Source organism: Aulonocara stuartgranti (assembly GCF_965226115.1).
Source record: "Aulonocara stuartgranti genome assembly, chromosome: 19".
NCBI classification, from domain to species: Eukaryota; Metazoa; Chordata; class Actinopteri; order Cichliformes; family Cichlidae; genus Aulonocara; species Aulonocara stuartgranti.
The window spans coordinates 717,147-1,003,286 of NC_138955.1; the positions used below are offsets into that span (position 1 = coordinate 717,147).

Consider the following 286,140-nt stretch of genomic DNA (forward strand, 5'->3'; position numbering starts at 1 on the left):
CCTATCTGTTTCTTTTCCCAGCTGACATGAGAATGTATTGTAGCGCTAGCTTTCATACAGCGTGTACAACAATGACCTGTACTTAACGGGATTCTATAGTAATTACAGGTGTTTTAAGTGTGTGTGTGGTGGTGGTGGGGTCGTCTTTGTTTGGCAAGAGTACAAAAGGAAGCAGCAAATAATGCTCATCTTTGAGCCTTTTGTTGCCGCTCATGCAAGAGGTGATCGAGTTTCCAATATCACTGTGCATGAGGAAACATATCCCCTTTTCATGCATACCCACCCCTTCGAAGAAACTGCAGGTGGGACAAAGGCCAACCTAGCAGTCTATCCAATTAACGCATAACAGAGGAGGCAGAGACCCGTGGCTTCTCACACAGCTCAGTGGTGGGACATGATCACAGCTGAATGACAGTGAGAGGGAGAAAGAGGAGTTGGGGTGGGGTGTGTTACGTGTGAGAGAATGCAGAGGGTCGGCCCCAGCTCCAGCTGTCCCAGGGTTCATTGATCAGTGATTGGAGACAGCTCTGCTGACAAGAGGGGGCAAATTACCAGTATCTGCCCTGCACTTGATAACAATATGCCTACTGGAGACAATTTAGCATAGACCTGGATACTGTATACGGATAATAGTATATAACAAATTCAAGTGTTTTCAGTCCCATCTGCCACGGATGTGTAATTTCAAGCACCTAGCCATGCAGTCTGCCTTTAAAAACAATTGTGAAATTATGGGTTGTTCACTGAATTTGAATGTTAGGACGCCACCAACAGGTCGGTTCCAGGATCAACTTTAAGGCCTGATTTAGACTTCTTGGGGGAGTCTTTATAGAGCCTATACATTGCCTCACATCATTGTCAGGATTTGTGTGCATGGTGTATTATGTGTTAATTACTGTGTAATTGTGCCCCAGGGGTTTATATGCAATGCTGTCCAATAGAAACCGGGGTCATTGCTCTTTGTTGCTTTCAGTTTTATTCAGGGACAAACATATTTGTTAACTCCACTTCTTTGAACATTCCCTCGCATCCATTCCGATAGCTTCAGCATCGTAAGTTAAACATTTTTATGATGTATTTGGATTGCCAATTACTCTGTAATTTGTGCTTTTTCTGAGATGACCTGATTTAAAACCTCTGATAATGTGACAGTTTCAAGAGCTATCATACTGTCCCAGTTAAAGCATCTGTGAAAAGCCTCTGATTATTGTTTTTGTGATAAAAAACAAAAGCGTGAGTATTCTCTGCAGGTGCCTAATTAAACTGATCAAGATGCAGTCCTCTTCCAGCTGAATCTAGGTCATTTCTACCGACACTGAACAAACACAGGCATAAAAACTTCTGAAATTATAGTCTGTAAATGTAACCTGTACTTTTGTTCAAACACTGTGGCGATCAGAAGTGGAAAACATAATAAATTACACTTGGGCAAAATGTTGACATGAAGCCCACCTTTTGTGGATTTATAGACCCACAATATAGTGTCACATTAACATAGAGGTACATAGACCACAGTTTTAAAGAATACACTTATCAGCAGCATCAACAAAAGCACAAATGACACGGTTTAGATGTCTTCAGCTGCGAGTGTGGTACACAGATCTCTCATAAAGCCTTTCATAGATGTTGACTTGTCTCTTACACTGTTATACAGTTTCACATCCATTACATATTGAAATCATTCTAAAAATGACTTCTTTACTGCAGAGTCTATGACAGGTCAGAGTGACCAGCAGAAATGAATATAATCAGTGTCTGACAAAATATTTAACTAGTCTACCTTGGTATATATTTCACTTTTAGCAAAAGTCTGGTTTCTCCACTAAAGTGTACTGCTCTCTAAGGTACAGGATGTGACCTGCCTTTTCAAGTAACTACTGAAACATAGATATCATACTATAGTGACTTGATGCTGTTCAGTATATTATTGTCCCAGTAAGAAACTGAGTCTGTGAATGTGAATACACCTACAGTACTGTGCAAAAGTTTTAAACCAAACCTCATTTCTTTATATTTTGCTTCCAATGAGCCAATAATTCTTGTAATTCTGCTTTTGCTCCAAGCCCTCCATCCTGGACCCCCCTCCACCTGCTCGGGCCTGGTGGTCTGCTGTTTTTGGGACTGTCTGGAGCCAGCCCTTAAGAGGGGGTACTGTCATGGTCCTGAGTCAGGGACCCAGTAATTTGTGGACAGTGTCTGAAAGTCAAGTACTTAAGAAAAAGGGGGAAAAATCTAGCAAAGACCTGACACAGGATCAGAGAGATGCATCTGGACCTTAAATGCATCTACTGTTTGCTAAAGCATCATCGGAAATGGCTTCAGTGGAGTGGTGTCTGTAAAGAAGCCATTCTTAGGGAAGGGAAATGGGGAGAAAAAGGCTGAGGTGTCCCAAATTACACAAGAACGATACTGAAAATCAGCGATAACAGGTTTTGTGAGGTGAAAATCCAAATTTAAATCCCTATCAATAATGTACAGACGAGGTCAGGAGGTACAACGGTGAATATCTACAGCTGTCTGTAAAACACAGTGGAGGCTCTATCATGTTTTAAAGCCCCACTTCAGTCAATGATTTTGAATATCGCTGCCATCAGATTTCAAACCTGGCTTAATTTTTCAGTTTCCAAACACAATCTGAAACAGGATTGTGCAGTAAATGTATACCTTGGGTAGAAAAACACATCAGTCATGGCTTTGCTGAGCCTGGACCTCAACATCAGTGAACCAGTGTGGCATCATCTTGACAGAGAACAGAACAACAGGCAGACAGCATCCAAAGAAGAGCTCTGAATGTTCTTCAACAAGCCTGGAGAACTATTCCTGTAGACTACTTTACATAAAGAGAGTTCAGGCTGCGGTCAAGAATAAAGATGGTTACACCAAATATTGACAGTCAAGCTTATTAGGATTACAGAACCTCTGTTCTATAATCATAATAAGCTGTGCTTCCACACATGTGTTTGCGTTGCAGTAGATCACTCTACCTATTTCTCATTTTCCTTGCAAAATATAAACAAATGAAAGACGTTTGCACAGTACTTACCATAGAGAAAAACACAGGATGCAGCATACTGTGATATATGCTTCGAGCTGTAATCAACTTTAATTGTGGGCTGAATTATTTCAGCAAATGTCAGGTAAATATATTAATATACAGCTGTCAGGGCAAAGAACGGCTGAAAAACACCACAAGATGACAGCGCTATCTGACCAGAGCAGCCAGATGATCAACAGTAGTAGCGAGAAAGCGGTCTCGTGCTCTGGGGAATTTCCCCTTCCACGTGTCTGATTACACGACCGAGAAGGCCGGGTAACAACAAAGTCGGCTATTGGTTGCAGCACCCATATGTAGCCGGCTCTTAAAGGGATATGCTTTCTTCGCTTGGAAGCAGTGCAAGTGTGCCGGAGGGAAAGCAAGCCTCTTTAAAGAGGGTTTGTTTACTAATTTTTCGCGCCACGCCCCGTTGGCGGAGTCAGCTGACATGCCTGCAAAGACATAGGCTGCTAGCGCTTTTCCTCGCAGAATGGAAGTAGTCGTGGAGGCGATAAGGACTAAAGTCGTTTGACTCAGCGGGATTCTGAACTCTTAGGCTTTTTTCTTTTGTTTTCTTTTTGTTTTCCGGTTATAGGACAGTCGTTACAGCGAAGCCGATCTGTGTGGTAAGTTCACGGGAGACACTTTTAAACTCTGTTAAATGTCCTCGTCCAGGGCACACTCTGTCCACCGGAGCGAGCTGATTACATCAGGTAACAAGCGCGTCCTTAAAAATAAGAACCGACAGCGCAACGTGCCGCTGCCTTCCATTCGCGTCTGCATTCATTCGCCCTATGTTACTGCACATAACCACCGGGCTTGTCTGCTCATAAACGCGGTTAAATGTGCTGCCTGTCATTCACCCAGCGCAGATTTGAATTACACCGGCTTTCCCGGTTTGCTCAGCCCGGCTTGGTGAATGGACTTCAGACCGCGGGGCGCCGAGTGCGTCCCCGGGTGCTCTGTTAAAACGCAGTAACGACTGTTTTCTTCCTATAATGAAATGAATCAGCGTATTACACATATGCCCACGCTTGTCTTTATTTCACGCCACTCAAGCTGTATTTTTGCATGTCTTTTCGGTCAAATGTCGGTTTAAAACGCGCTCTGCTTTATTTCTATATGTTATAAATGTGTGGCCGAGCTTGAGCGTGAGAAGGCTTCATTTCTCGGTGTGAGTAATGTTACATAAAGCCGATACTGCGTGGTGGAAGGCTCTTAAAGCCGTTGGATTGAAACTGTGTCAATAACAGAGCTCCCTCGCCACCTCTTTCCCTCCTTCCCCTTTGTTAATTTGTCTGCAGCAGGGGGAGCTACTGTCTGACACAAACATGCAACTCACTGCCTGGTCAGTAGAGCAGCACAGACAGCAAGCCTGTGTATCTGGAAGTTGAACCTAAGGTTTTCTCTCACACACACACACACACGCACATGTTCTTTCGGTGTGTTTGTCAAAACAAAGCATTAAGTGGTTTTACACACAGGGTTTATTGTGAACGCACACAGTATATCGTGAGGTCTGGGCATGCTAGAGCCAGGCCAATCTGCTTATGCTGGGTGAAGAAATGAAAACTCCTTTCTCCGGGAGCTTGGCAGGCTGACAGACCAGGGAAGGGAGAGTGGCGTAGGATTATCCTCAAAGACTGTCATTACCCTTTTGCTGTGGATCCTAATTTGGAAGTGTGGTAGTAGTCTAACCCCGTAATACAACTGCAGTGGTGACTTTGAGTTTTGCCAGTGAGGCCAACTTGAATTTCACCCGTATTTTGATGACTGTTTGACCCACTGTAGAGTTGAGTGCAGTCTAGTATTGACTCTGGAGAGTTTGCCAAGTGCTCCTTGAGATTCTTGCCACACTGCGGTAAATTGAGTATGATGAATCATAATGAGGCATTTTATTATTGGCATCAAATATCTGCTCTAATATCTATATAACTTTCATATTTATATACATACGGTGCAGCAGTACTGTTAAAATACCAACTATTAGCAAAGTTAGTAATTATGGGACTGTTATTGAAACCCCCATCCATGTGCTTAGCACAGACAAAAGATAATCTACCTCTTATTTAATCTAGGCAGCAAAGTCCTTTAAATGTATCTGTGGCTCAACTGACTTGCCTAACCACAGTGAATTATGTGGTTTCATCACTGAGTTGAGCAGAGCTATTTGTCTAAATAAGCACTGAGATCTTTGCCACAAATTAAGGCAGACCGTTTGCTCATTTTCTCTTCCCCAACTTATCCACTGTGGTTTTATTGATTTGAGGGCACTCATTATAGGCCAGACAGGTTGTCTATAATGATAATGAATGCTTTGGAGGAAGGAACGACTAATGAATGTGTCTGAGATCATCTCATCAGCTCTTAGTGTGGATTTCTCCAAGGTTGGATTCATTAGCGAAGGGAACTTGGGACGCCGTGCCCCGCTGGAAGATGAACTACACGTGTTCGGCTTTAACCTTTCCTTTGTTCTTTTCCTGTCACGTTACTTTTAAGGCTGCTCGTTTCAAAGCGCACCCCGTATGGACGATGAGGAGGACGATGTGTTTGAGCCAAAAGCCAACTGTTGGCGCACCACATTCAGGGAGATAAAGTGTGAACATCGAGGCACACAGACACCCGGTCCTGCCCTGGTACCAAACAACGGCATGCTGCCCTGTGGAGTCGCAGAGGAGCCCAGACCACTCTTCTACGGTGAGGCTGACAACATACCATATTTCAAAAGAGGGGAGGAAAAGGGAACACTGCCTTGTGCGTGATAACCGGTGTTATAAAACCGACGCACGAGAGCACAATGCGAGACTCACCGTGAGGGATGGTTAACAGCGTTACTGCGCTGATCTCACCTCTGGCGCCTCATAGTCGTCATCACATTCACTTTTATGGTCTGTATGCAGTGTACCCAGCTGCTTTGCTATTCAAAAGGCGCCAGACTGGCATTGTGACTGAAAGGATGTGACAGAAGTGCTCACCTGTGCAGCAACTCTTCAGAGAGCTGATTATCAGTGACAGCAATAACTCTGGTGCCATAAACAAGTAACCATTCCAGAGGAGCTCTATAACTACTAGTCATGTGGGTTTATTTTGTGAAACTATTAAAGGTCATTAAAAAAGACAAAGGAATAATCACAGCTGGGTAAACTGTGGATATATAGCTGAGCAACCTGTTTGCTGAAAGGCGCGTTCGGCAGTACTTCAGGAGACTGATGGATCTCCTTACCTGTGTGTAAAAGACTGGCACGCTCGGCGTCATTGCTGTATTGAGATTATTTTGCTGAGCACGTGTTGTTTACAAAATAATAAGCATGAGTCCTGACACTCGACAGGTAACGCAGGTTTTCGATTGCACTTCCCGGCACGCTTCGAGCTCGTCGGGGATCACAGAGCGAGTCGACAAGGAAGCACGGAGCAGCAAAACAGCATGGAGCGCCTGCCCCGCCAGCGACCCGCGGCTCGCAGCGTGGAGGCCTGCATTGGACAGAAACTCCAGCTCATAGGAGACCAGTTTCACTGGGAACGCCTGCAACTGGTGAGGAGGATGGATGCGTTCGGCTGATTGTGCAATACTGGGAGACAAACGGTGGTGCCGAATGGTAGTGAAACAAGCATGCTTTTAGTGCCTCACATTAAGTGTGGAGGGCAACCCGATTCTTTTGACAGTTTTCAAATTTGACTAAATTGCAGATTGCTCCCTGTGCCTGATAACAGGCAAATACACCTATATTGTTTTTTTTTGTTGTTGTTTTTGTCAGATAGTCTCTATGTGTCCTATCTGAGCCAGTGAGATGAGAGCAGTAAAGCCAGGAAGATACGCCAATGTTCTGTCAACAATATAAGAAACAAAAGACTCCATAAAGCGTAAAGTTAAATTTGCTGCCATCAAACTAGAGACGAAACTTGTGTCTGTGTGCGAATAAGCACCACAGGTTAAGTGTTTATAAAGTCGGAGCAGGGAAAAGTTAAGTCCACACATTAGCCACATCATCCACAAACCTTTTTTTTTGCTCTTTTTAAATCAATATTTGGATCTCATTTTGATCTGACAGAGATTAATTGTGGGTCAAAAGTTTCTTCTCTATTACGGTGCTCGCTTTATATTTGTTTTGGAGAGGCTATACACATGCAGAACTTTACCCCAGTACCTAACCCCCACCCCCTCTGCCCCTCTTTTCCCTCAAGCCAAAGACATTTCAGAACGAGGACAGCCCTTCACCCCCCCCCCCCCCCCACTCCCACCCCACCCCCTTCCCCTGCCTCCTCTTCCTGTTTATTTCTCTCTCTTTTCCCCTGTTTCCTTAATGTGCTCTGAAGGCTGTTGGTGTGGAGGATGCCTGCACTCAAACAACACACGGTGGTCACAGCGACAGTGTCCACTGTATCGGCATATCACTGCTGTTTGGGTGTGCTGTAAAACCTGTGACATGCTTTTATTTCTTTGTCTTTAAATATGCACAAAATATGCACAGACCCCCCCCCCCCCCCCCCCCTCCAGGGAGATTTCCTGCAAAGTGCAAGTACTTTTGTTGCACAGGTGGTTAACAGTCTTTACACACATATTTATTTCACACATTTATACACGCACACATGCACGCATGCTGATACATCCAGGAAAAAAAGCAGAAGTGGTAGAAGTAGGTAAACATGTTGTAACCCGAAGCTCCCCACGTGAGCCCAGAGGGGAACAGCTGTGGTTCCAGGGAGTCTCAAGGCAGCCCCTTCCCTTTGCGAGGCGCAGCCACAGGAGACACACGCACACACACACCCAAAAAATACGTTTTCTCAGTCATAGGCAGACTGCGGAGGTGAGATCCATAATAATGATGGTTTAAGGATGTATACGGGGGGGGGATGGAGAATGGAAATTGAACTTCACATGATCAAATAACAACTGTCCTAAGCTGTCTTAAAAACTCCCTGTGGGGAAATGGGATGACCCGTGCACATAAAAATATGTATACATTAGGGCTGCCACGATTAGTCGACTAGTCACGATTACGTCGACTATCAAAATCGTCGACGACTGATTTAATAGTCGACGCGTCGTTTGAAGCTTTGTAAGATCCCAAAAGACGCAAGAATAAGAAGCAGGATTTAAGAGTGTAATAACGGACTGAAACAGAAGATGGCAGCACTGCATGTACAAGGATGCCAGCTGCCGTTAAACCCCGAAGAAGAAGAAGAAGAAGAAGCTGTGTCCCAGAATTCATAGCACAGCCCAGCTCAGTTTCCAACAATGGCGGCAGCTAGTTAGTTTTAATATTACTCTTATTATTCTTTCTGGGTCACAAAATAAACGTTTAACATATTTTCAGGCGAGAATGTAGCTGTGTAAACCTCAAATATCTGCTCAGTTTATCAAGACACCGCATATTTTCAAAAGCGCTCCGACGTTTTCGGAGGCGTCTGTTACCCACTAGCTCGATAGCTAGCCGGAGCTAGGTCACTAGCACCGTGAGAACACCGGACTCCCGGCAAATTGTTTTCAAACCCACCGCCGTCTTTCGCTACTCAGGTTAAACATGATATATAAGTCACTTAGATAAATTAAAAATGTTATTGTTTGACTTTTTTCAGTATTTTATTTGTTCCTGAGTAAATCGGTTTGGCTGAGATTAAAGTTTTTACACAGCTGAATAAACGTCAAGCAGACAGCTGATTATCAGAAGTGTGAGATGCTCCAGAATATACTCCGGTGTCCTGTTATATTTTAGATAGCAAGGAGTTTATTAAACTTCACCAAAACAATCTGCAGATTTCATTAAAATTGAATAAACTATCATCTTGTCTTTATTTTTAGTTAGCACCTTAAAAGCTTAAAGCTGTAAGCTAATGATAGTTATATAAGAGCAGATGAATGCTGGTGCAATAAGCTGTAGTTTTACGTCCAATGGATGATGATCTGATTAGTCGACTAATCGCATAAATAATCGGTGACTAGTCGACTATCAAAATAATCGTTTGTGGCAGCCCTAGTATACATGTGTATATATATATAATCTTTTTTTCTTTTTAAATTTAGACTCTAACCTATGAGACAGCTTCTGATTTTTCTCATGCACTTTATCAAGCAGATGTTATTTATACCGCCGCAGCATGACTCATGTATTGTGACACGGGCAGACACACACACAGACGGTCAGACAGGAGGGTTGCTATGTGTGCGACCAGGATCTACTGACGCACATCGGAGGCAGGCCTGGGTCAAGAGATGAGGAAGTGGTTTGTGCTCACTTTGCTGGTTGAGTAAACAGCAGAGAGGACAGTCAGAGTGAAAACCATCCTGTAAAGTCATATCTTGAAGACACATATGCCTAGATAGTGAATATTTGATAAAGGCCAAAAAAAAAAAAAGTTTTTATTTTCTTTTGTTCTCCGAGCATGGCTGTGCTTCTGCTACTGTGCTAAGTGTCTTCGTGGTTTGCTGTTATTGAGGGATGTTTTTACAACTCAAACACTTAAGTGTGGTTTTGGATGCGTGATTCCACTGAAGCCTCTGTAATTACTATTTCTGGTTCTGGTTGTGCAAGTTATTGTATTGTGCGTGCATGTGTACATGCTCATGCATGAATACACCCATACTTGTTTTTCTGCTTTCTGCTCTTTTGCCGTCTCTCACTTCTCAGTATCGCACGGTCTGGCAGTTAGCACAAAAAAAAAAGAAAAACTCGCTGGATAATAGCGGTACTGTTTGCCAGGTCTCGTTCCTGTTGCTCCTGTCAGTAGGCGAGTTATTCAGCGCAGACACTTGTCCCAGAGCAATCTAAATGCCTTCGACTGCCATCGTTTTTGATGGATTTTGGTGCAACGTGGCTGCCGGTGCTCTCTCCATGGGAGCCCGTGGCCCCTGGCGAAAGGAGGGATTAGGTGGCGGAGGGAGTGCTGGCGGATGCTGACAGATAAATTGCTCCTCAGTCAGAAAGTGCTGGAGGGGACTCTAAGGTCCCCAGAGGGATGGCTGACATTAGCCGGGCCTGCCATTTGAGACACAGCAATAATGGCATTCACAATGGCAGGAAGACTGCTTCAGCCTGCGCAGGGCAAGGAGCAGAGTTGGGTTTCATCCCCATGTTTTTTTAAGGGAGACGACTCCTGGTGCTTTCGATAGGAGGTGTTGAAAGCAGGGTTGAATATCTCCTCCGTGTGCGCGCCTGCACGCTTACACGCAGCGGTTGTCGCTTTATCTCGTCACTGTTCCAGTGAGGGCACGGCACTCTCTCCTTTCAGCACTTGTGGAAGGGGAGGGAGGAAAGTGGTGCTGGGAGCAATGACAAATGGTATTTACTTTTCTTTCATTGTTCTCTGATTATTTGTGTTGACGGGAACGTCTGTTTGTGCTGTTGCCTATTAACTCATGCAACCGCTATGTTCGCATGATACTCGGCCCTTCTCCGCTCGCCGATATGAACAACGCGGGGATTCTCGCTGCAGAGGCTGGCCTGTTTGCTCAAGCGATAAGGCAGAGCTTGCGAGCAGCTGGCTTGACAGACAGCTTGCACTGATAAAGCACATCAGGCTGGTGTCAGCGTGACGACATAGGGAATCTGGCTCCACTCTGCTTCTCTATCGCTGGCTAAATTTAGAGCCTCATTTTGACAGTTGGTGTCGTGACTCATGACTAACTTGCAGCAGGCCTGCACACCTCCTTTTGTCACTCTTGCTGTTTTTTATTCTCTCACTTTCTTTGTGTCTAGCTTGATGGAATGGAGGGTGAAAGGTCACAGGGGGCATTCTGGTTTGGACTGTAAAGACGAATTCGCTTCTCATGGAACTTGACTCATTTTGAGATTTACGCTCTGACAGAAAAATCCTCTGTCGTTAAATATTGACATACAGTATTGATATAATTGCATACCTGCATCCCCCCCCGCCCCCCTTCCTTTCATGGCAGAGCCGGCCTTGTGTAACTTAATAAACTACAAGACTTCAAGCATGGCGGCTTCCAGCGATGCAACATTTTGTGCTTTCTAATAAATACCCCCTTTGTTTATTCGAAGTAGACATTACACTATTATTATATACTTATCAAAATATCTCCAGGGCAAAATTTAGACATGTCATAATGAAACAAACAGCTTCCTGGTTGTGTTTACCGTAGCGTTTTTACCTCTTTTTTCAGGTGAAAGCAAGTAGAATACAAACATGCTGGCTGGAAACTGCTGAAGCTTATGCAACACCCTGCAAAGTTCACCACAGTGTGATAACGGTATGGAAACCCAGAGGCTTATCACAGTGGCAGTTCTTGACTGTTAACTAGGTCAAGGTTTGGACACTAGTCGTGCAAATATGGCGTATCTAATCGCTGCCTTAGGATATTTTGGCTTTTCTAAACAGTAATACAATGTTATCAAGACAACGTAGTACACTTTCATGCATTGTTTTGAAAAAGTAATCTTAACCCCGCCCCCCAGTTGTTTTCAGTTTACGGCCCTCTTGGTCTGAAAATAGCCTCGGAACTATCAGGTGTAGCGGAGTCTGCCTTCCGTCCGGGGCATGAGATCTACTGTAGCCCTCTCGTGCAGACACGTGTGTTTTTCCACAGACTCCCTGCCTCTCATCAAGAGCCCTCTAATCCCATTTGGTGCAATTATCTTATCTCAGCTTCTCAATGGCAGAGATAGCATTATCCTCCTAATCGCACACAATCCAATTGGCTCGCAAACCTGAGAGAGTCTCCTCCTGAGCTGCTGGCTGCTAGTCTGTGCCAGGAAGATTAGAATAAAAAAAAGTGTGACCGTGCGATAAATGTGTTTATGGCTAGGAATGTCTGTAGGGAAAGCCCGGCTCGCGTAAAGGATCCTGCACACAAAGGGAATCCTCTCTGCTAAGCATCGCTGGGAAGCGGAGCGGAGTGCCCTGAAAATATCGGCGTCTCGTTACGTTTTATGCTCGCTGTGAATCGGCGTCGGTCGCCGACAACATAAACACGACGCGAACCCCAAATAATGGCTGCGTCTGGTGCTGTGTTTTGAGTTTCTAACTGTTGTGCGTTTTGTCTTGTTTTTGTTTCAGTATCACCGAAACCAAAGGAACCAGGGGCCGATGTGGTGGCGCCTGGCCGCGGCCATTCTCAGCCTTCTGTTTGATAGGGGGTTCATAGCCGGAGGAGGGGGTGGAGGACGGAGGTGAGGCGACCTTGTCCCCCGTTTTTCATTCATCTCTGTGAGGAACTGGACTCCTACTGGCACTGTCTAATCTAACACGGGTCTGTTTGGGGAGAAAACAATTGAGGTCACCGCGGGACGGAGACAACCAACTTTTATACCAGGTTGTGTTTTGGGGGTTTTTTGTTGTTTTTTTTCCTTCAAAGAAGATGCCATGTTGCTCTGAGATTCCACTAATGGGCAATGTTCTTTCTTTTTTTTTGGCATACCTGTGGTGTAGTGGTTTTGTACAGTACATTGTTCTTGTTCACTTTAATGACCTCTCACAGAACCTGGGAATGCCTTATTCAGTGTCTTCTGCCAGAATGAGTATTGAGCAGTTTTGACAGGCAAGAGAAGATGGTTAGGAAGTGAAAGAAAACGCAGAGGAAGTTTCCCAGGTGACCAGTCAAGTCGATTTTTACTAACTTCCAAAGAGGCGACTTCTCAGAACAAAAGCATTTTGCACCTCACCTCAGTGGAACATTTATGTTTTCTTCATTTTTTTTTTTACTTTCAGTTTGTCTTTTGTCCCTCCTTGGTTTTCTTTGAACACGACCTCTTGGTATTGTTCAGAAATACTGGGAACACCGCGCGTGTGAAAGTGAGCGCACGGTGATATGTCATCTTAATATGCAAAGAGAGTCACGCGATACATGTCAGATGTTTGGGTCTGCTGACTCTCTGGGTGGAGTCTGCGCTTCTTAACGTCACCGTCTGGTCAAACAAGCCAGGTGACTGCATGCAAACTTGCCAGACATCAAAAAGAAAGTGAAAAAGGAAAACAAGGCATGTGCACTTGGACATCTTGTGTTGTTATTGTTAAAATCCTTTCACTTAACCTGGGTTTTTACTGGGTTTACTTGTCATTTTAGCCTTTTTCCTGCAACATATCGGGGGGCAAATGACATCTGACATGTAGCGCACGTCAACGTGCCGACTCTTGCACGCATGTAAACAACTATTAGAGGTCTTGCACTATATTAGAACACAAGTCAATCACGTTGTTGCAGATATCGTAACACCTAAACCAGCTGTTTTATTCATTTCACTTGACCCTTGTTCCCAGTATATTACTCTGATATTCCCTTTTGGGGGGTTTTTCCAATGCTTTTTTTTCATTTGATTGTTTTCAGACCTCCATGCCCTTGAAGTGGAGCTGTGGATCCACTGTTTTTGCACTATACCACCCTTCAAAAGATCCGAATGTTGACAAGCTAACCTCTGTCTCGTATGAAGGTTGATTTTTTTGGTTTGTTTGTTTTTTTCATTTACCACCTGTTTCCTTACCACCGCATTTCACATTTATCCATTCGCATTGTCTTGAGACGTGCCTCAGTGTTGAGGCCTGACTGAACACAATCTGGATGACACTTCTCGAAAGATCGCTCACGCAGTTTTTCAGACCACACTGAAGAGTTGGAGAGAGACACGTTGGCTCGGTTAAAAAGGTTTTGATTTTTTGTTTTGTTTTTTTCATGGCCCCGCTGTATCTTCAGAACATCGAAACAATATGCCGAACCCAGTGCGTAAAACAAAATCTCTCAGGCCACCTTTTATGGGGTATAAATATTGTCGTTGGTGCTGAGATCCAGATTTGGGATGTTTGAGCACATATAATCACCACTGACTCAGCAGACGGGCAGTCTCTGAAATGGACAAAAAACAGAAAAGAAAAAGTGAAAAAGACTGTAATTATTGTTGAAATATGAATATGTTTAAAGACACTGTCAAAGATGCTGTTTGTTGTTTTGTTTTACTCTTCTTTCATTGCTGAACCCAGGCCAACTTTTGGACCCAAGGAGCAGTACATATCAGGGGTCTGTAATTACATGCTCCTTACAATGTGTCAAGTTTATCACTGCATGACGATTAGGTTCTTTCTCTTTTTTGTTGTTGGGCTTTTTTTTGTTTTTTTCTCAAGATGTCTCAGGGACAGACTTTTGTGGGCTACTGGTAACCTTGAGAATCTGTTACATGGTTAGAAGAAGAGCTGTTCTCGCCGATTAATACGTGACGAAACCCCCTCGAGGTGTTGTCGCTTCTCCCATCTCCATTTTAACCTAGATCTCGGCCAACTTTCTCAGCACACGCTTCTTAAAGGTACCGTTCGACTGAGGAGTTTGAGGCTGACTTGCTGGCTGTGGTGGGGACGGAGCTACTGAGCGTAGTAGTCATAGGTGGTGCGAGGTGCACTGAATGTGGTTGTGGTTGTAGTTTCCTGCGGATCGTGAACGCTGAGCCAGTCCGTGTAGCTCCCCGTCTCACCATCAGCTCTTGACTTCCTCTTTGTGCTGCTCCTTCATTACATGGTTGTTGTTCATCGGTTCACTTTCTTTGTAATTTATTTTTCTTTCTTCTTCTTTTATTTATTTCAGTGTATTTGCCCATTTCTACTGTATACACCTGTGTGTGCAATTACTTCATTGTTTTCCTTTTTTCTATTTTGGTCTCCGGACTTGTATACGCTTCGGCTGTTTGGCTCTGTGGAGAGCAGGTTGGCGATCGTTACGCCGTCTTCACCTTTAGAACAACTACTGTAAATGTGTAGTTACGATTACTTTTTAAGTGGCGGCAGGTGTCACTGCTAAGCCAATCATCTAAACCGAGCAAACATAAGTACAGCTGCTGCTCTTCACAAAGAAGAAAACTACAGACTGCAGATGAGTGTTTGATACTCAAAATTCCACCTTCCAAAAATGACGCCTTCCCACACGACCTCTCCCTCATAACAAGTAACGGCAGACATGACATTAGACACAAAAAGGTTGCCTTCTTCCTCAAGTCACAGGGCGTCAGTTTACTCGTATGTGTTCAATTCTTTAATCTTAATCATTGTGTTGTAATCAGTATGCACTGGAAAGTACTTTGTATATGTAAATCCCTTAGGTTTCTTATCTGTTGAGTGTTGATGTATAGTATTTACTCTGATTTGTTCTCCTCAGTTGATCTCGCCACGTGTCAGGCGTGTTCAGTGCAGCGAGCAAGTAGGCTCGGGTGCGATGGCCCGGTTTGATTTATTGGAAAGGGAAACAAGCCACCGTGGTGCCCTGTATAGTTTTGTTAGAATGAGGTTCCCGAGCCTCAAACGGCATACGTGAGCGCAGAAAATCCCAAGAGAGACAGTGAGAAAGAGACATGCGTATTTTATTGAAACCGTCAGTGTCTTGAATTTTGTAGTCCACTTTATATAAATTTGAAGTTTTTTTTTCCTTTGAGGAAAGTTTTGAATTTTTATAAGTAATAACATTTCTTCTTCGTGGTTTTTCTTAACGTTCTTTTTTTAAAATTGTATTTTCTTAAGAAAAGGGGTCTGCTTTTATAAGGACACTTCACGCTTGTAAAATGACTTTTAATACCAGTGTGATCCTTTTTGAAGTCAATGAGATCAAGAGCATTTTGGGTTTTTTGTTTGTTTTTTTTAAAGACAAATGAGCTTGCGACATTCCTTGCACATCTTACTGTCCTGTATACACAAAACCAAATGAATTCATGGTTGCGGTTGATTTTGCTCATGAGCTCGTAACCATGAAACTGTCCTTTCTTTTTACAGAACTGATAAAGTGTAAATGTATTTCTAAAAAAGATTTAAAAAACAAGACAAAAAAAGAAAGAAAGAAAAAACCCTGGAATATGCCTTTAACTGCTCAGTTTCAATGAAGTCTTGATTATCACACACTCTCTGTATACCAAGAAATGAGACCCAGCGAACATGTAGCATTTTTGTAACATTGATTGTGTGTTTTCGAGACTCTACTGTGCACTCATTTTTATGTTTATATACATTTTTTTTCTTTTTTTGGTTGTTGATATAATAATGGAAGTAAAGACAATTTGTTATGTAGTGCAATATGCTGTACATGCGGAGCTTTGCTCTACAAATCCTTTTTTTTTCTTCTGGATTTCTTGTTGCTTATTGGTACTTTTTTCAATAAAATTTTATTGAAGGTGTCTACTCGAGTCACGTTTATGTTTGCAGGTCACCCGCAGCGTCGGAGGCTTAACATCCGCTTGTTTTAAAGGCGAATGTACGGTGGCCTGTGAGGTCAAACGTTCTGCAGCGTAAGAACAGAAAGCAAACAAAAAAAAGTACAAAACACAAAGGAAATCGAGAAAACAAAAGTGTTTTGGGGGAGACAATAAAGTGCAGCTGCAGAAGTGACAAGCTAACAGTAAACAGCTAATAGCAGGTACATTAGTTTTATACGAATCATGCGATTATAACATACATTGTTTTGCATGTTTTTCTTACTCCTAACACCCTCCGTGTCTCTGCGCGATCCTTCGCATATTTTCCGCAGCTGTTCCGTCACATTATTGTCTCCTCAAAGACACTTGTTTTTTTCTATGCGTGATTGTCTTTTAACATTGTGTTTTATTCACACGTTGTGTTTTTGCAGCAGTTTTCTATTTATATTTTCTATATATTTCTGCTTTCTTTTGGGTGTCTGTAGCTCAGGATTTAGAGCAGGTTATCTGCTGATCGTGAGGTTGGTGGTTCAATCCCGGGCTCCCCCCACATATCTGTGGGCAAGATGCAAACCTCAAGTTGCTCTCCAGTGCATCCAGTGGTGGGTGACTGTTAGTTAGAAAGCACTTAAAAGCATAGAAAAAAGTGAATGTTGCATGTTGCAGTTTTCTTGCAGTGCATTTGACCTCTCAGGGCACGTACTAGTGATGTGTCGGTCGGGAACGAAATGGCTCTTAGGGCCGGCTCTTTGACGTGAACGACGCGAGCCGGCTCCTTATTGCGAGCGGGGGGGGGGCTATATTTCTTTCTCTCACCCTCTCTCTCTCACTTTTTTACCGCGTCACTCCGCACGCGAGCCTTGTGCTTGCGCTGGGCAGAGGGGGGGGGGGGGGCGGTAGTTACACTCTCAGTAGCTCAGGAACAGAGCGGGAGGGAGAGAGAGAGAGAGCCAGGGACAACAACGTCACATTAGAAAGGTATAGTAATCATCCACAACTATTTTCAGTTGCAGATGATAAAGGACTCAGAAAGTTTATTCATGCAGGTCCATATGACAGAGAATGTGCATCTTCTTTTTGTTTTCATATTATAATTTATATTTAATTGTGTTGTGGTTTGGAGTGTTTTGTGTTGTTTCATTTTTAATTTGTTTAAAAGGAAAAAGCTGAAAATTTGAATAGTTATAAGTTGAACTGGGAATAGTTCGTTTTTGTATTATATGATTTGTTTATTACATTTTATGTGGAGTGAATAAATAAAAGTATATTTACGGTGGCCCCTACAGACAAAGCACGTACAAACTCCAAAACACATAAAAAGACAACAGAAGTGCTCCAGGATGCTGGGCGCAGTGTTGAGCTTTTGTTACCTCGTGGCTACACAAGCCAGCAAGTACCAACGACTGGATTTGGTGTGTGGTAATAACAGGTAAATGAACATTTTTTTTAAATTATTTGAATATATATGAGTGCTTGTGTATAAATACACAAACAATACACACATGCTTTCAATTGTGTACTTTAAGTGATCTAGGTAGCTGTGTTTTGTAGTTTGTACGTGCTTTGTCTCTAGGGGCCACCGTAAATATTTATATATAAACATATAGAAATAAAACCACTTTTTTTTACATTAGTAATTCCTTTTGTGCGTAATTTTATATTATTGTTAATAATAAACTAATTAAAGCAACAAAACAACCTGAAGAGCCGGTTCGGAGCCGAAAGAGCCGGCTCTCTAAAAAGAGCCGGAAATCCCATCACTAGCACGTACAATTGCCCATAGCATGTAAAAACTGTGGGAGCATGGTAAGAGAAATCTTATCTCTGAAGGTGAAAGTAAAAGGCTTAGTAAGACTTAACAGAAACTACATTCTTGCGAAATAAGCTGACATTGATTTAAAAAAAAAAAAAAAAAAAAGTCTCTCACATATAAATCTGTTGTTAATATTTTCTCTTCACAGCAGCCAGAATCTGACCTGTGACACACAAAAAAATGGAGAACTGCTATTTTAACCCACTCCCACTCTTCTCTTAAGCTTGAGCTTTAAGTAGTTCTGCGTTGTGAAATAGAAACCACTGATAGATTGGTGAAGTGTCTCAGGCCAGCCAGTATTTTAATCCGCCCAGGCGTTTGGCAGCCTGTGCCCATCATATCCCTCCTGCTGTTAGGTCATTAATTTGGTGGGAGCAGTGGGTCTTCCAAAACACTCTTAATAGAGGCTGTCTGATTCACACACATGCACATATGCAGAAAAGCAAGCACTGCATGACAACTGAAGACAGAAAATGAAAAAGAGTTACAGTCATATCCTAAAAGGTTAAAGCCAATCCTGCAGCTCCTGCAGATTTATTACACCGCAGCATGGATGCCCCGAAGTCATGGAAGAGACTGATTACTCCTGACACATGTAAATATCAAAGTTAATTGTGCATTCCTAGTCTGTGTGCACAGTGTTTAGAAACGGAGCATTCATTTATATTAAAGATCTATATTTTGTCCAAGATAAAGGTTTAAGTACGTGTGAAGTGAGTCACACCGAAACAAAAGGTGCAAGTTTTTTTTCTCCAGCTCTTTCTTTCAGGAGAGCAGACGGCGCACAGTCTGCTCCTCCAGGGCTTCACGCGTGGCACTTCTATTGTCAGGCATGCCAGGTACAGTTTCACAGTTTCCCGACACCTGACTCACCTGTTTAGCTGCTTGTAGCACAGCAACTCCCTTGTCTGTGGCCCCCCTGACGCAAAAAAACATGCATGCAATGAGTGTGTCAGAGGATGTGGTTTAAAACAGAACAACAGCGCCTATTCCAGTCACAGTTGGTTGAGCATACACAACTGTTCAGCACTCCCCTCTTAATCCTGTGTCTTATGTGCTTTAAGTGGAGGAACTCCATGCCTAAATAAGAATTAATTAACAGTGCAATGTACATGCAGCTGCCAAAGAATAACAGTCATATGACTGCAGGCCTTAATGCCATCTCTGCAGAGGAGGTTGCAGAGGTTGGTTGCTTTTTTTTTTCATGGATATTTTAGTAAATTGGAAGCAGTTTTCCAAGTATATCCCCAGTCTCTCTCTCTCTAGCTGTTTACCTCAGCTCCTCTAGGATCAACACTTAAATGGGGAGAGCATTGGCTTTCCCTGGCCCAAACAATGGCTCCTCTGTTCCTCTAGCTGGACCGCCGGCTGAAAGAGACGCCCATTAGTGAAGCGTCTATCTCTAGGGTCAGGCTCAGTGGTCACACACAAGTACGGCTCTTGTTTATGTCTACAAAGCCAATCAAAACACTCCAGCCTCCGCTGTTAACTCCTGCTTGCCCGGCTCTCTGACTCGACAGACCTAAGAGTAATTTTTTATTTGAGCTAAAGCCACAGCGTGCAGTGAATTCAAACACATCTGTTGTGTTTCACTTCAGTGGCCTGTAACAAGGACAGTAAAATACCTGCATAAGGGAGAACAGCAGATTAGCACTAATGGCACCTGCTCTGTATTATGAGCCACAGATTCAACCCTCAGCCTGAAGCCTGCTATAAATATCTCATCACTACATGGGTAATAACTTAATGGTCACATGTGGGCTTCTTTTACATTGAGTTGTAATTGAATGTGCTGTATGAGTGAGCAGAGAAAATGAAAACAATGGCTAAATTCAAATTACATTAATGAGGTTGCGATTAGCTAGCAAGCTTGCGTTTCTTTGCCCAGTTTTTGTGTCCAGTTGGAAGTGATGGGTAACAGTATCATTTGTCAGTTACTTTTATCTAAAAAAAAAAAAAAAGTCATTTGGACAAAAAACAACAGCAGCATGAAATTTTTGCCATATCTCCTGCATGGCGTTGTTAGCCTGTTAGCATCCTAATTGCTGGGAGAATGTTAGCACAGCATTAGCATTAGCATTTAGTTCTGACTGTAAACACTCGAGCCTTATTGATGACAGGTGTCTTCTTTCCAGTAAAACTTTACTGGGAAAGTTTCTCTGTATCATAAGAACAACAGAGACGTTATCTAGTACGTCACAGAGAGCCAGCAATAACAGAAAAACTACACCTACGCCTCTTCTTTCAGCTTCTTTCAGTAGTGACCAAAACCAAAACACTACAGGCACACATCTCCACTTCAGATTAGTAAGTGATACTAAGTGATTACTAAGTGATAAGCGAGTGTGCTTTTCTTTCCTTTCTGCTGCATAAATTTGCTTGGTGTCAAATGAAAAACAACATTTTGGATGATCAGCTGACTAAATACGTGTAGTTAGCAAACAGTATAAAGATGTGAATGCTTAAAAATACACATGTAAAGATTATAGAAAAAGACACCAACTCCTCTCAGAAGAAGCAGATCTGTGCCACTGTCTCAGTTTTACTTTTATTTAAACTCTTTCCACTCTTCTCCACCACCCTCCCTCCACCCCTCCCCTCTTTACACACATCTGGTGCTCAGGCAGGCAGTTGTCATGGGAATAAGCAGGCAAGCCAACAGTGTTGCATGTCACTGTGCTGAGAGGGGGGGTTGGGCGGGGGATCAGGGTTCAGCTGGGCATGCTGTGGGCGCAGCAACTCAGCAACCATTCCCGGCCATCCCCAACCCCCCTCTGTCAGCTGTGACTGAACACAGCTGACCTCTTCTGAAAAAAAGAAAGAAAAAGAAAAAAAATCTATCCCCCCCCACACTCCCCCTGCTCCTCGCTCCCTTCTCGGCTGGGCCACCCTATGAAAACTCAGAGGAGAGCGAGTAAAAAATTGATCTATTGACACTTGGTAGCTGAAAATTAAATAAGCAGTCCCGCTTTTTTTGCCATTGCATTTAGCTCATTTTCTCACTTTTTAAAACTCCTGGCTGTTGTGCCGTTTCCAGCTTCCTCCTTAATCCGCCGTGCTCCGCTGGCTCTTTTCTTTCTTTCTCTGTTGAAGGAGAGGTTGGGCAATCGCTATACAAGGCTACGAGTTCCCTTTGTTTACCAAGAGCAACCCAGCAGAGCGCAGTGCTTTGTTGAGCTGCAGTCACTCCCGGCCTCACAGCTGTGACGCACACACGCACACGCACAGAAATCTCTGACTCACAAACACTAGCAGTATCCTGTGGTCAAGGGGAGGGATTAAAATCCTCAGAGCACAGTTTATGAACCTGCTGAACTTGTCCTCTCCATCCCCTGCTGGCTATTGTCCCCCCACCTCCCCACCCCTCCTCCTCTGCACTTCCAACTTTATCACTTTTTCAAAAATCTTTATACTTCATCCACCGTCATTTGGACCCAATTAAAAGATACACCCCGTAAAGCCTGCGCGCAGTAGGCAGCTGTCTTTTTCTCTCCATGTGTAAAAAAGCATCAACCCATGCAGCATACTGGCATGCAACTTAGAAAGACACAAGCCCAGCCTAATTAAGATTGAGGTCGGGGGGTGGGATGTCACTCAAAACACAGCACATAACTAGGCAGGGTCATTGTTGGGAACTAAATGGCAGGAAAAAAGCTTCCTGTAGCAGTAACTGTGGTTTTTTGCGGCCTGTGCAGCGGCAAACCCTAAGGTGCGACTGTAATGAGAGTAGAGCTCGCCTCAAGCCTCGTTTCCACATGCAGTGCAGGCAGCAAGTGCAAGGGGCAGGATAAAGCCTCGGAGCTACAGAACCGGGCCAGTTCAGTGGGTGCGTGTTGTGTGTTTTTTTCCTTTACCCAGCAGGTTGGCGGGAAACCAGAGACGTCAGGCAGCCAGCTTGTCTTGTTAGCACGCCTTACCTTGATAACAGGAGTGTGGAGAGAAGGATGAGGCCGGGGAAGAAAAACAACCAGAGCACCAGGGGTGGGGCTCCGGGACAATTGTGTGTACGAGCGCAAGTGTGTGTTTTGCAGGCTTCGGTGAGTGCGTGCGTCGGCTCACGCAATGGACCTCCTCCAAACAGTAACAACTGGAAAAACATTGGGTAGAGTTTTAAACTCTGAGCAGTTTTTCCGAGCTCGAGTTTCACAACAGAGCGCCGGGTCCTCCCTCCCTCTTCTCTCTCTCTCTCTCTCTCTTACTTCTTCATTTGCACCCCCACCACCCTCCTCCCACCCCGCTACTCTTTCCCTCCTTTTCTCGTGCAAATGTTATGCACTATCTCTATGTCTATCAGAACCACAAGCACACACACACACAAAACTTAACAACCCCACATCCTCCCTCCCTCCGTCCTATCTCGGCCCCCTCCCTCTCTTGCTGGCTGTTGTTGCTGACTGACAGTGCTGATTTACTCCAGGTTTGGCAGCCTTCCAGCTCATGTGGCATGAGCCACAGGGCCGAGTTTGGACGGCAATAAACAAAGTCAGCAACCGGCTCCTTTCCTTTCACAGTCCAACCCTAATCTATCAGTCAAAAGTTCAGAAGAAAGAAATCTAGCAGTCATTCTATCTCTAGCTCTTTTTTTATATTACTCATCACAAATGTTTTGAGACACTGGGAAACCTTAAAGAGATTCAATATAGTGACTTATAATTTATTTAAATAGCCAATACTAGTGAGCATAGCAAGTCTTTTTTCATTATTGCTATGATATTACCTTTTTGGTGTCTTTTTGTTTCTTTGTTTCCTCTCTATCATTAAGACAGTCCAGACACTGATAAATGAGCTCACTTTGTGTCTTCACACAGAGCTGTCGCTGCCATGGCCGTGCCACCAGCTAGCTGACTGCTGATATCCCTGCATGGCGATTGGCTAATGCGATTGCCCAGAGGACTGGGGATAAACTCCTGAACCCGTCCTTCTCAAAGAGAGCCTGAGACATCTGGAATTGAGAACCACCTGGGACTAAACATTCCAGTCATCTTATTTCTGGCCGTTCATCATTAACCTGGTGGTCACCTCCACCGTACCACGGGACGACATGAAAACCGTGTTTAAGATAAACAAAACAACAGACGCGTGGAAGCTCGCTAATAAGTTTGGGGAAATGGGACAGTGGGATGTTTTGTAAAGGGATTATTATAATATCTGTAATGAAGCTGTTTTATATTCCCGTCTTGAAAAACAGCTAACTTTTATTTCTGCTGTTTTGGCTCCTTTAGATGAGATGAGAGTCTGACAGGCAGTCCCAAAAGAGCCGCATCAGGGGAGTGTAGCAAAGAAGAAAAAAACAAAACAAGCCATTCCAAATGAACAGATTTGCTCATAAATAATTCTCTTCCAAGACAGCTGAATGAATTTCAAATGCAGACAGACATGAGGGGTGGGCTGGAAAACAAACTAACAGCATAATTTGCAGTTGTGTGCAACATTTGTCTTTGTCCAACCCAACAGTTAGACTGATTTAAAGTACATCCCTGACAATAAAAATAGATTGCCACGCCTGCGTCACGTCTGATGGGCCCCGCAGTAGTTCACCAACAAACAGTATTAAGGCCACAAGCGGTGACCTTCCCTTCCCTGATCTTTCACTTTGGGCTTCACGCAGAGCAGCGAGTCGTCGCGTACCGACTGCACATGATGTGGCTGAGGTGACCCCGTGATGTTTATGTCGACTTCTATTACAGATAACTTCCCAGAAATGACCTTCATGTTCAGAGAAACTAGTGTGTGGTCTGAAGTTAATCCACATGCCTGACACTACACATCCACTAACAATACAGCAACTGCAGGTTGATGTGAAACTGCTGCAAGCTTGTGAAAGCGCCACCGCGGTGTACTTTCGCGGCGTGCACTATGTGCCACTCTGCACAGTGACTGCGTGCTGTGTTGTGGTGTGGTGAGGTTTGCTGAGGATGGGCTCTGCCTAACAAACGGCTGCGCCGCTGGAGAGAGACGGTGGTGAGCCTTGTGGTCGCAGCAGACGAAGTGCGGTCGCAGAAATTCACCGCACCAGGCAAAAGCAGGCAGGGGCCCTCAACTGTAGCCTGACCTCTCTGAAAGCCACCAGCACACTGTGTTATTACAACTTGCCGAGCACTATAACGCTGCTTATTGCTTGAGTTTAGCATGCATGTAGCTGCCAGCTTATCACATTCGAAGTTTGAGGATGGGGGCAATGTACGAAAATCGCAAGTCTGCTCTTGCTGTTGGCAAATGTTTATGTAAACCTGGGTTATTTTGGCAGTGAGACTGTCTCGATACTGTTTTTAAAACGTCCTAGAGGAAACAGCAAGCAGGTCAAAGAAGATAGCACAGATGTAAATAACTCCTGTGTGAATGACAACAAAGACCTTAACGCCATTGTTTTTGGCAAAGCCTGACCTATGACATTTATCAGCGTTTGACAAGATCACAGTCAGTACAATAAACCCACAGAAGTTGGCTTATACTCAAAACCACAACGTTTTCTGCAAGTATCTTATCTTCAGGATGTCCCCTAATAGGCTTACAGTGAAAATCAAGCAGATTAACAGCATTAGGGCTTAATAAATCCAGTCATGGACACGATAGAGAAGCAGGAGAGGAATCTAAGTTGTAACTCCCTGCTGGGCTTTAATATGGGAACATTGCTCTAATCTGGTTACCAGCAGAGGGATTTGGGGCAGGGAAAAATGATTTCACCTCCTACCCTCGTACTGATAAAGGTGAAAAATAGTTGCACTAATGGTGAATATTTATAACATTCATAGTATTTGCAGAGAGAGCTGACAGTGAACTCCAAAGATTGGACTATGGCGACTCTGATGTATATATGAGCATAGATTAGCAACCATAATGTTAGTAACTTTATATTTGAAGCATCACTGTTAGCATTTTGGGCTAGGCCAATCCATATTTGGATGAGAAAGGTGGACTGTCAGCTATTGCTAGCAATCTTAGCTGGAAGGTACATCCATAGATCATAAGTGTGTGTCAAACACATCCAACACTTGGAAAGTAATGCTAACAAGTAAACACAAACAAATGATTAAAATTAGCTTCAGTGACAATTGAGCAAAGACTTTTTGGGTGGTCTGTAATTAACCACATGTTTAGTCACATGATTTGTCAGATCATTGTATGAAAAATGCTCCAAAAGGCACCAACACCACAAACACAGTTAAAAGGCCCAGTTCTTGATTAGAAATGGAGCAAATGAACACTGGCAGACAGGTCAGCTACAGCTGAATGTGTAGGTTTGCTCACTTGCAAACAAATGAACAGTCTCTAATTTGTTTATGATCGTTTCATTTTAACGTAGAGAGACAGATTATCAACCAAAAATCCAGGAAAAACAAATTGTATAAAGTTCTGCACATGGATGAGGCCAAAATGCTACCAGTGAGGCTTCACGTATAAAGTTGCTAACGTACTCCTATAGACATCTGAGTTGCTGTAGTGCACAATGTCAACTCTTTATGCAAACACTATGAATGTTATAAATCAATCAATTAAAATACCGATCTCAATTTATTATGTGTATAAATGAGAACCTCCCTCCCTCAACCAGAACACTGAAGATGGGCCTTCCAGTCTTCCAGCATGACAATGACAAAACATGCCACCAATGCAACAAAGGAGTGTCTAAAGAAGAAGCATGTTAAGGTCATAGAGTGACCTGGCCAGTCTCCAGACCTCAATCCTTCAGAAAGTCTAAGTGTGTGTGTTTTGAATTTTGAGTTGCTAAGCGACAGCCAAGAAACCTAGAGGATTTTCTGTGTTTCTGTGAAGAGGAGCGGACCAAAATCCCTCCTGACACATGTGCAAACATGATGACCAACCACAAGAAACATTTTACTGACTTACTCCACCGGACTAAGCCATGTTTTGCTTGGGGATCAAATACTTATGTGACTCAGTGACATGCAAGTCAATTTAAAACATTTATGTAAAGCTTTGTTTTTGCGTAATATTCTATCTTTCTTCATTGAACTGAAAATGCTATAAATATTAGAGACTGTTCATTTCTTTGTGAGCAAACTTGCAAATTCAGCAACAACTATTTCCCCCACTGTATTTGTAAGTGTGCATTCATTTGTCAGTTAGCAGTCATGCTCTAACGGAGAAAGTCCTAATAAATTTTAAATCCGAGTTATTAAAAAATGTCCTCTAAAGTTGCTATCGAAGAGAAAATTTTATATTTTACACTTCCTCTTAGGCTTTAACTGTCAGCCTCAGGGGCTCTCAGTTGGACTAGAGAAGCTACAAAACTAAACATTTATTAAAGCATGATACTGTCACATTAATGCTAAGCTGACTTTTACTTTTAACAACGTTTAGCAACTTTGTAACTACAGCAGTACAGTAACACAGAGCCATTAATCCTTTTCATTTGAGCTGGCTATGCAAAATTGTCACAAGTTATCATTTCATAAACCTTTCTCACTCGCCTCAAAAACAGATTTCTTGCAGAGTCCATTGCACCTCAGTAAATAGAGGGCACCCAGGGATGAATGGTGGCTGGGCTCCCAGACAAAGCTGACTTCGACAATGCCTTTAGCTGGCACACAGATTTCAGTAATTAGACTGTGACTGTTGCTGGCAGGGGGCCATGCAAGGTCAGAGCTGGAGGAAGGGGGTAGATGCAATGTTCCCTTCAGACACATGAATGCATTTTTATACACCCTGTCTACACACATGCACTTTCCAATCTACCAGTGTATCCCCCTCCTACACACACACACACACACACACATTTTCTCGTGTATCTATCTTTATGGCCTGCGTTACGGTCCTGGGGTTTGTTTGGTTTCTTTACCGCTTGGTAGTTTGGTGGTGGTGGGGTAGTGGTGGTGAAGTAATTACAATGATAGGGAAAGCAAACAGGATGGGAAAAAAAACTGGGACTTAGCCATTGTCACATGGGAGCTATTTTTTTCAATATTGGTCCAATGGGAATCTTTGTTTTCTTTGCTTTAGGATGTTTAGGTGGGGAGGTGCAGATAGCCCCTTGTTTGTGTTATATAAGGTGCACCAGTAAATCTGCTGATTCATTAGTGGCCAATAAAAACCGTGGAGTCTTCTTGTCTCGTGATCTAGTTACCGTGAAGTAGTACCACACCAACTTAAAGACAGTCCTCCCCAGATTCCACCAACATGTCTCCTGTCACACCAGAGGAGACAAGACTTTAGACCATGTGTATTCCAACCTGGCTGGAGCCTACAAAGCCACACCCCTCCCCCACATTGGACAATCGGACCATCTCTCCCTGTTCCTCACACCTCGGTATTCACCACTCATCCAACTTGTGAAACCTGCTGTGAGGACAATTAAAGTGTGGCCAGAGGGGACAGACGCAGTGCTCCAGGACAGATTTAAAAACACAGACTGGAATATGTTCACCCACACAGACCTGGACCAGTACGCCTCATCTGTACTGGATTACATCTCCAAAACCACAGACAGTGTCACCACCCAGAAACGGATCACCATGTACCCCAACCAGAAACCTTGGATGACCCGGGATGTTCGTCTCCTCCTGAAGGCCCGCAACACCGCCTTTAGGTCAGGAGATGCACACGCCTACAGTACAGCCAGGGCTAATCTAAAGAAGGGCATCAAAAAAGCCAAACACCATTACAAAAAAGAAGGTAGAAGAACACTTCTCCAACTCCAACCCCCGACGCATGTGGCAAGGACTCCAGACCATTACAGACTACAGGACCACCAAACCCTCCCCCGCATCCTCTGATGTCTCCTTCCTCAACGAGCTCAACAACTTTTATGCTCGTTTTGAGCGAGGGAACCCCACAACCACAACCAAAGCAGACATGACGCCAGACGTGACGCCAGACCACCAACTCTCTGACTCTCTCCCCCACCAATGTAGGAGCGGTGCTGAGCAGGATCAATGTCCACAAGGCTGCAGGCCCTGATGGCATCCCCGGGCGTGTTCTCAGAGCGTGTTCTGGGGAGCTTGCAGGAGTGCTCACAGACATATTCAACCTGTCCTTGGCCCACGCTGTGGTACCGGCCTGCTTCAAATCCACCTCCACCGTCCCGATACCCAAAAACTCCAACCCATCTTGCCTCAATGACTACCGCCCAGTAGCACTCACCCCCATCATCACTAAGTGCTTAGAGCAGCTGGTCCTAGCACACTTCAAATCCTGTCTCCCCCCACCCTGGACCCCCACCAATTCGCATACCGCCAGAACAGGAGCACAGAGGATGCAGTCTCCATCGCACTGCACTCTGTCCTCTCACACCTGGACAACAACAACACCTACGCCAGAATGCTGTTTATAGACTTCAGTTCAGCGTTCAATACAATCCACCCCTCACAACTCATCAGGAAACTGACAGACCTGGGCATCAGTTCCCTCATCTGCAAATGGTTACTGGACTTCCTGACCAACCGCCCCCAACATGTCCGGCTGGATAACCGCTGCTCATCTACAATCACGATGAACACCGGTGTACCACAAGGCTGTGTGATGAGCCCTTTCCTCTACTCCCTCTTCACCCACGACTGCAGACCTGCTGATGGTTCCAACACCATCATTAAGTTTGCAGATGACACCACGGTGATTGGCCTCATCAGTGACAACGATGAGGCCGCCTACAGGGAGGAGGTGGATCGTCTGGCTGAGTGGTGCGACACAAACAACCTGCTGCTTAACACCGAGAAGACCAAGGAGCTCATCGTGGACTACAGGAGGAATGCTGACCCACATCCACCCATCCACATTAAGGGGACAGCTGTGGAGCGTGTGAGCAGCTTCAAGTTCCTGGGAGTCCACATCTCCGAGGATCTCACCTGGACGACCAACTGCTCCAAGCTGGTCAAGAAGGCTCACCAGCGCCTCTTCTTCTTGAGGACTCTGAGGAAGAACCACCTGTCCTCAGACATCCTGGTGAACTTCTATCGCTGCACCATCGAGAGCATCCTGACCAACTGTATAACAGTCTGGTACGGGAACTGCTCTGCCTCGGACCGGAAGGCGTTGCAGAGGGTCGTGAAAATTGCCCAGCGCATCGCCGGAGCACCACTTCCTGCCATAAAAGACATCTACAGGAAGCGGTGTCTGAAAAGGGCTGGGAAAATCATCAAAGACCCCAGTCACCCATCACATGGACTCTTCACCCTCCTGTCCGGAGGCGCCACAGGAGCCTCCGGACTAAGACCTCCAGGTACCGGAACAGCTTCTTCCCCACAGCTGTCAGACTCCTGAACTCTGCCTCCTGACATCTGACCCACGTTAAAACATGGACTGAACACACACACACCCACAATGGACAACTGTACCCTCAAACACACAATAATAACATGGACTGAACCACCACTCACAACCACTAGCACTTTATATAGCCTCTGTAGGAATTATATCTCACTTATCTTAACTGCACTACTGTATAGCTCTGTGTAAATAATCATTCTGTACATACGATAATTTTTAACCCTACAACTGTTTACAACTTGCATAGTTCCCATTTCTGTATAGCTGTATATCCCAGATTCTGTAAAGTTATTTATTTCATATTCTGTATAGTTTTTCATATTTATATCCTGTTCATATCCTGTACATAGCTTGTACTCACTACAGCCTGTACATACTTATAGTTATAGAATATTCACAACATACTTTATACCGTGTACATTATAACATACCATAATAGACCCATTTCTGTAATATACTCACATATCTATATTATTACTAATATATATTGTAATAGGGCAGCACGGTGGCACGGTGGTTAGCACTGTTGCCGCACAGCAAGAAGGTCCTGAGTTCAATTCCACCATCAGGCCGGGGTCTTTCTGTGTGGAGTTTGCATGTTCTCCCCGTGTTTGCGTGGGTTCTCTCCGGGTACTCCGGCTTCCTCCCACCGTCCAAAGACATGCAGCTTGTGGGGATAGGTTAATTGGATAATCCAAATTGCCACTAGGTGTGAATGTGCGAGTGAATGTGAGTGTGAATGGTTGTCTGTCCCTATGTGTTAGCCCTGCGACAGACTGGCGACCTGTCCAGGGTGGACCCCGCCTCTCGCCCTATGACAGCTGGGATAGGCTCCAGCGCCCCCCGCGACCCTGAAAAGGATAAGCGGTAGCGAATGGATGGATGGATGGATGGATGGATATATTGTAATATATCTATATCACTAAAGCACCTCTGGATGGATGCAAACTGCATTTCGTTGCCCTGTACCTGTGCATGTGCAATGACAATAAAGTTGAATTCTATTCTACAGTGTATACTATTCGCTAATTATTTCAATTAAAGAAATCAGATCAATGTGCAGCAGTTGAGTTCGGTGCACTGCAGCTGGCCCTACTTTCTGCTCGCTCGCTATTCCTCTCAGACTCCCGCCATGAACTCAGGCTGAACCATCCCATACTGCTGAGGTTTTATGATGTACATATCATGGTCAGTCACCCCAAACCAGCGCTGGTTGGCAGAGTGGCGTCGAGTGGTTAACAGCACAAGACAAACTATCCAGATACAATCTTGAACTCTTGAACTTATCACAAATACAGAGAGAGAGTGAGCGGGCAATCAGTCTGACTCTGTCTCTTTAAATCTGTCTGTGTCTCTTTATCTCTCTTTCTTGTCTTCGGGCTCACAGCAATTAAACTTGGCAGTGAATTTCCTAGCTAAATCACACAGAAACCTGTATGTCTGTGTTGTTCCAGTGATGTTTCGTTGCAAGCCATTGCTTCGCATGATGGCTTTCTTTTTTTTTATGAGTTTAAGAGAGCGAGAGTCTGGACAGCATCTTACCAGTTCCAGCCTAGCGTAGCTTGGAGTTTTCCCCAGGGGTGCATTTGGACAATGGGGGAAGGGAAGTTGGCAATCCCCTGCTCTCACAAACCCCTTAGATTAGAACATTAGAAATCACAAATAGGGAACAAGACTGAAATACCCTCATAGCCTAAAACCCCTCCTTCACCCTCAGTGACCCCCTCGGGTCATCTGCTTTGTAATAAACTCTGCTCCCACAGCTCGACACATGGATTGGTTTCTCATGTCAGTGGAGTTGTTTGGAAATGAGGGCAACTGGTGCAGCTTTTTAGGAGAAAATATGAGCAAGGGGGAGAAAAAAAGTAGCTATTAATGAGAAGGTAAATTAAGTTAACGGGAAACACTGGAAGCACTGAGCGAGCTCGGGGCTTCTGGCTTTGTGGGGTTTGATCTAATAAAGGAGTTTGAAAGGCAAGATTTTGTTAAGTTATTATCTCAAGCATTCAACGCAGGTTCATGTTTAAACAAGAGCTCCTTAGAACAATACATGTGAAATTAAGATTTAGTTCATTTTTTTAAAGTAACCCAGGTCAGCTGGAAAAACTTAACTGTCTCGTCACATCTTCCAGCGTTTCTTCCCTGTTTTTCTTTCTCAGCAGACTCGTTTTGCTTGCTTATTTGCGTTGGCAGCCTAAGCAGAGGACTGCAATGTTTGTGGCATAGACCGTCGCGCAGCAGTGTTTACCAGCGGCTCTATCAATTCAGAGTCATGCTGCAGTGTCCGAACAATGAAAGCTTGCGGCAGCTGAGGCTCTGAGAGTAAGAGACAAGAGACCTCGTCTCCCTTTTTCTCTGACTCTCTCTTTCTGTTTTTGTCCTCTCAACAGCTTTCCTCACGTGGTTCTCACACCCCGAAACCTCATGCTTTCAATCACGCCCATGAGGTTTAGGCATGTTACAATGGCTTGCACCAATTCCCCACTGTCTACAGAGCCAAGTCATGCTCATGTTGCTGCATGGGACAAGGAGGTTTGTGTCTGAATTAATGCAATAATCACCACAGAGAATCCACGTTAGTATTAGCATAGCCTATGGTTTTAAAAAAGGTTTAACACGTTGTTTTTGTATAACTGAAGATTAAAATATTTAATTTGCTATGCTGCTAAACTTTTGGAGTATGGTTCATAAGCACTCATGGATATTTACATGTGACACACGGATGACTTTATCCACTTTATCCACAGCAGTAAGTCTGTTTATCAAAAGTACATTACTGTTTGGCACAGTGTCAATGCCTGAGGGCCAAACTTGTACCAATTATCAATAAAGGGTTAATGACTTGACCTCTGGGTAAACCATGCTTGGAAATCCCCCTCAAAGTGGCACTTCATCTGGACAGCTTAGATAGATGCCCTTCCCCCGGTCACTTTCAGTCAGCCACGACCAATGTCTATCTGACTCCCCGCAGTCAGCTTCGTTATCAGCTGTGGCGCTAGAAACATCCTTATACTAGAAGGTCCATAACTCAACCGCTATCCCAAAACACCCAGAGGCCTTGTTAGGATGTGTCAGCCAGAGTTCAATTACATGCTTAAGCTGTGATGGCTCACTTATCGAAGTAAGAAGCCAACATGTACCTCCTGTACCGTACGTCGCGTTTCAAAACCAGTTTTTCTAAAAACCAATAGCTCCTTCCAAAACAGTCATTTGCGAGGATTGTTTACACCCACAGTGGTGCAGATTGCTAATTTGTCTGTAATTTGAGACGCCAACAGAGATTTTGTGTGCTTATAAATAGGTTGCATTTCTTTTTATTCGTGTAATTCAAGAAATCAGAAGTGGTATTGGAGCCAGTTTGGCCCTGCCAACCAAACAAGACTTTCCAGTGCAACCCTGCTAACTGTCTGCAAGACCCCTAGGTCGATTGTATTGACAGGATGATGCGCAAGAGTGTTATGACAGCCTTTGTAGTTCAAGCCAACGCTCAGTTTAGAAAGTGCACAAGTCATTCATTAGTACTGCAGCTTTGTTAGATAACGTTACATGGTCTTCAGGAGAGAGAAGAATGTACACGTAGGGATTGAGTCCAAGATCAATTTGAGTCAATTAGCAAAAGATGAAAAACAACCAGCTAGTTCTGCTTAGGTCTTTTTGTAATTTTGATTATCGCTGACAAACATGATACAGATTACACAATGCTGTTTATTTGAATTTGGGTCTCCTCAATGCCCACAGCATGCTGTTTGTCCATACTATACCAAACCCCGATCATTTGAGTGTAGATTCGATTCACTCCTGGTTAACAGGTCAATACTCAGATCGGCAGGGTTTGTGGCACAATAACTGCTTTACCATGAACGCTGACCTTTTGCCTACAGCTTTCTCCTCTATATTTAATCAGAGCACTCGCTTAGTGGGATTACAGTCACCCCTTCCCCTTTCTTTCTCCGCCTGCACTTTTTTTCTTCTCTTTTTTTCTCATTTTTATCCTCTGGTGTGTCTCAGCCTGATTTGCAGAGTTAAACTAAACAAGCTGATGTCTTCCTGGCCAGCTATTACTGCTAGAGGAAGCAGTGGAGGCTCCGGTCTGAGGTAATCACGCCACCGGGATAATTGCACTCTGTAAAACACTAACTGGATGTTTATGTCCAGGCCCAGGGGGAAGTCATTAATGCCATCTTAATTAAGGGTAATAAAGCTCTTTTTCTGCCTTTTGGGATGAAACGACCTTGACTTGATCTCTGATGCGATGTTTGGGTCAATTAGGAGACTCTGTCACTTGCCAAGCATGTTTTCACAGCTACACACAGCATTCGTTTTCACCCTCACCTCTCTGTCTTGAATCTCGGCGCTGGGGAAAGAAGATTCTATGCATTTGTTCACAAGTCTACCTCTGCACCGGAACATATGCATGGTTGTGTGTTTTCTTCTGCTAGTTAATCTTTTTCTGCCAAACCATAAAGTCCACCCACCTACTCAGAAAACACACGTGCAGTCAGACATACACAACACGAGTTTTCTTGACTTACTAGTTTCATTCTGACAATGTCTGTAAACACCAAAGCAGAAAGCAACGAAGAAGTCGCCAACAGGCCCTCTGTAACTTTTCAGCCTGCGCAGTTAAAGCTGAAATAATCTCAAGAACAACGCTAGTGGAAAATGATTAAGCTAGACAACTATTTCAAATTAGCTGCCCCAGCCACTGCAGTAGGAAAAACAGCTATGCCAGGGTTAGGCCAACCCAGTGATACAGTGACTGTAACACCAGCGGCTTACAAAGAATAACATTGGGTCAGAGAGGGAGTGAAGGAGTGCACGCTGATATGAGTAATGGCAAACAGCTGCACAGTCCGGCCGCTAAAAATACACACACATGTGGCGTGTGACAGGTGTGTGTGTATATCTGTGCATGTGCTTGTAGTAAACTGCAATTTGCTGCAAGCTTGATTTCATAAATGAAAAGATTAAAGCAAACAGATGATAACGCTTACTGAATTAGCACCGCAGTGTTACCGTGCACAATTTTGTGGCTCTATTCTCCAGAGGTGGGAGAAGTTCTTAGAAGTAAAACTTGCACAGTCATAATGTAACCCAAAAAAACCAAGCTCCACTATGAGTGAATGTACTGCTTCAAAAATGTGACTCAAAGGTGTACTGCGAATTTATGCTTATTTCAGTCTTGCTATCCAAAACACATTCCCCTTAAGGTCAAATAATGATGACTTCAGTGGAGACTGATTCATTAACCCCTAACCCTATGGAAACCCATGCCATGAAACTCCCAGCGCACACTTGTTGTGCTGATGTCAATGCCAGAGGAGGTCACGAACTCTGCAGTAACTGAGTGTTTTGCATATACTTTACGTGGTTGTAACTTTACATGGTTGCCTACTTGATGTTTGGTGCTGCTGTGGTTCTAAAGATTTAGACTTACAGTTGATCATGGAATAAGTAGGAGGGAAGCAATTTCACAGCCTTGTCCCATTGGTGGCATCCAATTACAGTCCCACGCTCGAAATGAGTTAGCCCTTTAGAATGACCCATTCTTACACAAAGAGAGAGACTGCATTTTATGGTACTTCATTTTATGCAACTGTGGCAATGGGACTGAAAACACCTGATGTCCGATTAAGTTTAAGAGGTGTGGCCCAGCAATTTCGTCCATATCTTTGAGGTCGAAAAAATGAAGACCCTTCTTATTTTAGAGATCACAAGGTTCAGTTTATACATTATGGTCCCCATTAATGTTAAAATGGCAATACAGCAGAGTTTGCTTAAGGGGAGGACCCCCTCATAAGTCACTACCATGAATGCAAGCATGCAGTTACACAGTTTCTCAGCCTTCGCTGGTTACGTGCAGTGTGAAAACAAAGCAGCAAGGTGGGTGTACAGAATACTCAGGTCACATCAGAGCGGCTGCATCATTTAAATATATACTGTCTTTGTTTAATCCCAGCAGCTAAAAGCAAATGAAGAGGTAAACTTTTAGTGTAAAAATATGTCCAATGTGAGCAATGGGAAGCATCTAAACACTTCACGAGTACTATAAACAACTGATAACTGGAGAAAATAATCACCAGATTATTCTATAATCAAACAATCATTAGTTTACAGCTGATTCAAAATAAGCTTCACTTCAACCAACTGCACCAGAAGAACTCTTCCTTATCTTAAAAATGCACAACAATAAACTACTGATGCAATATATGATAAATTTAAAATAGTTAGCTTTGACTTGCAGCACATTTATTTTTGCAGTGGTTGGACTACTTGGTCAGGGATGCAGTTTCTTTCTGATTCCTTGTTCTGTGTTCAGTTACGGGCAGAAACCCTGTGGAAAGGTCCAGAGTCCTAGTAACAGGATCTGAAGAGGCAGGGTCTGGACCCCAGGCAGCAAAAACAATCATCTGGCTTCTACTGGGAGTTAGGAGCAGGCCCTTCGCCAATGATAACAACTCTCTCATCAGGCGAGGCAAGGGAGAATGAGCGAGACAGAGAGAGAGACAAAGAGAGAGCACCGAGGGGGAGTAAAAGTGTTTACCTCTTGTGTGTTGTGTAGGTGGCTATCAGCGTTTTTGGCGATGCCTCACTTGTGGGATTGAAACATTGTAGGGACTCATGTGCAACCACAAAGTCAGCTCGTGACCTTTTGTTCTGTCACTCTCTGAAGCACACATACGCAAACTGTCAAACAATAAAAGCAGCAACAGGAGGTATTTTTCACTGCCACTGCCAACATCCTCCATCACACACACACAACCATATCAACGGAAAACAAACACCCTTTATCAAGGACATAGGTTCTTCTCGTAATAGTTAGCTCAGTTTTGATCCTCACAAGCCATCACACAACACTGCACACACCAGACAGCACTGTGCTTATCTGTCTGCTAATACTATAAAAAAAAGGTTGATAAGGTCAACACATCAAACAGGCTATAAAAAAGCTATAATTTGACAAATGGCTGCAGTGACATTGCAAGATGTTGGACCCCCAACCTGCTCCCGCATTCTGAAATGCAAAAGTGTTTTGGAAATTCTGAAGTGGAACTGAAAAATAAGGATAACAATGCACACGCAGAAAAACAAACACAGATGTAAGCAAGCAAACAAATTTGGTGATATCCTGTTTTCTTTGCCTAAATATAGTGCATGCGCGTGTGTGTGGGTGCGCGCACGCGCATATGTCTGCATGCATGTGTGTGTGATTTCCATCTAACTAAAGGGATTAGGAAGGCCTGTCTTAAATATTCTGTCTGGTTTCCCCTGAGGCCTTCTGTTGAGGACAGATCCCTGCTGGAGACTGACTCTGTTTGCATGAATCACAGCGTGGTTTTGTGTATGTGATCTTGTGTGTTTATATGTACTGGCCCTTGTTTGTATGCCTGCTTGTATGCCTGGCTGTCCAATTTATTCCTATCCCACAGATTACACCCCCTCCCCTCACCCCCACCTTTTCTTGTCTTTCTGTTCCACCAGACAGCTACCCGCCACACAAAACCTCACCTAGTGGCTGTTATTTACATTTATTATCAAACGGCTAGCTCTTGTCTTTACTCCTGATTGTCTGAGTCACAATCAAACCTGCTGCAAAACACCCCATTAGTGCACACCTGTGACCACACAACAGCCACCCCGTAGCAGTACTTATGTGTCATTTGGCTACTGTTCAGGAAGAATTGTATTCAAAGCAGTTTGGCATGATAAATTTCACCAGTGGCACGTTGTTATTCTCCCTAGAAAAGTGGCAAAAAGACAGCTGTTTGGGATTTTAAACACAACATGATTACCCAGAAATCAGCAAAGTCAACACTGCTTGCTCCTAAGTGTCTGAAAGGGGTGGGTGTAGGAAAAGCAGCCGTGTGAACGAGCCCAATATAGCCTGGATGGGGTCCAGTTTTCTGCCCTGACACTACCAAGCTTTGACTGATTGTTGCAAACTCACCACCATTATCAGTACTGTTAAAGGCAATTAGTTCAAAGTGGCACTTGGAAGTTTACAGTAGGCCAAAGAGAGGGGCAAATTTTTAAATAAACACGCAGCGAACATTAGCTTTGAGTCTCGGGCTTGCGTTTCTTAATGCAGTAAGCCTTTCTTCCCTGTGAATTATAGCGATTGCAGAGCAGCCACAAGTGGATTTTCTTTCACTTTGTGTCACTTAATCGCCCTCCATTGTGTACAGGTGAGTGTAAAATACAACCTCTAATGGTTCAAGAACAGAAAGAATAAAGAAATTCTCATGCTGCTCCCCATATGGAAAAGTGTGATTACTCATGAAAGTGGCCACTTTCTCATTACTTTCATATGTTGTTTTAGTAAGTATCCAAAACATACAAGTTTCATTATATAATTCTTCAAGGGATCTTATATCTGTTTTCACTCTTGTATGCTTTTCATACAAGTTTCACACAAGACAGATACAAACTTTATAAGATTTATATATATCTTTTTCATATGGGTCTTGTTGAAAGAAAAAAGGAAAGGTTGTTAAAAGTTCAGCAGCCAGACAGATAGCGGTTGAACAAGGTGGTGCTGCAACAAAAAAAAAAACCTCTGTGGCCAAAAAAGTTGTGACAGCGTTCCTGAATATGCGTGTGTGTGTGTGCAAGCTGCACGCAAAGGCAAAGTGCGACCTAGTTAAACTCGCAGCAGACATCTTTCTTGTGGATCTTCAAGAGAGACGTTTCCCCCTCTGTCATGGATTGAAGTTTTGTGGTTGCGTCTCTCTTTTTTTTGACACCACTGAGGCGCTGACCTGAGGTCGGCTTCCAAGTCTCAATTACGAAGATAACTTGTTTGTTGTGACACTTTGCTCTGTGAATCTATAATGTGAGGGGAAATGGCTGGTGGTTTCTAATCAGCAGTGCTTATCCTGATTCAGCCTGCCTTACCCCCCTTACTTCACAGAAACACCACAGACTTACGATCCAGAAGCAATCATCTTTATTTGCAAGTTTAAGAGGTCCTACAGTGAAAATTTAAAACAGGAAAGTGTGCTGCAAAATGTTTTGTAGTAGGAGTAGCATAGCAGCCTGGCTGAAAACCAGGAGGTTGTAAAGGCATTTTTGGAGCTTGCTCAGATTTGGAGCGATACAGACCTTTCCTGAACAACACCTGCGGTCTGTTTCTGGTTATTTCATGAGTGTCAGGTCACAGTGTTCCACTCAGGGTCACGATTGCTGAAAGGATTTGTCACCACAGCAGGGATACATCCTGCTGACTGACTGACTCAGGGCTCGGGAGGGAAGTGTAGTATTTGAATTTCACTGTGTCTCTCAATGAAATCTGTACTGTGTCACTCTGTGCCTTTTGAAATAATTGCACGGATTTAATCATTTGCGCGTTTTAGTTAAATAATCGCCCAAAGTTTGACTGAAATGTTGTTCGGATACCTTTAATTTAAACATCACAATCAATGAGACTGGGTATTGGTAAGTTTAATGTGTAAGTCATTTGCTGCAGGAGCTTAGACAACATCCATTTTTGTTTAACCTCCTTTCTTTTCATCATTTTCCAGGCAGGAAAAATCCTGTGTGTAAAATCTGTTTAGAAAGTGTTCATCTGGTTGATTTTTTCTCCTTCCCTTCTTCTCTTCTTCCTCCTCTGGAGCCTGCAGGGTCTGCCCAGGCTGTTTTGATTTCACAGCGGGTGAGTGGCAGCCTCGACCCCACCTGACCCCCCAAACTCAGCTTCTGCTGATGTCAGCATCTTGCAGCAGATTGGAGCGTGCAGTTTTTAAACAAAGCTCCAGTCTCTGCCCTCAGGGGGGCTCATCCACTTTATTTCTTAAAGGGGCCGTGCACCAGTTGAGCTGCTGGTTGTTTGGAGTTTTTTAAGTGAGCTTTTTGGATTTTGCTCTCATTTTCTCACAACTTTGAGACTGTTTTCTGATCGATGTCATCAACCCTGCGCGGCTAACAGTTTTAACCGCTGTAAATTGTGATTAGGATATTCTGCACAGTTTGTGGCAGCGTATTGCTGGATGCCGTGCCTGGTCAGGATATCCTGCCATGCCCTCTTCTTGTCTGAATGAGCTCTCTGTGGAGGAGGAACAGACAGCATTATGAAACCTACTCATAACTTGTCCTCTTATCACCACTGTCTTTCTTCTCTCCCATCTTAGACACACTTACTCACACTCAGTGCATTCATCAGATTTATTGGCTTTTTATACTTCAAAGCCAGAGTTAGTCAACAACTTCTTGGGTTTTTTTTGGTTTTTTTCCTGCTTTCCTGTCTTGGCCCAAATTCTCACAGTCTCACTCAATAAACATTTAATCGCAGTGAAGCTTTACCAATTAATTTCAGTTTGACAAAGCCTTCTCTGAATTTCGGTTAATTTTCTGGCCTAAACGACAGGCTCCATGAGGCAGGTTGATGGCACGCTGTGACTGAAATGAAAGCAGTTGCGATTTGCGGCCTTGCACGCGTCGTTTGGCGTCTGTGTTCAGCCTCCAGCTGGAAAAGACGCACTGGTGGCCAATCAATGCAGCCACTGTTTTATTGACCACTAACTTTGGGGCTGATGTGCTTTGCTGTAGTTACAGATATCAGTGCATCGGATTTTGCAGTAAAAGGCACAAGAAACAGTCTGCACGGGAGCAGGGCAGGATGAGACGGCGCACAATGAAGGGAGTCGGCTTTGTTAACTCAATGTAAACATCCCATGCAAAACGTTCTATACACTCCCGCGTGCACGCACACACACTCGCACACAGACTGAAGTCATAGTGCTCGCACGCTGCCTGCACCTGACCTAACTTTATTGCCCCTGTGTGCCCTCACCAGCCGACTCCGCTGTGCGAGGAGGTTTTGTGTGAACAGCTGGCTTGAAGACTCCAGGCTCCAGACCCAGATCATCTAATATCTCCTGGCTTGCCCTGAGGTCTCAGCTCCTGAGGCAACAACATCTAAAAAGAACTTCTTATCTAGACTAGGCCCCTTTACATTATCCTGCTTATAAAACACTGCAGAGACTCTATGGCTGTATTCTAAATCCCAGCTGTATTTTAGATAACAACGCCACATCAAAGAGTGAATCATCAGGGGGTTTTGCCGTCTTAATTTGAATTTGTTTGGTTCAGGCTAATAAGAAAGAAAGAATAATATAAAGTCAAATTGCACATGATAAATCAGTTCTGTCACCGGCAAACGTCCTCTTCGATTACCCAGGCAAAACAGCAGGGTCTTCATCGCTTTGGTGGCGTTAGAGTTTCAAGCTTTGGTACGTAGAATGAAACACATCGGTCAAATTAACTTTGACGCACTTTACAACCTTTCAAATCCAATTAGTCACACGGGATGATTTAAGGAGTCACCGCTTAAGTGTAATGGTAGTAGTACACAGATCTATGTGAATCACATAAGAAGCCATTATCCCACACTGGCGCCACTGTCTGTGAAAACCACACAACTCTGCTGACCATCTTATCATGCGATTCACATTAGGTTTTGATTAGAGCACTTAAGATTAGGGCACATGTATCGTAAATGAGGAGAGTAAGGCAGCAGCAGTGGCAGAGATTTGAGGGAGGAATTTCGTGGTATCAAAACTCTGTTTGACGATATTTATACATGTTTGATATACTTGAATTCCTTCATCCACGGGCTGTCTACGTTTCTGCAAGTTGTGCTCTCATGCACTGAGAAATGATGAAACCACATGACATGATCGTTAGCTGCTGTCCTTCACTTCACTGGAGAACTCCGAACAGATGTTCTTCTTATGAACAAGGGGGTTCAAGCACCGTCCTTCTGACAAGCCATCAAGTCATTATCACAAGCTGCTCAATAAAGCAACGTTTAGATTTGGAAAAAGAGCAGATCTGTCTTCTTTACTGGACCACCCAAGCCAACCAAAGATCGACAGTGTGTCTAGGCAAGATTCTGACACACCAGTCATAATCGCGGGGGTGGCAGTTTCACATCATCGGCTCCTCAGCCGAGCACATACATCAAATGGCTGAACCTGCTGTTCCTCTTGTACTGAGCAGAGTTTCTATTGCAACAGCACATCATCAGTAGGGTAAAACTAACCCGTCTCACAACGGTCTAAACCCAGCTCACGTTCCCTATTAGTGGGTGAACAATCCAACGCTTGACAGGAAGAGCCGACATGGAAGGATCAAAAAGCGACGTTGCTATGAACTTTTGGCCGCCACAAGCCAGTTACCCCTGTGGCAACTTTTTAAACACCTCCAGCTTAAAACCAAAAAAAGTCAGAAGCTATCATTCTGAAAATATCAAAATCCCAACAGACAACAAATGGAGCTCAGACTGCTAACCGTGCAACCTGCAGACAAGCTACTCTACCCCCTCAGCCCCGTTATCTACTCAAGAGCTGCACAATGTATTGAACAAGATATTGAGCTTATACGTACCATTTTGGGTTTTTTTTTATGCTTCTGTGTTAGCATGCCTGAAACAGGGAACTTGCTACTAGCAGAAAGAGATAATATGTCATTTTTGTGGTTGCATTTTGTTTCTGCTGCCCCCAAGTGGCAAAACAGTTATTGCAAGTCACAATAGTGAGATAACCCAATCAATGCAGCCACTGTTTTATTGACCACTAACTTTGGGGCTGATGTGCTTTGCTGTAGTTACAGAGCAAGAGAAGTGACACTTGAACTTGTGGTCACAGCCTTGTTTTCCTAGCCTTCAGGCTACTGCTTCCTCATATACAATACATAACTCTTTCATGTCTAGTCTGCCTTTCTTCCTCCTGGCTTCTCTCCAGTCCCTAAAGCTATCTAAATAGTCACAGGAGATGACTCTGTCATCCAGACTAATCTCTAAGGAGGCTGGACGATTGTTTTATATCCTAATGAGCTAGCTTGTAAAACTTACGCTTCCTGTCTTTTCTTGCCGTGTTTTCCCCATCACAACTCTTTTAAAAGTGAATTCCCCCCGACTCCAAAAACATTCTTTGGGAGTGCTGCTGGAGCGTCAGATGAACAAAGAGACGATGACAGAAGAAGTGAGCTGAGGTAAGGGCAAGTCACCGGGAAAGGGTTGCTGCTTGTGTCAAAAGTTAGAGATACTGGCCTAAAATGTCCATAGTTGGGCAATAAGCCATTTTTGAACAAAGGGCCAGTTAAATATCTTCAAGCTGTGAAAATACAAATGGGTAGAGACACTGTTTAGCCCAACACTTGTGAACACAGACAGCCTTTGCATTTGGATTGACTTTAGAGTATTATTTAGCAGTTATATATAACTGCCATATTTAAGCTCTGGACTACTTTCTCATATTTTTGTCCTGGTATTTATATTGCTGCTGTGATGTTTTATTGTCCCTAAAAGCTTGGCTTAAAACAGCTTGTCACCATTTGAGCACAATTAACATAATAAGCATCTAATATTGAGAGCCATTACAAAGGGGGCTATTAAATGACAGAGGTGGTAACCACAAAATGACTCAGCAGACACAGATGGAGTATGCACACACACTGGAGTAATTAAATCTTTCAGTACAGTGAGCAGTAATATAGCTAGAATCATGTCCTGACATGTACCCTGACCTCAGCAGGGAGGGAAGCAGCCTGAGGCATTGATCCAGATTTTAATAAGCTGTAACTGTATTGCGCTGCACTGCCTACAACCTGCTTCTGAGAACCATTATTTTAGTTAGCGAGAAAGATACTCGGAAATCCTTCACTTTTCAAAGGTAGCCACCTATAACGAAGGTACAAACACACACACGTCTCCTCACAGATTGGTGTGTGACTAGCACCCGCTGCATTTGAAATAAGCTGTCTTTTGGACTGCCTCCTCCAGCTCCAGCACAATGTGCAACATAAAAGGCAGCCACTTCAGAGAGCGTGTTGAGCTTTCAACTTCGGCATGCGCCTTCTGAGACCTCCACTCACTGTCAGAGCACTCAGAACAAAGCACAGCATCCACACAGCAGCCGCTGGAAACATTAAGTTTCAATGTGAGTGTGTGTGTGTGTGTGTGTGCTCGCACGAGTGTGCAAAAAAGGCAGTGGGGTTGGCACACTGCATAAATGCTGAGAGATATTGTTTCATAAGGCTGCTGGCACTGACTTGGCTTACTCGTATTTGTGTCCAAGTGCCATTAGACACATTGTGTTAGAGCAGCCATACAATGATGAATAACTTTGCAACAATCACATACAGATGTGCTATCTCTATGCTGCAGCGATTCTTCAAGCACGGCAAAACTGATGAAAGACTGTTCTGTAAAAAATAAATAAATAATAGTACAGCCCCCACGCTGAAATGCTCTTTGTTTCCCTATGGTCAGTTGAAGTACAAAATTGCCATGGCAAAGCCTGAAAGCAAAAATGACTAAGAATACTACAAACACACCTAACTAAACTGCAGTCCATGCTCACTCAATCTAATTTGTCTCTTTTGCTTTTATGTCGTCCTTGGACAGAATGCAAACACTTCTTCAAAGCGAGCATTTGACCCATGTTCTAGCTTTCTCTACCACACACACACACACACACACACACACACACACACACACACACACACACACACACACTCTGTACCCTGAGCCAACACACTCTGCTTTTTAAATCTCCTTGAAGATGGACACATCAAAGACATCCGTTGGCAGCAGTGACCTGGTCTGACCACTATGACTGGAACCTAGTTTCTTTAAACAAGCACTTCTCCAAGCTGTGATTCTGCAGGTCACCTGCTTCATCGCAGCCTGGGGGGAAAGAGAGGATGAAGAGAACGAGGGAAAGGGGTGGGGGCGGGTGTGAGTGCGTTTTTTTCCCCTCTTCTCGCACCTGGAGCGATGCAGTTTCCTTTGCGCTGCTCATGTTTCTCTACTCACATCTTTTTTAGACGCCCCTTCTCCTCTGTTCACCCTCTCTTCGCCTCATCTGGGCAGCATTAGCGGGGCGACTGACTCATGTGACGCTGATAGGCGATCAGCATCAGAAGTGTGCCAATGGAAAATTCTACTCTGAACCCCTTAAACAAGGTTACAGCAATACTGCCACCTGGCCTCATAGCAGTTTCTTGGAGACGGAGGTGGTTGAAGGGATGCCTCGAAGGATAGGGGAAGCTAAAGAAGAGTTAAAGATGCAGCACTTTCTCCAAACACAGTGTTCAGAGAGTGGTGGAGTGAGCAGACACGAGGTGGGTCCTAACCTGTCACTCAGGTTGATGCATTAATCTGTTGACAAGCCCAGCTGCTTCCACAGCTCAAGCCTCCCCCCTCCCCAGTGCAAACGAGCCTTCCTGGCTCAGAGCAAATTAGCCGTCCTCTCCAGTCAGAGCTGCTTGACTCAGATCTATGGGCTTAGCTGTTACCTGAGGCAAGTCAGGCCAAGAGGCCGCCTCCCTCCCAGACTGCTCCCCTAAATTACAGCCTTGCTTGGTTCATAGTGCCTGAGGCCATGTTTGTGTGTACAAATGCAGTGGCCAACTTGTTGCTTTACACATCATAACACACACACAGAAAAACACAGGAAGATACACGGGGCAGATTTTTGTCCACTTATCTTCGAGCAGGCTGTTGCAAGATTAACAGTTTCAGTGGCCTTTGACGTCCTCCGCCTGCAGACAAAACTGTATGCTGTAATTATCCTGTAATATGCCTGCAAACATTAAACGAGCTTAGCTCTGATATATGTTCCTAAAGAAGCCTTAGGCCAAAGCTTCCAAGACTAGACGTGTGTAAGTGCATCACATTGTAAACTGTTTATATTTATCCTCAGTTAGGGGCCTGTAATGTTGGAAATCTGCAGCTTCAGTGGAAAAGAAATTTGATTTTGTGCAGATGTTCTGCCAATTCTGTGTTCAAATGTTAGTTTGTTTTAACAGTTTTCTACAGCGAAGACATAGTGGTTAATTTCTGGCACAGCACTTGTGACAGTTGAGCAAATGGCATGTTTAGTTCCTCTTGAGTCATTCGGCCATTCTAGCTATCACTTGGTGATGATAAATGCTGTCACTATTAGTAAGCCACGTATGAAATGTTTGTGTTTCACTTCAGATAATGCTGTTGTAGTTACCACAGGAGCAGGAGCCACATGGATTTCAGTGCATATCGCATGATTTATTATAGATCACTGATAATCACAGCAAATAACACATCAGCAAATATTTAATGACTCCACCTACTTGATATATCATGTTCACTAGTACTTTGCACCAACAGTATGACACATAATGATACATAATGACTCCAGCAGTATTCTTATCTCTCACTGTACACCAGTGATTAGCATGCAATATAAGACAAATTATGTTATGTTAAACAAGAATCAAACCATATATACTGTAAACTTTGCAATTTCTTCTTCTCTGCTTTTTCCTTGCTGCCATAAGTGTAGGTGTGATGGGTTTTTTTGGGGGGGTGGGGGGGGGGGTTTATTTCTATGTCTAAACCACAGTAGGAAATGAAACTTGCATATAGTGCATGACAATTGATTGGAAGGAAAACGTCACATTAGACTCAAAATTGTGAAAGATGACTGTGTCTACTGTGATGTCACTCATTTAGTTTTTTGAATTTCATATTATATAGCAGTGGTGGGGGAACTCCAAGCCTCAAAGGCCGGAGGTCTGCAGGTTTTAGATGTGTCCTTGATCCAACACAGCTGATTTAAATGGCTAAATTTGCTCCTCAACATGTCTTGAAGTTCTCCAGAGGCCTGGTAATGAACTAATCATTTGATTCAGGTGTGTTGACCCAGGGTGAGATCTAAAACCTGCAGGACACCAGCACTTGAGGCCTGGAGTTCCCCACCCCTGTGTTATAGATTTGGCATTTTGGTCATCAGTACCATTTATATAGCTTTTTTAAAAAGTCAGATGTGGTTGTATTTAGAAAAGAAAAGTGATGTATCAGCTAATACTAGCACTGGCTAGCTAGCTTGATTAACAAGGTGTCTGATGGTCAGGCTTTTTTCTTTCTTTAGTCATTCATAAATAATTTATAATCATACAGGAATATGTACATGCATACACACAGAAAGGATCTAAAGTGAAATGAAAAGTAACCACCACAGCACAGCTTAACTAAAAAAAAGCTTTTTCATATTTTGCTTGCTAATGCTGTGTTTAATGCATTCGCACACACACGCGTTGTTGTCTTCTTCCTCTATAATTCTCTGTCTCCCTGAAGATTTCCCCCTTTTCCTCCTTTCACCACTTCTTGCCAGTAACTCTACTCTCCCTCTGTTTGTTGCAATTGTTTTAGTCCCACTCCCAGATGAGTGCTGAGAGATTAATTAATGCAAGCAGAGCTCAGAGAGCTTTTCTCAGGAAAGGCACACTTTGGGGATGTATCCGCTTAGAATAAGAACAAACAAATTTGTCTTCCCTTTGTTGAAAAAAATCATAAAAATGCAGGCAAAGCAGAAATAATAACTCGCTTCTTTGGTTGTGGAGGGCAGCGGGCCCTCCACTGATGGGGCCAACTTGGCTGCTTCATTTAGGCCCAACCACAGTTTCACTGAACGTTTTCTTAGCAACTTTAAAGTTAACCTCAATGTTTTCACCTTCAGTTGGGGGAAGTCCCAATTTGAAGCCTTTTAGATTAATTCTTTTTTTTTAGCCTTGCTATCCTGGCTGCAGAAAGCGCATTTGCTGACAAAGGAAGGATCTAACATTAAACCACATGTGAACAGATATCTTCCTTTCTGACACATAACATGACCAAGTTTTACAAAATAGGCTTCGTGTTTTATTCAGTGTGACCCAAAGGGGAGTGACTGATCGCATAAACTGAGCAGAAAAGTGTTTACAGAGGTCAAAACAGAAAGCAGTGCTGCCATAGACTTATATCGGACTAGAAGTCTTTTTGCAACCATAGCTACTGCCATCCAGTGGCCTTCAGATAGGTTTATGACACTTTTGCATTGGTTTCATTTTCCCAGCCCACAAGCTACTTCCATGTTTTACACTGTCTACGAGACTGACTCCCATTGCCTGCACAGAAAAGGTCCGAGGCATGGAAATACATACCGGATGACTGTGGCTGACGCTTTCAAAACAGCAAGTACTCCCTATTATTAAAGTTAGCCTCTTGAATAGACCAGCTTATAAAGCCACATAACATCAGGTAAAACTCCACCTGCAGTAGCTGCTATAATGCTAGAAAATTGTTTGACTAAGATGATAATAAATATATAAGATAATGAATATATAACAAGGAACCACGCTAAAAACCATTAAGTCTGTATAGGTCACATGTCATCATTATTTATAGCAATAAACAAAAGTATTAGTCAACACATATATAGTCAGAGCTAATTTGTTTCACGATGACAGTGATTAACCATCCACTCAAAAGCGATTGCCCATGACCCTTAACCAAATACAGTATGTTGACAAGTCCAGCATAGATACGACTTGTTGTTATAGCAACACATTTTGCTATCTCGACTGACTGAGTGACTCACAGTGAGGTCAAAGTTGTCTTAAAGCCTATATTCAAAACAAAATGTCATCACTTGACTTAGTAAGAGCCTCTATATGGTTTACAATGACAGGAAAATAAACCTACAAAAGACACAGCTTCAGCAAAAAGAAAGTGAAATGGCAAAAGAAACCTTGACTTGAAAAAAGAAACCCGTACCAATAGTTTCACTACACTGAAACTCATTTCAGTTTATCTCACTTTCTGTCTTATTTTCCATTCCGCACCTTCATTTGCTTATAGAGGCTGCTGTCAGTGCTGGCACAAAAGTGCCAGATCTTGCAATTTAACTGGAAATGTCAGCAAATTGAAAAAGAAAAGGAGGGGGGTAACAACGATATAAGAAAGAGGGAAAAATGAGACAGATACGAGTAGAAAGATGTCACAAAAAGAGACAGAAAGAGTGCATCTGTATAGTCAGTGTTCTTGAGCTCTGGTGTCTTTGATGTCGGCCGAGTAGTGCCCACATGTCCAGCCCCTCTTTGCCAGGAAATTACAACTACGTCCCCCCGGAGCCCTGCTGACTGGCGGGAAAAAAACACTCTGTTTGATGTTCTAAAGAGAGATCTCCAATGCAATTTAGCCTTTCATCTCTTCTCGTCTCTTTTGTCTGTGATTCATCCAGACTTTAAAAGATACCAACATTTTCACAAGTCAGAAGTGATGTTATATTGCTTCATAGAAAACACGTATTTGTGATAAAAAGAGGGAACAGAAAAACAGAAGACATGTGGAACCCGCCACAATCATCAGACCGTAAGTGATGATAATTTGAAAAATTATTTCATCTCTATTGAATTATAATGTTTTTGCTGATAAAAAAAATCCTATGAAAGTTTATTTAGCAGTAGTTGTGCAGCTTTGAATCTTGATTCAATATTGGTAAGACTATTTATAAGAGAAAGTGATTTGCTGACTGTACTTCCTCTAAACTCAAGAGCAGGGACAGTTGGAAGAAAAAAATGGACGTAGCTGGCTTGTGAAGTCAAGTTTTGAAACCGTGATTGCAAAAATAGCCGAATGTGATGAGAAGAGGCGGGTCTGACTGTTAAATCACTCACCCATTGGCTAACAACTCCTTGATAATACCTTAGTCGATACCTTGTTATTCAATATGACCTAAAACGAGTGACTGAGCTTAGCAGGAAAGTATTTACAGAGGTTACGACTGGAAGTCTTTTTTGTAACCACAGCTATCGCCACCTGGTGGCCTTCACAGAATGTAAATTTAATAAATAATAATAATGGATTGGATGTATATAGCGCTTTTCAAGGCACCCAAAGCGCTTTACGATACCACTATTCATTCACTCTCACATCCACACACTGGTGGAGGCAGCTACGGTTGTAGCCACAGCTGCCCTGGGGCAGACTGACAGAAGCCAGGCTGCCATATCGCGCCATCGGCCCCTCTGGCCAACACCAGTAGGCGATAGGTGAAGTGTCTTGCCCAAGGACACAACGACCAGGACAGAGAGCCCGGGGATCAAACCGGCGACCTTCTGGTTACAGATGCAATTCCCAACCCCCTGAGCCACGGTCGCCTAATTTAAAGCACTTTCGCATTGGCTTCATGTTTACCAGCCATCTCTATATTTTATAACTGTTCAGTCTATCAGTGCTCATTACCCATAGATGGCTCCTTAGGCAATGTAACATCACCCACTGGTTTTTGGACCACAAAAGCCAAAAGCAAGCTGGCCCTGAGAGGTCAAACATACTGCATCTTAAGAAGATGCCAACAAACAGAAAGGACAAAAAATACAACGGAAACAGAAAAAAGCCACAAAATCTCAGAGAAAACCCTCATAAAACACAACAGTAGTGTTTTTGGGGAGAGAATAACGTGCCAGAGCAGCTCTGACGCGACAAGTACACAGTAACAGTATTATATGAAGTGAATCCTCTCCTTCTTTTAAGCACATTTCAATGCAGTGCAGCACAAAATTCATCATCTAGGACAGTTTCTCAGTTCAGCTGAGCTCAGCGAACCATATTATTTGTCACACAGGCCAAAGTTCACCTCCAATCAACTGCCATGAAGGTGGAAAACAGCCCCAGACTTTTTAAGGGAGAATAAAAATAGAAGAAAAGTATTTGACTTAAACCTGAAAACCAATCAGAAACACAGCTCAAGTAAATGATGACGTTGCTTTTATATCTTTATATTAGTCACAGGAGAAATGGATCTTCATCAGCTGGTGTTTCTCAGGTCAAACTCAAACATTGATATTGACACATGGTGCTAGATTTTTTAAGAGCCACTGAAAATCAGCTGAATCCTGCAGATTTATTGTCAAACTTAAGATTGTATATGCGGCTCTAAATGTTCTGCCTTCACTGTAATGAGCTGACCCTGGTAATTGTGAGACAGCCGTTAAGTTAAAAATACAGCTCTCCTTTTCCCTTCCACCCTTTCAACATGTACAGTTGTTTTTTTCCACAGAGCCTATGTTTGGACCATCACTCAGCTGATCTGCCAGGATACTCAGTATCCAACATCTGTCTTATTTCTGTTGGCACTGGGACTCTGGACAGGGCTTCATTTCAGATTTTATACCCAAACCAAAAACAGAAACTGGCTCCTTGAGATTCATAAGTCATCAAGGATGGATTCAGGCAGGCACAAACAGCTGTTTTGCGTTGCCCTTCATTTGCTCTGACTTTTATTAATCAGCTCTTGGTGATTTATGATACAGTATCAGTCCTGAATGAGAAAGGAATACTTATAGACGGCAGACGCAGCTGGGGGTGTTTTTCCTAGCACCAGGTCAGATTAATGTTTAACAGGCTGTCGTTTGGCTTTTTTACTGTAGCACCAACCTGATCACTTGGTATTACCACCACATCCCACTGCTCTTTCTCTGCAAATAAAGACTGCTACATTCATTGCAAGACAAGCCAACGTGATAAAAGCAACAGTGAACTTTCATTTATATGCACTGTTTAACCATCTTTTCTTTCAGTTTGGTTTGGTTTGGTTTATTTCTTTTTGCAGTCAAGTAAAATAAATAAATGTGACCAAAGCAGATGATCTGATTCTTTTGAAGAAAAGGGAACTTTTCATGACATGACCACAATGTCACCACCACAGCTAACAATGCTTTATTCTGAGACCCAAGTTTTTCTTTTCCCACTGGACCCTGAGCTGGCCTCACAAGAGTTAAGTGAATGTGAGCCAGGCTCTGGTTGACCCTGGAAGGCATTAAACCCATCCCCTCTGACTTTCCAAAGAGGAGCCTAAACAAACCCTAACCATAAAGCAGAATCCATCAACTAATAGTGGCCTTAGAGGTGAGACAGCTGCCTTTGACCTCAGCTGCTAAGAAGTCTCAAAACCCATGCACATATGAAAACAAACAGTACCTGCAAGCCCAAAAAAACCACCTCGAGAGCATAAGCCATGCTGTCACACCAGCATGGGGCTTTTGATGACTGTAAGCTTGACCCACAACACTGCACTCTGAAATTTTAGAGACAGCGACAGTGGTGTCTCAGCCCCTTTGATTTGTGACTTTGACGCCCACGAGCTTACCTAGCATGTTTTGGGGTGGCGGTGAGAGGGGGTTAGACTAATTAAAATGATGAATTACTTGTCATAAGATGCATTACAGTTGGATAAAGATACAGCTTGTACAACCTGAAAATCTGGGTGGTTTGTTACTCAGAACCTAAGTCATCCTTGGAAACTCTTTGGAAAACCACATCAATGAACCACAGGACAGGCGAAGTGCAGAAGAGCAAAGGCTGAGGAGCCTTAGAAGGAGTTAGTGTAGCTAGCAACTGTAACAGAAGGAATATTTTAATATTGCACTGTTGATCACCAGTTAGTGGCCAATCTGATTATATTGGGCTACTAGAAATAGTAGCTGCCATCTGAGCCTCACTCCTTCACCTGTTGCCGCACGAATCCGGGCCTTTGGTCACCTGACTTCCCTAGCTGTTACAGAGATCACCTGTAGATCATTTCCTCTGAAGTCTTCCATCGATTAGCTGCAGAAGCCTCCTATAGAGAATCACATGACGGCGTTTCATCAGAAATCCCGGGCCTGGGTGAGCAGCTGATACCTTTATAGTGTTTTTACGGGCTACATTTACATTTTACTTTGTTTTCTCTGCTTTGTTGTTTTTGCTTTGCTTTACCTGCTGCCCTCTTTGGTTCATTCTTTGGTTTCATTTCAGCCGGCTGGGCAGTAATATTAGTTTGAGAGTCGGCACAGCCGTCTTGGATTTTTGCAGTGACCCAGAACGTTTGATCTTTGTGCATTGCTCTGGCTTTTTAAGTTTCCTGTTAATGTTCATTTGATGTATTAAATTATTTTATTAGAGCAGTTTGTGTGTCTGACAACCTCACAGAGCTTTTAGTTATCTGCTCTAAGCTGGAGATTTAATTTGTTTTGTGTTTGTACATTTGGTTTCTGAATGATTGTTTCATCTGTAAATTTTCGTTTTTGCGTTACACCACTGGAAGCTGCAGAACCCCACTGTGTTTCTGCAGCATGGTTAACCACAGAGGGTGTATTTGATATTTGTTTTGCATACATTAATAACTTGTGTTCCTTTGTATTCTAAAGCTGAAAGCCTAAAGTGGAGGTGACTGTGTGCCTTGGTAGTGGGACCTTCCCTGTGCCGTGATTATTTATGCACCCCTGGTTTGAGTGAGTGAGTGTGTAAAGGTGAGTTGCATGTGTGTACAGCAACAGGTGAGCGAGTCAGGGATGGCAGCTACTGTTTATAGCAGCCCAACATAATGTGATCAGTGATTAACAATGCAATATTAAAATATTTTTTATGCTATACTACGCTAACTTGTCAGACAAGACGAAGCATGTGTGAGACACCCATAGCTTCAGCCATTTAGGCCAGGAGTTTATTGAGGAGCTAGATTTAGTGTAAACCAACTGCAGACTGCTTGAAGGTGGACTGAAGATAAAAGTGGATTCCCTTGTAATCTCACAAGAATCCTGTGCCTTGCAAATTTAGCTTGTGTGAGATTTCACAACAAACAAAGTAAATAGCAGGTCTTTGAGAGTACTGATGACTGATGATCAAGCTTACAATATTTGACAAAGTGCATGTATATCATTATTACCTAAGCGGAAAAAACACCAGTCCATCCATAAATGAGTTGTATTTCTTCTAATTGTATATGATAGCACTGTGCGGTCAGGGGATTTGTTTTGACTTAGGCTCAACCTGAAACATATGGAACGCCATAATTTCTTGGCAGGCATAAGCCTGCCAAGAAATTATGCCTGACCTCTTCCTGTGGTTCTTTTGTTCAGAGAGGGCCTGAGAGGTATCAGGGGATTGCTTATCACTCTGACACAGGATGCCAGCAGGGGTTCATGGTTCAAGAGGGGAAGTGACAGTGTGGCACTTGTTTGTTTTCACATGGAATGAGGCGATATTGTGACACTCGGCTGTGCACTTCAGTGAAAACAGGAACAGCAGTGCTGTCCCCAAAGATTGTCAACTGTAATAAGTGGTACAATTGTCTTCTGCATATTTGTTAAGCTAGAACGTTTAGTTAAAGTTAGAGCTTTTTTGTTTCTGCCTTGTCTGCTAAGTACTTAACAGTGGGGAATGGGGGAGACAGGGTGATGTGTTGGTTTTGGGTGTACGAATGTGTATGGTGAGGGGATGTGGTTCTCGGGTCAGGCTTAGACACTTGCACAGGGGGGTTGATAATCTTACTCAGTCACAGGTGCATTTCCCTCGAGTATCTGTGGTTTTACACACAACTCTCACAGCTGTGCATGTTTGCGTTCACTCTGTACGACAAATACGGCAGCTGGCGGGGTTTCAGTAAGAGCAGTTGTGCAGTTATCGTGACCAAACTGATTTCTAGAGTTTGCGTTGAGATGCACAACTGGCTGCACAGAGCTGCTACTGTGCACTGGAGATATGGCCTTGAGTCGAATATTGTTATTCGGTTCTGAATGACCAGAATCAAAAATCTTCTTAACAAAATGTTTAGTGTCAGCATAATGTATCAAACACACTACAAGAAGCTGAAAAGAAGCTAAAAAAATCTATTTGATTTCATTTAGTAATGATTATTAAACTTTACTTATCCATAAAATAATGCAAAATGGATTCATTTAAAAAGCCTTTCAGACTGTCAGCCATTTAAGTGATTCAGTATAGTAGCAGGCACTGCAGGGGTGAGAGTCAACAATAAATACATAACCTACCAATAGCATGAAATGACAATAATCATTGTCATAAATATAAGAGTAAACGAATTAGTCATCCTTGAGGTAGTTTCAGTTCACATGCAGAAAATAAAAAAGGTGGAAGTCAGATCAAAAGCTAACCAAAACTGTCACATTATCTGTAGTAAAAAATTAAAATTAAAAAAGGCCCTTAGCTCATAAATCATACTTGACTATGTTTGTCTTGTGACTGGTCTATGCAGAAACGAGAACAGAGTTTAAAATCTGGTCAAATGCCTCCACCCCTGTGAACTCTTGACTCTTGCAATCCATGTCCCCTCCAGACGTCAAGACTTGGAGGTCAGCAGTTTGACCTCACCCGCTTTAGGCTCAACGGGTTGATGGCCTGCCAGTGTCTCTGCCTGCTGCAAACTGACAGCTCTATCACGCCGAAGCTCACGAGCCAACAAGCAAGCAGAGGGGTTTCTCTCTGCGTTTCACAAGTCTGGATGAATTCGTGTCACAAAACGCTGACTGCTGTTGTGCCAGAAACATACATGCACACAGAAGCTCATAGTTGAAGACACGTTCACAGAGGGTTTGTGTGTTTGTGTGTGTCAGTGGAAGCATGTAACCCACAGAATATTAAAACAAGGCTGACTCTGGTGGTTCCACGAAAGGCTGTGCAGAAGGAGAATTGTGTGTGTCTGTGTCAAGAGGTCCTGTGATGCTGAACAATGGTTCCTCTTCATCTGGTCATGTGGTGTTTGTGTGCGTGTATGTGTGTGTCTGTGTGTGCACGTGGGATTTTGTATGCAACTGTCTGAAAGTGTGTGTGGTGTGTGGTGTATGTGTGTGGAGTGGGACGGGGGGAGGGGGGGGGTGGTCCTTGCGGTACAGCTTAGTCACATGAAAATAGTGCTAATGAGCAAGTACTGTTCACAGTTGGCACGAGTGGTCAAACCTCTGCACACACACACACACACACATTAGAAACTGGCATAAATAATGACAGTGTGCAAGATTTAAATCAGGCCTCATGGAGTAGGTTCATCCTGTTAACGTGACAGAGATTACAACTTTCGTGAAGTTTTCTGCACACAGAGAAATTGAATGTGCAGCAAGTATCTGATCATTTAAAGGTGTAATTAGCAATTATTGTGGAGAACTAGGGCGGTACAGTGGCTAGCACTGTCACCTCTGTGCAAGAAAGGTCCGAGCCTGACGGGCAGCTGGGGCACGTCTAGTGGAGTCTGCATGGTCTGCTTGTGGCAGCGTGGGTACTCTGGCTTCCTCCCACAGTCCAAAAATATGCAACGTCCATACGGCTTTCGCTTTCCCACCCCCCCTGAATGCCTTGGCTCCAATACTGCCTGCCTAATCCTAACCCAAATTTAACAGGAATCTGTAAATCAACTCTATCTCAAGAATTGAGGAAAGTATCATGAGTTATTGACATATATTCATGAGCACACCAACTTAGTGTGGCGCAAGAGGGGGACAAAGTCAACTTAACACCAGTGTTGGGGAATAACTGAATACATGTACCGGCGTTATGTATTTAAAATACAAAATATGAGTAACTGTATTCTGTTACAGTTACCATTTAAAAAGGGGATAATTAGAATACAGTTACTTTGTTGAAATAAACAGATTACACAGCGGTCTTTTCCAGTTTCATATGTTAAGCTATCCCCTCTCTAATTTTGGTAATTCCACACATTGCTGGAAACCCAAACAAAACACGAAATTAGAGGCTCTAATGTAAGCGTCATGTTAATGTTAGTGGCGTCAGTTACACAAAGGACCTGAAGCCATCACAACAGAGCCAGCAGTGCACGAGCAGGAGTGCATTTCTTACTTGGAAATTCCAATACCACTTCACATTCAAAGAAGAAAGGGATGGGAGAAATCTGACCGTCCAATGCAAACTCTGTTTACCAGCAAACAAGCTGCTCTCACCGTCAAAAGACTCCACCTCCAACCTAAACAAACATCTGGAAGTGAGTTCTTTTTTTAAAACTAACATTAGCCTACTGCTACTACCTTGTTTTAGTTTGGGTAGCTACCTAGGTTATGTGCCACTTAAGTATTTTCAGTATTTAGTGATTTATTACTATTACTGAAGGCTACTTGCCACCGAGCTAACATTGTTAGCTAGTGTTAGCTGAGGTTGGTAAATAGATTGCAGACTGTTAGGCTACGTTGACACTGCAGGCAAAAGCGCATCAAGTCCAACTTTTCTGTCCCTATGCGACTCATATCCGATCATGGTATGACAGTGAGAACAGCACAAATCCGATACATATGAAGCGACCTGGGTCACTTTATCAGCGCCGGAGAAGCGCCTGAGAAGACATCGCGAACGCTTCCTGGCCATCCAGTGTGGATGTTGGGAAGACAACGTTGGAGAAACTTTAACATTTTATTTGTACTGTATAATCTGCAGATTCTGACAGAAATCGGCAACTATCCTTTGAAGCGCCGCTCCTCTAAAACAGCAATAAGGATCATTATTAGGCCATATGTAAATAACTAAATAACTTAAAGCAAAATTGGAAAACGTAAAGTTTGAAACAAGTCTTTATATTAAGGGCCATCAGTCAAACAATACTGTTGTTCTGGGTCTAAACAGAGCGCGTTGTGTGTGACGTCTTCTTTTGTGCATGCGGCCACTTTGAGGGTTCACGCTAGAGCGCGTTTGCTGTCACATTTTATTTGTAGTGTGAACAAGCAGACAAAAAAAATCTGATTTGATCAAAAAATCAGAATTGAGCATTAAGACCTGCAGCGTGAACGTAGCCTTAGACTTGATGGATAGCATTAACAACCTGCTAGCTGCAAATAATGAACTATGAACTAACCTCAGCTAACGCTAGCTAACAATGTTAGCTCGGTGGCAAGTGGCCTTCAGTAATTGTAATAAATGACGTAGCAATAGTACATTCATGAAGTTGCAAAAAGCATGACAATATATTCAGTAATCCAAAGTATTCAGAATACGTTACTCACATTGAGTAACTTAACAGAATATGTTACAAGCCACATTTTGGGCCCTGTATTCTGCAAACTGTAGTCGAATACTTTTTTTAAATAACCTTTGCAACACTGCATAACACACAATGGTGGTGGTGGTGACCAAGAACTTGAAAGCTTTAATGTTAAAAAGGAAAACCCAACAACGGAAAACTGGGAATTGTACTCAGGGAATATTTACTTCAAAACTGTACCAATCACCAAGAAGGCATTCAAGTCTTACTGCTTCACAGAGATGCGGTTCAGATCATTAAGGAGTTGTTTTATTGAAAATGATTAAAAACACCAAATAAAAGAGCTGTTAGTCCATTCACACATATGCTTTTAAACATCAGCTCAGAGCTGTGGCCTACCAGTGAGCGTAGGGGTTGCCAAGAGAAGAGCAGTCCAAAGAACCACCCGATTCACACTTGCATTTCACCTCCTACACACATTCACATTTAGGTGCAGCTCAGACAAGAGTGAATAAATAACCACAGCACACAGAAGTGCAGTGCTGTGAGAAGTATTTTTTCCATCTTGATTTCTTAGTTTTTTTATATTTTTGTTACAGATCAAGGTTTCAGATCATCAAACATGTTTTAATCTTAGTCAATGACAAACAATGTAAATATAAAATGCAGTTTTTCAATGATTTTGATATTTATTTACTGCCAGACGTGTTGAATCAAGATATCACTTAAAAAGCCTGTCTGACAAAGTGAAGTAGGCTGAATGATCTCAACACATCAGACCACGATCTTAAAGAAAAACAGCTGAGAAACAAAATCATTGACATTTAGTCAGTCTGCAAAGGGTTACAACGTCAATTTTAAGACTCTGGGACTCTAGTGAACCCCGCTGAGACCTATTAACCACAAATGGAGAGAACTTGGAACAGTGGCGAACACTTACTCCTTCATAACTCCAAGAGCGTATCAACAACCCACCCAGGAGGTCCCAAAAAACACCAGAACAACATCTAACAAAAACTGAAGGCCTCACTTGCCTCAGTTAAGTTCAGTGTTCATGATTCAAAAATAAGAAAGAGATGGGGCATAAATGGCATCCATGGTTAAGTTACAAGGAGAAAACCACTGCTGACCAAAAAGGCTTGTCTCAAGTTACTCTTACTCAGGTTATCTTTGTCAAACTTTAAAGTTATTTAATGATCTGAAGCATGTAAGTGTGACAAATATGCACCTAAAACCCCAGAAATCAGGAACGGGAACCCACCACCAAAGGTACCCAACCACTTTAGTGTCTCGGCTTCTGAATGAGATAAGACACAAGTTATTAATATGTCCCGAACAAAAGGAAACTCATCAAATACACTTTTTCTGTTGTTAACCCTACTGCTGAAACACACTGGTGATCTGCAGCTGTAAAAAGGAGCCTCCTGTCATGGTCCTGGGTCGTGCGACCCAGTGTTTTGTGTTTTAGCCTATTTTGATGTTTATTCTTTGTTTAGGGTCACTAAGGCAGTCCAGCCATTTGTACATATTACCCGTGTATTAAGTCTCCCTTGCCCTTCGTGTGTTTATGTCTGCGTGTCTTATATTGTCAAGTCCATGCTGTCGGTTATGTCATCTCCCCTGTACTACGTCTCCCCGGTTCATGTGTCTTGTCTAATCTCCATGTTTCCTGTTTTACTTTGAAAGTCTGTATTCACGGTCAGTGTATTCAGTTTCACTCCTTCTGTCCTGTCGTTAAGTTCATGTGTGTCAGCTGTGTTCCCATGTGTGGCCACTTCCCCTGATCATCCCTCATGTGTATTTAGTCTCTGTGTTTCTTACAGTCTGTCTCGCGTCGTCTGTGTTACCACCTCCTGTGTTCTGTACCTCCAGCCATAGTCTTTCCTTAGTTTTGTCCAGTTTAGGTTTTCTGTTGAGTACTACACGTATGCTGCCCTCATTCTGTTTTTGTTCTTTTCATCAGCCATAATAAAAGGCTCGTTTTGGTTGGAATCCACTCCTGCATCCTCGTTTGTGTTCGCACCTGGGTCCACCACACACCTTTCCGCACGGTCTGCCTCCGCAGACCTTGACACCTCCTTCCAGTGGTGTAGGACAAATTAAAAGGCAGTTGCATAAGTCAAAACAACCACTCAAAAACAAAGTACAGGAACTAAATTTGAACTAAATTGGCTTCAGTTTAGAGCAAAACAAACCAAATATTAGTAGTGCGAGATGATTAACCATACACCATTTACTCTAAAGTCAACAACAGTTTAATATGTTGAAATTGAAGCAAACTTTCATGTACAATATGCATACATATGGCCCATATGTAATTCTAAAAGAGGACTCAAAGACCCGACAAATTACACCAAGTCTAAGAAAACATTTAGGGTCACCAATTAAATGGAAGCCCGCTGTGACTGAAGCAAAAAGCTGACTATAAAGCTAGCTGGTGCCCAGACCGTTAGGAAAATGGTAAAGGATTGTTTTCAAGGACACAAACCAAATGATGGGAGATGAACAATAAAATTAACCAACAGCGCAAAAGAACCAGTATGCCAACAATATGTGAATCTGTGGCTTCCAAGAGTATAAAAATCCACAGTGAACTTCTACAAGACCATGAGCAGCAACAATGTAACCACTGTAACCAGCGGATGCATAAACGAGACTCTTACCTGCAACAGCTATGCAAATCAGGTGAGTAGACACCTCAGCATCAGGAGAGCTAGAGAGAGCTAGAAGCTCTAATGGCAGCTGCCATTTATAATGTGACCACACTGGCAACCCATCAAGCAAATCAGCAGTGTAACACTAAACTAAATATTCATTCTTCTCACATTAACAACTTGTTTGCTCATGTAGACCACAGTGTCCTAAGAGTAAGGCTTCAGGCACATAGGCCTTAGAGACCTGCTGACAACCAGCTGAGGGGAAAATGTGTATCCCCCAATCAGCTGCAAGTGGTTGCTGCCAGTTCCTGTGGAGTTGATTGCTAAAGACCCATTCATGCAAGCCAGAGACTGGTCAGTGAACCCCTAGTAATCACTTGCCGACTGGTCATAGTGTATTCTATGACCAGTCAGCAAGATTTTGCTGTCAGTCGGTAGGTGAAATCGGTCACAAAGATGTATAAGGTTGTGCTCCAGAAACCCTGCAATTGCTTTGGTCACTAGCAGATTGAGACACTCATTTGTGGTTTGCATGGAAGATGCAAACTTGTCTGCAAACACTTGCAAATTACTTTCCAAGTTATAATGAAATGTGTGTGTGAAATATGCACAAACAGAAACAGTTTACCTTCAAAGTTAAAATTAAGCCTTTTTTAAATGTGTTGGTTGCAGGATGCTAACAACCAAAGCAATCCCAAGGTTCAGCATCCTCTTTGCACCCGATTTTACCTGTTGGTAGCCAGCAAACTCATGCTGTCACTTGTGAACTGGTTGGGAATACACACAAGTGGAGGTCACCAAGGGTCACCAGTGGGCTTCTAGTGCAGTTTGACCAAGACCTAAAGATAGAACTACCACACCTGACTTGTTCATCATGTTTGTTTTTAGTGACTGGATCATACTGGTTCCAGGTTTTGCGAGATATTTTAATATTCCACAATACATGGATTTCTACAGAAAGCATTTGGGTTTTTATTCATGCATTGGAAGAAATGGCAAAATAATTTCCAACAGGTCTTCAGTAATAAATTTAAATGATTTACTGCTTTTGTAGACATAAGGTCCAAGAAGATTACACAGCTAGAACAAAGTTAGTACTCGAACACTGCAGATAAATCTCTTGACTTGCCTTCTTCCACTGCTTTAAAAACTTTCCTTTCTCATAGGCTTTTTATTGTCTTTTTTTTTTTTTTCTGGTGCCATTTTTATTGTTTGACCTTTCTTAGGAAGGTTGCAGATGCATTAAAAAAAACAGAAACAGTCACACACATGCACTTACACAACCACTAATTTGGACATAAAGGTGTTGAGATATATTCACATGTGAATCGCAGTACACTTACACACATACAGAGAGTTGAGGGCCTTTAGTGCCAGCCAGTAATCACAGTCTCATTAGGACTTTTGACAATAAGGAGGTGGTTTAAACTCTTAATCCTCTGTCACAGAGGGGAGCTTTTGCTGGCCACTGCCCAGCATCCAGGTGATGCATTATGAGAGTGCACTGGATGCTATGTGCTGTGCTGTATGACTGTATCTGGCATACAGAGTTTCTCATTGGAAACTAGCCAGCTGAGAGCATTTGGCAGAGCCCGCTGAGTCTTTGTGTGAAAACTTTCCTCAGCTAGAGAACTAAACACACTGTGTAATTGTTGTTCATGTCAGACACAATCTACTACGCTGTATGTTTATTGCAGCCAGATGAAGATGGATATCCATGTCTGAGTTTTTTGTTTTTTGGAAAACAAAGCATTTTATTTTGGCTCTTTTTTTTTTCTTTCTTCATTTGCTCTTCTTCTGCCTAATTAGAGAGTTAGATAAAAGCAGCCAGCATGACTCAAGGACCGCCATCTCATCCTGGCTTCTTTTGGTGGAGGGGATCCGCTTCTTTAATTACCGGTCTTCATCCATTCGTGTTTCACTCAAACTGCTCCATGGTCACATGATGGGGATTAGCCGCAACTTGTGGTCACGGTTGGTTGTTTGAAGATTACACAGCTTCTGAAGCACTGATCACACAAACACACCAACTAAAAAAACACTCCCCCCCCCATCAGCTCTCATCAGCGCGTTCTGTCTGATGCAACACCGTTACATTTAAGAAATCAAGTTCATCAAAGTCTCGCTTTGTTTATGTTATCTATGTTTCAGTTATCAAAGATCATATTTAGGAATCTCACGCTGGTGCAAGATTAAAGAGTGGAAACTGTACCTAAAGCATCTTCCTATCAATATATGTTTCTGATTTTATGTATGCAAACTTAAATGCAGCACTCTGGTCACTACTATAAGAATGATTGGTCTTTGGCAACATTTTTTTGATAATGAAAACCATGCAAATTTCCTACTGCCAGAGGGAGGACGTGCAGTGGAAACAGTAGATGAGCCCGAGGCAGCGAGTGATACATTACTGCCTGACCTTGAAGGACTGCTTCGTTGATATTGGGATAAAAAATAGTGCAATCAGTGCCACATGCTGCGAGGAGGGGAATGCATGCGGAGTGCAAATACATCACATTTCTGTGACACGATTGCCTAGAAGTTATGTTTCCGTTAAGAAATGGCGTGGTGTGGAGTTACTGCGTGTGAACGTACACATGTGCACTGAAACAGAAATGCAAAACAAGTGGATCAAAAACAAGAGTGAGTGAGGAAGGGGTATTAAAACCATATGTTTGGGGCAGTGCCATGTAGCTATTGGTGCCTCGAAGAGAAGGCAGAGTGTTTTTTTTTGGGGGGGGGTTTGCAAGCCTGTGCGTTGGCTCAAGGTTTCAATTGGGCAGAGCAGTGACAAAGACTTAAAGGAGCAGAGATGCATGGGGGAGGATGGAGGCTTCGCAATCTGTGGGCATGGGGATGTGGAAATAAAAGTTTTACATCCCCAGCTATGTTTATAGCGACATTTACTAGAGAGCAGGTGCGAGGCTTTTAAAATCTCCCTTCACTAGTAAAGTCGCATCAAAATGAATTGCAAAGTCAGTCTGGAGTTGAAGCGAGGGCAGTAGCAAGGGAAGACGAGGAGCGGGGAGCGGATGAGTAGTCGAGGAAGGGTAAGAGGCGATTGGAAGTAGAGCTGAGTTCACAAACCTGGCTGTTATTCTGCAAAAACTCTGGTTGTTTCTTTTTCTTTTTTTTTAATCTGACTTTACTGCACGGAGAACACATGCATGTGTATCTCTTCGCACACAAATCACTGAGGCGCGGAGAGAAAGGCACTCCCTCTCACGCAAAGAGCTGTGATTGTGTCAGTGCATCAGGCATTCTGCCAAAGGGAGGGGAGCCGGGGGTGGGGTGAAAAAAAAGTTTAGTGTGGAGGGGGAGGGGCACACAGGTGCTGAGCCTTAAGCCTGGGGGAGGAGTGGGGAGGGGGAAATTAGGGAGAGGCAAGTGGATGCATTAGGAAAGAGAATAAAAGAAGGAACCTTGTCCTTTGGGCTGTTATTGTCCTCCAAGGACGAGTAAGTTAGGGCAAGCGCACATTTTAACGACCCTATGCCAGACAGTGGCTTCAAACAGGACAAGAAGGAAAAAGAGCATGCAGAGGCCAGTGGCAGAAAAAGCTCAACGAGAATAGCGTGCCATCCGAATGTGTCAACAAAAGGAGCCTAAAAATGGTTTCTAAAGATATCCGAGCCATGCCATGACATATATTGGCTTCCATGAGCTGTTTCATAAAGTGAATCTGTGAGAGAAGCAGGGCTAACTTTTTTTTTCACACTGGTGCTCTCCTTCTTCTCTGTCTCCCACTCAAGAGCGCACAAACTAAATGAGCTTCTTTCAAAAGAGAGAGAAAAAAGAGTGTGTGTGTGGGGGGGGGGCATGCTGGTAGGTTGTATTTGCTCAGCAGAATTTAATATGAGCGAGTTGGAGGCGCTTTTCTTCGGGGGCCAATTCCCTGAAGACACATCCATCTCTGGGAGATGGTTGGGAGGACAAAGGAGGGCTGCCCCCAAGGCTCTCTCCCACTCACTCACACACACTCACACACGTACAGAGCGCTGTCACGCACACAGATATCAACAGTTGCAAACGCACACATAGACACGCACATATTCACACAAGTGCAGTCAGACAGAGTCCGCCTTGTCTGACAACAACAGAAGAAGGAGGAGGGAGCTGGGCTGAGGAAGAGTTGAAAGGGACTGAGAGGTATAAGTAAATGGATGGACTAAAAGAGACGGCATTTATCAAAAAAAAAGGTAACATGCTAGATGCTGGAACCTGAAAGCAAAAAAAGAGTTGATTTGGTGCAAATGGGTGAAGCAAAGAATGGAAGAAACCGAGCAGGAGAAAAAAACAAAGCCAGGGTGTAGTGTAATGCCCCGTGACAGCCCTGTCAGACTGAGGAAACAGCATGGAGACATGTTTATAAGTTAGAGTTGTGGCAGGCTCTCCAGGCACCTTCTGCTGAATCGGCTTATCCTCAGTAGCTGTCAGTCATCTCTGGCTTATGTCTGACAGCCCAGTTAACATGGTTACGTATTCCCTAAATTAACAGCAAACCTGCTATTTTTAAAAGCAGACTTTGATAATGAGTAAGCGAAAAAGTCCAAACACACGCTCCATCAAATGGACCCGAGAAACCTACCTCGCTCTGCGTCTTAAAGCCAACTGCAACCTATTATATAAATGTAATATGTAGTTTAGGGAATTGGATAATTGTGTTTTGGTTAGTTGGTATAAAAAGTCGCTTAATCACTCTAGTGTGAACCCCCCCCCCCCCCCCCCCCCCAGCCCTGTTTAGTTCATTTCCTGTTCCTGGCGAAGGCAATGAGGGATAATAAGCTCTACGCTACGCTGACTGCTCTCGATGATGTTGTCATGCAGTTTCTCTAATTCGCCAAACAGAGGAGAGCCATAGAGAAATGACAAGATACATGGCTGTCTCATGTAATCCCTCCAAGTTGTATGATGGATGAGATGGATGCAGAGTTCCTCCAGAGAAAACTAGGAAGAATGTGTTGAAAACATGTCATCAAAACCACAATGTGTGATGCAACCGAAAGGAGATTGCTCATCTTCTTGTCTGAAGTGATGGGTAGAGTGAAACACTAATCTGATGTGGTGTAGTGTAGTAAAAGCAGCAGTCCCCTTGAGGGATACTGGCAAGACAGGCTGTTCTCAGCGGAAACTTAAAAGAATCATATTCCCGGCCAGCGGGGTTTTACGACGGTGTCAGACAATTGGGACTGGTTGTGAAGGGAGATGAGTAGGAGTAAGTGCTGTCAGTCAATAAACCCTATATCCTACCAAGTCACATGTTCTCATTTTTGGTTCTTCATAAACAATGACAACAACCCGTAGCACACAAAGTGCTGCTGAGGTTGTTAAATGTAAAAAAGAAAAACTCCAACAAAGCGTGATTACACAGAAACCAATAAAATGGTGGATGTGAGTGATTCATATTACAGTCGCGCTGCTTGAACCAAACTAAATGCGATTGCTACCGCAACTCTGCTGCGTCCTTCCGCCCTCCCCCCGCACCGCTCCCCTGAAATCATAAACAGATCCTCGGTTATTTCCCAAACTGTGCCGCTGCCTGGGTCACATTTACCCGGTCGCAGATAGCCATGACCAACCATATTACACACTTACCCAATTACCTAGTGAAACTGAGCAGGTGGTGGAGAAGGTGCACAATTCACATATACACATATATGTGACTCTACATGGGGTTAACATGAGGGTACAGGGGTCGTCAAGTGCGCAGAGAGTGCGAATGGATAGCGCACGGATAGCTGTGGCCTCTTCCCAGCTGGCTTTCAGCCATAGTACAGGTGCCTCACTGGATCACTACCCAGTCCTCTTTTACCCTACACACACATTACATATAGCTCTCCAGCTAGTGTAAGCTTCCACAACAGGTGCACTAAGTTAGCCTGCAGGCCCCAACACGCAAGGAAACAGATTGTTATTGTGGACCTTCTTTCCATCAGCTCCACTTTTTTTTTTTTTTTGGCTTTGCTTTTTCTCCCTTCTACCTCTTCCCAACATCCCCAGGGAGCAATCGAGAGGTCCAACCTGAATGTGTAACCTAATCCCAACTCTTATGTATTGTGCAAGGATGTTGAAAAGAAGAGTGGCAGGGGAGGAGGGAGGGGGGGAGAGATGGAGTATATGTTGCACATGCAGAGGATTTGAACAGTGTGTGTGTGTGTGTGTGTGTGTGTGTGTGTGTGTGTGTGTGTGTGTGTGTGGTGTATTTTGGAAGCAGTTGACACATAATAAGTCCATGAAACGATTTGTTCCTAACCTGGGGCAGGCCCTGGCACAATCTGTCACAGGATTGGAAACTGTTCTTTCACTCAATAAGGTTGCAGTTCCTTCAAATGCCAGAAAAATGCCAATAAATGCCATCTGTGCATACAGTTTGTATGCATACGCATGTGCGTGGAGTTAAAGCTCTAGTGCCAAGTTTTTAAAAAAAGACCCACACACACTTAACACTGACATTCGCTGACTGCTCTCTCTACTGTTTTGCACAGGAAAACTTTGCAGCCTACTGCATTTCATTATGAGAAACCCAGATGTGCGTTTTGGCTGCCAGTGAATGTCTTCAGCTGTGTATGACACTGTTGTTGGCCTCCCTACACTGAGTGCAGACAGAGAAATTATGCCTCAGGGCAATACTTTCTGCTCTCTCCCTCTCACTCTCTGTGGCTCTCTTTCTCTGCCATTGCTGCCTCTTTAGCTGATCTCTCTCTCCTTTGTCTCCTTCTGTCACCGCTGTCTACTGACTCACATCGTTACCACCCTCTCACCTGGTTCATTTCTTATCTTTTTTTTTTTGTCCTCACCCTTTATCCTCATCTCATTTTTTCCTTCTTCCTTTTTTTGTTGCTCTGTCTCTCTCTGCCACTCTTATCATCATCGCCTGCTTGGAGAGATGAGGTTGGTCTGACCACTGATAGGTAGTCAGAGGGCATGTGGGAGCTGGCTCCAGAAAGTCTGCCCCTATACCTACTTTGACACTGTCTCTCTCTCTCTTCCCGTCATTCACACACACACATATGCACAAACACACACGCTCATTTACAGCTTGCATGGTGAACCATGAAGCATGTCAAATGTCATCTTACAAATTACTCAAAGGAATAACGAGGCTTCAAAGACAGCGAGGTACTGCTAGCATCTGTCAAGTCAAAAGCTTTATCAACTTAGTCACTGTTTTGCATGAGTAACATTTTACAAGCTCTCCAGTGTTGACACACGCAGTTAGAACATGACATGAGTAAGATCAGTACTTCTTGGTGTTTGTGCTGAGACATCACTAAACTGCCCAAAGCATAGTCACACAGTTCGATTCGTGGCTGGTGGAGGTGATGGGGGGCAGCTGTTGTAAGCCATTCACTCTCTTTCTCTTAGCCAATGTTTAATGTATCTCAGTGGGTAAGATGCAAAATTAAAAATGACTTCTGTTTTCTTTCTAATGCTCTTACTGATAATGGTAGTTATCAAGTAGTGCCATGAAATGCTCTGCTTGCTTCTTATAGTTCATTGTGACCTTAAAAACCCCTTAAAGTTGGATAGTTGTGTCACTCTGCCCTCTATCGATCAAAGTATGTCATTACGTAATGATTTTAACTTTAAACTTTCACTGATGTATTTTAAGCAAGACTTAAAATACACAGTTTTTGCAGAATAAAACACTCCTGAGCTGCAGCCAAAGGTTGTTTGCCTTTTACATTTATAAATGCTCACATTCACATATCCTCAACAGGTAGGATCATTTTGCACAAGCGCAACATGCAAAGGGTGAAATGCACCCGAATTCACCTAAGCCAAGCAGTGCTCTAGTAGTCTAATTGACCTCACTCAGACAGGTCACTTGTCATAGATCCTTTCGGGCTGCACACTGAATCGGTTTATACGCAGCTGACAGACCATCGTCTAGACAAAGAGCAGAACCCCTTCCTAGTATTGTTTGTTGGTTGTTAGCGGTGGGAGAAAAACAGGAAGAGAGCGTGACTAAGCCAGTGAAAGCCTCTGCCCAGGAGGGATAGAGGCTTCCTGCCTTTAGATGTTTCTTTTCACATGAGCTGACTGGCAGCCAGAGTGATTGTCTTACAGGTTGATGGTTTGTGTGATAAAACTGTGTGAGCTCAGAGCGCTCTCCACATTGTACTGCCGCTATTCAACCACATGGTGGCAGCACTGCTTTAAGAAACTTATATTTTTGCATTCAAGTACTATTTTTCAGTCCTTTCTCTCAAAAATGGTAAATAAATGGTAAATGACCTGTATTTATATAGCGCTTTACTAGTCCCTAAGGACCCCAAAGCGCTTTACATATCCAGTCATCCAGCCATTCACACACACATTCACACACTGGTGATGGCAGCTACATGTAGCCACAGCCACCCTGGGGCGCACTGACAGAATGACAGACAAAAATGTTTAATTCCAATAATCACTTCTATACTGTGCACACTGTGGCTGCCCCACCCAGAGCCTGATTCTGCTGGAGGTTTCTTCCTGTTAAAAGGGAGTTTTTCCTCCACACTGTCACCAAGTGCTTGGTCATAAGGGGGTCATGAGAAAGTTTAGGTTTTCTGTCTACTATTGTAGGGTTTTTACCTTATTTTGCACTGTTGTTGTGATTTGGTGCTGTATAAATACAACTGAATTGAACTAAAACTAAACTTAACAAGGAAAAACAATGGCGAGAGCTTTGAAATGATGAGCCACAAGTCTGAAAGTTAGCAACATTTGTACTGACAAAGGAGTCAGTACACTTATTTGTGTTCTTTATGGGAGTTATTATATAGATGCACAGACTGATATGTCCCTGCCTCTTCAGAGTAAAAGGCTTTTGCCTTTCTTTAGCCTGGAAACATGGAAAACCAATTAGCTCCTGACAATCTGCTAACCGGTACCTCTAAAGGTCATTAATTAGCATGCAATAAACTCAATCCAGAAAGGAGTAAGCTTCGGTTTTACCCCATACCTAATGTTCCATCCTGCTTCATATTAGCCTGGTTCATGATGATGAACTGCAGGTAGTCAGCTAGTGAGTTTTCCAGGTGTGCGTGGGTGGATTTTACTGCCTGTGGACAGAGCCAAGGTAGTTGTTTCCCCTTCCTGTGTCATGTTAATTCAAACCATCTGAATGCTGTAGCATCATACTAAAAAAAGCACATGAGAGCAGTTTAGTTTGTTGATTTAAAGTGAGTGAACATATCCAAATGGAATTTCAATGTCCCCAGTCCCAGGATGTTACAGTTAAAACAATTTATACTGCTCACTCATGTTATATTTGTCAAGTATACAAAAAAGTTTATGAATTAACATAAGTATTTATACAGCACATACCTTTCACTCTCCCCTTCATCTGACCTGTGTCTATACTGTTCTTTGGCCCGTGTTGCTTCAGGTTTGCACATGTTGGCTGTGGTAATGATGTCAGTTTGTTGCCTCACCTTCATAAAGGTCAGAGAACTCACACATTTCTCACATTCCTGCTCCTGCTGCCCGTCCTTCCCCTGACAAAGACGGGAGTAAATCTGTGTCCCAGACACGACATTAAGCAGTGATCATCCCCCTCCCCCCCGCAAGGCGGTTGTTTTGCCCCAGTGTTTGAGTTATTGGCACTGTAATTATGATCATTTACAGCTGAAACACAGGTTGTGACATTCCTCTGCCAGCTGAGGATCCTCCCCCACAGATCGCACAGGAACTGCGCCATGTATAGTAGCAGGTGTATATTTTTTATGTTAGAATGCTTTTAATCAAGCATATGACTCTGTTTTACTTGATGAAACTGTAGATTTATTGTGGATAGTGTGTTAAGATTTAATTGCTGTAGAATACTCATTTCCTTTCATTTATTTATTTTGTGTTTCATATTTATAGTTATCATCACCAGCTAGGTAAAACACTACATGAGGTTTGAAGTTTTAGGAATCTAAAAACAATGTTAATATATTCTCATTCCTGTTCACAGAGTTAAGATTGCCCATTATATGTATAGAAACAGCAGACAAATGTGTAGTCGCTGATATGTACTGAAAACCTGCAAATTACAATGTAATATTCTAACAAGCCAAGCACTCTAAGGTGACTTAGAGTGCTTGGCAGATATGATACATCAGATTTTTAGGGTTTTGGTAGTACCCAAGTTAAATATGGGGGGGAGAAAGAATATTGAGGCTTTCAGGACACACAGCCATTAAAATGTGACCACTAACACAAGTATGACATTATATGGCCAAGTGTTTTGAATGTGGGATAATCATGGTGATAGTGTGGGTTCAAGTGAGTACGACCCCAGTCACACAGGCCTAGAAATTGGTCAGCAACCAACAGGCAACAACTGGTTCTGAGGTCAAAATGTGTGCTCCCTGCACTCCTGGCAAGGGGTTGCTGGAGGTTGGTTGCAGTTGTTGAGAAATCGGTTTCTGGAGCATCAGTTGCACAAAGTTAGAGCCCAGTCAGCAAACTCCTGGCAACCACTGGTCACTAGCAAAATAATGTGTCTTGCCAACCAATCAGGGAATGCATATTTTCCCCTCATAAACAATGGATGTATCATTTTCAATATGGTGGGCACTATTAAGAAATGAGTGACTGATGCCATGTGAGAAACGTCTAGCATCATGTGACCAGAAACCATTGATTCTGCATGTATATAAAGATAGATGTAGCTACCAGGACATCACCCTTTGGTTTCTGAACGCATTTTGTTTTCTATCTGTACACATTTTACAAGAATTGCAACTCCCCCTCGATTATTTGAAAGATTTTAATCATTATTGCGCACAATGTCCTCAAAAAGGTCCTCACCCAAACTGTGCTCTGTGTCGAGGTCACATTTGTCAAGCTAGGTGCCGCTAGGTGAAATCAGTCGTAGGCTTTAAAATGTATTAATAGGTTTTACAGGCAGTCCCCTATGAATTGTTAAGGTTTGTCAGGTGGATAAGGTACTACTGCTCACTGATGTTCGGGTTTAGAGTTCCAACCATCTTTCAATGACAGGATGAAGTGCTCAGTTATCAGCTAACACTAGCACACTTGGTTAGCACACTTGGTTAGCACAGTTGGTTAGCCAGCTGTACCAGTAAACTGTATGGATGAAACACAAAGATGCCAATATCTGTCGATTTCAAAATGCCCTCTCCTTTTTTTTTTGCTTCACATCTGCTGAATATTTGAATAAGAAACTTTTTGCCAACATTTTTCTTGCAACAACTTTATCATCTAATAATATATTGGTGTCTGTGTACATTTTTTGCTGTGCTTCTGCAGGTGGAGGTGCAATAATGCAACAAAACACAGCAAGACAACTTAAATGGTCTGTAAGAAGCATTTTTACATGCACGTGTACAAGAATACAATCATGCAGCATCAAAGTAGTATATGACTTTGCTTTGCCTTCTACTCATTTGCTGTAACCATAGACCTCTCGAGGCATGCTAATTCAATTGTCTCAATGATCTCATGTGTAAAAGGGAAGATTACACTGGGCAGGTGTCATGGGTTCTGGACACAAGGGTTCTTTCAGGCTTCAATCCACTGAGGAATTCACCATCATCGCATAGATTTGAAGATTAAAACTTCTGAGAGGTCCACTTAACGTTCCACTGGAGCACAACAGGGGTGAGCAAGTATGCCACTTGTAATTGTCAAACAAGCAAGTGGCCGTCTGCTCTGCAAGGTCACAGGATCTCCTGGTAAAAGGGTTGAAGGGAAAGTGAGAGGCCCAGAGCTGGGCACAGTCTGGAGCCAAAGGATTTGAGCCATGAATGTAGGAAGGGTCTGGGGCTGAGTCATAATGACTCCTGATGCCAATCGAACCCAAAAACCTTATGTGTCATTGCAGCTCTTGCAGAAAGTGTTGATCTAGCTGGTAACAGAAAGGGGCTTTTCAGACTGTGTGTATGTTGTTGGGTTTAGAGATAATCTGTTAGCAATTTAGCAATTATTCTTTGTTATTTAGTCCACAGCTGATATGTGCATTTCTGTGAAACTAAACTTTAGCTTAGAGATGCTTTGAGTTAAGGATCAGTGTGCTAACAGACTAGTGTTTAGCTTTACCATTAAACATGCTTGTTTAGAATATAAGCATGATAAGGCTGGTGGGAATGCCGTCACTGTCATGAATAAAAGTACTGGTTGTAGCAAGGCTTTATAAAAACTTTAACTATATGGAAAAGAGGATCACAAGTTAATAATGTATATTATCTGAGAAAAAAAAGAATTAGTATTGGTAATAGTAAGCTGTCTATTGTAAAGCATAAGATGTAGCGTTTTCTTTGCCGGGAGAGAAAAGGTCAGAGGAAGTCTACTATCCGTAGACCCATCCCAGTAGAAGGGCTGAAAAAGGTTGATTTATCCCAATGATTTAAGTCGGGTAAAGGTTTCATGTCTTTCATTTGTATCTCCTCATGAAAATATGCAAAAATAAGTGAGAAGAAGCTTTTGTCAGTTTACACAACAGTGATTTACATGTCAGTATTTATGATGTACCAGTCATTAGATGATCAAGCATCGGCTAAAATTTATTTCCTCTTAACAGAAAACAGCCATTTCACAGACTACAAACCAAAGTGGCATACCTGAAGCCTCAACTATCCTCGAGGCTATTTGAACCCACTGAACCTTTAAAAAGTTCAAGCAGGACTTTTTAGAGCCAGAAGAAGAAGAAAGAGGAGGAGGAGGGGACTTGCAGTTTTGTGTATCACTATGTTGCCACTCTGCTGGTGGTGTGATGACTCTAGGGGTTTTTTTGCAAGACAGAGACAAGAGGACTGCAGGAGACCCGACAGTGTCAAAACACATTATTGTAGTCCCCACAAGAAAAACAGCAACTGGACCAGACCTCACAGGGAGGGAAAACGGACAGAGGGAGCAGAGAGGTGAAAGAGTAAGAGAAAGCAAGAGAGGAAAATAGAGCACATAGATACTATGGATGAGAGAATATGTTAAATGATGTTAAACTGTTCAGTGTTTTCCTGAACTTGATCTACCACAAGAAAAAGAGCTTCTCTTTTTTTGTGGGACTGGCTGTTTCCAAACTCTGCCTGTCTGGTCCAAGCAAATTAGGAGCCCAAAACAAGAAACAAAAGCACTTGTGAGTCCTTCTGGATGGCAGTAATGGAAAAGAGATGCAATCATAATTGCTGAATATTACCTCAATATGTTGTTTCTTTCTTTTTCCCTTTTTTTCACTTTTGTTTTGGATATGTTAACCTTGTTTCGGTTCATTTTCTAAAAGGTTTTTGTTTGTTAACGCCTCTTTCTCATGTATTGCAAGGTTTTTCTTCCTGCTTGTTTAAAGAAGCAGATGACCTCATCTGTCCTGAGTTGAAAACAGGCCATTCATTGGAATATATGCTGCTTAGCCTCCAGACTAAATGCTCCATTTTTCTGTTATTAGTCGCAGAAATATGGCGCAATGAATTGCTTCAAAACTGTTTAAGCGGTGAGTACACATTGCTATTATGCTCCACATGCCCCACTCCACCCCCACCCAAAGGATGCATGGTCCAGTCTATCACTCTGAGCTCAGAGATAAGTCAAATGAGAGTGATACTCAGCAATGAACAGTGACACTTGGGTAAAAATCTCCCAGCGCTTCCTGGGGACTTGTAATCAGGTGTGCCGCATGCTGTCCACTCGACGTGCATTCAACACTCCATGTCATGCGCTACGTTTAGCCCGGTGTCACCACCAGCCTTTTACTGCTGCCAGCAGTTCACTTCCAAAGCATCATTCACACCCATCTCCTGAAACACCTCCTCACCACCAGCCTGACGCCTCCACAGCAGCAGTATGTAATTCAGTCGTCTGAGCAAGCAAGAAGAGACAGGGGCACTGGAGGCTGGTAGTCATCTAAATCTGTTAAGCCCTCCCCAAGGATGATTAAGTCTCCAGAAAAGGTGCATCGCAGCCTTGTCTTCGAATGAGCGAGGGAATCTTTTTGAACCTCTGTTGTGTTTTCTTGGAGATCCGTGACTCAGAGCATTATTAGTACACACACGCTACAGTTATTCAGCCCCTGCAGCCGCCCTTCACTGCCCCACCTTTTCCTCCCATTTGCTCCATGCAGAGACTCACATACAAAGCTACCAACACTGAGAGTCCTGGAACTACAGAATGAGCTCTGGTTTTAGAGAACACGCTGCTCAACAGAATCTGTATTTACACCAAATCGTGGCTCAGTGGATACAATAGCCAAAGAGATGGATAATCTGAACATGGTGCTCGAGTCCAGACTTAATCATGGGAACATTTTCAATTCAACACATTTATGCAGCATTTAAACCAGGGCACATGCTCACAGTGAGTTTAAATGGGGAGTATTCTAGTTTGGTGCAGTCATTGTACTGTTGATTTTTACCCTTCTTTGATTGCTAAGAGTATGTGGAAATGTAATACAGGAAGTAAAAGAACCTGGAGGCAAAGCTGTGACCATATGAAAACCCCTTACTTGTCTATTATAAGAGAATGAGGGTCCTGTGAGATCTTAAAGGCTGTCACCCAGGCAAATAGGTCAGTGCAACTGGGCCAAAATCTGTGTAAGTGCATGGAAACTGAAGCTCAGTGTGATGGTCTGTGTCATCAGACAGCATGGGTGTCCGGCCAGCGGTCAGTGGGTCTCATTTGAAGAGAGCTCTAAGTGTGGGTGAGGGAGGGTGGAGGGAGAGGCAGAGGACAAGAGCTGAGTTGTGTTGCAAGAGCTGATTATGCGTGCCGCAGGGCTGGTTTCCTGGATGTTGTGTTTGTGTTGGAGTGGGTGGCTCCAGGCAGATGTTGCAAATGAAGGAGGCGCTGTTGTGTGTTGACGTTATGGAGGGAAATCATACCGGAACACACCTGATTGATGTTTTTAGAGGTAAATATTTCCAATGAGAGCAACAAAATCCACTTGCCGCTGAGGCAGTAATATTCACAAGTTGTTACATGATCTGATGACCCCAGTGTGTTTCACCTTTTGGAAAAAATGACTACTTTGTGCCTGCAGCAGATAATAGGAGGGCAACAGATTTGGTTTTCTCTCACAATCATCCTTCCAGCTGTGCTCACTGCCCACACACAAACACACATCCATCTGGCCATGAGCGCAGAACGCTGCTTCAGCAGACATCAAATTACTTTTTTACCTTCCCAAAGCCATCTGCATACACAATCAGACACCTACAGACACAGGTAAGCTTCACACAAACACACAAAGCAAAGCATGGGAATGAAAATGAAAAGATGAAGACAGCTTATTATGAGATAAGAGCCGGCCATCGCCCCCAGCTATGTTTCAAATATAAATTTAATAAGACTGCCTCATATTATGAAAATGCTCACTCGCTTTTTTTACCCATATAACTTAATATCTTAATTCTTATATTATGATGTAAGATCCAAATGCAAAAAAGCCGCTACCGTTATTTTATATGACAGGACCATTTATTATAACGCTGCTTCCATATGAGAACGCCTGGTTTGTTTGACGATGAGGCTCTAACAGACTTCGGATGTATCATTAAACAGAACCGATAATGCTGCGCTTTATAATAATTAGAAATTCATAAACATTTAGATACTGATTATTAGTTATTAATGACTAGACTCATAGCGCATTACAGAATTAACTACAGCAGGGAGACTGACTCCTTCATGCTGATCTCACTTTGAACACAGACGACTGTTGCTCAGCTAAAGTGTTTTAAGAACCGCTTTTTTAAAAGTAGAAAATGGTACATGAATTCTTTAGATGCGACCACAGTGAAGCAGAAAAAGAAACTCGCACTGAAGACATTCAAACTTGTGTCATTGCGCAACACACAGAGTCGGGTTGTCGAGCAAGCGTAAATCAGTTCAAATCCTCCCTCCTTTCGTTCCTTGTGACTGGTCGCTGCCTGTGTCAGTCAGGGGGAGGGGTACACCGCTAATTTCTATATGCTTGTATGTCAATTTAGGACTCAGACTGCCCTTTTTTCTGTGTGGCTGACAGCAGCAGGAAACCTCAGTGGACCTCCACTACCTCGGTTCTTGGATTTCTGCGTGTGTTTAACCAGATGAGACGCTTGGGACGCGCAACTGCTTGCTTAGATTGAATCATTGTCTCTGGATACTGGTGCCCCTTAAGACGCGTCCGCACACTTCTGTCTCGTGGTGTGTGTGTGTGTGTGTGTGTGTGTGTGTGTGTGCTTTTGAAGAGAGCTGCTGGGTAATAAATCGCACGCCCGAGGGAAAGCTCGTCACAAAACTTTTAAAGAGGGCTTGACAACTTTGGAGATACGAGTTCATGTGGCTGATCGCCTGACAGAAGCGGACAGTTTCTCTGGAAAACTTATAAACGGGGGGGTTTCTCTTAAAACATGTTCTACAAATGCTCCGTGGTGTTACTGAATGTCCTCTTTCTCGTGCGTGCGCTCTCGGCTCACGAATGCACGGCGTGTAACCTCCGGACTTGTCCCTTTAAACCCCCGCTTGTCTGCGAAGGTGGTCGGACAGTGGCCAAGGATCCGTGCGGATGCTGTGATCAATGCACCCGGCTGGAGTGGGAGCCCTGCGGCAGCCAGGACTGGGCGCACGGCTACTGCGCCCTGGGACTGACCTGCGCCTCTGTAAACAAAACGGGAGCCGCCACTATCCCCGAAACTGGAGTATGTAAAGGTAAGTGGGACTCGGTCGTGTGAAGTCAGTTTAAACAAATGGCATTTTATTCAAGAAGTAACTTAATAGGAAAAGAGAGAAAATCTATTAGTGAGTGTGCAACCTTTCCCTTTTTTTAGGCACTTGAAGCCATCACTTAAAAAAAACGTCATTGAGGGCCCGACTGCAGTGACAGTGTCACTGTTTACTTACTTCTGGCTGCCTGGAGCGCACATGGTGGCTGTTGCCAGACATTCGTGGTTAACGTCACTGAATGTTTTGTTTAGGCGTTTAAAACAAACTATGATCTTTTCCCGAACCTGATTTTTTTTTTTTTGTTGCCTAAATTTAACCAAACCCTAACAAAAAACGTCATGTAATAAGAATAAAGCTTTCAGACAGAGAGCTTGAAGGCAACATTCTCCCACCAACACCTGGAGAAACCCCCCAGGTCAGAGTCGCTGTTGATTACATGTAGAGTAGTCCTGTTCAGCTGCTTTTTCTTCCCCCCCAGAGCTTCATTTCACTCTCATCTAAGAACCAACAGTGATTTGGCACTACAATAGAAGAAGGTCCTGCTCGCTTTAGATTGATGAAAGGTGCATTTAGAAGTGATTTAATATACAATAAGAGATGTGACTATGTCCATGTGTGTGAGGGCAAAATTGAGGTTTACTAATGTCTTGACAAGAAATTGATTGTGTTTTAAAACCTGGAGTACATTTGAATGCAATAAATAAGCTGCCATTTTCCTGTCTCTTCTGTTTACACCACTGGCTTCATTGTGTTCCTCAGAGGTTTAATAGATTGACAGCGTGATTGCAAAAGTCCCCAGAAGATTTTCATTTGCAATTCTGTGAATTTCACAGTGCAGCACCGTACTATTCTTTCCAGGCAGAGCTGGACCTGGGTAACAGTGCATGTGCTCGTTTTGCGCACAGTTTGAGCAACAGTCTGAACTTCAAACATATGTATCAAGTTCCCCAGTAAGAACTGAGTTGGTAGCAGTGGCTTTATCCTGAGAAACAAATAACCAGTGGATGGGACCCCCTTTTACCTGCACTGTGTCTAGGATGATTGAAAAGGACTGAAAGGATTGTAGGAGAGAGCAAGCAGCTCTCAGTGGGGGTCTGGATGTCCTGACCCTGCTCTTCCATCATCCCTCTGTGGGGTGGTCCAAGTCAGAGCTCCACAAGAGTTTTAGAGGGGTCTCCCGCCTTACCATTGGGCCTCATGTACAGGTTAGACTGGTGTCTGGAGGGCATTTCCTCTTAAGCTTTGGAATGAGCTGGAGACCTAGTGGCTCCTTCATTTGAGTCATGCCTCAGCTCCAGGGACCTCAGAGCATGCTGCTGACTCCAAATACAGACACATGTACACAGCCTAAATATCCCAAAGGATCTTGGCTGGGCTAAAGCAACACCTCCCAGTGTGTTTTCAGGGGCCACAGTAGGCAGGCTGCTGGAGGCTGATCCCAGATTTCCTTCAACCTGCAGCACTCTTAAAGTGATTAGACCTGCAATCAGGAGTTGGGGGTAAAATGTTTCCGCTTTTCTGATCCCCTGCTTGTCTACTGATAGTCTGGATTTTCTGGGTGGTCAAAATCTGTTGGTGTGGAGACTCAGCAGCATTATAACACAGGTGACATGTTGCATGTTGTGACAGATGGTTACCATGGTTATCAATCAGTTGTTAATGTGTTATATTTGGTGTCTGGTTCCTAAACGAAAGCTGACACAGGCGCTGCACTACTGCTTTCCAGAAGTGGTATTGTTACAGAGACACTGAGATCCAAAAAGAAGTGGAATTTGCTGGTATTACAAATTTAATTTTCTTCAAAGCAGGGGACGTGTTTCATATCATTCTTTGTTGCCAACAAATTTAACAGTTTTTTAAGGTACAATAACCAAAAGTAATTGCATGAACCCAGAAAAGTGTGAAGCTTGCCAAAAACAATAGTAGTTATTACAATAAATTATTCTCATGACAGATATTGGTATTTAAGCATTGAACCTGGCAGTTAGCACATAAAAGGTTGAACGCTTTGTGGATATACAGGTTCCATTTCTGACAAAACAAAACAACAATCCTCTTGGCCATTCGCCTTGTCCTATCTGCTTCGGTGGTCAGCCAGGTGAAATCAGCCATTCCTACCTAAATGAATTCTGTCAATGTTCTCATTTTATTCCCGTGTCTGTTCTTCCACACCGAGCTTCCTCATCCTTCAGAGACACTTAACATACCATGTAACGGAATGCCGGTCTTACAAGGACGCTATGTCCACTGCACCGCTTCACATACCTTCTACTTCTCCCTTTCTCTGGTATTATCTAACGTTTCAAAGACTTCCTTTATAGCTCGCTATCAGCCACAGGGCCTCTAGATGTCAGCTTTTCTATCCTGGCTCTGGACGCCAAGCCAAGCAGTCTCAGTGACCAAGTCAGGAATCCCCCTGGGATGAAGCCATAGGCTTTGGTTAGAGTCACGCTAGGCCAGATAACAGATGACCAGAACACATTAGTGTTAGGCTAAAGGAAACTGAGGCAGCCTTGCATTAATTGTTTTGAGTAGCTCCTTTTCCACATTTCAGATCTACCATTGCATGCAGACAGGAGCTACTACCATCTTAAATGAAAATACACTTGCAGGTACAGGAAAGCCTCAGGATGGAAAAAATTCTTCGACTCAGGATCGTTTTAGGGTGAAAGGAAGTCAGAGAACGTTTGCTGTATTGAAAAGGCCATTTGTGCTCTGCCAGTTCAGTGGGCATGTGAGAGAGCTATTAACAGTGCTGGCTGGCTCAGGTTGAAGGTGCCTTCACTGCTTCCACTGGCCGAGGTTTACCCTAGCGCTCGAGAGCATCAGCCATTGCCAAGCAGTGATCGGCATAGCCCGCTCTAACACGGGGAAAGCATTTACTAGGATGCTTTCTTCTGCAGCCACATTGATTCACTTCAGCGGTAAATTGTTTTATCACAGTAAGAGATTTTTCTTTTTCCCATTGTGGAATATCTGTTTCACATTAATATGGATCAGCACATGTGTGCTATTATCATCTGCGGCATCTAAAAGCACAGTCGCGGAGTTCGGTTTCTTTCTAGTCACTTTGAGTCATCCTGTTATTGTTTCTCCTACCCCCAAACTGAGCGTTACCACGACTCTCATTTACAGGCTTGATTTCAGGTAGGATCACTGCAGTAGTCAGGTAAACTATGACGTGCTTATGTTTATGTTGGATAGTTGAACCTTTAACACCTTTTCCTCTGGCGCATTGTTCTGGTATGTAGCTGTTTGGAGAAGAAAGCCAGAGTATTTTGATAAGCTCCAGTCACACATCCACACTGCTAATTTGAGGTCTTTCAGTGCAATCTTGGGAAGGGGCCGCTCTGTGTTGGAGTTTATCTCTTCCTGTTTTCTGAGCAACCAATTCCTACTGCTTTTAAACTACTATGAGGGGAAGGTATTTTGAGATGTAGATGTGGGTTTTCTGAAAGGAACGCTATGTGTAATGTGTAGATTGGCACTCACTCTCAGTTATAAGTCGCTTTTATAATGTTTGATCCAAATTGAGGCCAAGTCTCGAGGTGCCATGTCAGGAGTGGGGGGTAAAGCTCCCTAGTAGAAGTAACAATGCGTGGGTATGGTGGCCTTAGTTCAGAAAGGCGTTGCAGCAGCCAGCAGAGATGGAAACCCTGGGAGGGCCCCATGCTGTGGAACAAAAGCAAACAAATGGGCTCAGTAGCTGAAGCAGCGTGGCACAATGAGGAGGGAGGAGGGATGGCAGCCCAGCAAACACACTGGTCAGTTCAGTATCTGTGGTGCCCACATAATGTGTCGCAACAGATGCTGCAAGCTGGCTAACCCTTAAGCAGTTCTGGGAAATATGGCTTGGTTTCTGGCACATTTTGGCCTGATAAAGTTTGACCTATAAATCTGTCCAGTATTTATTTATCCATTTTATATGGGACTAAATGGAGTCATAAGCTGATTACCACATGAACTACAGACTTCATCTTGGGAGAATACAAATTTAAGATCGGATATGAGACCTGTATTAATTCTGTGTGAGGGGCCGTTGTGTTGATTTGAGCCAATGTGAAAATAGCCGAGGTAATGGTCTAGCAGATTCATGCATAGTGGGTAGTCACACTTGTACACTCTGGTTAAGCAGCTTCCTAAACCATGCAAGGTATTTCCAGGAGTAAGAAAGCAGCCGAGGCAGACATCTGCTGTAATGACATTTTTCAGAGTTGTGTGAAAACAGCTAATTCAAGTTTTTTCCCTTTGTCTTACTTATATTTTTTTACTGTCACTGTTATTTCCCACAGTACTGCCTGACAATCCAGATGCAGGTCTTGAGGATGAGCGCTGCCCACTGATGACAGGCTGCGACAGAGCAGGAGGTCAATGTGTCTGTGATGCCCGTCACTCCTGCTTGGGCTCTTTTACCTACCCAGACCAAGAAACCTGCATGAAGGCCAGTAAGTCAGGTAAGCCCTCTCTCTTCATCCCTTTCCATGTTAAAAGGCAGATGTGTGTTGCACACGCACGAGCACAGAAACCCTTCAGAGGGGATAATGCTATCTATTGAGAGGAGTTAATCCATAACAGATGTGGCTCTGAGGTGGCTAATGCTACTTGGATGTCATAGTGATGACACACATGCTAAGGCTTTGTGTTGCGGTTCCCCACTCACCCTTGAGTGGTGCCATTGTCTGTGACTCATTGATGAATGCGGTTTATGCGTGTTCACGGCCGGATTTCAGATGGTCGGAGGCACGAGCACCGGGAAAAGCACAGAGAGAAGTATGTGGGACCATCCAACCCAGCCTGTATGTTCTCTGGCTGTAACCTGACCGCCGAGGGCTGCGTGTGTGAGTCTCAGAGCTGCCACCACCACTTCGCCTACGTCAACCGCAGCCAGTGCCAGGAAGCTGCAGGTAACCTTCAGATGACCTGCAAACAGAACCCACAATCACACAGTAGCACTGCTCAGCTCGGGTTACTTGGGGTTTTTTAAATAGCGTCTAAAACAGTCGAGTTACATTTGGATTGCAGTATTTAATAATTATCTATTTTTAATGAACATATTTATAAACTATAGGCTTATTCTGGGTGAAACACAACCGCATCATTCTTCATGTTCCGGCTCGTTATTATGGCTAAAATAATGAACTGTAAACATTCAAAATTCTGTCTTCCAAAGATTAAATGCACTTTCTGTTACAGTATTTGCATATTAGTTACATATTTGGTGTCAGCTTTCATTTCACAGTCTTCTTGTGCAGTTTCAATAGGCACAGCAAAACTCCACTGATTATGAGAGCAGGAAAAGTAGAGGAGGGATGAGGGAATGCATCAGATTAGCCTCAGATGCCGTGGAAAATGATGTGGAGAGTGAAACAAAGAAGGTGCAAATCTGAGAGAAGGAAATACAGGGACTGTTAATAGAAATGTGGTGTGCAGGAGATCCTCAGGTGCAAGGCAGAGTGCATAAAGTGTAAGTGAACTGAGTATGATTGGTTCCCCAGTGCTCTGAGGTGAAGAAAGGGGATCCTAAGAATATACAAAAACGTGCCTCTCTCTGTGATTGACACTTTACTAAGTGGAAAGCGTTCTTGGCAGAGTGAGTGCAGTTTTCTCGTTTGGATTGTAAGGTGTGCGGCAGATAGGCAGGCGCTAAGTGTCGGCTGCCTCCTGAGTGACATTTGCAAAACAGGATGAGATCGGCACTCGGGGAACTGTTTGTGTTGGGTAGAACGTGTCCTCCGTAATCTGCTTTTCAAAGACAGAAAGCAAGAAAACATGAATGACACCTGAAGAAAAATAGTCTTGATGGTTAATGGACTGGTACTTTTCTACTCAAAGCACTTTGTTACCGCAATCCTTACTCGCCCATTCATACAAGTGCTTTATTTTCTATGCTGAAGCACTTTTACCTGAACATGTACACAATCAAATTCACATGGATTGATCAGGGGGCAACTTAAGGGTCAGTATATTCCCCAAGAATATTTCAGGGTTGAATCACCAACCTCCCAGTAAGTCAGGGGTGGGGGACCTCCAGGCCTCAAAGGCCGGAGTCCTGCAGGTTTTAGATGTTTTCTTGATCCAACACAGCCGATTTAAATGGCTAAATTACCTCCTCAACATGTCTGTAAGTTCTCCAGAGGCCTGGTAATGAACTAATCATTTGACCCAGGGTGATACCTAAAACCTGCAGGACACCGGCCCTTAAGGCCTGGAGTTCCCCACCACTGCAATAAGTAGACAACTTGCTCTAACAGTTATGGCCTGTGACTGTGTTACGAGTGACTGTGCTTTTTTTTATGTTGCTCTGCTCTGGTTCTCACTCAATCTCTTTGCAACTTGCTGATATTTTTGGTGAGGAATGGCTCTTAGGATAGACAGTACCGTGGTTGGCAACACGCCATGCAGACATATTTAAGTTTATTTAGTCTCCGGATAACATTAAGGTTACTGCCGAGCATCTACAGTACAGCTGCGTGGATGTTTGTCTTGAGCTATTTATGCAGCAGATTCCACAGGAAGTGTGTTCACCAAATATCAGATTGTTTAGACGTATCATCAAGTCTAGTGTTTCAATGAAAGACTGGCTGCTGCGCTCCTATGTTTGCAACTCGCTCATCAAAGTATGAGCCCAGCGGATGACGGTTTAAACTCGCACTAGTGAAAACTGTAAACAACATTTTTCAGCAGCTTATGACTTCAGCACCGCAACACACACCCACCCGTCTAATGGCCCCTCATTAAGTAAGCGAGCAGAATACGTGCTTCTACTATGACTTAAAGAATACATGTGCATGTAGAGCGATGCACACATGTCGACGTGTCCTTCAAGCGCACAGTGAGCCTTCGAATGGGAGCAAGTAAGCCTGCGTGCTTGCATCTGTGTTTGCGCATGTGTCTGTGTGTGATAATTATCTTGTTTGTCTAGATGTCGCGGCAGAGATTTTCCTTTGTCTGTCATCAGCAGGAGCTTCCTCTACGACCAGACCGGGACTCTGTGGTTAAGATCCTGTTTGCTTTGTCCCGTTGGGCTCCATGGAGACTGTGTCTATCAACCCCTCGTTGCTTTAGACACAAGCAGCTATTAAGATCTGTGTAAGCATGCCCCTCTGGAGTGTGACAAAAACTGTATTCTGTAAACTTAATCTCAGGGTACAAGAGCACCACTGATCGCTCCAGTCGCCACAGCGCCAACAATAATACTTATGATGGTGCTAAACATAGAATATCCACCTCTAGGGGTCACTGTTGCTATGCAGTAGCAACGCAATGGCCATTCCGAATCCCAAAGTAGTTGCACTTTTGTTTCTGCGTCCGACTTTCTTTCATTTCCGCCACATGTGGAGCGACAGGTGCTCATGTCTGCCTTCGGGATGATCTGCTGGAGAAACTGCATGATCTCGATCCCCGGACCTCCAGTTCTGGGTGCGACTTGATGCCAGGAGTCAGAGGAGAGGACGTCAAAGCAAATGTGCAAAGCGGTGTTTGGTTGAAAACAAACTGCAGCTGCTTGACTTGCATGTTAATCTTGCTCTTCAGTGGTCAAATGCCCAGAGTTTCACTTCTTGTTTTTAATCCTTCAACACAAATGACAAGAAAGAATCACAGATCGTACGGAAGAATAATAAGATCTCTGGGCAGCTCTGCCTTCGCTTCTAGTCACATTGAACGGAGGACAGACTTGATGCTAGAGTACCTCTCTGTCCTATCCTGAGCTGCAAAGTGTTATTGTGTGAGGTTAAAAGGATACATAAATGTCAGGGTTTTTTTAATGTTAACTGTTTTTAAAAGAATATTCTCACACATTCCATCTTTAAAGCAGACCTCATGTCTCAGCACTTAAAGAAACACTCTTTGCCTTTCCTCAGAATTTATGTTCTCGTCTCAGGACCTGTACACTCACACATGGTAATAGTTTGTCCCGTCCTTCTTTTGCTTTCTGCTGCTCTCTGACTCATACTGTGGTCTCGTCTGTGACTCATCATGATCTGTTGAAATTCAACATCTTTCTTGTTTCACGGCTGTTGATGTTCCATTTCCTAATCGCACCTCTTGTAGATTTGCTCTCCTGCTGGACTACAAAACACTGATGTAATTTGGCTGAATATGATCAATTAGAAGCAACGCGGTGTGTCAGACTTATTTCCCCACGTGGGAGGAAAGACGATGCGACGTGTGATAGAGAGGAAATGCAGACGCAGAATAGGAAGTCACAACTTAGTCCAACTGCTTTTCTGAGATATTTGTGTCCCTGCCCCAAGGATCTTGGTCATGTGATGTTTAGCAAATTTAAACTTTAGGATGGTTTACATAGTTCTTTCACGATAAGGTTCCTGAGTGGTTTTTTTAGAAGAAGAAGCAAGATTCCTCTGCACTTGTTTACTGATAGAAACTAGCACCAGCAATCTCTGCATTCTGTAAGTCAAAAGCCAAAACCAGTCTGTGCTGTAGCAGTCAAGCCATCTAGAGCTGCTTTCACCGACGAATTCCCAACAATTTTTGGAGAACTGTGCAGGGACAGCGACCTTGTCCTTTCTGACAAGCAGCGCTCACTGGAGATAGTTTATATCAGCTGCATTCTTTCTACTGAAAATAGTTTGGCTAAGTTGAGAATACTGCCTGGGAATGGTGCAGAGATGGCGTGACATAGGATGACCACTTGTGAATCACACATGGACTTTGTAGTAGGGAGCTGGCTGCTAAATGATGTCCGATCCAGCTACACTGGGCATTAGTTTTCTCACACAGGCGTTTGTGGGATTGTGAGGAAAAACGAGAATGTGTGTAGTAGTTCACAAGCGGTTAACCAAATTGGCAGCATCCAATCTAATGCCATGGCACAAACTGGCCTCACTCTCGCAAATCTGCTTGTCCACCTGTGCCACCTCCATCCTGCCTCTCTCTACACTTGTAGAAAGAATGGTGGTTCTGCTTGGCTGCAGCTTCTTTGTGGCAGGGCTATTACTGGCTGAGCCAGACCGCCATCGGCTGGCAGGGGCCACGAGACGTCTCAGTGCTGAGTGTTTGTGCACCGTCTGCGAAAGCTGTGGCCCGGTTGTACCCTGCAAGCTGCTAGTTTCCCAGCGAGTGCTTATTTCTGTGTGCGGAGACTGATTTCAGAGAGGAAATAAAACTCCTGTGTAGCTGGAGAGACAAAGAACTTCCCTTAAAGGCATGTTGGGATTGCTGTCAACCCACTCACTATTCTTGGTCAGCCACTAACCAAACCAGGCACATTAAGCCAGCATGAAAGCCAAAGCCAAAATACATGCACGCACACAAAGAGCCTTTCTGCATGTCCAGCTCTAAACCTCAACCCATTAATTAAATCAAGGCCTAAAACCTCAGCTTATTGACTCAACCATAACTATTAACAAATCAAACACGCCCCGACCCAAGCCTCAGTCAAATCCTGATGTTCCTGATGTTCCCAGGCCCGTTTCTTTCATCAACACTATTTTGCTTTTTTCCCCTGAAAGAGAAGATCTCTAAGGCAATAGTCCATAAGTAACCCTCATGTCTCTGTCACAGTTTATTTAACAAATGTGTACAACCCAGATCTCCCACAGACTTCTTTTCAACAAGACTAAGACTGACGGCTAGAACACATAACATGATAACATGATCCTTTCCACTGCTTTATGTTCAGTACCCAGCATAGGCTTTGTACGTACAAACATGCAGTATATGAAAATACAGATGTGCAAACGTTGGACACAGGTGGACATTCTCTTTACCTCACCCAAGCACACTCATTTGAGGTTTTTCATCTGCAAATATTTAGCCAATGATTGAGAGAACAAAGCAAGCAGGCAGCACATGGCGGCTGCGTGCCTATACCCAGCCACCTCAAGCCTCTGATCATGGTGTCAATTTCCTGACCCCGTCTATGTCTTTTGGCTTGGACATCCTCCTAGAGCTGCTCCTCGATCCTTACACATGCACTGACACACACAGCGAACAATGCCGACTTTCTCAGTAACTGCTGGTGGGCACCGGGCCAGGCCCCCACAACTTTACGTGAGAGACGGCCCTGATGTGTCCCTTTGCGGAGCAACTTTATAAAACCTGAGGACAGACCAGAAACCCACGGAGGGCAGCTGGACTGAGACAGCTTTGTTCTCAGCTGACTTGTTTCCAAAGTCAGTCAGCGAACAGAACTCACATTGTGTGCTTTTTTCCATGAGTAAACTCAGGCTGTCAACACAGCCTCCTCTGCCTGCTCGAGCCACTCGGGTTTGGGTAAAGACTGCGCTCCTTGTACCCCGCACTTGAAAGGAAGAGAAAAAAAACAACATTTAGAATGAAAGATTTTTCTTTCTTCAATGAGCTGCACCAGAATGCATTGTTTACAAAAGGCACCCTTCAGTAGTAATGAGGTAATTTCCGCATTTTCTTTTCTAGATCAACATCAGGTGTGGTGTGAGCCTGCATGAAGGTGTGTGTGTGTGCATGAGAGAGTGAGAAAAATCGCATATTGTTGCAGGCTGTTCATATGGGTCAGACATTGTCCAATCTTTGTTATCTTACAGTTGTAAAAGAGCATATGTTACCTAATCTGCAGAGAGAATTTATCAAGCCTACCAAATCAGTGCTTTTGTGTATGTGCAAGCTGGAGTATGGCCACCATTATGATACAAATACTGGTTTTGCGGTCGCTGACTCGCTAATTACAGCCATTTATGCAAAGAGATAGAACACAAACAACGCTGGATAAAATCCATTTACTGCTGACTTTTTCCATCCGCCCTGTCTGTCTATTGTGTTTATAATTGTGCCAGCTAAAAATTGTATTAATTGGACCTGCAAGAGTTGGACCATTTCCACTGATGGATACAATTCCATTCATTTAAATTACAATGGTATGTCTGCCAGCTGCTTTTCCCAGCGCACTCTAACCCCAGCCATTATCACGACCGAAAGAGTAATCACCCTTCTCTGGGGCACATACAATGCATAGAAAGTGTTTTTCAGTGCAGAACTATGTGCAAAATTGTCCCAGTGCATTTTTTTTTACAGCTTTAAAAAGCTTGAGGCTTTCATATGCAAAACTGGTCTTTAACTGAGCAGCCTGCGTTAGACTTTATTGTAAGTAAAACATTTGCCAATCAGCACTTCCAACTGAAGTTTATTTAACTCCAGTATAGGAATTAAGCCAAAAACCGTTAAATGGGTTGTAGCCTCCCTTAATTCAGGGGTTTTCCCTCATTTTCTATGACACTATTCAGCTACAAAGTTTATCAATGAGAGCTTTGTGGCACTCCTCACTGTTCCCAGGTTGCTTGAGTAAACACTACAGTACAGATACCTAACACTCCTGCTCTATTTATCCGGAGCCAGAAAAATTCAATGTTCCCCTTATCCTCAATTTCATGTGTCAGTTATGTTACCCCCACACACCAAAATAGAGCTCTCACAGTCTTAGAGGGCCTCTCCTCCATGTTTATTCTTGGTCAGGCAGACATCAAACAGTTACTTAACGGCACTGCCGTCAGAGCATCATGCACGCTTGTTTTCTTGATTTGAGGACCGGCAAAGTCAAACCACTATCAGAGCATGAGCAGACTGGAAAGTAACCAATCAGTTTCCCCATCTGGTGGCAAAACTCAGAGGGAGTTTTCAAATGTCAGTGATGAAGCACATCCTCTCAGAGACTCGTGTTGCGCTTTGGAGTCAGCACCCGTCTGGGAAGACCATCAACAGAACTGTCTCTCTGGAAACATTACCAAACCCCAAGCATTGTTATGCAACCTCAGCCAGTATCATTCCCTCTCCTCAAAAACCAGATGTATGCAAAGATTGCAAAGCATTTCTCATAAATAAATCATAGTCCTTCATTTTAACGTTCTTATAAGGCACTTATTTATTTACACGTTTTCTCCTGCACTTGTTAATACTGCGTTTACACACTTTTCCCCAGGAGATCTGGGAAAATAACTTCTGGGACCCAACATGAGTCTGCTTTTCACAAAATATCTCTTCCACCCTATGTGTAAACATTACAGGGACACTGAGGACCAAAATAAACATATCCATTTGGCCTCAGTCATCCACGTCTTGAAAGGTAGATACTGTTCTCCTAAAATGCAGTATCTGTTAAGAGGGGCACTTTTCTTTTCCTGAACAGGTTCCAGAATACACTCCTCCCCCAGTTTACCAGTAACCCTGCACCTCTTTCCCCTCTAACAAGGGGTATCAAATCTATTACACTGACTCTGGCTGATGAGTTAAAAACTGCATCCTGGTATTCTAAATGAAGGAGAGATTCAAAACTGGAAAAAAAAATCTCTGGTAAAGATTGGCTGCTATTAATAACTGGTTTTAGAATGCAAGGTTCTGTTTGGATTGTAAGCCATTTAAACCAGGCAAGGTGGAATCTGAAGCCCATAGGCAAGATGTGCAGACCCACCAAACATATCCATGTGGGCCCTCCGGAGGTAGTTGTGGGACTGTGTGAACAGGACAAACCCACACATGGTCCATATGGGCCCCAAGTGGGTGGGCTCGTGTAGACTAGTACATGTGAGTAGCCCACTGTCAGCTGCCTGTACAATTCAATTTCAATTCAGTTTTATTTATACAGCGCCAAATCACAAAAACAGTCCCCTCAAGGTGCTTTATATTGTAAGGTAGACCCTACAATAATACATACAGAGAAAGATCCAACAACAGTGGATTGGCGACAGTGGGAAGGAAAAACTCCCTTTTAAGAGGAAGAAACCTCCAGCAGAACCAGGCTCAGGGAGGGGCCATCTGCTGTGATTGGTTGGGGTGAGAGAAGGCAGACAGGATAAAAGACATGCTGTGGAAGCATACAAACCAATGTGGTGCCCATAGCAGTTTTGCAGGTAGGTCACTGTGGGCTGCCCGTAGCATACCCATGTGGGGGCCACAGCAGTTTTGCCTTTTACCCATTGCTTTGTGGTGTAGTAGTTATAAATTTCCCTGGAAAGAAGATTCCCAGCTCAAACTTGAGTAGGTTATGTCAGGAATGGGGTAAAAATCTAGTGTGAAAATCAGCAAAAGTCAAATATGTGACAGTAACTGCTTTGGCTACTCCTTGTTATTAATGGACGTTTTAGTCCACAACTAAGACCAATTGGTGGCAGCAACGTAGCAAGGGGGACATGTGGGCAGTGCACCCCATGATCACAGAGGACAGCCAACAACTACTGTATGTGCATACTGTGGGTACATTACAAGCCTACACTGTGGGCCTTGTGGATTTGCCTAAAGTGGCGTCAAATGTACCCCAAGGTGGCATGTTTTGGGGAGAGCCTTGTCATGTGTAGAGAGGGGCTTTTGCTTCTCTGACAGGATGCTATAGAGCTGTCGTGGACTAAAGTGGGGCTCTGACTGCACAGTTTATGTTGGATGGCTATGTGAGCTCAGCCATTAGTCTGCCACACTAGCATAGTGGCTCATGTTGGTAGCAATCACACATAATTGCAGCTAAACCTTCCACCTTAGCCTGGCAAAAAAGTGCTGACAGAGTCAAATGGTTGAAGGTGCTAACAATGTTAAACCTGTGTCCATTTCACTGTGTTAACTCATATGCAACAGAGTCACCAGTGTCTAAACATGAATGCGAGTCCATGTTTGTGTGTGTGTTTTTGTTTTTTACAGAAGAGCTGAGGTGTGCTGGGGTGACGTGCCCCAATCTGCAGGTGCCTTCCTGCCCCGAGGGTTCAGTCCTCACCAAGAGCTACAAGCCTCCTGCTGAATGCTGCCCCTCCGTACCACCCCAGTGCACTTGCGACTTCAGTGCCTGCCACAAGCCCCAGTGCCCGAGCGAACAGCACCCCGTTTCACTTGGTCAAGCCAGCGGTCAGCCAGGAGACTGCTGTGATGTCTACGAGTGTCAGAAAGGTAATTTCACTGATGAGCAAGCTACACACTGCTCTTGCTCCAACAATAGCAATTTCACAGTTGATGTGCAAATTATTTTGTTCAATATTTTGCTTTCTTTTTGTTTTTTTGTTGGGTTTTTTTGTAGACGCAGTCATTTCCTCCTCCTCTGTGAGCTAATTTTTTAAGGGAAAATGAAAACTCTTAATTGGATAACTGCTGTCGGGCTGTTTATCAGGCTGGAGCAATGCTTCCAACTGGTTTTCCAAGACATTTTTAGGGGTGTACATACAAAAACGTTTAGTTTAATTCCTAAAGGGTTATTAGATATAACGGCTTCTTCGTCCATTTCCTCACTTGGGTATTAAAAAGAGAGAGTGACGTGGTAGCAGGCGAGCAGATGCTGAATGCACGTGAGAGTATAACACGTCTCTGTCGTGAGGCAGAGGCAGCCAGGAGCGCTAGGAAGGCAGGGAGGGGACCTGCGGTATTGGTCTGTTTACTCTGCACGCCCAACAAATATTCACTGTTTTACCAACAGAACAAATTCACATTCTGGCCCCTGCACATGTATAAATGAGTGCTGTGTCCCAGAATTAATGGTCTTAACAAGCCCGGTGACCAGAAAAGTGCTTAGGCTATGAATTTGCTCAACAGAAGTGCAGTGTCAAAGGGTTCCTGTCTGGTCACACGTCCAAAGGGAAAAGGTTCATAAGTTCATTGATGGGAATGCTTTTTATGTGCTCCAGTCTGCCAGTGGGGAGGGTAATCGAGTCCGGCAGGCCAGCGGGGGCTGAATGGCAGCCTTGGGGGCCATGGGATCAGTGTTTTGATAACAAGTGTCTGCTGTTCTTTGGGTCAGGGGCTTGATGCCTTTTGTGCTGCTCCTACTGTCCGTTAGGCTTGCATGACTGCATGCCGTGTCAGAAAGCTCCACCGGCAGGGACAAGGACACGCACCAGAGCCCTCGTCAGTTCCACAGTCCTGCATAGGCCTCCGTAGCACTCACTACAAATGCAGAATCTTAAAAAAGTCTTAGGTAATGTCAAGTACAAAGCCTATCGTCTAATGGAACACATTTCAGCATGCCCTTGCAGTGTCTCTGTGTGAGGCTTGGACTGATTATCTTGTTTCCATTGCCCACTTGGCTGAGGACTGATGTTTAGTCAGGGTTAGTGTGTGCAGTGACAATAAGCTCCACCTGTGTGTTTTGGCCTCGTCAGCAACGGACTCTGCTTCTTCATTGGCTACAAAACAGCAAACCTGGCAGTAACATCCTGACCTGATGTCATCTGATATTATAGAGGACCCTGTTTGATCCTGTTTGGCTGTGGTCTGCTGTTTATCAACACTTTGCCTGGCACATATTTTGCATATGTCCCCAGCGGTGGATCCGGAGTAGGTTTAGTGCTGTTGAGATTTCTGGAGATGTTGAGCAATAAGGCTGAGATCACCGCACTAATCGTTCTTTGGAAACTTAGCTTGACTTTGTTGTAAACACACAGCCAAAAGCATCCGTGTCCTCACAGCTTGACAACTGTTTGTGTTGGTGACATGAGATATACTCATATTTCTGCTTTGCAATTTGAGTTTTCAAAGCTGATAACTGTAAAGTTGATTTTAATAACTCCCATAATTGTTTGTTTCTTGGAAGTTGAGTTTTTGCCTTCATATGCCTGTAAACCACAAGAGAATGACAGTCCATTATGAATGATTTAGAAAGGCTTACTAGCCAATGGATTCATCTCTGCATCCAGTCCTCACCTCAATTTAGAAAAGACTGAACATCACCAAGCATGACTGGAATTTAGACTCTCTGTGCCCCAAGTTGTTTTAGGGATTACCATTAACAAACATTGCGGAAATCACATGTGAGCATCTCCTCATGTGACTTCCTATTGCTTCTGTGAGTGTTAAAAACTCGTTGCCTGCCTTTTGATTTTGGGCAGCTAAAAGCCCTTAGTGCATTTTCTTCACTTAGTTCTGCTGCACGCAAAGGAGGACAGCGGGAATACTGAGCGATAGGGGAAGGGGGGCTGAAAAATGGCAAGGAAGAGAATAAAAGTTCACCAAATCCCTGCTCCACTTTCAACTCAGCTGGCACACCTGATTTGTATTAGAGTGCAGTGCTGGTTGTCAGGAGGCATGGGGTCATTGGCACAGACACTTTGACTCAAAGGTATGGCGTACAGATGCTGCCGTAACCTCTGCTCTCATTTATAGAAACCACTGCCCCCACATCTGCTTGCATTTGTCCAATACATTTATTCACATAACTAATCCACCTACTCCTCTATACAGACTTTCTTACATAACCACATTGTTTCACTTCCCTCATGTTGGCTTGTGTTAGATTAAAAGCTTGTGGCTAGATGAGATCTTTGAATGTTGAGTGACCCAAGTGACTGTGATACATATAAATGTGTAATATTACCATTGAGATGTCATACCTCAAAAATTCTTAAATTGAGTATTATTATCTATATTTGCTATTTCTTCAGAATTGTGGTTATTTTTCAGCATTTCTTGTTACATGTTATTTCATAGCAAAAATTGCAGAGATTCCCAGCCATGTTCTGGGTGTACTTCCGCAGTAGCTCAGGTTTATGTCGAACTCTGTTTGGGTAGAAAAGTTAAAATTACTAAAATAATAGCTAAGCAGTTGGAAACACCCAAAAGTGATACAAAATTTTAAACAAAAATGGATAATTAATGGGGGAAATGTTTAAAAAAGTTAGCTAAACCTATGGTTAATAGCTAGCCACTAGCCAGGCTAGTGGCTAAATTTTAAGCTAATATATATAATATTATGAGTCAAAATAGCTAGGTAAAATTAGAAACAGCACAAATTCACCTTAACCTAAACATAACAGATGAGCAGTTAAACTGGTCAGTAAGGGTCATGATATAATTAGCTGTTAAATACTAGAGTAGTAGGCTAAAAATATATGCTAAATAGCTGACATATATGGGTCATTGATAATTGTGGGATGAAAGGAGTCTGGATTCAATTTAAAATTACTTCAGTTCAACACATTTGAAGATTAGACATGTTGGTAATGAGAACGTTGCTCTTTCAGGGGAAAAAACACTGAAGACCACTGACCAGTTAGCATGCGAACAGTATTCAGAGCTAGTTGACTGTGCACAGGATCAGAGTGCAGTTTTCCAATGTTGCTGCAACTAAGCTAATTCTTTTCAAGGTTTGGCTAAATCCAGCCAACAGAGTCTAAATGCTTGGATGCTTTGTGGGAATGGCAGGCCAAATCATTGATTCACTCCACCTGCCACCAGCACGCTGCGCCCAGCTTCTGCCAAAACGTCAGACCCACCACTGCTTTCTTTTAGTCTGCATGGCAAGAGTCCAGAGCCATCTCAAGACTGGATAGGTCCCTGTGAAATTCCTCCTCCAGTTTCATTGTCTGATAAATACCATTTTTGCCCCATGGGGCTTATCTCACCCATCAGTCTACCGCAGCACCATTTGGTTCAGATAAATATTACTATCAGTAGTAGACAATGAACAAATGTTTACGAATTTGTAATTAATTGTATAAACTTGTGATAACCTCTCACTAATCAAGCTTGACGTGTCTATTTTTTTTAAAGGCATTGTTCTCTGGTGGATCTGATGAAATTATTCTGGTGTTAATCTTAGCCAAATGTAGGACAGCTGACACAGCGTAGTGCACTCGTTTATTAGAGTGTATTGTCTTACTCAGATGGAGTCCAGCTTAAGGTTGACAGCCTGTGTCTGATTTTTCTTTCCCTTAGTCACTCCCAAGTGTGTCCACAGTGGGAAAGAGTACTCTGAGGGAGAGGTGTACCGCATGGACCCGTGCTGGCTGTGTCAGTGCCGGGGAGGAATCTCCTTCTGCTCCAAGGCAGAGTGTGCTGAGCTTAACTGTGAAAACTTCTACATTCCTGAGGGAGAATGTTGCCCCGTCTGCATAGGTACACACATTTGCTTTATTATTCAGTTAAACTGTGTCACCTTTCGCTGATTATTACACTGTTAAAACTGGTAGCCGTAGACATGGTTGTGCCAGAGGTTTCTTCCTGTTAAGAGGGAGTTTTTCCTTCCCACTGTTGCCAAAGTGCTTGCTCATAGGGGGTCATATGATTGTTGGGTTTTTCTCTGTATGTATTATTGTAGGATCTACCTTACAATATAAAGCACCTTGAGGCAACTGTTGTGATGATTTGGCGTTGTATAAATAAAATGGAACTGAATTGAATGGTGGCATCGACTAAAACGCCTATATGCCCAAATGATGGGAAGAAAAGATGATTCAGCAGCAGTGAAGGCGATATTAAGACCTACTTTAATGTCTTTCTCACATAACCAGCTTTCAGAGTCGTTAACATACCTGACGAAAAGCGGTGCAACAAAGAGTCATCCCCCAGTCTTTTCCGCTGGGGAGATTTAAAAACACAAAAACCTTTTTTCACTGTGTGCGCCGCAGGTCTGTGAGATCTGGATCGTGGTTAATGTTTAAAAGAAAAATGGCCTCGTATGGCAACCACATTAGTCTGCCAGAAGCCTGTGGATGGAGACGGTAGCCTTTGGCCTCTGACTGCGTGGCTACAGTCGATCAGATGCATAAAAGGAGGAGTGGGGGGGAAGACGAAGAGAACGAGTGCAGAGGAGAAATCATGTTAGGTCAGTGTTAGAGGTACAGCTGGAATGTGCAAGCATTTAGATGGCATGGAATGCTTTCATCTTTTGTTTATGGAAATCTGTACTTTCTTACTGCACTGGATGCAATACTTAATCTAGGTGAAAAGGTAAGATTTTCTGTGTGTGATGATTCTCAATCAATGTTTCTTTATAAACAAAGGATAAAAGGACCCATTTGAAATGGAAAGCTATGCTACATAATGTTTGGTTCTCAAATCTGTTGATATTTAAAGGGAACCGTGACAAAATTATAAAATTGGCTGTGGCGCGAGCACAGGGACTATGTCAGTGGAAAAGGAAAGAAAAAGTCCTGTTCAGGGTCATTACTCATTACATCCGACCTCAAACACTCAACCTCTCAAACTCAACTGGGACAACAACATTAACGTTTTCATACTTTCACCCCGTTTTAAGGCTAATGGGAATGGATCCCAAATTTCCAAAAGTGCTTTCTTTGCTTTGGAGTGAAATTTACATGATGAAATGATTTCTCAGCTATTGAACGAAGGAATGCTTTTACCCCATTATAATGCACAATCTGGACACTGTGGACTGTCTTTCTGATGTGAACCTAAACCCCTACGCAACGCTTGTCACAACGCCAGGAGCCTTTCTCCATTTATAAATGTAAACGAGTCATTGACATTCATCAGTGTTTTCTTCATATCTCTTGTTTAACGCCTTCATTAAGTATCCAATTTACCACAGTTAGGCTCTCACTTGTTGTTAATACAAACCCAGTACAGGATCTGAGAACCTGAGCTAAAAATGATGTCAGCCTTTCTTTCCTTCGTACCTAAACCCACACTGTAAACATCTCTTTCTTTCCTCTCAGATGTGTCAATGGCTAGCACCGAGGCCAGCTGCTGGGTGAATAATAAGCTGCGAGCCCACGAGGAGCAGTGGAAAGAGGATGACTGCACCTTCTGCCAGTGTGTGGATGGCGAGCCGCACTGCACAGCCATGGCCTGCAAACAGAGTTGCCACAACCCGGTGAAGATCCCCGGAGAGTGCTGTCCCTTCTGTGAAGGTACGGTATGCAGAGTTGTGTTGTCCTTCAAATGAGTTACGCATTAGCACACATACCAAATGCAGGGCACTCCTGCGTCCCTGCAGCTTTTCTACAGAGCCCACTCAACATGGGCTCATTAAAGGGGGAGGCCACAGTTGTCCTGGTTCAATCTCTGTCTGCCTCTGGCTCCTGGGGGGCGTTATTGTGGCTTCCCACCCTCATTATCAAGAACATTTGTGACACACGCTCTCTCGCTCTCTCTCACACTCACACTACAAAAACATTTGTTGATTTACGTATCTGTGCATTGTCTAATTTATGTGTTCCTGGGGCTGTATGTTTGTTTTTTTCTTACAGGAGCAACAATGTGCATTTTAAATTTGTAGTCTGTCCTTTTATTTTGTTTCCCACCACCCTCTTGTCCTGAATTTGACATCCTCATAATAAACCACATATAACTGTAATAATAACTGAAACAAACAGAAATAGAACAAATTTTAATTGCAAAAGGTGCCAGAAAGGGCAGGATTTAAAAAAAAAAAAAGTTCAGCAGCACAGAGCATTTTTCTAGCCATGGGGTTCTTTCTGTTCTTTTTATTACCTTTGCCCACCAAAATGAGACCCACCTGTCTGTGTGTGTGTTTGTGTGTATGACATTACAGCATCCTTTTAACACAGGAGGCTGTATAATTGAGGTAGAGCCTTTTTTTTTTACTTTAAGCATACTTAGTTACAGCTCATTGGGTGCTGTTCCTCCCACCGAACGTGGCAAAAAGCGTGCAATGGGAACAGTGGTGTTACGGGCCCGTGCTCGTCTTGTTCCATCCTCATTTATTGTGGCACCACAGTGGAGTTGGCTCAAAATCAAGGGGCAAAGGATGCTTTTTAGACCCATTCAGCTTATTAATAGGAGACAGTTCAGCACAATAAGACAGAGAGGTACAATCCCCCTTAAGGTGCAACCCACCCCGGTGTAATTGCTCTGCATTTATCCGTAATTACTGTTTATAAGTAGGGCAGCGTAAATAGGTAGCTATTAGACTTGGCACAAAAAGCTCACATGGAGTAGAACAACTAAAGGGATTCAAGCACACAAACATAAAAAACAGGAATACATTCATAACAGTACCTTAAAAGTTCTCACTCTCTATTATCTCACTTTTTTTTTAACAGAGCCTTCTTATGAAACTGTAAGCCCTTTGCTATGTCCTCCCCTGGACAACTGCTCCCTGTCAGTGAATGACTGCCCCTATGGTTTCCAACAAGACAAAAATGGATGTCTTCTTTGCCAATGTCTCAACAGTAAGTCTTGATTTTTTTTTAGCTCACCGTAGAGGGTTAAAGTTACTGGGAATGACGAGATGATACATTTCTTCTCACGTGCCGCGTCTTGCAGTCCCACATTAAAGCTGTGGACAGTGCTGTGTTTACCCGTTGCAGCCACTTGGTTTTGACAGCAGCGTAGACATGTTGATGTTCATCACAGCTTATTGGTGTTTTACTTTGTGAGCAGGAATGTTGCTGCGAGCGGCAACTCGTGCCTTTTGCCTTTAATGGATTGCTGTGGTCGTGATCAGATGACCTCCTTCTCAACTCTTTCAGATGACTCCTGCCCTGACCTGGGAACGTACTGTTCCCTGCAATGCCCAATGGGCTACGAGAGGGATGATTTTGGATGCGAGGTGTGCGAGTGCAGCGTGCCCGTGCCAAAGTGCCGACCTTTGAGCTGCACTAAGACCTGCCCCTACGGATATGTGTGAGTACACCCACTGATCCGCTGAGTCCAGCTGTATGTTAATTTTTTCATTCGTGTTTTTGAGTCTGATTTAAACACATGTGTCTGTCAGTGCTGCGCTTAAAGTTTCAATGGCTTTGAATCTTTCAAATATTTTAAAATTACGTCAGCGTCTTAATGATCACTTCACAGTCCGTAGCTGCGTTTACTCCAGGAAAAATGGCTTTTAAAGAGTTTTAGTTTTCATAAAAACTACAAATCATTTTCTCCCAGCCATCCCTCCACTGCATATTTGTATGGTTAAATAAGATTTTCAGTACTTAATAATATTAAGTGATGCCCTTCCAAAGAAAGTATACCAGGCAATTGCAACAGTAGTCATCAAAGTGCCTACTTTGGTGGCCAATCCCGGGTCTCTGTGTTAGCTTGTGTGTATATTTGTGTGTGAGTCATTTGCTGTGGGGTCCGCACTAGCCGCTCGGCCCTCTACAACTCCTCTCCTCCTAATCCCATTTAACCCAATCAAACATCTGGAAGTGCTCTGTACTGGGACGCTTGGTCCCCAGGCACCATTCTCATTTCATTAATCATCATCCTGTCTCAAAACAACGATCAAAAACACATCAGGACAAAAGCAGACTTTAGGAAATATATACAGTTGGGATCCTTCTGATATCGCCACCGTTCTTTCTGGAGCCACAGCTCAAGAGGGGCACAACAGGAGAGGAGGATGAGTTGGATCCTGCAGGGAGGAGAAGAGCAGGAGGTCCTGGCTTTATCCTTCATAAGCAGCTGTTTTGGTCTAGCCTTAGAAGTCTGAAATCCTCTGAGAGCTTGCCAGTCTTACAATGCAAATCTTTCTTCTCACACACAACCCTGAATGCAGCCACCGCAGAGAGATGAAAAAGCACAAAGGATCTCTGTGTTTATACTGGGTGTATTGATGACATCCTGTGAGCATTGTAATGTACAGTACGTGTTCAAAAACAAATGGCGCTGGCCTGTGAAGCGAGAGGAATGTAAACCGTGTGTTAAACATTCCTAAATGAAGGACTCTGCGGATACTTCTCATATCTGAAGTTTTTGTTTGTGCCGTCAGGATTGGGTTTTTTTTTCCACCTTTCATAGCTCAAACTCACAACTGGGACCACACAGGTTATGAATGGCATTCTTCTGGCCATTAAGGTTGCGGCCTGCTGGAAATGATCCCCCCTGGAGCCCAAAGTGCTGCTTGGCATTCAGCATACTATCTTTAAACAAAGCCTTACTCTAAGAGTGCAGCGCTCTCTGCCTCTGTGTTTGTACAGTGAGGCTGTAGCCAACCCTTCACAGTGTTGTTTCAATAGCTGTTATTGCTGTTTCAGCATAGATGGGGTCCCCTGTTTGCTGAGCCTGAAATCCTGTGTCCTCTTTATGGGACACGGCTCTGCATCACAGGGTCGAAGGCTTCTTTAATTTTTCACCCTGGCAGACGAAGATTAATAGAGTAATTATCCGGGTATAATGAGGCCACCGTGTGAGGTAGGAATCATCACGCACCTGGAGGGTAAGACAGAGAGGAAGTGGCTGGGCGAAGATGGATGAGACAAGGTTAAACAGGACTAGTGTCTAGAAGGAGACAAGTGCAGACACACAGGTTGTACTTTCACTTGGGTTTTTGCCAGTTTATCAGCGTGCAGCTCATTCGTGTTTTATTAGGTGGAATAATTGGATCCAAGTGGTCTATTTCCAGACACTGGAAGCAGATCAGATCAACAAAATGTATGTTTGTGAAGAAGTCCCTGTCCCTTCCTCTAATTATTGGACCATAATGTCCTGGTGGGAGCAGTAATTTGTAAATCAACCAGAAGTTTACAGTGACAAGGACCCAGTTCTTATTTTTTTCCATCTTTTTCGATGAGATCGATAAGATTTTATTATTCACAGTAATGCTAATCTAGCCACTCTTCTTATATGTCTTATACGAGGCTTTCAGAGCAATAAGAAAGGCAGGAAAGTGAATTGTGCTCTTTTTTTTCCAGAGGCTTCGGGCTGGTATGATGTGCAAACCACAGGGATCTCACATGTTGGCCCTTTATTTGCTCTTCTTCAAAGCCAGCTAATATAGAGAGGGGAAAAGCAAGTCCAGATGTTGATTATTCATGACTGAAACATCTGCGTTTCGCTCTATCACAACACCATGTTTTCCTCTATGTGAAGCAATTTGAAACCACGTTTGAGCTACACAGGAGTGGCATTGTTTAGTCCTGACACTTTGTTTACTTCCTCACACACTCTTGCAGTAATTAAGGCTTTTTCGTGTGCACTTCATCACGCGTATGTTTGTTCCCCTGCAGCAGGAACAAGCATGGCTGCGAGATGTGTCGCTGCGTCAAGTGTCCTCCCTTCACCTGTGACAAGCACTGCGTCAATGGCTACCGACAGAACAGGAAGGGCTGCTCCATCTGCATGTGTAAAGGTAACCGAGCTCTCTTATTAATCAGGTGTGCGTCGTGATTAAAGGGATGCTTCGCTGGCTGTGTTACTTAAGCAAAAGACACAAAAGAGTCTGTCGTTTCATGCAGAAGTTTGTAACTTTATTTGTCTAAACATTTAGCCAGAAATGAGATGAGACACTAAAAAGCACTAACTGGAAATTCATGTAAAAAGTTTTTGAAATGACCTGATGAAGCTTAATCATCCAGGTAAGGTAAGCAAACACTACGTCCAGGTGAACAGGATCAACTGTCTGTGATTTTGTAATGACCTTTAAACAATCGAAGAGCTTTATGAGCCAATATTTATTACTGAATAAACATTTGAAATTAATGATATGATGATAGATTCAAGATGGATACAAGTGGTGACACAAAACTGTGAGATATTACTAATAATTGTACTGTGAAAAAGTCTTGAACCACTCTTTATTTCTTTATATTTTGCTTCTAAGGAGCAAGCCTTCATTGTAATTAAAGTGGTCTTTGGTCAGAGTTTTTCTTTTGGCACTTTCTGCTTTTTCAAACTGGAAGAATTAAGCTAGAGATGCTAGAAGACACAGAGGGAAGATGACTTGATGATCTGACAAGAGACAGGGGAAGACCGAGACAGTATATACACATGAGGGTGATTAGAAGTGGAGACACTTGGGAACACAGTTGGAGCAAACTAGACATAACGAGAGAGGGGAAGGAAAACTAAACGTAACACGCATGGGACAAGAGACTATCACAATAAAACAGGAAACAGACAGACACCAGCCGCAGGAAAACATGGGGAACACAATGAGACTCAGACTGACTACATACAGAAACACAGAACAAGAGAGTGCGAGCGGGGAACAGATAGAGAGAGGGCGAGAAAGAAAGAGTTACACCGGATTTGACATTCATAAGCAGACATGGTAGACTAGCGGTCCCCAACCCCCCGGCCTACCGGTCCGTGAGTCATTCGACGCTCAAGTGTGAAATTTATGGTTTTCGGGTTTTTACCGTTAACTCGGTTTCCCTGGGTCGTTTCCCGTGTTGTAGTTGTGTGTTTGAAAGAAATATTTACACGTTACCATAGCGACCAGAGAGCATTGAGGGGCAGAGAGGAGGATGTTACTCTCAGTGTTGTTGCTGCATTTCACGAGGACGCTGCTAATAAAGTTGCACAGTTACACAGTGAATTCACATTTGTTAATACCAGATTTTGTCTCGGTCGTATCATTAATTTTGTTGTATTTATCCGCGACACCTTAAAGACGGTCCGTGAAAATATTGTCTCCGATGCGCAGGGGAAGACACAGCAAGGAGACAAGACAGGGAAGACAGACTGGACACGAAAGAGCACAAAACAAACAATAACAAAGAACTAGAAACATAACAAACGGTTCTCCAAACTGAACGTTAACATTTCATTAACCTGCAAGAAATGAACAAAAGACTCAAAAGCCTGGGTCAAAGACAGAGGACTATGACAGATTGATCCACAGCTCTCTAAAGCCTCAGAAAGGGTCTCAGTGGAAGGGCGTCTGCCAAGAAGCCATTATTGAGGAAGGGAAGTAGAGAGAAAAGGCTGAGGTGAGCCAGATTACACAAGAACTGGACTGAAAATCTGTGGCAGCAGGTTGCATAGAGCGATAAATCAAAAATGTACAATTTTTTGTTTAAATCATCGTCAGGAGATAGGAGGAGATCAGGATAGAGGTAGGAACAGCGAGTGTCTACAGCATCTGTGAAACAGCCAGTGGACCTCGACATTAATGAAGCTCTGGGATCCTCACAACAGAGATGAAGACAAAATACATCAAAAGAATAGCTATGAATGTCCTTCAAAAAGCCCGGAGAACTATTCATGATAGCTACTTAAAGATAGGACCTAAAAGCTGGACTACGAGACTTTAGTGGTTAGTAAAAACATTGACTTTCCATCTCATTAGAATTGCACAAACTCAGTTTTTGCTTCATATCCTGTATTTCTATCTATGTTTGCACGTTTCAATCAATGGCTGGACCTAATTAGCATTTCCGTAGCAAAATATAAAGAAGTATAGAGAAAGAAGAAGGGTGAGTCAAGTAGTACAAGATGAATAAAACAGTTGCCTTTCAGGTTGAAGCCAACATAGTTTCTAATTTTAATACAACAGGCCACTGTAATATTGCAGTAGTTTAAAACAAGTTGTAGAAAGGACATTCAGGGTACTCTCAACAGCCAGTCGATGTAAAAAACAGAATTGTTCATTTTAATCTCTAAATTCACTGATCATGATCACCTTCTTCTTTTTTATGAGTCAGAGGATAAGCCCTGCCTATTTTATGCAACCTCTTGACCTTTAATGTTCAACCGATCAACCTTCATATCATAAGTTCAAAGATTATTGAGACTTTTGCTTGTGTGCTTGCTTGTATATGTTTCACCCATCTCTAAATTGTTACATAGAGCTACATCCTCACGTTTAACTGCAGTTTCCCCACATGGCCTGAAGTGTAAGGGGGAGAACACAGGAGAGCTTAGTTTCTGATTTTAACCTGAGCTTTGATTTCCTGTGACCTTTTGCTTTACTGCCGTGAGACTGATGCTTTTATGCGTGCTTCTTGTTGATGTTAGCTTTATCCTGGGGATGTGTATGCAACTCTAATTAGATTCCCTCAAATTCCTGCTTTAAAAGTTAGTATGCAGAAGCCACTTTTATGCCTGCAGCTGTGTTTACTTTGCCATTTTAGAACTAGTATAAATATCTCATCCTCAAATATACTTAACCTTTTCTTTGGTTTACGAGGTAATCTGTGCACCTACTGCACAAACACAGTAACACACACACAGAGATGTTCCTACTGCAAATAATCCACTGTTTGCCTGATTTGAAAGTCCTGAAAGACTCTCTTTGTAGACTAATAAAATATTTAGTGGTAAAAACACTTTTTTGGGAAGTCAGTAAAAAAGAAAAGAGATTTGGAAATTTCCTATAGCTCTTAGGCATCCCAGTAATGCCTGCACCTTGTGTCTCCAGAAAGTGGTCACGTCCCGAGCACCACTGCCCCGGCCCCAGTGTCCAGCTATTGCCTCACATCCAATGGACAGAAATATGAGGAAGGTGAGGGCTGGCATGATGGCTGTCGCGACTGCTACTGCCATTCCGGACGGGAGATGTGCGTGCTCATATCCTGCTCAGTGCCCAGCTGTCTTCATCCTGTTGTCAAGCCTGACCAGTGTTGCCCTACCTGTGAGGGTATGTTTCTGTGCTGTTTATAGCAAGTGTTTTCTTATTTTCATAGTTTGGGCTCATCAGTAATAATCTATGACATCAGTGACATTGCTCAGAGGAAGTCTGGTGAGTCAAGAAAAAACAAGCAGACAGATTTAAAACATCCCTTCCACCCACCCTCCTTATTAGTTGCACATATTTGCAAAGCCAAACAAGGGAGAATAGTGCAGTTATTCCCAAAGCTATTCATATAAAACAATTATCCCTATTTACACAAAGACTTTCAAGTCTCTCAATCATGCTGTAGTTGCCCGCATCTAGTTTTCCAGTCCAATAACAGTTTATTACCATCATTATGGGTGCAGCCACGTTCAAGTCTTTTGCTGTCTTGCTAGATCTCAGCATTTACTCCTGGTGTTGTTGTGATCACTAAAATTAATGTACAAAACTAAGAAAATAAGACTAAAGATTGGTTTAAATGAAACACTTTAGAGATCAGAAATAGTTCCAGTGACGTTATATAGTCACACACAGCAGGCAGAGAGCTTTGACTCAGAATCTAGCTCTTAAATCTCGCACTTTCTGGCCCCTTAAACATGCAAACACCGTCTCTGTTTCTCTAAAAATGGAAAGGATGCGTTTTTTTCTTTTTTTGGCCTCGAATCTTCAAGTGTAGGGATATTTATGGAGGAATGATTCAGTTTGCTCTTCAAATATTTAAAGGGGAATGTCTACAACTTTCAGAAGCTATGCACACTTTAAAGTCAGGGGGACAAAAAGTCTAATATCTTGCAGATGTCTGCTGCTCTGTTGGACAGGAAGATGTTTTCATTAGATCAGTTAGTTGACAGTGACAGTGGTTAATAGACAACGGTCTCCATAGCATCTTTGTTTTTGCAACTTCTGTTCATATATATATATATATATATATATATATATATATATATATATATATATATATATATGGGAACCATGAAGAGGCCGCTAGAAAAGCTGCAACCACCAAGTACCTGCAGAGGGTCAGGCAAGTCCTGAGGAGTCAGCTGAATGGTAAGAACAAGATCCGGGCCATCAACACGTACGCCCTGCCCGTGATCAGGTACCCTGCTGGGGTAATAGGCTGGCCAAAGGAGGAGATAGAAGCCACTGACATAAAGACAAGAAAGCTCCTTACCATGCATGGAGGGTTTCACCCCAAGTCCAGCACCCTGAGGCTGTACGCTAAGCGGAAGGAAGGGGGCCGGGGACTGGTGAGTGTCAGCACCACAGTCCAGGATGAGACAACGAACATCCAAGAATACATTAGGAAGATGGCCCCAACTGACCGAGTGCTCAGTGAATACCTCAGGCAGCAGAAACCCAAGAAAGAGGAGGGAGACGAGGAACCATCATGGAAGGACAGGCCCCTGCACGGTATGTACCACCGGCAGATAGAGGAGGTGGCTGATATCCAGAAATCCTACCAGTGGCTGGACAAAGCTGGACTGAAAGACAGCACAGAGGCACTAATCATGGCAGCACAAGAACAAGCTCTGAGTACAAGATCCATAGAGGCTGGGGTCTATCACACCAGGCAAGACCCCAGGTGCAGGCTGTGTAAAGATGCCCCAGAGACAATCCAGCACATAACAGCAGGGTGCAAGATGCTAGCAGGCAAGGCATACATGGAACGCCATAACCAAGTGGCCGGCATAGTGTGCAGGAACATCTGTGCCGAGTATAACCTGGAAGTCCCGAGGTCAAAATGGGAGATGCCCCCAAGGGTGGTGGAGAATGACCGAGCTAAGATCCTGTGGGACTTCCAGATACAGACGGACAAAATGGTGGTGGCTAACCAACCGGACATAGTGGTGGTAGACAAACAGAAGAAGACGGCCGTAGTGATCGATGTAGCAGTTCCCAATGACAGCAATATCAGGAAGAAGGAACACGAGAAGCTGGAGAAATACCAAGGGCTCAGAGAAGAGCTCGAGAGGATGTGGAGGGTGAAGGTAACGGTGGTCCCCGTGGTAATCGGAGCACTAGGTGCGGTGACTCCCAAGCTAGGCGAGTGGCTCCAGCAGATCCCGGGAATAACATCGGAGATCTCTGTCCAGAAGAGCGCAGTCCTGGGAACAGCTAAGATACTGCGCAGGACCCTCAAGCTCCCAGGCCTCTGGTAGAGGACCCGAGCTTGAAGGATAAACCGCCCGCAGGGGTGTGCTGGGTGTTATATATATATATATATATATATATATATATAGATAAGATAATTGTTTCACTGTGTCATGTAGCAGCTGTTGTTAAAGGCCGAATGAATGAATGTTTCGTCTTCTCCTGCTGTAGACGACTCTGGCAGTGGTCAGCCTGAGGGGATGGACATGGTGGTGTGCAGAGCACCTGGGGGAGAGTTTTATGTGGAGGGGGAGACCTGGAACCTGGACGAATGCACGCGCTGCACCTGCAGGAAGGGACGCGTCCTGTGTGACACCGAACTGTGTCCCCCAGCTCTTTGCCAAGCGCCGATCAGGAACAAGGACACCTGCTGCCATGTATGCGCAGGTAATTCAAATTAAATAAGTTCTATATAATTAAAATATTTTAGAATATTTTCAAATGTGTCATCACAGGTTTGGATGGTAGGCAGGGAGCTGTAAAGCTGTTTTCAGTGTTCTACCAGCATGTGGTTTTGGAAGGTCTTGCACGTTGCACTCTGTTGGGCAGTTTTATGTCAGGCACACAGGCTCATAAAGAAACCAGCCAAGACCGGTAGGGTTTACGCAGAGATCCTCGAGGCCAGCGGCAGCACATGTGTTCTGCTTTTTACCCTTCGGCCCACACTGGAGGCGCTTCTAACTCTATTATTGGACGGGCAAGAATGCAACTGATCTCGCCAAATCTATGCTAGCTCTCCGGTCACGAGAACGTCTACAAAATGCATAACCGCACGCATATTTTATTTACAAGTGCACCCAAACAATTCCCTCACAAACTCATAAACAATGTGTCCCGAGCACTCCCCAGCATGAGGCTCACAAATCAGCAATGCATGACTGCAGCCTGAGAGCTGCTCCTTGAGAATGCCGGTCTGCCTTATCACTGCATCTGCCTGCAACAAAAGCAGATTGTCAAGGCCAGGCTTTGATATATGTATGGGTCTGGTCACCAGGAATGTGGGAATAATACAAATCTCACAACAAGCCCTGTGATGTATGTGTACATTAGAGTAGCGCTGTGTGGACAAGCTAACTCAGGATCATGAAAAAGCCATAGATCTCTTTTTCAGCAGGGTTTAGGTTGAACATCTGTTATAGATATTCATATGCACACGTTCTACATCTGAACACAACTCTGAAGACCTAACAACTTGTTGACTGATCTGTTCAATAGCAGGGTTAAATACAGTCGTCATTTAGGAGCAGAGCATATTAGAAACGTGTAGAAGCACGCTGTAACCCGACATTACCAAGTCCAGTTAAGAGAGGAAAGAGCTGTAATGCAGTGTAACTTTATGCTTTTTCATTAACTTATTCCCCTGTGTGCAGAAGAGACGCCCCTCCTGCCAGTGAACAACAGCCAGCAGGAGTACTGCATAACCAGCGATGGAGACGTGCTGCTAGCTGGAGACTCCTGGAAGGCCAACGTCTGCACCAGCTGCACCTGCAACAACGGCACTATTCAGTGTTTCTCTCAGCACTGTCCAGCTGCCAAATGCAGGGTGCCTGTTTTACGCAAGGGCCAGTGCTGCCCACACTGTCTCGGTGAGTGGTTAGAGCGGTTAGAGTTTTAAAACGTTGGTGCCAAATTTGTCTTTAGACCCAGCTTTGATTGTTTTTTATTATACTACCTAAAACATGAGCTTATATTCTATTCTAAAATTAAAGTTTACATAACACTTCTAGTCAAAGTGAAAAGCTTGTTGATGGGGGAAAAGAGTAATTCATAACCCTGCACGTCAAAAAGGAGGGAGGAGCTGAGGGAATGCCAGCGTCTGGACCGTTTGTGTGTTTGTTCATTAGTCGTAGCCACTCTGGCGCTACATAGGCAAACACCGTCACTTGCAAAATATTCCATGTGACACATGCGCACACACACATACTCTGCCTGCTCCGAGCATAAACATTCCTCGAGCATCTGCACATTCACGTTTCCTCTGCAGTGGCACAGGAAGGCAAAGTTCCATGTCAGCTTTTCCTATAGAGGAAACCCTCAGCATAGGCTTCCATTGTTCACCTCCATATTTTACCAGGGCCTTTGTTTTCGTGATATGCCCAGAGGAAAAATGCTCTGTCTTTTTTTTAAAGCAGACACAGCTGAAACACAAGGGAGTCTATACACTTACTCATGGTTAGACATATTTATGCCTTTTTTATTGCGTTACACCATTCATATTTGTAATGGATCTCATTTCTTGTTCCTGTCTGAAAAGAAATGACGACATCAGTGCCGGTGATAGTGTCGACAAGCCGCCCCAAGGCGAGAGTTACCACGACAGCGGAGAGTGCGGTGTGGCTCACCACTGTCACTGTGCCGCCCATCATTGCTGTTACAGGTACCTGCTTTTACAGACTTCTCCCCCCCACAGCCGTCTCCACTGACGTCCACTCCCCAGTTCCTTTAGTGCACTACAGTAGTAACCATACATGAGTAATTTGGCATATTTGCTATACTCTGCTGCCAATCCCAGTGAGTGTTTATACTAATAGAGTGTGTTAGGAACAACTTGATAAATGAATGAAATATATACTAACTCATGTTGAAGTAAACAGTAATGATGAATGGGCATAAGCAAAACATGATCTCCATGGAACAGGAGTTAATTCTTCAGCGTTAGCGTTTGAGGGGCGATACAATGAAGTCAACAACAACAGAAAAAAAAGACCTGTTTTCAATTTAGAGTTGGTACATAGTGCTGGCTCCATAACGAGCACGCTGTCATTGGGATAAATATTCAAAATAAATGTTGTCTTTGTTCCACAGATGAGCCACGTTCGGGTGAGAATTACCCCAGCCAAACAGAGATGGCTCTCATCTACCAATCAGCCGCCTGGATCCTGGCAGGTCTCCTCTTAGCCATCGTGATCTTTCTCATCGTGGCGCTACTCATCAATAAGAAGAAGAAGTGGGTGCAGATGTCTTGCTACAGTGCGCCAAAGAAGGTGAGAAGTCTCTTGCTGAGGTCGACACGACTTTAGGATTCTTTCAAATGAAACACGATCAGGTCGTTCATAAAGTCTCTACCATGAAATGTGACTGTGGTAGCTGATTCTACACTGCAAGAAATGAAAACATCAGAACTCAATGGTAAAAAAAAATCATGTTGATATTTGCACTAATATGGACTGGCTAACGTGTTGGGAACAAAAGGATGCCACATTGTTTGGTGGAAATGAAAATTAACAATCTACACTGAGATGAATTCAAAGACACCCAGAAGAAATGATTCACCAGGCTAGTCCACTTTGATGAAATCTCACTGCAGCAACTCCACCAGTTGTGGGACTTGCCAATTCTGGTATTCTATGGCAAGTGCCAGTCAGGGCCGACGCTGTTGGGCAGTGATCCTACTAGAGGATGTCAGACCTGCAAGCCACTCTCATGAAGTCTGTTTCTGATTGTTTAGCCAGAGACCTTCACACCAGTGGTCTGCTGGAGGTCATTTTGTAGCTCTGGCAGTGCTCGTCCCGTTCCTCCTTGCACAAAGGAGCAGATACCGGTCGTGCTAGTGGGTTGAAGGCCTTCTATGGCCTTATCCAGCTCTCCTAGAGTAACTGTCTGTCTCTGAAGCTCTTCCATGTTCATGAGACTGTGCTGGGAGACACAGCAAACCTTCTGGCAATGGCAAGTACTGCTGTCCCATCCTGGAGGAGTTGGAGTACCTGTGCAACCTCTGTAGGGTTCAGGTATCTCCTGCCAGCAGAGACACTGACTCAGCCAAAGTGCAAAACAGGCGAAAAAAGAAAACCGTAGGAAAAGTTGAGGAGGGAAAATGTCGGTGGCATCCAGCCTGTTTGGGGACACTACAGTGCACCTGTTGTGAATTTCATTAACACCAAAGCAGCTGGAAGCAATTAACAACCCCCTCTGCTACATAACTGACCAGATCAATGTCACAGAAGTGGAACTGAGTGTTCCTTTCATTTTTTTCTTTTTAGCAGTGTATTATTTTTAGTGCAAACAGGTGCAACATGGCAACCTGTCACTGCTTATTAGCTATGATCTGAACTACAGCAGTAATCTACCAACCAATGATTTTGGTCCTTTTGCACCACAGACAGTGATCCTGAAGAAGCACGTCAACAAGAATTCAGTGGTCTACATGGAGCCTTCGAAAGACAACAAATTTCACAACGTGAAGAACGACTGCGGCATCATTCACTTCTCTCCAGAAATGAGCTCCCCCTGTACGGAAAAGTTGACCATCCCCAGGGCCAAACTGAGCATGGGCAATGACTGGACGCCATGCTAAAAAACGAACAAAAAAACACCCCTCAGACTCTGCAGATCAGAGCTGTCTGGCACATCCCTCTCGTTTCTGTTGCATCCAAGGTGGTTAATGTAACAGCACACACACCTTGGGTGCTGCCTTCTTCCCACCATTCTCTGTGTGACAGTAAAAACAAGGATGCTCTTCAAGACTAAGCAAGTTACCACTGACTCTTACATTTTATGCCCTCATTCTTCTGTATTTGAACGCTCGGGCGAAGGGACTTTCTGTGAGGTAGATGGACGGGTGGACATATAAAAGCACGGAAGAATGCGGCAACCAGACAGATTTCTCTGTGAAAACCAGACTTTGACTGTGAACACTGTAATATACCTGCTTATTATTGCCTCCTTTGGAACTGGAACTTTGGGGCAATAAGAGGAGCATAAAAAGCTTTAGGACAGGGGTTTGGGCAGTAGTTTAAAGGGAGCATAGGTGCTGCCCTCTTAAGCAGTGCTTCATTGTGGTTGTAATCATTGTCATTAGCAGGGAGGCCAAAGGAACTTTTAATCCAGCTGGATCGAAATTGGTTTCTGCATCCAAATCGAAACAAGTCCGTAGGCTTCATATTGACCTCCAGATCCAAACCCCTGCTTTTCAATGTGTGATTTCCATGTTTTTTTTTTAACTTCTAAAGCCTTTTTACTAGATATTGTGTTTTCCTTGCCCACTCTTTGCTTTTAGAGTGGGTGTCTATGTGGGGCCAGAGTGGAACATTTTAAAAATAGTAGTCTAAACACCCACCTGCCAAAATCAATGACAGGAAGGACACATATCCCAGCATTATTTCTTTCATTCCAGTCAAGTCTGATAACAAACTGCTTTTATGCAAAAAAAACACCCGGTTTGGGAATTGTGTGAAATGTGTCTAGACTTGTCTTCGTTATATTAGCCAAGAGTCATAATCTTCGGACCCAGCCTCATCTGATTTTGGCTCTTTCCACAGGAATCTGCCACTCCAACTCCCAAATCTCAGAGTGATCTTCATCCAGCTAGAATGTTATTTTATTGATAGCAGGTGAGACAAAAGGGTGCCAGACTTCATCTGGGCCTGTAAGGAATGTCTTTGATACCATGCCTCTCTTCACATCTTCATTCACAGCTGTGTGTGTTTGTGTGTGTGTGTAGGGAGCTACTGTTCTTACTTGCAAGTGATTGTTAGTAGTAATTCTTTTAAAAGCCTTAATTTTATAGCCTTAACTAATTTCTCTGTTGATGTCTTGCAGTTGGTTAACAACCATAAGCCCGTATCAGGAAAAAAAGAAAAATCCCTCATTGTTACTGAGATCGTGTTGTGCCGTTCTCATTAGCTCTTCAAATAAGAGAAAATTACGTGATTTGTAAGAGTAGCTTGCTAGCATCTGTACACAGTGGTACATGTTGCAACATCAGAGCATATTAGAAACGTAGCACTTTCTTTAGAGCCAGTGTTTTAGAAAGCCCACTGCGGGATTCTTGGTGGGATAAAGGCCCTAATCAGGGATTTGATAGGCGTATTAAGGACACAGAGATGTTAAACCACTCAAGCGAACATGCTGTTGCAGCTAGATTCTCCATATCAGTCTGATCGGTATGTGGTCGGACAGTATCTGAGAAGCGTTATGAAATATGTTGGGGTTTCAAAGCAACGTGTTTCGGATCAGAGTCCATTGCCAATATCTCGATACAAAGATATATTTGATGCCAAAATTGGTCGGAGACCAATTCATAATGTGTTTTAGCAACTGAGTAGATCTGTGTATCTGTTTTAATCAAGAGTATGTGCTTTAAAATGAAGCGGTGACTGTAAAAGCTTACGCAATTCTTTGTTCTTCTACGTGTAAAAAAAAACAAAGCAGCTTAAAAAAAGTAGAGAAGAGTACCTTATTTATTTTTTCACATAGCTTTATTTATTAATACTTAACTCTAGTTTGAGATTTTTTTGGAAAATGAATTTTTAGTAGCCAAAGCTGCTGTACATTGTAGACCATTTACCGTTTCTTTCTACTATATTCTGTACAAGCTTATTTATTTGTGTTCAAAATCCTGTAAATATGTTTCTTAGGTGATGAACTGTAACATTTACACTTATTTTGAAAAATAAATGTGTGAACCAAAGTGGCACTGAGAAAAAATTCAACTGGGCTGGAGGAACAATTCTCCAAGGTGCAGTGATGTCATCCGTTAAGTGGTTTCTGCTTCTCTTGCAGGCACGTTTACATCCGCTCCTGGACTTTAAATTGAGTCTTTGGTACGGGTCACAAGCACAAAGCAAAAAGACCTGGGATAATAAAACACCAGAAGACATGCAGGCCAGACCAGAAACTCTGGGACTGTGCTGTTGTTTTGACTCGTCTGATAGAGCTTGCTGATAAACTGCAAGGTGCTGAAGCTTCTCCAGAAAGATTACTTGGAGGAAAAGTCAGAGTCCCATGCCAAAAATATGTCAAACAATGCATCTAACAAGTTGTGTTACTTCACTTAATGTTTTGAGCATTACAAAAATATCTAATCTCTTAGGCATTTTAGTGAGGGTTAGAAATGCAGTCCTGTGCAAAAGCCTTGTGCTATGTGGAAAGGGTTTGATTGGCAATGTATTCTTTTGGCAAAAAAATCAAAATCCTAAAAAGTGCCAGTGCAGGAAAACCATACGTGGGTAGGCCTCCCCAGAGCCTGGACCTCAACGTTATTGAAGCAGTGTGGGATCATCTTGATAAAAAGAGAAGGTAGTCAACATTTAAAGAAGAGCTTTGAATGTCCTTCAAGAAGCCTGGAGAACTATTCCTGTAGACTACTTACAATTACAAGAAAGCTGTGTAAGAGTTCAGGCTGTGCTGAAGAAAAAAAGGCGTCACGTCAAATATCGTCTTTCAACCTTATTGTGTTTTTGCCTTGGATACTGCATTGCCTTGCATATTTCCCTCCATTTTTAAATGAAGCCACATAACTGGGATGTGGCTCAAGAGTTTTGCACAGTATTATACATTTCAAATAATTATTCATCAGCATCCTTTGGCGTTAGATTCCCATCGGGTTGAAATAAACACACACAGGTCACAGCATGTGGGGAAAAATATTTATTCACACTTTGCATCCTGTACCTAAGAAGAAATGTATCTGTACTCATGACACACTCAGTAAACAGCCCTTCCTCTTAAATTCTATAGTTCTATTAAGGCAATAAAGTCCAGTGAACCTCTTGTCAACCTTTGTTGAGGACCACGAAACACTGAAGGGTTTTGGGAACGTTGGGAGAGATTGGATCAGATAGCTGGTTTACCATTCACCACAGTAAAGAAGTTCATTTGTATCTTTGGGACTCACACCTTCCAAATGGAAAGCCTCAATGTTCTAAGCAGACTTTGTTGGTCCAAGGATAAAAACTGTCTCTGGGAGTCTGCTGCCGGAAGCAAAGTGGAATATCTCCCAGGCAATCCCTTGGCTTTCACAGAAGAATCTTGTAGTAGTCGTATTTATAGCTGTACAAGATCACCATAGCCACCCTGTAACAGAAGATTTGTTTGCAGATTTCAAAAAACATTAACAGAAGTATGCTTCAGCTAAGTATCCAACCAACCAAACATGAAATATGCTCCCAGGCTTCCATCCCTTCTGGTCCCAGGTTATGGTGTTCAATAACGGCCTTTGACCTTTTCTGGATGAAATCCCATAAACATTTTGTGAAATGTCAGAATTGGCATCTGAATTCGACAGTTATGGTCAAAAACAGTCCTCGACCATCGAATCAGGTCACCTGTTAGTCACTGTGAATGTTTGTACCAAATTTAAAGCAATGCCCATAAGGACATAAGGTCACTGGAAACTTGACCTTTGACCATTAAATTCTAATCAGCACATCCTTTAACGTACATGTTAGTATGTAATTTTAAGTAATTCCCTTAAGGCCTACAGGTAGCATGGACATCGTCACTCTTGACCACGGCTGTTTTGGGTTTGGAAGAAATTTGAACTGGAATGTCTCCAAATCCAGACAACGTGATTCACCCAGGATGTTTTCTAGAAACGTCCAAATTTATCCCACTCCTTTGAATTCATCAGTGCACTCCATACAGACTCAAATTACCTGTACTGTAAGGCCACTAGAGGGCGACTGTGATGTTTTAGGCTTCATATTTGTAAGGCTGTCAAGCTATCCATGCAGTAGTGTTGAAGTGTATGGAGTCCATGGCAGGAGAAATGTTTCTGAATATATTTCAAACATGAAAAAGTTCCAGTCTCGAAGAGCCTTAAGCGGAGAGTTGAGGCAGAAAACCGCAGCTTTAATGAACAGTAGACAGGTATGTATTAAGTGGCTCATTTGCAACAATTCATTTGCTCTGAAAGCTCAACACTCCCAGGCTATTCCTGAATTCAGTAATATTCTGGAGGCCAAATGGAAACCTCTGGCAGGCCGGATGTGGCCCTCGGGTTGACATCCACTGATGTGCATGCTTCCTCTATGTCAAATCTTTCATTGATACAAGGCTTATCAGACCAGGAACAAGACTGAGACTGTCCTATTAGGAAACGAAGACACGCAGTGTTAAGGTGAGAGGGCTACATCACTAATTCTCAGTTCCCCAACTGGCTTCCAGTAAAATCTAGAATTTAATTGAAAGTATTACTTATAGTTTTCAAGTTAATAAATGGTTTGGGGCTATAACATATGTAAGAGAAGCCTGATAAAGTCTTCTTCTAGATCTGGTCAACTCCAGATCCTCCAGAAGTATTTAGAGTGACTGTGGCTTTAAAAGAAATGAAGCTGCCATTCAGCTCGCTCTTGGGATAACACTACCAAAAGATCGACTCAGCTTTGAGATGAGGGAATGGCCTCAAAAACCTGAGTCGAACTTGACACAAGCTATCACAAGGACTAAAGACAGACCCATAATGATGAAGTTCAGTGCATCTATTTGGTTTATTGAAATATACCTGAAGCAGACTCAGCTGCGCTTTGTGTTTAACAATAATTAGCCGATGTTGGCATTTTAAAAGCCTCAGATGGGGAACAGGGTAAAAATACACAGTGGTGGGAAAAAGCTTTGTTTGATCTCCATCTAACTCACAAATATATACAAACACAACGAGACTAAACTAGTAAACTGTAAGTAGATGAATGTCTCATGTTGCTTAAAGTGCTGATTAAAAAAAGTAAGTGAGCGTCTAACCTCAAGATTTCTCTGGATTCAGTTGAATAAAGAAGGAATAACTAATAATAAGGTGTAACTTCAGGTCCTGCTACAGCTACGTAGCTGCTGCATGAGCCCTTCATCCTACTCATCTTGACTTGGTTGCATGTGCCCCACATTCAATGAAAACCACTAGACAAAAGAATAAAAACACATGCCGACTCCATCCATTGCTGCCTCTGCGACGCTCATTTATCAGGAAAGCCTTTTCCCCCCCTTAATGGCGACTCACACAGCACAGACAGGAAATTAAAACCAACTGTTCTGGAGAGACGAAGAGGAAGCCAGAATGAGAGGTTTTGATTTTTCTTGCTGCCATCTCATTCATGAAAGAGAAAATCTGCTGGATCCCATCACAGGCTTTGGGCACTCACAACACTAGAAGCTCAAACACAGGATTTACCCTGGAACTTGGGCGGGACATTACGTTTGGGAGTATGGGAATTTAAACTTTTCCATCTACACTAGAGAAATGGATGGAGCTGACTCGCCCCTTGTCAGTCTATTGGGGTGCCAAGAGCCAGACGTAAGACCAAATATAGCAAATCCTTCTCCAAATTCTATGTCAGGAAATGGGATCAGCTGAGGATTTAACGTTCTTCTAGGCGGTAGTTATCTGTCTGAAGACTCCTTTTGTTGTACTGGCAGGCACTGATACACCTGGAGTGTGTGGGCTTGGTTGAACTATTGCAAAGCAGCTTCCCGAAAACGTGTTTCACTGTCTGCATCAGGTTTCAGTTAAGAAAAATGGCTGGACTAAAAATAACTAGCAAGAGGTTTTAGTTAGGAGAGACTTTAAAAAACTCAGAGAGCTACTGAGTAAAGCCTGGATTATGCTCCTGTGAGGGCACGGACACATGGAGACCTGACGGCAGAAAACTTATTCAGGTTATACTTCTTTGAAGTTCGCTGCCTGGGGCACATACGCAGGATGGTGCATTGTACTATAAATTTTCAACAGACAAAAGAAGGGAAAGCACGCTCATGCTAACCGTGCGATGATAAAAATTTAAGTCACTCGCACCATGGCGGATTAGAAGAGGCGCAAATACAGTGCCGACTTAAGGAAGTGAAACAAATGTCTATTATTCATGAATTATATCAACAAAACCAGAGAAGCGATGTCGATGACTGCCAACCTTTGAGGCTACAATGTATGGGCATCCAGTACTGCCACCAGAGTGGATGCAGCTTAATGTCAAAAGGTTTTAAATCCCAGTTTATATCACATGTGATATAAACTGGGATTTGTTAACACGATATGGCATGGAAAAAAGTGATCTGTGAACTGGCCTCTGTATGTCTACATAGACTGTATATGAAGGATGGACATGGCCAAAGAGACTTCACTCCGACTGTCAAGTCTTGAGCTGAGTCACATCTCGGCGTTTTAAAACCAGACGTAACAAGTAATGGGCTGGATCTGGCAAACCAGGGAACACTGCGTGCTCATATGGTAGCAATAAAACTAAATACAGCATTCGATAAAACCTAAAACATGAGAACGTAACCTCATGAGGAAAGTGTGTTAACTCAGGCCACACAGGAGGAACTGAAGGATCATTTCCCTACAATGAACAAACACAGGAGCCAAACCCTGTCAGCAGGGCTGCTTCCATCTTTTATATACAGTCTAGACTTAAGAATCACAAATAAAGGATTTTGTCGTGTTTCTGATCAATTCAATGTTACATTATATTGATCAAATGTGCTTTTCTTTAAACAACAAGCACATTTCAAAGTGAGCCCAAGTGTCTGAGCAAGAGTTTAGCAAGCTGTGAATGCTAACACACTCCACCAATATGATGCACAATTTAACACCACTGCACCTTTTTGTAATCTTGAAGTGGTGGATCTCATCACAGATGGCCTTCAGGTAGCGCTGCTTGGGCAGACGAGACAGCAACGTCTTCACGCTGTTGTTGAACTGCTCTTCGCTATCAAACTGGACGGAAAGGAAAAAAAATGTTTCATTCAAGCAAACAAAACCATCAACAGATGAGATTTAATATCCGAAGCTTTAAACAAAGACCAGCCAAATGGCTCACAGGCCTCATGTCTGTTAACAGACTTCCGAGTCAAAAAACAGACAGCATATCAGAGGAATCAAAGGCTTTATTTTTCCTCTTTCCCCATCTTCAGTGTTGAAGAACATACCTGCTTGTCAAGTGTTTGGTTTCTTGTGTGCCTTGAGGCAATTTCACCTGTTTAAAACAGGCCCTTTCTGCCAGCGTGGCTGTTACATACTATGCATTGTTTTATAAGTTTTATAAACTCAATGCGCTGTCAGTGACACATGTGTGCTGCAAAAGGACAACTACATAGGTGGCCCGTTCATTTATGGAGTGGAGGCTTTAGCATTTTCCAGCTTTCTTCACAATATAATTAGTCTTTTTTTCACTTTCCTTAAAGGGAAGCTGGGATTTTATAGCAAGGTCTTGGTAAGAAGTTTGGAATGTGAATATTAACACCTCCTCAGAGTGCGTTTTGGTACGTCTGTCACATGTGTGAGCCTCGTAAAAGGCCTGCCACGTTCGAGTCTCACAGGTCTCCCCTGCTTTGGAAAACTGTAGCGTTCCTCATCAGACTGTAAGGAAGGCAACGGGATCCTGTCTTCCTGTCTAGGAGCTTGACCTTTATTGGCCGTTCTTTCCACTCCCCCCACCCTTTCAGTGCGATGTTGCCTTTTATTAACTCGGCCGTGCTCTTGATGAAGCTATAGTAGGGAACCAACCTCCAGAGACAGGAAGTTGATCAGCGTTTCCTTCTGAAGGTCCACCTGCGGGATACAAAAACAAGTACGGTTACACAATAAAGCCTTGCCTTCTACACCACAGCTTTTTACACATTTTTAAGCAATTTTGTAGCAAAACACAGAACTGTTGCACATTTCGTCCAGAACGTTATGTAATTCCCTTCCCCCAACATCAGCAGTCCAGTCAGCACTAACATCATAAAATTACATTTTCACAGTGATATCAGCAGAAATGAAAGCACCACAGTTTCTAGTTTACAGCAGGAGGCTAATCACTCTCCAGGTTCATCTGTAGCATCAACTTTGCATATCAGTCTGAGTGACAGAAAAGCAGGCTGCTGACACGCAACACCCGAGACTCACAGGCCTGTGTAACTGCTTACTGGCATCGAGATGATTGTTGTTACGTTTCAGTGACACTGCAGTGTTTATAGAGTCCAGATTCCAACAAGGATGATAAATACATTTGGACCATGCAGCGAGATGGTAAATAAGACAAGAGGGGTGAGTGCACTTTGAGAACGTGGCCACAAATGGATAGCGCAACTGGAAACAAACACCAGCGACCATTTATGTCCCCTAGAAATGCCACGTTAGCTGCTTTCTGTTTAGCGTTTGTTGTTCGATAGGCAACTGGAATTTATTCGCAGTGATCTTACTTCCAGCAGGGGATCTAAAAAGCAGCTATAAAAGGGCAGATCCTTAGATGTTTGTTGTTTTAGCTATCAAAACTATTTCCTTCCCCTACGATTTCACACATGAATTCAACAGATAAGGTGGGACGGGGGGGCAAGTAGGTTAGAAATAGGGGATGGAGGGACATAAACACACAAATGACTTACAGCAAGAACCTCAATGTCATTGCTCTTGTTCTGCAAATTGCTACCCAGGTTCTGTAATCTGGTTTGGATCTGAAATGAGAGGAGACGGAGAGAGACCCGTTTAAAAATGACATGGTTACAAATATAAATCATCTTCACAAGCGAAAACTTGTCTTGGTGTCACGTTACAAACAGCATATTCTTCAGGATAACCACAGGAACGTTTAAGGCAGATGGATACAAGAAAAATAGGAAACAGAAACAGCAGCAAATTTCCTGGAAACCCATTTTAGAGGTTTGAAGTTACTAATACTGAGAAACGCAGCTCTGGAGAAAAGCCGGAGACGCGGTTACAAAGATCGCAAACCTGAGTCTCGTAGCGTCGTCTGGCGCTGGCAGAAACTTTCTCCGGGCTGATGAGGCTCACATTCATGTTTATGGAGGTGCTGCTTCCATGCTGCTCTGAAGACCCTGGAATCAGAGGACAGTAAACGGGACAAATGAATCGTTTTATCCGACTGTAAATGTTTTTAAATGTCCAAAATCGAGTGTTTAATCGCACACATACAAAAAAAGCTCTGGTTTCAACTGCTGTTCAGTTTAATTAGAGCGTGTTTGTGCCAGAAGGGTGTGAATCTTAATAACTTTGTGTAAATCAGGGAAATAGCAAAAAGGAAATCCAACATCATAAGAAATACTTTGAAATTATGTCTAAATTACACGTTTGTTAGAGTCAAATCAGTGTGTGAAACACGAGTGTGATGCTTTCATGCCGTGTGATGTTACAGCCTATGAGAGGATCATCAGAATAAGCTGAGCGTGGTACCTGTGCTGGTGAGCAGTGATCCTTTGGGGTTCTGTAGAGTCGTGCTTTCAGAGATTTCTCTGCTGAGGAACAAGGAAGACATTTTTTAACCCCTTCTGCATCCTTCACACACATCTGAGCGACTCGTTAAACCAAAACCTTTTTTTTTTTTTACCTGATGTTTCTCTCATCGAGGAATTTGTACCGACATTTCTGAATGACGTGATCCACCAAGTCAGACTCAAGAATCCGTTTCTCCAACTGTCTGTCTTTCTCAAAGCATTTTACCTGGAGGACAGAAAAAGCGACAATCTGCAATGCTACCGGCAGGTTTCTACAGCATTTCATTTCACTCAAATCCTGAGTGTGTTGCTGGGAAGTGGATGTGCTTGGATGGTGCACAGATGGTGCTTACCTTCACATAGGATCCCTCTTTGTCAGAGACGAGGGCCATGCATGTGATGCCGCCTAGCTTGCAGTGTTCCAGCAGTGTGTCCTGAGACTACAAACACACAGAGAGGCAATAATCATCATTCTCAACACACAAGCTGAAATTTAAATGCATAGCTAAGCTATACTCCATTAAACCTTTATGATGATAATGGTCAAACATAATCAAACACATATGTTGACCAATGAAGTAGCATGCTGAAGATGTTGGCTTGTTTGAGGCCAAATTCTCTGAGAACAAGCTTTTCTTTCATTAATTACTTAAGAATCACAAATTAGGCTTGGAAACATACAGTAATTACATAATTACAGCGTCACGGTTGCCAATTTCAACCCTGACTGATCTAGTTTCTGAAACAAAGGGAGAAAAGCATGCTTGAGTTACCGCTGAACACCAAGCTGAGGCTTTAAAATTCTCCTATTGTGGCACTGGTTCATTTGAGTTTCACTTAGAACTAGAAGAGTGATCATTAGCTTTGATGTACATCCAGGTAATCCATTCAACCGTAACAGTGAACATGTATGTTTGCGATTCGTGTCGGCCTAATTCATTCTGATTAACTTTAGTTTTGGCTAAACGAACGGTTGGCGGTGCGGAACAAAGCCCCAGCACAGCAAGTGTATGTTTATGCGCGTCACTTTTCCTTGTCATCACACGAGCGTTTACACTTCCATTTTTCTTACAACTTTCACACCGACAGATCAAATCATGTCAAAGGTAAGTTATTGGCTGGAGCCAGATGGGCAGCTCCACTACTTGGCTGCCTGCCTGCGGAAGGGGTTTGCCATATTTGTCTAATAAAAACTAAAAGAGTTGAACCGTCTCCAGGGGATGAATTAAGGGCTGTTAAGAGGCCGGCATGGGAACAGTGCTAACAAAAGCCTAGTGAGCGGCAATGACAGCCGAGCGGGTTTGGACGAGGTCTCCTCTGGTAAAAACCTGCGTGCTGTGCTCAAGTCTAAGCCACGTCTAACTCTTTATACTGGTGCAGTGATTAATTAAAGCATACATGGAAATACGACATATAAAAAGGTAAAAACAGAGTTTGTACAATTCTGATGAGCTAGAAAGTTATAATATTTGGTGTGAGCACCTTTATTCATCGACACAGCCTGAACTCTCTTAGAAAAGTTTCTCATCATTTCTTTAAGTAGTCTTCAAAAATACTTCTCCAGGCTTCTTGAAGGACATTCAAAGCTCTTCTTTGAAAGTCGGCTGCCTTTTATTTCATTCTCTTTTAAGATGATCACACACTGCTTCAGTAATGTTGAGGTCCGGGTTCTGGGGAAGCCAATCCATGACTCCGTGTTCCTTGGTGTGTTTTTCTCTCCATGTATGCTTTTACTGCAGTGGGTTTGGGATAACTGTCATTATTGAAAAACTGAAGCTGTTACCAATTAGATGCTTTCCAGATGGAAGTGCAATAGTGGATCAAAATGTGACAGTACTGCAAAATCCCCAAAATTCAGCCGCGAGCCATGACAGAGCCTCTGCTGTGCTTGCTGTTGTACCGCTCTCCTGATCTCCTCCATACAAGCACATGGCTTTGAGATACTGTTCATCTGCTGCAGAGAGATGCGGGGGCCCTAAAAACTATTGTCCCCCACTTGGTGAGTTTCCTCAAATCTGTGTTAAAGACACACTCGCACATGTCATGTTTTCAGCTAACAGCTCTGAATGATTCACCTTTTTGGTAAAAAATGACTATTTAATGCCGGTTTTTCATAGATTTAGCTACAGAAAACAAAGAAATGATGTGTTTCGTCTAAAGATACAATTTCAAATTGGTTCTTTGCTAAATTACATGTTATGTGTGTAGACAACCCCGGTTCATCCCTTTAGTTAGGCGTCTTTTTCTGCTTGAACGATTCATAGATCACTGCGAACACAGAAACGGGTAACACAGATCGACGTGGCTCGAAACTTTTGCTCAAACTTTTACATAATCTACAAAAACACACTTGATAATTTGGCTTTCATCCAAACTCAACTTTTCCTAATTGCTTGTAAGAAAACAGAGGAGCCAATCGCTCGTGTCCTGTGCCGGTACATAAGACAATGAAAGCCACTATAAAGCAAACACTCACTCACCACAGCAGTGGAAAGTTAAGACAACAATAGGTTATAAAGAGCAGAGCAGGAAAAAACAGGAGGGGCATTAAAATGTGGGCACACAGCTATGCCGGAGAGGCCGTTCATGCAAACGTGCACAAAGGGGACTGAGATCAGTTGGTCACATTATCGTGAAGAATGTGACAGAGCCGTGGCATCGCGAAGTTTTGGACGGCTTGATGTCAGCTCGGCTATCATCCAATCACAGCTCTCAAACTGCTAACAAGATCTCATCAAAAGACTTTATAAGAAGTGTGTTTAACATATGTTGTCTTTGTTTGTAGAAATTGCCCCATTATATTGCCCCAGTATGGCCAGTAATGCTCTTTGAAAAGCAGCCACAGAGCTCATTCTGTGGCGCATTTACCATTTTTACTACTTGCTGTCACACTAAGGCTGCTGGCAACAAGTGAGGGTTTTTCCTTTAAAATAGAAGTCAAGTGTTGCCCTCTATAGGAGGGATGAGATTACTACACTCCATGAGGGGGTCTCAGGGTTCACCTTTAAATCAAAACTGGTTTGTTCTGGTTTTATGAGTGGAACCAGTTAAAGACGACTAACCTGTGAAACATCGTAGTTGATGTCTGCAGCGATGCCGGTGCTCCACAATTTCTGAACAACCCTGATGGCTTTGGACATCGAAGAATGGCCCACAGGGACCACCAGCACATCATAGGAGCTCACTGTTGGCTGATACGAACACAAACAAATACGGTCGCGCAAAGCAACTACGTGCAAATGCATTTAGTCTAATATTATAGAAGCAGGGAGCTGCAGTTAAAGCATTATGTGTTCAGCAAAGGAGTCATTCCAGGTATTTATATGTGCACGAAGCTTTCGGGGCACATCATTTCACAATCTCCATCTAAAATATAGAAAATGATGCACCTCCAAAAATAACTCCGTGGAGTCGGGAGCAGCGGTGATCATAGTTATTAACAGGTTTCTAAAAGTAGCTGTGTGGCAGCCCGACTGCTCTATGAAGCCATCATTAAATATGAAACCATCTGCTGCTCCTTCATTATAATAATTAGCAACGTCAGATTCAAGCGTGTGTCTGTGTCTCTCACTGGCTCCTCCATGCTGACTATAGCAGCGCAGACTTTGTCCACGGCGACACTGGCCCCCACTGCGCTGGGGACGGGTCCTGTGGAAACCGGTCCACGAAACTCCAGGATCTAGAAAGGCAGGGAGCAAACTGCATGATATAGGCCCATGTTTTTCAAATAAACAGCTACAGGCGATTAGTATTAGTGGTGGCCTGGCTTTACTTTGTGGAATGACTGTAAAGCCTACCAAGTGGTCGTAGCGTCCTCCGGCTGCCAGAATATCTGGTACGGTTCGTCTGCGCTTCCTGATGAAAGCCACAAACTGGAAGATGACTCCTGAGTGGTGTTGCACTTTGTACACTAAGCCTAAGTTGATCACCACCTATAAAGGAGATACAGCTTTATTTAAAAAAAAAAGCTAAACAAAGTAAAGCAGATACAGCAGGTGTTTCCTTATCCTCCAGAATCTGTATCACCATCAGTTTAACTCCAAGTTTGGGCAGAAGCACAGTCAGCTCCTCCAGGTCCTTGAGACCCTGCTTGGCCAGCTGGGTAACGGCAGTTTTTTGCTTGGTAAGTGATGACAGCAGCGGCACCAGGTCCTGCAGATTCCCCTTCTGTTCTATGTACTTGTACAGAGTCTGCAACTGAAAGCGAGAGGTGAGGAGAGATGTCAGTGCGACTGAGCATGAGCTTCCCTCCATGACTTTCTGCCAGAAAGCTCTCTTTTCAGTTTTCAGTAGCAGTTTTGTAGACAGCAAAACTACAAGCTCAGGTTCAGGACAGGATCACCGTGTGAGTTCAAATACAGCTGCTGAAAGGCTGCAACCATACCTTAGAGAGCCAGTCTGGCACAAAGCCTTGAATGCAAACTTCTCACATGTGCTACAAGTGTGCTGAATATTTTTTACAGAAGGTTCATACACCAGGTGGACACTCACACAGTTGGCTGACAATGAAAAGTTGCAGAACTTTGCCTCCGCTTCACGTTTGCTGAGTTTCTCACTCTGGAGCAGATGCAGACAAAAAGGAAAACAAAAGAAAAAAGGTGATAAAAATGTCACGACTGCATCTGCTCAAAGAAGCATATCAATAACAGACGTGCAATGTGTAACCCGGACTGACCATAAGGTCACACAGTATGTTAGAGGCCTGGCTCAGTTTGTCCTCCGGGACGCCGCTGTGCAGCAGGACGGCCTTAAACAAGCTGGTGTGGTTTAGGTAGATGGTGTAGTTCCTTTCCTGCAGTCACAAACACACCTTCAACATTCTCAGACACAATTACAGTCAAAATTTAAAAGCACTGCTTCACAATGAGCACTGCGATGAATAATGACCCGCTCGTCCGGCTGCCCTTTCATTCTTTCTGACTCACAGATTCCTAAAAGCTTTTACACAAAGAGCCGAGCGATGGAGAGGATCAGAAACAAGACCTACGAGGCCAGACACAAAGTTGGACTGGCTTCATGAAGCATGCGAAGAGTAGCGCCACTGACGGGGCAATGGAATGAATCGGGACAGGAAATGGACTGTACTGGAAGGGAGGGAAGGAAGTTGACAGAGCGGTGCATAACAGATTTACTAGATAAACAATAAATAGAGTGTAAATCTGTCAGGCTTACACATACTTTGGAACGTTAGGAATGTGAGTGGGAAGTAAGGGGGGACCAAAAAAAATCCCCAACGGCATCTGTCAGAAAAATAATTAAGAATCGTGGATCTGACCCAACAGTCTGATTAAAAACATAAAAATATAACAACAACACGAGCAGCTTGTGTGTAACCTGCAGCACGGGGAACTCCTGGATTATTTCAGAGATGGTGTAAATGATCTCGGCCTCAGGGAGCAGGCTGTTGCTAACAGGAGTGATGATGTCAAAGGCGCACTCGAGGAGCTCCCTCGGGTGTGCGCGGTCCAGCTTCTTGGGCCGGAACACTCGTTCAATGCTGTACCTTAAGAGAGACGAAGAGAAACACACGTCCAGCATGAAAACAGGCTTTTTCAACAGATACACAAAAACCTACTTGGTACACGCTTCAGGTGTTAGCACGACCCGTGAGCACAGCACTTTCAGCTATAAAGTGGAGAGGTTAAAGGTTTACCGAGGTAATGAAAAATAACATAACTCGACAAATAAAAAGGAACACTGTGCGTTCTTGTACCTGACTGTTTTCAGAGGAATATTTTGTTTAACCCTAAGATACAATTTCTTCCCATTTCTTTAGCTGAATCTATCAAAAATACTAAAGATAACAGTTTGACGGGCATAAAACATTTTTTGCACCAATAATAGCTCTTTGAAAATCACCTGATACCAAAACTCGCCATGTCTGCATGATGTACAGTGTGTCCTTAAAACGATGAGGAACAAAAAGCCAAAAAAAGAAAAATCTACAGCAGATGAACTGTATCTTAGAATCATGTCAAATAAAATATAATAAAGACTCGACACAGGACTTGGTAGAAATGCTCATTCCTAAAGAAGGGAAACATGGAGAGATGCCTGAGGTAAACCAAATGACACGAACAGAACTGAAAATCTTTGGCAGGTTTTATAGAGTTATGGATACAAAATGAGAAACTTTTAGTTCAAATCAAAGCCAATATGTACAGAGGAGGTTAAGACAAATGTGAGTGTCTACAGCCATCTGTAAAACCAACAAGAAGAGGTTTGAATGTCCTTAGAAATGAATGGAGAACTATTCCTGACGACTATGTAAAGAAAGAATAAGAAAGCTTACCTACGAGAGTTCAGGCTGTGTTCAACAATAACTTTCTAGCTCATTGGAAGTGAACAAATTGAGTCTTTTCATAAACATGTTGCCATGTTTCAATAAACCGCTGCACCCATTTCTCATTTTCCAAGCAAAACATAAAGAGTAAGGGGCGGCGCAAGACTTTTGCACAGTCCGGTATGTTTACAGAAGGGGGGGGGGACTTGATAAAGTATTGATTGCAGACACAAAAGCATATAACTTTCTTTAAACACATTAAAACTCAAATTACGTTTGTTTTTTCTTTCACATTTTCTATTGAATATTTTTAAGAACATTTTAAATGAAAAGATTTACCTCATAAACGAGCATCATTATAATTACTTGTGTGCGCACAAATGGTCAAAATGACTTCTCAATATAAACTTTACCGTTTCAGATGTGTTACATTGTTGCGAGCGACGAATCTTGCAAACGCGATCTAAAGCGGAAGAAGGAAAAAAAAACAAGAGTTGAGACATTGGGTGCACTTGTATAAAGACAGTGAAGTCTGTGCATACCAGGCTGTAATCAATCAATGTGTGGAAACAAGCATTTGGTCCTCGGGGTTCCTGAGGCAGCGGGATCTTAAGGCGGCTGCTGATTGCAGCCTCACACTGTGTGTGTGTTTGCATGTTCCTATGTAAATAGTTTTATGATTGGCGCTCTGTGTGCATGTGTGGACACGTAAACCAGACTCCGTGTGTGTGTTAAACTCACGCGAAGGTCATAGGGCAGCGTAACCAGCATTCCACTATGGTCCATGAAGCAGGCCAGCTCAATGCCATCGTACAACTTCCTGTTCCTGGGGAGGAACAGCGGGGTCTGGACACGCACGGCACCTGAAATCAAACACATTGCTGCTCCATCTTCATAAACCACAATGACCCTGTGATAACTGATGCATGTGAACAGACAAACTGCGCATAAACAAACAAGTACAGCTGGACATCATCAGCAACGTGCCCAAAAACAACACTCGCACATGCACAGAATCTGTGCTGCCCAACAGTACGCTTATTGTTTAGCTGCCTCTCACTGCTGCAGATGTTGGGGTCTTTAAAAAGGAGTCCACGTAGTGTCAACAAAGGTCACGCGTTCACATGCACGCACTCGACAGACACGTGCACTCACCGTGCTTCTTGAAGATCCTGGTGATGCTTTCGTACACATGCTGCTGCAATTTGGCATTGTTGAAGCTGAAGCTGCCCTGAAGGGAGAGCAAACAAACAGCCTCTGTCAGGGATCAGGAGACATCGACTAAGCACTAACAGGCCTTGTGCTCATCTGTGATAGACCAGATGAGAGAGCCAGCTTAGAAAGAAAGAGTGCAGCTATTCCTTTGCCTACAGTGCCATCTAGAGGTAGAGAAGGGAAGAAGTGGATTTTCTTCCATGTAACCCTCCTGTTATGTCCGATTGACCCAGAACAGAAGAGATGTCACATGTCATCTGCATCACTACAGAAAACGAAAAAAAATCACAATTATAAAAGAAAATTGTAAAATAATCAATGCCAGTGTTTCTGACACTTTTGGATGAGTAAATTTGCCCGGGTCAAATTAACCCAGGAGCATAATTGGTGTTCCTGGAAACCAACATAACAGGAGGGTTAAGCATTCCTTACAACAGATAGTATGAATTGTGACCTGAAAAAGCACAGGTTTGCAATCATGTTATTTAATCCATACTCTTGGACTTGTATGTATATATCTTATAAACACGAATCCAAAAATTAAAGGAACACTTTAAAAACACAACAAATCTCAATGGGAAAAACATGCTAGCTGTGTACACTGATACGGACCGGGTAAGAAATAAATATGATCAACTTGCAGTGGGCTGAATTCAACGACACGCCTAAAATCAAAGTGAAAAGTGATGCAGCAGGCTAGCCCATTTTTGCTGAAATTTAACTGCAGCAATTCAAAATGGCACTTAGCATGCATGGACCATGTGTGCTTATGCCTGACAACACTGGGGCGTGCTCCTAATGAGATGACATATGGGCATAACTGAGCTCTAGGCCTGAGGTCCAACTTGGTGGCGCTGGTTGGACTGAAACCAACGTCCCAGGGATGCGTTATTGCATTTAGATTATATGAGCATGTTATCAATTCCTTCATCCGCTGGGAAATGCCTGCATCCTCTCGACATATGATGCTGGCTATTGTTGTGTACTAGGAAGAACCCAGGAGCCACTGCACCAGCGCAGGATCTGACAATGGTCCATCGACTTCATCCAGATAACATTTTTATGGTGATGAGTTAAGGACCTTCTACGGCCCTGTCCTGCTCTCCTAGAGTAACTGTCCGTCTCCTGGAACCTCCTCCATGCTCTTGAGACTGTGCTGAGAGACACACCAAACCTGGCAACGCCACATATTGATGTGCCGTTCTGGACGAGTTGGAGCACCTGTACAACCTCTGTAGGGTCCAGACATCACCTCATGCTACTAGTGACACTGATCCTACCCTAGGCATCGGCAACCTTCAACATGAAAAGAGTCACTTTAGCACCTCCTACCTTCTGGTGGACAGAAGGGCAGATGACTGGGAGAGGATAAGTTATTGCAGGGGACACAGTATATGTAATAAAAGGGTAAGGGCTAACCACAGGTTTGCTGACCTTGCCCTAGCTAAATGCAAAACTAGTCAAAAAAAAGTCAGTGGCCTCTGCCTGTAAAACCATTCCTGTTTTGGGGTTTGTCTCACTGCTGTCCCTGTAGTGCACCTGCTGTTAATAAACACTGAAGCAGCTGAAAGTGATTAACAACCCCTCTGCTAATACTGCTTACTCTAAAAAAAAAAAGTTTACTTTACCTTCCCACTCCCTTTAATCCATCTTTCTGATTGGGCACTCTTTACCAATAGAGCACTTGAACAGCAGGTGAGTGACCTCCGATTTGCCAAATATCAACTTTCAACTCAGCTGGGCTTTGAATAGGAATTATCTGTTACACCATCTGAGCACATTATTTGAAAATCTCACATGTTAAAAACAGTATATTAAAAAAATCTTCCAGCATAGTTTTAATCTGACATCCAGCAAAGATGAAGAACGGCTACAGTAAAATAAAATCCACTGGCAAACGCTTGGTCAGCTCAATCAGCTCCTCACCTTGTAGAGGTCTATATCATAAGCGTAATCCATGACTGGTGAGGTGTTCTGGGCGAACAGCTGGGCCACCATGGTGCGGTAGGATTTGCCGTTGATATTGGCCATGGTATGCTGCAGCACTTCGTGCAACTCCGACTCCTCCATCTGGGGAGGAGGCAGAAGTTCGCTCTTTAGCAGCTCCAGGGCAGTCGGCCGAAGAGCCGGGTCGTGCTTCAGCAGCCACTCGATCACCCTCTTCTGGTAGACATAAAGAAAAAGGCAGAGAGAGAAACAGACCGCTGTTAGACTGAGATTTATACAAGGAGAAGAAAGCGCTGTGCAACAGTCATCCTCACCTGTGTTCCTTGCTCACGTAAAGTAAAGTCCTCTGGGAAGATGATGGGTTCCTGTAAATATGAAGGGAAAAAAGAAAATCATGTAAGTAAGGCACCAGGTGCAAAACCCCCCCACCCAGCTTGTTCTCAGTCTCTGTCACAAACACACTCCACGCAGCTGACTCAGGACAGCGATGCGCTCGGCCCCCGTGGTCATCGGCCGGTAGGACATCTCAAAGAGGATTATGCCCAAGCTAAACAGGTCAACCTTCTGCAGACAAGAACATGAATAAAAAGTTCTTTAAAACTCGAGACGTTCTCAAATATCAAGTTTTAGCAACTTCTAATTCTCATGCATCCAGACAAATAAGTGAATCTTTAAATTCCTACTTGGTTGTATGTGGCTTTTGTATTTCCCTGAACCTCCGGACTGACATACAGGGCAGTACCGACCATCCCTGTCATGTTACCTGGAGACAGTGATGCAAAATCAATATAGAGCGCCAGTTCAACAGGAATATTATTGCACGGCTATCAAAGGTGTTATGAGTGTTTTCAAACTCTCTTGCACCTGTTGGGTCCAGTTTGGCCATCACCGCAGAGCCGCTCTCCTCCACCTCAAATTTCCCAGCAGCCTTTGAGAGATAAACAGTTGCTTTAACAAGTTATAAGAGCTTCACGAGGAGTTTTACACGTTAATCAAAACAATGAGGCAAAAATCAGTGCCGCCTGTCAGCAGAGCGAAACTGAAAGCTGCACGCCACACTGTAATAATGCGTACCACGTTAGCGGGATGATCTGTAGCCAGGCCGAAGTCGCCAATTTTCACGTGGTCCAGTGAGTCGAGGAAGATGTTGACAGGCTTCAGGTCCCTGTGAATCATGCCCTAGAACGAAGGGGGAACATAAGATATTCAAATCTTGGCTTTAGTCACAGTTATACTCCGTCCAATCAGTGCAGCCGCTCCATACCTGCTCGTGGATGTAAGCAAGGCCGTCCAGTATCTCCCTGAAAAGCCTCCATAACCGATTCTGATCCTGATGCAGGCCTTGATCTATTGTGTCTCGTAAAGTGCTCTTTTCACAGTATTCCATCTGTCAGGAACGGAAACCTCGGATTAGACGTAAAACAGGTCTTTGTTGGTAAAAGTGAAGCACGTGGGGGAAGCTTACTTGTATGTACAGGTAATGTGCCGTAATGAGGTGTCGATCTGACTCTGTGCTCTCCGTTGTGTCGGACGCTGGCCTTTTGCTTGGCTCTACCTGTGGGAGGAAACACCAGCTGGTTGGTGCACCACGCCAAACGCTAACAGACATAACAAAACTAATAAATGAAGTGAAAATATTGGAACCTTTGACATCTCGTCCATGCTTTCATCTCCATTATCAAAAATGATGTCACTCCTTGAGTCATTGTTTGATGGCCTGAGTGGGAAAAAAAGAAAAAGAATGTGATGCATGAGCAGTTGGAGGAGTAAGTCGTCCTTTGGAGGAAAAATAAAAAACGTACAAAAAAGAGGCACCAAAGACATCTTCTTCATCATCGTCGTCATCATCCTCATCATCACTGGACTGGCGTCCGCTGCACCTTGCGCTGGAGGACCTCTCAATGGAGGTGGACCACTCGACTGAGCTGGACAGGGCGGGAGGCGGAGCGATGTCCTCCACGTCGTCAGGCAGGCCGAGCTCGTTGAGGCGCTCCGGTGCATTTTTGCGCTGTGGCGCCTTGTCGGCTGAGCTCAGCGGCTCGGAGCTGTCGGTGTTGCTCAGCACACCTGTGGCAGGCAATTCGTGCCTCTCGATCCACGCGTTGTAATAACGGACGATATTCTCGTGGTTCAGCCGCGACAGCAGCGTCACCTCGCCTTTGATCCGTCGGAACTGCTTACTGGCTGGGTTCACCTGGATGCGTTTCACCGCGTAGTAACAACCGTCTAGTTTGTTCTGAACCTGGATGCGGGCAAAACACAAAAGACAAAAACTTTACTGCCAGATAAAACGAGCGAGAAAGTTCACACAGGGTAAGTAAACTATTTCAACCCACTTTAATTACAGCACCGAAAGCTCCTTTTCCCAGAAGCTGCAGCTCCTCAAACTCGGAGACAAACCGAGAAATCTGCCTGTGCTGCAAGACCGAACTGAAAGGAGCATTGAGGATGTGACTCCGGGGGATGACTGATGACGCAAAGTCCACAGCTAGATCTGAGAGGCAAACAAATCAACATCTTGAGCAATTTTAAGAAGAGAAATATAAAACTGTTAACGGCTCCTTAAATGCAAGCACTCCCTCAGTATAAAAAATAATCCAAAAAAGGAAAAAAAGAGTTAAAATTAAACGTTGTTCATTTTTATTTATCTTTATTATTCGAACATTTTCGACCCCAACTTTTATACTGTAACCAATTTAAATAACGATTTCACTGCATTTTTTGTCATCTGTGTTTCCATTTGTGTCACTGTCACCTTCTGGGCTGTTGTCCTGGTACTGTGAAAGGTGCTTAGGCGAGGAAGGCTTGAGGAAAGAATGGTCCAAGAGCTGCTGAGCTGTCCAGCGCTCAGTATCATTCAGACATAAACACCTACAACGCAAAGACACATAAAACCCACTATTAAGCAATATCTGGCACATGCAAAAGACCAGGAACACAAATATACTGCACTGTGTAAAAGTGGGCCACCCCTCATTTCTTCAGAATTTATTCCAAGGAGCCAGACTTTTTTTTCTTTTTTAAATGGTCTTGAGAAATAGTTCTCTTGATTTTCTGATGATCTTTAAAAGTTTTAGAAGTCCAGTCCATGTGCCTCCCTTTTCCTAAAGCATTTTTTTGTTAAGTTGCTCAACACTGACCTATGAATCACTCAAGCATAAGGCATCTAAGTCGAGCGACGGCCCAGTGTTAACACCATAAGAAAACTGTATCTTTAGCCACTTTGTTACTTCCAAATCTTCCCATTTCTCTGGCAAAGAAAAAAAAGGAAACTTTTTCCAGGCATAAAATATAAAATAAATATAAAACTGTATTTTTGCATCAACAAGTTGATTCTCAAAGATCAATTAGTTAAAAAAAAACAACAACTTTGTATCTCAGCATCGGTCCTTAAAAAACTAATGTTAGGAAACAAGTGGAGGGGAAAAGAAAAAGACTTGGCATGCCTAAAAACCCCAACATTATTGCAGCAGTGTGGGATCATGTTGACAGAGAATGGGGGGAAAAGCAGATAATATTCAAAGAAGAGCGCTGAACGTCCTTGAAGCCTGGAGAACTATTCCTGAAGGCTAGAAACAACAAGAAAGCTGCCTAAGAGAGTTCAGACTGTGTTGAAGAATAAACGTGGTCACACCAAATATTGATTTTCCAGCTCATTAGAATTGGAAACTGCATTTCCATGTACGTTTCCTTGCAAAATATAAAGCAATGACAGGTGAGCTCAAGACTTTTGCACAGCAATGCATCTTACTCTACAGGCTGCAATGCAAGCAGACAGCAAAACACCAAGACCCAAAGGAACAAATCAGGGTCTCTGCATGTTTGAGCCCATTTACAACAAATCACATCTGTTTATCATTACTGAAAATCAGACCACAGCAAACTGCGTGGAAGAGCCCGTCCTCCGCCTCTCCTTGCAGGCAGTCGCTGTTTTTTGTTCATTTTGTTTTTTAGCAACACAAGATTTGAGCTCCATGATTTAAACAGTTGATTGATTAGTCAGTCAAAGCATCTGGTAACCATTTTTATGATCGAAAAATTTAATTAAGCAATCTTTCGTGCCAAACATCTGATTGCCCCGAGATATTAAATCCAAGAACTGTTCAACTTTTCTACTCGTTTTATATTCTAACAAATTGGAGGCTTGTCGCAGCAAAACAAGACATTTTAGTGTAGTCACATTGTATTCTGGGATATTATAAGAGACCGATTTATACGCTTTTGTTAAGTTAATACTTTCAAATCAACACACACTCACCGATTACCTTTTAGGTATACCGCATGTTAACTGCATGTTAGCTCAAATATACAACCCTATGACAGTAACATAATGCATTTCAGCATGCAAATGTGGTCAAAATAACACGCTTACGTTTAAACTGAACAGCAGATTTGTGATTTAAGTGACTCTGAATTGGCTTCTTGTGCCAGAAGTGCTGATTATTCTGAATATTTCAGAATCTGCTGTTCTACTGGGAACTCTAGGTTTTACAGAAAATGGTCCAAAAGGCAGAAAATTTCCAAAGAGCAGCTGTTCTCTGTGTGAAAATGCCTCGATGACGTCAGTGCAGAATGATCAGACTGTTTCGAGCTGACAGGAAGGCAAAAGTGATTCAAATAACCACAGATTACAACCAACTTATGCAGAAGAGCAGCTCTGAAAGGGGTCACAGCAGCAGAAGACCACACTGGGTGTCACACCTGTCAGCTAAGACAGGTTGTTCATTTGCATTATAAGTTGGTGACAACAATATAAATAGAAATTGTTTGTTATGTAGTGAGATTAACAGTAAAACTACAAAAATATACAACATTATGAGGAATTATTCATCGATACATACTTCTGAAGGAAATCCTGAAAATCAGCAGGCAGGCTACTCGGCACTGTCACCGGATACTCCTTCACTTCCTTGCCTTGACTCAGAGCCAGCAGCATCAGTCCCAGGTTCCACACGTCGCCTTTCTTGCCCGTTCTCGTTGGCATCGCCGTTTCCTCGGAGAAACGCACGCGAGCTTGTTCGAAAATGTCTTCTTTGCAGATGTCAGCAAACCTCTTTGATAAACTGTAATCGGTCACTCGAATGTTCCCCTCGGAGTCCACCAGCACACTGGAGGGCCCCAGCTGTTTGTGGACCACGGAGTTGGAGTGCAGATAGTCGAGAGCAGTCAGCAGCTGGGCCGTGTAGTGGCAGAGCTTATCCAGAGGGACCGGGCCGTGGGCGGTCAGGCTTTGGTTCAAGCTGTTCCCGGCCACGTGCTCCACCAGCATGTAAACCACGATGCATTCCTCCTTCTCGACCACGCTCAGCCCCAAGTATTGCACCAAGTTTGGGTGCTCCAGCCGCAGCAGGGAGTTAAACTCATTTTCTGCTGCATGGATCTGCACAACGCAAGTTGAAATGTGCCAAGCTTTAAGCATGCATGTTCGTAAAGGCTTTATAAGTTAAAATGCAAGATTTAATCAGCAAATTCTTAATAAAAAGCCCCCCTTCCTCTCTACTTGCCTGTTTTTTACAGTTTTCAATCCTTCCTCTCTCCTGGGTGGTGAAGAACTTGCTCATCTTTTTGTTCCACTGCAACGACCACTCATAGATCACAGCAAAATCGCCAGAGTTCACCTCAAACCCGCAATAAATGTTACGACCGAACCGTTCACTTACACCTGTCGGAAACGCACCAAAAAAGAAATACATTTAAAGAGACATATTACGTTTTTCGCCACGTGGCTGGCAGCGCCAGTCTGATGGCCCTCACCTAAGCTTTTCCCTTGGTGCACAGCAAGCTCTCCAAAAACATTGCTGCTGAAGTGAAGAACCTCCTGCGGGCGACTGTTGTCCTCATTAACCGTGTCCCGTCTGGTGAAGGAGACATATCGAAGCATTATTACTGCACTTTGTTAAACACGAGAAGCTTTTTCTGTATGTAGGACGTGTACCTGTGGCGGGAATTTGAGGTAGTCCGACGGCGATTGCCAGCTGCTTTCTTGGCTTCAAACACTTCGGGAGCTGCGCCTCCTGGGCTGGGTGGACTCTTCCCCATCACAGACATCGAATGCTCCATGCTCCCGAGTCGCTCCTGCAAATAGAAAGCCATTTAAAGAGTCACTTACAATACTGATGGCTTAGTTATACGGGTTGCTCTGACTGCGATCTGTAACATCCCTGTGATTTTACTGATGATTAACGAAATCAAGTGAATCAAATCAAATAGAAATCAAACAGCGAGAACACCTGTTTAGCCATTTCCTTTCTTCTCTTTTCCTCTCGCTTTTCCTCTTCTCTCCTTTGGATTTCAGCCATGATTTCTTTTTCCTAAAGGAATAAGAAAATTCCATCACAATACACCTTTTGCAGCTTACTTAAACTGTCAGTGTTAAAGATTTTGCTCCATTTAAGATACTTTGCATTTTTTGTGGTAAAACTCCCATGACAGGAACCTAAAAATGATGTTTTCCACATCAGCTGATAAATGCTATATTCCTATTATAGTCCTAAAGTCATAATAGCCGATATCTGGCCTAAAAAAATTGAAGGACACAGCATGAATAGTACCCCTATCATCATCACAAAAATATTTATTCATAACCAACTAACAACAGTAGAAAGCTGGAATTTGCCAGTTTTCCTAGTAAAAGAGTGAATCATCAGCCTGAACTGTTTCTAGAAATCACAGACGGTCAGGCTGTGAATGAATAACATGAAATGATCCTGTTTGTGACCGGACCACACAAATCACTTGGGCATTACACTGCAACCTAATCAGCGTTTCTTCCTCCTGTCCTAACCATCTCCTCCTCCTGCTTGCGTCGTTGGTCCAGTCTCTGCTGCTCCTCCAGCGCTAGTTTCTCCTGCTGCCTCCGCTGGTTCTTCAGCATCTCCTCGTGGAAGGAGCGCGACGGAGGCTTGTTGTGTTCGCTCAGGAAACCCTGAATGTGATCCGCTAGCTGGTAAATCATCACCTAAGTTCACAGGTAAATAAGTTAATGAAAATCTCAACACACATGGGACTGCACGTGCGTCTGCGAGTGTATGCTCACCTCTCCGCATCGTTCCGCCGCCAGCTTGTTGAGTTCAGCTTGGAGACTTTTGAGGTTGTCGTTTGAAAGGCCTTTGGCATTCTTCAGCTCCAGTTCTGGAGGCCTGTTAGTGCCCAATAATGTCAAGTTAGTCAGACATAATAATTAAAAATACATCCCTGCTTGCCTGTGGTAGTCATGGCATTAAGGTGACCTACTCGTTGTATTTTTACTCAGTTGTATATAGTATTTGTATTTGTATTCTATTTTTATCTTATTGTATATTTATTTTATTTTATTCTACTGTATATAGTATTTTATTTTATTCTATTCTGTACAGCTGTGTACTGTATTTATTCTTATTGTATTCTAATTTTTGCCTCATAACTTTTGCACTGTCCACTTCCTGCTGTGACAAAACAAATTTCCCACGTGTGGGACTAATAAAGGTTATCTTATCTTATCTTATCTTACTCATGAGATGAACTACTGTTATGTTTTTCATAACTCTCAGCTGTTCCGCTATATTTATATTCGTGTACGATTTCTTTTAAACAGATACTTGTGCTTTTTAATGCCTCTTAATGCATTTTAAATGCAACCTGACCCATAAGGCTCTCCCAGGATAATGTGCAATAATGTTAAAAAGTACTGCACGTGTTTTATTTAGCATTATTTGGACTTTCAAAGATTGTCACTAGTCTTTTGCAATGTGATAATTATTTTTATTAGTGTGTGCTAAAATATGTGACTTTCCAGGACTGCTTGAATGGTATTTAATTTCGATATTTTATCTATTTAGTCACTATTCTAGCCATTTTTGATCCATACGTCCCAAATTACAGATCCTGAGTCCCTTTTATGGAAAGAAAGACTTTTATCTTTCATAGTTTTGGGGATATTCATGTTCAAGTATTGTCTGAGATTTTAAATTGTGAAAAAAAAATAATACTCGAAGTGGGAAAGTGTACAATAAATAATCCAATAAAGAGGGCAAGTGTAAGTTCAAGTATATAAATAAGGGTGAGCATGGTGGCAACAATAGCGTTGCCTTGTAAACACGTGTTACTCAGTGGGAGTTGCACAGAGACCGTTAAAATAAAAGCGAGCTGTCTTCAAAGCTTTGCCAGCTTCATTCTTTCTTCTGCAAACTTTATCAAATAATATTCCAAAATCTGTGCATTCCTTCACATTTGCCAAAGCTGCCCAGTGGGCCAGACTGGAGTCTTTGCCAGGCCCAACTCTGGCCCGTGCACCTTATGTTTGAGCTGCCCTGTAGTAGATGGTCAGTATGTGAATGGACACCTTGCAGTGCAGCGACAATGATGGAGAATTGGCAAAGAAAGGGAGCCAGTACTCACACGTCCGGATACGTGGGAGGACATTTGACATGCAGGTCCACGGTCACGTAACACTCCTGTCCGTTGTTTAGCCCATTGGGCCGCAGACAGAGGTACACCTCTGGTGGCCTTTTAACCTGAAAACCAAATCAAAAGGAGCCTCGTTGATTTGCACTGCAGTTTACTCCAGTTAACACTCGTATATGCAAACACTTGGCAGTCCTCTGCATTCCGCTAACATGAAGATTGCACACAGATAGAAGGTGGATCTACCTTCCAGGGGTCGTTGCTCCGCAGATCCTTGAAATCATCTTCAAAAATAGACGCGAGGGCTTCTAGTTCGTTTTCCTGCTGAACCGCGCAGTCGTCTGTCCCGTCCGCTGAAGTGCGCTGACTGCTCATTCTTCTGCCTCAGCTACATGGCAGTCTCCCCGTCCGCACGCCCACAGCCGTCAAACAGAAGGAGGAAGCGGATCCGCTCAGCGCGCAGCTCCAGCCCCGGACTCACCGCACTCAGCTCCCCCGACTCTGTAAGCTCGAAACTCCGCAGATACTCAGCTTGCCTGACATGAAGTACCGTCACATAGTGAACGCCAACTTACCACGCAGTCGACGGACGACCACAACAACGTTGTATCTGGCGCATGCCTGTTGTAAGTTGCGCGTCGCATGTGAAACGTCATCACGTAGCCGTGTCGAAGAGGGCCTCCAGAGAGCAGTAATCATCACGGTCTCTGTGTGAAGCCTGTTGAGAGTGGAATTTCCCCTTGTGGGACGATAAAGAATTTGAATTGAATTGGTGGAAAATGTTGGTTAGTTTTAATAAACATTTTTTTAAATATGTAGTTTAATATGTGATTTATCAGTTTAAGTTACAGTCTTCAAAAAAAGGAAATACACCATATTTCAATGCTAAGGTTTAATGAGGACGTATCAGTCATCAGTAGGTCTTAAAATGAGGGGAATGCAGTGAAATGAACGGTTCATGCCGGAATGCATAAGAAGTGTGGAAAACTGAGTACAGCCCACGAGTCATAACAAATGCAGAGGGTAAACTGTAGCTATGTGCTGCTAATCAAATGCACTCGCCTGAGTGTGAGCACCCCTTTCCTTATAAAGGCGTCATCTGCATGGAGGTATATGTTGATCTAAAACCCGTATATGCATGTTTTTAATTAAATGGTAAAATGTCTCAGGTTAAACAAATTATATGTTTTCAAGGATTTATTGTGAATAAAACATTGGTTTCCAAAGTTTGCTAATCATTGCATACTGTTTTTATTTGAATTTCACACAGTTTTCCAAGTTTGGGGATTTTGGGTTGTAAATAAATAAAAATCCCAGGTTCCGCACAGGATATATTTCCACAGTCCGAATTAAGGATTTCATTAATGTGCACCTCACTCAGTTGTTTGTTTTTTATTTTATTTTACACAGCGCTCCACGTTTTCTGAAAAGGGATTTGTAGTTTTTTGCTGAGCGGGGAACCTTGGCTTCTTCCCAAAGCACAGACACATGTACATTAGTTTAACTTGTGATCCTAAACTGGGCGTGAGACTGATGAATGGATGGAGTGATAGTTATCCCATAATGTCCCTCTCCACCCATAAATACACCTGAGGTATTCTTTATTTAGTTTTTTATAATCCTCACAGTTCAAGACTGAATTCTGTTTCCTAATTTTGCTCTGTAACTGTCGCCCTTTGTTATATTTTTACTGTGAATCACACCCCTTACTTTCTTGTATCTAAACAATATAAATCCAGTCTTCTATTAAAAGTCCTCTTTGTCATGCAGATAACTATGTGATGCTTCGTCTGCATCCAGCTCCTATCTGTGGAGTACAGCTATAAATAGGAGGCACTTGTGTCTGCTGGGGCAGTGTGGAGCAGAAGAATGCTCTCACATTCCTTTGCCTATCATATACTGCACATATTTCTCTTTTAGATCAGAGTTATTCTTCCTCATATTTACTTAATTATTGTTGTAATCATTACAAATAAATGAGTGACATTTCCTGAGATACAGAAAAATCCCAAAGGGAACATTCTTGTGCTACACCAACGATTATGCCAAATGTTTGTATCATTCATTCACAGATGTGAAAATATTACATCACGAGGTTTAGTGGACATAAAGGAAAATGCACCTTAAGCAGTGAGTGGCGCTTATATGGAATTCCTCATTGCAAGCTGTGAAACCTCAGTGGCTGCTCATTAATGACTCTGTTCCTCACCATCACCCTATAAGGAGACAGCTGAGCCAATCATGATGGAGCGCTGACACAGAGAGCCAGATCAGATAGAGCCCTTCTGGCAATACCATCAGCTGTTCCACACACTGAGGAGGCTCAGTGCACATACCAGCAGAGTGGTTGTTTTCATCTCCTTAGCGAGACACCAGTCACGCTGTCTTGACTGGATGGATCAGCAAAACCTGCGAGGGATGAGTTGCATTTGTTCCGCATTGGGAGACACATCATTTCAAATATTATACAGACACTTTATCAAGACTTTGACATTATTTGAGAGCTATTAAGAGATTGCACTGTAACTAAAATGCAGATGATGCCTTATGTTCCTTTCTTCCTTTCCTTTATTAATCTTGTTCTACAGTATAGTTATATAAAGAAAGACATCCGATGTAGTTTTAGTAACAATATAGAAAAATGCTTAATTATCTTAAAAAGCTTTTTTAAAGACCTACATATAACAACCATCTACACCAGTTTTTGAAAAAAACTTTCAGTAGTTCATATCAATAGTCATCTGTGGGTGCATCCGAAAAGCAAGAATAACTCAACTAACATGTGATGTTTAAACTGTGAGCGAGTAGGAGTGCACTGTAGAGAAGTCTCTTCCATGTATGTGAAACACACATTTCCAAGGGCATGAGGATTTTTGCTGGCAGCTCTTATTTGGACTCGCGTGAACTCTCAGCCCCGCCCCTTGTCCTTCGACCCATTGTGGGGCATATTTAAGGGGATCCTCTGACTGTGACCCTGCATCCCAGTGGAAGCATCTGTGTTCCAGCTTGCTTAGGTGAGTACATTTCAAAGTGTGTCTCTTTGAATCACTGAAGAGGTATCTGCTTGTGCAACTGCCTTCTTTTTACCTTCAGGAAAGTTACTACCTGTTATTTGAAATGAAGGATTTTATTTTTTTTTACTTTTATGAGAGAATAGATTAGGTTATTTCAGCGTCCTCAGAAGTTAGAATCACTGACTGGATTTGTGGAGCACAGTGAAAGCTGGTGTTATTTCTACCTGTTTTTTGCTTAAAATGGTTTGATTGCATGTGATGCCACAAACGACTGACAGTGGGGTGATGTGTTTTCCTGTGATCGGTACACTTTGTAGTGTGCAAAGTCTCACAAAGTATACCGATACACTACAAAGTCACACTAGAGTGGTACTTGGAAAGTGCAACTCTGAGAGGATGTTGGTTAAATTTACCAGTGACTCAGTGGCTTAGGTTTAGAGGCAGCTGGGTCACAGAAGCAAGTAGTAAAACCCGAGTGTCACAGCGTACAGACAGATGGGTGCTGGCCAGGCACTTCTCTCTGACCTGAAATAGCAAGAGATCAATGTGTCACTTGTTTAACCCTGTTAACGGCTGTGGGGGTGCTGAGCTTAAAATAGCTCACAGGTCTCCCGGTTGTGGCCCTTTTTGGTGCTACCTCAGCAGCTCTTAGATACCCCAGGAACAATCGTGGCTGTGGAGATATGGTATCAGGGGTTTCTGACAAGGGTCGGACAAAAATAGCATCCATCCACATCGAATTAGCTCTGTAGCACCCACTGAATTGAGTTAGTATTCACAAGTGATAATACCATAAGAGCAGCTATCAGATAGTGCTGGCTGCTCTTCAAAGGACTGTTAAATCACAGCTAATACGTATCTATTAACCACACGAGTGACTGACTCTATCTCTAAAGGGTCTCATTTAATCAGCTGCTCCAACAATAAAGTCAGTGATTGTTCAACAATAACACATCCTTAGTTTACATGACGGAGAATTTAGGCAGATGGTCCTAACAACCAGCCTAAACCTTCTCATCAAATTTTAGATCACCCCAGTAAAGCCTCATCATGTGTGACGACGATGAGACTACCGCCCTTGTGTGCGACAATGGCTCTGGCTTGGTCAAGGCTGGATTTGCTGGAGATGACGCTCCCCGTGCTGTCTTCCCTTCCATCGTTGGAAGGCCCCGCCACCAGGTATGCTCCAAGCAAAAAACTATCTTAGTGCAATGTTAAAAAGATGTTTAGGGTAACTGTTTTCATGTGTTTTATACTCCAGCTCATGTGTCTTTTTTCAGGGTGTGATGGTGGGTATGGGTCAGAAAGACAGCTATGTAGGCGATGAGGCCCAGAGCAAGAGGGGTATCCTGACACTGAAGTACCCCATTGAGCATGGCATCATCACCAACTGGGATGATATGGAGAAGGTTTGTGCAATTTCACCTACACCCCACTTTATCTTTACAGCCATTATAAGAGCATTTGGTGCCTCGTTAGTAAGATCAGGTTGTTGCTTATTCAGTTATTTCAGATTTCTTCTCTTTCCTCGGTCAGATCTGGCACCACACCTTCTACAATGAGCTGCGTGTAGCTCCTGAGGAACACCCCACCCTGCTGACTGAAGCTCCCCTGAACCCCAAAGCCAACAGGGAGAAGATGACTCAGGTATTTAAAGCAACTAATCAATTGTTTTAGACCCCATTTATACGTAAGTTGTGTGTTTCTTCTCCCTCTGATTCTGCTTGCTTTCTCTTGTAGATTATGTTCGAGACCTTCAACGTTCCTGCCATGTATGTGGCCATCCAGGCTGTGCTGTCTCTGTATGCCTCTGGCCGTACCACTGGTCAGTAAACTTCAATCATTTTTCCAGGTGTTTATTTGAGTCTGAGATCAGTTATTCCAGAATGTAAAATACAGATCCAGTACTTAAGCAAGAGATGTGTATGATGTGTGTGTTTACACTATTATTGTGTCTGTCATCTGTCTCCTTGTCAAGTGGAGGTGCTAATCCCCCTACAGCAGCATGTGTTCTCAGTGATGTCAGCAACATTGTATAGTGAGTGATGTGTGACATAGCTGAACTGCTGCTCTTATTTGCTCGTTAAAGGTATTGTGCTGGACTCTGGCGATGGTGTAACACACAATGTTCCCATCTATGAGGGTTATGCTCTCCCACATGCCATCATGCGTCTGGATTTGGCCGGTCGTGATCTTACTGACTACCTGATGAAGATCCTGACTGAGCGTGGCTACTCCTTTGTCACAACTGGTAGGACTATGCCATCTTGATTAATTATTTTGCGTATTAAAAATGTATGAATTGGATTTTCCTAAATAGCTAAACGTTCTGGTCCTTAGCTGAGCGTGAGATTGTGCGTGACATCAAGGAGAAGTTATGTTACGTGGCTCTTGACTTTGAAAATGAGATGGCCACTGCTGCCTCCTCTTCCTCCCTGGAAAAAAGCTACGAGCTGCCCGATGGTCAGGTCATCACCATTGGTAATGAGCGTTTTCGTTGCCCAGAGACCCTCTTCCAGCCTTCTTTCATTGGTGAGTTCAGTCTCGATGCTTGAGTTACACTGTTTCTGTCTATGTTACAAAACGCCTTTTTAATCTTTTTACTTGTTTTCCACCAGGTATGGAGTCTGCTGGTATCCATGAGACTGCCTATAACAGCATAATGAAATGTGACATTGACATCCGTAAGGACCTGTATGCCAACAATGTGCTCTCTGGTGGCACCACCATGTACCCTGGTATTGCTGACCGTATGCAGAAGGAAATCACAGCCCTGGCACCAAGCACCATGAAGATCAAGGTGAGAGAATTGCAGACGTTTTAAGTAAATACACTCATGGATGAAGTCAATTAACACATCATGAACATTTATTTCGTAAACTTTGTAATATATTGAATTATTTAATTAGTTCAGTCTGTTACTGTTATTGACCTTGAGCAACTGTAACCCAGATAATTTCCTTAGGGATTAAAGTATTCTGATTAAATGGTGTTTAACATTTCCTTAGATCATTGCTCCACCTGAGAGGAAGTACTCCGTCTGGATTGGTGGTTCCATCTTGGCTTCCCTCTCCACCTTCCAACAGATGTGGATCAGCAAGCAGGAGTACGATGAGGCCGGCCCTTCCATTGTTCACAGGAAATGCTTCTGAGCACACCTCCTTTCATCCATGCATTTTCACGTTGCTGTCTCATGTATATAAGTGTATGTTCTATTGTAATAAAGACAAACCTTTGTGAGAGAACCTCCTATGATATTGTTGTGTGAAACAAATATGGATCATTTAAGAAATAGTCTAACTGAGAAAATTAACTAGGTCATTTCTCTGGTATAAAAACTTTTACAATTCCCAGTCCTTAAAGTCCTTAAAGACTCAGGTGGTGTCAGTAAACATGTTGGTTATTTAAAAGTCAGGTTATATTTAACTTTACTTATTACTAGACATGTTAGACACAGCATAAAAGAGGGACTGTCTGTGTACAGGCACGAAAAAGCGGAAATTTCCTTTTCAAATGGTTGACTCATTTAAACTACATGGCCTACCGGTTGATCGCAGCGTCTGCTTGAGTTTTGCTCTGCCTTAACAGAAACTGCACCGCCCAGCGAGGCTGCTCTGGGTGTTAAAACAAACAAAAAAGCAAGCACGTTATTCAAAAGGATTTCAGCCAATCACAGCGGAGAGAGCAGGGAGCGCTGCTGTTTGAATGCATTGCGGAAACAGTGGGCAACCGATGTGAGGAGCGAACCTTATTACAATGCAGTTAGCTAGCTAACGAGTTAAACTTATTTAATTTATAGAGTTTGTTGTTTTACAGGAGGTAGGCCGTTTTAGACCGCGTGCAACTTAGATGCTGTGTCGGTTATTTCAGAGTAGGGGAAAGTCAATGTGTTAACCTAGCTGGCTAATGTTAGCTAGCTAACTGCATCGCAACGTATGCATGAAGTTAACCTTTAGATAAGTGCTCCATAATGTAACTTTAGTCGAGTTGTCTATTCATTAGGACTAAGTAAGGTTATTCTCCATACAGCTGATCAACGGTTGTGTTGCTACAGAGCTTTATGGACGCTTAATATTCACGCTGAGCATGAGTTATCGTCCGGAGGTCTTGGGAAATTAACAAAGTCAAAGAGGCTGCGGTCAGGCCTGAACTGTTAGAGCTGTGAGTGCGAGTTTGCTGTGGCAGAGATAAGTGATCAGTGCAAAATTTCGAGGTACGTTTGCAAAAATGAGAGTCATGGAGAAAAATGTGATGCGTCTAGTGGCCGTGCAGCACCTCCGCTCAGCGTACGGGATTAAAACAAAGAACTGGAACAAAAACAAAGCGGCCAGCTGCAAGTCAGCAGCCAGCAACTCGGTAAGTTTAAATAAAACGTTTTTACTAATCTTCAACACCACTCACTTGAATTATTTGCAGCGATTCTGAAATGTAGGACTTCATCATAATCGTTGTGTTGGTGTAGTTAGACGACAAATCAGCAAGTTCACACTATTAACCTTGGGCATTGTGTTGGTTAGACTCTTGAATCGGATTAGCATATTATTGAAAGCTGACGAGTCCCATTTGTTCGCAGACTGTTGTCACCCAAGCACTGAAGGTGTTTTGTTTGGGTCTTGCCGTCATTGTTCACAGCATAGATTTTGTTAGTCTAAAGGCCAGTGTTTTCTTATATAGCTTCATATTTGTGTGGGTTTTAAAATATTTCTTTAATACACACTTTGACATTGTGACGGCACAGATGATTAGATGTAAGTTGCTAAAGTGAATGTCAGTTAATGTGGAAATGAGTGGAAATAACTACTGAAGCCCTCCCTTCTACTTATAAATGGGTTACAGGAGTCACAAGGTTAGTTGCAACACACTTTGACTTTTCAAATGAAGGCTGAACTTCTGCATTTGCACGAATAGTCCCTCTTGTGGATAGAGAATTAATAGAAACAGTCCAACCTTTAGGTCAGAAGGAAGAAGGCAAGTACTAAAGTTCTGCTCTGCTGAAAAAGGCTGGACAGTTTTAAACCAACAAAGTGCCTCTGTGTTGCTCTTAAACTTAGGAATGCTTGGCATCCAGTCAGTCAACTGGTCAAAAGTAATGGCAATTTTGGCAGTGGTTTTGGTCTGTAAGGAAGACCACACTAACTGTATAACCACAGTGTTGCAATGGATGAATATGTGAGTGGCTTGATGCAGCCTATAGATTGTTAGTTTTATTACAGCAGTATAGCTCCGTTTCTGTTCCTCCCCAACTTTCAAGCCTTGTTGTTAAAAGTTGTAAAACTGAGCAAACATAATGTTTTATTGTTTATTTTTTCCCCAGACAAAGGTTTTTGGTATGTCCCTGGAGAATTTGCCATATTACAATATGGAATGTGGGAGTGTTCCAAGGTAGGTAATAATGCATATTTTAGGCTATTCAAACTTGCAGCTGGCAAGTTGTTTCATGTCCCATCTTGTGCATTTGATACTAATGATTTTTTTGTTTTTGTTTAACTGCCCTTAGTTTTCTGGTTGACGCGTGCATGAGGCTGCTAGCACAGATTGACACAGAGGGCCTGTTCAGAAAATCAGGCTCTGTTGTTCGTCTGAAAGCACTCAGGGTGAGTGATGGCTGAAGCTGACCTCGCTTTCACCGAGTGACCTTGACACTGGGGACTGTCTAACACAACAGAGCTGTGTTTTGTCTGTCCAGGCAAAATTGGATGCGGGTGAAGAGTGCCTATCTACTGCTCTTCCCTGCGATGTGGCGGGTCTGGTGAAGCAGTTTTTCCGTGAGTTACCAGAGCCCGTGCTTCCCACAGAGCTGCAGGAAGCCTTCTTCAAGGCTCAGCAGCTCCCAAATGAGGAGGAGAGGACCTCTGCCACCATGTTGCTGTCTTGTGTTTTGCCAGACAGGAACTTATGTGTGCTGCGTTATTTTTTTGACTTTCTTTACAATGTATCTAAACGGTAAGTTAACGTAAAACCACCTTTTTTCAAATTCTCTTTATGCTATTTATTACATAATACTTTTATATTTAAAGAATTGATATTTTACTTTTACTGCTTTATCACAGGAGTGCAGAGAATAAGATGGATAGCAGTAACTTGTCTGTAATCTTGGCACCCAACCTCCTCCACTCTGGTGATGGCACAGAGAAGATGAACGCTAACACTGAGAAACGCCTCAAACTGCAGGCCGCTGTAGTCCAGTGTTTCATAGAGAATGCTCACAGCTTTGGTATGACCTGAGGCGCTGATCTTAAAAGCATTTCTTCTATATGTCAGGTTTCACTCTTCTGTTTTACCTCTAAATATTTGACTGTCTGTGCATTGAAGGTGTGTTACCAAAGTTTCTTCAAGACAAAGTTCCTGCCATGATGGGCTGTGAGGCAGGGGTTCTGTCTCCTGCTCATGATGAACTAGAAGAGCCGGAGCTGAACTCGGGAATGAAGAGGAAAAGCAGGCGCAGCTTGGGTGGTAAGGCTATATCAGATTTACAGTAATTCTTTGCTTATTGGTACAATATGTGAATATTTGTAGTTTCAGTTCAACTAGAATATGTCACTCAAGACATCAGACAAATGCAAGTGAAAGTAAGCACTGCATTGCAGTGCATGTTATTCAATAATGTTATTTTTAAACTGCTGTAGTCAGTAAATGTGTATTTGGCTCATATTTCAGATGTGGTCAATGGTGCACTGAATAAGATAAAAACTAATAGAACACCCACAAATGTCCCCCACACAGACAGTCTTGGTATGTACCGTGTTGCCTGCCATGTAGCATGATAAAACTGTAGTAATCCATCTGCTATACAAAAGAAACGACAAGCTAAAATTTCCTTAATAAAATAAATCAATCTGGGAACATATTTGATTTCGTGCTTAAATCTTCTTTTGCACTTGGATTAAAGCAGTTTGCATCTACCGTGATAATGAATGAATAATGCACAGGCTTGCTTGATTGGCTTTTCACTCTTCTGCCTTTTTTTTTTTTTTTGATTTTTGATTTTATTTACAAGCTTCTGCCAATATTTCTGAGTCCGTTTGGCATGTTTTCAAATGGAAATGATCAAATCCTGCATGTGTGAAGACATTAATTCTTCTGTGATTTTTGCCAGTCTTTTCTTCTGCAACTCCTGTGATTTCAACACCAGCCTCCAAGCGAAAACTTCCTCTGGAGTCTGGCAGCTCTTTTGGCTTTTCAAACAAGAAACGTAGATCTGTCAAAAAGAACCTTGGGATAGAATTGCTTCCTGATATTTTGTTCAACGGGCCCTCCACACCTGGATCAGGTAGTAAAGAATGTTTAATTACTGGGCATAAACTGCTATGGTATCTCTTGATCTTAATACAGCTTTAATTTTCCTCCTTAAATATTGTAGCCTGCAGTACTTTGGGGATGCTGGATTCTTCCCAAAATGTCCTGTCGTCAGCAGGGAGGTCTAGAAGGCAACCGACCACATCTGCAAGGAAGAAGAGCCGACGACTCAGCAGCAGACACCTTATCAACAGGTACAGATGTGATCATTCATTTCTCACTTTTGTTGCTTTTTCTATTTAAAATCATGTAAAGTAGAGGCGGGCAATTCATTTTCTAAGTGGCAACATGAGAAACTGGGACTGTTGTGAAGGGCAGCACCAATAAGCTGAACTATGTATTCATTTTCTCTTTGATTATCGGTGTAGCCCTCCACAACAGTCCCAATTTCAAATGTTGCCATTTGGGAAAATGAATTTCCCACCCCTCATCCAAAGGAAGATATACTTGTAAAGCCTTAGCCTTTAATCTAAACTATCCCCAGCTTATCTTGCTAATAATTGTTTTATTTATTTATCCTTTTCAGAGTTGAGTCTGGAAAGGCTGGTTGCTTTTCTCCTAAAACAAGCAAAAAAGAAGCTCCACACAAGTCCCTGCGCTTGCGTTTTAGCCTCGGGGGGAAGAGCAGCAAAGACGCTGTAAGTGTGTTGGCCTGATGGAAATCAACCACTTCTCTGGTTTTCCCATAAACACTGAAAGATTAGTCAAGTGCATTCATGCATAATCTGCAATTAATACATTTGCACATGAGGAGTAATGTGGCATGTATTTGTGCACAGTAGCACTTTTTTATTGTTGTTTTTAATGTACTAAGTTTACTTAAAGTGACTAACTCTAAAACAAGTAATCCATGCAGGACTTTACAGGTAATCGTAATTGTAATATGATGTAATATTACTGACCAAATTGTGATATTTGCATGGTACCAAACAATAGAATGGTGTTTGTTATGCTTAGATTTCAGTGATTTTACTACACTAAGCACTCAGGTGGACGAATGTTAATAAATGTGTGTGTGTGTATGTATATCTATCTATATCTCTATCTAGATATAGATAGATAGTAACCAGTGTTTGAGTACATTGTGTAGGCTGTTTAAGGCTCTATACTAATGCTTTATAGTCATTTGTGTATTCTTGATTTAATAAAAACTTTAAAAAAAAATCAAATGGATTGTTTCTTCTGAGTGATTTTTATCATCCTCTGAAGAACTAACCGCAAAAGTCATGATATTAACATCTTAATGTTACTTTTTGGGTTTTTTCTGTGGGATCCTTTTTAACAAAATACTACTCTGACATTTCACCCTCTTTCATTTCTCATTTCATGCTGCTCATAAAGGCTTCTGAGTCCATTGGTTTGCGACTTGCCAAACAGGAGAGCACCACCAGTTTCCGTTTCACCAAAGAGACAGAGTTCATTCCATCAGTTCAGCCTGGAAAAACTGAATCCAAGAGTAAGTACCAGACAGCTGAACTTTATGCTTAAAATAAAATATTAAATCTTCTTGTCATGTAATGCATATCAAAAATGTACCTTTCCAGGCTCCAAGTTCATTAGTAAGTCTGAAGACAACTTGCTGACGCCCAGATGTGACTTAAATGCCCACCGAAGCTTGTGGTGTGCGGAGACGCCCGTAAGAGCCCAGGCCTTGAGCGGCGGGTCTTTCACGGATACGCCAATGAACCTGTGCCTTAAAAGCAGCTACATGTCTGAGCCCGCCATCGTCGTGTCCAAGCCCCCAGCAGTAAGCAGCCTTCCCATGAAGTTGTGTTGTGCTTCCAGTGCAGAGAGCCTCGAGAGCGAGAGCTCAATCCCTGAAGCCCAGAGACAAACCGGTCCCACCCTGCTGAAAATCAAGAAGGCCTTCTCAGAGTCTGGAAGTGATCTCCAGGCTGTCATACAGGAGTCCCGCAAAGCCTCAGGAGCAAGTATTTCAAAACCATCCAACATGATCACAGACCCTCCTCCAGAGACTTCAACAGCCAAATCTCTGTCTGTGCCAAGTGAAGCCCCCAGCTTCTGTATGCAGCAGAGCCTTCTGGCTAATGAACAGAACATTACTTTTGGCCAGATTGAAATTGCTGCTTTGTCTCCTTTGCATATTGATAGTGTAGTTCTTGAGGCTGCTGAATCCCACAGCCCAGTCATCCAGGATGAGAAAGGTTCTCTCTGTGCTGCTCCTGCTGGTGGGAATAACAGCTTCACAGTAGGAGCAGGAGAAAGGGAGATGGAGGAGATGAACTGCAGCAAGTTGATTGATGCTCTGGATATCCAAAGTCCTGCTCACTTCAGACTAGGTGTCTCTTCTGGACGGCAGTCAACTCCATACAAACCAGGTCTTGAACTCCGAAATGAGTTTGTTACACCACCTAAAACTGACGCTGTAGTCAGTGTGTTACATGACAAGAGGGAACTTTCTCCAGAGATTGGTACCAAAGTCCAAAAACAACCAACGTTTTCATCACACAGTCAGGAGGCTGAAAGGCGTCGTGTGGCAGACCACATTCAGCACTTCAACAAGCTCACCATTTATTCTCCCACAGGCTCAAAGAGCAATCAGATCAAGTCGCCGCTTAAATTCCACCGCACCCCTGTGCGTCAGACTGTTCGCAGGATTAACTCTCTCATGGGAGAGAGCAGGAAACCTGTTAGAACTGCAGGTACCATCACCAACCAGCGTGGACAAGTAGCAAAGGCTGTGAGTCTAGAGAGTGGCCTTTCCCCTCACCCAAAACTTCAACCTCACCACGGAGAACACGAGGTGCCATCCAGCCACACGTGCCCTTTACAGAAGCCCCCTCCAGTGCCTCCAAAAAAGTCACGCACCAAGTCCTGTGCGCTGGGCGACATGACCAACAAGGTCCAATCAAAGACCCAAGTGGACTGCTCAACCAATGAGCCATCAGGAGCTCAGAAGCCTCTGCAGCAGCTAGCTGGGAAGGACATGAACTATTACAGAGGTTCACCCAGAAACCCTCTCAACCAAGGAAGGCTGCTGTCTGCTACGAAGCCTGTCGATTTATAGTGAATATCCATTTGGCCTCTTCTCTCCTTTAACTATGCAGGTGTCTGCTGAGAGTGATGTTAAACGTCCTAACCTATTCATGTTTTCAGGGTCTTAAATTATTGTCAGCTGTCTAGATGCTGTTTGTGTTATTTTAGGGCCTTATTGGGAGATGTTTGTATGCCTTACATTTGTTTTACTTCAGTAAAACCAATTTAGAAGTTAAGATGTCGACACATATCAGCCTGTAAGATTACGTTTAGTTAGTAGTGTGCAGGCTAAATTGTGTAAAATGTGATTGGTGTGACTGGGATGTTTTGATTGAGTCATTATATTTATGCCCTTTTAATGTTAGGTAGATGTTTGGGGGGGGACTTGACTGAAGTGAAAGGGTTTTTATTCCATATTATTATTGTCATGTCTTGAACAGGGGAAGAAAACATGCACCTTTGTTGGATTTTGTGGGGAGGAAAAAAGCAAACAGTGTTCATGAAATCACGTCTATTGCAGGCCATTGTTTTTCAAGTCTTCAGCTATTTTTCTTTTCTTTTTTTGTGCTAACTGCATCAGACGAATAAAGTCAAACAACATGATTTGTTTTGTGGTTGAATAATTTTTGGACTCCGTGCAACCACCAGGGGGAGTGCTACAGCTACTGCAGACAGCTGCAAAGTGAGATACGGCTGCACTGGGATGTTAGCGCAGGCCTCCAGAATGTGTCAGCTGGAAGTTTAGAGTGTTTACACTAACTTGTTGAAGGTCTATCCAGATTTAAAATATATTACTTGAGAAATATATGACGTTATTTACAACATTTATTTAAACGTAGTTGAGTTTATATAAAGATTTAAAAAACCGGTTACTATTTTTATTTTATTTTTTTGTCCAACATTTTATTTTTTGAGTCAGCAATCTGACTCAAACTGAGAACTAAAGCCCCAGATACTATTAAAAATGTAACATTATGTACTTGACTAACCCGGCATGAAGAAAGCAAATTGACATTGTATCCCCCCTGCAGATTCGGAAGCCTTTCCCGATCGGGTGAGGGTTAAAATCATTCCTGGAGATTTATTCCTCAGCCCATTTGGAAGCTTGCCATCCTTCATGTGTGTGAGGTATGACTGGACCTGGGGCAGAATGCCACGCTTTAATCTCATGTTGCACTGACCGGAGCGCATGGTCTTTTGGGGGGTTGTTGACTCATGACGTTGTCATGACCCCTAAATACGTCAGATTGGGCAATGTAATAAGCGGATGGGTTTATGCTGGGGGAAGGTGGTGCGGCTACTTCTCAGCTTCCTTAAAGTTCCCTTTCACAGGGCTGGAATGGTTAAGAAAACTTTAGGGATGCCAGGTTTTTGACAATAAATAAATAAAAATCCGTCAAGTGGGTCATTTTAGAGTCACGTCAGCAATTTCTAAAACCATTTACTTTTTTTTAAAAAAATAAATTGAAAAGGCAAACGTTTATGCCTTCAATAATGCCAAACATGAAGGATACAACATCATCTATGAGACTAATCCCAAACTTCCTCTTGAAGATGACTGATTTTAAAAAAAACACACACAAAACAATTGAGCTGATAAAATATGGACTAAGCCGAGATCACGTGACTCGTTTGGGTCATAAATGAACAGGTATTAGTGAAATGATTAAACATATACTCTGGCTTAGGCTACACCACTGCGCTTTTTTTGCGATTGTACGAAGCAATGCAATTTTTAAAAAAAATGCCTTTAATGATTTTTGTTTTTCTCAGGTCTGTGATACATGAAGAGCTACCCTTGTTTCAGGCTGGACGTCTATCACCCTGCTGAATGGATGGAAATGGAGTTCGACTAACTGGTGTCAGAGGTGCTGCATTTTGGCTCATCTTTTAAAGTTTGTCTGTAACTGCATTTGTTTGCTTTAGCAGCTCGAGCTCCGCTTTTCATTTATAGTTGCACATTTACATATAATGCACCGTATTATGGTCGTGTCTTCTTGAAACATGTAAACAAAAACAAACAAACAAAAATCGCACTTTTACTTTTTCCCCCAGTACGCACTCAGCTCCCTCTCCCTCCCTGCCTGCCTTCTTTCACTGTTTCTCGGTTGTCTGTGGGCTAAGGGAAACTGTTGAGGGGGCGGATAGTCTTGATTTTCTCTACATCGTGCTTAGCCAATAACTGCTGTGCACATCTCAGCTGGCAGACATTTAAAAGGGAGACAGTCCGGCGCTGTAGCAATTTGTATTAAACCCCCTGGCCCCTGTCTATGGAGCGCTTAGTCTCCCACCCATCCACAGTCCCACCAGTGCACAGTCGACACCAGTAGGTACCTATCATCTCGAAAGGTGCCGCAGTGAAGCTCGAGGACCAGATCATCGCACTTGTAGCAGCAGTGTTGCATAGCAGGTATTTCTATTTGTTTTTTAAACATCATGATATATAACTTATAGAAATGGTAAAACTGCATGCTTTTCTATCGCTTGCTGCGCAAGTGTGGAGCCACTAACGGTTTACAGGACATGTGACATGGTTTATTACTGTTTTTAGATAAATTCGGCAGGAATATTTTGGAGAATGGATAATTATGGGAACATAATTATATTATTCTGTCATTTATTTGGACTGAGGTGACTCAAATGAATGACTGCTTTTAAACGTCAGCCTCCTTTTCATGTTGTTTCAACAAAGAAGAAATGATGGGGAAAAAGTTCCCTCGGTGCGTTTTTACGCAGCGTAAAAACTATGACAGCTGTGCGTAACCCATGCAGAGCCGAAAACTGTGTGAGTGACGAACCATTTTCTTTTTCTCTACAAGGATGGCCAACTCCACGCATATCTTCTACAGTATGGTTTTCATCATTGGGCTGCTCTCCTCTCCGGTGGATTCAAAAAGAAACAGAGGTTCACAAGGCGCCATTCCTCATCCTGACAAAAGCAACCCAAACGAATCGGAGCAGCAACCGCAGACTCCGCAGGCGGGCTCGGGCTCTCGCCAGAGGCCGGGCTCATCCTCACCCGCCGACGAAGTGCTGGAGTCCAGCCAGGAAGCTCTACATGTGACGGAGCGCCAGTATTTGAAACGGGACTGGTGCAAAACACAACCTCTCAAACAGACCATCCACGAGGAGGGCTGCGTCAGCCGCACCATCATCAACCGCTTCTGTTACGGACAGTGCAACTCCTTCTACATCCCCAGGCACATCCGGAGGGAGGAGGGCGCCTTCCAGTCCTGTTCGTTTTGTAAACCGAAGCGTTTTACCACCATGACTTTCACATTGAACTGTCCGGACCAGCAGCCGCCCACCAAGAAGAAGCGCATCCAGCGCGTCAAACAGTGTCGCTGCATATCCATAGACCTGGACTAAAACACAGCGATTATGTGTGTGTGTTTCATGTCTTCTTTTTCTTCTTCTTCTTCTTAGTGGACTTGATAGCTGTCTCACAGCCAAGAAATTGTGCTCGTCTCCATCTGGAGATAAGCACCGCACACGCTGATACTTACGTCTCTCCTGTACAGCACGTGAGCCAATATGGACATGCAACTTAAAACAAAATAATAAAAAAAACGTCAAAAGCAACTTGTTACACATCACCAGACTAAAAAAAAGATCACTGCACGGAAACTCTTACTTGGAATGGGCATGCTTTACGCACGGCTTCCTTGCCCCCACAGGACTGCAGAACACCGGTTTTATTTAACTGCTCCAAAACAGTCCTTGTGACTGTTAAACGTCTCCGTCCATCCTGCATTTTACGCATATATGTTTGCTAAACTGGATGTTTCCACTGTGTGGAATTTGATAGGCGAACGACTTTATTTGTAAAAGGAGAAAAATGATTTTATTTCGATATTTCAAGAATCGTTCAAGGTTAACCTAATTGATTTCTGTGAATTTCGAAGTCCATTAGTGAAGTTTTCTTTCTATTTTATTTTTTATTTTTTTTGAAGTTGTGAGCTTAGTCAAATATAGAAACTATGGCTTCTGAAGTTAGTTTAAATGGAAGTGTACAGTGGTGGCTTATACATTACCGAGGTGAAATAGTTGTAAAATGTTAAGCCATTTTTGATGTAACCCATTTGTTTATTCATTTGATTAAATTATCCACGAAAACTAAATAAATGGATGCTGGAATACTGCGAAAATTATCTGCTGTGTTTAAAAAAAAAACAAAAACAAAAAAGCTGAATCCCTCCATTCACCGTTTCCTGCTCCCCTCCTGCACCGAGCCAGGATCTTACCGAGTTACTCGCATTCAGACCCTGGAATATATTTTAAAGTCCGTTTTGGGAAAAAAGCTGCAAGTCAGCTATTCCAGCGATCTGCTGAAATGATGGGATTCAATTTCACCGCATCTGGTTACAAGGCTCGCAAATCTGTCAGGTTCTTAAGGGAATTCTCAAGTGTAAATGAAAAGATGTTCTACTAAATGAACATATTTATAAATAAGTGGGTGATGGGGGGAAAATTTTAGAACTAGAGGCTTTGTTCTTTAGCCAGTCTACAATAAATACGACTGATGTATTCAGTCACAGTTTGCATTACTTTGGTTCACATAGATGTCAGTTACAGTTGAGGGAGGTCCCAACATTTCATTAAAAAAGGAAAAAAAAAAAATCATTTGGAAATTTTCTGATTCTTATTTGATCAACATAAAGTTTTTTTAATGAATATGTAATAAGTTTTAAATCTCATTCAAATTATTAAAATACCAACCTCATCCAATTTTACATCCATTAAACCGATGTTATGAGAATTTCCTCCCAATTATTTTATTTCAGGAGATTTCCAGGAACTGGCACAACTTCTGACTCAGTTTATTGAACAGTCTGGCTGAATTATGAATCATCGAATGACTCAGGTTCCTTACATAAATATCATATTTTCACAGCGCGGGCCTAAATCGAGGCGTTGACAGCAGAAAACTGAAAGAAGCCGCATTAACATATCTTTCAAAGTCCACGTCTTCGTCCAAAATAAGCCCCACTTATTCAGCATCCCACAGTTTATTTCTTGAAATTTAAAACAATTCCATAAAATTACAAAGCATTCACATGAGAGCTACTGAAGGTCACATGAACCAACATACATACAGTAGAGGCTACAGCAATTCCTTGGTCAGCATCTGCTCATTTTCTTTATTTTTTATGTTTCTGGTTTTGTTTTTCCAACTCCTCTGGAGTAAAATATAGCAGTTTTAAAGTTTCGACTTATATAGATTTGTATACAAAATAAATGGCACAAGTGAAAGACTTTGGAGGGTAAAAACAAGTAATCGATCGAAGGGGCAGTTTATGGATAGTGTGACGATGAAATCTGAGGTATAACATCTCGCATGGCTCCAGGTGATCATCTTAAATGTTCACAGTACCCAAAATACAGTCATCATTACTCCAAAATATAAACATTAAACTTTCTGTCTTTATTCTGTGCAAAGCACTCGACTTCCATGAGCACGCTGGAAATCTTTACAACATACATTAAAAAAAAAAAAAATACCCATGAATCAACTGACCTATCAAGCAACTTCTTAGTCAATTCAGTTACCAATCAAAATATACAAAACAAAGCTGTTTTTTTTTCTTTTTGGGAGGGGGGGGGGGGCATAAAATAATTATTTTGTTACATAAATACAATTTTCTTTAGTGATACAGGAGCATAGCTACATCTTACATTAGTGAAAATAAAGCATGATTTTATTACACTTTTTCTATTTGTTCAAAAATAAAATAAGATTTCATCATGAAGAAATATAATTTATACATTTTCTAACGGGAAACGTTACTCTTGCATAGGAAAAAGGAGGTGCAAAACAGTGAAAGACAGCTGCAAAAACAACGCATGCGGTCAGCATGGGGGGTAAAACGACGTGCAGCAACATACAGCTAAAGCAAGCAGCTTAAAACTGTGTTGGGACAACGTCATGTACAGCATTCACTGAAGGATTAATAAGTTCTCTTTAAAACTGCAGGTGAGCCCAAAACCTGTTGTGTCATTCAAAACTATTACTATTATTTTTTCTTAGTCCAATTTTGTGTGAGCCGAGGCTCCGGGCCACATTTGTTGCCAGCTTCTGCTCTCCTCTGGCCGTCACCCAGGAGAGGTCAGTCTGGTGCAGTACAGCAAAACCTCACATTCTTACACATAGGCCCCCCCGCCCCTTTTAAACACGCACTCAACTTCTAGACGACGTGTCTTCGTCCGCACTTAAAGCCCAGCATAGATAATCTATCATATTTCCCAAAGCTGTACAGTCCCTGCCAGTTCTACTACATGACATATTTACAAGAGTTTTAATGAGCCGTGGTGAATGAAAAGCTACCCGCTACAGCGAAAGACACAGGAAAGTTCTTTCTCCCTGCTCCAAGTGAGAGATCTGTTTTGTCAACAGTGATTTTTTTTCTTTCCCAGCAGACACTTGCAGTAAAGCCATATCTGTTTGTAGGTCGACAACAACGTCTAAGAAACACAGCCCGCGCTGGGGCATCGTTTTAACACATACGCCATCTGATACAGTTTGGAAAAGAAACTGTTTCTCGTGCTTCGGAAGAGGTCCAGAAGGACGTTTGTGGATGTGTCAGCTGGCTCTGCTGTGCATCCCGCTGAACCCTGGAGACCTTTCACAAGCTGGGCACTCAGGGGTCACGCCATGCTGCATGAATGAGGTCAACCCTTTGGCCTTTATGACTCCCCTCGCTGCGGCTGCGGCGGCCAATCGTCTTCGCTAACTGGGGTTGTGCCAAAAAAGCCTCGAAGCGAAGGCGGTGGAGAACAGGGGAAGGGGAGGGGATGTCCAGTGCTGTTAGTGGGGCACAGATACGGTAGTGGGAGTAGTAAAAGTCTGACCATGTTTTATTGTGGGTCCGTACGGTGAACAGAGGGTAGGGTCCAGTGCTGCTGAGGCAGGTGGTAACTGCAGGATGGATGGGCCCCTGCACCCTTCCTGGCGCACCACCGCCGGTCCGTGCTTCTTCTGCTCTGCCACTTATCATTCTGCTCAGCTGGAGGACACGCTGGCTTCCTTCTGTCGCAGCCTCTCCTTCTGTTGGCAAGAACCACAAAAAGATTCAGCGCATCGATTTCAGCTGCGACACAAGAAAGAGCGGCTTTTGGGAAATTCCATTTGGTCTCTGAATACAGATCAGCTCTCACCAGACTGTTGGCATTGATCTTCTTGGTTTCGACTCTCTTCTCTGCTGTGATCTTCTTGATGTTTTCTTGGGCTTCCTTCAACCTATGGAAAGAAGAAAGAGACCAGCAAGGCTCAACATTATCAGACAGTTAAAAGAAGTACACAATGAAACTTCTGCAAATCAATTGGGAACCAAGTGTAACCAGATCAAATACAAAGCCTCATCCTTGCACTCTTGTGAATTTGTTTATAAGAGCAAGACATTTAAATATCTTCCTGGGGCACCACAGAGCCATGCAGTGGCCCCCCCAGCCACACAAACACACACTCTCTCTGATCCACTCTGGAGTTTGCGGTCAGTGAAAGCCCTTTAAGTGGGAATGAGCAGAGAATGACAGCAGCTTGATGAGATAATGAGGCAACCTTAAAAAAAACAAAACACTTGGCTTTTTAATGGGATCACAAACAGTATTTAAAATAAAGTTAAATGTACATAAGCACAATCAGCTGCGAGCAACAAGCGGCACGATTACCTAGTAAACAGGGAAACCATGTGATACTTAATGTGGCATAAAAATGACCACACAGTCTCTCTGGACAGCGAGAGCTCACCGCCTCCTTCGAGCTTAGCATCGCTACGGTGTTTATCAGTTCTCTAATAACACGCAGCCTTTAAACCACCACAGGCCACTGTCCGCTTGCCGGTCCTTTTTCTGGAACCCCCCAGCCCACTACCAATTACGCCTCAGGTCAGAGGAAACATAAATTCAGGCCCCTGTTGCAGGACCAAGGCCTCAGCTACTCCCCCATTCACCTCCTCTTTGATGGCCTCCCTCCTTGCTTTAATTACAACCCGGCATCTGCACATCACCCTTGTACAATTAGTGCTAATTTGACATGATGTCCAGAGGTGTTAAGCACCAATCCAAAGGTGACAGAAACAAAGAAGTCTAATCTGAAATGATTATGTTTTGAGTCTTGCAAAGTTTTACATTCCCTTCCTGACATTAGTTTTTTTTAGAATGATTATTTCTAGCATACTCACAGAAAACAGGGAAAATTCAGTCATTGTTTTTTTTTAAAGATTGTTGGATTATTCAGTAACCCTAATAACGCCCTTCCTGACTCCTTTCTCCTGATTTCTTCTGAGACTTAACCCAGTAGTGGTACCAGCTCACCTCTCCTTGGAGATGTTCTTGCTTTGTCGTATCCAAGTGTTCTTGAAATCGTTGCAGAATTCGTACCAAAGCATAAAGATGTAACTCGGAGCTACTTCTTTCTCCCCGGACTTTGGCTTAACACCAAAGTAGTTCACCACGTCCTGGAAACTGTAGGGAGGGGTGGAAACACAGCAAAGGCTCAAACAGTGTTGTCTTATCACACATAAATAATCTCAGATTTTGACTGAAAGTATGTTTTTGTGAACTAATCTGGATTTTAAACAACATTAGAAAGTACAAGGCAGTTACGGTATGTAAACCCGTGAAACCAGAGAGAGCGAGAGAGGAAAAAGAGTTTAAAATAGTAAAATGTAGAGAGAAAATGATGGATTTAGAGTCAGCAGGAGAGGTGAGAAACAGAGCTGGAAGGAGAGCGTCCACCCTGCTGGGCCACAGGGGAGAGCCAGTAGCGGCGGCTCCATTATCACATTGACCTCCACAGCCTGCATGGGAAGACTGCCAGAAGAGATGAAGACAGCCAAGAACAGGCTCCTATTCCTCCAAACACACCTTCTGTCTCTCTCACAAACACGTACGTTTTCACATATTAGTGAGGACTTTAAATTCACATATGCTTTTCCCAGCCTCCTACCTTAACCACCAGAAATGAATGCCTAACTCTAACCATAACTTAAATGTAACTTCAGCTGTAAAACCATATTTTGAGCCTCAAACATGCCTTCAAATTTGTGAGCTCAGCATTTTGTCCCGACAAGTGACTGTTGGTCCCTACAAGTATAGTGGTCCTAGAAACACATTTAAACAAGTATACACACGACACACACACACGCTACTATGGAACTCACAACCACAAAAACATGTTCACTGGCAGACAAATCAAAGACGGGAATGCACGCATAAAAACACAAAGACAAATCAGAGGAATAAATGTAGTCTGGATTTTTGAGGGTGTTTCTACTCACTGAGCTACAACACTGTTTAAGGCCAGCTCCTCAGCTTAATTCAATTGTAACCAAATCTGAAGTCTTCGCAAGGCTCTCAGCGGCACACACGAGGCAAGAAAAGCAGCCTGCTGCTTCAGATTCCCCCTTCTCTAACCCAAACATGAAAGACATTTTCTGGCCTGTGCCTGTCCAAAAAAGGGGGGTTGATAAAAGGGAGCCATGATTCAAGGGATGCTCTCCTGTCCCACTGACGCCCAAATACGCTCTGACCTCCAGATGCTAGGTGGCTTTTGTGCGACACTAATCTGAGACAAGTTCACTTGGAGTCAAATGGTGCACAATATGGTGACCAGACGGCCAGCTACAAGTTTGGAAAAAAAGAAAGAAAAGTTTTTGCATGAGTCTGCTTCCCATTTCCAAGTGATGCGTCATTTTTGCTGGGATGCACAAAAACAGGAGAGCGCTGTAGATCATCCTGTAATCTAAAGAAGCAGCTAGAAGAAGAAAATGTTCCAAGATGTTTAGATTGACCAAAACAGACGTGCTGTCACAGGCAGCTTTGTTGTCTGCTCTGGCATGACGAACTGGGTCTCTTCTCCACCGGCTCGTCTCTTGACCCTGGGTCATCATGTCAAAAGCGTGCACTTAATCAGAGCAACAAGCTTTTCTTTTTAGCCTCATGAGCAAGCAGAAACAAGCCGATACACAAAGCCTCACTCAAAACAGATGCAAACACTCTCGCACATACCTAGAAAACAAACAAAATCAAGCGGACCTTTGTTCATTTTGCCATCGCAGGCTGATTTCACTTTTGCACATATGACGACATGTCAGTAATCCACGCTATGATGCCATTGCCGTGAGAGGGTTTTACTGCAGCGCCCACAGCTCAGCATTCCTCACTGACAGCTATAAAAAAAGACCCATTACAAAACCATGAACAGACGTGAGAATCAGCAAAGTATTTAGACAGGCAACTCTGCATTCCTATGTTTTGGCAGCAAAAAGATTACAGGCGTAAACCCCCGTGTTGTTGGCTGATTCAGCAGAGGCACAAAGCGGAGGCCATCTTTTCATATGTAATGACGGAGTAGAGTAATATACCAACTAACAGCAGCAAAACCATAACTGCACAATGACTACAGAGTTGGCACTTGGGCCAAATGAAATTGAGCATGATGGGGAAGAAGGAGGCTTAATGAGACGGAACTGAGGACAGAACCAGAAAACCTCAGTGGAGCCCAAACACGAAGCAGACAAATTAGGAGTGCATGTTGAGGAAAAGGCTTCAGCGCTCACTATGGACAGATGAGAGGAAAAAAAAAACCAAAAATTTTTGCTAAATTAGTTTTAAGTTACTTCATTAAAAACTCACAAGCCATTGCATCTTTTTGTGTGTGCTATTTTAACTGTTAAGCTGCTCAAATGTTGCAACTTTTTGCTGTGCTCCAATCACATTTCAGGCGTCTAGGCTGTCTAGCATACATGATTGTTTACTCTATAAGTGGTTTTATTGGGTCTTCATTAAGTCTGTTGACTTTTTTTAAATGTATAAAAGGCATACTAGGGAGCAAATGCAGTATATAGGGCAAAAACAGTTGCTGTACAATTCCAATGAGCTTGAAAGTCAGTGTTTATTCAACCCACAGCCTCTGTCAGGAAGCTTCCTTGTCATTTCTTTAAGCAGTCTTCAGGCTTCTTGAAGGACATTCAAAGTGCTTCTTTGGATATCGTCTACCTTTTCTTTCATTCTCTATCAAAATGATCCCACGCTGTCTCAATAATGTGGCGGTCTGGGTCAAACCATTACTGATAGAGTTCCTTTGTTTCTTCTATGTAGGCATGCTTGTAATGCCGAGAGTTTCCTCAAAATTTTTTTAACGACACACTTAACTCATTCACTGCCATTGACGTCTATAGATGTCAATTACGTTTTTCAATGGGAGGGGCTAGAATACAACCTCGGGCAGCTTGTCAGTGAACATCAGACTGCTTGAAATGTATTTTTCACAAAAAGCTCGTTTTCTCCCTTTTTGTGGTCAAAACAGGCATTTTTGGTGGAACCCACCTCTCTTCTACAGCTGATTACTAAAGAATGGAAAATGGTAGAAACAAGCTTTTTTTTTGGATGGAAGAAGAGAGTCTGTTCTTCATTTTGGTAGGTTCAGCGTTTATATGATCATAACACACAGTTTTCTGTGGCTCTTCAAAAATGAGTAAAAATGCTCAAAAACCCTGGCAGTGAATGAGTTAAGCTAACAGCTCTTTGCTAATGACCATGTTGGTGGTGCACAAATACTATTTTATGTCTGTCAAACTGTTTTATCTTTTTGACAAATTAAAGAAATAAAAGCAAATGATGTGTTTTTGCAACAGGCTGCTGTTTACAAAGTGCCTAAAGATGGAATTCCAAGTCTGCTTCCTTGAAAGCAAAAAGAAATGAAGGGTGGCCAAAGTTTCTGCACAGAACTGCATGTGTGTCGATGATACATTTGGTTTATAATTTTATATGTGCGAATTCTCAAAACCATCTTGTTTAAATAAAGGTTACATTAAAAAAAGAAACTCAAACTAAAGCCTCATAACTGATGACAGCTGTTATGCAGCTGCATCGCTGTTAATAAAATGTATGTATATGCAAGTATGACAATGATTATGTGCATCAAACATGGTTATATTATATTGAAAGATATCTCTTTTTCCCCCTTTAACAAAAAGCGACAAGAAGCAATAAAGTCCAAATAACAGATGAACCATCATCACCAATGAATGTGAGCTGTGACTCATCTCAGGAGACGGTCTAAGGAGAGGGGACAGATTGTGATGTGCGATCTAACAAAATGTACAAAGTAATTGATCTGACTGCTCTCCGATGAGGGTTGTTTGTTCTTGTTCTGCTGTATGTCTACTGTATCGACACATTAGGTCACTGAGAGAAACAAATAACATGTGTTCACAAGCCTGGTTAATAAAAGCTCAACGTTGTAGCCATGACAGAAGATTCTACACATCTTAAGCCACGAAACATAGAAGATCTGTCAGCCACCTGAGCCGTGAACTGGGTGAAAAACTTCCACCAATTACGTATCAGGCCAAATATGAAATATGGACACAATCCAGCCCTCTGCTGAGTTATAGCGGTCAGTATTGGCCACTTGACTAAAATGTCATGGCATCATCACTTCATCCAACTGGACATTTGCTTGAAATTGTTTCATAATTGCTGCAAGAGTTCTTGCATTACAGCCAAAAATGTGTTTTTTTCTGAGGTCACAGTGACTTTGATTAACAAAATGCACTCGGTTCACATTTGAGGCCAAGTGGGTCCGTGTGCCAAATTTGAAGAAATGTACTTGTACTCATGACGCTTCCGAAAGGTTGCGCTCTCGAGGACGGGAGAGGGCAAAGGACAAGCCGGAAACATACGAGGCCGACATGGAGGCTCGGTGACCGTTAACAGTAACATCTTCTGTGAAATCATGCTCAGGTTTGACATCTAGCCCCAATTCTTGTCAAAATCCTAATTCACATTTCCCAGTCGATGCCTGCTGTGTGTGTGTGCGTGCGAGCTTCAACTCAGAGGCGTTTAAACTCTGAATCCTCATGAGGTCTAGACTGAGGTATTAGGTAGCACTAAGGATGTGTTGTCTATTTCTTTTATTAACACAAGCCATAATCTCAACACTGCTGCTGTTATGCCTTTGTGTGAGGATCCCTCATCCAGCACAGATGTGAGAGCCCACCCAGGGCCCAGAGAGCCCTCTGACGCCCATATTCATCAACGGCGTGTCACTTTTACGAGGTGGCTCTGTGGGAACCCGAGAAAGACCCCTGCCTCCCTCTCGCTCTACCTAGCACCAGTCAGCCAGCCCCCTCTTTAGATGAAATTAAAGGAAAACTTCATTAAAGCTAAAGGTGCTGTCAGCTGCGGGGCCCTTTTGATCAATATTCCCCTCCAAGTTCAACACCTTCATTACAGTGGTGTCACTCATTCACAAGGGGGGTGCAGACAAAGGCACGCGCGCCTGGTTCAACAGAAACATCGCTATATGGCGAGGGTGGGGCCGGGGAGGAGGAGAGGTGTAGCCATTCTCTCGGTGATTATCTTGGCTCAAAGCAGCAACATGAAACAGAACAGCTCGGGGCCATTTGCTGAGTTAGTGTTGTCCAAAGCAATCAACTTTCTAATTGTTTATAGTTTACATTTACTCGCGTCCGGAGCCTTTCGCTTTCTCCTTTATGCACTTTTCTTGATTTATTTTGGAAGCGGGCGAGTTACGATATAAAGCAAACAATCCCGCTCGCTATCCAAACACGGTAAAAAATAATCTATTTGCTTTGTTTGTCTGCTCCACCATCTTTTTCCAATATGATACGTTCCAGATATGATTTCTCTCGGACGGTGAGCTCAGCAGCTGCCGGTGGGTCTCGCGCCTATAAATCAGATGCCTCTCAGAAAACTCTCAGGAGTCTTCTGCACAAAACATGGCAGATAAGAATGATTGGAACTGCAAGGGAGGAAGCACAGAGGATCCAGTGAAAGTACGTGGGTGATAAGCCCAAGACATGTTGCTTAACTGTCTTAAAGATAAATAACTCAAATAATCTCTCCTTGTGCACGTATGAATGTGTGCCCAATCTTCAACAATAAATGTGAAATATGCATCATCTTATACCTGTCCAACGAATGGCCGCCTCACTCATCAAAGTGCTTACATGCCGAGACTGGTGCATCTTTGCAGAATCCTTAATATGTGCATACAGCTATATGCATAGAAAGCATTAGTTATCAGATACCACAAACTTTATCTCCTCATATTGAGGCTTGCTACATTACTCACAGCTGTGTGGCGCCTGCAATCACTAACACTTGGCAAACTTCCCTGTGTTGATGGGAAAATATGATTTTTTGTTTGTTCCAGTGTAACTTTTCCTCCAACATTTATTAGCTTGTAGCTGTTACAGTGCATTTCCCACCTCTTCTGTGATGCATTAAGTTGGTCCTCTTCAGCAGAATGCTCCTTTTGAGCTGCAAAAAACACAGAAAGAAAACATTCAGACAGGTCATGGGGCAAAATATGAGGCTTGTGTAGACACTGCTAACCAAATGTTTCATTAAAAGCGGACTCCAGAGGGGGGCGCTGTGTTCATTAATCATCCTCAAAGCTGAGGGGAGAAGAAGAAGGGCTGTGGGGGTTGAGATGTCACTGACGGTGAGCATGTTATCCAAGCAACTGTTAAGCACTTTGTAAAGTCTGACATTACTTCTGTGTGTTTGTGCACGCGAGTCCCCACGTCCCTCACCTCAGCCTCAGGATGGTGGTCCGTTTGCTGAGGTGTGCGTGTCTGTGTGTGTGTTGTCGATGCAGTGCTGAAGCCGGGGTGGAGGGCTGAGCGGAGAGGCTTGGGAACTGGAGGCTCCTGTGGACTCCTGCCATGTAAAAGTGTCTAAATGCAAGGCAGATGTGTGCGGCGGGCCAGGCCGAGGTGCAAGAATTTATCTAGGGCCAGAGAGTGCCTGTGATCTCAGATTTATAGCATTTTTCCAGATTCATCCTTTTTACAATGATGGGGGACCTTTCCTACTTGAAGATTTAAGAGGGGGGAGTCTCCAAAAAATTGTTCAAAGGCAGGTTTGGGGGTCTTCTGGGAGAAGGTGAACTAAAGCCTTCGATCAACCACCCGGTTTACTTTTCATCTCTCTCTCTTTTTTTTTTTTTTTTTAAACATGTATGTGGGCAAGAGGGTTAAGGTAAACCTAATGAAGGGGGGGTGGCAATGTCTGGGATAAAGGGAGGTGGTGGGGGGGGGGGGAGAGGAGTGGGGCCGTGACCAATGGCGTTAGTCTCAGTGGGGGTCAGGCTGGCGCCTGAGGTACCCCTCTGGTGCGACTTTGCAGAGGTGGCATAGGAGTCGGGAGGGAGGGTTCAGGGAGAGCGAGAGAGAGATTGGCTCAGAGAGGGAGAGGATGTGTGAAGTTTCTCTTCCTCCGCTCCCCCGTGCAAACATGAAACCACTAGTCGCTAACTAGAAAGTTATGAGACGCGCATGCTGAGAAGGACAATAAAGCGAGGCTTTAAAACTCTGACACACTTTTCCAAACTGCCGCTTTACCTCGCAGCCAGATGACAAAGAGATGTAGAGCAGTCTGAGAGGGGATGCTGGAGATATAAAAACAAACCAAACACCCCTTTTCACCCCTGAACAACTCCACTAACAGAACAGAGACACATCTCAAAGACTTTAGATTAGAAGTGGCTCCTTGGACAGTTGTTAAGCGCAAATTTCACTTCATCTACGTAATTCACAGGCAGTCTGAGCGAGTGGAGTTTTGGTTACTGACTCACTAACAACAAAGGAAGCGCGAGGAGGTGATGATACACACGCATTTTCCGAGGAGAGACGGTGAAACGAGATTTACGCAAGCCGAGATAAAAAAAATGAAAAAAGGCGCAGGAATTTGTTTTCAATTAGTCACGGTGTATATTCAACATGAAAAATATGCCAGTGTCAGTATCCCCAGAGGTTTCAGAGCGTCCAATAAAACGGCAAAGAAAAAAAAGTGGTTGATTAGATGTGTTTAAAAAGAAAAAGCGTAACCTGGATTTTTATTTTAAGATTAAACAAAGGAAACAAACCGAGGCATATTCCAGAAAATCAGTATACAGGATGAAATAAATATAAAATTTAAGGTTGGACATATGACGGAGAAATTAAAATAAAAGAACAAGCAAATTCCAGAGGATAAAGGTTACAGGATAAGAGCAATGGAGAATTGTTTATTTTTAATGGAAGTCTCGTAATTATGGTTACATACTGCCGTTCAGGTAGAAAGCCTTTGAGACAAGAGGGCTCAGCTGGCTCACTGCTCAGTTTCTAGAACCACAGTATCCATTTATGCAGGCACCACCAGGCCTAAGGATGTGATCACAATATTAAAGCTACCACTGTTGCCTCACTTCAGTTAGCGAAAGTGGTTTAAATCAGATGTGGTGGATTTCCCTACACTCTTCCTTTTGGGTCATTTCCAGGAATTCTCATCACCCTAAAGCAGGGATATCAAACATTAGGTCCACTCCAATCCACTGGATAGCCTCGGAAAATGTGGAGGGGGGTATACATTTTGGACTTTTTAGTTTTACATCTTTTTCTACTGATAAAGACCTCCCACACAGACATTTATACTATGCCAAAGTAATTAAGTAATGATTAATGAACCACTTAATGACAAAAAAGTTTCAGTTTTTTCACCATCTACTGTAGAAACGTATGTTTTTTTTAAGTGGATCCACAGTGAATACCATAATAAATTTTCTGGAAATTAATACAATTCCAGCATAGTTTGTGCAATAATATACCAGAACTATTTCTGCAGTTTTACACATTAATTTTGTCATTTCTAAGCTTGAAGAGTCGTGCTGAGAGATTTATTTTATTTACAGCAGAATTTGGTTTATCACATAGACGGAGATGAAATTGCACAGCTTATTCTTATATTAAGAAATCTGAAGCATTAAAATGTGCAGTTAAACTCTTTACACCGTCAAAAAGTGGAGTTTTACTGCTTCGGCCCACTTAAGTGAGCTATATGTGGCCCATTGTGTAAAATGAGTTTGACAAGCGAACACTAGAGGACTTTGCTAATGCGTGGGTCAGAAAGGAGACAAGATGGTCCGAGTTTGTCAGTGCAGATCTGCTCCTGGTCCCTAAGAGTGATCCACCGAGGCGAGTCGGCTTTATTAGGCCACAGCTAAGGATGTCCTGCCAGCTTTATGGAACCCACGAGTACATAGGACCCATGTTAAACGCAACGTGATCTCTTCTACAGGCCTGTAGACTCCTGTCCTCATGCTGTCTTACAGGGCACCGAGACGCCCCTTCTCAGCAAGAACAAAAACACCCACGTTCACCAGGAGACGGGTTCTCTACCAACGAGCTGACTGTCTGACGTAGCAAAAAACCCCAAAAAACAAAACATAATTACAGCTCCCCGTTTTAAAAAGGACTCATGCTGTGTGTCAGGGTGAAAACGGGGCCTTTCTGTCTCCCGGAGCTCGGTTTTGCAGCCATCTCACTGGTTGTAAATCATCTCTCCAAATGATTGTTTTATTTTTTAAAACACCTTCACATGAGCCAGGCCCACTCATGAGCACGAGTGAGGGCAAACATCCATTATGGCTATTGGAGGGAAAGGACTTCAGTGTCATTTAAAGGGAGCGGGAAAGATTAAACAACGTATCCCTCATCTTAATTTAACAGCAGCAGGAAATGGTTACTGCTGAACATTTGGAAAGGAAAGCCAAGGTTTACACGCACATCACAATAGTAATTGTACTAATTTAAATAGTAATCTTTGTGTTATGTTTTGGCAAATATTTAGTGTTGATAATGAAGACTGTGGACATTATTTTTGGAGGATTCTTATAGGTAAAAGCAGCCATGTGAAATGAGACATTCCTCAGAAAAAACATCAAATCCACACGTATTTACATGATCATGGCACTTAAGAGTAAAACTACAAAGAGAAGAAAAATAAGGAACATTTCTTTCCTTGTTTTAGATAAACAGGAACATGTTAACTTCACCCACCAGCACAGACGAATCCCTCCATCTTGTCCTTGAAAGGCTGCAGGTGTTCTTCTGATGAGTTAGCGCAGACTTTCTGCACATCCTTCTCACACGCTAGAAGAAGGAAAGAACAAAGAAAGAAAAAAGAGATGAAAGAAGGGCCTAAAGTGAGAGGTACAGATATACGAATGCACCGTTTTTTCATCTTTATAAAATACAAATATTCAGAGTGTAATGCATAGATGTTTTTGCCTGTAATATTTGGCCTTAAACGAGTGCTTACAGTAAGCACAAAGCTGCGCTTTTATTTTGTCCTCTAGTTCCACATTTAAACCAGTTTTCTCACCCATCCTCAGATTTCCCACCCCGCGCCTCGATTTACGCATCAGGCACATGCCAGTTTGCATATTGTCGAGGTTTATTTAAAACTAGTTTACACAATGGTGACCATTTCATTTGTATTCTACCTTCAGCGCTGGCCACATGTGTGAGCGGAGCAGATGTGTTTGCTGTTTGTGGATGCCCCCCCCCCTCTGCCGTGCCAAATGATCCAACTCACACAAGTTCAGAGGAAACAGCCGTGAGTGAGCGTGTTCCATTTCCTCTCAACTGTAACTACACACACACACAGACGCCTGGCAAAAAGAACTTTGCACAATCCTTCAACCTGTAAGTCATTAATGGCAGCAATAAATACCTAAACTTGCTTATGACAGCATAGCTAAATAGTTCTGCAACAGAACAAGAGCATTAACAGGTCTGGCCGCAGTCTAACTTCACTGTGTCGCCGCTTTAACATCTCAGTTTGGCTCTCGTGCGTTTGCATGCGGAGCTGCCGCACCTGTAGTCCGGTAAACCCGCTCTATTGCTTGGTTTTATTTACTGGGTGTCTTATTAAACGAGACAGGAAGCACGACATCCCAGCATTAAAACTGAGACGCAACTACGTCAACAGCCGCTCGTTCTGGAATCCAGGGCTCTATTTAAAAGTGGGAGCCAGCAGTTATTCAAATAAAAAGACAGAACTCAGCAAGCACACAAACATGACAACCAAAATATCCTGTTTGAACAAACCACGTTTCCTTAACAAAAATCCCCCGACTCAAAAAGACCCATTAAAAAAAAGTGTTCAAAACAGCAAGTCTACAATTTAGAGGCGGCTCGCTTCCAAATGTGGTCCAGACAGCAAAGGCCGCAAGGAGGAAGCCCACAAAAACACAACAGCTGTAAAGAATAAAAGCCCAGGGCTCGGGTTTGAGACATTGTCTTGGAGTGATAATACATTTTTTGGAAAAAAGTGCATTCAGGAGGAGGACTCTCCTGCAAGCAAATGACTGACGCCATCAGGCCAGAAAAATAAAGCCAAACTTCTGTTAATGGTAACGTGAGTGTAAGTGAGCTAATCGCAAATACGTACAAAAATTAAGCTTAAGTAAAAAAACTAATCTTAATGTTTGCATGCAAGTTTTTTTTTAAAGATAATGGAGTAATAGACGACTTAATCAGCTCTGTAAATTAATGTAAATTAATAGTCTTCTTGCATTACAAATGCATTTTTTAATCTTTAGTAAAAAAGTATAATGAAAGAAATTTATTTTAAAGTACGCACTGAAATTTACAGCACCTATTTAATGTACTTTAAATGGTTTCTTATAGGTGTACCTAATAATATCTTCTTAAATAAGACTTCTCATTTAAAAGGACGCTGAATAAACTAATTAAATTTAAATAATAATAATGTGAATTACCATCAGAGGTACTGCATATATACATGCGCACCATACACAATTTACAGAGCCAGCATTGGGAGGATGTAGTAGAACATAAAAACAGGATTTTTACTCTTTGCTTTGTTGGGCTCTCTGTCCAGACAACAACAGCTCTGCCCTTTAAATCCCAGTTCCCACATCACATCACATTTTAATGTAAGTTATATTCAGAATGTAACAGTGAACTTCATAAACTTTGCTGCACTCTTTTTTCCCCCCAGGAGGTTAAACCAGTCCAGTGCTCCAGCCGTGGCACATTCTAGTTATTTATACCTGGAAAGTGAATTCTCTCACTGATCTCCAATTATCTTTAGTTCCAGTGGTCTGTCAGTATCCAGCTCTCCTTTCTATGGGATGAAAAATGCTATCACCTCTCAGCAAGGCCAGCCAGGAGACTGCCGTAGGGTAAGGCGTTCTCTCTCCTTTCCATCCCTCATAAATCAACTCATATCCACCTAACTACAACTCTTCTCCCTTTTTTGCTGGAAATACAGCACTGACAGGTAGAAGCTTCAGGCAGGACTTTGAATATCAGCAGCAGCACTGAAATATGGCTTCAAGATGCATTAAAAGGAAAAGGTGCTTTTGTCTATATCTTTACAGATATAGACAAACTTTACATTTCAAATGCATCCATCCATTTTTTAGCTCTTTGGGTATGTGACATATGGACCTGGGGTTATCCGGGTCTATGCAGCCATTCTGCAATGTGCTGACAAATTTATTCGTATTCAAAAAGCTAGAAAATCGCACGATTACTTGCAACAAATCAACCAACATAAAAAAGGATCCGATTTTAGAGTAATTTTTGCCTTGTTTGGTCAACAGAATTCACTCATTCTGTTCCAAGCTGAGGCTCCATCGTAAAACAGGCCTCAGGCTAAAGGCCCAGCCTGAACCTGACATTAAAAGGCCATTTAAAATCGGGACACTGTCTGATTTGCCACAGTGATGAATGCCTAACCTAGGCCGGGACTTCTGTGAAACACTAAACTCCCCTGAGCAGCAAATGAGCTCTGACTGTTTCTTTTTATTTGATCCCATTTCATTTGGTTGCATCCCTTCCCATCTGTCTGGTTCAATTATGTGGCCGTTAAAGAGATCTTTTAGTAGGTAGCCGCTGGTCGAGAAGGGAAAAGGAATTCTGGGAAGACTTAAGAACTTTGAGTTGTGCCAAATTTTAATGATAAACTTAATCTTTAGTGCCGAGTTCTAAAGACTGATGCACAAATTAACCACAGCATGGTTTGTCTCACTGGGAGCTCCGAGTCCTACAGTAGGTTTAAGTCCTTATGGCCTCTCACTCATCCCTCTCCCTCTGAGAGCAGCACAGAAAAGGTCATCACCCTCTTCCCAAACAGGAAGCCCCATCAAAAGAGGATCACGTTTCTGCACAAGCCAGTGAAGAAGAGGGCAGCCAAGTGGACGGCAAGCCCTCTCCGGAGCAACTCAGCTCAAAAGCTCAGAAACATACAGTATCCTAAATGTGCCCATGGCCCACGGAGGTGGACTAAGCTCAGCAGGGATGAAGTTCTCACTCTCAGCATCACAACTCCTTGCCTCTGACCCAAGGCTGCAGGGCAAGACACCGGCGACCACTGCAGTCACCACCTGAGGGGTGGGCTGCTCTGCTCGCCAAAGTCAAACAGTGCGAGTAAACCAAAGCGTGATCCGATGTTAGCTTCTCAGTGTCAGGCAGTGCTCTCGATGTGGATGGAAGTGATCTGTGTTAGCTTTATAATTAAGACCAGTTGCTTTCTTTTGGCTGGTTTATAATAGCCTGGCATAAATATTTATTCCTGGCGGCTGGAGAGGATAAAAATGGTGGGAGTCATAGGTGGAGCTCAGCAAACATCCAGAATCCAGGGCTTGCCCTGTGATGCAAATACCCCTAAGGACTACTGTGCCAGACTGCGTTGCAGCAGAGATCAAATACGAAGGCCCTCGTGTTGCATTTATTGTCTTCAGGTCTTCCATTTTTCCTAATAAATGAGTGACAGCTTGAGGTGGGTCTGGGTACTTTAGTAGACTCTTTGTATTTTTCCCTCGGGTCAGAGAGGAGAGGGCTTTAACAGCAATCTGAAAGACGCAGGGGAGAGCTGTGGAGCATATCTAATTGCTTTCATATGCCGTATTATTGGTTGATTTAAATAACGACAGACACAAGGGGCACCGGGGGGCATCGCCTTTAACCTCCGTGTGGCCCTGGCCAAGACTAACTGGCTGCTTGGCTGGGTTACTGAGTGGCTCGGCGCCCAGGACACTACCAGCACAGAACATCAAAAGTGTATTTAATTTTTAATCCCCCTATTGTCCCTCTGATGTATCCTCAGTGACCTGGAATTTGTTTTTTGGGTTTTACTCTAGCTTTAAATGCTGCACAGACAAAGATATAAAGATGCCAAATGTCTTGCCACTAGTCCTGTAACAGGAAAGCCTGTCGTGTTATGATGACACGGTTGTTAAGATACAATATCTGGGAATTGGGAAAGGCTCCCTCGGGCCATTCGAGGTCCTGAATAAACCCAGAAACCTCCCTGCAGAGGGAGGGGAGAGTCCACGGGATGTGCATTTACATTTAAACTGCTCTGGTGAAAGATGGTAATGTATACAATTACGCTGACTGATTTACTGGGGAACAAAGATAACCTAAGCAATAAATTCAATGTGGTAGAAATGAACCCGCTTATACGAGTGGGGCACGTCGTACCGGTCAGATCTTTCTTGAGTTTTCGGAGGTCTTTGGCGAGGTCATCAAACTTAACCTGAGAAGCCTGGAAGACGTTCTGTGGCTCTGGCAGAGGGAACACACTCTTTTCCGTACCAGCATGCTGCAATAATGAAGCAACGTGTTACTTAGGAGACATTTAAAAGCTGTTAAACTTTATTTTTTTTAAAATGATTAATTTACCTCATCAAAATTACGCAAGTAGTATAAAACCACGTAATCCACCAAGTTCATGCGATTGTCCTGAAGAAAGAAAACAGCAAAACAGACAATTAAGGTAAAGGGCATGAATCAGCTCACTAGGATATTACTCTACTTTTATAAGACTTTAGAGCCTTTAACGGTTTTACCCGGCTCTTGACGTCCTTTAGCTTGGGGAGGATCTCCAGCCCAAAGCCATCAGCCTGCCCTCTCGTCCTGTTCCCTCCATTCATATAGTTCCCAAAGGCCAGAACGAGACCTATTATATCCCGCAAACTGTTGCAATCAAGCAACTCCTGACATTGACAAACACAGTTTGTTTGGGGTTAGTTCTTGTAGGCGGACACTTTTTAAGCAGTTTGTTGTCGTGACGTTCTTACTTTGCTGACGTTGGAGATGATCTCCACCTTGCGACGTATAGAAGAGACGGTGTCGAGGAATACCGACTGGAAGATGATGCATCGGGCTCGGCTCGCAAAGTCCGGAATTTGAGAGAGTTCATAGAGAAACCTGAAAAACAAAAGGGGAGGAGGGGCAGAGAGAGGATGAGAAGGAGGTGGAAGAGTATGGGATGTGTTATGACAGAATTAAACAAAACGTCTAACAGGAAGAACTATTTTGGATCCTTGGCAGGCCCAGCTTCCCCACGCAGGCTGACTGAGTCAACGTTGCTGTTCGCAGGCAGGCAGCTGCTAGTCATGAGCCGCGCTGCTCGGCTGGGTTTGAAAGGTCCGCGGGGTCGGGTGGAGGAAAGCGGCGAGCGGCGCACGGAGACTGATCAAAGGTAGCTCTGGCCTGATGCGGGACGACTTATGTAAACAGTGCCGTGTCGGAGGGGAGCGGAGTGGAGTGGTAACATCCTGTGTGATTAGACCCTGCTGATGGAGGTAGACACTGAGTAGGGATGACTCAGGAGGCTATAGTGACAGCTCTGGTCAAACATGGAAATAGGAAGGCCAGGCTGAATGGCACCGCTGGATCCAGGCCTCGTTAACTGGCTGGACTGCTTAACCCTGACAAAAACTACTGAAGCAGTGTCCATTAATGCACATTTTTGCACGTACGCAAAGGCTATGTAAAAATGCACACTTTGTGCAGAAACTAATGACGAAGCCCTGAGATAGATATCCATAGCTCTATATCTCTGTATCCTTTCACACATAATCAAATTGGTGAGACCTGATTCAAAACAAAATCTTACTGTTCAGGTTTGTCCAGCAGTTTCACTTCGTCTTCTTTGGATGTCTCATAATGTCTCGTTATCTTTTCCATCTCGTCACTGGTGGCCCTCTATGGAGAGACAATGCAAAGGTCATTACAAAGATGTGGCTCAATACTGTGATGAAATATACGTGATTCAACTTTTTGTTAGAGAAGATTTTAAGATGCATCTGTATAGAAACCTTATTTGCTTCGGTAACACCATATATAGTGGGGGAAATATTGATATTCTGTATCTCGCCATTAAAATGAAGCTAACAGAAAAAAAAAATTAGAGAAAACGTACAAATTCAGCAGGGAGTCGAATGATAATTTCCCCTGATGTAGATGTTATCTAGTTTTATTTTAAACTTGTGAAAACTTTAGAAACTTTTGTTTAGACATTTAAATGTCACACACACGCTACTTACGTTTTCATATAAAGCCTCAATTGTCTCCAAATCCACCACAGAATTGTCCACATTAAGAACAGCTGGAAAAGATAACAGAAGCAGTCGGTGTTATAAAGAACAGACCCACAACAGCCCTTTAATTTACTTACAGGCTGAATAATGGAACATTACATTTGTGGCAGCTTTATAGAGCCTATATTCATATTTGACAGAAAAAGATTTCCCAAACCAGTAAAACAAAGAATGACATTAAAAAAACAAACAAAACAAGTGAAGTGCATAACTCAGTTGCCATTTAACTGAATTATACACCTAATTTACAATATTAGCTTGAGGTAGTAAAGCTGGGAGTGTGGCCAGGCTGAGCACACTTGAGTCTGAGACCGCAGATGCTGAGTGTACGCCGAAGCTCCTTTCCCCCCTCTTGTCGTGGACAAGCGAACTGGGGGACGAAGCCCGTCAGCACGGCAAAGAAAGGAAAGCCTGAAACTGCTTAACCTCAGAGCTCACAGCTAGAACCACCAACAGCCAACTAATGAGTTTGAGGTGGGCAGTAGATGGTGCACTAAGGAAAAACAAAGGATGCCGGAGCAGATAGGAAGTGAATGCAACAGGCAATCGTTTAAAAGGTTTTTGTACGTTCGAGTGTGTAAACAGAAGGCAAAATGAAACGATCACAGAAAGAGACCGTGTCGTAGGTTTATAGCTTAGTGATGCACGTAGAAGTGGGTACGGTCAACACTGCTTTTGGATCAGCTCATGGTTGTCTGGTCGCTGTCAGCCGAGAAGGTCTGTGCACGACCTGCTCCTCTGAAATGCGCTACTCAGTTGCCGTGGCCACAGAGGAGACGCGTCAATCAGTCGAAAACTAATATCAGCAATTTATGCTGCAAATTTAAGCTAAAGTTTGCAAACATTTGCCATCATAAACTACACAACATACCACATCAGCTAAACCTGCTGAAATTTACAAAACTTATGACACTTATTTGACCCAAAAGAAGAAAGCTGAACATCATAAAATCTAGTTTACATGCGTTTCTGCTGGACTACACGGCTGCTTATTCATCCTGATTGTTTTGGTGTGAGCTGCTCAGTGCAGGAGAATCTGGTGCTTTGTCCTTGTCTTAATTATACTGAAACCAATGGAACTAAAAAGGCACTTCTGATTATCAAAACACATTAAAAACCAAACAAAAAAAGGTCTGCAAAAATGTCTTTAGAACAGATTTCTTTCTTTTTTTTATCAGTTGAATGTCTCGTGTATTAAACTTGCACAGGTAATGTTAACAATTTTGGCCAGCGACTACTTCCACCTAACAAGGTAACAATTTGCGTTCTGGTTCCCAGCTGTTCTGTTGCAGAGAAGCTGTCAATGTGGTCCCGACGTCTGGATCAGAGAAAACGCTGGAGGTCCATTTCCTACATCTTATTAGAGTGGATTATTCAGTCCCTCAGCCACGCAGCCGTCAATCACCCACCAAAGGGGGCCTGCTTCAGTGTGCACAGGAGCACTCTGATCCGAGGGGAGCCGGATATCTCTCCACACCGACAGATCAAAGCGTGCCTGCCAACGGCTTCACACCCTCTCCTTCCACTTTTCACTCGTGTGTGTGTGTGTGTGTGTGTGGTGTGTGGTGTGTGTGTGTGGTGTGTGGTGTGTGTGTGTGTGTGTGGTGTGTGTGTGTGGTGTGTGTGTGTGTGGTGTGTGTGTGTGGTGTGTGGTGTGTGGTGTGTGGTGTGTGGTGTGTGTGGGGGGGAGAGCCTCCCTTTGCCCTTGAACCATGGTGGCCCTTGAGGTCGCCCAGTCACTTCCACGGGTGCATTTGACCCCCCCTTGCTCTTAACCCGAGTACTGCCTTCTCTAGTTCCCTGCTTCCCACTCTCTCCCTCCCTAGTAGCTGTAATTACATTACATGTACCATGTCCTTTTAATTTGGCAACAAAGGGGAGGCAAGCAGGCGAAGCAAGGGACTAGCGCCCTCAGAAGTGCTTATTAAGGTGCTGTCCTTCATTGTCAAATTCAAATTGTCCATTTCGCATACACCTCCCATTAAAGCACAAGGAAGCAGCCTCACGCTGGGTGTGAGCCGGCCTTTTTTTTACCAAACTGACACTGGAACAGAAGAGAAACTGAACTGAAAGGGGGGAGAAAAAAAGAAATCGAAACAGGATGGTTGTCCTGGTGTATCCGCTTTTCTGGCTTGTGTTTTGAGTTGGTTTTATGTGGTAGCGCAGTGTCTGCTAACTGTGGAACGTGGTTTTGTACATGCTTAGATCATTAGTGGGGTGTCAGTCCCATTAGGCTTGTGGAAACCGTCACTGGCTACAATAAACAGATCTGCTGGCCGCATGCTCAGACAAGCAGGCGGCAGCCATTCTCCGCCACAGTCCCAGGGCCGGACTAATTCCTGGCCCACCTATGATGTCCCCAACACACATACTATGCGTTTACTCACCCATGCAGGGACTTTAGACATGCACATGTATGCGTGCATTTTCCACAGAACCGTCAAGAATGCAATCAATCTATTCAGCTCTTAAAATGAAGGAGATGGCAATTTGACTTTAACCAGCACAGGAGGCCTGTCAGAAAAAGCGAAAGGCTGCTTTCATCGCGACGTGGCCGTCTCACATTTTGACAAATTGAGGATTTTTCTTTCCCACAGTGGTAACTGGAAAAATCATCCACTTTCCACTTGAAACAAATTAATCCAGAAAAAAAGTGTCTGGAGTTACAAATTAGTAGCTGTCAAGACACTGGAAATTCTCCTCTGCTGCAGAGTTCACTATCTCATCTCTAAAAATAACTCCATCTGCATCTCCTCAGGAGTCCTGCTCACTTTAATGGTGAAGAGGAGAGTAAATTTAGTTTATCGCAGCTGAATCGGAATACGAGTTTGTTCTGTGAAAGGCAGGAAAATAATGTAGTGTTTGCAAGCTTCTAGATGACGCTGGAAAAGATTTTTTCACCTTGCTGAATGTCCTTCATCTCCAGATGCAGGCTTGATATCAGGATGCCAACTGCCTGGGAACGCTTCCCGTCCAGCAGCTTGATAATCTGGAGAGAAAGAAAAAAACCAAACAAACCACAAAATAATTTACATTATAAAGTATCGAGAGAGTTGGGGGTGTGGTGGGGGGATTCAAATATGAAATATGGGTTATAGAAAAATGCAGTTTTTTAGCTTAACATGACATTTACTCTTTACGCAAATCATCCCTCATTATTCAAAATGTGACATCAAATAACCTGAGGAACAGACGGTGAATAAAAAGTTCATTCGAGCAGCGAGAGGGTGGGTTAAATTCACCAGTTCCCCTCCGTGGCAGGTGACGGACGACCAGCGAGACAGAGCGCCCAAAGCCCCAGTTAGTCCCAGCAGTCGGCGAATCACCCGGGATTGACCCAAATGACCGAACTAATCAGCACTAATTGTGATAACCCATCATCGTGACGCAAACTACCGGGAAATGTGGCGCGCGCACACACATAGCCGGGACCCTCTTTATCAAGTTACATTAATGAGAAAGCGAACGTTAGGAAAAGCACCTCCTCCAAAGTTTACCAGAAAACACGTGCGAGATATAATCAAAAAATATCAAGTCGCAGTGAAAGTACAAAGGCAAAAAGTGGCACCATAAAAGGACAGTCTTGAAGAGCACGGCAAAGAGAAGCAGTAACTATAAATTCACAGGATTTTTATTTGTGCCTACACATGGTCACAATTACTTATGACTGAATTAGCCGTAAAACCAGAGAACGTTTTGGCAAGGTAAAGCCCCGCTCTAAAAGTTAATGTGTCAGGCTTCTTCATTAGGTATTATGGTGTTGTCGGCTACTGGGCTGTCCAGTGGGAGCTGGAGAGCAGAAGCCTTAGAAGTTGGTATTGCATTACAGGGCGTTAGTGGGTGCCATGCTGCTTCCAGCTCTATTACCTGGATCACTAGGGATCTCCTACACTGGGGACTATGAGACGGCTGAGTACCAGGCTTTCCCAACACCTCTAATTAACCACTCTGGATGGGCTGCACTAAAAGCGGCGAGGAACCTTTGCAGAAGTCGCCAATTAGCCTAAACAGTTAAGTTAATGAGAAAAGACAAGTGATGTTGGATGCTTGCCTCGAGACACGCAAACAGCTCGGGGTAGGTGGAGAGAGCCGGGAGATGCTGATGCTGAGACAGGTAGACACCAATAGCTAATGCCTCCCTCCGGTGGAGAACAAGAGAACTGACCCGACACGGCTGAGGACGCTCGAGTAACGGAGACGAGTCAAGAGAAAGAGGAAGAAAGGGGGGGGGGAAAGCGAGCAGTCTAAGAAAATAAACAAAATCATGGAAGGAGACACTGAGATGTCAGAGCCTTGAGCTGAAGCAGGTGGCCGGTGTTAGGCGATGCGGCCTGGGTGATGCAGAATCCGAGCCGAACGGATAGTTTACACAGCCACGTCTGAGCGAGCGGCCTGCTCCGCAGTGATGTCTCTCTGACTATCTGTCTGAAATCACCCAGGCAAATGTTACAATAACAACTGGTTCGAGACTTCCCATCAATAACCAGTTGCGATACACTCAGCAACCCCAGTCTCGCCCAGAAGTGTTAATCTTACGCCCACTCTCCCACGTCATAGCCACCACTTCAAATATGTCTTTAATAAACGTAGTACGATTGCTTATAAGTTATTCCCATAAACCCGTAAAGCTGCTGTTTGTTAACTTGCCATGTATAAACTTGATAGAGCTCTGATTTATGTGCATAAAAGAGACCTCAGTTTTTGTGTTTACTAATGTGCATATTTGTACACGCACACGCCGGCATATTTAACCGGAATATTCCCTCATCATCATCATCATCATCCCTCCCTCCCCTCCTCGATCCTCAAAAATGCACCGACGTGCCCATCGCCTGCTCCCCCGCTCACATAGGTGCCCATACTTTATCGCCTCCACCAGCCATCGGGGTGAAGCCACATGCGTGCAATTATACCCCCGGTCCCATCTTCCCCGGTGAGAGAGCTCCCCTCAGCTTTGATATGCTAATCGGCGCAGAGAGACGAGCTCCAGAGTAAACAAGAGCTTTGATTTTTCTATGGCACACATGATAAAGATTAACTCACTCATGTAGGCATCGCCTGCATCCCCCGAGTTTCAACTCTTGGCGTGTGCAGTTGCTGGAAAACGGGGAAGTGGCTCATATGCATAATGTACACACACATTCCTTTCCCACCCACTCATCTCCTCTCGCCGTCCACAGCCCCCGGGGCTGTGGTGTTAGCATGTTCTGGCAACACTTTCTGAGCAAGTGCATAATGACTTGCGGGGGACGTGCCGTCACCACACAGGTGTGTTCAAGCAAGCGGGCACACGCAGACGCGCAAATAAAAACAGACGCAGAAACACACAAATGGAGACAAACAAAGACTCCTTAATACAGATACGTAACCAGATTCGCTGGCAACGTTGACTGAAAATGAGTGTGCTGACAGATGGGAGGCAGGTAGCCCACATGTGTGTCAGCCGGTATTGCGCAGAGGAAGACGTCACGCCAAACTGAGAAGCTATCACCTACATCCCTGTCCAATCAGAACCTCCAGAATAAAAGAGTCTTTTCAACAGTCGTGCTTAAATCTCTGTTCTGGGCAGACATTTATAAAGCTTCCGAGTGCGTTTAAAGAACCACGTGGGGAGAATGATTTTTGCGAAAACTACAGAACAAGACAGATTTATTAACAAACCTCCTACAACTTAGAGGGAGGTGAAGGTGCAGCGCTGCCAGAAGCTTACAGGAAGACAGACAATCAAAAAAGGGAAGCATGTCCCACTGCGCATGAAGTTTCTTGATCTCTTCTACAGAAGTCTGTTTATTTTACTTATTTTATTAAGAAACAACTATTACAATTTGAAACAAGTAGATGAAGAAAGAACAGGTCAGTTATGGGAAATACAGTACAGTGAAAAACTCTTTATATTTTACGTCTAAGGAGCCAAACACTGTTGTATTTTTGAAAGAAGCCCTGCAGAATATTTCGTCCTGGCTTCTTCGCGGCCTTTCAAAACATTTCTTAGCTGTGGCTGTGAAGCCACTCAACACTGACTTATGAATCCTTCAAGCATAAAAAAACAAAACAATGTGTCTGCACATAACAGACAATTTGGCAAAGAAAGAACTTTAAATTGAATCTTCAGACACTTTTCGCTTGTATTTTAGGGAATATTTAAAAAATGCCAATGAAAATACAGTTTGAGAGCCATAAAAATAGTATTTATGCATCAACAGTGATTCCGATTGGTGTGAATTGTGAAGAAAAGAAATTGGACAAGTGGAGGATAAAAGAAGAAGTGCTCGACTCAAAAGCACCGACAACAGGTTTCATGGAGTGATGAATCCATATTTGAAAATTCTGGTTCAAATCACTGTCGATACAGTAACAGCGTTACAACAGTGAGTATCTAAAGCCATCTGTAAAACACAGTTGAGGCTCTGTCAGGATTTGGGGCTGAATTTTAGCCAGTGGATCTCAACGTTACTGAAGCAGGGTGGGATCATGTTGACAGAACGGAACAAAAGGCAGCCAACATCCACGGAAGAGCCCTGAATGTCCTTCAAGAAGCCTGGAGAACTACTCCTGAAGACTACTTACAGAAATGATAAGAAAGCTGAAAGAGTTCAGCCTCTGTTAAAGAATAAAGGTGGTCACACCAAAAATATTGACTTTAAAGTATAAACTGTTTTTGCCTTATAAATTGTATTTCCATGCATGTTTGCACAGTTTAATAATTGCTGCACTCATTTCCCATTTTTTCCGATAACTGAATAATGGCTCAAGACTTTTGCACAGCAGGTCAAGTAGTAGCTTAGCTTCTCATATGAATTTTCTTAGCAAGTTATTCGAATACTTTATTTCTGTTCTGTGATTCAAACGCATCACTACATTTGCATAGATTATTTAGCCACTTCCTGACATTTATTAAGCTTCAGAATAACTGATAAAATCAAACCGCTTGCAACCAGGACTATGACGGTGCGCTCACAAAACTAGGTGGAAAGATGACGCAATGAAAATTGTGGAAGCCCTATTCCTTTGCACCCCGAAGGAATTTAAACAGTGTGACATCCTCTCATGGGGATGATCGTGGCTCAAGAGTTGGGAGTTCGTCTTGTAATCGGAAGGTTGCCGGTTCGAGCCCCGGCTTGGACAGTCTCGGTCGTTGTGTCCTTGGGCAAGACACTTCACCCGTTGCCTACTGGTGGTGGTCAGAGGGCCCGGTGGCGCCAGTGTCCGGCAGCCTCGCCTCTGTCAGTGCGCCCCAGGGTGGCTGTGGCTACAATGTAGCTGCCATCACCAGTGTGTGAATGGGTGGATGACTGGATATGTAAAGCGCTTTGGGGTCCTTAGGGACTAGTAAAGCGCTATATAAATACAGGCCATTTACCATTTACCATAGAAGTCTAAGCAGATGCAACTCATGAGCCAAAAATACTTGCCTGTGAATCACATGTATCACTTAATGTAACATGACTAATGCTACAATGTCATCCAAATATCCTGGAGGTTGTGAGCCTGCCTCTGTTTCAGTACTGCAGGACTCTGTCAGACAACAAGTAAACAACGTGTACTTTTATACTCTGCAGTTGCTGGGGGGCCTATAGCGTTCTCTTTTGCACCATCTAAGATATCCTTATCCATTTTCTTTCCTCCTTCCGCTCAGAAGCAGCTAATCTTCTGTTATACTGTTTCCCCTTACTCCCCAGCTTCCCAAAAAGATGTGGCCCGCTTTCCTTTCTTTCCTGTACTTTAACCAGCTGAACTTCTTGGAAACCATCATCTGCTGGTTATTATTTAGATGATCTCCCTCGCAAATTATTTCCCCTCCAGTCACTCAGAGTATAAACTTTCAGGGATAGAAAATTATTAAGTAAACAAGTTTCTATTATTCCGATGACCTTTCCAGTGAGCTGAACGTCAAGGCAGCCGGAAACAATTCCCCCTTTAACCCCAGAAATAACTGCATAAATTTAAATTAAATAAAACCACAGTACTGAGAACAAAAAGTCTAAACACAGATAACAAACCCAGCCGGTGTAGCACAAACGTCCTTCTTTCAAATACCGGGGGGAGGGGACAAGTGTTATGTTGGACATGGGATTTTTTTGATTGTTATGAATTTGCTTCAACATGTTGTTATTAATGGGGGCCAAACCTCTTTTAGAATGATGTAAGCCCAGACAGGACACAGTTGGCGAGATCTGTGTCTGGATGTGGCTGTCTGTGTTGGATCAAATGTTGGACAGTCTGAGTGACCCGACTGAATCGGGAGATCTTGGGATGGACACACACATATACACGTTCTGGCCCTCTGGAGCCGAGTGGAGCCTTAACAAATTGATCAGAAAAGGGGACGCGTATGGATTTAGAGGTTAAAGTCTGGGGCAGCGGCTGATTTTTAACTGCTCGGACGCCTTGGCAGGGACCGCGAGGCAGCCGGGACGCTGACGCAGCGCTGGCTGCGAGAGAGAGAGAGGTGCAGAGTTGCAGGATTTAACACGACGGCATCGAGGAGTCTTTGGTGGGGTAGAGGGAATAGTGGATCAATTGGGCAGAAAGCACATCTGTGTTGATTTTTTGTTCTTGATTTGAAAAATTTACCTCGCACAAAAGGGAAAAAGCATAATCCTGAAGCCCTGGTTACACCACACTGCAGAACTCGATCATAGGGGGGGAGAAAAGCACACACCAACACACACATAAGGGAGTGAACTTGATAGCCAGTGTAGGACCTGGCAACTACAGACAACAATCTGGAGGAGGGCTTGATGAGGCTCGCAATCAATTTTTTTTCCCTCCTTTTGTTTCACCTTTTGTTATTTCTTCCTTGGATTTACGAGTGAAGATGACGGCAGACAGAAAGCCTCTATTAAACAAAGCTAGATGAAAGAAATGAAAGAAAAAGCCTGCCCTCAGCTGGCAAAACGTGCAAGATAACCACATGCAAAAGAATACAGTGATGAATTAAGCTTTCAACACAGCGCCCAAAGTCAATACAACCCAAGCCGGGGAGTGAGTGGAGCCCAATGATGCTACCTTCTTAGTTTTGGCTTTCTTCTCATACGTGTCCGACAGCGGCTTCTTCTTCGGTTGCAGCGTGGCCTTGGAAAAAAGGTCCTCAAACTCTTTGGCGTTGACGATGTTTGGCTCCTCCAGAGAACACCATAAAGTGTTGTTGCTACAAAAAAAAAAAAAAAAAAACGGATCATAAATTTTTAAAATATAAACAGACCATGAAAAACTGAGGTTATAGCGTGTAAAACATTAGATCACAGTCAAGGCTTCTCATAGAACGGCTAGCAACATGGAGGCTACTTGAATCAAACAAAATTGAGTGTTCTCCATGTTTGGAAGCTCATTTGATGTTGTCCATTTTGCTGTTTGGACAAAAACCTGGCAGCCACGGTCGCAATCTTGACTTTTAAGAGCGCCGTTTATAACCCGGGTGATAGAAATAAAAGTTTAAAGACAAGCCTGTCTCTGTAATAAACCACCATTTCCAGGCAAAGGACAAAATGCTGTGTTGCAGAAGTTGCCGAGTAACGTGGAAAAAGAAACAAACGGAGGTGCAAAGTGAGAACGAGAGGTGTCTAAGAGTCAAGAGGGCGTTCAGCAGTTTGCTGTTAAAAACACATCTGTTTAATTCAACTCAACCTGCCTCACTCTGCTTCCCCCCCACCCCCATCACGTCTGGTCGTCAAAATGACATTAACGCCACAATCAGCAGGCTCCTCCCACCCGAAATGTATTCTATTATCTCCTCACGCGTCACAGTTCTTCTTGCAGGTCACCATTGAACGATATTACAGCCGGCAGGCCACCTGAGAGAGCCTGGATGTAACCGCACTGGGTGCAAGTGCTTGGAGGCTTATCGTGGCTTAAATACCAGAGCAATCAACTGCCTTTCAACAGTGACTAGATTAGGGTCAGGCAAGTTCAGCTGCGTCTCCAAAGCATGCATTTGCAGAGGTGAGCATATTTATCTAGGGCAGCCAAGAGGCTTTATAATGATACCGCCTTAAAAACAAACTAACAAATCCTTGGATTTTGTTCTCTCCCACCTCGAGTCCAACAAACATCTGATGGCTCTGATGCAGGAACGTAGCTTACTAAAGAAACTCAGACCCGACTCCCCCTCCTAGCAAAAAGAAAAAAACCCACAAGACAACTTTCTAATTGGACTACGGCTATAAGTGAATTCTTTAAATCCCCCCCCCCCGTCGTACACGCTGCCCACTGTACTCCACGTCTCAGGTTACATTCAGACACTGGGCACCATTTCAAACCTCACACTGCATCCCCCCCTACAGCCCCCCCAAACCTCATAACTCAGACCTTCACACCATTAACACAGATCACACAGCTGATCCAGCTACAGTTAAACATCTGACCCATTTAATGCCCCTTAACAGTTAAATTTATAGCTGACACGAAACTACTGCAGTGCAGACACTTAGTCCTCGAGCGCTGGCCACAACCGGCGAGAGAACACGAACCGCAGCTCAGCTTCTCCCCACTAATCCAGCCATGGAAATACAAGGCCATAAAGCTGAAAGGCTGGCACTCAAAGGCAACAACCACAGCCACAGTAAATGGTCTGGATAATCCACTTACTATTACAGAGCATCTCAATAGGGCCTTTAGATGAGGGAGTGCGGTGCAGCAACCATATCGCTGAAATCTCTTTGAATAGGAGCATTCAAGCCTTAGACTGAGAGCCCATTAGCCCAGAGCCAATAATGCCTACAGCTTCATTTGCACTGGGATGACAGGGCTACTCCTTTGACTGCAGGATATTTGTGTATCTAACCCATGCAGTCCTTAACAGTAGCATGTTTACATCAGTAACAAAGGAAACAGCAAAAGCATCTTTAAAATCATCATACTGAAGTTTGATTTTGAAGTATTAGCTTAAAGTTTAACATAAAAAAACAAAACACCCCCCACAATTTACAATATAATGGCTAAATCTATGGTTATAGATTTTTTGGGGACCATGACACACAGTGTGGGACATTTTAAGAGGCAGTAAATTCTGTAGTGTGGTGTGGTGGACAAACCCTGTAAGTGCACCACAGATTTTCAATGACATCAAACCTAGTTTGGCATTTTTTTTGCTTCACTTTCACTTGTTAGAGTTTGCAGATCTATAAAAAAACCTAAGCTGTAAACTGAAGTCCAGTGGAGCCCCAGTGGAGTGGATCCTGTCTTATACGTACTTGTTGTCCTGTATCTGGATCCGGGTCCAGTACAGAGGCTTCATGGGACACGCAGGCTCGACGGCAGGTTTCCGTGGGGCCATGTCTGCTTTCTGGCCGAGACCGAATCCCCCCATAGGTGGAGGAGGCGGGGGCCCCATTCCTGGAGGAGGGGGAGGAGGAGGTGGGCCACTGCCAGGTAAGCCGGGAGGGGGAGGTGGTGGAGGAGGTGGGGGCGGTGGGCCACCCCCAGGGGGAGGAGGAGGTGGTGGAGGGGGTGGCGGCGGGGCTCCAGTGTTGCCCGGCAAAGGAGGAGGAGGAGGGGGTACTGGTGGCCCTGAGAAACCTGGTAGAGGAGGAGGTGGCGGCGGCGGCGGCGGCGCAGAAGGCCCTTGGTCCATTTCAGCCTTTAGATTCAGTCCGATCGAGTCCAAGTTGAGTTTTTTCGGTAGGTTCTGACTGGGGCTTTGAGCGAGCCCGCCTCCATCGCCCTCGGGGCTCTTAATGAACGTCTCCCGGTCCGTCTGGATACCCACAGTGCGGCAGGTCTTGGTTATGGGGTCATCTCCGGTGAACACAGCAACATCGCGGACCTCACGGCGTTCCCGTCCTGCGTTGTACGGCTTGTCTCCTTCCAAACTGGCAATGACTCCCTCCAGGTGTGATATGGAGACCGCGTGCTCACCACGCAGCTGGAACATCTTAAACTCAAACTCTGACTGTAAGAAGAAAATTGCCATGAGAACAAATCCAGAGTATCAGCAACTTTAGTCATTTCCCACCATCCAACAGAACCGTATCAGGCGGTAGACGGCGTTTTCCCTGAGATGAATTTGGACTAGAGTGCCTACTTATTCTTCCAAGTACACACTTCTTTATTTAAAGAGGGTATTATATCGCTTCATCTTTGTTCCAATTAAATGTTTCCCTCAGGTTAGTTTCCAATTCTTACAGTAAAATCCCCAAAGTCCAATTTTTATTTGACATTTCAAACAAGGAGAACCAAACAAAGCAAAGCACTGATTTTAAAGATAAACTGTTTTGCAATAAATCTTACACATGTTCCTTATTAACTCATGTCAGTTTAGAAATAGAATTAGCCCAGCCTTTGTTGTGGTTCGACTACGGTACATGTTTCTCTGTGTCAGCAGTGGATTTGAAAGATTACAACAAAATTAATGTCTTTCACCAGAAATTCAGGAGGTCAGACTTTTTCGTGGGAGTGGCCCAGAGAGCAAATTATCATCAGTGGCACAAATTCTATAACACAGCCAGAACTTTAGTCTGTCTCTTTCATTTTTCTAAGAGCAAATTTGTTTAAATAGGCAGATAAAACATATTTCAAATTCTTCCAAATCACCGTTTTTGAAAAATGATAAACTAAAAATTTTAAGGGACATTTGATGGGAGCCATCTGTGTGTGCTTGTGTGTGTGAAAGGACTGAACAGCTGGAAGTTGTAATAGTACACATTAAGTAACCCAAGTTTGCCTCAAGACTTATATTATAGCAAGCGCTTTTAAATTGGTTTGTTCATTTATAATTGCTTCATTTTTCCCACCATCTGAGATCTCTGTTCTCTGCATAATGTCAGGATTGTAAAACTCCAATTACATTTCATATATCATATGAACATACGTTTGTCCATCGACGTTTGACAGGCTTGATGTTAGTTCATCACCTGAATAGCTCAAAGGTTCCAGCCTTTTAGTTTGCATACTGAAGCTCCTCCAGCTGAGTATTTCATGCTTACTTAGTGCCATCTTGTGGTCATAACCGTCATCTGCTATGAGAACCCAAATTCCTACAGCTGAACTTGTGATTCATTTATATATCTTGCACAAATGTACAGCTAAAGCTCGAACCACACTGAAGTTTAATTCCCTAACTGTGTGCTATAACACGCCTGTCATGACTCAGATGTAAGACCACACTGTCTCTGTTGCCTGCATCAGTATTAGTTTAGTTCTTTTTTGTCCCTTGACCTTTTTTGCTCATTTTTCCCTGTGTCTGGTTTACTGCAGTCATGAGAAAACTTACATGCATCTTTTCCAGCTCTTCCTTGCACTCTCTCTTCAGCTGCAAGAGGGCAGCCTGGTGCTCTGGAAGAATGCAGAACAAAGGCACATTAATGAAGCATATTCTACATATACTGTGGGGAAAATAAGTAATGAACGCGTCACCAATTAGACCACTAAAAGTGCTCTTGACATGAAATTTTCCATAGACGTCGGTAACAACCCGTCCAATGCACACAGGCAAAGAAATCAATCCATAGATGTCCAGAAATTGAGCTGTGTGTCAACATCACCAAATTGGTGATGTCTTTAGTACTTTACTTTTACAAGACTCAGTAATCACTGCTCACTGTTTTCCAATTATTTTTATAAAAGGGTGTTGAATTATGAATTGATTCAACATATGAATATTTCAACATCAACTTCATCTGTGAAACAGAGCCAGCTCAACAACGTGTACAGCAGCCTTTAAACATGATAAAAATACTAGAGAAGGGCGGATCGCTTTCACTAAACAACTCAACCAACCAGTTTCATACCATGCTGCCGGCTAATAGAAAACATTTAGATAAAAGATGCTGGTCTGGTTTCACTGACAGAATGAAAAACAAACAAAACTTGCTTGAGATTCATAATGTTATAATAATGTAGCTTATGTGCAAGCTCATTAAGGCAGACTGGTATTCACTCATCCAACCGCCTGCATTCTGGGGCACTTGTGCCGCTAGTTTATTCTTTACATCACTTCCACTTTCCCACACTGTTACACTGGGTTCTGTCATCTCTCTGGCTGGATCAATTTTCCTGCCTTCAATGAGCTAATCAGTCTCTGTTCCACGTGCCTGAAATCTAAGAACTCATCTGTGACGCTGCCTTTTCAGACATTCATTTGTGCAATTCGCCTCCTTCCCATCTATATTTTCCCATCTAATGCTGCCCAGTTTTGAATCCTGGGTCTCCACCTGCTTCTTCTCTGCCATCACCTGCATCCTAGCAGGGCTTTAAAACCTAAGGGCCAGTTTGTCCTGACAAACAGTCTAATCCGGCCTTGTGGACTGCTTTGAAAAACATAAAGGAGTACAAAACTTTGCACTTTTACCCATATTTTCTGAATTTTTACAGCTTTTTCTACCCTCATGGCCATTTATACCACACCAACATAATTAACTAACATATAAATAATTAAAAAGACAGAAAAGAAAATAGTTGAAACTGTGCTTCTTTTTTTTATATCAACACATCTGTGGGATTAAAGGTGTAGCTGAACTTCTGTACAGTGACAGAAAAAGGGTGTTTCACTGCTCTGGTCCACTTAAGATTAAAGTGGGCTGACATCCCTGATCTGGGATCTCCAGAGTCTAATCGCCAAAGAATATATCACTCCAACTATGTCTGTCAATAAATCAATTCTTTCAACTGATCTCTTCTCACTGACATATTTATGGCCACATGTTTATTTTCAGATTATAACAGAATCCAAATACAATATTAATGTTAACTTTCAACGCTACTTGATCTCACTGTCACACGCACGCGCACGCACACACACTTGTTTATTAACTACAGCTATAACTGTTCTGTTGAACGCTTCTGCTGACGAGTCAAGTCTTAGTTTAAACTAATTTCTGTCCAATTTGTGAAGTTAGTTGTAGTGACTAACAAACAACAAACGCTAACCCTAAACACTACATGCCAAAAAAAAGAAGAAGATTGATTTGTGGCTCTCATCAGCGACATAAAGACTTCATTTCCAGAGTCTGTAATCTGTAAATTAACAAATACTTTAAAGATATGATTGCATGCACGGTTTATACAGTCTATATGGCTTATAGCCTGGACTTTGCTCTGCTTCTTAAATTCCACACACACTACTGTATTTTTAGCTCGTCTTTCTCTGGGATGAAGCTACACCACAGAGAACAGCCAACATCTGTTGCACTGCTGCTGTGATTTAATGCTAGGCTGTAATTTAATCACCTTTAACTTGTGTGTGTCATTGCACCTTTTAAAGAACACATCAGGCTAAACATGGCAAGTTGCCAGGACAATCCTCATTTTCCCCCTTCTCCACTTTGAGCCACACATGGTGCCCTGTGGTGCAATAACAACAAAAAAATGGCATCATTAAGGTGCAGACACAGCCTCATAGTGCTCTTAGATGAAAGGTCTTACACACCGACACTGAAGCTTTTATCTCAGACACGTAAAGCGTGAGCATTCGAGGGTTAGATGATAGGGGTGCTGTCTTTGTTTCTGGGTTTTAAAGTTGAACATTGACATCATTTACAAGGCTAATCAGCGCGAGGCCTGTTGGTGTAGGCTTAGCTGGTGTGACTCTTAGTCAGCATTCCTGGTTTTAAGTGTAAATACAGGCAGCACCGCCTGAGGCGACGTCCACACTACATAGATTTGAAAACAGCGTTTTCAGACAAAAACGCTCCGCGTCCACACCATCCTTTTCAGTCATTTTCACAGAGTTGCGCGTCCACATTGTAACGGCCAAAAACTCTCACGTTCCAGTCCTGTGCATGCATGAAACGCAAGAAGATTCAACCTGCCTCATTTCTGTCTGCTGCTTATTTACTTTCTGTCTCTTTGAAATATCGCAGCAAAATGTTGAGGAAAAGCAGCGAGTTTTTTTAAATGGACTAACAATGAGGTGGAGTTGTTGCTGCGAGAAACACAGAAGTACAAAGGTGCAAAAGCGAGCGAGAATTAAAGAATTTGAAGAAAAGCTCTCTGGAGCACGTGCAGACTGTCAAAATTGAGAGCAAACAAAACAAGTGCTGTATAACGCCCTCCGCTATCTAGGTTTAATTGGTCACATGACTGCATCTTATGACTGAAATGCGTCGTCGTTTTAGGAAGTCTCCGTTTTTGCTGTCCACACTGCAACGTGAAAGCACCGTTTTCAAATGTACGCGTTTTCGAAAGCGTTTTCAAAACGCTGCGTTTTCCATCAGCGAAAACGCCGCCTCAGTGTGGACGGGAGGCCAAAACGGATGCGTTTTCAAATGAAAACACATTAGTGTGGACGTAGCCTAAGCCTACAAGCTTGTGGTTCTTACCTGCTTCGGTGTACTTGAGCCCCACCTTCTCTTCTTCATCCTTGGGTTTGGGTGGTGGCCACACAGCCTGAAGACGCCCTGGAGTCCGGTCCTCACTGTCTGTAGGAGACGTGACTTCTGTCTATGAGAAGAAAACAAAGAAACAAAAATCTTTAAGCTATGTATTTATTATAAAGACATGAAATAAAGTCTTAAGACTTAAATTCAACAGTACATGTGACTTAAAATATAATAATTGTGTAACTACATACAATAGCTTCTTTGGGACTTTTGACCTCCTTGCCAGGAGATTTGGTGGTTCTCTCAAATATCGACCTCAGGTTTTCCTTATCGTTTTTTATTTTCTTTTTCACCGCCTCCAGATCTACAGCTTCTGTCTTCTCCTTTTTGGTGGTCCTGGGCCCGAGGAGGTTTTTGAAGGTTTCGTAGGCCACGTCTGAGGTCGTCTTTCTCTCAAGAGTGGAAGCTGGAGTTTCTGGAGTTTTCGCTCCTGAAACAACTTCTCCTTCTGCAGACTCTTTTTTGCTTCCTAAAGAATCTCCCTCCTGCCCATTGACTGAGTTTTTTGGGTCATCATTGTCCAGCTTAAGCAGATGACTGAGTTGTCCCACTATGGTGCTTTTAGTTTCTGTAATAGATTTAGGTTCAGTGTACTTTTTCATAGGAGAGCCTGTCTTCTGTTCAGGGAAGAGCTTGGCTTTGTTCACAGACTTCTTGAGGTTAAGCAGAGCCAGCTCAGAATCCTTCTCCCTCTGCTTGATCTCTGACACAACCTCCCTATCTTCCCCTGCCCCTCCTTTCTTCAGCACCCGCAAACCACTGAATAGAGCAGGCATTTGAAAGGACAGTGGTGAAGAGATTTCTGCACCTCTGGATGGAGATGAGGTGGACGAAGCCGATGATGTGCTTGTCTTAGGAGTTTTTGTTAGCTTAGCATCTGGACCAGAAACTGCCTGGCTGTCACTTTTAGTCTTTTTAGATGGAGAAGATGGCGACAAGGGTTCCTCTGGAGAGGATGTTGGGACCGAGGCTTTATGAGTCTCAGGGCTGGAGGGAACAGAGGAGGATATCTGGCTGGAATGAAGTTCAACCGTTTGCTCAGCTGGTTCTTCCTCTTGTGTACCGTCCGTCTGTTTTGTAGGAGAAGCCACATTAGCATCACTGTCTGCAGATTCCAAAGACTGATTTCCAGAGATTATTGAGGGAACTGGTTCAGAGCAATCTATTCCATCATACTCCTCACTCTCACCTGTTCCCACATCTCCAGCAACCAATGGTTCTGCACTCTCAGACACTGTGGGAGCACTTTCCTTGGGAGTGTAGCCTGTTCTCTGTTTGGAAAGTGAAGAAAGCTGAACTGTCTTAGAGATACTTCTGCCAGCAAACCTGCTGGAATATAACATAGCCTCTACGCGGGATCTCTCTGTACGTTTGTGTGTTCTAAACATGGGCACTTGTAGCGCTGCTTCATTGGCATCTCCGTCCTCTTGGTCTACTTTTTTACCGTCCTCCTCCGATAGAGTAGACTTCTTGGCCTCATGAGCCGCTTCGTCGTCCTCATTTTCATTGTCACTATGCGTTTCCACCCTAGTGACCTGGACCAGATCTGGGTCAAGCGGGGCTTCAGCTGCTGCTTTAACCTGCTCGCCAGAGTCGCTGATTGATGATTCGACCTTTTGCACTGTACGACCGGTAGCAGTCACATCACCCTGAGCCGAATCCTTCCTCCTTTGGAGTTTGTTCTCAGCGTTAACAGATTGACTGTCCTCAGCGTCATACGTCTCCCCATCTGGAAGCTCTTTAAATGAGACCAGCACAGCACACTCTACATCCGAAGAGGGAGAGCGATCCCGCGTGAAGAAATTGCTCAAGACACCTCGGAGACTGGGCTGTTTGCCCTGTTCAAATAAGTCACTACTTGCACTGTCCATTTTTGTTACTCCAACTAAGAGCAGATGCAAACCAGCACAAGTAGACGCTCCAGCAAACTGTCCGTTTAAAATGTCACACAAAAAGTTTGTCACCCCACCTCTAGTTAGCCAAGCTTCTCCTATTCCACCTCTGGCGTTGGCTGGGAACAAAAGGGCTTTGTGTGGACAAAACTCCACAGCTCCTCTTACCTTCTCCTGGAGGGTGCCAATAACAAAAACTATCCTGTAATCCTGTTTAGTGACACACTCACAGGTTCCATGTGGTGGACTTTACTATTTTCACATAAAGACGTCTACTGCCTTTGTTTTCAGAGGTACAGCCAAGTCTCCCCCTTGCGAGCGAGATTCCCATGACGCTGCAAGTGAAGTCAATCTGTTCAGTGGCTGGAAGCATGTCCTGCTGTAATCTCCCTGGGACAGCAGGAGAAAACTGTTCACCTGCCTTTCACAATAGCATTTCCTAGTGTTCAGCGAGTCGGGAGGTATTTTCCCATAAAACTGCAGGACACAAGTCTCTGCTGTGCTGGTGTACAATCCCAAACCTGTGACTTGAACAATGTTTCCAAGCTGAGACTCTCTTCTTTTGCGTCGATCTGTCTTGGTTCACAAACAAAACAAAACCTTGTGTGTGCTGCTGTGTGAGAAAACGCTGTCAGACTTCACTGCTCTACCCAGTCTGGGAATGCCTTCCTTCAGGCCCCTCCCTTACTGGGAGGAGTGCCTTGCTCTACAGGTGTCTGATTACCCATGCTCACTTCCTTATGGGTAGTGAGATAAGGCAGAAAACAGTCACTGTGTGGTCAGGTACAGAGAAGCAGAGGTCCAGCTAGGATTACACTATTAAGCAGTGAACTACAGCAGCAAAGTGCTAAAGATGAGATTAGTCAGCATGACCACTGCCAGCTCTAATATGCTAATATGCTAACATGATTAGCAGCTTATAAATGGGACCGAATTTGGCAAGAAAGCAATGCGATTTTATTCACCTACCTTAAGTGCGAGCATGACACACTGTGTGTACTGAGCGCTGACAATTTAGACCCAAACTGGAATATTAGCTTTGTTAACAGTTTCTAAAGAGGTTTTTAAAAACTGTAAAGTGCTAGCTGCAAGGTAATGCTAGCATTCTATTAATAATATGTGATAAGGTAGAAATAGTTGAAAACAGGACAAATGAACAACTTTCTGGGCTTTGAACCGTCTATGTTGGTCAGCCTAAAACTGGTTAGAAACGCTCTATAGGGTTTGGATCAAGGTCAGCAGGTGGTGGGGTAGAAAGTTCAAATTGCTGTTTCCTTAGCAACCACAGGTCCCCCTTCCTGCATTCCTTCAGACTGCTGGACTTTCTCTCTCTTGTTTATCTATATGTGCAAAAAAGTGTTTGTACACATACAGTAACATTGTAAAGTGTCGAGCACTGCGCTATGAAAACTACAAACAGTGACCGCTTCTGTGGTTGTGGCATTATTTTATGTAAGAGTAGTGGCATTTCACCCCACAGTAGGCTGCTCGGGTTGGCTGTGCTAGAAAGAGCCCCACTGACAGACACTGTGACGTGAACTGATATGCGATTACAGGCCGAATATCATGTAAACGCTACAGATAAAAATACTTTTCCCCATTCACATAACTGGGTGGTGTCCCTGCCTCCCTGCCTTTGTGTTTTCACCTGTACACACACTAAAAGCCATTATGCACAGCTGAGGTGCGTTTTTCTAATACCATAAACCAAACCGAATGACAATGAAGCCACGCCACACATAATGCTGTCACTCAAAACAACACACAGGACCTAATTATATGCAACGTGCCCTTATGCTGGTATGCCATCTGATTATGCCCACAGGCAGATCTGTTATGGTGTATTAGTAAACAATGCATGTCTTGAGCTGATACACTACCCACCTAAAACCGCACCCAGATAATCTCCCACAGGAATGTCTCTGCTCTGGAGCACTTCAAGTACTCCAGAGGTTTTACATATAATGTTCTGACGCACACTGTTCAACAGGATTACATATTTCACATACTCAGGAAAATAATTTGTGTTGCCATTTCTCTTTAATGGGAAAATGTCACCAATTACCTTAAAAAAAAAAACAAAAAAACATGAACATATAAGAGCATACCAAGGCTGAAATTGAAAGTCACTTTCATTTCTCTTAATGTGAGAGTTTCAAGTGGAAGGCTTCCCACTCAGCTTTGGTTTAGAACTGTAGTCTACAGATTAGGATTCATGACCTATTTCTAAGGATTCATGATCAGGTGGTTAGATGCCAGAGTAGACACAAATCCCCATGAGTCCCCGGTGGGTGGGGTGGGGGGGTAACTGCTGGAGAACATTGTTCTGGATGTGGAAACAGTCAAGTGTGAAACTGGATTTTTCTGAGTTGCCAAGTATATCAGAGCTCTACTGAAGGCTGGAAACGATAGGCTCATCAGAGATGTTTTTTTCATAATAAAACATAAATTAACAATTTTCAACTTTTCAGCCGCTGACACTGATAAATGCCACAATACACTAACAGCAGCCAAAAAGCCCAACATCACCTCATACGGATATTTGGCTGCATTTTACAAAAAAAAGGAATTTGTTTAACTTCACAGCAATGCGTTTGCAAAACTGGTTTGTGAAAGCACTGCTACACTCTGCATGGATGTGCTGCAAACATAATGCTGGGAGTATTTTAGATGATGGAGCAGCTCTGCGGGACAAACTGTGCAATGTAACCATTTCTAAATGACTTCAAGCACCTTTTTCTTTGTTAGCTTCTGTAAGAAACGAATAAAGAAATGTACCAATACAAATTTGGATCCATGACCCATTTGTAAGGATTCATGATCCGGATGTTAGATAACAATATCGATATCATCTGTACTGAAATATTACACCAATACTGGCACATATTTGATAACATATACATATTTGACTATCACTCATAAATTGGCATCTATGTGCAAATGCTTATAAAATAATAAAAAAAAAAAAGAAATCTCACCGTGCATTCCAGCTTGGGATAATATGGAGTATCCCCAATAATGTCATCCTCGGGAGGTGTGATGCGTAGGAAATCCAGGTGATCAGGCCGTGGAACATGTGAAAGGGTCTCCTGAGGGTCATCGCCATCCAGCGTCCAAATATCGTCCTGACGCAAGAGGGACTCTTCTACGAAGACACAAAGAAGCATGCAGCCACAGGGCTTCGTTAATGGTCGCAGCTGTGTAAGACATCGTGCCGCAAATTAATTGGAAAAACAGGCGCAGTCGCATGTGTGATGGGTAAATAAGCAGCTCTGACTGTTTTCCTGTGTAACCTTCAGGGAAACAGCAGTGATGAGAGGTAGGAAGCAGACATCGAAATCTCTTAGCATCAAAGAAACAACAAGTGAGACCCTCTAATGTGCAGACTGGAGGGTACACAGCTATTTTAAATCAACTCTTGGCCCAGTCTCCACCAACAACACCACCAGAAAACTACATTGATCCAATTATGAGAAAGGCTAGAGAAATCGAGTAGCCTATACTAATATTAATGTGCATTCACAGCATATTCCCTGCAGCAGACAACATTAGATCAGTCAGCATTCCTACTGTACTGCAGCAGTGAAGTCAGTTGTGGGTAGGTGTGATTAGTGTAAAACCAGTGTTCAGTCATCCTAAGGACCTGATGGAGCGAGAATAAAAGACCTGGGGAAGACTGCCCTCTGCTGGCTGTGCAGTGCAATGAGATCATGGAGAAACATCTACAAAGAGACAACGTATATTTTAAAATGCAGGCAGGAACTCAGCATCTCTGTGCAGTGTTGTGTGCATTTCAAACCAGCTGACAATATTTGCTTCTCAGAGGCGCACTGCACACACAGAATCAGCAGCAGCCTGCAGAACTCGGTACTGACTACAGGAACCATGCAGAGAGTGCCAACACAGAACAAAAAAAACCCAGTGTCACGTTCTTACCAAGTGCACAGAAACATGATATATCATGCCTTGATGCATGAATTCACTACCTCAAGGGAGTTGATCAAGCAAGCTAAAAGAGGAAAATAACACACACACACACACACACACACACACACACACACAAGGCAGGACAAGAATAAAAGAGAGAAGGAGAGAACACAGAGAGGAGGAGGGTATAGATCTTGGCGACCTCAATTTCCTTCAGCTGTAAGACAACACCTTGACCTGCATGGGCAGAATTATGAGATCGACAGTGAGAAATATATGTGAATTCCTATCCAGCAGGAAGCAATACATCCCCTATCTTGTGTATGTGATAAGTAACCTTGAAGAGAACATGCAGCACTCATTTCCAAGAACTTGGAAGTCCCCTGGAAAAGATCCCCGAAGTTTTTAAATTTAGTTATTCGAGCGCACACATAAAAACTAAATGGGAGGCCTCGTTGAAATATGAAAGAGCTGACACACAATCATTCATTATGAGACAGCAGCGATGCCTGCAGTCCACCAACTGGACTGAGAGCAGTGTGTGTGTGTGGTAGTAGGATTAGATTAATAACTTTTCATTATGATAATGCTGCACTGCATGGTCCCGCAGTAGGAACTGCTGACTGTGGGCTGGTATGGTTCCAAATGCAGACTTAAGTCCAGTCTGAGCCAAGGAAAGAGACTACTGATGAAAACCAGCTCTCCCCATAATTACTGCTTCATAGACGAGGGTTTAACGGACAGAACACTATCCACCTGCAACACACACAAACATCATCACTTTTTTTTTGCTACATTCCTCCACGTCTCCAAAAATACTTTTTACCATAAAACAACATTGAACACTTTCATGTTTACTGTTACACTTCACCTGGTTGACAACCAACAAGTGTTTGATTGCAATATTTGTAAAGGTGGCCGACACTGCTACCATCTGTACAGGAAGAGGAAAGAACACATCTGTCTCCCTGCCAGCCGACACACTACAGTGGAGCTCCAATGCCACTGATGTATGCTATAAATGCAATATGAATAAATGCACAGACACTGCAAAGAAATAAACAACACAAATACTGATGCAGGACTCTTAGATGCATTAGGTAATAAGGCATTTAATAATTGGGGAGTTGATATACTACTAGCATGCATGCACACAGTTTACCATCCCTGAGGAAAGCTGCCCACTTATTACATTTAATCTCCTTCCCTGCTGCTCTAAAAGCCAAGACTGAATCAGTGTCCATAACTGAGTGAACACAGGCTGCAGATGTGTGTGTGTGTTGTGTCTGCTGGCTCACATGAAATGTGACATAAATAATGCACTAAACTGGATAATCCCAAGCCTAAGACAACATAAGTGCACCAAATATACACACAGCACAAAGTCTGAATGCAAAGACTTGAATTGACACCACCTTTTGGACACCATCAGAGGTTTCTGAAGAAAAAGCAAAAAGGTGCGGACGACCAACCTGCTGAGAGCAGCAATTTGAAGATGATGTGGTTATGTAAGCATTCTGATTTTAACAATAAGTGTGTGCTCGGTGTGGCTCAGAGACAATCTTATGTCCGAACCTGACAGGTGGATGCTGTTGTCAGGGTTGATGGATTTATCTGCCAGTCACTCCGCCAACTGTTCATCCGGTGGTCAGAGATAGCACTGTGAAAGCTGTATTGAGCACTCCAGAACAGACAAAAAAAGCCCTAAAACCACATTTTAAAAAGCCTTAAACGAATGACATTAGATCAGCCAGATACTCCATCTGCCCACAACAGCTTAAATTCACATTCTGATTTAAGGCTCAAAACAGATTTGGTCAGTGTGCCCTATTTTATCCACTAAAGTCTAACCTTATCATTCATAGTAAAAAGAACTGGGCCATATGGCATGGTGAGTACATCTGGCAGCCTCCACCCCCATCAATCACTTTTAGCCAAGAAGGAGAATCATTGGCTTTTATATAAATCATGAAAAATTCATGATTCTTAAATCACCCGGTCTCTTTTCTGCCCATCGCGGCCATTTTTCTCCCCTCTACACAGGCTATTGGCGGGACATGGCCATCAGGATGTCCGATTGATTGGTTTGGCAGCATTAGAGACCATAAAGACGGCCACAAGCAGAAAACTCTGGGAGGACTACTGCAGTGTCCTGGCTTAGAGCTGAAGCAGAAATGTAGCATGACACAATGCTCAGAGACATGCACTGCACAACTGAAATGCAGTAATTGCTCTGCTGAAGCTGGGTGCTTTTCATTGTGCCTGGCAAGCCACTAATTGGGAGATGGGGAATTTGGTCAACTCCCACCAGCGAGTGTTGGTTTTAAAATAGCAGAAACACTGAGGAGGAAGCCAGTTAGAGCTTCACATGGTAAGAAGCAACAAGAAGCATTAAGATGGAACATGGCTAACGCTTGTTAGCGTGGGCTTGTCATTTATTAAAGCAGACAAGTTATAATTTATAAGACAGACCTTTGTGCCCAGATTCCCTGTATGTGGTATGCAGCTTAAAGTAACTATGCAAGGAAGACTTCATTATCTGAAAACAGCTGGCCCTTGTCCTCATTGGGTGTAACAATGCTGCATGGTCATGCATGCCCAGTTGAATGACAGCTAGGAGCAGTGATACGCGCTCAGTTTCATATGACCTTGGTAAAACATATTGGGTAATCAGATTATGGTATTGGCTGCCATATGTCACAGGAATTGAGGAAGGGAACTGAAGATGGGAGTGGGGTATAGAGAAAGATTAATCCCCAAACAGGCTGAAAGCTGCATAATCATGTATTAGCAATACTGCCATAACAAGAACTGGATCACAAAAATATCTGAGATGTGACTGGAAGTGTAGTTATACTCAGCTCTATGCAGACTTAAATCATTGTCCGAGCTCAGCTCATCATTTCTGCCCAGATGCAGTGCAGAAGCTCTACAAACCACCTCAGCAACCAATCACAGACAGCTAAGCTAGCTAAAGTCTACTTTCTTCTGAATCAGGGCTGATTGTACTTTTTAAAATATTAAGAGGTGAAAGTCAACACCAAGATAACACAGAGAAAAGCAAATTTGCACCTTAGTAAATGCATTAGGCATTACATTAGCCAAACTGCAGGGCATGAGCATTGGCACATGAAGTAAACAACAGAATGTGTCACTTTAAAATTACCACCCGCATGATCACACTCATTAATAAGAACAAAAGCATCAATAAGAGGGGCCAGATTAAAGAGCCCAGATCATAATTAGTTCGACATTTGCAAACCATGAAGGTCCAGGCTCCACACTGACCCACTTAGCGCCTTTTGGCTGTTCCCTGTGATGTTCATTTATCTGCGTTAACATCTAAAGTGTATTCAGTTATCAAAAGGGCAATCGAGTAAACAGCAGAGGGAATTCATTTAAAATTAAAGCCTTCGCTTTGGGACTTGTGGAGCACGTGGACAGTATGATGCAAGGTCTTGGTTTCAATATTACTTTGGAAACCTGCTTGAAATATAAAAACCGATGAGGAAAAAAAGAAAAATAACGGCAGTCAAATTTCATACATTTTATATTGTGGCTACGTAGGGAAGCACATAAAACAACTTCCTTTCACTGGGTGTTGATCCTAATCACTTCCACATGAGCCATTCTGGACTATTTATTTCTCTATCTGCCCCTTAGTTTGGCTCCAGCTCATCTCTTTTCTCCCATCAGCCACCGAGCTGAGCATTGTTGGCCTGTATGTGATGTAACTTAAAGACCCCAAGTTCCTTAAAAAAAAAAATTCAGCACTGTCGCTGAAGTGTGGGCAAAGTAGCTGCATAGACCGACATAAAAATAGCTAAATATTGCCTGCAGTCCACGAGTGCATTAAATAATCAATGGAAGGCCATCTGTTTGCTTTTGGAGATTAGAGTGAGGATTTTCAATGGGCTCTTTAACCATGTTACAGAGATACTAAATTTAATAAGATGGAATCACTGAAAGCAGCATAAACTTGGGTCGTGCAGTCTGGAGCAGGTAAAGCTGAAACCCACACTGAGGGTAAACGGTGACAGAATAGCATGACCACAGAGCTAAACACAGGCTGGAGGAAGAGAGAGAAATCGTCAGTCACACTGACATCACTGAACTCAGCTTATACCACGTACGGCTTTGCAAAGATTACACAGGGAACGCCGTGGGTTTTCAATCCCATTATTTCCGTCATTGTCAGAATCTCATACAAGAAGACAGATTATTACAAGAGGAAATGAGATGTACAAATAAGGAAATCCGAATCCATTCTGTTTTCTGTAGCCCTTCCTGCCTACTGAGTCCCTGATCCAAATTGGCAATGCTCGAGTTACTACTACACTCATGAGAACTCTGCTCAGGTTGAACTCTGTGTCAACTTTATGCCTTTGATCCAGGACACTCTTACTAATCTTCCCCACAGTGCTGAGAGAGTTAAAATAGATCATTAGTGAAACTATTCTCGAGCCCAGCTTGCCCCTTGTACAACTCTGTTGGGGAGGTTTTAATTTGTGGCCACACATCAAATCCCGAAGCAGAACCCAGCAGTCACAAACTAAGAGGACTAAGAGAGCCTGGCCTGTTTATTAGATAACAGCCTGAATGGCAAATACATCTCTCTGTGTGGAAGATGTTTGTCAGTTACAATGCTGCAGATTGACTCAGCCTACATCTCAGGCACTGCATGTGCCGCTACAGATGCACAAAGAATGCCTTTCAAGGTGTCTTTTTGTTGTTCTGCTCTTTGAAATTAGCGTCTGCAGCGCCAGTCGAAGGGCATCTTCTAACAAAAAATGGTTTTACACTACTGAGCGAGTAAAAGCATTTGCATCAAGGCAGGGTGTCTGAGCATGAATCGCTGCGTTAAATGCTTGATTTCTGACAGCTCACCTGTTGTTGTGGAATTGCTGGAGGAGTTCCACTTGCAGTTGCTCGGCGGCCTGCTGAGGTTCAGATCCAGCCGAGTGACGGCCCGTTTATTGCCATTTTTGTCTATGATCTCAGAGAAGATTTTGGGTTCATCTGCGTTACTGGAGCTGTCTTGATCAGGGTCAGTGTCCTTATCTGAAAGGAGTACAATGCGGTGATTGAGTTGCGGGCTTTCCTGTTTGGAAGACAGAGGGGACAGGACTGGGGACATGCTCTGGAGGCTGTTGGAGGCTGGGAAGGAGGTGCTGAACACTCCAGCGAGGGAAGGGGAAGAGGGGCTATTTTTGTGGGATTTGGGCAAGGGCTCAGTGGTATTGTACAGGGGCAGTCGCAGCCCCTCAGAGAGTTTGTTACATGACTTTTCCCCCCTGACCCTGTTTGGCCCTCTCCACTCTTTATAGCCTTGTTGGCCTTTGCTAGATTCAGGGTGTGGCACAGCCCCGTCTGGACTTGTGTGACTAACATGTTGCACCCTCCCTTCTACATCCTGCACTCTGGCAACAACCCTGACTCCAACATTCCTCTGGTTGATTTCACTATAAAGCTGTTGAGCTGACTTGATTGCTGATGCATCCTCAACTACCATGTCAACCGGAGAATCAAATCTTTTAAGCGGCCTAAGGTTACTCCCACTTTCTCGCCGGGTCAGACCCTCCATTAGGCTGCAAGAAGATGACTGGTAACCCAGTTCTCCGTCACACTCTGAGAAACAAAAATCCATGTCGGGGTCAAATGTGCGATTGTCCTCCATGAAGTCCCAGCCCTCACGGGTGATCTGGAAGGGTTCCTCCACTGGCAGGATGGGGTTACTGATCGGACAGACACAAGAGCCAACGATTGGGCTCTCAGACACATGGCCAGAGGCCTTGGTACCTGGCATCTGCTCCACTTCCAAATCGGCACATATAGACAAACTTTTCTCAGCTGGAAGCTCAAGACACGGCTCTCCACCTGGAGTTTTCTTCTTCATCTTACTGTGCAGGAAATTCTCTGCGCTGTCAAGCTTCTTCCCCCCTAACTTCTTCATCTTTTTACTTTTAGCCACACCTCGCGTCTGCTCTGGAGACTGATTAAGGGAGTAGATGCTGCCGCTGAGAACCTGACTGCCAAGATGAACGTCTTGACCCTCCATGTACTCCTGGAGTTTCCCCTCCTGGTTACCCATCCTGACTTTGTTCCTGCAATCCTTACACAGTGATAACAACTGCGCCAGCAACTGGTGGTGCTCCGCCACCAGCCAGCAGAGCTCTGCAACTGCTTTCTTTGTTGCCTTCTGGGAGGTGAGCAGTTCGCCTGGAAAGTCAGAAGACTGGCCTCTTTGTTTGGACACTGCAAGATCCTCCTTTCCTCGGTCACAGTCATTACCAGCCTTGTCTGAACGAGGGGCGCGGCTCTTGTACTCGAAACTTGGGGCCCGCCTCTTGGGGAAATAACGGCTGATGTTGCTTAGCTCATGGATGGGTGCATACAGAAGCAATATAGTGTGGGTGCCCTGCATGATGGGTGCCATATTAATCACTCAAGCACTGTGAGTATGCGGACGGACTCAGCTCGGACTGCAGAGGAGGATCTCTGGCTATTCATCACTTGGTCTGTCCAGATTCTGTCAGAAAGAAAGTAGCACAGAGTGATAAATCTGCTTTTGGATGGACACTTTATGTTCAAGTAACATACCTGTCCTGCTAAAGACACACATTACCTCCACATACCACACTTTATTTTCTTCTTTAGGATAAAGCTTTAACTAAATGAAAGCCTTTAATCTGAGACGGGGCACTGCTAGGGTAGGCTACATCACAACAGTCCTTTCACAAACAGGAAGCTTCCATATTTCAATGTCACATTAAAAGCTGGACACAATCCAGCAATCATGCATTTAAGAAGAAAGCTCCTAACCCCAGCTCCACCTCCATCCTCCTGTCCATTGTTGTGTAAGTGGATGAAACATTTTTAAACCGCAGTTCATCAACATTTCACAAGCTGCCGCATTTAAAAAAAAAAAGAAAAAGCCTTGCTAGTGTCACACAAGGTGACGACACACGCCGAGCCCCGAGCAGGCGGCCAGCAAAGATGTTTACAAGCAAAACAGGCTTCCACAGGCTCGCCCCCGCATGTCGCCTCATGTCTCAGCAGTTTATATGATATTATAATCCGATGGGTTACTGTCACCTTGCAGGAAAACACGAGTGTTAAGATGGCAGCGTAACTACACTGCCCTGAAGGCTTTCGGGTTACAGCTGCCCACTTACAAGTGAAAACCAGCGAACATTTAGTTAAATTAGAATTTTAATTATCTTGAATTACATTTTTTTTAAAGCGAATCTTCTTCATAAGAGCTTCGGTGACGTTTAATTATCGTTAACCAGAAGCTGAAAGTGCGCTACAACCAACAGCACCTGCTGAGGGTTGAAGCAGATGCTAAAAGATAAATACTTACTTACCCGTTTTAGTGGCATGGCAAATATTTCTTCACATCTTCTGCGGTGCAGCCAGCCAGTGCCGAGTGCTCACCGCTGCTTCTCCGGGCTCGACAGTCCTGATGGACTTCCGTTTAGTCCAATAGGGAGAGCCGCCGCTGGCTCTCTGCTCTGTGATTGGTGCCTTAGTGTTTATCCACAGCCCACATTTTGAGTCAGTGCAGCTGCGGCTTGCAGGTAGGCCATGTGATGGGTTCGGTGTGTACTTCGGACAGGGAATAAATAAAGTGTGGCTGTGCTTCAGCTATGGCAACGTTGGCAACAAATGCTACTGTTTTCTCGGATAACTTTGAAGAAAAATAAGCGAAAGCGTCGCAATTGGCCTTTGAATGACTTAACTAATATTTACAAAACAGTGACACCGGGTGGCCAACTGTGAAAAAATTAATGAAATTTTATATATATGACAAAAGTGTGTGTATAAAATTAGATAGAATATTCAAAATTTATATTAAATTAAATTCTAAGCGGCATGTCCAGGATGCCTTCTTTAACCTATTACAACTGGGATAGAGCAAGACAAGTGTTTTCAGCGTAAATAGTCTGGGACCTACGCAAATAAATGGCCACGGAAGTCCATGCATGCACGGGGAAAGCCATTTCGTAAAATTTCTATTCAAACACCAAAACAAGCCAAGATTCTGATAATAAACACATAATTAGAACAAGTGTCATAGCCTCGGTCGAACATGTTTAGAGTCGGACTTATGTCCAATAACTACCGTTTTGAAAGCTGCCATCCTTCTGGATAAAGTAATGTGCTCTCTCACATTTCCTGTGTCGTCTAAATGGGTTGTCGCGGTGAGTGAGGTTTCGGAGAAACAGGCGCGTTTGGACATTTGCATTTGTTGCGAGTTAGATTTGCATTGTTGGGAAACTGGAGAACTGCAGAATGGCTGTTTCTACAACGGTTTGTATCCAACGATTTTAAGGTTTATCATTAAAAACTTAAATGGGCGTTAATATGATCATGATTGATTATATTAATGCTAATACAAATACTTCTGCATAACTTTGAAATATTACTTAATCCTTCGGATGTACTTTTTAAAACATCACAGGAAGAATAAGATGAAGAATAAAGTAACTAAGTATATATGGTGCAATGAATGGTGGAAGGACGCCATGTAGAGCTGGTCTTAGCAGTTTGGCGCACTGACGCTAGAGGGCAGCATCTCATCGTGTTGGGGCGCCTGCGTGTTTATTCGCTGTAGATGAGATGAGCGAGCTTCATTATGCTTATGACCAACCTTTGGGTCACCAGAACGACCGCTGTCACACATTATAAGTGAAAAGTCTTACTTTGCATTCATTAATATGTAATTGAGTTAATCAAATATCTGATAAATAATTTACAAGCAGTGGCGTGCACAGACATTTTGGGGGGCAAGTGCTCCAGGGGGAAAAAAGGGCACTTTTTGCATATGTGGAAAACCAGCCACACATTAGCAGAAAACCACTGTTTCTGGAATGATCTCCCCTCAGTTTTTGGGTAAGGTATATCAGGCTGACATGGGCCCACATTGCAGCACATTGAAACGTATCTGTCATTGCGCTTTATTTTAAATGTATGGATGTGTGTTGGATCTGTTGGGTATTGTAAAGCTGCTAACTTTGACATTATGTGATCGATCTGTTCTTCCTCATTGTGGTCTTCAGAGAGCACTACATCAGTGTCTGTAGGCCTAACTGAACCTGTTGCTGCATTGGTCGCGGCTTCATCTGTTTCTATATCTCCCTCTTCTGCTATGCTGGTAGATGGCATAGAGCTGCTTCCCTGCTGTGACTGACTACAATGGAACAATAATAATAATAGTAGTATTATTATTTATCATAATAATAAGCTTAAACAGATAGTTTTAATAATAACCCATACTGCAAGTCTTGTAACATAGAAATAACTTTCGTAGGTACAAAATAATAGTTAGCTCAATGCCTGCTGATTAAGTTCATTAAAAACTAAGTGTGAACAGCTTTTAAGATTTTCCAATAGAATTAACTGCAAGGAGCAGGTTACATTAAAACATTAAAATAGAACCTGACTCTGCCCTTGACTCTGACCTTTCATCTTCATTTTCCTTTGCTTTCATCCAGAGAGCAGAGAACTGCTTCCCTGGGCTGCCTGTTGTAGATCCCTTTCTTTCTCCTTTCTCAGCCTCTCTTTCCTAGGCATTATGCTTGCTGAAATTAGTAAATAAATAGACCAAAATGTATGAGAACGAATAAGACTGACTGTGGTCATTACAAGAACAGGGCAGAATGGTCGTTTTCACAGGCAATTGGGAACTGCCTATTTTTCCTTTAGCAAATTAATGTGTTAATGTTGCCAATATGTTACACCAAAAAAAATTAACATGTCTAACCAGTGCTTCTCAAAACTTTTAACATGCACCACCCCCAACACCGTACCCTTCAAACTACCAATAACAACGTCACTGTTCTGTCACAATCAGGTCACAACACAGTGCGTAAATGTCTGCGAGCATCGCTGAGTCACAACCAGTTAGGCTAAAGACTGCATCTTTAGACAGTTGGACGGTGTTCTAACTTTCTCACAGGAGACACCTACTAAAGACAGTCAAAGACATTAATTTCAATCTTACCAAAGTAGGACAGTAGTTGACGTTAGTTATGGAAAGGCTAATCCACAAAAACGGAGAAACGTCCATAATTCTATTATTCATAATCATGTCAAGGTTTTAGGTTTTTCTGCAGTTCCATCTCTAAAAAGTGTGATGTCTTCCCGTCACTGACTTCAGTTTGAAAACTTTGTATTTATTCACAGATTTCCGTGAGATCATCCTAAAATTTGTAACGAAAAATGGGCTCAAAAGAGCCCTCTGCCTAACGGCATGTAGCCTATAGCATAACGTGATATTTTCAATAGTGTATGCAAAAAGGTCGGAATTGATGGAGAGTGGGGTTGCCTAAATGGTTTAGGTTACATTTTAAATGTGTCGTTTTTTTGTTTATCCATATGGATGGATGGAGGGGGCAAGCTGGCAAAGTTTGTCATGTGCAGTTTCTTACAGGCTACTTCACAACAAAACAATTGCAGGTTGGTCTTAGAGGGCAAACAGAATAATTTCACTCGATTCATGGGTTACCTGACTGGTTGGGAAGGGAAAGAGCTGCCGTGTTGTCCGCCGTGGCTCCCAGTCGCTATAGTTAGCCTACTATGCCTACTCCAAGTAGTCCTATGTCATGCCGCTACACGCCTCACAACAAATGAACTGCAAGCGTGTTCACGTGACACGGTGACAGTGAAAAAGCGACAGGGTTCGGGTGTCTTTGAAGAAGGGGCACAAATCAAGCCATTATTTTCACACCTTTTTAAATCGCGCAGCTTTAAAAAAAAATCACGTCTTTCAAAAGGGCACTTTTTTGGACTGAGGGCAAAAGGGCAAGTGCTTCAGCACCACCTCGTCTCTATCTGTGCACGCCAGTGTTTACAAGTGAGGTAGTAGTTGTGCAAGACCCCCCCCCCCCCCCCCTTTTTTTTGTAATAATAAAAAAAGAGCTCTGTTAAGACATCATAGCAAATGAGGGAACGTTGTTCTAGATTCAGGCTGATTTGGAAGACGTTTGCACTTCAGCGGTAGCAGTGACATATTTTCTATACAATAGTCATATCCACACTTCCTCAAACATTTAGAAATGATCGGCAACATAAAAAAATAGAAAAAAAGGAAAACAAATAAATAAATAAATAAAATCCCGTCCTCTGCAGGGTGAGTGCAGGACACTCCACACTGAAAGCCTGTGCGGGTAGTGGGGTGCTGACCATGGTGCTGATCTGGAAATGGCAGCTAGCGTGAATTTCTTGCGTGCGCCGTGGTGGGAGGGCGCGCTATACCCCACGCTTTAGCATGCGTGTCGGGAAAGAAATTAGCTTTAGACGGAAAGCGCGTGTCGATTTTTTGAATATTCCCGCTTGTGCTAATAAGGTCTGACGGTGACGTCGAAGACACATACCCCCCCCCCTCTCCAGCATCTTTCGCTACAGGACTCGTCTTCTCCCCGTTTCCCCGCCACGCACCCGTCCCCAGTTGCTCCAGCCCTCCGATGCTGACACACACTCCTCCTCCGGGCGGCGAGCACAGGGGCGTGAGCGCAGGGGTTTTTGAGTGACACATGCTGCGGTAGTCTCCCGCTGTATGGCCGTGGATTAGCTATATGCTAATTTCGACAGGAGAAGGCAGCCAGCGGAGTCTGAACAGGCTCCTTTGCAGCCATGGCTGAAGGTGGAGAAGGAGAGGATGAGATCCAGTTCCTCAGAACTGTAAGTACATTACTTGTAAGCGCTGCTCTGATGGCTGTGGGAATATGTGTAGCTCTCTGTGTGAGTGTGTGAGAGATTATTCCTGTCGATTGGCTGCCACTTTGATTTACTGACAGATGTTATTCTGTCATGTAGCTTTCGATAACCCTCTCCCTTTGCACATCTCACAGGCGTTGACAGTGCCCTATTGTTTTGCGCATCGTTCACTGACAGCTATTGTGTTTCGTACAATCTCTGCCCCTAAGAAGTTCACAGCGGTATTTTCCCCCTCTTCTGCTGACAAACTTACCTGTTATCATTATGTGGTAACAGTTTGGCAGTTCGAGCTCTGCGATCCAACTTAAAATGGCTCACTGAATCAAGAGGCTTCATTGTTCTGTCAGCGTCAATTGACTTGTTTTTGAAGAGAAAAAAATGGACCTCTGAACCAGTGTGCTGTATAATGCACTAACGTGGTAGCCTGGCAGCCTACACTGCCTGTCCAGACAGTCGCCCCAGGGTTCCTGTGCAGCAGCAAAGGTCTATGCAAATGAACTAAGAAGGAGCATCTTTGCAATAATCACAGTCTCACTGCAGCCAGCCCAGATTACCAACGCTGTCTTACTCGTCAGAGACAAAGCTAACATAAACAGACAGTATTCTATGCTCATTAAATAGTGTATGATTAGGATTAAACGGGCTGAAGACTATTTTCTCTCCTTGGCTCTAGCTCCGCACTACAGTGGAAATATTTGCCACTTAGTGGAAATGGATTTCTCTAGCTGAGGATGGGTGTTTAAGCTCGTAAATATCTAGCTGTGTTTGGACTGAGAGGAACGCTTTCTACTGCTGACAATGATAGATGTTGACACAACCCGCTCATCCACGAAAAAACGCACCGAGAGGCATATCATACCCGAAAAATTCCACGCTAGTCTCGGATAGATGAAGGAGCGCAGCACCTGGAGGTCTTCCAGATAGACCCAGAGACAGTAGGAGGTGTTCGGTTGCACACACCACTGGCGCTGCTGCTTGTGGTTTCCCTTTATTAAGCTGCTTACAGATGCACAACCTGCTGTACTTGGAGGCACACACAGTAGCGACGTTGTTGTTGTGTTATGCAGATTACAGCCTTTTTTAAAGACTTGAACAGAGGTGTTTTAAATGACATTTTAATTAGTGATTAGATATTTTACAGCAGCGTCGGATAATTAGAGACGTCCAGCTTTAAAATGTGACTTTAGAGGCATGAGCAAGACTGGAAACCACAATCCAAGACTGCCCCTTCCTTTTCACTCAGAAGTAAGCTTATACCCCCTGCTCATTTGCCCTGCAGCCCCCCAACCTTTTAGCCACAGCACATAGAGGTCACCACATCAGCATGTCTGCCACTTCAAAATAGAGCTGACATTTCAGCACTGTTTCTTCTCTTTTCCGGCCTTGAATTTAAATGCCACAAATCCAGAGTTAAGATTTTTAAAGTCAACCTCAGGTGAGAGTTTTGGAATTGGCGGATTTTTCCTTGCTTGGCTCTTTGTCCAGTTTGTTGGCGCGTCACTGAGCAATTTTCGTAAACTCTGGAAGCAGAAGCAAGATGACACTGAGTAATAGAAAACTGCTGTTGCTTTTTTTTTGTTTTTGTTTGTTTTTTTAGCGGCTTGTTGCATCCTCCACACAGGGAAGCGTCTGGCAGAATGGACGGTGTCGGGACGGCGGGCGCATGCTTGGTGCTCATCAGTGTAAAAGTGTGAGTGTGTGCGTTTTGAATGCAAATGCGGAGCTGTAGCTGTGTGGTGCAGTCAGGCTGCACCAGACGTGCCACAGCAGAGCACAGTGCAGAAATTATTCATCAGTCCAAGTAAGGCACAGCTGAACCGCTCGGCGTAGAGGAGCAGAACAGATATGTGTGCGAGGATGTACGGGCAATGAAAGCAGTCCTGCAGAAACAAATGCACAGTTGGATGCACATATGCCTATCCAAAACATCACACACACACCCACGGTGACTACTCTTGCCTTTGCACTGATGCCACTTAGCGCACTTATAAGCACAGATATGCTGAGGCTGTATTTCTTCCTTGCGTTGAAATGTTGACTGTTACTTGAGACGGGGAGCTTGATAAAGCAGTTCGCAAACTGCCTTTTCTCTAACAACACAAAGTAATTTCCCTGGAGTGGTAGCAGAAATTACCCCTGCCGGACTGCTGCCTATAAACCCAACACAGTGGGAGGAAATAAAAGGAAGAGAGGGAAAGAGCAGGGATATCTCAGCCACGGGTAATTTGATGTTACAGGAAGAGGAACGGTGCTGATTGTGAGCCAGGAGACTCTGACAGAAGCTTCCCCCACAAACTGCTGTTTAATGTCCAAGGGTGCGAGGGGCTGTGCAGAGACTTTAATAAGTCTGCATATTCCACAGGCATTGTGTTCGCCCTGTTTGCAAATGTCCTCAAATGCACCGGCTCCATCAGCAGTGGCTTTGTAATAGGCCCTATAGTGAAAAAATATCAGCTTATGGTCACATTGCTCAGGCTGCTCATTATATAAGGGTAGTTTTTTTAATGAATTGCTTGCCTGCTTGTGTCATTAGTGCAGAAAGAAGAGGGGGAATAAAGCAGGGGGGGCCTTAAGAAACTTTCGGTCCTGATGCTCGCCGCTCTTCTCGCTTTAATTCTCAAAAACCACCCTGTTAGCCGCACATGAGGGCACTCGCACAGCTTCGCTGATGGATGTATCCCTGCTAGGCTAATATCAAATTCTGGGGCTCTATTAGCAGTTTGAGTAGGAGTAGCGACTTTGAAAAGGCCAGACCTGAGCTGTGACTAATGCGCTGTGGCAGCGCTCGGCTTGTTTATGTGAAGGCACTGGCCTCACTTTGCATCCAGGCGATGACTGCCAGCGCAGCAGCACAGAAGAAGCAAAGCAATGAGCCTAAACAAGCAGCACCAGAGAGAGAAAAAAGAAAGGAGTCTGTAATCTCAGTAAAACACTAATTTTGAGTGTGCCGCGCGCCGGCGGCCTCGGTGCCAGAGGTCGCTCGTCCTGTGCGTCTCCTTTCTGCTCCTTCGCTGCTGTTGCTCTTTTCTCCTCCATGTTTTTCTTCAGCTCCTTTCCCCGCAGATGAACTTTCATTTCCCTCTAATCGCATAGTTGTGAATAACTGCAGCTGTGCACGTTATTATCACGTGTCTTTCCTGGAGGATGTCATCTGCAATTTGAGATAGTAGCAAGAGTGCGAGGGTGAAGGAGCCTCACGCTGATCCAGAGGCAACCAAAGGTGCCCTTGTTCTGCAGTCAGAAACTTTCAGAGCAGAGAGTGGGTCCCTGCCAACCATTCATCATTCATATATCCATACTGGGGTACTTGTTTGTGCAGGGTTTGAGTGCCACAAGTATGGCAGGCTTGCACTGTCACTCACTTGGTCTTTGTATAATTATTAGAGATGACCATGAAATTATTCCACGGACGGGAAGTTCGGTTCAGCACATCACCGCGTTCTGTGTGACACCAAGGAGGCGAGCTTTAACGCTATTATGATGAGTGCTTCTGTCATTTCACGGTTGAATTAAAAAAGTAATAGCTCACTTTTGTTAGTGAGCGAAAGGCATTTCGAGTATAATGGTGCAGATTTTGAGCGCAGGGAAAAAGCTTTGTAAGGAAGCGATTTCGAAAAAATGTCTTTGTTTGTTGCTCCCCATCGTGTTGTGTTTTTGTGTGTTCGAAGCAGAGAACTGATGTTTTGTGTGAAAGCTTGCCTTTCCACGTTTGCATACTTAATTCTTATTTCTGGCCTGCTCGCTTGGCGCGCGTGAAATCAAAAGGATGTGATGCATTATATACATATCACTGCTCAAATACGCACACGATCATAAAGCCTCATCACACTCCATCTCATAAAAAACTCAACTTACAGAGCGATAAGTTGGTGTGAGGTTAAGAGTGTAATTGTTGTTCAGCAGGAGGCTGTTTCTCTGTGATGAAGATGGACAGATCAGATAGGCCTGGAATGAAGCCAGAGGGCCTGCCCAGAGACAACACAGTGTAAAGCTGCAGTAATGAGCTATTGATTGTGCCACCAAATGAAGAAATTTCCTCAGCAATGTCAGTGGCGTGCGGTAAGCAGGCCTGATTGATCTGGCGTTTCGGATATTGAATATTTAATAAGGCAGTGTAGAATCTGTATTGTGACTGCTGGAAAACATCAGAGGGAAAAAGCATGAAATTCAATATGCTTGAAGTTTTTTTTTATAATTAAATTATGAAAGGATGTGAAAAGTGATCTGTTTTATCTCTCGATTTTCTTATTGGAACTAGCATACGTAATAAAATTCACTGCAGGGTTTTTATCACTTTCTTTTCACATGCTTGTTTAAGCCACATTTGTGTAAAACAAACAAATTTCCATTTAAATCCACACTAACGTACACTTTATTCCCCTGAACTGCGTTTTCCCGACACAGTTCACTTTATCCAGAAACAAAATGATTTTCTTTCTTATCTTTACAAGCAGCATAGATGTATTTGAGTCACGGCCCAACAATTGACTGGAGTTAAGCAGCAAAAGCCTTAAACACCATAAGTCAAAGGAAGCAGAAGCCTCATAGGTTCCACCTCCTCCAGCCACTGTTAGCCTGTTGGTTGCTGTTGCCTCCTCCATCATTACCAGGGCCGTCTCCCATCTCTCTCTGGGCTTCTCTTTGCTGCTGCTTCTTGGCAGTTAATGTTGGCTCGCACACTCGAGCATATTCTGTGTTGCGGGATATGCTTTACTCTAAAAAGCTGTAGCTATCTATTAGTCATTGATTGTAGAAAATCTGTGATACAGATTTCTGCTTGTGAGGCAGTTCTTGGCTTTTCCTCTTAAGTACTTTTTTCTGAACTGTTTTGTCTCAGAGCAGAATATAGAAGATTTCTCTTCAGGTTAGCATAAAAACTGAAATCTATAAAGCCCCACTGGTGACTTTGGAGGTCACAATTTTGTTAGTGTGTAGCAGAAACTGCAGTTCATTTAAGAGTTACCTGAGCCTTGCACCAAAAACAGGTCAATCTCCATAAGTAACGTGAAAATGCCCAAATTAGCAGCACAAATAGAGATATTTACACCCTAATATCAAAAATTTGTTTTGCTCTCTTACAGCTAATGTCATAAAAACTATCCAGTGGATGACTTTGTATAGAGTCATGTGAAAAACTAAGTGCACCCTTTGATTCAGCAGTAACTTGAAATAATAATTTTCTGTTATAAGGACATTTTCAGTCTCTCATGTCACCGTGTTGGATTTGGCCCACTCACTGCAGTCACTCTGTTTGATTCAGATTTGCTGGTGTTCTTGGGATCATTGTCCACTTGCACAGCCCCTTTTGGGCCAAGCTTTAGCCCTCCATCACTGTGCTGATAGTTGATATGCTGTGTTTGGTTTTCATTAAATGTGGTGCTATGGCCAAACATCTCTATTTTGGTCTTGTCTGTCCAAAACATATTGTTCTGGAAGTCTTGTGATTTGTTCCGGTGCATTTTGGCAAACCTAGCCTGTGCTGTCATGTTCTTTTTAGAAAGAAGAGGCTTTCTTCTGGTAACACTTACAAACAAGCCATACATGTTCAGTCTTTTTCTACTTGTACAGTCAGGAACTTTAGCATTTAATATTCTGAGGCCTGTAAGAGCCTGAGATCTAGCAATTGGGCTGTTTTTACAAAAAAAGCTTTGCACGGTTTGACCTTGGGGTGAATTTACTAGGATGTCTACTCCTGGGAAAATAGTGGCATTCTGTTAACACACCTTTAATGCTCAAAACCAACAACCAACTCCAGAAACTGCTGAAACTTCTGCTTTTATAGAGGTGCTTACACTTGTTTATGATCAGTTAATTAAGGTCATTTGATTAGCAGCACCTGGCTGCTGCTTACTCTCCTTATTCTCATGGAAGCATCAACAGTGCACTTAGCTTTTCAGAGAACCCCGTGAAAGCTTTCTTTTTCACATGGCTGTAACTGTGTAAGTTGGCCACTTAAATTCGGTTAATACAGTCTGAGTTAAGACCAATGACTCTAAAAAACGTTGCACCCCACTTTAAAAGCATTATGGTAGTAATTAGAATCAAACCTATGAGAAAGAAGACCCCTTGAACATAAATCAGCGTAACTACTGATAATGAACGAAAGCATCTTTGGAAAAAAATTATCTGAGGAGAATTTTTAATTTTAATCTGACCCCAGTCCCATCCGCTAACATGCAGGAGGTGGGGTTTATGACCTATACTGCAGCCAGACACCAGGGGGCGATAGAGACGTTTTGGCTTCAGTTTTGGGAAGCTGTCGCGTCGTCCATGTTTTCTACAGTCATTAGCTGTGTCCAGTTGGGACACAGCTAAGGTGGCAGTTCAGTTTTTGTGTGAGGTACATGCCGTTTTAAGCTAATCGCTCACTAGCCAAAGTAGCATCCCATGTGACATTTAATCTAGCATGAACCTTACTAGCCAAGTTAGGTAGCTAGCGCGATACCTTAGAGAAGTTTACTGTTTACTGCCTCATCCAAATATGGTCGTACCCAATTTCAAAAACACTACAGTGACTAAAATCCTGAACTCTAGGCTTCAGAACAGCAGTCTGAAAAACAGTGGTAATGACCATTTTTTATACACAATTATATAGAGTCATTCACATGCTTAAATTATAGCTAATTATAGCTATAGGTTAATCAAGGCTGTTTCCTTCTTCCTGTTAAGCTAAATCTAGTGTTTAGCTCAATATTTAAAAGGCATAATACCGGAAGCTACTTTCTCATTTAAATCTCGGCAAGAAAGGAAATACAAGTTTAAAAAGCACTGCTTGTAGTGGTCCTTTAGTTTCTCATTCACTTCATGATTTTAGTTGTTTTACAGTAACATGTGTGCTGCATGAGTTCTATCACTCTGCAAAGAGTTTGCTGCCTCAAAATGTATTGAAAAAATATCATCTTCCCATTTTTAATTACCTGCAGGAATAGCACCAAATCCACCCAGTGAGAAAACATTTGGCTCATTTAAAGTGTTTGCCAAACAAGACAGATGTTCGTCTGAATCTGTAGCCATGAACACAGTGCAGTATTCACTGAAGATTTATACATCAGGTGCATCAGATGGAAAAAAAATAAAATGAAAACAGATGTACTGATGGCCTTTACTGCTGTGTCTGTGAATTCAGTAAAAAAATGAAATGGTACATTTGTCAGGTGACACAGTCTGCTAAGATGTTTTTAAGATATTCCTACCTGTGCAGCTGATAGGCCTGTTACCACTGTTAGGCCTTTAATAAGCCATTTAGAAGAGTGTTTACTGCTGCAATCTGCTGCTGTTGAGGCTCACTTTGCAGAAGTTAAGATCCTTTTTCCAGATTTATTTTAAAGTGAACCTTGACGGTTATCTGAACTGTAACGCCAGGTCTTTATGCTTTTGGGTAATACACTTCCAGCCGTGTCACCTGAGCATGTCAGTGAAGAATCTTGATTGAGTCGACCGAGGGAGTGTAATTGGGTAATTTGCGGGATGGCATAGGTGCATCCAGGCGCAGCAACAATTGCTATGCTGAGAAAATCCCACCTCGAGGCGGGTGCCAAAGTCTCGGCCCTTTCAACTGATATTGACAGCGTTACTCATAAAAGATTCATACCTCTTTAACAACCCCCGCGTCGCACCACGCCAACACAGACAAGGAGGCATCACTCTTTTTATTGGGTCTTTTTGCTGCAGAGTCAACAATGTGTGTTATAAAAACATAAAGTACTATTCTGCCCCGGCAGCAAGCGAGGCAGGAGATTCATGGGCTCCAGCAAAGACAATCACAGCAACACACATGCTTGCTGACACATATCCAACTTACCAGTGCTGTGTTATATTTTTAGTTTTCAAGTGCATTCTCTGCATTATACTGTAGCTTTTTTGTGTGCTCTACTTTCTGCTGGGACTCTGCAGTGCTTCAGTAAAGAGGCAACCTTTATAGCTAGGTCTGTGTCTAAGCCTGCAGGTGAGAAATGCTGGAGCTTTTGTATCCTTCTGCCCTGCTAAATATCTGCAGCATTGCTCAGCCCTCAGTAACACTCACTCCCAGCTCAAAGAAGCGTTACTGTGGCGGTATAACTGAGGAGCTGACACTACAACTTTCCCTTAATACGCTCTTAAGAAGCTCTTCCTTAAATGTATGACAAGTCAGAGTGCTATGGGCTGATTCTTTTTATGCAGTAAAAGTTACCCTACAAGAGGCTGCCACAGAACGTTGGAATTAGATGCTGTTTTCTGCACCAACACCTGCATTTTCAAGACATGCACTGAGGTGTCCTGACTCCACATTTGGTAACTGCTACTAATTCAAGTCTCTTTACCTCAGGATGCTTTTCTCTACTCTTGTACGCTCCTCTACTTTGAATCACAGCGGTGCTTTAGCTTTGACACCCAAACCCTTCACCCGGTCAGCATCACAAGTCCCTGAACAAATCGAGTTTGACACAGTGATGCCTCAGCTGTAGTTTAATCTTAACCCTCTCCTGTGCCAGGGGCACATTATGGCTATGCTCACATGCATGGAGATGAGCGCTCTGAAGAATTTTCATCAGGTCAGGCCTTAAAGGACAATGGATATTTTTATCCTGGAGAAGCTGACACTGTGACCACTGTTAGAGCATATACAGTGTAGGAGACAAGTGGAATACTGTCAGTCTCTCCAGGATTATGCAGAACAGGTCAGAAGTCTGTTTCTCAAAGTTTGAAATTTGACTGCATTTGTTTGAATTCATTAACAATATGAGAAATAGAAAATTTGCCTTGTTTAAATGTCAGGCACACAGTTGTCCTGCACATCTGAAGTAAAGAAATATACACGTCATATCTTATTTGTCTGATTATAGAAAAACTCAAACTATTTGTGAGGCAATGGTTGGCTTGCATAGGAAGCCAGTCATTGGAAGTAACTGCTACTGGCCTTGAAATAGCAACACAAGTAGAGGTTTCTTTGCACATAAAGCTGGACATAGTCACCATGACATCAGTGATTAGGAAATTCCCATTATGAAACCTTAAGTTGTATATTTTTCTCACTGCCACCTTGTTGTTTTGAAAATGTAAAGGGGTGGATCAGACTGTGAAGTAGTTTGACGCGGCATTCAGTTGATTGACAGTTTGTGATTGTCAACAAAGGTGTTAGCATATGAGAATACACCTGTTTATCCTCCTTTCTGACTAATTATGTGGTTTGAAGCTAGAACGCTACAAGCAGTGCTTTTCATTTGGGCCGATAAAGTCATCAGGAAAGTCTTTACTGAAGTCAGAGAGCAAGAGAGCTGAGGGACACTTACATAGACTTCTATATAACCGGAAGTGTTTTTGACTGTCTATTGTACGGTAAATAGTATATGGCTTTAGACTAGTTATGGCTAATCTCTTTTTCCAGTTTATGCTAAGCTAAACTAGCTAGCGGATGTTGTAGCACAATATTTACCATAGACATGACGCTTTTCTACTCTCCCAGAGTACTGAAAGCACCAGCACTTTCTTCTGTGATTTTAAGTGCTTTCTAACTAACATTCACACGCTATTGGATGCATAAGTGTGCAACTTTATGGGTTAATATCTTACCCAAGGTTATTTGGCATGTAGACTAGAGGGGGGCAAGGATCAAACCACCAACCTTCCAATCAGTAGATGAGCTGCTCTACCTCCTGAGCTACAGTCACCAGTATTTATTGTCATGTCTAAGTGACTGTATTTCTAAGGCGCAAATACAGACAAAATCCTGAGAGTTACAAACGCATTAATGCAGGCTAACATGTGTGTGTATATTGCTAACGCTAATTTCCAATGTAAGTCCAATGTGGACTTCAATAGGTCAGGAGTCATTAAGGACACCAACATGCTTGCAAACACTCACCGAGTGGTAGTTAAACCCTAAAAAGTACAACAACCTGAAACGGAGAGATTCACAGAGAAAAGGTGTGCGGTTTAAAATTTAATGGTTGCACAACTTTGACTTTGAAGGCCAACGTTGTCCTTTTGCATTTGTGTTGCATTTTTCAAGTTTCACTACAGCTTGGAGAGTGAGTGTTTGGAGACAAGTCATATAGGGCAACAGCCAGCAACCATTCAGCAACTGTTCTGAGAGTACACAAATAAAATCAAAGCAAATCACAAACACAGATTTTCAGCAGGACTTGATTGTTGGAGCAAAAATTTAAATTGAATTTTCTTAGAGGTCTCTTGATTAGCACTTACAGTTCAACTTTGCTTTTTATGTTTTTGTCCATTTGTGTCCACAACAACTCTGAGCTAGTCTGCTGCTGTCAGAATATTGGCAGGTCCTCAAATGTTGAATTATTTACCATACCATATCATACCACCTTTATTTATAAAGCACTTTAACATAAAACCAGAGTTCACAAAGTGCTGTACATGCTAATAGCATAAGTAAAGAAAATTAAAATGAGATAAGATAAAATAAATAACTAAAAAACTAAAATAAATTGAAACATGTTAAAACATAATTTGTGTTTATGTAGAGCTGAACCAGGTTATGAAATTGCAAAATTAACTGCAATCACTGCTCTCTTTTATATTGTAGGTCACATATCCAGCACCTCCCGTTCTTGACCTGAAAGCAAAGCATAATTTCCATCCATCCCACACCACTTGGGACTTTCTTTAGTGTCACAAGTTGAAAAAGTGAGTCAAAAATCATGCTTGACTTGCTGCACATAGAAAGGTTATAGATGCACCTGTTAGTGCTGCTCTCCCTTCGGACCTCCAAGAAGGTTCTTACCCTAAAAATAAAACACATTGCTTGTGGAAGGGTAGAAGCAGCCTATTTTCCTTTACCGTGTGCTCTGCCACAAAGAGTCTCAATCTCCTTGTTAAGTGACGCTGCTTTGCAGAGAGGAGTGGAAAAGAGTTTGTTCCTTTTGATTTCTGGTGCAAGCCCGAGCTACAGTGCTGTCACATCTTGCCCCCGAGGCTCCCCAGTGTCATCATGTAGCCAGGGGAAAAATGCAATAACACCCCAATCTTTTTCCGTAGTCACTGTAATGCTTCAATGCCAAGCATGTAGAAACATTGCAAGGTATTTTTTTCATAAAATAGCCTGCATAGACCTAAAGGAAGGCAAGAAAGGAAGGAGCGAAAGTGCTTGCTTAGCTTTTCAGATTAAGCCACCGCCAGAGAGGCAAAGTAGTGCTGCAAGGTGCAGTCAAACATTTTATAGCCTCCCTGCTTCACTCCTTTGCTACAGAGGCATGTAGACAGTCTTAATATCTCCAGACCTGAGTAAGATTGGTTCTGCCTACAGGGCTTATCTCTTATATAAACTTTATCCTCAGGTGAACTGTAGCGTTCTGCATTTTCAACTGAGTTTTCTACACAGTACCTATACCATGATATACACACTTGCATAGAGCTAACACTGTGCTACAAGCAGGAGATGCCATTTTTTACCTCGTGCTGTTTGCTTCACAGTGATAGCCACACCTGTCTAATCTTCAAGATGAATTGCCTTGGTCCATATGGTGGCTACTGTTCACAGCTGTATAGTGCGAGTGTATGTTGATTGGGTAATTAGAGAGTCCAAGACTGAATCCGAGGTGGCCATATGTGGCAGATGACACATGAAAATCGATGGGCCCATTGAACCACCGGATATTAGATTATCTTCCCTTTGATGGTATTTTCTCAACTTTTTACTCCTGGAATGTCAGATGAACTTGTTGGATTCACTGATGTGAGGCTCTATCACTTAATGAGAGGCTATGTATACAAATGGCTTGACTCTGAGACTTGTCGGGGACTATCTGGCAACAACCAGTCACACTGGAAAAATGTGCGCTCCCTGGCTGGTTGCAAGGGGTTGCTGTAGGTTGTTGGTAGTCAATATGAAATCGATTGCCAAAGCCCCATTCATGGAGGCTTAGAGACTGGCGGGTGCCCACCTGGTATCCAACAGTTGGTAGGGAAAAATATTTATTTTGCATCTGGTTGGCGAGTTGTTGCTGGAGGCTGCTGGCAGTCACTAATGTGAAACTGGTCACCCAAATATGCTGGTTGCAGTGGTAAGGCACAAATTTCACATTGAGAGTGAATTTTCTCTATTTCTGAATTGATTTCTGGGTTAACTGCAGCTCAGAAAGCTAATGGCAGTTGTCTTCAGACAAGTCTGAGTTCATGTAAATTAAGGGCAATCACGTCAATCTGCTACTAAACAACGCAGTCACAAGGAGGTTCTTTGCAACTGATTTCACTCAGGCTAGCAACCACTCACCAGCCAGTTGTGAAAATATACATTTTCCTTAGTAACTGAAGGTTGCCAGTGGGTCGCTGACTGGTGTCTAGGCCTGTGTCACTGAGAGCTTAACTGATCTCATGTTGCAGAATGAGTCCAGGATGCAGCTGCACGCCGATTGTTCCAGGATCTGGTCAGTGACACAGTTCAAGAACATGCTGTAAGGCTTTTATCCTCAGCACAGCCTTAAAAGGAGGCTAAAATTTTAACGGATGTCAAGATTAATTTATGGCGTCACCCTGATTTCTGGGATTTTAATGATGTGTGGACGAGAGGACTTGATACTCTCTGTAGCTCTGTTTGCCTTCTGTCTATCTCTCACTCTCTCATTCGGTCTGTGCACTCGGGGCAGCATGTTCAGCAGTTTGCTTCAAGATGAGCATTAACACTCCCATTTACAGAGTAACACTTAGTCATGAGAACAAAGCTTCACTCCTCTTGTCCAAAGTGTTTCTCTCTTTCGCTTTCCATTTCGACTGGTGTCACACCACAGTGCGAGAGCACTAAGCTGCAAGTCTGTGAATCACCCCGACAGCAGAGAGCTTTAATCTCCACCAGACTGTTCTGGAACAAACATTTTTGGCCCACAGTGCTTCCTCTGATACTGGGGGTCCATTACAGGAAAGGATTTTACAAGTCTTGCAGTTATAGTCAGGCAGATACGCTCAGTGCGTTCGCATTGTATTATTGTAAGCTGGAGCATAACTACAGTTATTTTATTTTTTTGTGATGCATATATATCCAATTTATAATAATGTGTGTAAGAACTACATGTTTGGATTCTGATTGGATGCAGCTGCTCATGTAGATAGTTCAGATATGATTATTGATGATGAGTTTTACATAAATGACACAATCAGTACCAGCTTCAAAGCTTTATTTTCTGATTATTCACTGGTATATATTGCCTCTCTCACATATATACTGCAGTCATTCCCTCTCTTTTTACTGCCTACAAATAGGCTGGGATACACCGGGACTTTTTCTACCTGCACAGTGTGTTTCTGGGTGTAATACAAGAATCCAAGGCAGGAGAGTGTCCTTGTAGGGGGTACAACCGCTGCCCAGCTGCATTTAGTTCTGCATTGCCTGACCAGCTGTATCAATCTGTCCAGAACAAAGTCTCAGCGTATGAGCCAGCTTCAGTGCAATGTTGAGTGGCAGCAGGCCTCTGGTAATGATGGAGAATTACTACACAGTGTAATATAGAATGATAATAGGGGGACAAAAAGCTAAGTGGAGGCAAGCGCAGACTGCTGTTCGGTGTGGTGGTGCGTTTGGAGATGAATGCTCCAGGAGCCAGGATCTGCCTCTCTCCTCTCACCTGTAGTGCTCCACTCTTCAAGCTTCCTCCCAGGGGGCCACTTGGTGCCACCCTCAGATCCATGTGCTGTTGATTCACTAGATTTTTTGGCACATCAAGCTGAAGAAGACAGAACAAATCTAACCTCAAAGAATGAGATAGAAAGTGAAGATCTGCTGCAGCTGCAGGAGTGGAGTCTGGATTTATTTATTTATTTTTATCACCACAAGTCTTTACTTTGATGGGATATACTTAGCAAAGGCAATTTCTTCTTTATAGGAGGTGTAATTGATTTTGCTTTTGTGAAGCCATATGAATATTTACACGCTCCTGCATTAGTGCATTTTTTGACTATGTTGGTAATTTTTGCATTTAGCTTCACATTTTAGCTTATTTAGCTTACAACTCTGAAAATAATGCAGTTAATTAGAATCCATGTGGCCTGGTCTCGCATCATAGGAATCATAGAAATAAAACTTGTGGTTTTAAACAGGAGACACAGTAGTGATGATGCTGCTTTTCGTGCAGGTTTTGTGTTGTACCCGTGCGTCTTACTTTCGCAGAAGCATGTAGGTTTTGGAATTGAGGTAGAATGCATTCAGTACACATTCAATAAGTGGAGGAATCATGATGTCATAAGCATAATGCAAGCAGTAGTAATACGAGGCTCATGGGAGCAAAGCATGAAATACTGGAGCAATTCAGTTGCCATTGCACCCAGGCTCACAGTGCCGCCCGCTAAACAGCACCGGGAGCTTTTTGCTCGCTTGCTCCAGTTTGTTATTGCGACTCGAGCTTTATAGTTGCTCATGTAGCCCCTTCAGGATGTATGAGTGAGTGCATTGCCAAAGCACTGCAGCCGCGTGTGGTGTATGATAAGGCAGTGAGAGGCTTTTCGGTGAGCTGAGGCATGCACTGTACTGCAATACCTGCTGAAGTACCTAAGGCATTTCTTCAAACCAAAGGCTTAAACGCTCCTCTTGAGAGTCTTTAGATTCAGATTGCTACTTATTCCAGTACCTAGGAGAGAGCCTTCCAAATAACATAAAGTTACACCCCGAATAAACCCTGGACTTCTCAGATTTGTTGTTTGAAGGCAGATAACCGGACGAGAGAACAAGAGATGCTCTTCACATAACTGCACATTTATGATGCCAGAACAAATTTTTTCCCTACAAGCCATAAGGATGCATTACCTTCCTTTTGAGCTCAGTAATCACTCCTAGCCATCATAGGAGCCCTGTTGTTAGAGAATAAGTGTGGTGCATGTCACTAACACTGGAGCCTGATTTCATATAGTGTTCAAACCCGTGATTGGCTCACAGTAACATGACTATGCCTGCCTGTCTCCATGCAAACACCAATATTATGATTATCCTGAGTATAAGACGGGTGTGATTGGCTCAAAAGAGGGAGGGAAAAAAAGCCGCTGTCAGAGTCTGCTCATTGATATGCTATAGCATTACTCACACGATTTCTCCAGAACAAGGTAGATCTTTGTGCTATTGTTGTAGCGCACGCACAGATATACACAGTGGAGATGACAAACGCATGTGTTTGCACAGCACGGAGGAATACGAAGGAGGCAGCGTGAGCGAGGGAGTATTAGGATTGAGTCAAATTCAATCCCAAGGTGCCCTTGAAGGCTCAGCTCGCTCTCCTCATATTTGTTTTAAAACAGTTTAATAATTTATGTTTTCTTTAACACAGTCAATAAGTAGCTGAAGTCCTGCCTTCTTGCTGGGTGCATTGGTTTCAGGGTGGAAAAATATTGGTGTCAAAGTCACTTTGCTTAAATCATTACCTCTTCTGATAAATGATGCCATGATGACTGCTTAGCTCGCTGGGGTGGGGAATTTTATTTCTTTTCTTGGTTTTAGTAGTCTGCTTCAAAGGAAAATTTATATCACAATGTTTGGGAAGCTTTGAGAAAGATACGTAGATATCTTTGTGTTTGTCTCGAGGGCTGTATGCCAGTATCCTTCAACTCTAAGTACAACATCATCTATTATATATTTAAACCAATTTCATTGTACCAGTGTTGAATGTCTAACAATATAGCTGTAAAATGAACTCTCATGTCATCCTTTTAAACCTTTCCTGTAGTAATAGAGAGACTTTTGCATATAGACAACCAGGTTCAAATATTTTAAGAGTTTAAGAGTAAAAAGAGTACCTTCCATTCTTACAACCTGACTGACATCACTTAGTGCTTCTCTTTATGAATCCTGTGTAGAAGTCAGGGGCAAGAGGAGAAGAATAAAAAAACAAGGGGTTTGTGACACAGGGTGAGAGAGAGAAAGAGAGAAGGGGGGAGATACCCCACATTACTTCAGTGCAGGGGTGAGACAAGGGAAAAGGGCCAGCTGTGGGCTAGACTGAAGCAGAGACGTGAGAGTTGCCTTCTCTGATTGAATGCCTGGATTGATACTATCCTTATGTGGCTCAAATCAGCTCTGCTCTTGGTCCCTTAACAAGGAGACTGATTGCATGTTCTAACCCAGCTCAGAGCCGCTTTGCCATAAGGGCTATTCATTTCAGTCTGTATCTGAGTCGAATACATTTTATTTGTATTTGTATTTATTTATTTATTGTCATTGTCAAGAACAATGAAATTGCGTTTGGGGCTTCCATACAACCCAAAAAAAGAAGAAAATAATAAATACCCCTTAAAACCCAAGTGTACATATTTAACCCAGTGTGACTCCAATGCAATAAGACAATCCTTAGCAATAATGTTCGTAGAAATTCAGACAAAGACCTGAGAAACATGACAAAATACAACAATGCACCCATTCAATATTATTGTACTGTGAGATATGATATCAGATATGATAGTTATCTATTTAAGAAAGAGGGGGGGGGGGGGGGGCAGGAGGGGGAAGAGAATAAAGATATGATGCACCAATGCAGACCAGTTCATTGCTATTAAGAAGTTGGATATGGTTATTGTCCGTGAGAGGGGGGCAGAGAGTTCAGGAGCCTCACAGCCTGTGGATACAGGCTGTTGGCCAGTCTGGATGTTCTGGCCTGTATAGACCTGTACCTTCTCCCTGAGGGCAGCAGATGGAAAAGGTGGCGCGCAGGGTGATGTTGGTCCCGCAGGATACTGTGCACCCTCCTCAGACAGCGAGTGGGGAAGATATTACTGATCTCTGGCAGACTTGTTCCAATAATTCTGCCAGCTTCTTTCACCACCCGCTGGAGTGCTTGCTGATCAGCCTTGGTGCAGCTGGGGAACCACACTAGAAATCCATACGTAATATCGATCTGAGATGGTTAGCATTATGCAAAGTGTTTCCCATAACAATCCCATGTTCGTCGTGGCATTGATCATTGATCAACGTAACCTGGATTATAATTCTCCCCAGTATCGAACAACCCCGCCAAGATTTATTAGTTCCTACAGTCAGCCTTAGTTTAAATATATAATCTCCCCACTGTGCAAACAGTACACTGTTTGTGTACTGACAGCATGCAGTGACATAACTATACTCAAGCGGTTTGAACTACCGGCCTTCATCAGCAGCTTCATCAGTTTCCTGTGAACTCAATGAGAAAGCCCCATCTGTTTTGAAAAGCTAGAGTATGACACACGGATGAAAGCTCTATAAAATTTGTGAGGAGGAAAAAAGTGTCAGAAGCTCTTTCTAAAGTAGTTCTCCACAGATGTCAAGCTCAAGTGCAACCGCTTAGTTTATTTGCTGTGGGGTTTTTTATAGATCACATAAGCTGTTGCACAAACTTCTGGATTTCTGTGCTCAAGGTGGTTAAATAGATTTGTTGTGCTGCACCCCTCTAGTATCTTACACACTGAGTGGTCAGCAAGACTAAAAAAAGTCATACATATATATAAACTAATCAGGCATAACATTATGGCCACCTGCAGAGTAAGATCCACATAGATGACAGGATCCAAGGTTTGCCCAAAACATCACATTCCCTCTTCTGGCTTGCCTTCTTCCTACAATGCATCCTGGTGCCAGACGAGCGATGCACCCAGCCAGGCATGCGATTCTTCAGACCAGTCCACCCTATCAATGCTTAATCACTATTCCTTCCTTGAACAACTTATGTTAGATACTGACCACTGCAAACCGGGGACACCCCACCAGAGCTGCAGTTTTGCAGGTGCTCTGACCCAGTCGTCAAGGCATCACAATTTGGTCCCAGTCAAACTCACTCAAATCCATACACTTGCCCATTTTCCCTGCTTCTAACACATCAACTTCAAGGACAAAAGGTTCACTTGCTCCCTAATATATCTCTCTCACTAACAGGTGCCATGATGAAGAGCTAATCACTTTGCCTGTCAGTACATGTAATGTTATGCCTGACTGGTGTTTTAGTCCATTTCATTAAGCCAGAAATGTCCGAACTTGTCTCTTCCTAGCTCCGTACGATGCTCGTCCAAATAAATAAAAAGTCAATATTGAAGGTTTCATTTTTACTGGTATCGCATCGTAATTAATGCTGCATGCTAGCATTGTGCTAGTAGTGCTAAAGCACGTTTTCACACTTCCAGTTAAATTCCAGTATACTGCTTCCATTGATAATGATAGTGCCATTAATAATGTTGTTAATAATGTTAATTGTCATTCCCAACTGTTAAATTTCATACCCACATTTAACCTTAACCTAATTTAATGCGAAGCTACAAGGCTGTTTGTAAGGGGAGGAAGACATCCGCAAACCACATAAGCTTTGCTGCTGTTGGTAGCCATCAGATGACACATAATAGTGGTAATATCATTAAGGACACCCACACACCCACAAACACAAATGCACGCACACATTGCTTTTTCTTTTTTTCACTAAAAGGAAAATATCTACACCGACAGAAGCACACACGAGCAACTCGAAAATGAATGTGTAACGCGTGCGTTGCAAAGGGGCCTCGAGGCTTCTCATATTGATTTCCATGCAGTGCTTTCTACGCACACAACCACGGACTTGCACCCGGTGACGTGCAGATGCTAGTCCTCTTTATCTCTCGCTGCTGTGCATTGTGCTGCACTGTAATGGAGTGCTTTACTGTTACTACTACTACTGCTGCACTCTGCTCTCAGCACAATCCCTCTCACATTAAATAATGCAGCTGGCAATTGTGCAGCAGCTTCCAACCCCCCCCATCCCATAGCAGCCAATATCAGCAAATTTCTGCTTGCTCTGCTGTCGTAAAGAGTAACTATGCCCAATTCAGCGTTTACAGGGCCAACACTATAAACACCATAAGCCCATTTACACAGCAGTGGCATTGGATGTTTGTTTTTCAGCTCTTGTGCTCCCAAAACAATTTATGTTTTTGGTGACGTCTGTCGTCATCAACTGCATTTGCCTTTACTCGCATAACACACAAAAACAATGAGCCAGCTTTTGTGTGTTATGCGATTAATTTAAATCATGAAATGAGTCTTATTTATTATGGCTTTATTTTCATCCTACTATAAATATGTAAAATCTCTTGTTTTCCTGCAGCTACATCTTAGTTCCCTGAAGGTTTTCATCTATGCCAGATATTATGACGTCATCATGATGCCTAGCAACCACCAACCAATTAGCTAAAATGACACCTTATAAAAGCATTGTATAATTTTCCTTTCACAATTACAGCAATTTATTCTAATTTTTAACCATAAAACTTTCATTATGGACGATTGATTACAATATGTTGCCTAGCAACCACCTACGGACGATCTAAAATGAGCCATTTGTGGCCTTTATGTATCTGCAGCACCTTACAATAGCATTGTAGTCTTTTAATTTTATCTAATTTATATCCACAAAACTTTCATTTTGCACACACACACACACACACACACACACACACACACACACACACACACACACACACACACACTGTTTAGTATTTAGTATTTATTTATTTATTGTCATTGTCAAGAACAATGAAATTGCGTTTGGGGCTTCCATACAACCCAAAAAAAGAAGAAAATAATAAATACCCCTTAAAACCCAAGTGTACATATTTAACCCAGTGTGACTCCAATGCAATAAGACAATCCTTAGCAATAATGTTCGTAGAAATTCAGACAAAGACCTGAGAAACATGACAAAATACAACAATGCAACCCATTCAATATTATTGTACTGTGAGATATGATATCAGATATGATAGTTATCTATTTAAGAAAGAGGGGGGGGGGCAGGAGGGGGAAGAGAATAAAGATATGATGCACCAATGCAGACCAGTTCATTGCTATTAAGAAGTTGGATATGGTTATTGTCCGTGAGAGGGGGGCAGAGAGTTCAGGAGCCTCACAGCCTGTGGATACAGGCTGTTGGCCAGTCTGGATGTTCTGGCCTGTATAGACCTGTACCTTCTCCCTGAGGGCAGCAGATGGAAAAGGTGGCGCGCAGGGTGATGTTGGTCCCGCAGGATACTGTGCACCCTCCTCAGACAGCGAGTGGGGAAGATATTACTGATCTCTGGCAGACTTGTTCCAATAATTCTGCCAGCTTCTTTCACCACCCGCTGGAGTGCTTGCTGATCGGCCTTGGTGCAGCTGGGGAACCACACTAGAAATCCATACGTCAGAACGCTGCTGATGGCACAGTTGTAGAAGTTCAACATCAGAGATCTGGGAATGTGTGCGCTCCGCAGTCTCCTCAGGTAGTAGAGGCGCTGTTGGGCCTTCCGTACAACTGAGGTGATATGGTTGCCCCAGGACAGGTCCTCGGTCACAGTTACCCCCAAGAATTTAAAACTGCTCACCCTCTCCACCGCCTCACTGCCAATGAAGAGAGGCAGATGGTTGTTATGACCCCTCTTCCGGAAATCTACAATGATCTCCTTGGTCTTTAAACATACAGTATCTGCACACAGTCAAATGCATTCACTTGTTTCAGCCATTATTTCTGTTTATAGGGTGAAATGCTCCAGCAAATAGCCTTAACCTCATTTGCACCATATAAACAGCGTAAATAGCCTAAAGAAGATTGGGTTGACTCAAAGGGATCAGCCATGGATAATTTGGAAAAAAAGGTCTAAGAACGTCCAATTTTATGTTTGAATGCAACATAGTTTACTTATCTTTTAACAGAAATTTTAATAATTCACCTGACATTCATTCTAGATGCAAGGACATTTTATTCCATCCATTTTTATATGAGGAAAACAAAAAATAATGAACATTTTTGTAAATCCCCGCGTTAGGCAGCTGGCAGATTTGAACCCAATGTGATGTTAAAAATTACAGACGCCATAATAACAGAACAATCATTGCTATGGCAGTGCACAAGTTATGCAAAGAAAGAGCACGGCATTAGTTCTGTGACAGTAACCACCGTGTGGCCATTCAAACAACAATAAACCAACGATAAATGGACTGGTCCTTATATAACGTTTGTCTACTCAAGCGCTCATTAATGGCTCATTCACCCATACAAGCACTTTTTTCTACATCTAAGTGCTTTCCATCTAACATTCACACTCCATTGAGCACAACCTGGGGTTGAGTATCTTACCCAAGGATACTTTGGCACGTACACTGAAGCAGCCAGGGATCGAACCACCAACCTTCTGATTAGTAAATAACCTGCTCTACTGTCTGAACTACAGCTGCAAATCTGAAAAAGTCATTATAGACCTTTGAATATTGGTTAATTGTCAAAAGATGATCATCACTGTAACTTAAGCAAAGCTTCAAAGCTTCAAGGTTAAATGGCCTGTATTTATATAGCGCTTTACTAGTCCCTAAGGACCCCAAAGCGCTTTACACATCCAGTCATCCACCCATTCACACACTGGTGATGGCAGCTACATTGTAGCCACAGCCACCCTGGGGCGCACTGACAGAGGCGAGGCTGCCGGACACTGGCGCCACCGGGCCCTCTGACCACCACCAGTAGGCAACGGGTGAAGTGTCTTGCCCAAGGACACAAGGACCGAGACTGTCCAAGCCGGGGCTCGAACCGGCAACCTTCCGATTACAAGGCAAACTCCCAACTCTTGAGCCACGATCGCCCCGATAGGCTAGGCTCGCTTTTGCTTGCACTTCTAGTTTGCTTCTCTTATTCTGATGAACAGCTGTATGAACTAAACTGTGGTTGGTGTCGAGGTTCAGGGGAGAAGAAGGAGCACTTCTCAGGCCATGGTGGTTTGAGAGTTTCCTCCGATCAATGCACAAGGATGGGCATGTGTGTGGATGAACTGGGTTTCTCCCAGGATGACACACACATGCACACACACTGACAGCGTCTAAGCTTGCATGCGCAGACACAAACTGAAGTCTGTTTTGTTTTGACAGGATGATGAAGTGGTGCTCCAGTGTGTGGCTTGCATCCAGAAGGAGAATCGCAAGTTCTGCTTGGCTGCCGAGGGGCTCGGCAATCGACTGTGTTACCTGGAGCCCACATCTGAGGCAAAGGTAGGCAACACTGGCTCTACTGTTGCACCGTTTTATTCTCTCAGATTTGAACTGGCAGCACAACAATGCATGTCATCAGTGTGAGATGTTTCTATATCTTTATGTTCACACACTTGTGTGTGTTAAGATGCAAATAAAAAAATGGACCAATGTGACATGAAGCAGTTTTCAGAAGCGTGTACCGGATGAAAGGAAGCGTTCATCTATAAAAAAACCTCCATGGAAACCAAACATCCGCTTAGTCCGTTCGTGTTTGGGTTGAGCAAACCATCAGAGAAGCCAAGCAGACACGCACAGAAAAAAAAGCAGCACAGCAGCTCACATCCACCGCAGTCTCCTTGATGAGCTTTTCTTTCAAGGGATCAGGGACGGCGTCGCATCTCCGCAGGTCCCCCCCTCAGATGATAATTCCCTGAAATTACGCCCCTGGACGTGATTGATGGATTGTTTCATAAGCTGCACTGTTGTTAGCTGTAATTGCCCGCTGCTTTACTGTAGCAGAGCAGCCTGTTTGCAGTTTGTTTGAATGAGTGTAAAGTTTTAATGAGTTAAATGCAATTTCTTTTGCTTTGCTGTCAGTGGGGGTGCCATCATAATGCCTTTTTGTGTAATTAATCCATATGGCACACATTCTCTTCTTTTTTTTTTCTTTTAAGTGATCCCCCTGTTAAGCGATTATTTATAAAGATTGATCGGCTGGAGGGATCTGTATTCTTTCTCGCCTTTTCATGGCTGCCGATGCTTTGCTGCTAATCTGGCATTGATGTTTCCCTGTAGCTACAGTTGACGGGCCTTAGGCTTCATCTGGATTGATTGTCTCTTAATAATAATCCATTAATATTGACTAATTTCACTCAAGACACTATGTGCATGGGCAGCGTGGGTGACCATGTAAGAAACGCGGAAATACTTTTCAGAGAAAGAGGGAAAAGAGTTGTTTTTTACTTGGCAAAATACTGACATTTACTATCATAGCTCACACAAAGAGTATATCTGTGTTTCAAGGGGAAGGTTAGGCCTTTACTCTATTTTGGATGGTAATTATACCTGACAGGTGTGATGGATGTTCTCCGTATCAGGCACTTTGTCTTCATTCCCTGTAGTTTTTTTATGAAAAGGCATCACCCCACCTTTGGGATCAGCAACATAGCTGTGAAAAAAGCCCAAGATGTCCATTTAGAGGTGGATGACTGAATAGGAAGCTTCGTTTCCTCGGTGAACTAGTCTAGTAATGAGGGACAGAACCAAAATGATGCAACGAGGCTGATTTAAAGCGTGCACGTTGTAAGTGGCAACATCAATCAGCTCGTGAGAAGCCGTTGGTGTGATATACGACCAGCAGCTTTCACTTGTCAGAGATTCAATATTATGGAGTTGTGCCCGCATACCATTATAGCTTTGATGCTTGTCTTTGTTGTTTGGAACCAGCTCATTTTTCTAAATTCCTTTTCATTACCAGCCAAAAGCTTTAGCGCCGCCCCCAATTAAACTAAAGAACAATGGAAGCGGATGAAGCCACATCCTCAGGACAGTCAGCTTTAACCCTGCTTGACCTTTCTGTCTGGAGACAGAAATAAAGACGCGATCGATCCTCGCCCACGATCGCAAAACACTTGCTCTCTCATCACACAATTGGTCAGCCAAGCTGCCTCAAAACTATCTCCTTGACGGGGCTTTATAGTCGCCATCCCCTCCAGGTCACTCTGATTTTTATTTCCCCTGTGTCTCGAGGCTGTCCCTCCCCACCTCCTGTTTTAGTCCAGGCGAGGGCAAAGGTCCATGTGTTGTGACCTAGAGAGGTTTGAGGAGGGCTGGACGGCTTCTCAACAGATAGGAAAGACGTTTCACCAGCCCAGACTTCGTGTCATACCTTTACACTGCACACAGAATCAGAGACTTTTCTTTTAAAGCTGCGAGGGAATGGAATAAACTTCCTGAACATTTGAAAACTCTTTTTTGTTTTTTATGTTGAAAGGTGGACTCAGATCTGTCAACATTAACCATCCAACGCTTTGTAATTCTTTCTGTTCGTTTTGAAGTTCTTGATATTTATATATGACGATAATAGATGATGGGGTTTGGCTACTGTTGATATGTTTTTCAAATAATTTCATCTGCGATGTGCAAGGTTAGGGTGCAGTGCATCATTTTCCTTAGAAAAGTGAAATGAAAGAATGAAGATATAAGTGTATTTTTTATTTGCATTTTCACATAATTTATTAGTCAGTACTATTGAGATCTATCGATCATGTGAAACTAGCCAAGAGACATTTGTCTAAGCTTGTATTTAAACAGGAAGTCAAAATCTTATGATTAAAATGCTGTTTTGCGAGTGTTGTGTGCTGAAAGAAGCTCCGACAGACCCAGAACCCATGACTTGGGATTTCACAAGAGATTTTGTTGCAGATCAGTCATTGTAAAGTTGTCTATAAAGTTCATATAAACTACTGTAAAGGCTGATGGAAACTGCAGTTTCTGAGTTAGCTGCCAGTTCACTGTGGGCTCATCACCACAAACCTTTCACACGCAAGAAGTAATCTGCGCCTTTAGTTAAGATAGAGATATAAACTATATCCCTTTACCTTTAATGAGCATGTCATCAAGTATCGAGCTATGCACTTTCTCAATCTGGTTCTTTCAGTGCATTTGTGTGTGTGGTTCTTTTTCCTTCTGGAAAGCAAGTGAGTTTTTAAGACTCTTCGAATTAAACTAAATTCTCACCATCTCTCGACAAGTAGCAAATCAGTGATGTCTAAATTCAGCAAGCGTGTCAGTGGAAGTGTATCCGTAAAAACTATTTTTGAATTCCAACACGCTGGCTCGTGTTTCTATAAAAAGTCACGGCTGTTTTTCCCCCTGACTTGCCTGGAGCCTTTCTATTCAACACAGTAGTGGCCATTGTTAAGATTCAATTTGCCTTCTGAGTACTTTAGCATAACACTGGGTTGTGGGAAGTTTTTCAATGAGGTTAGATTTACCTGTGTGAACGAACCACTTTGGGACCAGTTGAGATACTCGGGAAGGAGGCCAGAGAGGGTGTTTTGGGTTGGTGTCATTTATCTCGTGTTTATGCCCTGCAATATCTCCATCGGCGCTTTCCGTGTCCTTTCTCTGAATCGTCTGTCTTTTCCAGTACTGCCCTGGTTCAGCGATTTGGCATCTTCCCTATTTTTTTAATGGTGCTCTTTCCAAGACCTGGCTTATCTGAGCGCAGACTGACCTAAAAGCGCTTAATCTGAATTTAAAGTACCTTTTAATGAATATCGCCCACTCGATTAAGACGAACTCGGTTCAAGTGGGGGTAAAAATGCAGCAGTCAGCAGAGATTTTATGAGTGGGCATCTAATCAGAGTATCCCTGTAGATTCAGGGAGCTGTTTTCCTTTTTTTCCAGGCTGTATGAAGATGTTTTGCTTATGGAGCAAATTCCTGAAGCACTAAATCAGAATCAGTTTTGATGGACAGCAGAATAACTGCAGTGGTGATCTTTTCATTATTAGCACTTTGGTGAAGGCTGAGTCACTGTAGATGGGATCTTTTGGAGCACGGTGGAGAACACGCTGTACTGAAGAGTGCTTAGTTTGATCTTTTTTCTTTGCTGTCATTTACTAAACATGAATTAATAGTTTGATATTTTTAAAAAAATGCATGCGAGAACATATCCACAAATTTGAATTATTGATTTTTTCCCCATCATTGAGCCTTTCTAAAATACTACCTACCAGTAAAGATGATATATCCTGTACAGAACCCGTTATTTTGCATTTTTATTTACTAATAAAATATAAATATAATGTCTATTTTTTCAAAAGAAAAAAAATGCTAAAAATGTTCATAAAATGTTGCCTAGAAAAATGAGATATTTCATCTGTGACTGTTTTTAACCAGAGATGCTTTTATTTGGTTACAGTATGTTCCCCCAGACCTTTGCATCTGCACCTTTGTGCTGGAACAGTCCCTGTCAGTGCGAGCCCTGCAGGAGATGCTGGCTAAGAGCGGACAGAACAGCGAAGGGGTGAGTGAAGATAGACACAAAAGCTCTTTGATTCTTCATAAACCATCCCCGAGTCATTTAATGTATGTCTCACTGTGCTCTGATATCCAGAGGAGGCGGCTGTAATAAATGCAGTCAGCTAAGTTGAATTTTCTTAACTGTTAGGAGCTTAATGGGCAAAATAGGCCCGTTTCAGTAGCCTGGGGACCCTGGCTGCAAAGAGGTCTGGGCACCCATGATGCTGATGTGGATGTATCCATTGAATGTTGGGAAATTACTGCAGGTTTCATGCGTTATGTTTACCTTTGCCCATTTGATTAACACTTAAGAAAACAGCGTGATTTTCTTTTGTACAATAGCAATTAAAAGCCTGCATGCAAAATCAGTCGACAGTAGATTTGCATTGTATTTACAGCGTTGTACAAAAGTCTCGAGCTGCTCCTAGTTTCTGTAGATTTTGCTTCCAAGCGAAATCCCTGTTTGCCAAATGCCAGCTGTCAAGTAGCCATTACGAAAAGGGCGGATTGGGGGAAAAGGCTTAAGTTATATTGGATAGAACAGCGATGAATAGCGAATCAGTGATGAATCTATATTTTAAACTTTTGATTCAAATTTTCTTCATTACATACAGAAGAGGAGGTTAGTAGAGGCAAGCAACACAGAGTGTATACGACCAACATGGCGGAGGCTCTGGCATGATACGAGGCTGCATTTCAGCTGGTGGTGTGGTCAAAATTGATAGAATTATGAATGCAGCAAAGGAGTATCAGATTTGATCCACTGTGCAGTACCATGTTGAAAACATCTGATTGGCAGTGGCTTCATTCTCCAGCATGACAGCGATCCCAAGCAGACTGCCAAAGCAGGAAAAGGATAACTGGATAGAAAAACAGACAGTGTAACACTCTCAGTCATGGACTGGCTTCCCCAGAGCTGGGACCTCAACATTACTGAGGCAGTGTGGGATCATGTTGACAGAAAACAAAACAAAAGGCAGCCAACATCCAAAAAAGAGCTTTGAATTTCATTCAAGAAGCATGAACAATTCCCGAAGACTACTTAAAGAAATGACAGAGAGAAGAAAAAAGGTGGTCATATTAAATGTTGACTTTCAAGTTTAAAAATAGAGTTGTACAAATTCTATTTATCTGCTCTTATATATTCTGTATTTCCTTGAATATTTGCACGTTTCAATAAATCAGAGCACCTAGTTCCTGTTTACCTAGCGAAACATAAAGAAATGAAGGGCTGCTAAAGACTTTTGCGCAGTCCTGTACCCACATAGTGAAAGTAAAGAGGATCGTGTAGTAGGGAGAACTGAACACGTTTCAAATTTTGCAGTAATCTGCACTCATTCGTCAACCTTTCCTGTGCTGCAAGTGTGTTTCCTGCTCTTTTACATTTCTATGATATATAATTCTACCATCTTTATCTTCTATTTTCTGTGTATAATCCATCTTTCACGTGATAGACACGCAGCCTGGATCAGTGGGTATGTTCACTGCTCATGCCATTCCCCTCTCATCCCTTTGCACACTGCAGTGCATCCTTTGCTCTTCTTTTCTACCCTCATTGATCTCTGGTTTGACTTTTACGACACGTCACCTGTGAAATTTGTCTTTAGAAGTCATAGTTTATTACACACCTAAATCATTTTCTTTGAAACGATGGTACAACTGGTTTCTTCAATCTAGTATTTCCGTCTGATTGAAACCCAATCGGTACAAAGTACCTGATTGGGTTTCATACAGACTTCCCAATAAGGTTTTCCATAAAGAATTACTTGTTATATAACTTGATTTTTGCTGGAGAACTAGAGCGTCTCCAATGTTGGATTAGCGTCAGATTAACATTTGTCTTGTCTTCGGGGGATTCAGATGAATGCTCAGTGCAGCATCATTTGTTTTGTGCTACCCTCCGCATAGAATAAGCTCTCATTTGTCACAGCATCTTCTTCTAATCATAGCAGCTGTATGCTGTGAGAGACGCTATAGCATGATGCAAACAGCTGATCTGATACGAACATTTCTGGAAGGAGACTGAAAGCGATCACGATTGATTTAGTCTCATAAGCTCTCTGCATGATTTGGTCTGTTCATCCTTTAATACCATGTGGTTAAGGATGTGAGAATTTCCATAAATCTTTAGTTGTTAAGGCACATATTTAATGGCTTTACTTCAGAGATAAATGGAGATGTCAGGAGTGGATCTTGTCTGTGCAGCAGAATGACACGAGTCAAGACCATTGGTTCCACTGCTGCTGTGGGCGGTGTTAGCAGGAAATTGCGAGCTGCGGCGGAGAAAAAGGGAGCTCCAAAATATTAAACGCTAGATCAAAGCTCAAATGAACATGGTTGACCATCCTTCTTGCATCAGCACCTTTAAAAGGCTTAAAATAACACTGGAGTTAGCTTGCCTCTCTCTCTTCTCCTTTTGGGAAAGGAATTATGCACCGATTTACATTTCAGTCTGGCATCAAAACATCGTCTCCTTATCGCTAATTTGTTTGGCCTTCTGTTCGTCCCTCATCTCTGTAGAAGGCAAACTTGTTTCCACATAGCCAATCAAATTCGTTTTGTCAGCCACACTGACTCACTATCAGCCAGATGACAGTTTGAGCCATAGATTTTAAACAACCAAATTTAGCTGCTCAAGTCTCATTTGTATCTAGCTGGCAAACATAAACACACATCTTGTCCTGGGCTCTGTGCTGTGAATCAAGTTCAACATACTCTGAATATTTTTCTGTTATCTGGCTTCACTTGCACCGACACTGGCAGTCAGGCTAAGCAGACACAGGAAGGTGGTAATCAAGTCAATAAGTCAACCCAGGGTTTCCCAGTGGAGCTGTGAGTGCGTTCGCATGAATGGGGCTGCGTTGGCAGCATCTTGCCAATCACACACATGGAGAGATCTACTGGCAGAGCAGGCAGCAAGCAACACAGCTACTGCAGACAAAGCAGCTGTGTGTGTGTGTGTGTGTGTGTGTGTGTGTGTGTGTGTGTGTGTGTGTGTGTGTGTGTGTGTGTGTGTGTGTGTGTGAGGAAGATTGTTGAGTGAAGTGCTTTGGAAACATTTGGTATAAGGTCAACTACAACATGGAAGACGAATCTAAATGTCTTACTGATGCTCATCGGGGAGAGACAATGACTTCAGACTCGATTAAACGAATTGAGATGCTCTTACCATCTTCACCCTTCCAGGAATATCTCGCAGGTAATGCTGGAATAGTAGTGACACCATTTTCCGGAGAACTGATTGGTCAGTAGGTGGTGATTTCACACATGCTGATCGCTAATCTCAAGGATATCCTACTCAGTATCAGGTTAGATCTGCAGTATAAGTTGCCATGGTGATGCAGTCTGCTAAGAAGTGAACTGCCTTTGTAATACTGAAAACCCAAATCCTGCTTCGTACTACTGGCCTCTGCTCCTCCTCTGCACTCAATGAGAAAGGGGCTCTGCAGGCATCACTTTGCACCTGCTTTTTATCTGCTCAGCTGTAACATTGAAATACTTCAGTTCAGTTCACACAAATTCAGACCAAACAGAGGAAAACAGGAAGTGAACTCCAAAAAGACACAGGAAATAGCAACATGGGAAAACACAGAAAATGAAAAGGACAACATACAATACCACAAAGAGCAACACAGGACTATTTATACACTAAGGGCTGATTAGGAAACTGAAACAGGTGAAATTCAACTAACGTACAAGTGAAGATAGCCAGGATGCCACGACAAAGAAACACAAAAGAACCAAAGCAGGAGCACAAACAGAAACACTACTTCTACTACAAATAATAGACAAGGTGTGAACTAGAGCTCGAGATGTCACTCACCCATTCGCTTATCGTTTTTCGGGGTTTCGGCGGGGCTGGAGCCTATCCTAGCTGTCTTAGGACGAGAGACGGGGTAACACCCTGGCCAGGTCGCCGGTCTGTCGCAGGGCTAACACATACACATAGACAGAGACAGAGACAGAGACCTATGGCCAATTAACCCACCCCCACTAAGTGCATGTCTTTGGACTGTGGGAGGAAGCCGGAGTACCCACACAAACACGGGAGAACGTGCAAACTCCACATAGAAACTGAACTCAGGACCTTCTTGCTGTGAGGCAACAGTGCTAACCACCGTGCCACCGTGCTGCCCACGGTGATATGCTGCTGATATGATGTTACATTACGATGCATAAGCATCTAAAACAAATGTTCAAACCTGATAAAACAGGAATGACAGGAAATGTTACTTAGGTCAGTTAAGCTGCTGATTTTGGTTCCTACTTTACAATCAGTTAAAAAAGGAATAAATAAATAAACGTTGCCTGCTCGAGTCTGAGCAGACTGTCAGTCAGACTGAGACTCTAACGATGCCTCCAGCTGGCTGAGAGTAGAGAAGTATTTTGACCTCTTTTCCTCCTTTAATCAATAAAAAAACAACTATAAACACTAAATTCAAAGATCAAATTGACCTTATTTTTGAGATGAATTCTCGTGTACATACACCTATTGGATTTACTTATCGCAAACATTTATATTGTAACCCGTCTCACTTTACGTACCCGTGTAGCAAATACTCCAGAGACTTTTTAGACTTCTTGGATTGGCAATTTGAACGTGTCACTCGAGTGCGTTCTCTCCTCTCACGTTTATCTGTTTTCGATATTGTCTACCTATTCATCATTCTTGCCTGCACTGAAATGTCACTGGAGGAAGCGCCATTAAAGGGGAAATGGAGGTTGAATATGTCTCGGCTGAGGCTCTGAAATCAATATGTCTTTGAACAGATGGGCTCATCAATAGACAGTGGCTGGAGCAAATGGTTGTTGAGTTCAGGCAGTTCAAGCGGTTTTAGCCGGAAGGCACAGAGACACAAAGGGCACAACAAGGTACCTGCAAAGACAACACACAGCAACTAGTGTAAATGCCAGGCCGCATTCAGATCAGTATCCACTAATAATTACTAAGCGCAAATTTGTCTTTACTAATATAAAGTATCCCAGCCCATATTGGAGGGTTGCTGGTCAGAATGGGCGAGTGGTAAGACTGGTCACTGGGGAATACCTGCTGCAGGCTCACACACCATGCAGTGGGGAAATAATTATTTGATCCCCAGCTGAATTTGTAAGTTTGCTCGCTTCCAAAGAAATCCATAATTTCTCTCAATTTTCCTAGTAGTTTCATTTAAATGTTGAGAAACAGTATATCAACCAGAGTTCCAGAAAAAAAACACATTTAATAAACTTGTAGGTTAAGTGGATAATCCAAATTGTCTGTCCCTGTATGTTAGCCCTGCGACAGACTGGAGACCTGTCCAGGGTGGACCCCGCCTCTCGCCCTATGACAGCTGGGATAGGCTCCAGCGCCCCCCGCGACCCTGAAAAGGAGAAACGGAAGTGAATGAATGAATGAATGAATGAATTTAATAAAGTTATGAATTAAAGAATGATTTGCATGTCATTCAGTGGAATAAGTAATTTGTCTTAATGCTTCAGCTTCCTCCACAGATTTTCTGTAGGACTGAGGTCTGGAGACTGGCTAGGCTACTCCATAACCATAATGGTCTTCTTCTTTAGCTACTCCTTTGTTACCTTGGTGATGTGTCACTGTCATGCTGAAAGACCTATGTTAACTGAAGGAAGGAGGTTCTCATCTGATATATTATGCTACATCTTCCCATCCACTGGCTGTCAGTGTAGTGAAGTCATCCTGTAACTTAGCAGAAAAAGTGCCAAAGAGCATCGTTTTGGTTTCATCTGACTTCATTACTTTCTCCCAATCTTTTCTGAATCATTTAGATTCTTAAATGATTCCTAATTCATAACTTAAGACAAGCCTGTACATGTGCCTTCTTGAGCGGGGGGTGTTGCAGGTGCTGCCAGATTTCAATCCATTATAGTGTGTTACCAATGGTCCCAATTGCCTTCAGATCACTAACAAGCTCATAGGGCTAATACACTGCCTTTTTCATGATTATCCTCATCCCATGAGGCAAGATCTTGCATGGAGTTCCAGACTCAGGGTGATTGATAATTATTTTATATTTCTTCTATTTCTGAATAACCAAACCAACAGCTGCCCAAGCTTGGTGTGAAGGTAACAGAATATCTGTAATTGATTGATTAATTGATTGTAATCTGTGTGCCACATGGACATACACCTAGTCTGTTGGAGGCAGGCTGGATTGTAAGAGATCAAATATTAAATGACGTGGAAACTGATTTATAACTTTTGAGTATTGTATTTTTTCTGTAGTTGCTCTCTATCATGAAAATCGGAGACTTTTCATTTCTACGTAAATGAACAAAATTGCAGTTTCAGCATTGGATCAAATAATAATTATTTCTGGCACTGGATACGGCGGTTTGTGATCTATAGTTGGAGACAGCATCATTCAAAAGTTTTCTCCCATATGGTTCATTCATCCAGGGGTTATTACAGCTTTGCTCTTTTCACATGCTTAAGTTATATTACGTTTTTGCTGCAATGTGTCTCTACATTTAGAAAATAACTTTTCTTGCTGATCATGCACAGCCCGTCATTGGGACAGGAAAGTGAGTTTGGGGTTCATCCGCTGTGGTGATTGCAGTGCTGCATGCCTCACTGCATTAGACTCAGCCCCTCAGCCAGCTTAGAGCAGTTACCAGCAGCACAGAAGAAGCCTGAAAGCCAGTACTGCAGTCTGCAGAACACAACTGCATCAAATCACAGGCCCGCTATTGTCCCAGTAGCCAACTGAGGGGGATAGAGAGAGAAATAGAAACGCGGCAAAAGAAGATGTAGGACCACACTATGATTTTATAAAACGAGCCATGATTCACATAGCGCTTGGATATTACGTAACTACAATTTTGCAAAATTGCATAGAATAAACTCAGCTTTGCTGGAAACATACTGTATAGTTAGTATCCTGCTTGGCTTGTAGAAAATATTTGTTTTCCAGTGGCTTCACTGTAAAACACACACAAAAAAAGATTGTCAGCTTCTTTTTCTTCATTCCTTTAAATAAGTAACAGCTGTGTGTGGCCCTAAATTTGTACCACCTAAAGCAGACAGGCTCAGGAGAACAGTAGCTCTTTTCTGAATAATAACACTCTTTCTTACCTTAATGCTTCCTAGAGGCTCATAAGGAAGGTGAGTAACATGGGAGTTGATTGCCAAAGAGAAAAAAAAAACACCCCCTTTTGCATTTCTCCCAATAGATATATTAATTGTTCCCCCTCCTGCATCTTAACCCAATCCCCAAGGCGATGGAGTCATTGTCTGCTAATACTGACATTGCATCCAGAGACTGACAGTAGTTTACAGTGTGCATCCTCCCACATTCCTGTAGCTGGAGTGCTGGAAAGATGAGCCCGTATCCTGCTCACTCACGGATACAGGAGCAGATTGCATGTGTTCATTGGAGAGACTGGGTGCAAACCCTCCCCAGGAGATGCGTGCCCCCAGCTTGAGGTCACCCTAGTCGTCGATGAGGTCAACATTCAGTGTCAGAGGTTCGATTGAAGCGGTTGGAGGGAGACCACTGGGGTTGTTCTGACAGAACACTGAGCTGACATGTAACTATGCGCTTGTGTACATGTGTTTGTGAATCGTCTCTATAGGCAGCGCAGAGTGGCGGACACAAGACTCTGCTGTACGGACACGCCATCCTCCTGCGGCATTCCTTCAGCTCTATGGTGAGAGATCTCAAACAATCCCCGCTAAACAAATCACGACAGATTATAACGGTTGATTTATACGGTATATCAAAAATGACCCTTGTCAAATACAGGAAGCGTGTGACAGCTCTGTCTTTTGTGGTTTGATGTGTGTGTTGACCACAGTACCTGGCCTGTTTGAAGACATCAAGGTCACAGACAGATAAGCTTTCCTTTGATGTCGGCCTGCAGGAGGATTCAACAGGTAAATAAAAGCTCCGGTGCAGTTCCCTTTGTCATTGTCGCTACGCCTGTCTCTCTCCGTCTTTGTTCCGCCTCCGTCTGCTTCTTTAAATCTATCTAACCTCCTCTTCGCTGTCTGAACGTCCCCTCTTTATCTTTCTTCCCGCTCTTCGTTTGTTTGCGAGTGAATTTCACTGTTTGTCTTTTCAGAATCTCAGTTGATACCCCCCCTCCCACAGTGAAGCAGTGTACACTTCTTGTTGTCAGCTATGATTTCATCTGTGCAGAATATTTAACACCCTCATGTGTGGCAGGCTGATACCTGGACCCACTTCTGTTTGCACTTGTTAATTGCATCATGTGATACGCTCGATGAGCAGTCGCCTCAATTTCACTTGAAAATCTTGCTGCGGTGACCCATGTGCCCTCATCTTCAGCCCACTGCGACAATATTAGTAATTACAGGGGGTATTTGGGCAGTGGTGTTTGATTAAAAATATAGAAGAAACGTGTTTGTGTATGCGTGCGCTTACTGTTGCAGGTGAGGCTTGCTGGTGGACAATCCATCCAGCCTCCAAGCAGAGATCAGAGGGAGAGAAAGTACGCATCGGCGATGACCTCATCCTTGTCAGCGTGTCCTCAGAGCGATACCTTGTAAGTCTAGTGTTTGCCGGTGTGTATGTGTGTGTGTGTGCGTGCATTTGAGTGATCATAACACAGAGGTCTTGGTAGGAGCGCATCAATTCTACTCCCCTGATGTGGCAAAATTTCAGATTATAGCAATCCTGTTACCACATGCTGCAGCTCTCTCCGTGACCTCTCTCCAGCTGGAGGCTTAACATTAAAAGCAACAACTTTTTTCCCCCTCCAGATGACTGCAAAAATGCATACAATTACATTAAGCAAAATTTGATCTGCACTGCATCACGTCTGATCTCTGGGGGGGATTATGATTTCTTTGCTTCCAGTGCCTTTTCAAATCAAGCTCCTACGTAATCATTCTGGTCACGCCCAAACATTCCTCTCCTCTGCAGCTATGATTCTAACTTTTTCAGCAGCGGGTAACTTTCACTTTTAGACTAACTTTGCCCACTGAGCACACGGACTCGGACGCTAACCCTGGGAAACATGTTCTCCATGATCCGTGAAGTTTGTGACAGCAGCCAGGCGGTGCTTACAGCCCCACGGCAGTTGGGCGCACGGACAGATGACCACTATCGCCTTACAGTCAGCAATGCCAATCTGGTAGTCTGTCCCAGCTGTCACACACACTGTGGTATGTGAAGACACACAAGCACCGAGAGGGCTGCAGGAGACTCTGGGGAAGGAGGATGATCAGGACACAGCTGCCACAAAATTTGTTTTTTGGATGCACAAACACTGTGGAAACCACACACACACACACATATTCTCTACATTATAATCTGTTTGTGTATCCCTGAGCGCTCATCGATAAATTGGAGTCTTCTTCTGCATCAGTGGTAATAGACTTTCAAGCTCCAACTGACAACTCATCATCCTTTTCAAGTTGAATCAATACAATCATGCATTACAAACCCAGGTCACAAGCAAGTGCACTCCTAGTGTCGATCCCAAGCTCACATAAATGGGGGAGGTCACGTCAGGTAGGGCATCTGATGTGAAGGTTTTGCCAAATCAAACATGTGGCTCGTAAAGATGTAGATAGATTGCTGATTGCTCATAAGATCACAGTGCTGTCACTTGCATATTTCTGTAGTTGTACACAAAAGTGAAAGCTGGATGTGCTCTTTCCTGCAGCATTTATCCATCTCAAGTGGCAACATCCAGGTGGACGCTTCCTTCATGCAGACTCTGTGGAACGTCCATCCCATCTGCTCTGGTAGCAACATAGAAGAAGGTAGAGACTTTACATAATCATTTGATATACCTTCAGGTAAAAAAGAGAGACAAATATACTTGAAGACAGTGTTGTGATGAATTTTGCAGCCCATATAATTTGAATTTTCTGCATATTCAGTCAAATCCAGGTGACAGTGGCTAAATTTGCAACGAGTTTAATGTTTCTAACTGTATTTAAAAATGGGTAAAACACTTAAATATGGCAGTTAAACACTTAAACCTCTGTGATATGGATTGTCTATTTTTCCTGATTTCATCTCTGAGATGCCAAATCTTTTCTTTGTCCTTCTCCAATAGGCTACCTGTTAGGTGGTCACGTGATGCGGCTGTTCCACGGACATGACGAGGTTGTTACAATCCCGGGATCAGACCAGAGTGAAGAGCAGCAGAGGTGCCTAACACAGCATCGCAGGGGCAAAGCTAAAGTAGTTACACAGCACATGAGAAGCTAATGGAGCTGCCAGCCCTCTGTTTCCACCACGCTCTGTGACCAGTGTAACCCCCGCCACCCTCCCCACGGGAGCCAAAATGGCTGCGGTGTTATTTTTACCTACAGCATAGCTGCTTGGTGCCAACTCACATAAGGCAGAGCGCTGAATAATGGCACACTGGGCCTGAAGTGGGTCAAAACAGCGGGCACTACACGGGCCCGTACACATTCAGCCAGGTGCCAAAAGATGTGTGCGTCTTCCTCTGTGATACACACGATGTGCACACAGTTTCTGTTTTTAGACCGGAGCAGGATTAGATTTAATTCTAATTTCTAGCTTTGGCTTTTACTCCTTGATATTTCACAGATGGAGCGTGCTTTTTAGAGGTCTCACATTTTTCTGGGGCAGATCAAACGCACTCCAAACTGTCACCAAGGGGTCGATGAGCGATTTCTTTTATCTTGGGACCTAGTCACCCATATCACTGAGAGACGGCGTAGCTGCGATTTATCGGGACTCGTCTGTGTTTGAAGGATGTGACGGCGCAGTCGGCAGAGTAAAAACAGCGTGCTTATGTGCCAAAGTCAAACATCTTGTCTGTGAATATCAGTGTGACAAATGAGAGGAGAGAGGGCCGGGATGAATGACCTTGAGAGTGTCCGTGGCAGCTAGACAGTTAAAGCATCTGCCCACGCACACACACACACACTCATGCTTCTCTCTCATCCTCAGGATAGTCAACTATGAGACGGGTAAAGCTGGTGCCAAGGCGAGGTCCTTGTGGAGGCTGGAGCCACTCCGAATCAGGTGGTTTTGTGTTTCATGTGATCTTTTATCTGTTGCCTTTCTTCCTGTAACTCTCTCCTTTGTTTTTGTTTAGTTCATCGCTGTCCTTTCCACCTTTCTTTTCTGTCTTTTGTTCATTGTTTCCATTTTATCTGTTCTCCTTTCCTCACTGCTGCACTTTGGCCTCTGCCTTATCCCCTCTTTCTCTTTCCCTCTGTCTTTGCTGCCGTTCCCCTTTGATTTCTGCCATGTTTTTGATGCTGTTTGTTTAGACTTTCCTGTTTCCTAAAAAGGAAAAAAAAGGTGCATAATTACAAAAATGTTTTCATCCGTTTCCAACTGATTCAATTCATATCTACTAGATAATTAACAGCTGGCAGCAGTTTTTTTTAGATCAGCTAATTAGCAAATCTCCCTGGGTTTGTGAACTGAACATTTTTGTGTATGCTTAATATTAATGTGCGGTTGTGGCGTTGACAGCTGGAGCGGGAGCCACATCCGCTGGGGTCAGCCCTTCCGGCTACGGCACCTGACCACCGGTCACTACCTGGCTCTAACGGAGGACAGGGGGCTGGTGCTTCAGGATCGGGAGAGGTCTGACACCGTTGCAACGGCCTTCTGCTTCAGAGCCTCTAAGGTAAGGACACATGCACACAGAAATGAACTGCATCATACAGGATCAGCCACACCCTTTCCCATTTAAACACCAGCAAGAAGGCTTTATGAAGGATCACCTATTAACCTTTTACGAATGAACTGCCAAATATCCTTGGGCTGGAAAATCACAGCTTTTTCAAGGACAATGAAAATTGCAAGAATCATTGGACGAGCGAAAACGACACCATTGAGGTTAATTTAGCTGAACTTGCCGACTCTAACTGAAGCGACCGTTTAACTACTCTGTTCAATATAGTTTCTTGAAATGAATAGTGATGCTGAACCAATTACTGACCCCCTTCCAATGTGGATCTGAAGCATGTCTTGCAGAATATGTTAAGCAGCTGACTTGATTTACATTATTTACATCTAATCCTAAAAGCAAAACAAATACAGCCTTCTTGCTTGTGATGGGCGGAGAGCTTTAAGTTGTAGATGCAGCTAATATTTGGTCGTGGTTTGATTAAGAGCAAATCTGGGTCTCTTTTCCTTCCTTTCTGTGCAGGAGAAGCTGGAGCAGAGCCCCAAGCGCGACATCGAGGGAATGGGAGTGGCTGAGATTAAATACGGGGACTCGATCTGCTTCATCATGCACGTGGCCGCGGGTCTCTGGCTCTCGTACCAGGCGCCCGATGTCAAATCTGCTCGTCTGGGTCCCCTCAAGAGAAGAGTGAGTGGCGACATACGCGAGCGCACACTGCTCTGTCTTTAGATGCAAGGCACATGGAGAAAACAAGGAGCATTAATAAATAAATCACACTCCTTTGAGTGGATAATTATTTCGAGAGTAATGACTTGATTGAGTTAAGATGATCCTCTGTTAGTTTGCATCTCATATCTCTGCCTCTGCTAAATATAGACCTCGTCTCCTGGCTACTGTTGCAGAGGGGGTGTGCGTGCGGCATGTAAACACAGCCAGGTGGCCTGTAGTGTCAGCACCTGTGTTCCAGACACTGTGGCTCAGTGCGTTCTCCTCCTTCATTTCTTTACTCATTTCTTTATATCGTCTCATGGCAATGTTTCTCGCCCTTTTCTCGCCCTGTGGCGTCCTCTCAAGGCATGCCTGCATTCTGAAGGTCACATGGATGACGGATTGACCCTCCAGCGCTGTCAGCACGAGGAGTCCCGCGCCGCGCGCATCATCCGCAACACCACGCTTCTCTTTAAGCGATTCATCAGGTACGCTACACGGTGACAAAACGGTGCCGTTGCTCACTTCAGCACACAGGGATGTGATTGCACAAATTAGCCAATTAAACCAAATTGCAGCCCACATTTGTCTTTCGCCACTTTATTAGGGTAATCTGCAAAATGTCCTGTCACTGGGACAAGTTTCATAAGCACCCACGTTGATGATGGTTTAGCGTAATTACGCCTGATGACATTCCAACATCGGCAAATTATATCTGAAGGCTATTTTCGAAGCCCACAGACTCATAGGTGTGATATAACTCGTGATGTAACAAGAGGGGCCTGTGGGTTTTGTCTGAGTGGGGTGCCAGTGCCCCATGCAGTTCACTCAGTGGACCAGCCACATGTTTCCAAATAGAAATGCAGTGGCATCACTGCTATGTGTGGTGAGCTATGAAGCACATACGTGGATGCTTCCATTGCCTGTATTTGTTATCAGAGGGCTTGCTGTCTCCTGGGTCAGACTTAGGGGCAGGAATCTGTCAGCCCCCACCATCACCACCACCACACACACACCGCTCCCATGCATAGGACTAGAGCTATTTTTAGCAGGCCAGCGGAAATCAGCATTTCAGCATGAATGAACCGTTGGGTTAAAGATCGTGTTAGTCATCACTGCCTCTCCTCAAGTCTGTTCAGCTTCCCAGTCGTCGTATCTTTAGCAATGGTTTGTTTCCTCGAATGAATGAGAGAATTTGAGAAACGGCAAGTAGTATTAAATGTGTGATTGAGTTTTTTTCTTTCTGTCTACTTCCCCCAGAGACCTGGATTGTCTGGGTGTTAAGAACAGGGCACTGGTCGCTCTGCCCGTGGAGGAGGTGCTCCAAACCCTTAATGACCTCATCACTTATTTCCAGCTCCCCGATGCCGAGCTGGAGCACGAAGAAAGGCAGATCAAGCTGCGCTCGCTCAAAAACAGACAGAACCTCTTCAAGCAGGAAGTGAGTTCATCCATCAAGGAAGGTTTAGTTAAAAAGAGCTCGCGAGGCAGTCAGGCAGAGCAAAAGAATCTCAACGTGGTTGCAATTGGGACACTTTTAGTGAATGAGTGCACGTGTGATTAAGCTAGCAGTAGTGGCAAACTTGCAGAAGGAGGTGAAAAAGCGAAACCAATTGATTCTTTGTGGTTTGTTTCAATGGCATCCTGTATTTGGACGCACTTTATATGACGGTGTCAGCAGTTTTCCTGAGGCTGGCATGAGCGCACTGAGCTTTCTGCTAAGCTTCTAGGCTCTAAATTGCTTTCATCAATTATAAAATGTCAACTGCCTCGCTGAGGGACCCTATGATGTCACCCACTGAAAAGCAGGTTAAATCTTACAGGATACAACAGCATAACTGTGTCAAAATGTCTTCGAGAGACCATAAAATAAGAGACTTGATTGCAATATATCTGAAGATTATCGACACATAGAGTATTGATTTTTGCAAGTTACATATCTTTTAAGGATTTTTTAATCTTATGTACCTTTCTATGGGGGACTAAAGGAGCACATTTCTATCTTAATTCTAATCTCGAAGGTCAGCTTGTCACAATAACTGGAACACTTTCCATTTAGCATATCAGGTCTCAGGTATTTCAAGTCTGTAGAATAAACCAGTACAAGACCATCATGAAGCTGCATTACACTAACTGAAAACTGGGGGCAGATTTCATCAGAGGAAGCTCTTATACCAGTGACATGTGGTGGGTCATGTGACATGTGTCACTGCCTCTTTTTTAGGGCATGCTGACTCTGGTGTCCAACTGTATTGACCGACTGAACGTCTATAACAGCGCCGCACATTTTGGGGAGTGCGCGGGCTCGGAGGCTGGAGCGGCCTGGAAAGACATTCTCAACCTGCTGTATGAGCTGCTGGGTGAGATGCTGGTCTTAACAGCACACACACAAATACACACACAGACTCACTGCCAACTGCAATTAATCTTAAAATTGAAAGTTCAGATTCACATTTGCACACTGACACACAGGATGCGGCAGAAACCTCTGAGATTCTGCCAGAGGTTTCTTCCTCTTTAAAAGTGCGTTCTTCCGTCCCACTGTCTCCAGATGGTTGATCACAGCGGTTTTCTCCACATAATTTTAGGCTCTTTGCATCACAGTATAAAGCACCTTTCTGTGACTGTTGCTGTGAATTGATGCTGTATAAATAAAACTGAATTGAAGACACATGAACCATAAATACACTTTTCTAATACTCCAAAAACAAAACAGACAAACACATTGTTGCAGAAATGGCTCGGTGGCATGCGGCCCAATGCCAGGGCATCAACCCAACAACATCAGTCATCTCAGACACACACACACACACACACACACACACACACACACACACACACACATAGAGTGTTTGGGTATTTCCCACTGACCTCATTTCTTTCTAGCTGCCTAATGTCAATTTTCATCTCTGTCCTCTCAGTTCTCTGTTTTGTTTTGCTCTCTGTGTTCCTACTGCCCAGTGTCATCACCGCTCCTTTTCAAATTCACTATAACCTCTTGCACTGCATCCATATGCTCCGTCATCATATATAGGACGTATCTCAGTAAAATGACCTGGCAGGAAAAAGCTTTTTTTTTGCTTCCCTCCTCTCTGTCTGTATATCCTGCCATCTTCCATCTGATGAGTACAATGTTTGTCTCGACTGTTATTTCAGCAGCTTTCACATAAAAAGATCCATTTACGAGCAGAAAATTGTGAGCAGGCACGATTTTCTTCCTGTCATGTTTGAAATGAGTTTCATTCTTAAGCTGAGATAGCCCGTATGTAGAGTTTATCTTTCATCTCGCCACACTGAAGCCCTCTCTGCCCTCCAAGGATGTCCTTCACGCTCTTATTTACACTGACTTCACCTGCTGACTCATATTAGTGTTCTAGTCACATCTCTCTTTCTCTGTTCCCCTTCCCCCTTCTTCACATACCTGGTTGAGCGCAGCGCTAAGTGGATTTGGGATGCCTCCCTCCTTTCTTCTTTGTCTCCCTGCATCGGATGACCCTGTTTTTTTCATGCTAGGACGTACATGTGGGTGTGTTTGTCCTCATATGTTTATGTCTGGTCCCACCTTCTCTCTAAGGCATCTTCTAAAACTAATATGTTTAAGAGTGTCAAAGCACAATGTCTTCCTTAACCGGCTTTGGGCATGAATTCAAAGTGTTCACCTTTGCGTGACATTGTTTTTCTGTTGTGTAAGTCGTCACATTAAGCAATGCGCTGACTCGTGCACACTTTCCTCATGTCCTGCAGCTGCGTTAATCCGAGGAAACCGCAACAACTGCACACAGTTCTCCAACAACCTGGACTGGCTGGTGAGCAAGCTGGAGAGACTGGAGTCCTCTTCAGGTACACTCATTAGCATTCTGACACATACACATGAGCCTGCAGTGAAACAGCAGTGTGAGAGAGCTTTTGTGCAACATCGCAGAACTATTAAAATTCTTTAACAGGTACAGGAGTCTTTTTTTGAAAGGTGACACTGTTGGCTGAAATCATGGGAATAGCGACTTTTTAAATGTGCAGTAAGGAGTGCACCAGCAGGGTTTTCTGTTGCTCTGTGCGGACAGAATGCGTCTTTGACGAGTGTCCTTTGGTGTGTCTTTTGCGAGTGTTAAGTAATTGATGAATTTTGCGGCTGTGCAGGGATTCTGGAAGTTCTGCACTGCATTTTAATCGAGAGCCCCGAGGCGCTCAATATCATCCAGAAAGGACACATTAAATCCATCATATCGCTGCTGTACAAGCATGGACGCAACCACAAGGTAAGCAGTAAGTGTTGTTGCTACACGGTGAAATACACATCTGGGTTATGCACATGTTGAAAAATAACTATGCAATACAAAGAACAGCAATTTATGTTAAGAAAAAGCGTAACACTTTATAATACGGCCCGTGACTGCAATGAAATTGAATTTTTATGTGTATTTTATTTGAAACTACAAGAAAAAATACCTTTAAAATTTGCAGGTCTATGTGACCTTCGTGATGATGGAGCCAAGTCTAACTAATTTTGTTTTCCTTTCACAATCACTGTTTACTCATAAAGGGACTGTTTACTTTCCTGTAGTACACTTGGGACATTAGGCGAGGTTAAACCACTCCATACCCACCAAAATGTACAGCACACTTCTTATGTAAGATGGGGAAATATTGGTTGTTTTTCCACAAAATTACCAAGAAATTACTTAAAATTACTTACAATGGAATTTGTGTCTTGTTTTCTTTATTATAAAATATGGTTTAGAGCAGGGGTAGGGCAACTCCTGGCCTCGAGTGTCGGTGTCCTGCATGTTTTAGATGTGTCCTTGATCCAACACAGCTGATTCAAATGGCTAAATTGCCTCCTCAACATGTCTTGAAGTTCTCAGAGGCCTGGTAATGAACTAATCCTTTCATTCAGGTGTGTTGACCCAAGGGTGAGATCTAAAACCTGCAGGACACCGGCACTTGAGGCCTGGAGTTGCCCACCCACGGTTTAGACTGATTAAAATTACTTACAGTATAATTATTGCTTTGTTCCCTGTAGAAACCTGACTCGTTACCCCATTTTTTGTGTACTTCCTTTTGTAAGTAGTTGTTGGCAAGTATAATTATACTAAACTTTCAAATAAAATACATTGAAATTAGATTGATTTACAAAGTAATACCAGAAAAAAAATGTAAAACCCCAATAAAAGCATAAAGGAATAATGTGATGTTTTCTTTGTTTGTTTATGTGTCTGTACGATGAATATGTCACAATAACATGCAACCAATTGAAGTTGTCTTATGACTTATGACTGGCTGCACAACAAATTACTCCTGCTAAGAAGTGCACTAGAACAAAGCATTCAAATAAAAACTGCAAATTAACTTGGTGTTTAATGTTTTTTTCAACAGTTGAAGCACACGACATGTGAACTTCACTGGTGCTTGTGTACCTAACTTGGAAAGAGCAACACTCTTTGCCACAGTCTCCATGCTAAGCTGACCATCTGCTGGCTATTAGCTGTACATACTGTACAGATGAGTGGGGTTCTTCTTGTTGAGAAGGCTCCTGGAGCTTTTCGTAGCCGCGTGCCCCTAACACGAAACAGTCTGTTTAACAGTGAAATAAGATCAGGAGCCGGCCTGGGTCGTAAATCAGCCCGACTGTACCGTTTTGCAGTGGAAGCAGGAGAAAAAGGTCAATGCTAAAGCGTAGGTGTTCTATGCTGTCATCCTGGCCCATTTAGTTCTACAGCTTTGTTAAGCTAACATCAAAAGGGTATTCTTTAACATGTTTTTGTACCCAGTAACAATCGCAGAGTAATTATGCAGTGGTTGCATATAAAGGGACTTTCCCTCCGGCAGCATCCTGGACAGTGAAGTATAATTAGTCATTTTCAGGTGCAGATGCACATCTGGGGTATAATAGGGAAAATGAAGTAAACGTGTTATCATTAGTGAGTGTTAAGTGCTGTTATGGTCTTCCATTAGATGGTGTTGCTTATTATCCCTACCTCCTTCACCTTCTTTTTTAGATACTAGATGTGCTCTGTTCACTCTGTGTGTGTAATGGCGTAGCTGTGCGAACCAATCAGAACCTCATCTGCGATCACTTGCTGCCCAAGAGAGATCTGCTGTTGCAAACCCAGCTGGTCAATGATGTCCAGAGGTTAGAGAGCCATTTATTTATCTTGCTATCTTTCTCCTCCTTGCTTCTCTGATAACTCAGCCCACAGTTATTTCTCTAGAGTCTAAAGCTTACTTTCAATTTATTAATCTGGTGAGGATCTTTTGTGAAATCATTATATGTTTTTTAATCTCTTGTTTGTTTGTTTTTTATCTTAGTAGTTAAATAACTTTGTATGGAATGTTGCAATTTGCTTTTTTTAAGTGAAAAGTACAATATTGTAATTAAAAATGTAACTCTGGTGGTGATGTCACATTGTACTTCTTTGCCAGCATGAGACCGAACATCTTCCTGGGCGTGAGTGAAGGCTCGGCTCAGTACAAGAAGTGGTACTATGAACTCATGATCGACCAGGTGGACCACTTTGTGACCAGCGAGCCCTCCCACCTCAGAATCGGCTGGGCGAACACAAAAGGCTATGCACCCTACCCGGGAGGAGGAGAGGGCTGGGGAGGTAATGGAGTTGGTGATGATCTCTACTCGTACGGCTTTGATGGACTCCACCTCTGGTCAGGTGGGTGGGACAAGCCAGTGTCTGGAGTAACTAAAGCATTAGAAGATGAGCGGTAACCCTGGGTTACAGCCAAGTTGTGTCTAGACAGAACCAGTGCCCTGCAGGGACGATCTCCTTGCCCAGAGTCTGTGTCATTGTGCGCAAATGTGTGTATCCAACAGTATGTGTGTGTGAGAGAGGGAGGTAGAGGTGTGATTTGTGCCAGCACAACTCACTAGGTCGTATTTCACATAGCAGTTTGTGCGTGTGTCCCGATCAGGTCGTATCCCGCGGGCGGTTGCGTCTATGAACCAGCACATTCTGACCTCAGAGGACGTGGTGAGCTGCTGCCTGGACCTTGGAGCCCCCAGCATATCCTTCAGGATCAACGGACAGCCCGTCCAGGGCATGTTTGAAAATTTCAACACAGACGGACTCTTCTTCCCTGTTGTCAGTTTCTCTGCAGGTGTCAAGTGAGTGTGTATTTTTTCTGTTCATATGCTTTATTAGACGTTAACAGGCAGAAAAAACTCATATTTATATATTCTAAAAATTCTATCTTTATATTCTGACTTTCATTTTGTCTTCGAGGCTTTTAGATTAGACGCGGCTTAGAAAACAGGAAAAAAATTCTGTTTCCATGGTGACCACTGATAGTGTGATTGATGTGACTTGAAAATGGAATTTCAAGCTCCAGCAGTTTTCCCACAATTCCATGATCGACTCCGACTTTGAAGAGCACAGTAGCCTTTTGCCACGTTCCCTCTGAGACACCTGCCACAATGTTTGGTCATGTTAAATATTAGAAAATGAATTTATTTAAAAAAAAACGTCAGAGTTCAATCATCATTCATTTAAAAAAAAAAAGTGGTTCATCTGTGTGGCTAAGAAAAGGAAAGAAAAAGGCGTAACGCTCCGCTTGATTTCCCCGTCTCTCAAATCATTTTCATGCATTTTTTTCCACAAATGATGTCACTTTTAATAGCGTCATTGTTCTCACACTGTCTGTATTATCTGACGTGCAGAAAAGATTAATTGAACAATGTGTGTTACTGACCCAGTTGTTACGCTGGTTAACAGAAGCTAGATAAGGAGTTTATTACCACTCACACACACGCTCATGTGCCAACATGCTGCATGAGAATTGCTTGAAATATTAAACAGTTCCTTTTTAAGGGATTTTAGTGTTTTTTTGTGACAGCTTGCTGTTACTTTGCACCTGGTGCAAAATTGGAGCAAGTAGAGGATTGGTTGTTTCTGTTAGTTTAAAGGTTAAAGGTTAAATGTATTTATGTAACATGTTTAAAACAGAGTTGACCAAAGAACAAAGATAAGTGATTAGACAACTAATGATTCATTGGCCCCTTCAAGAGGTCACTGGTCAGTTTCATGTTTTTTTTGTTAGTCTTTGCTGTTGATTGGAAGCCTAAATAACCTTTTAGATCATGAAATATGTTTCTTATTTTACAAGCGTTTCATCTTCGGTCAATGCATTCCAGAGGTGTGGACTCGAGTCACATGACTTGGACTCGAGTCAGACTCGAGTCATTAATTTTATGACTTTAGACTTGACTTGAAAAAATGTTCTAAGACTTGTGACTTGACTTGGACTTTTACACCAATGACTTGGGACTTGAATTGGACTTGAACCGGTTTACTTGAAAAGACTTGATATTTTACCCCAAATATAAAATTTAACATGCATATTATATAGAGATTGAAAATGTGACGTCATTCACGGGTAGAACCGCAAAGGATTCTGGGAACTCGTGGCAAGCGGTACTAGCGCACGCAGGCTTTCAATTAAAATCAGTCACACAGCGATAAAAAGAAACACAAAAATGTCAAGAAGCTGTTGTATTATTAACTGCAATAGCCGGTCGCATGACAGCCACGGGAAGCCGACGGGTAAAGAGATCGGTTGTTATCGGATTACGTCGTTGAAGAGAAATTGTTCGAGCCATGTTTCCGAAGTAACAAAGACGCGACGGATGGTCTGGATTGCAGCCATTCAAAGACCAAATATAACGTCCCAGAACCCTCCAGCTCACAGGTTAGTCTGCTCCAAGCATTTACACGAAGGTCAGTGTTTTTTAGTAGTTAATGCGTCATTTTCATAACATAATTGGTGATATAGGTTACAAGCAAGTCTGGCGCTGAACAGAAATTGTCGCGCTATGCTCCTTTATTTATTGTGCATAAATAGTGAATTATCCTGACACAATATTGCGTTTCGCTTCTGTTATTATGGTACATTGACAAAAACATATACTTTTATTCACAGGATAAAACAGGTTTTTGTATCACTAATTGCCCAGTGCGATTACAACATACAGTATTATTGTCACTGCTACATTTCTGTGATGGGTACCAGAAATTATTTCCACTACTAATTAATTACCGTTGAGCTCAAAGGTCCTATTAATAAACGGTTAAGGAATGTGTATTTATGACGACGATTTGTGAGACTGGTAAACTTATGATACGTACGATGGTCTTTACTTTCTACACGGTGCATTTCAAGGTCCTGCACCCATCCGTCGGTAAACTGTACCTGGGCTTGTTGCAGTGACCTGAAGTTACTAAACTTCACGAGTGTATGCACTCACTCCAAGAACCGTATGATTATAAATATGCATATAAATATGCTAAGATGAGATAGCTGACTTCATCTAACTAGCAAATGTTTTCCAGGCTACGTTGGTGATTCAGTTTTTTTTAATGTGTATGATATTTTTGTCATGCGATTTTAAAGCCGGTCCTACAACCGCATCCAAGAATAACATGCAGCTTATCTCAGAACTGTCGGTGAAAATTATTCTTGGAGCTAGGTTTAATTGAGCTGCATTCTAAAGAGGTGCAATTTCACAATTTGTGTATATTTTCTAAGTTCACTATTTTGTCATGTGTTGAGAAAAACACAGATTTTAAAATTACATGGTCTAATATTTACATTTAGCATAACTGCAACATTATTTTTTCGGTTTGTTTTTTTAAAGACTCGAAAGGACTTGAAATTCAAAGTTTCAGACTTGTGACTTGACTCGGACTTTTACACCAGTGACTTGAGACTCGACTCTGACTTGCCTGACATTACTTGAGACTTGACTTGAGACTTGAGGATAAAGACTTGAGACTTACTTGAGACTTGCAAAACAATGACTTGGTCCCACCTCTGATGCATTCTACACTCAGAAACACTGAGCCATACTAAGGATTGGCATGGACTCAGAAAATGCGCTCAGATGGGAGTTTGTGTGTATCAAGTGTTTATTTTCAAGTTGGCGAATAAGCATATCTAATGTGGTGGAAGTTGTGGGACTGAGCGTGCGCATGTGAGGTCTGGGGAGGATGAGGAACAGAGTTAGCAATGGTTCAACCGGAGGTCGTGATTTGTGGACTGGATTGTGGAACCTGGAAATGGTCTTATTTGAGTGGGAGGTGCTTTGGGGGAGGAGGCTAGTTTCCACAGTAGGGTGGATCGGTGGAGAGTGGGCAGGCAGGTGAGCAGGTGAGTCTTCTCCTTTACAGGTTTGTATTTGTATTGTATCTTTATTTCAGACATATACAGAAAAAAAACCCAATATATACACAACTACACATACTTGCATTTACAAATACGAATATATATGTAAATACACACACACGTATGTGCTCAGATAAAAAATAAATAAATAAAATAAAACAAAGTCTAAATGACATGAAATGACAATTATTAGGTCTGAAATGGAGTAGGAAGAAGTATAACATACTTATTAATCCCTACCCCATGCTCAACATTTTATTGAATGCCACTATTCACCTAATTCCCATCATCACTTACCCCACACAATAAACAAGGAGAACATGTATAAACATAGCTACAGTGATAGATATAATTTAGATACAATTTAGTATATATATACACACAATGGGTGATCAACTTTATCAGTTTCATATTCTTCCTAAAGCAGTTTTCGAAACATCTTTATGAACTGACTAATTCTTGAGCATTGCTGTAGGTCCACAGTAAAACTATTCCACAGTTTTACCCCATAAATAGTAACACAAAAGGTTTTAACCTTTGTCCGTGCTTTAAGAGTCTTCAGATTTAATTTCCCCCTCAATTCATAGTCCCCTTCTTTGTCAAAAAACATCCTCTGTACATTTCCTGGTAACATATTGTATCTGGCTTTGTACATAATTTTTGCAGTTTTATATTTTATAAGATCCATAAACTTCAGAATTTTTAATTTCAAGAACATAATGTTAGTGTGCTCTCTAAATCCTGCTTTAGTAATCATCCTGATTGCTTTTTTCTGAATTTTACATAGTGGTTGAAGTGAAGTTTTGTATGTATTTCCCCAGATTTCCACACAGTATTCCAAATATGGCAATATAAGTGAACAGTAAAGTACCCGGAGTGATTTGGAAGGCAAAAAATGTGTTTCTGAGGTTCCAAGCTGAAGCGGGCACATGTGTCTGAAAGGTTTTCACAACTCTGGAGTTCCAGACATTCCAGAGAGACACGTGATTCAATAGTGCATGAGATTGGTGACTGAAAAGAGTGGAGAGACTTAGGATCGCAAGTTCTACATCAGCCCAGCACACCTGGTAAAGGTGTGACAAGAACAAACCAGACAGGGGACGAGTCCTGATGCCAACCTCACAGCTTATAATAACAAAGAGGTTCAACATGCAAAGACCCTTGAGCTGCTTCATTATTACAGACCGAGTGAAAGAATCCAAATTGTCTACAATTTCATAAAACAGGCTGTTTGGAACAGATTTGTCCTTTTTAGTAGTTGAAGTGTTGTCAAGGTCTGATCTGACTCTTTCATTGGTCGGGTGATTGTACAGCTAACACTGTGTTGACCAGTCACAGCAGAGCGTGAGCGTGTGGAAGCTTGGAATTGGCCCAGTGAACAGGGTGAACGTCTCCACGGACTTAAACGTGCCAGAACATGACAGCCACACATCCTCAGTGCTTAATAATTGAGGGCCGCAGTGAGAATGAGCTTGGTTGCGTCACTGCTACTACTTGAACTGCTATTTTGAGGAGCCTCGAGAGACGGTTTTGCAATGTTTTTTTCATTCACAGAACTAAACGTGTCCCCATTGGAGTAGAACCTGTTTAAGAGAGTTAAGAATAAAAGTAGAGGATTAGTTTTCTTTTCACTAGTCGCTTCTTTTATTAACAGCATTTAATTTTCTTTTAGTGTGCACGTAAAACATTGCAATAAGCCAAGTCACGTGAGCAACTTTTCTCTGGTTAGGGTTCGTTTCCTGTTGGGCGGACGGCACGGTGACTTCAAGTTCCTGCCTCCATCAAGCTACGCACCGTGTTATGAGGCTCTGCTGCCAAAAGAGAAGATGAAGGTGGAGCCGGTGAAAGAGTATAAGAGAGATGTGGACGGAGTTCGAGATCTGCTGGGCACCACCCAGTTCATGTCGCAGGCCTCCTTCATCCCCACACCTGTGGAAACCAGCCAGGTAAGCTCACAGGAGGCGTGCAGGATGGTGATCATGAGAAAAACGCCCCCTTTTTCACAAAGGCTGTGATGCAGTGTGACATGTAAAAGAATGCAAATCAACTGAAAAAATGCTCATCTTGAATTTGATGCATCTTGTGTATTTGTTTAATTTTTCCAAAAGAATTGCATTACTTTGTTTCAACTACTGAGTTTTTTGCATTCTATAGTTTGCACAACTTTTTGGAAAATGCTCATTTGCTTACCTGTTCCTTCAGATTGTCATGCCGCCTCATTTGGAGAAGGTTCGGGACAAGCTGGCTGAAAATATCCATGAGCTCTGGGGCATGAATAAGATTGAGCTTGGCTGGTCTTATGGCAAGGTAAGGGTTAGATTGTTAATGAGATTGTTATTTAGTTGCTTATGTTGTTCTCCTACAAGTTCATCGCTCGGATCAAAAGATAAAAAGCATACTCCATGCCGTTTTCCATGTTTGTGGAGAAATAAACACGACAATTACAATTTTTTCTCGATGAGTGTGACAACTTACCATCACAGAGGCTTGTGTGTCATCTTGCTTTCTCTTTTATAATTTGCGGTTTACACCAAAAAGAGGGTAAGTGGAAAAAGAACACTGTCATTGTTCACATTCAGCGCTTTTCCACGCCACTCATTTACATCCTTCATTCACATCCAGTTTGTTTGTAGGTAGCAGAGTCATTGTGTCTGTGTTCTAGTGTCAGTCATGAATTACAAATTGTTGTTTCACCCAAAGGGCAGAACAGGATGTCTTGGCAATTTCATCGCCTCAATAAACCCAGACTAAAATTTGCATTTTGTTTTTTGTTTTTCTCCTTTTCAAAGAAAAACTGATGGAGTTTCTAATTCTTTAAATGTTCAGAGGGTCAATCAAAACACATGACATAACCCGCTATGAGCCAGAAACCAATCAAAAGGCCTGTCTATATATTCGGAGCAGATGTTGTATCTTTTCTCCTGCTACTGATAGGAATCTGAGAATGTGATTGTATGCTATACTTAGATTGGAAGATTAATGTGAAATTGAGATGAGGCTGTGTTAGTCTGTGTTATTCTTGCCTCTGCTGGCTATGTCCAAAAAATTGCCAGATTAACAGCCAATGTTTTCTATTATTAACTGGCATCAAGCCTGATCAAGCATAAAGACCAGAAGCAGTGGGAAACACCTAGTCTGGATCTGTGGGGCAAGTTCAAAAGTATATCTGACTTAGCTTTTGAGCTCTTTTATCATCGGAGAGCTTATGCTTGAGGTTTTTTAAGCTGAAGTCTCCTGGCTTCACCTGTAGTGATATCAAATTCTCATCTAAACTCCCTAAAAGAACAAATTAGTGTATTTCCCAATACAGTCAGCTGGAAACGCATGCTTATAATTACAGTGTACGCAGTGCAATCAGCAGGCTCCTGCAACAGAAGACAAAAACTGTACCTGATTTAAATTCAGCTCCATCCCACTTCAAGTTCTCCTGCTGTGTTCGTATTGTTTACTCTCTGCTCGGGTCTATTGTAAGTCACGGTTGCACAAGTGGTCAAAAAGAAGGCACGTCCAAATTTAAGTCGGTTATGGTTTCATCTGTTTAACTCCAAATTCTAGCTGATGGCTTTCTGGTTTGTTGTATAGTTACCACAGGATAACGCCAAAGTGACCTGTTTTGCTCTTAAAGGAAGGAAAAACAAGAAACCAGCAACAAGACGCAGCTCTTATGTCTATAATACAACATGAGAATTCTGCGCTAGCTTGTAAGCTTTCACTCTGTCCTCCTCCTCGAAAAATCTTTGATTTAGGACAAAGACAAGTCTGAGATTTGGTAAACAACAATAATAAACTAGTTTTATTGTCAAGGTTGTTTTTTTTGTTTTTTTTTTACATGTGGAGCGATAGCCAAGTGAGTTGGAGTCAGTTATACATGTGGTAGAGGTCACATAGCAGATAAAATAAACCTGTTTTTGCTATTTAGCACTGGTTGCATGTAAATATGAAAGAGGAGATTTCCCATAGTTCTTGTACTATTCACAAAAGAGCTGGCTGCTATTCATTGGACCCACGGAAACAGCTGCATATCTGTACACAGCCCTGCATGTTTTCTTGGTAAACATCCACCATTGCCATGCCACCTCCTCTGAGCAGCATTGCCAAAAGGATTATTTGGCTTAAAGTGCAGCCTCGAGAGAGACGCATTACGCCTCTCACTCGGTATTCCTGCCATACAGCTCTCTGGCTCTGCCAAGAAAACATGCTCTCTTGTCCCTCTCTCATAACATGTTCACTAGAGTAGTCTAATCACTGCAACTAGTAGCACCCAGGACTTAAACCACATGCCCGCCCCCCTTGTTAGTTCACAGTGACAATGAGTTATGAGGCTGTGTATCTCATATGCATAGATCTAGTAGGACTTGATGTACATATGAATGCAGAGCTGCTGAACAGCAATGATGAGAACGTCAGGAGGTGTTTGATATGTGTGTTTTTTCTCTGTTTTCCTCACAGATAAGGGATGATAATAAGCGGCAGCATCCGTGCCTGGTGGATTTCTCCAAGCTGCCGGAAACGGAAAAAAACTACAATCTGCAGATGTCAACGGAGACTCTGAAGTACGGCGAACATGATGGATTGTTTTTGTCTTCATGGACAACACCTCTGTTATAAAAATAGCCTAAAAAACCATATCTGACATATTATTCTCAGATAATGCATTTTCTTTTTTCGTTGGATTTAAACTATGAGGAATATCACAAGTTTAGCTAACAGTTCACTGATCTCATAGTAAAGCTGAAGCGATGACGTGCTGTAGTTTAGTTGTTAGCACTGTTAGGACTTCTTAGCTTTTCTTTCTCTATTGGAAAAACACACACCAGCTACAAGGCTGTGGGCATTCCCATCCTTGACAGAGGTTTCCGCAACGCTGGCTCCACGTGTAGGATGACCTGCCTGTGTTGAGATTGTCATGCCCCATTTGATGAATAAATGGAGTATCTATTGCTCTAGACTACCAGTAGTCCTCTCTTCTTTAGAGAGACCAGGCTTTCAATACTTACACAGAAATGTGCAAAATGGAGGGGTAGGGTTAAGGTGGAAAGGCCCATCGCAGGTGATTTACATAAATGCTCTTCGAATCAAAAACATAAATGCATGCCGTCATTAATCTTGATCTGCTGCTTTGGGAGACACATCTGGGTGACAGGGACGAGTTCCTGAAAGACATCAAACTCACTTTTACTGTCGCTCCGTCCGATCACGAGGTGTGATTCACTTGGCGCCCGTTTCGTTGCCGTGGGTATTGCTCGGTCTTTCTTGTGTAACAGATTAGGACACGCGTAATTTAACCCATCGTGCTCTGTTTGGACACATTCAGCAGCCTCTCTGGTTCTTTGCATATACTGTCAAATCAGTTTGTTGGTCACTGTGGTTATTTTTTTCCCCTGCAGGACTCTGCTGGCCTTAGGCTGTCGTATAGTTCACATGAATCCAAATGCTGAGGACTCTCTCAAAAAGATAAAGCTCCCTAAGAAGTAAGTGGGTATGATTATAGCAGCGATGCGAGCACACGCACTACTCATGATATCGATTGTACATCACACAATTGGACAGTAATGACTAGGCCGCTCTATAGTAAGACAGTAAGAGAAATGAAATGAATCAAAATATTTGGTAACCCAATCACAGATCATCCAAAAATGTCCAGCAGTATAAGAAATAAAGGATATTTATTGTGTTTACTGCCATAGAGATTCCCATCAGGCTGTAAATGTAACTAAACTGGTCCCTGTGGTTTAACTGTATCCATAACTGGGGGAAAAATTCCTTTTTCATTGTTTTTTCCTGTAGCTACATGATGTCCAATGGTTATAAGCCGTCCCCTCTGGACCTGTCCGATATCAAACTGACTCCAGGGCAGGAGCTGCTGGTGGACAAACTGGCAGAGAACGCTCACAATGTGTGGGCCAAGGACCGGATCAAACAGGGATGGACATACGGGATTCAGCAGGTATGCTCAAATCCACCAAAGAATCGACACCTTCGCCAGACATGTGAACAGCGCTGAGGTTTGGTTAGAAGTGAAAGACGAATAACAACCTTAGATCACTGTGAACACATCTAGGAAAACACATGCTTTAATGTTCAAATTTGATTGAAGAGATTTAAAAAAAATAGCTTCTCAGAGAACAGGTACATTCAAAAGCAGACATTGTTGCTCTAAAGTGCTTATGAGTGCATCCCTATAATCTAAGAGCAGCAGCTTTACATTGTCCAGAGGTCTGTACAAATTACTCAGCCAGAAAGTACGTAATGTTCCTGGACATCTGGTGCACGTCTGTCCGGTTGTTCAGTCTGACGTCACTAGCCGTGTCTGGGTCTAAACTCCGCTGCAGGTCCATATATCAAACGATCACTATGGCATTACTGAGAGTTAAAAACTGTCTAAAGTCTTTCATCTTTAATAAAATGATCAGCGTTCTGCTCTACCAGGTGTAACAATTGAGTTTAACATCCAGGCATCCATGAAAACGGAATTTATGACATTTAACGGAGTTAGAAGTTAGCAGGGAGTTAGCTCGCTAGCTTCTATCTAAATACAATATAGCATGTCCTGACTGCGGGGTTTTGGAAACAAATTCAAACGTACAGCTCTGTTATCACTTCCAGCATAAATGAAGACAGAAAACTAAACAGCAGTGACGTTTGTAGGGTTACTGAAGTTGGGCTAGCTGGTATATAATGATGTGCTACGTGACCGCTAGCGACACAGCTATGTTAGCATAATATAAACAAGCTAACTTTTTTTCCACTCGATAAAAGTTAACGTGAGTGTTCTCGGTGGTCAGGAACAAATGTAATCGCATGGCAGGATGCTGTAAACGGACCAAACTTCAGCCAGGAGAACAACTGATCCATCCACAATACGAGGTTAGTCATTCATATACTGCTGCATGGGCTGGGCTGTAGTTACATCCTAAGGTTTTAAAAACTGAGCTTAAATAAATGATTAGCGGTAATAAAAGCCGAGGCAGGTCAACAGTGATCACTGACTGTTTTAGGAGCTTTTTGAGATCAAAAAGAAGAAAATACAAAACATTAAACATGTTAACAACACAAAAGCCATATTAAACGCTACTACTACTAACTACTACTAACTACTTTGGACCCGGAAGTAGGATTCGTCACGTCATCACTGAACAACCGGATACAATGTGCTGGGAAAATGCTGCAAAGAAAGAAAAATCTGTTTTCTTAATATGTGGAAGAATACGCTACTTTTGCCTGCTCCCTTATTCACAAGGGGTTGCCACAGTGGGTAGCTCCGCATGTTTGAGTTGGCAAAGCTTTTTTATGCCGGACCCTTTTCCTGACAAAAGCCCACTGGGATTTGTGTCTCCTCCCGGGATCAAACTGGGGATCTTTTACTTGTCAGGGAATTGTGTAAACCGAAAGGCTGATTTTGTTCTATTTCAGCTTTGTCTGTTATCTTCTCAGTTTCAGACCAGTCTATAGTTCACTTGTGGATTTGTTAACTAATAAAGTAGTAATATTGGACACATAACCAGCTGCAGAGCTTCAGCTACAAGCTCATCAAACAAACCTGAAATAAATAAAAGAAAAAAACTCTAATTTAAATTCACAAATCTGCTTTACAGCTGAATGAAATCCCTTCATTTGCCTTTCAACTGGTGGGACAAATGAATGTTTTTAAAAAAGGCTTTAAACTTTAACATTTCTCTTGCTGCTTCTCCTCCGTGCAGGATCTTAAAAGTAAGCGTAACCCTCGCCTGGTTCCTTATGCTCTGCTGGATGAACGCACCAAGAAGTCGAACAGGGACAGCCTGCGGGAAGCTATCCGCACTCTGATTGGCTACGGGTACAACATCGAGCCCTCGGACCAGGAAGGCGGTGAGTTTCACCCATGAAAGTGTGCTAATCAAAATGCCCAGAAGTTCAAATTATACAGTGCATAATAAAATGCTCCTTACAAAGAATAAGGATAAAAAAATATGTCCTGATATGGGACTTTGCCTTCCATCTCCTTTCAGTTTAGAGTGAAAGAGAATAGCCACATGAAATTGCTGCCTTTACCTACAGCCACTGGGTTTTTGCAATTAATATTTCCATTGCTTCTTATTATTCTCCTTTCACCCAGCAGGACAAGTCTCGGAGCGCCTCAGCATTGATAAGATCCGCTTCTTTAGGGTAGAGAGAACGTACGCAGTGAAGACCGGGAAGTGGTACTTCGAATTTGAGGCCGTTACCGGTGGAGACATGAGAGTGGGCTGGGCCAGACCTGGGTGTAAGCCAGATGTGGAGCTTGGCACAGATGAGCTTGCGTTTGTCTTTGATGGATACAGGGTAAGCTGTCAACCAAATCTCAGTTAATCCCAACAGCGTATTGGTGAAGTTCACGTAGACTACTCGAAAAATGGCTTTCGCCCTTTATTCTTTCGTATTTAAAAACCTATTTAATTATTTGGTGTTAAGCTCATTTAAAGTAGTTGCTCACATTGTGTGTATACTATATGGTATTCCTTGTGTCTGTACTGTGCACAGGGCCACTGCCTGAACATGGGCAGCCGGCTGTTTGGGCGCTGTTGGCATGCTGGGGACGTGGTGGGCTGCATGATCAACATGGAGGACAAGTCCATGATCTTCACTCTGAACGGGGAGATCCTGATCACCACCAAGGGCTCTGAACTCTGCTTCACGGACTTTGAAACTGAGGATGGTGAGAAAGAGCGTGTATGAATGTGGCTGTGAGGAGCTGTTGAGCACACGTCCTTGCCATCCTGCCCTCATCTTTTAAAGCCTTCACATGTAGAGCAGAAGGCTTTATCCCAGAACAATCATGGTGGTGATATAAGTTAAAATTGAGCGGCTCCCTGTGTGGAAATCAGCCGTATTTGAAGTGCCACTTGTAAATTGCCTTTTGCAAAAGCTGCATTGATGTTCCATCCCTCCTGCCGTGTATTCTTAAAGACTTCTTTCTCTCCTCCTCCTTTGCTCCCCCCCTTTGTCTTTATGTCCTTTGTCTGTCCTGCAGGGTTTATTCCAGTGTGTAGCCTCGGTCTGTCGCAGGTGGGTCGTATGAACCTCGGGAAGGATGCTAGCACCTTTAAGTACTACACCATGTGCGGCTTGCAGGAGGGATTCGAGCCATTTGCCGTCAACATGAATCGAGAGGTCACAATGTGGTTCAGCAAGCGTCTGCCTACTTTTGTCAACGTGCCGAAGGACCACAACCACATTGCGGTAAGAAAGAAGAAACTGTGAAATTGTTAAAAACGATTGAATTGGCCTAGACGATGAACGCGAAGATTGTTATCGTTTGTTTGCAGGTAACCAGGATCGACGGCACCATCGACAGCCCTCCTTGTCTCAAAGTCACCCACAAGACGTTTGGGACACAGAACAGTAACGCAGACATGGTGTTTTGTCGTCTGAGCATGCCTGTGGAGTTCCACTCCGTCTTCAAGATCAGCCCTGTGGTGGACATGAACGGTGTTCATGAGGAAGAAACCCTTAAAGTCAAACACAGGTGCTGAACTTCCCAAAACTGTGACTTTAAGCTCTTTTGCGAGAAAACCTTGAATCCGACATGTTATCTGCTCGCTAATGACTTTTTGAATATGGTTTCTGATAGATATCCACTGAGATCTGTGAGGCACAGCGATGAAAGTAGACGAGTGGACTACAGCAGCATCACTACGGTACAGAAGAAACGTCTGTTTGCAGCTGCAAAAACTAAATGCGTTTTCATTTTTGGCTAAGTCTCTCTTCTCTGTTTTGTTACAGTACTACCATTCAGTGAGGGTCTTCGCAGGTCAGGACCCTGCCTGTGTGTGGGTTGGATGGGTTACTCCTGACTACCATTACTATAGCAACAACTTCAACCTCAGCAAGAATCGTACAGTGACTGTAACCCTGGGCGATGAACGTGGGCGAGTCCACGAGAGGTGACGCCCTCTGTGTTCATATGTAATAAATGCTGACGATTATTTTTAATTACTAACCTTGTAAAGATTTTTATATATGCTTATTACTGACAGCGTGAAGAGGAGTAACTGCTACATGGTGTGGGGTGGTGATGTCACCAGCACTTCCCACACCTCCGGTCGCAGCAATGTGGATCTGGAGATCGGCTGTCTAATAGATTTGGCCACTGGCCTATTGACATTCACCGTCAATGGCAAAGATATCTCTACCTCCTACCAGGTACAATACACACAGCTGTGCAAGCAAGAATATAACTATTGCTATGTTTCTCTATAATTAAAAGTATCTAGTGTGATGGGTGCAACCCAAAATAACTATGCTACCGAACTAATAAAAAAGTAAATTTACAAAACTGTGCAAAAGTCTTGAACCTCTTCATCAGTTTTTTATATTTTGCTAGGAAAATAGAAATAAGGTGAAAGATTGAATGGAAATACAAAATATGGGGCAAAAACAGAGTTTGTACAATTCTAATGAGCTTGAAAGTCAATATTTGACACAACTGCCTTTGTTTTCCAACACATTTCTAAATAGTCTTCAGGAATGGTCCTGCAGGCTTCTTTAGGACATTCAATGATTTTCAGATGTTGGCTCCCCTTTGGTAAATTGTAAATGGAAAGTTATATTGTCTTTGGACTGTGGGAGGAAGCCGGAGTACCCGGAGGGAACCCACGCAAACACGGGGAGAACATACGAACCCTGGCCTGATGGTGGACTTGAACTCAGGACCTTTTTGAAGTGAGGCAACAGTGCTAACCGCTGTGCCACTGTACTACAGTTAGTGGGGTTAGGTTGATTGGAAACTCTAAATTGTCCATAGGTATAGATGTGGGAGTGAATGCGAGTGTGAATGGTTGTCTGTGTGTTAGCCCGGCGACAGACTGGCGACATGTCCAGGTGTAGAGCTTTTATCTACGCTTTCTATGCCTATTCACGTGCATCGGGGGCAACTTAGTGCATTTAGCAGGAGTCATGGATCGACCGACCTGACCTGCTCTACCGTAGCTTCTTTTTACTCCCAGTATGATCCCACTCTGTTTCAAAGTTGTTAAGGTTCGGGGAGGCCAGTCAGTGACCGACGGCATTCCATTGTGTGTTTTTCTATCCAGGTATGCTTTTACTGCTTTGGCAGTGTGTTTGGCATCATTGCGATGCTGAAAAATTAAACCGTTGCCAATCAGATCCTTTCCAGATGCTATTTCATGCTGGATCAAAATCTGACAGCACTTCTCACAGTTCCATCAGTTTTGACAAAATCCACTGACTGACATGCAGCTCCAAATCAGACAGAGCTTCTTCTGTGTTTTACAGATGGCTGTAGACACTCACTGTTGTACCTCTTTCCTTACCTCCTCACTACACATTGACGAAGATTTGGAGAAAAACGTTCTTTCCATAAGACCTGTTCTCACTGATTTACATTCTAGTTCATATGTAATGTGGCATACCTCAGCTTTTCTTCTCGTTTTCTCGTTTTCCTTCCTTAAGAATGAAAAAGGCAATCTTGTGCCTGTCAGACTGTGTTGTTTTTTTGTACATTTTGTATATATATATTTTTTGAAGATTCAAGGAAAAAATTACATGTTTTTGCAAAAGGCTGCTAGTAAAAATGTCAAAGATACAATTTAATATTCGCTCTTTTTGTCTGTTACGTGAAGACACAACACTTGTTCGTCCCTTGAGTTATGTGTTTGTTATTGCTTGAATGATTCATAGGTTGGAGTGAAGTGTTAACTTTAAAAAAACCCAGAGAACTGTGACGCAAAACCAATTGAAAACTTTAAAAGAACATCTGGCTCATTGGAAACAAAACTGTGAATTTGGACATCAATTTCAGGGTCTGCAAGTGCAGCCATAAACAATTCCCATCACTCCCACTTTTGAATCACCCTTTGAATCACCTGAATACCTGCACATCACCATTGTGCCCTGGAAATGCTTCCACGAATGCTGCTGTTTGGTCTCTGTTTATCGTAGTTCTCATCATCACTGATGGTCCTTGACAGTGTCATGGCGACAAAAGTTTATATTTGATGATGATAGCAAAATCACAAATGTGCAAGTGGTCAGAGCTGGATGCTCAAGGAGAGAACCATGAGGGGCATGGGGAGCAGTTAAATTTAATAAATCAGGTCAGTTTGTACACTAAGGAGCTTGGAAAGAAAAGCGTCTGGACTTCTTTAAGTTGCTTGAAGGCGTTTTACTTCTCATCTGAGAAGCTTCTTCAGTTCTAGGGTCAAATAGTGGAGAGTCCCAGATTTAAGCCCTATGGGAGTGACCCCCAAGAGAGACATGGACCCCCTGATGATCCTCTACCTAATCATATGAGCCAAGGTGTGAAAATCGGTGTGGGTCACAATCAGCCAAGGTTTTGGGTGAACCCGCTGTGAAACCTAGCCCCACACAGTTGGTGTCGTAAGCCACTGCATCTGTTCAAAGATGTTCGTTCACAGTGGACATAGATGGCTTCTTTCACTCTGTCCTCGAAAGAGTGACCTTTGCCCTTTAGATGCAGATGGATAGCTGGCTCTTGTATGTTGTGCCATATGTTTATGAAGTGGCTGTTTGGTCTCTCCGATGTAGAGGTCTAAGCGACTTGAGCGAACTGAAGAAGCTTCTGAGAGGTGAAACGTCTTCAAGCAACTTAAAGAAGTCCAGACGCTTTTCTTTCCAAGCTCCTTAAACTACGATGACCTGGATGATTGAGAACCTTCACAGACATTTTGTAGAGTTTTATGGCTTTAGTTGTGGATCTTTTTTGGTAACAGCTTGTAAAATGATTTATAAAGGATATCAAGTCTTTTGCGAAGTAGATGCATGCATGCATTAATATCCTTATTCTTCACTAGCCTAATATTGGCCATGCATATATCCCTGCGTCTCCTGTTTAATCTGATGACCTTGAGAGTAACTTAATTTAAGACTTAATTTAAGACATATTTACTGAACAGAGAAGTGACTGTGCATCTTGTTGAATTGTGGACTTGTTGTTCAGATGTCCTCTCAAAAGTAAATCCCAAAATAATCTTTCAGAGGGTATAATCTTCTTACGTTCTTCCTCACTGAAATTCTTTGAGACTTCACACAGTGCTGACTCATCGCCGACACTCTTAAATGTTCATGTGTACTCACTCACACACACACACACACACACACACACACACACACACAGGCAAACTAAACTGCACTAAGTAGCAGAGTTTTCATGATGCATCATTAAGCTGCTTTCCTTAAGTCACGCTTTCAAGCTCCTTCTCAAGCTTTTGATATTTACTTCCTGTTTGGACCTTTTGTTTGCTTTCTTTTCACTTTTCTCTGTTCCAGGTGGAACCAAACACCAAGCTTTTCCCCGCTGTGTTTGTGCGACCCACCAGCCCCAGCCTCTTTCAGTTTGAACTGGCTAAAATAAAGGTGCGTGGCTCCTAATTTTACTTTTCCATTACAACAGGCTTACTTTTGTGTCTGCAATACCATAGAAATAAATGCTGTGCTCAGACAGGATTCCCATCAGCTGTCTCTGTGTGCTCTCCAGAACGCCATGCCTCTGTCATCAGCCATCTTCAAGAGTGAGCATAAGAACCCGGTTCCACAGTGTCCGCCCCGACTGGATGTCCAGACCATAAACGCCGTGCTGTGGAGCCGCATGCCCAACAGTTTCCTCAAAGTGGAAACGGCCAGGGTTAATGAGAGGCATGGATGGGTGGTTCAGTGCGTGGAGCCCCTGCAGATGTTGGCAGTGCACATACCTGAAGAGAACAGGTGTGAAACAAGGCTTAGTTCGCTTATAAGTTGGATTTGTTACTTTTTAAAGCACACTAGTCAATGCACACAGTATCTTAAATGTTTAATCTATACAGGAAGTTTCAAACCTTTTTTACCGAGGACCAGAGACAGCATGCAACTGCCTGTTGTAACACAACTTGTGTTCTTTATTCTTAAACAAAAGATGTACTAAATACTGATCTGCTAAGTTCTTTTTGTTTTGTGATCAGAACAAGGCTAACTGTTTTGCCCCATTTCTATTTTCTTAAAGCTAATTTCCTGTTTCATCTAGCTTTATTTTTAGCTTAAAGTAATGACAGTGGTATTCATATTCTCATTTAACTCTTAAAAAAGACAAGCTTCCTGTAACCATCAGCACACATTGCAATAAAGTGATTTAGTCATATTTTATTTTTTGGTAACACAGTAATTTTTTTTAAATCTCAACAGTCACTCAGGATTTTCTGCTTTCCTCAGTTTTGTCGCTGTGTATTAAAATGTCCTCGGCTATAAGCTGTTAGACAGACAAAACAGGTTTGAAGTTGTCACCGTGGGCTTCGCTAAATCATCGTGCTGATTTTTTAACTGTTTGTGACAAGTGTATTAAGCAACCAGAAGGATTAAGGGACGGGGAGTTTCAAGTTATTATCACCTTCCATTCTGACGTTTAACTGTTAAGATTCTGGCCACTGAACCTTTAAAATTTAAGAGCAAGACGTGAGTTTAGAGTGCAGTGCCATTAGCTATGACTAGCAAACTTGGTTAGTAACCTACATCGCATAAACACATGATTCTTAGTTAATGGTAAGCAACAAACCACCAATAACATAACTAATAAATTACTGTAATTTCACCACACAGTTATCCATATTTTCTGTCAGACAGAAAAGGCACCAACAACACAAAAATGGTTGAGTGACTCAGATTAGCTAGCATGAAGCCTAGCGGCTAGCGGGCAGCCACCTGGGAGTGAAAGCAGCCATGCTCCTCACAGTTAGTGTGAAGGGGGGTAAATTAGCTGTAGAGGGAAAAATCATTCTAACCCTCAGCTGTGAAAGCCTCACCCAGCCGGGCAAGTAGGCAGCTAAGTTTGTGAACACAATAACTAGAGAATGAGGCGATGTAGGGTTTTCAAATTGATACCATAACAATAATACCATATCTGTTAGAAATGTCAGGCAAATTTGAATCTCAGTAACCTTGAAGGTCAAGTTTTCTGAAAATCTTGTGATGCGATAACTAAAGATGTAAGTCACCTTGGATTTTCACATTGATTGGAGGTGAGGAGTAGTATTTTTTTATACCAGGTTGTAAACCTTCCATGGTAACGTTGGACACTTTAAGACTGGGTTTTATTGAGAGTCACTCACCAAAGCTGGGCAGACACTGTGCGATTTTTTCAGTCACGTTATTCAGCTCCTGCTCAAACTGCACGATTGACTCGCAGGGGTTAGAAGTTCATAGGTCACGATGCAGGTCTCGCACTATACGACCCGATGCTCTGATGCGACCTGAGTGCTCACACTGTGCCTCCATAAAATGAAGGTTATAACAGAAATTCTGTCGCTCGCTCTCCCTCTCCGTCTTTCACTCACACAGACACACCACCACCATCAGCTTTGCTAAATTGCTAATGAAAAACATGATCAGGCAGCTGTGATTGAGCAGCAGTGTCGATCCAACTATTTTCACGGTTGTTGTGGTCGTGATCATTTTGTGAGGCCACATCGAAAAGGCTCGGATGAGCTTTCCAAAGTTCTCCAAGTTGTGCCTCCATCGCTTGTGTCCAGATCACACGCTGCACAGCCGCGCTGCGCCGTCTTTTTCACCGACATTTGTGTTTGCGTGTGCGCAGTGTGACAAACTGCGGTGACACCCTCACGACGGTCGCGAGGATTTCAAACCTGTTTGAAATCCTCGCGACCAAGCGATTGATGATCGGGAGCTGGTCGTGAGGTGTCAATCGCGTCTCGTTACCCCACGTATACTACACGATGCACGACGCACGATGAAGGCCAAAATCAGGCCGATCGCCAAAACGGTTGCACGACTCAAAATGGGCCAAAAATCGCACAGTGTGAGCCCAGCATTATGGAGACATCTTTAATGACCATTTCAAGTCCAACTGCACTGAACTGGCTTTACTTTTTAGCTCTAGAGGATGCTGCTTGAGAATTTCACATTGGATGCTGTCACATGTAAAAAGCAACTTACTGGCTTGAAAAAAATCCCCAAGATAGAAAAATATGAGTTTTTAAAGTTTCTCCCTGACCACCAAGTAGACTAGATCACAAACTTCGTGTTATGAACCATCATGAATTCTGCTAACTCTTGCTCTTTTTAATGAAAGGTGCGTTGACGTCATGGAGCTCTCGGAGCAGGAGGACATGAAGAAGTTCCACTATCACACCTTGAAACTGTACTGTGCCCTCTGCGCTCTGGGAAACACTCGTGTGGCCCACGCCCTTTGCAGCCACCTGGACCAATCACAGCTCTTGTACACCATCGACAATCAGTACCTGTCTGGCACGTTACGCGAGGGCTTCTACAATGTTCTGATTAGCACCCACCTGGAGACAGCCAAAGAGGCACGACTCATGATGAAAGATGAGTTCGTCATTCCTGTCACGGCCGAGACACGCTCCATTCGTCTCTTTTCTGATGCTTCTAAAAAGCACCTCCCGCCTGGGGTGGGGCTTAGCACCTCCCTGAAACCACGCCTGAACTTTACCCCACCGTGCTTCATCAGCACCAAACGGGAGCATCTGTACAGTCCCCAAATCCCACTGGATGCACTGAAGGAGAAAGCGATTTCGATGTTGACAGAGGCTGTTCAAAGCGGAGGGCACCACATCCGAGATCCTGTCGGAGGATGCGTGGAGCACCAGTTTGTTCCAATCCTGAAGCTCATTAGCACCTTGCTGACGATGGGTGTGTTAGGAAGCGAGGACGTTCGTAAGATTTTACTGCTCATTGACCCGAACGTCTTCAAAGAGGCAAGAGAGGAGGGAGCCACGGGGGCCACAGACAAAGAGGGACTAACAGGGGCAGAGGAAAAGGCGGTGGAAGCTGGAGAAGAAGAGGCAATCAAAGAGGCTCAACAGCCAATGGAAGGACTGCTGGAGAAGAGGCTGCCAGAGCCGGTTAAACGACAGGTGATCGTGAAAACACACACAATTGTATACACAACAGACAAATAAAAATAACCAAAACATGTGAAATCGATGCACATTGTAATCTTAAAGTGACAATCCACAGCTACGAACTAACCACACAGCTGTCCTCTCAAATGCTCCGTAACTGCTCTAATGTAATAGGCCCGTTCAGAGATCAGCCAAACACGAAATAGCTCCGTCTCGTATCGAACAAATGATCTCACGAGTAAATATCTCTCTTTAACAAGTGGGATAATGTGAAGCCATAAGGCATTTCGATATGTTTCTGTCATTCTTGATAACTAACACCTGCTTTGTCACAACAGTGATGGAAGAGTACCTGTTTGTGTGCCTCCTCTCCAGATGTGCGAGCTGCTTCACTATTTCTGTGACTGCGAACTGAAGCACCGTATCGAGGCCATTGTGTCCTTTTCTGACAGCTTCGTGTCCAAGCTGCAGTACAACCAGAAGTTCCGCTACAATGAGCTGATGCTGGCCCTCAATATGTCTGCTGCTGTTACAGCGAAGAAGACCAAAGAGTTCAGATCACCGCCTCAAGAACAGGTGAGAAGAAGCACGCCGGGTCTAAGCCAGCGGATCCCAAAGTAGGAAGTAAAATGCAGCACTGACTGGCCTGTTCCAGTTTAGATGATTATCTTTTACAGCCATTCTGCTGTAGATTTACTGCTGTGTTTGGGATTGTTATCCTGCTGTATGACAAAAAATTTGTACAAGCTTTAGCTGTTGGAGAGACGGCCTCACATTTGACTTTCAAATACTTCAGTACAGAGTTCATAGACTTTTTCCAGCTACACAATTTCTGTAGCTGCAAAACAAAAGCCAAATCATCTCCCTCCACCGCCATGCTTGACAAGTGGTAAGAGCTGTTATGTGCTGATATGCTGTGTTTCATTTGGCACTGTGCAATATGGCCAAACATCTCAATGATACACAGTGCATAGAAATCACAAAAGTATTCTCCTGATTTGTTCTTTGTAGAGAGAAATGGCTTTCTTCTTGCAGCTCTTCCAAACAACCCTTACTTGTTCAGTCTTTTTGTATTTATAGTGTCATGAAATTGAACATTTACCACAAGGCCTTCTGTGAGCATTGCACATCTGAAATTGGGCTCAATTTTCTTGGATGTCTTGAATGTTTGCTACTACTGAATAATCTTAATCACTGCAGAGTGATTGACTTCAAACTGTTTGGAAATAGCCTCGTGGCTATTGGCTATTGCTTCTCTAAGACCATTGGTGGTCTAAGGCATTGTGTTAACACACACCTGAAATCTCCAGACTAGTAAACATCTGCCTACTGATGATCAATGAGTTGAGTGTGTTTGATTAACAGCACCTAGCTGCCACTAACCCTCCTAATCCCAAAGGAAACAATAAGGGTGTGTTTAATTTTTCACATTTTACCTTCATTTGTGTCGGATTGTTTTTGTTCAATTGAGACTGTTTACCAAATTTTAAAACCCGACACTCACCAGATTATTCCATTTTTACGTTAAAGCATTAAAAAAGAGGTGATGTATTGCGCTTCTCCACCACAGCACCACTTTTCATCTGTGCCGGGGCTCCCTCGTGACAGCTTTACCCCGGCAGTTGTGTATCTCTGCTAATGGATTTCTGACAGTGCGCATATCTCCCGAGTGATCGTAGTGACGCTCGTGTGACGCAAGTGTGCAAAATAGCTGCAGAGGGTAAATGGCAGTAATTGTGCATTTAGAGAAAGAATAAAAAAAGAATATGTGACTCTGTAATAACTCAGTATACGGAAAACCTGCAGGCTCATGGCTTCAACTGATTGGTCAGTACCGTTGTTGTCTGAATACGTGACTAATTTGAGATTAATGTAGATTTTGGTTCAGTTCTTTCTGCCTCTTTTAGCCCAGAGAGAACCAGAGCTGCTTCTGGCTCCTAATGTTTCATAAAGCTCTCTTCTTTGTCTATATGTGAGAGTGTGCAAGCAAAGCTTCAAGGCAAATTCATTCCTCTTGGTCTTGGTTTGATGGCATTGCTTCCCCGGGAGGGCACACTCATCTGCACAAGAGTGCACATACATAGAGCATTTCTTTAAGGTCACGGCTGCAGACAGAATTCAGTGCAGCACAGCTCGTTTAATGGCTTGTCATGGTGTCCTTCGGCCTGTTAGCGCAGAGAGAGAATTAGCCACTCGAGCTGCGTTTTTTCTCTGTGATTCCTGCAATAACAACATTATAACAAAGCTGGGATAGTCTCCAGCCCTGCACAATGTACTACAGTAATTTGTATATAGAATAGAATAGAATAGAATAGAATAGAATAGAATAGAATAATCCTTTAATTGTCCCACAAGGGGAAATTTGGTTGTAACAGCAGCCAGAAAGACACATATACAACAAACAGGACACGGAACAGAAACATACACAATTTTTCTTACTTATTTACATTAAGGACAATGGTTACTATAAACAGAGTACTGTACAGTTATTAAATTAAATAAAAATAACTAACTATGCCTTTTTTTGTATCTCTATGCATCTAATTTGAACATTTTCCCACATTTTAGATCAACATGCTGCTGAACTTCAGTATGGGAGAGGACTGCCCGTGCCCTGCAGACATCCAGGAGGAACTCTATGATTTTCATAATCAGCTGCAGCTCCACTGTGGTGAGATGCAGCTCTTGCAAAAAACATTATGAACCGCAATGCTAAACTGTTTATGTTTATTACAACACATATATCATCATTTTGCAACATGATGCAGCAATGTTACATTTCCCTGATTGCTTTTAGAATTCATTACAGTTATTTTACCGAGGCAGCACAAGCCGGCATTATGGCTGATAATGTAAGAATAATAAACAAAACAAACATCCTTATGAAAAATGCTTTACGTGCACATATTTCTTGGCACTGTTAGCTGCCGTTGCGTCGCCATCAGCAAAATTGTGCCTGTACTTCATGAGATGTTTCTTCCTCTCTCTCTGCAGCGCTTTCTGCCAAGGCAGAAGATTTGAACGTTCGCTGCTTCCGCAATTTCTCTGACATCTTGATGTTTTGATAAATAATTGAATCGCCCTCCCTTCCGTGGTGCTGCCGATCTAATGGCGGCCTCACCTGCGCAAAAAAAACAAAGAAACTTTAAATTGCTAAGAAATAAGAAGAGGGAGAGTTGTCCTGCGCATCATGCACATTGTGGTTGTTTTTTCTCTCTGTGTAATGCAGGAATCCCTATGGAGGAAGATGAAGACGAGCAGGATACATCGATTAAAGGTCGCCTCCTTATGCTGGTGAACAGGATCAAAGGCCAGGCGCACAAAGCAGAGGAGCCCACGAGGATGGAGCAAGCTGCACCCTGTGAGGAAATCACCGCTTTCATTGCACTGCATGAATGATGGAGCTGTGCCTACTGTATCGTTACACCTGAACGTGGTTAAGAGCTAACGATGATGCGGATTAAAAGTTAATTAGTGAGCAGGGGAACAACAAATTTGAGGAATATGACTGCAGAAGCATACCGAATCACAAGTGGAAGCAGTTTACTCTTAGGATGTGTTACTTCATAGTCAAGCTGTCCAACAACAAGAAAAAAAGGTGTCCTTGAGCAAGACATGGAACTGGTTTGGTTTGTTGTTGTTGTTTTCCCATAAAAGCACAAGTGCTGAGCTCACGCCTTGTACATTTAGTCCCTGCTACATTTTGCTCATTCATGGCCTTGTTCACCTCTTTCTGTACAACCTCTGTGTCTCTCTTTGTGTTCCTGGCACAAAAGAGAGGGCAGAATTAACAGGAGATGTTTCTGTATTGCACTTCTAGCGCCCTCAGTCTGCTGCTGCCACGTGGACTGATTCACTGGGTAGCAGTCATTTCCATTTCAATTTCCCTTCAATTTCATTATGGAAATATGCAGCCTGGTGGAGCAGAGAGGCTTCAGAGTGAAGAGGATCCTGTGTCAGCCGCTCCGGGAGATGAGAGCGGGGAAACGAAGGGCAAAAAAATCCAAAATCGTCAGCGATAAAACTCAATGCTTAACCTGATTAAACTCACAGACACGTGCAGACTGCATGAGATCGAGCACAAACATAGCAACACAAACGTTTCAGTAGCAGGTCCAAATAACGGGTGTGCCGCAAGAGTGCAACTGCGAGATGTGTCTAATTGCCTCTCTCAGGGATCAGGGACCACCACTGAATGTGAGTGACCACAAGTTCTTATTTAACTGGGCAAAGTTCTGTTTAGAGTTGGATATTTTGTGCACACTTAGGCCAGCCCTAAAGCATCCCTACTTCACCTCTCTAATGGTGACCATACTGTAACCTGCCCAAATAATCATCCTGTGTTCAAAATATCTTGAAACATCATGAAAGTGCCACAGACAAATCACATATACAAATATGATAGATCTCTTAAATGGTATACCAAGCACGGTTTTCCTAGATGTTAGGATATTCAAATGGCACAACAAAAAAAGATTCGATCCACTGGTGTCGTTGCTGAATGATTTTAGTGTGGACCAAAGTTGTGGACCAACTGACCGTTGTCCTCATCCCTGTTATCGTCCCTCTTTGTGCAGTTAATACAAAACTGAGCTGGCTCGTGCTTTGTTCTGTCCTTTTATCATACACTGATAAGCCACAATAACCTTCCAGATGATCAGCTGCATTTCCACAGAACCTCTTGGGCTATTTTGTGATATCCACTGGGGATTTAAATGACCATGGATGCTTGTGTGATGTGTTTAAAACAATCTGTAGTTGACTGATACTTTTCAAAGTAACATTCACATGAATCCCAGCAGAGTGTTGCACTGCAAAGAAACAATACTTTTTATTCACCTCACCTGTAAGTGGTTTTAATGTTGTTGTGTATATTATGTGTCTGGGATTGTAGATAACGTTTAAAACTAGATATATGCTTTAGTGCAGCAGTCTCCAACCCCTGGACCGTTACTGGTCCATGAGTCATTTGGTACCGGGCTGCGAGAGTTGAGGCTCGGGTGTGAAATTTATCGTTTTTTAACGTTAACTCGGTTTCCCGGGGTCTTTACCCGTGTGTTATGAATAAATCTTTTTTTTTGGTACCAGTACTGGTTTTATTTTGTTGTATTTATCCGCGACACCTTAAAGGCCGCTCCGTGAAAATATTGTCGGACCGTGGCGCAAAAAAGGTTTAGTGTGCTTTAGTGTCTACGGTTTGTCATTTGTTGGTGTGTTTCCTTTTAAGTGGGTTTAGGCTCCAAGGAAGTAGTAGGACACCAAGTGAAGAAGACACCTATTAAATTTTGGTGCTGCGATTCAGGCTGTAACTGCTCTTCATCACGTCATCTCTCTTTCTCTCCTGGAGTCCCTGAAGATACAGATGGCTCCACTGTCTCAACCATTATTTCATAAGAATGAAGTAAAAGGAGCACAGAAGCTGTTTGGTTTAGTTTATCCAGTAGGAGCATTTAATGGTCAGATATGAGGAGATCTGTGTGTGTGTGTGTTTCCGTCACTGTGACTCTGGATAGTCCAGCTTTCTTTACTGGGGCGTAGTAAGGGAGAAAGTGGGAGAGCAGTATATTTAACAGCAAAGCAGGCAGTGACTGTGTTTGATAGTGTGACAGCGAGTCAGGTGCTTGCTGAGAGAGGAAAAAAAATGTCGCTTCTTAATCTCGAGCTTTTGCATCTGCCCTTTCTCTGACACCCACGCAGCTCTCGGCAGCAGGATCTGTTACTGGTGCCATCCTGCTGGCTTCCCGCCCATCTCACAAAAAACCACAGACGCACACCCGTGCACTGACTGACAGTCTGCTGTCAAACAGTCTTTTGAAAACCAAGAGAACCAATCAACCAAACAGACACGTGGTCTTAAAAACGCAATCACCTAATTGCAGTACTGTTAAGGAAATCAACTGTGTGTTAATGACTCCATCGTTTATGGTACCGGACTGTTTAATTGATGTTTTTTTCCATCCTTTGTGTGTTCATAACCATAAAAAAACAAACCCACACACTCTATTGATCCAGTTTTAATGAAGCCTTAAGAGTAACCCACATATGAGCTGTCCAAACAAATGTTTCCTTTTAACCGCAAAGAACTATTAAAACCATATCCTGTTTCCTTCTTTATTCTTTACATAACAGTGGATCTTTCTGCCCCACTGAAAGTGTGGCTTTGGCATAAACTAATATTTTTCAAAGATTAGCTCATGTGACACAAGCATCCAGTTTTTTGTTGTTGTTTTTTAAAGCCACGTGAAGACTTCGATGTTGCCGTCTTTTTTCTTTCTTCTTTCTGTTCTTAAGGTCTTATTTGCCACATGGAGCAAGTTCTTTTGTTCAATATTCAAGCGTCAGTTGTGAAAAAGAAAGCACGCTGTCAAGTAGGCAGGTTAATGGAGGGAATTTGTGCATTAATGTGTGCCTACTGTATGTTAAGTGCCTCTTGTTGTGACCCCAGCTAATGGGAAGAGGGTCAAAGTCAATGTTCCTTTCAAGGCCCGTGATGTACAATAAGGATGTCGAAATGATACAGCGAGCGCTTCTGCCACGGCGAGCCTTTCTCTGCTTTGCTGTTTAATACGAGGCAATCAGCTTGTTTAATAAAAGGAAACTGAGTCGTCTTTGCTCATGTTTATTTCCAGCCAATCTGAAAGAGCTTATCTCTCAGACCATGGTCAGCTGGTCCCAGGAGTGTCACATCCAGGACCCTGAACTTGTTCGCAAAATGTTCAGCCTGCTGAGGAGGCAGTACGACAGCGTTGGAGAGCTCCTCCGAGCCATGAGGAAGACGTACACCATCAGCGCTGCCTCGGTCCAGGACACCATCAACCTCTTGGCCTCCCTGGGCCAGATCAGGTCTCTGCTGTCAGTTCGAATGGGAAAGGAGGAGGAAAAGCTCATGATTGATGGACTGGGGTAGGTCATTCGACTCGTATGGAACTGATTTAGATAGAAAAACTGTTTTTTTTTTTCTTTCAGCAAACACCTAAATATTCAACGTTTGCTTCTTTTCATGTGCTTTTTAGTGACATTATGAACAACAAGGTCTTCTACCAGCACCCGAACCTGATGAGAATACTGGGCATGCACGAGACTGTCATGGAGGTCATGGTCAATGTCCTCGGAGGAGACAAGTCCCAGGTTTAACATCTTCTGCTTTACCCACATGGAGTCTGTAGCACCATCTCAGCAGAAACTGTGTTTTAATCCAGTCTTGCATGCTTTCCTTTGTGTGTAAAGCATGGTCGCAGAGCAGGTTTGCATTAATGAGGACGTGGTCCTGACTACGCAGAAGGGCAGAAAGGGCAGACTGAATCGGGCTGGCTTGCTGGCAGCGTGTGACGATGTCAGGCCTTTTACGCATCAATTAGAAGCCGAGACATGCGGGGGGAGTTTAGAGTAACACGCATGAAGGAAGTCATTACTGTAAACTCAGTTCCCCAGAGTGAAGCAACAGTTTCTCCAAAACCACTTATGATCAGCTGCTTTTCGAGGGACACTTCTGTATCCAGGGATAAAAGTAGTCATGTCCACTCATAAAAGCATGGCTGCTGCCTGCAGTCATTTCAAAACTTTAAAAGATGCAGTTTACTCTTATTAATATCCAAGTGAAGACATTTGAGCCTCTTAGGCTCTGTTTTATCCTACCCTTCAGGAAATTGCCTTTCCCAAGATGGTGGCCAGCTGTTGTCGCTTCCTGTGCTACTTCTGCCGGATCAGCCGTCAGAATCAGAAGGCCATGTTTGACCACCTCAGTTACCTACTGGAGAACAGCAGCGTGGGCCTAGGTGGGTACAGCCATGTTTAGAACAGGAGTGTAGTGGTTTACACATTCGTGTAACAAGTGAAAAATCCTCCGGTTTGGTCCCAGTGTTGTGGCAAAAAGTCATTTCTGACATTTCTGTGCTTTTTAAATATTGATTAACTTTATTTATATTGGTAAATACACTAGTGAACCGGATTAATGAAGGGGTCATATATAAAATCTAATCTAATCTAATATGTGAGCATTACGTGATGTATGACTTTATGACTCTACATTATGGTTCCCACATTATAATCAATGTTGTCCTTTTTGGTCACTTAAAGTATACTTATAAAACTGGGATGTCATATTTGTTACATTTTTCTGATAGAAAAATGATAACTGTATAGATAACAGTCACTCAGCCAAAAACCGTTTGCAGCTTCTGACAGGAATATTCTTTCTGGCTCAAAATAACTTAATATCAATTATTTATATTCTTTATCAAGTGACTTATGCCAGTTTAAATTCCCGCTATCGCTTTTTGGCAAATACCAGGAGGAGACACACATCCCTTCCTAGTTGCATCAGGAAGAATATAAGAAAACAATCTGCCAATCAGAAACAAGCTGACCTGACCACTGTGGCGACCCCTTTGTGAATAAGGGAACAGCTTAAAGTAGCTACGTGGCTGTCGAATTCTCTGAAAGGAGCCAAAGACCTCTTTCATTTCAGCCAGAGGATATGTGAAAGCTGAGCTGTATGAACTGACAACTCATTGAACTTATGTGTGTGTGTTTGTTCGCATGAACGACTTCACTTATTGCTCATAGGTTACAGCAGGTTATTTAGTACTACGGGGAAAAAAGCTAAAAAGGAAACAACTCTTGTGAAATCAAACAAGCTGTGATATAAATAATGTACAGTGCTATGTTATGTCCTAGTATGACTGAATTGTTCAGTGCAAACTGGTAAGAACCCTAAAACTAAGGCAGGTTAGCTTCCTGTTACATTTTAAAAAGTGGAAATAGCACCCCCTGCTGTTTACACATTATTTTGAAAAGCACACGTGGGCACAGGGTAGCTGTCTGAACAGTAAGACACAACAAAAATGACACTAACTATCTGAGCCTGTGTGGGTGGATTGTGTTGCAGCTTCGCCAGCTATGAGGGGCTCCACTCCGCTAGATGTGGCTGCTTCCTCAGTGATGGACAATAACGGGCTGGCTCTGGCACTTGAAGAACCTGACCTGGACAAGGTGAGTTTAAGTCACTGTGTAGTCTTCCTGCTTGATTCAGAGAGAAAGACAGTTTGGACTTGAGGACCTATACATGCATATTAAGAAAGAGATACCTACGGTAAGACCACCAGGGAGGGAATGCACAGATTATTTGAGCTACATGATGTGTGTAATGTATCTTTAGGTGGTCACCTACTTGGCTGGCTGTGGTCTTCAGAGTTGTCCAATGCTTCTGGCTAAAGGTTATCCAGACATTGGCTGGAACCCCATTGAGGGAGAGCGCTATCTGTCCTTCTTGCGGTTTGCTGTCTTTGTGAACGGTATGTCTGCATTTATTGGTTTCTCCCTGATTTCATCTCTCACTTGTTCTGTCTGTTTATTCTTGTGCCGCTCCTCTCTTTAAACGCACAGAGAAACGTAGCAGAGATTCAAAAGAACTGCCGTCACTTGCTTAAGGCGAAGTCTACTCAGATGTTGTCTACTCATGCTGAATGGCGAGCATCTCTATTCTTGCACGTATCCATATATGTTCGTGTTGCAGGCGAGAGTGTGGAGGAGAACTCGAGCGTTGTGGTGAAGCTGCTGATCCGTCGTCCGGAGTGTTTCGGACCTGCTCTGAGAGGAGAGGGAGGGAACGGTCTCCTGGCTGCCATGAAGGAAGCTATTAAGATCTCTGAGACGCCCGCTTTGGACCTCCCAGGCTCCGTCCAGGGAGTTAGCTCTGATGTGTAAGCCATAAAAATCAAGCAAATCTTGTAAAATCAATGCCAAGGCCTTAGCCTTCAGATTAACTGCTTTAACCAGCCCCTGTTGATTTGTGTCTTTGCTTCAATGCCCTTAAAAATGTTTCTGCTCTTTTCCCACTGTTAGGTCTGGTGATGGTGACGATGAAGAGGAGGTGGTCCACATGGGCAATGCCATCATGTCGTTCTACTCTGCTCTCATCGACCTGTTAGGACGTTGTGCCCCTGAGATGCATGTAAGTTTCTTAGAAAGTGTCACAGGTTGTTTTTCATGGAATTGCTTTGTTGTATTTTCCTCTGATTCACTTGCTTTTCCCGCCTAAAGCTCATCAACAAAGGGAAAGGCGAAGCTCTGCGCATTCGTGCTATCCTGCGCTCTCTGGTGCCTACTGAGGACCTCGTGGGAATCATTAGCATACCGCTCAAAATGCCCATTACTAACAAAGGTACTGGCTAACAACGTGACGTGTGAGCATGTGCATGTTACAGCATGTCACACACAGCGATTCCCAAACTATGCACGTTCAGTGCAAGGCGGAAAGTTATCGATTTCACTGCTCATGCCTTTTTAATCAGCGCGATGCTTTACCGCATGCTGCCGTGGCTCTGAGTGAGCCAGATCATTTCTATAGCGGGCTGTCTTGCTCTATTGATTGATCTGCTTAAGCATGGCAAGACTCGCCTCTTAAATTTGCTGCTGTGAGCATTGCCACACAAGCTTTGTCAGCAGGCCAAGAACCAAGACAACGAGTCAAGGGTCCAGAAAAACTGCTGCGTGCGTGCGGCCTAATGAATACGCATGGCTCTCCTAATTAGAAAAGACTTTCCATTATGAAGTGCATGCTGTTCCCTGGGTATTTCACTGCTTCATGCTTGCGTGGATCACAAAACTCCTCTTTGTTATGTCTGCTTCAAACTCCTAGATGGGTCAGTGACAGAGCCGGACATGTCGGCGAGCTTCTGTCCGGACCACAAGGCCCCCATGGTGCTGTTTTTAGACAGAGTGTATGGCGTGGAAGCCCAGAGCTTTCTGCTTCACCTGCTTGAAGTTGGCTTCCTCCCTGACCTGAGGGCTGCTACTTCTCTGGACACGGTAGGCGCAGCTGATAGCAGCGTAGGAGAAAAGTAATGAGTAGCCAGCCACCGTAACACGAACTTCAAGGAGTTTCTGGATCGATAATATCAAGCTCTGTTTTATAGCAATAAGAAGCAGCTCATTAAGCCAAAGCTCTGCTTTAAATTTGTTTGATTAATGTCATTGCTCTTTATTCTTATTAATCAACAGTACGCTTATAGATTACAACAAATAGCTGGAACACATCCATATGTTGCTTCTTTCAAATTGCCTCCTTAAAGTTTTAATCACTGTATATCTGAGTTTTGACATGTTGTGTGACCTTTTCCCCCTACAGGAGGGTCTGTGTACCACCGAGACAGCCCTGGCTATGAACCGCTACATCGGTTCAGCCATGCTGCCCCTCCTCACCCGCTGCGCCCCTCTCTTCGCTGGCACCGAGCACTACGCCACCCTCATAGACTCCACCCTGCACACCATCTACCGCCTGTCCAAAGGCCGATCGCTGACCAAGGCGCAGAGAGATGCGATAGAGGAGTGTTTGCTGTCTGTTTGCAAGTAAGAAGCGAAAGAGTTAAAAAAAACCACTTTTCCAGAAGTAGTAAAGACTAACAACTTATCTTAACCATCTTTTTGAGTCAGTGTGACGCGCAAAATTGGTCAAAGTCTGAAGATGTTTAAAGGCAGCCCGAGTGCAGCAGAGCTCTTATCTCTCTCCTGCCCTGTCCCGCAGGCACCTTCGTCCCTCCATGCTGCAGCAGCTCCTGCGCCGCCTCGTCTTTGATGTGCCCTTGTTGACTGATTACTGCAAGATGCCTCTAAGGGTGGGCAACAGTTTCTTCGCTCTTTCATTCATTTAAATTCCTCCGTCATCCTTTATTTCAGATCCTCTGTCGCCCTGCCCTCGTGTTTTTGTTTTCGCTGCTTCCCGTCGTCCTAATTATTAATTACTTCTTAATCGCCGTCTTCTCCTTTATTTTAAGTTCTCCCTTTCGTTTCTACATGCTCTTTTTGTGTGGTCCATGTGGTCGCTGCATGGTCCCGCTTTGCTCTCATATGTTCATTAGATTTTCAGCTTGGTGGGGAGCTACCAACAGCTCATTTCCACTAACTCTAATCAATGTAATGGTGCTTGCATTCGCCCCTCTCACTCTCTTTCACGCTCACATAAACCCTCCCAAGGTGCCACAGCTGTAACGCACCTGTAAGAAGTGTTAATCAAAGTGGGGAGCTATAGGAGGGGAAAAAAACAAAACAAGGGGGTGAAGTAGTGGACTGTCATTACGGGCTTGTTGGCTCTACGTCTCGACTCTGTCTCTCAGGCCACAGCAAAGAAACCCTGGAGATGTAATAGATTGCGGCTGGCCCACAAAAGTGTTTCTTACTTTAAGTTGTGCTGATTTTGGAAGAAGTGATTCCCCTGTGCGGTGCCATGTGTGGCAGTGTGCATGCTTATTACCTGTCTTTGAACTCGCTAAGCATGTGTGTCTTTCCTGTGCCCTCTAGCTGCTAACCAACCACTACGAGCAAAACTGGAAGTACTACTGCCTCCCTTCAGGCTGGGGCAGCTTTGGAACAGCCTCTGAAGATGAACTACTGCTTACCAAGAAGATCTTCTGGGGAGTGTTTGACTCTTTGTCTCAGAGGGTGAGGGAAAGTCCAAATGCTCTAAAAACACGATAAACCGTTCAATAAAAATCCCATAATTCATGCAGTCTTGATTAACATGTATGTATTCGAGGCACTACTTGGGTATAAATAGGTTTAGGTCTATTAGCAATGCAGATGGCTGGACTCAGCACATCTCTCTAAATGCCCACTCACGAAAGGAGGCTTTGCAAAGCGCCGGT

At 43.1% G+C, this 286,140-nt stretch overlaps 9 protein-coding genes across 19 annotated transcripts in view; 6 read left to right on the top strand and 3 right to left on the bottom strand.

The window, feature by feature from the left end:
• Positions 1-3,471: 3,471 nt before the first annotated feature.
• Positions 3,472-16,128, top strand: bmf1 (BCL2 modifying factor 1). Of its 2 annotated transcripts, XM_082516854.1 has the most exons (5): positions 3,472-3,660; positions 5,534-5,731; positions 6,364-6,566; positions 11,154-11,240; positions 12,047-16,128. In XM_082516854.1, exons 2-5 carry the CDS (start codon positions 5,560-5,562, stop codon positions 12,161-12,163), a joined length of 579 nt encoding a protein of 192 aa, XP_082372980.1. In that variant the 5' UTR covers positions 3,472-3,660; positions 5,534-5,559; the 3' UTR covers positions 12,164-16,128. The 2 variants fall into 2 exon arrangements, with proteins under 2 accessions (XP_082372980.1, XP_082372981.1); XM_082516855.1 differs by lacking the exon at positions 11,154-11,240 and having other exon boundaries at positions 3,475-3,660.
• Positions 16,129-42,090: 25,962 nt separating this feature from the next.
• On the top strand, positions 42,091-110,820 carry LOC309696160 (cysteine-rich motor neuron 1 protein). Of its 5 annotated transcripts, none has more exons than XM_082517297.1 (15): positions 42,091-42,172; positions 80,318-80,479; positions 80,756-80,929; positions 89,646-89,888; positions 93,642-93,821; positions 95,384-95,578; positions 96,734-96,862; positions 97,163-97,316; positions 99,632-99,753; positions 102,766-102,984; positions 105,286-105,501; positions 106,485-106,700; positions 107,369-107,491; positions 107,920-108,098; positions 109,214-110,820. In XM_082517297.1, exons 2-15 carry the CDS (start codon positions 80,368-80,370, stop codon positions 109,406-109,408), a joined length of 2,457 nt encoding a protein of 818 aa, XP_082373423.1. In that variant the 5' UTR covers positions 42,091-42,172; positions 80,318-80,367; the 3' UTR covers positions 109,409-110,820. The 5 variants fall into 5 exon arrangements, with proteins under 5 accessions (XP_082373423.1, XP_082373421.1, XP_082373420.1 ...); XM_082517295.1 differs by lacking the exon at positions 42,091-42,172 and adding an exon at positions 75,251-76,010 and having other exon boundaries at positions 110,373-110,820; XM_082517294.1 differs by lacking the exon at positions 42,091-42,172 and adding an exon at positions 75,253-76,010 and having other exon boundaries at positions 99,635-99,753.
• A 1,647-nt stretch (positions 110,821-112,467) lies between these two features.
• Positions 112,468-137,519, bottom strand: eif2ak4 (eukaryotic translation initiation factor 2 alpha kinase 4). 2 transcript variants are annotated; one of them, XM_082517292.1, is made up of 39 exons: positions 137,111-137,519; positions 136,859-136,974; positions 135,519-135,621; positions 135,267-135,440; positions 134,713-134,793; positions 134,418-134,557; positions 134,237-134,337; positions 133,987-134,144; positions 133,324-133,862; positions 131,238-131,353; positions 130,819-130,976; positions 130,285-130,724; positions 130,127-130,199; positions 129,948-130,037; positions 129,747-129,869; positions 129,557-129,661; positions 129,347-129,410; positions 129,166-129,245; positions 128,945-129,046; positions 128,797-128,847; positions 128,462-128,698; positions 126,476-126,551; positions 126,062-126,183; positions 125,734-125,783; positions 124,372-124,540; positions 123,713-123,829; positions 123,529-123,594; positions 123,064-123,234; positions 122,835-122,969; positions 122,609-122,716; positions 122,100-122,228; positions 119,391-119,477; positions 119,151-119,263; positions 118,997-119,055; positions 118,538-118,641; positions 118,192-118,260; positions 117,329-117,373; positions 116,424-116,539; positions 112,468-112,908 (listed from the first exon to the last, which is right to left on the bottom strand). In XM_082517292.1, the coding sequence occupies exons 1-39, from the start codon at positions 137,237-137,239 to the stop codon at positions 112,851-112,853; spliced, it is 4,974 nt and encodes a 1,657-aa protein (XP_082373418.1). In that variant the 5' UTR covers positions 137,240-137,519; the 3' UTR covers positions 112,468-112,850. The 2 variants fall into 2 exon arrangements, with proteins under 2 accessions (XP_082373418.1, XP_082373417.1); XM_082517291.1 differs by having other exon boundaries at positions 118,997-119,058.
• Positions 137,520-139,772: 2,253 nt separating this feature from the next.
• Positions 139,773-143,123, top strand: actc1b (actin alpha cardiac muscle 1b). Its single transcript, XM_082515003.1, has 9 exons — positions 139,773-139,878; positions 140,907-141,057; positions 141,159-141,287; positions 141,415-141,525; positions 141,619-141,703; positions 141,968-142,129; positions 142,219-142,410; positions 142,497-142,678; positions 142,887-143,123. The coding sequence occupies exons 2-9, from the start codon at positions 140,929-140,931 to the stop codon at positions 143,028-143,030; spliced, it is 1,134 nt and encodes a 377-aa protein (XP_082371129.1). The 5' UTR covers positions 139,773-139,878; positions 140,907-140,928; the 3' UTR covers positions 143,031-143,123.
• A 403-nt stretch (positions 143,124-143,526) lies between these two features.
• arhgap11a (Rho GTPase activating protein 11A) lies at positions 143,527-150,774 on the top strand. 3 transcript variants are annotated; one of them, XM_082514994.1, is made up of 12 exons: positions 143,527-144,234; positions 145,193-145,260; positions 145,376-145,472; positions 145,565-145,821; positions 145,929-146,092; positions 146,191-146,331; positions 146,536-146,610; positions 146,975-147,148; positions 147,239-147,368; positions 147,701-147,812; positions 148,516-148,630; positions 148,719-150,774. In XM_082514994.1, the coding sequence occupies exons 1-12, from the start codon at positions 144,106-144,108 to the stop codon at positions 150,200-150,202; spliced, it is 2,946 nt and encodes a 981-aa protein (XP_082371120.1). In that variant the 5' UTR covers positions 143,527-144,105; the 3' UTR covers positions 150,203-150,774. The 3 variants fall into 3 exon arrangements, with proteins under 3 accessions (XP_082371120.1, XP_082371121.1, XP_082371122.1); XM_082514995.1 differs by having other exon boundaries at positions 147,293-147,368; XM_082514996.1 differs by lacking the exon at positions 146,536-146,610.
• A 356-nt stretch (positions 150,775-151,130) lies between these two features.
• grem1b (gremlin 1b) lies at positions 151,131-154,319 on the top strand. Its single transcript, XM_082515004.1, has 4 exons — positions 151,131-151,299; positions 151,945-152,039; positions 152,227-152,581; positions 152,991-154,319. The coding sequence occupies exon 4, from the start codon at positions 152,992-152,994 to the stop codon at positions 153,538-153,540; it is 549 nt and encodes a 182-aa protein (XP_082371130.1). The 5' UTR covers positions 151,131-151,299; positions 151,945-152,039; positions 152,227-152,581; position 152,991; the 3' UTR covers positions 153,541-154,319.
• An 842-nt stretch (positions 154,320-155,161) lies between these two features.
• On the bottom strand, positions 155,162-204,065 carry LOC309695997 (formin-1-like). The gene is made up of 19 exons (XM_082517025.1): positions 203,885-204,065; positions 201,405-203,046; positions 195,569-195,735; positions 190,639-190,759; positions 187,593-187,654; positions 185,575-186,272; positions 183,392-183,533; positions 177,284-177,371; positions 174,329-174,390; positions 173,899-173,987; positions 173,078-173,207; positions 172,847-172,993; positions 172,680-172,739; positions 172,479-172,599; positions 168,021-168,113; positions 164,409-164,460; positions 158,485-158,634; positions 157,327-157,408; positions 155,162-157,216 (listed from the first exon to the last, which is right to left on the bottom strand). Exons 2-19 carry the CDS (start codon positions 202,951-202,953, stop codon positions 157,172-157,174), a joined length of 3,858 nt encoding a protein of 1,285 aa, XP_082373151.1. The 5' UTR covers positions 202,954-203,046; positions 203,885-204,065; the 3' UTR covers positions 155,162-157,171.
• Positions 190,860-194,886, bottom strand: LOC309696205 (uncharacterized protein; the record flags this gene model as incomplete). The annotated part of the gene is made up of 1 exon (XM_082517365.1): positions 190,860-194,886. Exon 1 carries the CDS (start codon positions 192,567-192,569, stop codon positions 190,860-190,862), a length of 1,710 nt encoding a protein of 569 aa, XP_082373491.1. The 5' UTR covers positions 192,570-194,886.
• A 3,324-nt stretch (positions 204,066-207,389) lies between the features above and the next one.
• Positions 207,390-286,140, top strand: part of LOC309695996 (ryanodine receptor 3) — a 119,477-nt gene continuing 40,726 nt past the window's right edge. For 2 of the 3 annotated variants that reach the window (XM_082517022.1, XM_082517023.1), the window contains exons 1-51: positions 207,390-208,202; positions 230,044-230,163; positions 234,073-234,177; positions 241,276-241,290; positions 241,761-241,835; positions 241,983-242,061; positions 242,581-242,693; positions 243,819-243,918; positions 244,218-244,311; positions 245,084-245,158; positions 245,618-245,774; positions 246,300-246,464; positions 246,852-246,973; positions 247,746-247,926; positions 248,710-248,845; positions 250,230-250,325; positions 250,623-250,741; positions 252,482-252,615; positions 252,906-253,147; positions 253,407-253,599; positions 258,382-258,598; positions 258,855-258,959; positions 261,102-261,205; positions 262,040-262,123; positions 262,440-262,599; positions 264,353-264,500; positions 264,751-264,953; positions 265,152-265,326; positions 265,642-265,850; positions 265,937-266,136; positions 266,242-266,308; positions 266,394-266,554; positions 266,648-266,813; positions 269,919-270,005; positions 270,127-270,353; positions 272,707-273,511; positions 273,875-274,075; positions 276,068-276,170; positions 276,729-276,860; positions 280,129-280,402; positions 280,513-280,627; positions 281,142-281,274; positions 282,387-282,490; positions 282,657-282,792; positions 283,014-283,200; positions 283,343-283,451; positions 283,541-283,661; positions 284,139-284,308; positions 284,628-284,848; positions 285,024-285,114; positions 285,797-285,937. In XM_082517022.1, the coding sequence (XP_082373148.1) occupies positions 208,155-208,202; positions 230,044-230,163; positions 234,073-234,177; positions 241,276-241,290; positions 241,761-241,835; positions 241,983-242,061; positions 242,581-242,693; positions 243,819-243,918; positions 244,218-244,311; positions 245,084-245,158; positions 245,618-245,774; positions 246,300-246,464; positions 246,852-246,973; positions 247,746-247,926; positions 248,710-248,845; positions 250,230-250,325; positions 250,623-250,741; positions 252,482-252,615; positions 252,906-253,147; positions 253,407-253,599; positions 258,382-258,598; positions 258,855-258,959; positions 261,102-261,205; positions 262,040-262,123; positions 262,440-262,599; positions 264,353-264,500; positions 264,751-264,953; positions 265,152-265,326; positions 265,642-265,850; positions 265,937-266,136; positions 266,242-266,308; positions 266,394-266,554; positions 266,648-266,813; positions 269,919-270,005; positions 270,127-270,353; positions 272,707-273,511; positions 273,875-274,075; positions 276,068-276,170; positions 276,729-276,860; positions 280,129-280,402; positions 280,513-280,627; positions 281,142-281,274; positions 282,387-282,490; positions 282,657-282,792; positions 283,014-283,200; positions 283,343-283,451; positions 283,541-283,661; positions 284,139-284,308; positions 284,628-284,848; positions 285,024-285,114; positions 285,797-285,937 (7,725 nt within the window). In that variant the 5' untranslated portion in view covers positions 207,390-208,154. The remainder of the gene's footprint in view (positions 208,203-230,043; positions 230,164-234,072; positions 234,178-241,275; positions 241,291-241,760; positions 241,836-241,982; positions 242,062-242,580; positions 242,694-243,818; positions 243,919-244,217; positions 244,312-245,083; positions 245,159-245,617; positions 245,775-246,299; positions 246,465-246,851; positions 246,974-247,745; positions 247,927-248,709; positions 248,846-250,229; positions 250,326-250,622; positions 250,742-252,481; positions 252,616-252,905; positions 253,148-253,406; positions 253,600-258,381; positions 258,599-258,854; positions 258,960-261,101; positions 261,206-262,039; positions 262,124-262,439; positions 262,600-264,352; positions 264,501-264,750; positions 264,954-265,151; positions 265,327-265,641; positions 265,851-265,936; positions 266,137-266,241; positions 266,309-266,393; positions 266,555-266,647; positions 266,814-269,918; positions 270,006-270,126; positions 270,354-272,706; positions 273,512-273,874; positions 274,076-276,067; positions 276,171-276,728; positions 276,861-280,128; positions 280,403-280,512; positions 280,628-281,141; positions 281,275-282,386; positions 282,491-282,656; positions 282,793-283,013; positions 283,201-283,342; positions 283,452-283,540; positions 283,662-284,138; positions 284,309-284,627; positions 284,849-285,023; positions 285,115-285,796; positions 285,938-286,140) is intronic. The other variant, XM_082517024.1, reaches the window with a different exon arrangement.

What these genes read in the sequence shown, in the direction of transcription:
- actc1b (XM_082515003.1), top strand. Translation starts at nt 140,929, where the DNA reads ATGTGTGACGACGATGAGACTACCGCCCTTGTGTGCGACAATGGCTCT. An exon ending in TGCCTCTGGCCGTACCACTG is followed by an intron (nt 141,704 to 141,967) that starts GTCAGTAAACTT and finishes TGCTCGTTAAAG; the next exon opens with GTATTGTGCTGGACTCTGGC. An exon ending in CAAGCACCATGAAGATCAAG is followed by an intron (nt 142,679 to 142,886) that starts GTGAGAGAATTG and finishes ACATTTCCTTAG; the next exon opens with ATCATTGCTCCACCTGAGAG.
- LOC309695997 (XM_082517025.1), bottom strand. Translation starts at nt 202,953, where the DNA reads ATGGCACCCATCATGCAGGGCACCCACACTATATTGCTTCTGTATGCA. An exon ending in TCATCTCCAACGTCAGCAAA is followed by an intron (nt 172,994 to 173,077) that starts GTAAGAACGTCA and finishes TGTCAATGTCAG; the next exon opens with GAGTTGCTTGATTGCAACAG. An exon ending in CTTAATGCATCACAGAAGAG is followed by an intron (nt 158,635 to 164,408) that starts GTGGGAAATGCA and finishes CCCTCCCTACAG; the next exon opens with TTTCCAGGACGTGGTGAACT.
- LOC309696160 (XM_082517293.1), top strand. Translation starts at nt 75,713, where the DNA reads ATGTTCTACAAATGCTCCGTGGTGTTACTGAATGTCCTCTTTCTCGTG. An exon ending in CATGAAGGCCAGTAAGTCAG is followed by an intron (nt 80,480 to 80,755) that starts GTAAGCCCTCTC and finishes GCCGGATTTCAG; the next exon opens with ATGGTCGGAGGCACGAGCAC. An exon ending in GCTACAGTGCGCCAAAGAAG is followed by an intron (nt 108,099 to 109,213) that starts GTGAGAAGTCTC and finishes TTTGCACCACAG; the next exon opens with ACAGTGATCCTGAAGAAGCA.
- grem1b (XM_082515004.1), top strand. Translation starts at nt 152,992, where the DNA reads ATGGCCAACTCCACGCATATCTTCTACAGTATGGTTTTCATCATTGGG.
- arhgap11a (XM_082514994.1), top strand. Translation starts at nt 144,106, where the DNA reads ATGAGAGTCATGGAGAAAAATGTGATGCGTCTAGTGGCCGTGCAGCAC. An exon ending in CTTTACAATGTATCTAAACG is followed by an intron (nt 145,822 to 145,928) that starts GTAAGTTAACGT and finishes GCTTTATCACAG; the next exon opens with GAGTGCAGAGAATAAGATGG. An exon ending in TGGAAAAACTGAATCCAAGA is followed by an intron (nt 148,631 to 148,718) that starts GTAAGTACCAGA and finishes GTACCTTTCCAG; the next exon opens with GCTCCAAGTTCATTAGTAAG.
- bmf1 (XM_082516854.1), top strand. Translation starts at nt 5,560, where the DNA reads ATGGACGATGAGGAGGACGATGTGTTTGAGCCAAAAGCCAACTGTTGG. An exon ending in ACTGGGAACGCCTGCAACTG is followed by an intron (nt 6,567 to 11,153) that starts GTGAGGAGGATG and finishes CTCTTTTTTCAG; the next exon opens with GTGAAAGCAAGTAGAATACA. An exon ending in TTCACCACAGTGTGATAACG is followed by an intron (nt 11,241 to 12,046) that starts GTATGGAAACCC and finishes TTTTTGTTTCAG; the next exon opens with TATCACCGAAACCAAAGGAA.
- eif2ak4 (XM_082517291.1), bottom strand. Translation starts at nt 137,239, where the DNA reads ATGAGCAGTCAGCGCACTTCAGCGGACGGGACAGACGACTGCGCGGTT. An exon ending in GGCCAAACTGGACCCAACAG is followed by an intron (nt 129,246 to 129,346) that starts GTGCAAGAGAGT and finishes CACTGTCTCCAG; the next exon opens with GTAACATGACAGGGATGGTC. An exon ending in TCAACTTCCTGTCTCTGGAG is followed by an intron (nt 116,540 to 117,328) that starts GTTGGTTCCCTA and finishes CTTTCCGTCCAG; the next exon opens with TTTGATAGCGAAGAGCAGTT.